The sequence below is a fragment of the Homo sapiens genome, chromosome 5 (genome assembly GCF_000001405.40).
Source record: "Homo sapiens chromosome 5, GRCh38.p14 Primary Assembly".
In the NCBI taxonomy this organism is placed as follows: domain Eukaryota; kingdom Metazoa; phylum Chordata; class Mammalia; order Primates; family Hominidae; genus Homo; species Homo sapiens.
Window position 1 is genome coordinate 172,299,652 of NC_000005.10, and position 237,737 is coordinate 172,537,388.

Here is a 237,737-nt window from a genome sequence, read left to right on the forward strand (position 1 = left end):
GATTTCTATAAATATCATATAATTTCTAAAACACACATTAATAACACGTCCATACAAATATAATTCAAAGAAGGTTTACTATTACTTATCATTTGGCAATGCTTCCCATATAATTTAATATATTTAATAGGCTCAATTCATGTGATATCTCTCTTTTTATAAGGAAAGGTATCATTCTGAGATATTCCAAAGGCCCACCTGGAAAAATTCAAAGTTAATTCAAGGTCAAGAAAAAGACTTCATTTAGATTTTGATTTTGGGGGAGTTTGTCAAACATATCAAAGATTTAAAACATTTGATCAAAATAGGTTCACAGGTCACTGTGAACAATAGTCATTCATTTAACCAAAGTGACAATTAAAAGGCTTCAAAGGCAAATACAGAAAGTTACATAGCTGTAAAAAAAAAAAAAAAAACCTCAGCTCAAGTGTATAAAACATTTATACACTTAGCTTGGAGCTAAGGTTTTTTTTGACAACCATGTAACTTTCTGTATTTAGTCAACTTTCTGATCTCTCAGTTTTCTTAAGTGACCGAAAACCCAATAAAGACAACACAAGGCTGGTTGCAGTGACTCATGCCTGTAATCTCAACAGCCTGGGAAGCTGAAGTGGGAGGATCAGTTGAGGCCAGGAGTTCAAGACAAGCCTGGCGAGCATAGTGAGACCCATCTTTACAAAATAAAAAAGTAGCCAGGTGTGGCAGTGAGCACCTGTAGTTCTAACTACTTGGGAAGCTGAGGCATGGGGATGGCTTGAGCCCAGGAGTTCAAGGCTGCAATGAGCTATGATATGCCACTGTACTCCACCCTGGGCAACAGAGTGAGACCCTGTCTCTTAAAAAAAAAAAATTGAAGCACAGGAAAATTTCTTGGTAAGACACAGAATCTTTTTTTCCCCTAGGCCAATTACCTAAAAGGTAAAGAAAAATTGTTAACAATTTTCTGTTAAGATCAGAGGCCAATACTCTAAGAAAACCTTGTTGTTTTAACAGAGAAGGCCAAATTCTAGTTTTGCTATTAATGCTCAGTTTTTTAGGAAAAACATTCTAAATAATTCCCTACATCACACATAAAATTTATATCACAAGATTCATCTTCCACACACCTACAACCTTCTTATCCATTCAGGTTTTGCTCCTATACTTTTTCTCTTCTCATTTGGAACAACTAACCATTCTACTTCAGGAAAAAATTACTCTCTTTTATGCAGCCAAAAGACACATGAAAAAATGCTCATCATCACTGGCCATCAGAGAAATGCAAATCAAAACCACAATAAGATACCATCTCACACCAGTTAGAATGGCAATCATTAAAAAGTCAGGAAACAACAGGTGCTGGAGAGGATATGGAGAAATAGGAACACTTTTACACTGTTGGTGGGACTGTAAACTAGTTCAACCATTGTGGAAGTCAGTGTGGTGATTCCTCAGGGATCTAGAACTAGAAATACTATTTGACCCAGCCATCCCATTACTGGGTATATACCCAAAGGACTATAAATCATGCTGCTATAAAGACACATGCACACGTATGTTTATTGTGGCACTATTCACAGTAGCAAAGACTTGGAACCAACCCAAATGTCCAACAATGATAGACTGGATTAAGAAAATGTGGCACATAAACACCATGGAATACTATGCAGCCATAAAAAAATGATGAGTTCATGTCCTTTGTAGGGACATGGATGAAATTGGAAATCATCATTCTCAGTAAACTATCGCAGGGACAAAAAACCAAACACCGCATGTTCTCACTCATAGATGGGAATTGAACAATGAGAACACATGGACACAGGAAGGGGAACATCACACTCTCAGGCTGGTCTCAAATTCCTGACCTGAAGTGATCTGCCCTCCTCAGACTCGCAAAACGCTGGGATTACAGGTGTGAGCCACCGCGCCTGGCCTCTTTTTTTTTTTTTTTTTTTTTTTTTGAGACATAGTCTCATTCTGTCGCCCAGGTTAGAGTGTAGTGGTGCGATCTCTAGGAACCTCTGCCTCCTGGGTTCAGGTTCAAGTGATTTTCATGCCTCAGCCTCCCAAGTAGCTGGGATTACAGTGCATGCCACCATGCCCTGCTTAATTCTCATATTTTTAGTAGAGATGGGGTTTTGTCATTTTGGCCAGGTTGGTCTCAAACTCCTGTCCTTAAGTGATCCAGCCGCCTCAGCCTCCCAAAGTGCTGGGATTACAGGCATGAGCCACAGCACCCGCACATAATATATTTTATAGTAAACTGGTATATGTAAATAAAGCTTATCGCTGAGTTCTGTGAGCTGTTCCAGCAAATTATCAAACCTGAGGAGAGGGGTTGTGGGAACTCCAATTTTATTTTATTTTTTTTGAGACAGAGTCTTGCTCTGTGGCCCAGGCTGGAGTGCAGTGGTGTGATCTCGGCTCACTGCAACCTCCGCCTCCTGGGTTCAAGTGATTCCCATGCCTCAGCCTCCCACACAGCTGGGATTACAAGCGTGCACCACTACACCCGCTAATTTTTGCATTTTTAGTAGAGCTGGGGTTTCGCCACGTTTGCCAGGCTGATCTCAAACTTCTGCCCTCAAGGGATCAGCCTGCCTCAGCCTCCCAAAGAGCTGGGATCACAGATGTGAGCCATCACACTCTGCCAATGGAGGTTTACTTTGGATCCCACTTCCGATGCCAATCTGTTAAAAGAAAAACTTCAAAGTAAATTTAGCAGAGTTTATTTGAGCAAAAAACAATTCACAAATGAGGCAATCCTCAAAACCAAAACAGGTTCAGAGAGCTCTAGCCTGCAATATGGTCAGGCAGCGTTTATGGACAGAAAATGGAGGTACAGAGACAGCTCTATTGATTACAGCTGGGCATTTGCCTTATTTGAACATGGTCTCCTCAGCTGGGGGCTGCGACTGACTGAAGCTGGGCTGCTATGATTGGCTGAGACTCAGATATTAGCTCCAAAAGTATACTCCTAAGTTAGGCTTTTAGTTAATTTATGTACTAAGTTAGGTTGCAGTTTGTTCCATAAGGACTCAAGTATGGAGGCATCCTTAGGCCAAATTTAGTTTAACAGATGTATAAAACACCCATGTCAATAAAAATTAAACAATGAGTTGGGTTTAAATTAATTACATTTCCAATTCAAGTTATAAAAAACAAAAGAAAACACAAGGAAGAAAAGAATAAAGACAAAACTAAAAAGCAATAAAGCCAAGAACTGAAAAACAGCAGATCAAAATAAAACAAAATACGGATTCTTTGAATAAAGTCAGAAAATAGTCAAGCCATGATCTAATTTAATTAAAAAATACGTGGGGAGGAGTAAGCACAAATATGCAGAATAAGAAATGGCAAGGGAAAGAGACTATTACTACAGAGGAAGCCAGACAGTCATAAAAGACTCCTGTGCACACATACCTCTTAGCCCATTTAGGCTGCTATAACAAAATACCGTAAACTGGGTAGCTTACAAACAACAGAATTTATTTCACACAGTTCTGAAGGCTGGGAGCCTAAGATCAAGGCAAGCAGATTTGGTATCTGGTGAAAGACCTGTTTTCTGATTCATAGATGGTGGCTTCTACCTGTGCCCTCACATGGTGGAAGAGGTGACAGAGCTCCTTTGAGCTGACTTTCTAAGGGCACTAATCCCTGTGAATATTGTCAGAATCAAAATGAGTCACTTGTGTTAAAAAAAAAAAAAAATCCCGAAATGCAGAGCCGGGAAGGCCATGAAGGCCTGACAACAAAAGCTATCACAAAAGACTGCAAAACCCATGACCGTGCACAAAGGCACAACCTTACACAAAATAATTCTTCTGCGAGGACATCTGCCCAGCAACTGCCTGTCCAAACTTGGACTGACGCCACCCTTGTTATTGATCCTTTTAGCCAAAGATAATTATCTCAAAAGAATTATGTAATCCCTCTCATTTTTTCTTTAAAAACTTTTGTCTTCCTTTACCTCCCTCAATATGCATGTAGTTTACTATTGTGGGTATATTCCCATTGCAACACCCATTTCCAAATATGATTTAGAGAGTCTCCCTCTCTGTTTGTTATTTAGGATGACATAACATTCATGGGGCTCCACCCTCATGACTTAATCATTTCCCAAGCTCCACTTCTTAATACCATCACCTCAGGGGTTAGAATTTCAACATAAGAATTTGGGGAGGGACACAAATATTCAGACCATACCACACACCTCTATGCAAAGAAATTTGAAAACCTAATGAAATGGATAATATCTCAGTAAAATATAGTTGAACAAAATCGACCTCACTGAAAAGTTAAATCAATTTCAAGGAATAAATATGGCATGCTATCAAGGAACTAACTCACATCAGCACCAAGCTCAGATGGTTTCACAAGAGGATTTTATAAAAATGGTTAACAAATAAATAGGGCTATTACTACATAAATTATTCCAGAGAAGAGAAAATGAAGGTGATTTTTTTTTGTATCCTTGACCAAATGAAGGGAAATTTCTAAATTCTATGAAGCAGGTTGACATTGATATCCTAAGCTGATAAAGAGAGCAGACACAGTATCATTTTTTAAAATGCTAAATATTGGCTGGGTGCAGTGGCTCATGCCTGTAATCCCAATACGTTGGGAGGCCGAGGTGGGTGGATCACCTGAGGTCAGGAATTTGAGGCCAGCCTGACCAACATGGTGAAACTCCACCTCTACTAAAAATACAAAATTAGCCAGACATGGCAGGGCATGCCTGTAATCCCAGCTACTTGGGAGGCTGAGGGAGGAGAATCCCTTGAACCCGGAAGGCAGAGTTTGCAGTGAGCTGAGGTTGTGCCATTGCATTCCAGCCTGGGCAACAAGAGAAAAACTCTGTCTCAAAAAAAAAAAAAAAAAAAAAAAAAGCTAAATATCACCTCCTTTGAGAATAAAAATAAATAATGTTAAATAAAATGTTAGCAAACAGATTCAAATACCACATTAAGAAAATGATAAACCATGACCAAGTGGAGTTAATAATGAAAATGTGAGATGAGTCCAATATTGCAAAATCTTTTTTTTTTTTTTTTCCCAGAGTTTTGCTGTTGTTGCCCAGGCTGGAGTGCAATGGCACAATCTCAGCTCACCGCAACCTCCGCTTTCTGGGTTCAAGTGATTCTCCTTCCTCAGTATGAGCCACCACCCTGGCTAATTTTGTATTTTTAGTAGAGATGGGGTTTCTCCATGTTGGTCATGCTGGTCTTGAACTCCTGACCTCAGGTGATCTGCCCGCCTCAGCCTCCCAAAGTGCTGGGATTACAGGCATGAGCCACCATGCCCAGCAGCAAAATCTTTTAATATAATTAAACATATTTGTAGATCTAAGAAGAAAAATCATATGATCATTCCCATATGTACTTAAAAAGCTTTGACAAAACTGGCCAGGTGCGTTGGCTCACACCTGTAATCCCAGCACTTTGGGAGGCTGAGGCTAGCAGATCACTTGAGGCTAGGAGTTCAAGACCAGCCTGGCCAACATGGTGAAATCCCATCTCTGCTAAAATTACAAAAATTAGCCAGGCATGGTGGCATGAGCCTGTAATCCTAGCTACTTGGGAGACTGAGGCAGGAGAAGTGCTTGAGCCTGGGAGGCAGAGGTTGCAGTGAGCCAAGATCGAGCCACTGCACGACAGCCTGGGTGACAAGATCAAAACTCCATCTCAAAAAAAAAAAAAAAAAAGAAGAAAATGTTTTGAGAATCTGTCTCAAAACAAACAAACAAAAAACAAACAAACAAAAAAAGCTTTGACAAAACCAAGCATCCATTGTGAAAAAGTAACAAACAAAAACCAAACAACAAAAAACTCTTGAAAAACACACTAAAAACATATATACGTTAGTCCTAAAGCCAGTATCTTACTTAAGGGAAAACACTAAAGATCAGGAGTAAGACAAGGAAACTCATTAGTTTCACTACTATTTAACATTGTCCTGGAGGTATAAGCCAATGCAATTAGACAAGAAAAGTCAAGTTAGGCATAAGAATTGGAAAAAATATATAGTAAGTATCTCTGTATGCCAAAGGTATGATAGCATACCTGGTGAATCCCAGAGATTCGTTGATAATGTTCAAACAGTAATAGCATTCTGCAGGTATAGTATATAAAATTAATATATAAAATTTAATAGCTTTCATCCAAACAATAATTAGAGCATAATCTTGCAGGAAAAATCATTTACAATGATGACAAGGAAGATAAAACATTTAGGAATAATGTTAACAAGAAATGCACAACATGTGTATGGGAAAACTTTGAAACATAAGAAGTAGACTTGAAGCTGGTGCATGCCTCTAGTCCCAGCTACTTGGGAGGCTGAGGTGGGAGGATTGCTTGAGCCCAGGGTTTTGAGTCTAGCCTCTTGGGAAAAAAAAAAGCAGACTAGAATGAATGGTAAAACGTTCCTTGCTCTTTGATAGAGTGATTCAACTTACTCCCCAAATTCATTTATGATATTAAACTGGGCCCCATAAAAATACCAAAAAATTTTGTTTTAATGATATGGACAAGTTGATATTAACTTCAGGTGGAAAATATGGATTTTTTTTTTTTTTTTGGAGATGGAGTTTCACTCTTGTTGCCCAGGTTGGAGTGCAATGGCACCATCTTGGCTCACTGCAACCTCTGCCTCCCAGGGTCAAGTGATTCTCCTCTCTCAGTCTCCTAAGTAGCTGGAATTACAGGCGCCTGCCACCACACTCGGCTAATTTTTGTATTTTTAGTAGAGACAGGGTTTCATCATATTGGTTAGGCTGGTGTCGAACTCCTGACCTCAGGTGATCCACCCGTTTTGGCTTCCCAAAGTGCTGGGATTACAGGCGTGAGCCACTGCTCCTGGCCTGGAATTTTTAATAAGTAGTATTGGGGCAACTGAAAAACCATTTGGAAAAGATAATAAAATTAGATTCATTCCTAATCCCACACACAAGAATAAACTCAAAATAGATCAGAGTTTTAAACATAAAATATGAAACTGTATGTCTAGACAAGAACTAGATGAAAATATGGGTAAATTCTATAACTTAGATGCAGGGAAAGTCTTTTAAATTGCGTCTCAAAATCCAGATACAATACAAGAAAAATAGATTCATTTAACTGTATAAAAATAAAACGTTTTGCATGACAAAAACACCCAAGCAAAGTCAAAAGATGAATAACCAACAAGGAGAAAATATTTGCAGTTTGCATCACAGTTTTAAAAAGTCAAAATATATGAAGAAAAAAAGATCAAAAAACATCCTGTGGAAAATTTGACAAAAGGCATGACTAGACAACTCACACACACAAAAGTTATCCAATGGCCCTTAAACATACATAAATATGTTCAACAACTCATAATAAAAGAAATAAAAATTAAAACTACACTGAGTATTGAATGTCGTAAGTAAATGCTTTTATTTATCAATTGATTTCCCACAAAGGTGCCAAGGCAATTCAATGGGAAAAAAATAGTCTTTCAACAAATAGTACTAGGACAACTGGATATCCACATGAAAAAGAATGAAATTGGACTCTTGCTTCACATCCTGTAACAAAATTAACTCAAAATGAATCAAAGACCTAAATATAAGAGCTAAAACTATAAAAATTTTAGGAGAAAACCTTGAAAACATTATGCTAAGTGATAGAAGTCAGTTGAAAAAGGCCACTTAGTGTCTGATTGCATTTATATGAAATGTCCATAATTGGCAAATCTATGCAGACAGAAAGTAGGGCTGGGTGCGGTGGCTAACACCTATAATCCCAGCACTTTGGGAGGCTGAGGTAGGTGGATCCCTTGAGGTCAAGAGTTTTAGACCAGCCTGATCAGCATGGTGAAACCCTGTGTCTACTAAAAATTCAAACATTAGCCAGGTATGGTGGCATATGCCTGTAATCCCAGCTACTTGGGAGTCTGAGTCAGGAGAATCCTTGGGCCTGGGGGGAGGCAGGGGTTGCAGTGAGCTGAGATGGTGCCATTGAACTCTAGCCTGGGCAACAAAGTGAAACTCCATCTCAAACAAACAAACAAACAAACAACAACAACCAAAAAAAACAAGAAAACAAGAAAGTAGATTAGTGCTGTCCGGGGGAGGGGAAAAGTGACTTTAGTGTGTATGAGGTTTCTTTTTGGGGTGATGAAAATATTCTAAAATTAGATTATAGGGATGCAAAACATAACTCTGTGAAGATACTAAAAAACATGGCCAGGTATGGCGGCTCACGCCTGTAATCCCAGCACTTTGGGAGGCCGAGGCAGGTGGATCACCTGAGGTTTGGAATTTGAGACCAGCCTGGCCAACATGGAGAAACCCCATCCCTACTAAAATACAAAAATTAGCCGGGCATGGTGGCTCGTGCCTGTAATCACAGCCACTTGGGAGACTGAGGCAGGAGAATTGCTTGAACTTGGGAGGTGGAGGTTGCAGTGAGCCGAGATCATGCCACTGCACCCATAGCCTAGGTGACAGAGCGAGACTCTGTCTCAAAATAAATAAAAACAACAACAACCAACAAAACAAACAAAAAAATTACATTGTACACTTTAAATGGGTGGATTTTATGGCATGTAAATTATGTATCAAAAAATTGTTTTTAAAAAACTACACTGAGATATCATTTCTCACCTGCCAGCTTGGCAAGAATTCAAAATCCTGACAGTTCACTGTATTGGTGAGTCCACGGGGAAACCAGCACTCTCCTATGGTCCAACCACTAGAGAAGGGAATTTGGCAATACCTAACAAAACCACATATGCACTTACCCTTTAACCCAATATTCCCAGTAACATTCCCACTTATGGTGACTTACCCAAAAGATAACACTTCCTACAGTAGAAAACTACATATGCAGAAGTGGGGCCAGGTGCGCTCATGTCTATAATCCCAGCACACTGGGAGGCTGATGCGGGAGGATTGCTTGAGTCCAGGAGTTCAAGACTAGCCTGAGCAACAGAGTGAGACCCCCGTCTCTGCAAATAATAAAAAATTAGCCAGGCATGGTGGTGCAAACCTGTGGTCCCAGCTACTTGGGAGGCTGAGGCCAGAGAATTGCTTGAGCCCAGGAAGTCGAGGCTGCAGTTAGCTGGGATAGTGCCACAGCTCTCAGCTTGAGCAACAGAGTGAGACCCTGTCTAAAAAAAAAAAAATGCAGAAAAGTTTTCATTGCTGTATTGTTTATAATTGCAAAACACTGAAAATGACCTCAATATCTAAATATAGGAAATAGGTTGAATAAACTATGATACCTACAAGGGATACTCTGCAGCTGCACAAAGAAAGAGGACAGTCTTATGTCCTCTTGTCATATGGAGTGCTTCCCAAGATATTTTGTTCAGTGAAACAAGCAAAATGTATATTTAGAAAGAGGGAAAATATGAAAACAGACATATATCTGTTTACCTTTACTGAAAGAAACATGGAAAGTATATAACAGAACATAATGAAGTTGGTTATCTACAGTCTATTGGGCATTGGGAGTGGAGAATGAGCAGAAGGAATATGGAAAGGAGTGCCTTTCTCTCAGTGTCTCTCTCTTTTTTTTTTTTTTTTGTGAGACAGACAGTCTCGTTCTGTCACCCAGGCTGGAGTGCAGTGGTGCAATCTCGGCTCACTGCAAACTCCGCCTCCTGACTTCAAGTGATTCTCTGCCTCAGCCTCCCGAGTAGCTGGGATTACAGGAAGGTGCCACCACGCCTGGGTATTTTTTGTATTTTTAGTAGAGAAGAGGTTTCAACATGTTGGCCAGGCTGGTCTTGATCTCGTGACCTCAAGTGATCCAACCACTTCGGCTTCCCAAAGTGCTGGGATTACAGGCGTGAGCTGCTGCACCTGGTCCCTTTCTCTGATTATACTTTTTTTTTGTATGGTTTTTCTTTTAGAAGCATTCTAATATTCTATATATTCAAAAATAAAATTAAGGCTGGGCTCAGTGGCTCACGCCTGTAATCGTAGCATTTTGGGAGGCCAAGGCAGGCAGATCACCTGAGGTCAGGAGTTTAAGACCAGCCTGGCCAACATGGTGAAACCCCATCTCTACTAAAAATACAAAAAAATGCAGCCGGGCATCGTGGCGGGCGCTTATAATCTCGGCTACTCAGGAGGCTGAGGCAAGAGAATTGCTTGAACCTGGGTGGCGGAGGTTTGTAGTGAGCCGAGATTGCACCATTGCACTCCAGCCTGGGGGACAAGAGCGAAACTCCTTCTCAAAAAGAAAATAATAAATAAATAAATAAAATTGAATCAACAAGAATGCGGATACCCGAAACACCTAAAACTAAAACAAATTGATTTAACAACATTTCTGATGAATAATATAACCACATTGAAGGAAAGAAAAGAACTAATCCAAGTAACTTAGGAGCACACTATTTGTATACATGTCCTTGGTTTTTGTCAGGGTTGGGGTTGGGAAGCAAATTGCAAACAAACCCCGAATCCCTTTTTGTTAGATTTGATTTTTATACTGAAATGAGCAAAACAACACAAAAACTATCTTAGGTATATAACAAGATTGAGCAAATGAATGGATACATTTCTATTATTGGGAGCCAGGGTTCTCATTGCGGGGGAAGGGAGATCTAAGGATGGGGGAAAGTCAAGAAATCAGTGGAGATGGGCTAAAATGGAATGTTTTAGTGTTAGCTCACACTTTCTAAAATATATATAAAAATGTTTTAGCCAAGTGTGATGGTTCATGCCTGTAGTTCCAGCTACTCAGGCTGAGGCAGGAGGATTACTTGAGCCCAGGAGGTCGAGGCTGCAGTGAGTTATAATAGTGCCACTGTACTCCAGCCTAGGCGACAAAGTGAGACCCTGTTTCAAAACAAAGAAAAAAAAAAGACTGGTTCAGGGAAAATCATCAATGGATGCTAAATTTATGAAGGAAATTTTAATGTAGCACTTGATATTTATTTGACTGTCTTAAAATATCTTGCCGTAGATTGCTTATTTGTTGCAAGAGAAAAAAATAGTAACTGTAGAGAAGAAAAAAATTGACAACACCTTGACCAAATGATCAAAATTAACATCACCAAAGTGGGGCAGATGGACACCTTGTGCCTTCGAATGGGATACCCTGAGAGTGATGGAGCACCACGTGTACGATGTTCAGACTGGGGATGCATAGCCTGAATGGAATCATGAGGAAATAACAGTCAAATGCAAATGGAGGGACATTCTGTAATAAACATGAGGGCTCTATTTTTAAAAAGGTCAATGTCATTAAAGTTAAAGAACAGCTGAGAAACTGTTTCAGATTACAGGAGATTAAAGAGACACAATTCAATAAAGGACATGATTGGGTCAATTGATAGAACTGGAATATAAATGGTAGGTTAGATAAATATATTGTATTGGTGTGAAATTTCCTGAAGTTAACAACCGCTCTGTGATTATATAATAAAAGAGAATGTTCTTATTCTTAGGCAAAACATGCTGATGTATTTAGGGGAAGAAATGCGTGATATATGCAACTTATTCTCAAATGTTTCCTCCCCAAAATTTACATACAAGAGAACCAGTGGAGCTGGGCTGGGTGGCTCACACCTCTAATCCCAGCACTTTGGGAGGCCAAGGGCGGGGGGTGGCAGGGGGATCACTTGAGCCAGGAGTTTGAGACAAGCCTGGTTAACATGGTGAAACCCCATTTCTACTAAAAATACACATACACAAAATTAGCTGGGCGTGGTGGCGCGCACCTGTAGTTTTAGCTACTAGGGAGGCTGAGGCAGGGGAATCGCTTGAACCTGGGAGGCAGAGGTTGCAGTGAGCCAAGATCTCGCCACTGCACTCTAGCCTGGGTGACAGAGTGAGACTGTGTCTCAAAAAAAATTGAAAAAAAAAAAAGAGAGAGAGAGAACCAATGGGATAAAATGTTAACAATAATTGCAAACAATATGTTGAAATTCAAACAAATTTTTTGAAATTATTTCCAAATAATTTATGCTACCGCATGTGTCTTCAGGTCAGCTGAGGCTAATTAATCAGTTGGCTTTCACTCCAGCAGAGGGTTGCGTCCAGGCCCACCTCAGGTGTCTCTCATCTTCCTTGGACCACTGGGCTAGGCAGAATATGGTCCTCTCATGATTAAGGCACTAGTACAAGAAAGGAGGCACAGCCAACTGCAGAAACACAGGTGGGGCCCACTGCTGCGTCACATCTGGCAACATCCCACTGACCAAAGCAAGTCACATGGTCAAGCCCAAAGTCAGAGTGGGGAAGTACATTCTGTCTTTAAAAGCAAACCAAAACAAATTGATTTAACAGCATTTCCGATGAATAATATAACCACATTGAAGGAAAGAAAAGAACAAATCCGTATGAGGACACTATATATTTGTCCTTGGTTTTGGTCAGGGTTGGGGTTGGGAAGCAAATTGCAAACAAACCCTGACTTCTGTTTTATTAGATTTGATTTTTGTACTGAAATGGGCAAAACAACACAAAAATTATCTTTGGTATATTATAGGATTGAGCAAATGAGTAGATTTGATAGTAGACATTGATATTATTGGAGGCCAGGGTTCTCACTGCGGAGGAAGGGAGATGTAAGGATGGGGGAAGGCCAGGAAGTACTTGGTGGGAGAGAGCGCAAAGTCCCAGGCAAGAGGTGTGGACACATGGAGGGGTGAAAAACTGGGACCAATAATAAATAGTTCAACCTACCACAGGTGGCCAATGTGAATACATGGTAATACATGGTAGCTATTTAGAAAAATATTTGTTAAATTACAGCAAGCCAGGAATCTAAGTTAGTAGGGATGAAAATATTGCTTTTGGCTCTGAAAGGGCAATGTCTCAGCTAACAAGTAGCAAAGAGAGAGGCTGATTCCCCCAGCCTGCCTAATTATTGAGGCATCATCTCTACTTACTGAAAAACCACGGCAAGGAGGCTGTCCAAGTTCAAGTGCCTGATTTGATCTTTCCATGGGAGGAGCAAGCTCAGGGAGATGACAAAGAACAGATAGATGCATATGATGGAATTCCACATTGTTCATTTATGCTGGGGAAATTAACCACCCACTCAGTCCTGGTCACAGGGTCTCCCTTCTGATGTGGCAGGTGGGACCTTTCAAGACACCCAAGTATGGTTTTTTTTTTTTTTTTTTTTTTGAGGTGGAGTCTTGCTCTGTCACCCAGGCTGGAGTGCAATGGTGTGATCTCGGTTCGCTGCAACCTCCACCTCCCAGGTTCAAGTGATTCTCCTGCCTCAGCCTCCTGAGTACCTGGGATTACAGGCGCCCACCACCACGCCCGGCTAATTTTTGTATTTTTAGTAGAGACAGGGTTTCGCCATGTTGGCCAGGCTGGTCTCAAACTCCTGACCTCAAGTGATCAGCCAGCCTCGGCCTCTCAAAGTGCTGGGATTACAGGCGTGACCCACCGCGCCTGGCCCCAGCTATAGTTTAGACGGTTGCTGGTTAAGCAAATAATTCGAGCAGATGGAATTGGATCTTCCTAAGGAATGTTCCTATTATCTTGTGACTTTTCTTTCTCTAGTCTACAAATAAGAAGATAAACTTTTCTCTGGATAACTGGAAAGAATCCTAGAAATCAGAGTATTGTGCCCTTTGAAAAATATTGAAGAAACTCTACAAAGTCTTGCTCTTCAACACAGTTTTTTGGACTCCATACAGAACACTCTGCATTATGACCAGACAATGGACTTATTGCCACGGTGGAATAAAGGTTAGATTTTAATCTGTGTAGTTTGTGCCTGCCCAGTATTCGTTCATTCTTCCTCCAGTAGTGAAGGCCAGAATTCCCTCTGAAGAGCCAGTTCCTCCCATCTATGACTCTTAGTCCATCTGATTCTGGTGGAGCCCACTTCTTCCCCACTCCAGCGTGGTCCCAAGTCTCAGACTCAAGCCAATCAGTGCATCCCAAACCCAGGATTGCTCTAGGATGGTCATGTGATTCAACTAAGCTAAGAAGAGGCAGATCCAGGACTTTAAAAAACAAACAATAAACTCCTGAAACAACTCCCCAAATAACCAATAAATTGTTAATTTGTTTTTTTTTTTTTTTTTTTGAGACGGAGTCTCACTCTGTTGCCTAGACTGGAGTGCAGTGGCACGATCTTGGCTCACTCCAACCTCTGTTTCTCGGGTCCAAGCAATTCTCCTGCCTCAGCCTCCCGAGTAGCTGGGATTACAGGCACCTGCCACCACACCCAGCTAATTTTTGTATTTTTAGTAGAGACAGGGTTTCACCATGTTGGCCAGGCTGGCCTTAAACTCCTGACCTTAAGTGATCCACCTGCCTTGGCCTCCAAAGTGCTGGGATTACAGGTATGAGCCACCATGCCCTGCCAACCAATTGTTTAGAAGAGCCTTTTCTTCTGCCCATGAATTTTGGAGGAAGTAAACTTGCAGCTGCTTGGAGTCCCTAAAAGGGAAAAAATTGGGGCTGCTCTCCAGTTGGCGAGAGCCTACCCAAGCGGGACACTAACATAGAGGAAAATACAGCTGAGAAAGAGGAAGAATCCAACCCCTGAGAAATAATCTGAGCCAAATTCAGCAATGCTTGAATCTACCCCGTGGAATTTTCAGTTTCGTAAGTCAGTAGTTTTAAATTTTATTTCCTGTAAGTCTCAGTTGAGTTTCTCTCACTTGAGGGTAGGAAAGGTTTTATTTGTCTTTGTCTCCCAAGTACTCAGTGTTAACTCATAAAGAAGCATCCTTGTGTGCCATATTAAAAGACTTAGGGCTGGGCGAGGTGGCTCACTCCTGTAATCCCAGCACTGGAGGCTGAGGCAGGCGAATCACTTGAGGTCAGGAGTTTGAGACCAGGCTGTCCAACATGGTGAAACCTTGTCTCTATTAAACATACAAAAATTAGCTGGGTGTGGTGTCAGGTGCCTGTAATCCCTTTTACTCGGAAGGCTTAGACGAGAGAATCGCTTGAACCCCGGGAGGCAGAGGTTGCGGTGAACCAAGATCGCGCTACTGCACTCCAGCCTGGGGGACAGAGTGAGATGCCATCTCAAAAAAAAAAAAAAAAAAAAAAGGCTTAGGCTTGATCCCCGGCAAGTGAGGAGTAACTGAGGAGCTGTAAGCAGCAAAGCTATATGAAGCGTTTCATGCATTGGAGCTATGGGTGGGTAGACCTTTCAAAAGCAAGCAGTGGCGTGAACCTGGGAAGCGGAGCTTGCAGTGAGCTGAGATCGCGTCACTGCACTCCAGCCTGGGCGACAGAGCGAGACTCCGTCTCAGAAAAAAAAAAAAAAAAAGCCAAGCAGTGGCAGACATGAAATCTTTACCTCATAGCCCCACCCAGCTGAAATTACACACCCTCTGACAACAGGAGGCCAGGGACCAAACTGAGTTGTACACTCCCTGTATAGGTATGTAAGAGATAGGGCTTCTGTTCTCCCCATTCCTCCCTCTCACCATACCTGGACTGCTTTTGGAAGGAAACTTCTAGGGGTCCATGAGGCAGGCCTGCACACATTCCAAGCAGGCAGTAAAGCGCATTTCATTCTGCATGGTGTCATCAGGCATTCGTTAAAGGAATATATGACCTGTGGGTGATTAAAATCTAATGAAAACAGGCATTCTCAGAATGACTTCCAGAATCCAGGCAAGAGAGCACTGTTAAATGTCTGGAAATTATTGTACAGTTAAAGCACCCACACTCCCTTCTCTCCCAGACAACCCTGGGTCAGAATTGATCTTCCCTGTCTTTGTTCTTCTACTGTGCTCATAATCTCTCAAGTGCAACACGGATCGTGATATTGTCAGAGGTGTGTGAACCAGAACAACTCTGTCTTGAATAGGAGCTGAGTAAAGTGAGGCTAAGACCTGCTGGGCTTCATTCCCAGACTGTTAAGGCATCCTGAGTCACAGGATGAGATAGGAGGTCAGCACAAACACAGATCATAAAGACCTTGCTGATAAAACAGGTTGCAGTGAAGAAGCCGGCAAAAACCCACCAAAACCAAGAAGGCCACGAGAGTGATCTCTGGTCATCCTCACTACTACACTCCCATCAGCATCATGACAGTATACAAATGCCATGGCAATGTCAGGGAGTTACCCTATATGGTCTAAAAATGGGAGGCATGAATAATCCACTCCTTGTTTAGCATATCATCAGGGAATAGCCATAAAAATGGGCAAACAGCAGCCCTCAGGGCTGCTCTGTCTATAGAGTAGCCATTCGTTCATTCCTTTACTTTCCTAATAAACTTGCTTTCACTCTACTCTGTGGACTTTCCCTGAATTCTTTCTTGCGTGAGATCCGAGAACCCTCTCTTGGGGACCGAGACCCCTCTCTTGGGGACCGAGACCCCTTTCCGGTAACAGCATGACTGTAAAGTGGAGTTGCTTTGTCTATATTCCCTTCTAGAGGTGAACCTTGAGGTCAGGGACAGTCTTACTCATCTTTATGGTCCCCTGCACACCCCCACAATGCCCTTAATACCCAGTTGTTCAATGGACTTGGTGAAATTTGTAATCTCTAAATAGGCCTTGTGAAACCAAACTACATATGGCCTGAGAAGGATTCTGTACGTCTTTATTTGAGTCTTTGTGGACAAACTGCAACCTAACTTAGTAAGTAGACAAGATTGAAAACCTAACTTAGGAGTATGCGCCTGTAACAATAGCTGAGTCCTGGCCAATCCCAGTGGCCATCCTTCAACCACTCATACACTGCTGAGTGTTCAAACTGTGTTCAAATAAGGCAAACGCCAACCTGTAACCAATCCGGCTGTTTCTGTACCTCACTTCTGATTTCTGTATGTCGCTTCCCTTTTTTTGTCTATAAATTTGTTCTGACCATGAGGCATCCCTGGAGTCTCTCTGAATCTACTGTGATTCTGGGGCTGCCTGATTGGTGAATTGTTTTTTGCTCAATTAAACTCTCTTAAATTTAATTCAGCTCAAGTTTTTCCTTTAACAGCCTGACTTTATTTTGTTATATATATATATTTTGAGGTGGAGTTTTGCTTTAGTTGCCCAGGCTGGAGTGCAATGGCGCCATCTCGGCTCACCGCAACCTCCGCCTCCCGAGTTCACGCGATTCTCCAGCCTCAGCCTCCTGAGCAGCTGGGATTACAGGCATACGCCACCATGCCTGGCTGATTTAGTATTTTTAGTAGAGATGGGGTTTCTCCATGTTGGTCAGGCTGGTCTCAAACTCCCAACCTCAGGTGATCTGCCCACCTCGGCCTCCCAAAGAGTTGGGATTATAGGCACAAGCCACGGTGCCCGGCAACAGCCTGGTTAAAAAAAAAAAAAATTGGGCCGGGCATGGTGGCTCACGCCTGTAATCCCAGCACTTTGGGAGGCTGAGGCGGGAGGACCACGAGGTCAGGAGATGGAGACCATCCTGGATAACACGGTGAAACCCCGTCTCTACTAAAAATACAAAAAAAATAGCCGGGCGTGGTGGCAGGCGCCTGTAGTCCCAGCTACTAGGGAGGCTGAGGGAGGAGAATGGCGTGAACCCGGGAGGCGGAGTTTGCAGTAAGCCGAGATCGCGCCACTGCACTCTAGCCTGGGTGACAGAGTGAGACTCCGTCTCAAAAAAAAAAAAAAAAAAAAAAAAAATTGAAAATAAACATGCTCCCTGAATCCATATGTTTATTAAGACTCTTTTGTGGCCAGTGACAGAAACTTAACCCAGTCACTTAAGAAAATCGCTGGTTCATTGATTCACCTTCAGGCACAGCTGGATGCAGAGTTTCAAACAGTGTCACCTACACTCTATTTTTGTTCTGCTTTCCTTTGTATTAGGCTTTGTTCTCCTGCAAGCTCTGCGCTTGAGATGACCAATATGGTTACTAGCATCTGTAGGCTAAATTCAGCCAGCTTGGCAAGTACAGTAGAAAAGAGCTCCCCAAGGTTGGGCGCGGTGGCTCACAGCTGTAATCCCAGCACTTTGGGAGGCGGAGTGGGAGAGAGGTGGTGGATCACCTGAGGTCAGGAGTTCGAGACCAGTCTGGCCAACATGGTGAAACCCCGTCTCTACTAAAAATACAAAAAATTAACCGGTCGTGATGTCTCGCGCCTGTAATCCCAGCTACTTGGGAGGCTGAGGCAGAAGAATCGGGTGAACCCAGGAGGCAGAGGTTGCAGTGAGCAGAGATCGTGCATTGCACTCCAGCCTGGGCAATAAGAGTGAAACTCCGTCTCAAAAAAAAAAAAGAGCTCCTCTTCCTCAGAATCTCCAGCAAAGGTCTAAGGATCAAGTCTCATTGGTTTGGCTTGGGTCATCTGTCCATGACTGAGCCACGTGTTGTAGCCAGGAGACTGGGCTGTACTGGTTGGCGAGGTCTGGTTCACATGCCCATTCTTGGACCAAGGAGTGAGGCTAGCCCCATCTAAATCACATGGATTGAGAGTAGAGGGAAAAGAGGTTCCTCAAAGGAAAATGAGGGCAATACTACCTGAAGAAAGGAAAATAGATTACGGGTGGCTAAAATCACAAATGTCCACCATATATAAGTATTTGATAATTCATGTGTGTGTCTGTGTATATGTATGCAGACATGTAATTAATATATGTAAGCAAAAGCTAATTATATACAAACGAATTTTATTAAAATTATGTCAATAACAGTGATAATGATAGGCTACTATCAACTGAAGTTTACTTCAGTGCTAGCACTTTCTAGCTACTTTACATCTATTAACTCATGTAATCCTTATACTACCCCATGAGGCAGGTGCTACTATGTCTTCACGTTAAGGGCAAAAATTTAGATCTGCCGAAACTCAAATTGGTTACCATATTACATTGTCTCACATTTAGAAAACATAAATCAGAAGTGTACTAGGGACTGGGCGTGGTGGCTCACAACTGTAATCCCAGCACTTTGTGAGGCCGAGGCGGGCAGATCACCTAAGGTCAGGAGTTCGAGACCAGCTTGGCCAACGTGGTGAAACCCTGTCTCTACTAAAAATACAAAAATTAGCTGGGCATGGTGGCGGGTGCCTGTATTCCCAGCTGTTAGAGAGGCTGAGGCAGGAGAATTGCTTGAACCCAGGAGGCGGAGGTTGCAGTGAGTCGAGATCTTGCCACTGCACTCCAGCCTAGGAGATAAGAGCAAAATTCCAGCTATAAAAAAAAAAAAAGAAATGTACTAGGGTATTTGATAATTTTCTTCCCCTCCTACTACCCTACTGGGTGGACTCATTCATGCAGCAAACACCAAGTATTATAATGTGTTAAGTCTTCTATCAGGTACTCCGGAGACAGAAAAGTAACATGAGATACCTGCCTGGAGGGTTCCAGTCTGGTGGGGTAGACAGACACATAAACACAGGATTACAGGGCAGTGTGGTAAGTTTTACAGCAACAGTCTCTTTTTAAAAAATTTTTAAATTAAAACAAATTTTTTTTTTTGAGACAGAGTCTAGCTCTGTTGCCCAGGCTAGAGTGCAGTGGCACGATCTCGGCTCACTGCAGCCTCAGCCTCCTGGGTTCAAGCGATTCTCCTACCTCAGCCTCTCAAGTAGCTGGGATTACAGGCGTCCACCACCACGCCTGGCTAAGTTTTGTATTTTTTTTAGTAGAGACGGGGTTTCGCCATGTTGGCCAGGCTGGTCTTGAACTCCTGAGCTCGTGATCCGCCCACCCTGGTCTCCCAAAGTGCTGGGATTACAGGCATGAGCCACCGTGCCCGGCCTATAGCAACAGTCTCTATGTGGAATTCTCCCTTTTGTTTCCCTTCCACACAAAATGTTCAAAAACATCTTACTGTAATTCAGTAGTGTTATGAAAAGAAGATAAAAGAATTTCAGTTGAAATAAAAAATTATTTCTGCCATAGACTTCATTGAGCATTATTAAATCCAGAAAAGGGTGATCAAATGGGGTGGTTCTGTTTAGATTTCACTTCACAATTATGAAAATGTACTTAATTCTCCCTGGCTGCCAGCTTCTAAGTACCATGTCCACTTATTCACATTTCCCATCATGTCTGTGTTCTGGTTAAATAGTCCTGTGTCCTCTAGACCTAACAAAAGTATTAAAATTAATCCAGTGATTTTAAAGTGTGGGAAAGGTGATTTGGGTGATTTTAAAGTGTGGGAAAGGTGATTTGGGTGATTTTAAAGTGTGGGAAAGGTGAAATGACACTGGGTTACAATGTGCAAGTTATTACCATTTACAGTAGTCTTGCCATTATTTTGTTTTATTAAAACAAAAAAGTATAAAGTCTGAGTCTAGTGTTAGCTTGTCTTTAACATCTCCTTAAAACATGCTCATCTCTCTAGAGAGAACAGGCCTCAGAGTCAGAACTTTTTAAATAGGCAGCTATACTTAGCTGGAACTCAATGATACCATTTCACTTTCATTTTACTTACTTTTACAGTTACCTTCTAATTATGGAACCCTATAAAAGTTTTCCAATTATTTTCACAGATATAAAGCTTGCTTTTAAAGAAACATATTTACCTTTTGAGTTAATCTATTTAGCAGGAAATATTAAGTAAATGCTGGTAAAGTTGGGCTGTGGATACAGCAATATTTGCGATGGTGCTGCTCAACCAGCTTCCGTTTGGGAAACAGTGTCCTCATCTGCTGGGTCCCATAGTTTTGGCCTTTCAGGCAGCTTTTCACAACCTTCACACCCAGCCAGATTTTCCTTTTTGCTCTGTACCCCTTGGACATTTCGTGCCAATGTTCTCATAACTCTCCCCAGAGTCCCCTGTGGCTATTAGTAGGCGTCTTCCTGGCTAGACTGTGGACTTCTCTTATTCATTTCTTCAACTTGCCAGAAACAAGCCTGGCCCAGAGTGGGTTCCAGAAATAGGTTAGTTGTTCTTGTGTTCTTCTTCATGAAGATGGAGGTTTCAGGGTTGTCCAGACAGGCTCTAGACTCAGTTTCCTCATTCTGTTTGTTTGTTTGTTTGAGATGGAATTTCACTGTTTTTGCCCAGGCTGGAGTGCAATGGTGTGATCTCGGATCACTGCAACCTCCGCCTCCCAGGTTCAAGTGATTCTCCTGCCTCAGCCTCCCGAGTAGCTGGGATTACAGGTGCGTGCCACCATACCTGGCTAATTTTGTATTTTTAGTAGAGATGGGATTTCACCATGTTGGCCAGGCTGGTCTCAAACTCCATAGCTCACTGCAGCCTGGAACTCCTGGCCTCAAGTGATCCACCCGCCTCACCCTCCCTAAGTGCTGGGATTACAGGTGTGAGCCACTGTGCCTGGCCTATTTATTTTGAGACAGAATGTCCCTCTGTTGCCCACGCTGGAGTGCAGTGGCACGATCTCAGCTCACTCCAACTTCTGCCTCCTGGGCTCAAATGATCCTCCCCAGCTTCCCAAGTAGCTGGGACTACAAGTATGCACCACCAGGCCCAGCTAATTTTTGTATCTTTTGTAGAGATGGGGTTTCACCATGTTGCACAGTGTCAAACTCTTAGGCTCAAGCCAGTATTTGCTTTTACAAACAAATGTTTTTATTTTATTTATTTATTTTTTGAGACGGAGTCTTGCTCTGTCACCCAGGCTGGAGTGCAGTGGCGTGATCTCAGCTCACTGCAAGCTCCGCCTTGGGTTCACGTCATTCTCCTGCCTCAGCTTCCCGAGTAGCTGGGACGACAGGTGCCCGCCACCACGCCTGACTAATTTTGTTTCTGTATTTTTAGTAGAGACGGGGTTTCACCGTGTTAGCCAGGGTGGTCTCGATCTCCTGACCTCGTGATCCGCCCGCCTCGGCCTCCTAAAGTGCTGGGATTACAGGCGTGAGCCACTGCGCCCGGCCCAAACCCTTTTATTTTAAGTTCCGGAATACCCGTGCAGGACGTGCAGGTTTGTTACATAGGTTAACATGTGTCATGGTGGTTTGCTGCACCTGTCAACCCATCACTTAGGTATTAAGCCCCACATGCATTAGCTATTTATCCTGATGCTCTCTCTCCCCTCACCCCACTACAGGCCCCAGGGTGTGTTGTTCCCTTCCCTGTGTCCATCCAGGTGTTCTCATTGTTCAGTTCCTACTCATAAGTAATATGTAGTGACAAATAAACCCTTTCTTCCTTTACTTACAGCACTAGCAAAGAGTGGATTTGAGAGTTTCTCTCTTCCTGAGAATCTCTACAGCTGATTCCCCACAGGGCATCTGGTTTAGACTGATAATAAGCTTACAGAGTAGAGTACACCTGGAAAGAGAAAGTCTCCTAATTGTGTTTACCCTATTTGCCAGTGGCAGGACTTAATCACTTGATTTCTCAAACTTGACTTACTCAGGTTCCCTCAGGGGCCTGGGCCCTGGGGCCTGGCCTGATGCAGCTGGCTGCAGTCAACATTTCTTTCAAGTCTGAAGTTTTATCTTAAAACTTCAGGTGAGGTTTGAATTCTACTGCATAATATACTCTTGTTTGTTTTAATATGAAAATATTGAAAATAACTTACTGGCTAAATTGCTTAAATCTCTATTCCCCATTTTTTTTTCCTATTGCCAATTTTTGGGTAAAAATGAAGTTTTCCACGAGCAGCTTTAGGTATCTCTTAACACACTGCTGCTGTGTGCTCCTGGGGCCAGCCCGGTGTGAAAGTGAGTCCCTGGGTGATCGCAGCAGTTTCTGAATGACTTCCGGAATACACACAAAGCTCTGGACACACTCCATGCATGGACAGGCTCCTACAGGAAGTGGGGAGGCTGGTGGCAAAGAGATTTTTCAACCAGAGAGCACCTGCCTATTCATCCCAGAGTCTGGCAGAGTTAAAGGAAAGTTTAGGATTAAACAGGATGACAGAGTTTCTCTCTCTTTTATTTCCCTGCCTTCCTCCCTATCTCTCTCCTTCCTTCCTTCCTCCCTCCCTCCTTTTCCTCCTTCCTTTCCTTCCTTCCTTCCTTCCTTCCCCTCCTCTTCCTTCTTCTTTCTTTCTCTTTCTCTCTTTCTCTTCCTTCCTTCTTCTTTTTCTTTCTTTCTTTCTTTTTCTTTCTCTTTCTTTCTTTTTCTTTCTTTCTTTCTCTCTCTCTCTCTTCCTTCCTTCCTTCCTTTCTCTCTTCTTTCTTCTCTCTTCTTTCCCTCCCTCCCACCCTTCCTTTCTTCCTCTCTCCCTCTCCTTCTCTGTTTTTTAGAGAAGGAACTTCGCTCTGTCACCCAGGCTGAAGTGCAGTGACATGATCATAGCTCACTGCAGCCTGGCACTCCCGGGCCCAAGCGATCCTCCCGCCTCAGTGCCCATTGATTACAGGCATGCACCACCACGCCTGCCCCATAGTGTTTCTTAAGTTGGATATAAAACCTCCCTATGAGAATAAATTTTTAAAAAAATGGAAAAAACCCTTCTCTATGAGAATGTTTAAATTCTGAGTTTCCATTTCAATGACATTTTAAAAAAGACAGATTGGTAAAAGCCCTGAATTCAACACTATGCAACTTATCCATGTAATAAAATTACACTTGTACCTCATACATTTATAAAAACAAAATAAGTAAAAGATGGATAGGTATATTCTGGAGAATCTGAACGTTGGCCCCAACAACTGATTTCTGCTGGCAAGTGAATTAGGGTCTCAGGCTATGACTTCAAATTTCATTAGCTAAGGAGAAAAGAATCAGGTCCGACGTCATATGTTAGTGATATATTTGTGCCAAATGAGTGTTGAATGCACCACGATATGCTGCTTTAACAAAGGTTTTCCCAGTATTTCCATTAGAGAAAAATGAGTCATCACAATACTCAGAATATATAGGCAGATTGATTCCAAAAAATCTACTCCAATGCGGTTGCCTCCATCCTGTCCGTGTGAGTGGAGATATAATTTCAGCAAAGCTGAAAAAAATCAGTATATGTATGTGTGTGTATATGTGTGTGTGTGTGTGTGTGTGTGTGTGTGTGTGTATGAATTAAAAATAAAAAGCGCCATCAGGTCTCCTGTTAATGTTAAGGTAAACTCTGTCAGCTTTGTGTTTAACCTGTGAAAGTATTCTTTTTTTTTTTTTTTTTTTTTTTTTTTGAGACAGAGTCTTGCTCTGTCTCTCAGGCTGGCGTGCAGTGGCATCATCTCGGCTCACTGCAACCTCCGCCTTCCAGGTTTAAGGGATTCTCCTGCCTCAGCTTCCAAAGTAGCTGGGGATACAGGCATGCGCCACCACACCTGGCTAATTTTTGTAGTTTTAGTAGAGAAGGGGTTTCACCATTTTGGCCAGGCTGGTTTCGAACTCCTGACCTCAGGCGATCTGCCCACCTCGGCCTCCCAAAGTGCTGGGACTACAGGTGTGAGCCACTGCGCCTGGCCCAGTATTCATTTTTTACTTGCATAGTAGCTACAAGGCAACATGTTTATGTCTGTCTGGCTTATGTATATAATATACATTAATTTAAAATCATTTAAGTCTAAACACTGGGAATCTATAAGAATTTTGTTATCTTTAAGATGGGTGGGTACAAACTCAAATTTGAAAAACTGTTGTCTTAGTCCATTTTGTGTTGCTATAACAGAATACCACAGGCTGGGTAATTGATAAAGAATAGGGATTTATTTCTCACAGTCGTGGAGGGTCGGAAGTCCAAGGTCAAGGGGCTTGAATCTGGCGAGGGCCTTCTTGCTGTATCATCCTGTGGCAGAAGCAGAACGACAAGAGAGACACGTGCAAGAAAGGGAAGGATCCCTCATGTCTTGGTGCTGTCGTTGAGTGAATGAGTTCTCATGAGATCTAGTTGCTTAAAACTGTGTGGCACCTCCCACCCACTCTCTCTCTTGCTCCTGCTTTTGCTATGTGAGACACCGCCTCCCCCTTTGCCTTCTGCCATGATTGCAAGCTTCCTGAGGCCTCCCCAGAAGCTGAGCAGATGCCTGGCACCATGTTTCCTGTACAGCCTGCAGAACTGTGAGCCAATTAAACCTCTTTTCTTTATAAATTACCTAGTTTCACATATTCCTTTATAGCAAGGCAAGAATGGCTTAACACAGTGGTCTAAAGAGACAATGGAATATTACTGAGCCTTAAAAAGGAAGGAAATTCTGACTCATGCTACAAAATGGATGGACCTTGAGGACATTATGCTAAGGGAAATAAGCCAGGCACAAAAGGACATACACTTATATGAGGTACCTAGAGTAGTCAAACTTATAGAGCCAGAAAGTAAAATGGGCTGGGCGCGGTGGATCACGCCTGTAATCCCAGCATTTTGGGAAGCCGAGGCGGGTGAATCATCTGAAGTCAGGAGTTCGAGACCACCCTGGTCAACATGGTGAAACCTCATCTCTACTAAAAATACAAAATTACTCGGGTGTGGGGGCTCATGCCTGTAATCCCAGCAACTTGGGAGGCTGAGACAGGAGAATCGCTTGAACCTGGGAGGTGGAGGTTGCAGTGAGCCGAGATCGTACCACTGCACTCCAGCCTGAGCAACAAGAGCGAAACTCCATCTCAAAAAAAAAAAAAAAAGTAAAATGACGATTGCCAGGGAGCTGGGGGGAGAGGAGAGGAGAATTGTGGGGTTAGTGTTTAATGGGCACACAGTTTCATTTTGGGAAGATGAAAAAAGTCTGAAGATGGATGGTGGTGGTGGTTGTCCAACAATGTGTGCGTAACACTACTGAAGTATATACTAAAAATGACTGAAATGGTAAGTTTTGTATTACGCATATTTTACCACGACAAAAAAAAATACAGTAAAAGCAGTTTAGCAAATTCATGTTCACAGCAGCAAGGACATGACGTGGTTCTCACATCTCCATGGAAGCTGCCACGTGCTTCCCAAGTGCTGTCCGCATCTTGATTCTTCTAAGAGGGACTTCCACAGGGCTCTCCAAGTGAACATTCTTATGATCCTAGATGAATGCAGGGAGAAAAATCAGCAAATCTTCAGTCCTTTCCAAACGAAAGACTAACGTGGCCTGGGACTTTGTCTGTTTGTCTATAACAGCATACCGCAGACTGAGTAATTTATAAAGAACAGGGATTTATTTCTCACAGTTCTAGGGTCTAGGAAGACCATGATCAAGGCCTTGGCATGTGGTGATGGCCTTCTCGCTGGGTCCTCACGTGGTGAAAGGCGGAAGGGCAAATGGGGGATGATCGCTGTGTCCTGGCAGGGCAGAAGAGCAGCTGAAACACACTTCCTCTGTCAAGCCCCTTTACGAGGGCAACTAATTCCATTCATGAGGGAGGGGCCCTCCTGGCCTAGTCACTGCTTAAAGGCCCTGCCTGGTTTTTTGTTTTGTTTTGTTTTGTTTTGTTTTGTTTTTTGAGACAGCGTTTCGCTGTTGTTGCCCAGGCTGGAGTGCAAGTGCAATGACACGATCTCCGCTCACCGCAACCTCCGCCTCCCGGTTTCAAGCGATTCTCCTGCCTCAGCCTCCCTAGTAGCTGGGATTACAGGCATATGCCGCCAGACCTGGCTAATTTTGTATTTTTAGTAGAGACAGGGTTTCTCCATGTTGGTCAGGCTGGTCTCGAGCTCCCGACCTCAGGTGATCCGCCTGCCTCAGCCTCCCGAAGTGTTGGGATTACAGGCGTGAGCCACCGCGCCTGGCTGGCGGCCCTGCCTCTTAATACTTAAAGGCCAATGTCACATTGGCAACATCTGAATTTAGGAGGGGACACATTTGAACCATAGCGGCCTGGTTACTCCGCTGAGGATAGTAACTAACATGCACCACCCAACCCAGATTCCTCATATTTATTCACTGTAAGGAATAAACTAAATTTAATATAGTGAAGTTCTGAATAATGCTTAAAATGTAGGATCTACAGCAGCATACATGCCAAAGTGTGTTCTGTGGGATGTTCATAAACGTTACATGTAAAAGAGGATTCTGTTGTCAAAGATATTTTGGAAATAACTGGATTGAACTAGGTTAAACAGCTTGTTAATTGAAGGCTTCGGAGTCTTTAATGTGCTGGTGTGTGGCCCTCCAAGGAGGGAGATTTGGAGGATATTCAGACAAGTGTTTGTCAAGTGGATTCAGCCACAGAACAGCTTTTCATGATCATGTTGAGGGAGGGTGTTCCATAAACATACTTTGGAAAGATGTCCATTTTGAGAAAAATAATAAAATAGAAGATAAATATATACTAGGCAGGGGTTGTCAAGCTCTGTAGTCCTTGGGCTTAACCCATCCAGCCGCATGTTTCTTTTCACATGGTTTGTACATTTTCAGACAGTTGTATTTTGAATAGTTACGTAAATACTTGTGTAACATTCTGGTTTTGCCCCTTGGTTTGCAAAGCCCCAAATATTTACTATCTGACCCTTTAAGAAAAAGTTTGCCAACTCCTGTACTAGGCAATGAAAATGTCTCAAGATTTTTTTTTTTTTTTTTGCGACAGAGTCTCACTCTGTCGCCCAAGCTGGTGTGAAGTGGCACGATCTTGGCTCACTGCAACCTCTGCGTCCTGGGTTCAAGCGATTCTCCTGCCTCAGCCTCCTGAGTAGCTGGGATTACAGGCATGCGCCACCACCAAGCCTGGCTGATTTTTGTATTTTTAGTAGAGACAAGGTTTCACCATGTTGGCCACGCTGGTCTCGAACTCCTGACCTCAGGTGATCCGCCCGCCACGGCCTCCCAAAGTGTTGGGATTACAGGCATGAACCACCGCGCCTGGCCTGAAGATTGTTAATCTGAAGATTCTACTCTTCATAGAAACAATAAAAATTATTATGCGCTATTAGAAGGGCCTACTATGTGCTAGGTATACATTATTTCCATTAATCTTCACAACGATTCTGTGAGAAAGGCACTATTGTCCCTATTTTATAAATGAGGACATCGTTTTCGAAAGGTAAAATGCATGTCAGAGCCAGAACTCAAACCCAGGTCTAACCCTAAAGCCCAGAATTGTTCCTTTGTCAGTGGTCTACAAAGTGGATTCCATGAATCCCAGCGGGTATATAAGACAAGCCACTGGGGCACACTGAACCATTGCTCTTTTCATTGTGTATTTTTTAGCATATCCTTCAGGCACGCTCAATTTTGCATATGTATTTTATTACAATACATAACAAATCAACTAAAATTGGCCTAACCAGTAGCCAATAGACAGTTTATTTATTTTAGAGGCAGGGTCTCACTGTCAACCAGACTGGAGTACAGTGGTATGATTATAACTCACTGTAGTGTCAATCTCCTGGGCTCAAGGGACCCTCCTGTCTCAGCTTCCTGAGTATCTGGAACTACGGGTGCATACCACTGCAACTGGGTTTTTTTTTTTTTTTTTTTTGAGATGGAGTCTTACTCTGTCACCCAGGCTGGAGTGCAGTGGCATAATCTTGGCTCAGTGCAACCTCTGCCTCCCAGGTTCAAGCAATTCTGCTGCCTCAGCCGCCCGAGTAGCTGGGATTACAAGCATGTGGCACCATGCCCAGCTACTTTTTGTACTTTTAGTAAAGATGGGGTTTCACCATGTTGGCCAGGCTGGTCTCGAACTCCTGACTTCAAGTGATCCACCCACTTCGGTTTCCCAAAGTGCTGGGATTATAGGCGTGAGCCACCACGCCCAGCTGTAACTGGCTAATTTTTGTAATTTTTATAGACATGGGATCTCGCTACGTTGCCTAGTAGGCTGATTTTTTTTTTTTTTTTTTGAGATGGAGTCTCACTCTCTCACTCTGTCACTCAGGCTGGAGTACAATGGCGTGGTCTCAGCTCACTGCAACCTCTGCCTCACCTCAGCCTCCCGAGTAGCTGGGACTACAGGCGTGTGCCACCATGCCTGGCTAATTTTTGCATTTTTAGTAGAGACGGGGTTTCACTATATTGGCCAGGCTGGTCTCGAACTCCTGACCTCATGATCCGTCTGCCTCGGCCTCCCAAAGTGCTGGGATTACAGGTGTGAGCCACCGCACCCAGCCGCCTAGGCTGATTTTAAACTACTGGCCTCAAATGATCCTCCTGCCTTGGCCTCCCGAAGTGTTGGGATTACAGGTGTTAGCCACCACTTCCATCCTCAGTAGACAGTTTTTAAGAATCCTAATAAATAGCTCCCTGTTCTCCTCCCCTGAGTTCAGAATTAACTGAGAGAGTGGGATCTGAGAGATAGAGAACAAAATGTTAGCTTTATTCTTGAGAGGGCCGTGGGAGAATCTGGCTTAGGTGTGGTGCCTGGCAGTCATGGTGTCTCAAGCTTGAATCCAAGAATTAAGACACGCTCACTGACCCAGGCACAGGCCTCCTCCCACAGCTAGGGGCCCAGTGGAATATGCGTCCCTGGGCCATCTGATCCCTAGTAGGAGAGAGGCTGAGCTGTGCATACCTGCTTCCTGCTCCCCTAAATATCAGTCACTCTTTCCCAGGGAGAGAGAGAGCTGGAGCCTTACTGTGATTGCAGCTCCATTCACATGGAAGGGAACAAACCAAGCATGGGTGTATGTAAGAGTTTCCCACGTAACAATATTGTACATGACATTTATTTATTAATCCATGTATTTTGTACATGTTAACATGTATAGATACACACATATATATACATATATACATATACGTATATATATGTATGTGTGTGTGTGTGTATATATATATATATATATATATATTTTTTTTTTTTTTTGAGATGGAGTCTTGCTCTGTTGTCCAGGCTGGAGTGCAGTGGTGCTATCTCAGCTCACTGCAACCTCCACCTTCCCGGTTCAAATGATTCTCCTGACTCAGCCTCCTGAGTAGCTGGGACTACAGGCACGTGCCACCATGCCCAGCTAAGTTTTTTTGTATTTTTAGTAGAGATGAGGTTTCACCATGTTGGTCAGGCTAGTCACGAACTTCTCACCTCAAGTGATCCGATCACCTCAGCCTCCCAAAGTACTGGGATTACAGGCATGAGCCACTGCACCTGGTCACATATTAACATTTTTATTGAGGGGTATGCAATGAAAACTGAAGTTCACTATTCTGTACTATACTGTAGAAGTATTGGAGGCCAAGTTTCACGCAGCTGGAAGGGAATGAGGACATAGTTTATTGTAGGATCTGGGCCTCCTGGATCTTTGTTATTCTTTTTTTTTTTTTTTGAGATGGAGTCTTGCTCTGTCACCCAGGCTGGAGTGCAGTGGCGCGATCTCGGCTCACTGCAAGCTCCGCCTTCCGGGTTCAAGCAATTCTCCTGCCTCAGCCTCTCAAGTAGATGGGACTACAGGCACCCGCCACCACGCCCGGCTAATTTTTTGTATTTTTAGTAGAGACAGGGTTTCACTGTGTTAGCCAGGATGGTCTGGATCTCCTGACCTCGTGATCCGCCCGCCTCGGCCTCCCAAAGTGCTGGGATTACAGGCGTAAGCCACTGTGCCCGGCCAGCCTCCTGGATCTTAAGAGGGGATGAACCTGGGCCTTATTAATAAAATATGTATGTTCTGTACACTGCCATTAATTTACAAGTCTCTAAAGGAAAACGTGTTTAGGAGATAGAAAAATTCCCTGCCTGGTGGCTGTTTTCTGAAGTTTCCTATATGTGGCAATCTCACTGCGGGTTGTGTTTCCCTTATCCAAAATGCTTAGGACCAGAAGTGTTGTGGGTATCAATTTTTTTTCATATTTTGGAATACTTGCAGAATACACACCGGTTGAGCTCTCCTAATCAAAAAATCTGTAATCTGAGTGCTTCATTGAGGATTTCCTTTGAATGTCATGCCATTGCTTCAGATTTTGGAGTATTTCAATTTTGGGTCTTTATATTTTGGGATGCTCAATTTGTATGGGAAAATCCTTACAGACAACTCCAAGGTAGAGCAATAGCAAGTAGGAAAGCTTGAAGTCAGTGAGCAGCTCTCTGTTGCAGTGAGTTACAAACAGAATTTGGGTGAAGGATGTGGCTAAGGTTAGACAGGCATTATGGTTCAGGTAGAATGCAAGGCAGAGCTGAAATTTAAAATTGGACATTTTCCAGAGTTTATTACATGAAACGTTGCCCCTGATAGATGCTCTGTGAATGGTATCACAGTCAAATACATTTGAGAAACCCAGTGTAAGTAAACCCCCTCTCAGACATTCACATTGCACACTAGTATGTAAGAGGCTGATTATGCTTACATAAGAAGTCCTGCAATAGACTTTAAACAGCAGTTCTCAAACTAATGTACCTTCAGAACACTTATTTCCAAATTCCTATCGACATTTGTTCTGAAAAACATTTTGGGAAATGCTAAGTGGGAAGATTATAGATTCGGGAACTTATGGTAAGGGGCTCAGATGCCCAAGTTCATCCTCTTACTAGCTGTGGCCATGGGTAAATTAATCTCTCAGACTGTTAATTTCCTCACCCATAAAATGGATGTAATATTTCCTATCTGTAAGAACTGTAGTGAAGATTAAAAGAGATAACATCTATAAACTTCTCAACTATTAGCATGTACTCAGTAAAAGTTAGATCCTGGCTGGGCGCGGTGGCTCACGCCTGCAATCCCAGCACTTTGGGAGGCCAAGGTGGGTGGATCACTTGAGGACCAGAGTTCATGACCAGCCTGGCCAACATGGTGAAACCCTGTCTCTACTAAAAATACAAAAATTAGCTTGGCATGGTGGCCCACGCCTGTAATCCCAGCTACTCAGGAGGCTGAGGCAGGAGAATCGCTTGAACCCGGGAGGCAGAGGCTGCAGTGAGCCATGACTGCATCGCTGCACTCCAGCTTGGGCGACAGAGCGAGACTCTTGTCCAAAAAAATAAAAATAAAAATAAATGGTAATAATAATAATAGCACAGAATATAATTTTTGAACATGTAGACTATACCAGGTAAGGTGCAAAGCCCGGCCATTTCTCAGGGTGGAGCATGCGGATTATTTCCTCAGAATGGATTTCTCAGGATGCTGATTCCTGCTGAGTTTGACTTTTAGGGAGTGAAGCTGAGGAATCTGTCTTTCGACAAGCTCCCTGGTGAATCATTAAGGTCATTAAAATTTGAGAGCCATTGATTAGGAAGCGTGAGTTGCAAGACGCTGAAGAATCTCATGTGGCCCAAATAATACTGAATGAGAGAAGGAATGGACATTGAAGACCAAGGACTTGGAGAAGCGTGCCCCCGTGATGGTAATCTTGGACTCAGAAACTCACCTTAGATGAGGGAGTGTTTGCAGGTATGAGAGGGTGAGGCAGCTGGATCATGTTTGGCGTGGTTAAAACAGTATGACGGGGCTGGGCACGGTGGCTCATGCCTGTAATCCCAGCACTTTGGGAGGCCAAGGCGGGCGGATCACCTGAGGTCAGGAGTTCGAGACCAGCCTGGCCAACATGGTGAAACCCTGTCTCCATAAAAAATACAAAAGTTAGCTGGCAGTACACACCTGTAATCCCAGCTACTCAGGAGGCTGAGGTACAAGAATCGCTCGAGCCTGGGAGGTGGAGGTTGCAGTGAGCCAAGATTGCGCCATTGCACTCCAGCCTGGGTGACAAGAGTGAAACTCTGTCTCAAAAAACAAAACAAAACAAAAAACAATATGATAGGGAATGGCGAGTGTGACACTTCCAGGTGAGACCTGAAGGAAGGTCACGGGACAGAAATGTAGTGAGAGGGCAAGTAGACTGCAAAGAGAAAGCCAGGTTTGGTCCCTGATCATGGTCCCATTGCCGTCCCATCCCATGAGGCGGATGCCCCTCCAGCCCCAGCCGGAAAGCCCATACCATTGCCAGTCCTGTTATGATTAAGCACTCTTGGTTTGCAAGAACTTGGGTGAACCTGCTCCTATGGGGGCCCAGAACACCGCATGACTTTTTCCTTCCTTTTTTTTTTTTTTTGCGACACAGTCTTGCTCTGTCATCCAGGCTGGAGCATAGTGGTGCGATCACAGCTCACTGCAGCCTTGAACTCCTGGGCTCAAGCAATCCTCCCACTTCAGCCTCCCAAGTAGCTGGGCCTGTAGGTGTGCACCACCACACCTGGCTACTTTTTTTTTTTTTTTAAACTTTGAGTAGAGGAAAGGTCTTGCTATGTTGCCCAGCCTGGTCTCAAACTCTTGGGTTCAACAGATCCTCCTGCCTTGGCCTCCCAAAGTGCTGGGATTACGGGTGAGCCACCACACCTTCTGTTTTTCTCCTTCTAATGGGGACACAGATTAATATATTAATGACCATTATTCCTAAGCAAGGTCTGCAAGAAGGTTGTTATATTGTTTCCTCTAAAGAAGCATGAATATTGCATGTATATCCCTTCCCTCCAAGTTCTTTTGTTCGGGGACTCTGCTGGTTTTCTTCTCTCCTTAGGAAGGTGGGGTGGTGGTGTCCTGTTAGTCACCTGGGAACAAGGAGGCTCCACACTGGGGTTGATTTTGCTTGGGCACTGCCTTTGGGAAAGTAGTAAAACGTTAGGCAGTGTGCTCCACCTCCCAGGAGCAGATGGCTTGGGCAGTCTCTGCGGCCCAAATGTGGCTGCATTTCCCACCCCAAACCCCCACCGCACAATGTTTTTTTTTTTTTTTTTGAGACCGAGTCTCACTCTGTCACCCAGGCTGGAGCGCAGTGACGTGATGTCGACTCACTGCAACCTCCGCCTCCCGGGTTCAAACAATTCTCCTGCCTCAGCCTCCCAAGTAGCTGGGGTTACAGGCGCCCGACACCACGCCCGGCGAATTTTTGTATTTTAGTAGAGATGGGGTTTCGCCATATTGGCCAGGCTGGTCTCGAACTCCTGACCTCAGGTGATCGGCCCGCCTCGGCCTCCCAAAGTGCTGGGATTACAGGTGTGAGCCACTGGGCCTGGACCTCCATAGCACACTCTTGACCATCAGGAGGCAATGCCGGCAAGAGGTTCACCATCCTTTGGACATAAAGGAAGCTTTCCCTTGGTTTGTGGACATTGTAGTTAAGAGAATGAAGGTGCACTATGGCCCAGAGAGGGGTCGCCCCTATTTCTCCACAGTTCCCAAACATAGCTGGCATAGGTTTCTGTTCTTTGATCCCGAAGATCCCAGGCCACAAAGCTATGTACCCTTTCTCCTGCCAAATAAAATCCATAGACACTGCATCTTCATGATGAAGCTTGAAACCAGTCAAGCACTTTTTTTATTTAAAAAAAAAAAAAGGAAAGAAGTCAAATGGTAAAGTATATAGCCTACACATGCTACAGCTAGTTGTTCTCACCCCTCCCCTCACATCCTATATACTCATTTATTTAATGTGTTAAAGGAAACAAAAACCACCACCGGAATGCCAATTTGCCAAGAGGGTAGAGTAAGTGTGGGGATCTCCAGCGTCATCCTATGAGCAGACACGAGGTGGTGGGCAGTGCCCACTGTTCCTGGAGGGAGGTAAGAAATGGCCTGTTACTTGGAAGCTCCCCAAAGCAGGAAATGTGGGTTGTAATCAAGGTGGCCACAGTTTATCATCACCCCTCTAAGTGAAAGGGGCGCTAACAATAATTACACGGGCACAAAGGCATACATGGGCACACACTGGGGTAAAATGTGGACACCATCGTTGCATTAGAATTGCTTATTGCTGATGTAAGCCTGGTGGGGGCACCTTCTTTTTTACATGAATAGGACATCTAAAAGTGAAGGCTACCGACTGTGGCACTGCGTTTGGCCTCTTTGAGGACAGAAGAGGTTGAGCCCCTCATCCCTGATTGGAGCTAAGAAGGCTTACTTTGGAGTCGAGGATAGAAACGGGAAGATGGAATGTTGAAACATGAGGAGGAGCTCGATAACTTGGCAGAATAGCACCAGAAACCAGATGCCACCCCACGGAGCTGGGCAGTCCAGTCTGTAGAAAGGTGCTCTGAAGGAGGTCCATGAGCAGGCAAGGACTGTGGAGCCTCCGGTTCCAGCTCTGCAGCTCTGCCTGGGACCCTCGTGGAAACTTACTCTAGTTAGGAGCAATTCCTCCAGGCCAAGAGAGGGCGCCCTGCACCCTCAGGCCTCGATGCATGCTGCTCTACCTCTCATCAGCCCACAGTCTGACACGAGGTCATCTTTGGTCTGTGGTGAGGTATGGATGTCTGCAGTCTACACAACAGCCCTGCAGAACGGGCCTGGACAACCCTTGGGGGATAAGACAGCCACACATGGCTCAGGCTGTTAGGTGTCCACTGTCACAGTCCAAAGAGAAAGGTACGGCCTCCAAGGGGGCAGCTTAAGCCAACATGTAAGACTTGGGCACGATGAAAGGACGGGGGTCCAGCTACGAATGTTTTTGTTCTTGATGTCAAGTTGCCAGCTACTGGAAGGCAGGAGCAGTTTCTTCTTTTTCCCACTCTGTGCTGGGTACTTGGGAGAGGCGAAATAAATACCAGACTGTCCACTCCTCAGCCTAAGGTCCTTCTCAAGTCCTGGCACACTCAGCACTTGCTCTTTAACGTGGCATATGTTCCCCCATCTTCCACCTGGTAATGAAATCCTCAGTGGGCGCAAACATTTTAGGGCCAAGAACATTGACTTGGAAATTGATTCTATGGCGTGGCCTTGTGGCAGAGGTTTAAAATGACTACCGTAACCTGGCATGGGCTCCAGCGATCCCCCAGTAGGGAAGGGCCATTAAAAGCGGTTTAAGCTGGAGCTCAGCTCTCCCGCAGTCTCAGCTGGGACGACATACACCCACCAATGGCAAAGAAAGATTCCGAGCAGAACATGTGAGCAAAGGCCTCTTTTATCAAGAGGTGGTCTTAGACTCAGGGTTTTCCAAATTTTTGGAGGTACCGCAAGCTGTCCGTTTGCCCTGGGATGTAAGGTAAAGTAGTTGTCACAATTGTGTTAATAAGCAGGGGTGAGGGGAAGAAAAAAAAATCTCTGCCCACCTTTTGGGCTGCCATTTGGCCTGTGACCTACTGAAATGTGTGAGCAAGGGGCGGGGGGAAGAGGCACCGAAATTCAGAGGGAGGGTCACTTGATTCCCTGGAAGCCCTCCGCACACTTCCCTGCTAATGGCAGAGAAAAGTCATGGACACGAGGGAAAGAACAACAACAACAAAACCAAACAAACCCAAACTCGAGATCTCAGTCCCAGCTTGGCCACTATTTGGACCTTCTCCCTCTGAACCTTAATTTTCTCACTATAGATCAGGGCTGGTCCTATCCGCCTCACAGGCTTGCCGTAAGGATTAAAGGAGCGTGTGTGTTTAGGCACTGGTCACCAGCCCGGTGCTTGGCACCATTGTCACGATGGGCCTGGACACTTTCTAGAGCCATGACTCCAGGGGAGTTCTGCATATGCGCCATCAATCGCTCACAGAATAGCGACCACAGTCCTGGATGGGGTAAATCTAAGTCCCCAGGCAAGGACAGCTAGGAGAGTGACTGGCCACCCTGACCCACCCACTGCCTGGGGAAGTGTCTACCATTGTAGGAAAAGGAGCTGGATACAGACGTCCTCAGGCCATAGATATGACTCAAGGAGAGAACAGTGAACAGAGAGGACTGTGGCTTCAGTACCCGCGGGTCATGTCAGAATAATCATCATCATCATAGCAAAAGAGAATGGCAGATTCTTTCATTTGCAGGAAAACTTTCTGCCTAGAGGAAGGCAGGGCAAGTCTGCTCCTACCCAGCTGACCCCCGGGAGGAAGGAATGAAGCAAGAGAGAAACTCCTTCAGTGAAGTCAGCAGACAGGACTCAAAGCTCTTCCAGCCAGGGATGGAGCCACACACATCCCAGTCTACTCAGCACCTAGCACAGAGTAGACACTCACAAAGTATCTGAAAGCGTCGCTGAAAGGCAAAGAGCAAATCAGAAAAAAACATGTGTTTTGTCTTTTGAAATGCAGTCAAATCTCACATAGCTTCACAAAAGTTGTTTAAACCAAAGTGGATCAAGAACTCAGGAAAACTGCCATGGGGCCTCCTCTCAAGGGAGGGGACCCTCAAGCGGTGGCGGCCCTTCCCCACCTCCCTTCTTCCCCTGGCTGCCATCTGCCCCCAACGCTCTGGGCACAGGGCCAAGTGGCAAGTGGGCCCTGCCCAAGCCTCTCTGGGAAATGGGATTTGCAGGCCGACTGGACGAAGGCACTAAAGATGCTACAGGTGATCAGAGGAAGCTCCTCACGCAGAAGCAGCCAGCACCCACGTGATAGGGGGTGGAGCTGGGAGGCGCGGCAGAAGAGGGCTGTTCAAGCAAAACTTTGGCACTGCAGGTAGACACTGAGCATCCCCCCAAAAAACTGGCTTTGTGGGTCCAAAAGTATCTCGCCTGATGAACACTGTGAACTGGAGATCTCTGGGGCAGGGCAGGGTGGGGAGGGGCGGGGCAGGGCAGGGCAGGGCTGCCTCGGTCGGGTAGAATGGGAAGGGGTTCTGCTCTGCTCTCTTACTCTGGGCTGGGAGCTAGAAATGCTGGGTCCTGATTTTGCTTCTGCAGTGATTTAGTCATGCCTCTCCAGACCTCAGTTTGACAGATGACCACATCTGCCCTGGGTTTCTTCAAGGGAGAAAACAGATTTGGCAGTGCGTGAAAAAAGAAAAAAACATTACAAATGCCGGAGAGGCACAGGAAGCAGCTCTGCCTGGCCCTTGGTTACCTGCCTCCCTATGGGACCGCTGCATGCTATGCTCAGAGCCCTCCAGGCTGGCCCTCGAGGCCACCTCAGCTCCCGTTGCTCCATAAGCTCTATTCCCCAGGGGGCAACAGCTTAGAAGAGGGAACAGGGCTCTGTGTCAACCACCAGGACCCTGGCATTCTCCTGTCATGGAGATGCAGCTGTTGAGTCCAGGGCAGCCTTTGGTATAGGCTGCTGTGGGCTGGAGGGATGGTGGGTGTGGGAGCAGCCACGAATGCCCCCTCACCCCCCTCACAATGAAGCCACTTGGCCACCACTTAGCCAGCTTCTATCTCTTCCCTGCCTGGTTTGTCTTTTACAGAGGGGAGGGCACAGGCACTGAAGTCAGGCAGGCCTGGACTCAAATCCTCTTCCCTCTTCCTCCTGGCTGGTGTGTCCTTGGGCACATGGAGCGTGAATTTCCTCATCTATAAAGGGAGGTTGTGAGGGTCAAAGCATGAATGCAAAGCGCCAAGTACAGTGTTTGGCACCCACGAGGCACTCAGCAAAGGGGTGCTCACAAGGGCACGACTTGTGAATGGGCCTCTTATTCAAACAAACTTTGAGATTCTTGCTTTAGGTAGGCAAAAATGAAATGCTCCAAGTTGGGGTGGGAACTCTCATTGAAAAGCCCTGGAGGGACCGGAGCCTGCAGCAGCAAAGCGCAGCATACGCGGGGCTGGAACCACCCTTCAGGGCTGACCACGGTCCCAAGATAGAAGGTGGGAGGCAGGGCGGCTGAGCGGATCTCCAGGCCCACTCCTGGGGGAGCCGCATCCAGTGGAACCTCAGAGGCCCACGGGCCTGAGGCTTTGGGGAAGGGGACACTTTCCCTGGAACTGGTAATGGAATGCATTTCTTCAGGATGAAGTTCCTTCTGGTAGCAGGCAATTTAGGAGGAGTGAATAAAGCCACTGGGCTTTTAGAAACATGAAGAAGTTGGAGCAAAAGTCATCATGGACTGGGTTGGCTGCCCCTTACTGTGCCATGTCCAAGCCATGAGAGACCCTTGCTGGAGTTTCTCCAGGCAATGGGATCCAGTCCTGGAGGTCTTGGAGAGTCTTGGTCCCACTGCTGGGTGGCAATGCCATTGGCCAGGAGGAGTTCTCTTAAGGCAGGGATGCTGACATGGACAGAAAGCAAAGGCTGTGGGTTCTGAGCCTCCAGTGATGCTGTGATAGGAGGGATCAGGCCCAGGGGCGCCCGAGGTGTCCGAAACTCACTCTCCACCCATGGGAGGCAAGAAGTCACAGTACCCCAGAGTCTGTCTGCCTTGGAAGCTGCGTGGAGAATGATAAATTAAGAGGCGTATTAAATACGTGGGTAAAGCCAGCAAGGACCAGCGGGCCCTCTAGGCAGAAAGGGAGTCGGCTACGGCTTCTTTCTGAGATAGTTGGAAGGAATCCACCCTTCCCAGGAAGGGGCTCCGCTCAGGACCTGGCAGAACCACCAGCCACTGCTGTTCTTCTCCCGGACTTCAAACACTGTCCCTTCCTGGAAGCTGCTGGTGTCTTTGTCTCCTTCAAAGTCGGCCACGGCCACATACAAAGAGTCCTTCAGGCCGTCGGCATTGGGGACAGAGGCTGCAGCTGCTTTCTCCCTGTTTTCTCCAATCTTGCCGGTCCCCCATGGCCCCAGGCTGCCTTTGCCTCGCGTGTCATCCTGGCCCCCCAAAGAGTTGGAGAGAAAAGGTTTGGCTTTTGGAGGGACGAGGAGAGCACGGCCTGGGGTGGGAGCTGCCCTGCTTTCGTGGCCTTCACACTGTGGACCTCTGACCTCTGGGAGCGGCCTGGATGACGAAGAGGTTTTCTTTGGGGGAGGTGGTCTGCGGGGTGGGACCACAGGTCTCTGCTGGGGAGCCTCTTGGAGAGGAACAGGCACGCTCTTAGACACAGGATCTGTGGTCTTGGCTGGCCTCGGAGGGGCTCTGCAGGAAATCTCTTTTGGGCTGAGACCATCCTGTTTGCCCGTCCTGTCCTGGGCGCGGCCAGGCCCCTCTCCTGGGAGGAAGCTTCGGCTGAAGGCCACGTCTTGGCCCCCTACTGCCTGGGGGCCCTCCCCATCCAACAAGGACTTGTCTTGGGACTTGGCAGGCCTGAGCTTACTCCTGAGGTTGCAGATGTCGACTTGGTCTTCGCCCTGAGGTGGCTCCGTTTTGGGGGAAGGAGCTGGTTTTGGCCTAACCTGAGGTCTGGACTTCAAGAAGGGATTCTGGGGAGTGGCATCTGGCTTCTCCTCTGGCAGGTCAGTTTTGGATTTGGAGATGGGCCGGAGGTTGGGCTTCTTCACTTCCTTGGCCAAGACCTTGTGGCCACACTCCAGCCCCATGTCATTTTTCAGCTGGAACAGTCTGCTTTTGTCAGGTTTGGGCTCTGGCCTCCTGCTGTCCCGGGCTGGAGGGATGTGTTTGGCTGGCATCATCGGCAAAATCACGCCCGGAGGCTTGGGAGTGGGGCCCCGGAGCTGCTCCGTCCTCTGCCGCTCCCGCTCCCGCTCCAGCAGCTCCCCCTCCGACTTGATGATGGATTCTTTCCGCGGAGGGAGGCTGGGCTTCTCCTCCATGTCGGGGTCTGAGATCTCCTCGTAGCCTGCTGACGCAGACATGTCTGAAGATGCCTTCCTCAGGACATCCTTACTGCCCTTCCAGTCTTTAGACCATGGCAACCCCGAGTCCATGACACCATGCGGTGCGTCAGGCAGGGGCCGGGAGGGGCCCGTGGCTTCGCTGCCCGTGTTGTTCTCCAGCGCTGCTGCTTCCCCCAGCCGGAGCTGGGTCACCTCGTGGGGCAGGGGAGCCAGAAAGTTGGGTCTCGACGCGTTGCTCGTCTTCTTGTACTTGTCAATGAAGGTGGCCGGGGCCCACCCTTCCTTATCTTCAATCTGAATGTACCACCAGCCACTCAAGTTTTTCTCGATCACCTGCAAGGGAGGATAGAGAAAGGCACTTGGCTACGATGCCAGGGCCAGCAGATGGAATGGTTTGGCAGAACCCATGTGCAACTGGAGCTCTAGAAGCTGTCACTGTGTACTCAGCAGCTCCTCTGACAAGGTCTACAGGGACCACCAATGGAGATGTTACCATGTTCCGGGAATATCTTACATGGGGGGAGAGTCTTGTCGTATGGGACTCCCCCTAAAGCAGTCCATGAGATGTGGCCTTGGGTATAGGTACTTAATTTGAGAGTTGGTCCTAGGAAATACAAGTAAGGAAGTAGACAGAGAAAGAAGGGAAAGGGAGAGGCCAATTATGAGCAAGTTATTGCTCGGGGCCATGGGGCTTGATCTGCCAGGGACCCTCTGAGAGACCACAAAGACAGTGCCTCAGAACGGGTCCCTCTGGGGATGCGTGCATTTATCTATTGACTCTCAGCTCCTCCCTACCCAGGGTATTAACTCCTCTCCCCTTCTGGGAAGCTGTCGGCTTGCAGGGACCTGTGTGTAGGCGCAGGTGAATTCAGGTGGATCAGAGGCACCGGCAGCGTCTGCTACAATTCTAAAGACAAGGCAGAAGTCAGAGCTACCCTTGATCCTGGCTTCTTTGGCTGAGCATCGGATGAAGAAGTTAGCTGGCATTTATAGAGTCCACAACACATGAAAGAGACCTACCTTTTTTTTGAGACAGAGTCTTGCTCTGTCACCCAGGCTGAAGTGCAGTGGCATGATCTCAGCTCACTGCAACCTCCGCCTCCCAGGTTCAAGCGATTCTCATGCCTTAGTCTCCCAAGTAGCTGGGATTACAGGCATGTACCACCACACCTGGCTAATTTTTGTATTTTTAGTAGAGATGGGGTTTTACCATGTTGGCCAGGCTGATCTCGAACTCCTGGTCTCTAGCGATCTGCCTGCCTCGGCCTCCCAAAGTTCTGGGATTACAGGTGTGAGCCACTGTGCCTGGCCTGAAAAATATCTATCTTTGAACACAGGAATCACAGTCAGCTCAAAGAGATGCTCGTGTTTATATACAGGGGACCTGGAGCTGGTGGAGTAGAGTAGATTTTCATCGTGTCCCTACTTCCCTGTGGGATACACGCCTGTTGGCTGGAATGGTGGGTGGAATCACTCATGTTGTCTAAGATCTTGTTCTCTGTCTCTTTTTTGTCCAGCACTGCGTGGCTGAATTCACACAGGTGAAAGGTGTGCTCGCTATTATGGGCTGAATTGTGTCCCCCTACCCAAATTCGTATGTTGAAGCCCTAACCCCCAATACCTCCAACTGTGACTGTACTTGGAAATGGGGCCTTTAAAGAGGTGGTTAAGGTTAAAATGGATCATTAAGGTGGGCTGAGTTTGGATGTATGTCCCCACCCAAGTCTCATGTTGAAATGTGATCCCCAATGATGGAGGTGGGGCCTGGTGGGAGGTGTTTGGGTCACGGGGGCAGATCCCTCATGAATGGCTTGGTGTCCTTCCCTTGGTAATGAGTTCCCATGGGATCTGGTTGTTTAAAAGTGTGTGGTGTCTCCTTGCCACTCTCTCTTGCTCCTGCTCTTGCTATGTGATGTGCCTACTCCTGCTTTGCCTTCCGCCCTGAGTAAAAGCTCCCTGAGCCTCCCCAGAAGGCAAGCAGATGCTGGCACCATGCTTTCTGTACAGCATGCCCAACTATGAGTCAAGTAAACCTCTTTTCTTTATAAATTACCCAGTCTCAGGTATTTATTTATTTATTTTTTTGAGACAGAGTCTCGCTCTGTTGCCCAGGCTGGAGTGCAGTGGCACTATCTCGGCTCACTGCAGGCTCCGCCGCCTGGGTTCACGCCATTCTCCTGCCTCAGCCTCCCAAGTAGCTGGGACTACAGGCGCCTGCCACCGTGCCCGGCTAATTTTTTTTTTTTTGTATTTTTAGTAGAGATGGGGTTTCACCGTGTTAGCCAGGATGGGCTTGATCTCCTGACCTCGTGATCTGCCCATCTCGGCCTCCCAAAGTGCTGGGATTATAGGCATGAGTCACCGTGCCCAGCCAGGTATTTCTTTATAGCAATGCAGGAATGGCCTAATACATGGGCCCTAGTTCAATATGACTGATGTCCAAATAAGAAGAGGAGATTAGAAAACACACAGGGACTGAGGGATGACCACGTGAGAAACAGCAAGAAGGTGTCCATATGGAAGCCAGGGAGAGAGGACACAGGAGAAACCAAACCTGCTGACACCTTGATCTTGAACTTCTGGCTTCCCAAACTGTGAGACAATAAACTGCAGTTGTTTAAGCCACCCAGTCTGGTATTTTGTTATGGCAGCCATCACAGATGTACACTGCAATTCCCTGGTAGGCTCTCTCTGGACTCGGAAGATCTGATGAACGCTCATGACACCCTGTGAGTGGGGAACTGTCACCTCATTTTACGCATGCAGAACGGAGCCTCAGGAGAGCTGAGGAACACACAGCGGGTCCTGTAGAAGGGCCGTCGATCGGAGGAGAGTCAAAGGCAGCGGGGTGGGCTTCAGAGTCACCTAATCTTGCCTCTCAGAAAAGAAACCCCTGGCCGGGCGCGGTGGCTCACACCTGTAATCCCAGCACTTTGGGAGGCCAAGGCGGGCGGATCACCTGGGTCAGGAGTTTGAGACCAGCCTGGCCAACATGGTGAAACCCTGCGTCTACGAAAAATACAAAAAATTAGCTGGGTGTGGTGGCATGCGCCTGTAATCCCAGCTACGCGGGAGGCTGAGGCAGGAGAAACGCTTGAACCTGGGAGGCAGAGGTTGCAGTGAGCCGAGATCGTGCCATTGCACTCCAGCCTGGGCGACAGAGCAAGACTCTGTCTCGAAAAAAAAAAAGACCCTGCTTGGAGAAGGGCTGTGTCCGGGGTAAGAAATTGCAGAAGGAGCAAAGATGGCTGCGGGTACTTTGTGGCCCTTCTGGGAGAGGGATGGCAGCCACAGACTCAGCGCCAGGACGCAAATGCTGGGCTCCTGGGCCTGCAGTCCTGGGTTCTAGTCTTGGCTCTGCCACTTACTGCCTGAGTGGCCTGGGGCAAGCCACGTGCCTCAGATTCCACATCACAGAAGGAAAATGGTAAGAACAATTTAACACCCACTTGTAGAATTTTTGCAGCCGCAAGAGCTAATGCATACAACAGCACTTGGTAAATAATGCTGCTGCGATTAAATTAGAGTGGAGGTCACTGAGCCAGCGGGATGCACTTGACAGGCAGCACTTAATGAGTCCCACTGGAATCTCCAGGAAAGGCCACTGATAAATGTAAGCTGTTTATGTGAGGATGACTGGCATCTTATCAACGCTTGATAGCTCTGGTAAAAATTACAGGCCACACTGGGCATACGAGTCATCGTCAGCACATCCATGAATTCAACAACACTAATACTTAAGTCTGTATGTGAGGAACTGAAAATAGGGTAATCAATATTAGATGTATCAGTAAGATTTGTCAAGCTTACACTCTTTGCAAAGTATTGTGGTAGAAGCTCTGAACATGTGTGTTCTGAACCATGAGGAATGGGCGTTTTCATTTACTAGAGGGAAGCCAAGAACTACTAGGAATAAAAGCAAATGCAAGATCAGAAGCCGGGTGCGGTGGCTCACGCCTGCAATTCCACCGCTTTGGGAGGCTTAGGCGGGCGGATCACCTGAGGTCAGGAGTTCGAGACTAGCCTGGCCAACACGGTGAAACCCCGTCTCTACTAAAAATACAAAAAAAAATTAGCCAGGTGTGATGGCAGGCGCCTGTAATCCCAGCTACTTGGGAGGCTGAGGCAAGAGAATTGTCTGAACCTAGGACGTGGAGGTTGCAGCGAGCCAAGATCATGCCATTACACTCTAGCCTGGGTGACAGAGCAAGATTCCGTCTCAAAGAAAAAAAAAAAGATCACAAGAATGAGGGGAAAGAAAAGAGTGTGGGCTTTAAAACCAGAAAGACCTGGTTTCACAACTCCATTGCTTACTAGCTGTGTTACTAGAGGCAAATAATTTACCTAACCCCCCTGAGTCTCATCTATAAAACATGCTGATAGAAAAAAAAAAAAGAAAAACAAACTAACCAACCAACCCTATGATGCTGGTATTTTGACCTCTTGGGACTTCTGTGAAGATCAGTTATCAAGGAGGTAAGGTACCTGACACAGAAGAGGTGCCTATATCATCATCATCATCATCATCATCATTATCATAACACATCCTGAAGATAAACAGCCTAGACAAGTAACTAAGGTGTTACTGGTAGCCCTACTGCTAGAATGCTGTGGTTCCATTAATGAATTTTGAAGGCTAAGATAATGTTGCAATGAGCCAGGAAGCAAAACTGGAGAAGAGAAAAACAGAGCATATGGATCTATCATAAGAAAACAACATCTAGCCAGGTGCAGTGGCTCACGCCTGTAATGCCAGAACTTTGGGAGGCCGAGGTGGGCAGATCACCTGAGGTCAGGAGTTCGAGACCAGCCTGGCCAACATGGCAAAACCCTGTTTCTACTAAAAATACAAAAATCAGCCGGGCGTCATGTTGGGCGCCTGTAATCCCAGTTACTAGAGAGGCTGAGGCAGGAGAATCACTTGAACCTGGGAGGCGGAGGTTGCAGTGAGCTGAGATTGAGCCATTGCACTCCAGCCTGGGCAACAGAGGAGCGAGGCTCTGTCAAAAAAAAAAAAAAAAAAAAAAAAAAAAGGAGGCACTCAATACATGTGTATACAATGAAAGAGTATGAAGGGGCAGATTTTTCTATAATGGATTAAAACACAATTCAGAATTTTCCCAAATCTCATCCCTTTAGCCCTTCACTCAGATAATAGCAAAGTGAAAACACAAAAGGATTTCCTTCTAGTGAAACATGAAGATACTTCAATGCCTCTGGAAGCAGGGGCCAGAGGATGCAGAACTAGCCTCTCGACTGTAGTACACAGCAAGGCCTGGGCCAGATGTTGTGCCTGGTGGAGCTGCTGGCAAGCTGGAGTAAGGGAAAAGGAAGGAGGAGGATGGAAGAAAGGCAGGAAGGAGGATGGAGGAAAGGAAGGAAGGAGGGAGAGAAAGAAAGAAGGAGGAAGGAGGGAGGAAAGAGAGAAGGAGGGAAAGGAGGGAGGAAAGGAAGAAGGGAAGGAAAACAAAGGAAGGAGGAAGGAGGAAGGAAGGAGGGAGGGAAGGAAAGAAGGAGGGAAGGAAGAAGGGAAGGAAGGAGGGAAGGAAGGAATGAAGGCGTGCAGGCAGGCAGGCTATAGTCCTTCCTGGAATATAGCCAGGAAGGAAGGGAGGGGCCCTAAAGAGGTATGCTGGAGTGAACTGATCAATGGTGTCTACTGCCCTGTGCCATCAGACAGTGCTCTGTGCCAGGGACCAGAGCTGTGTTCTTTAAAGGAAAGAGGATGGTGACGACAACTCTTCAGGGCCTAGAAAAGCAGCCGCCACACACAACCATAGTAGGAGATCCAGGAGCATTTTATTTGTTGCAGAGATGAATAAATTGAACCTTGGCCTCCCAAGGTGAGGTGGGGAGGGTCTGACCAACTCTTACACATGACAGAGTGAATTTGGTGATACCTGTGATTGGCTCACCTGCTTTTGAAAGTGTCTCAAGAACCATCTTTGCCAAAGGTTTCCAAACCCTGGCCCTAGCTGCCATCCCCTTACTTACAGGTTTTCTTGCAAATATGAGAAAGAAATATCTTGAAGCTCTAACCCCATGAGGAAAGGAAAGAGAAATGCAGGAAGAGAATCTGGGGAACAAAGTAGACAAACAGAGAGAGTGGGAAGAAAAGGAGAGAGGAGAAGCAAGAACGGAGGTGGGAGGTGGTAAAGAAAGGCATACAGCCAGTCACACAAGACCACATACTGTGGGATTTCATCTATATGAAATGTCTAAAACAGGCACATCTATGGGGACAGAAAGTGGATTGGTGGCTGCCTAGGGGCTGGCAAGTTGAGGGGAAATGGAGGGTGGCTGTTGATGGGTAAGGAGTTTCTTTTTGTTCTGGAATTAGACAGTGGTGAGGGTTGTGCAACCCTGTGAATATCATAAGCCGCTGAATTTTACACTTAAAATTGTAAACTGTATGGTATGTGAACCATAAAGCTGTTAATCTCCGCCCCACCTCCACCCACCCAGTGAAGTAGGAGGTGACAGGGGAGAAGTAGGAGGTGATGCCTGGAATCAGGAATCACAAGTAGGCAAAGGAACACCAGGGCCACTCACCTCGACCTTCAGGCCTGCCTGGAAGCTGATGCCGTCTGGGATGGTTGTCTGGAATTCGGCGATGGTGTAATACTCTTCCTCCACTTGGGGCGGGATGGGCGGCTTCGGCAGGTTGAGGCCTCGAGGCTGGTACGATCACACACAGGGTTATCTCCAAGGCTAAGTGCACTCCTGCGACCCTGTGTCAGGGGGAGTCTAAGGGCCTGGGGCATGCAATCACCCTTAAGGGGGTGCTGGGGACCTAGTTGGATTCTAAGGGACAACACAAATAGGACCACGCAGTTTGTCACTCCTCGGTGAGACCTCACTGGCCCATCAGCTTTAGGGTGATGGGAAGAAACACGGGACATTTGGGTACAATCATGAGAATTTGGAGCAAGACAATATTCTCTGAAATAAGAGGCAGTGAGGGTTGTGGAGGGAGCTTAAGTTTATTAGTAGATCTATCTGGGTTGGAAACACTGATGGTGGGAGTGTCCTTGGGCAAATCACCCCCTTCTGGAGCCTCAGTTTTCTCTCCTGCAGAGTGGGCATAACAGTGTCTACCTGGTGGGGTTGCTTCAAGTATTAAATTAGTTAATGTTGTGAGGCAATCGGCACGCTGCATGGCACGCAACAGGTGCTTGATAAATAGCAGACATTAAAAAAATACAACCCCAAAAGAGCAAGACCCCGTCTCAAAAACCAATGCAAACAAATAAAAAAAACCCCAAAACCCAACAACAACCCATTGGGTTCAAAGTATTGGCTAAAAAGGTACCTAGAGAATTTTACATAATGGATTATGAGCGCAGAATATCAGAATGGGACCACAGATGATATTTGTGTCTCATCTCAGCTTGGGCCTCAAGTCGCCTGAGAAGACTGATCTAAGACCAAGAGAAGGGCCCAGGGAGCAGAAGGCAGGTCCTGAGGCCCAACTGTCACAGGAGCACTCTGGCCCCGCGGGCAAACTGTTTCACCTGCCTGCACCTCCGTCTTTCCACCTGCGAGTGGGACTAGCATTTCTACAGCCTGCTTCACAAGGCTGTTGTGTGGACAGGAAAGAGAGCATTTCTGGAAGGGCGAGGGGTGTGTGAGGGGCTAGTGGACACCCCTCACAGCCCTCAAGTCAGTGGCCACTCCCCAGTAGCGAGGATCCACTTACAATGGTCATGTCCCGGCGAGGAGGGGGTCTCTGCCTCATCTTTGGTGATCCTATGGAGAAATGAGAGCTTATTACATCTTGTGCTACAGATGAGATTCCTGAGCTGGGTGCCAGGTCGGGTCTATTTTCTCCTGCAGAAGATTGAACACAGGCGTCTGCATGCTGCTGCAACCCTCCCTGTGAGAACAGCCTGGGCAGGAAGGAGCTGCTCACGCGTGGCTCATAGTTGGCTCAGGACTCTCTCGACGTAGCTTTTCTTGCATCTTTTCTACACAGGAATGAAAGGGGATGGTGCTGGATCCTCAAGTCATGGAAATTCTCCAGAAAGGGCAAAAAGCAAAGTCTTCAGAATAACACAGAGATGGGTCCCAATCCAGCTCTGAGGCTCACAGCTGCTGGCATTGGACAGATGATTGGATTCTCTGAGCCACAAGGCCCTCATCTGTAGAACTGGCATAATGTGTGTCACCCAGGGCAGCGGTGAGGATGAAAGGAAACATCTGTGAAGCTCTTGGCATGTGGCAGGCATGCAGTGAATGTTATCTGCACCTGGTTTTGTGCTCTAGAACAACCCAAACGCAACAATACACAAACACACTGAACCAAACACACTTGGGCCGATGACTCAGGGGTTTATACTCTCGAGGCAGCTGCCCTGGCTCTGGGTCTCAGGGCCAGGAGGATGAGGACTTTGCAGTGGTCCAAGGCTCCTGGCTAAAGGCAGAATGTTGGCCAGGTTCAGCACGGGTCCATACAGAAGGGTAGTTTGGCGTTGGGGTGCGGAGGAGACTGCTAATCCCTTAAATTCCCATTTACCTGTCTTCTGTTAGAATAAATAGCAACAGAGTATTGGCCAAGACACTTAGCTGTCTATATAGACTTCATTTTCCAGTCACCCTTGCAGCCAGGTATTGCCACGTGACTCAGTTCTGGCAGTGGGATGTAAGACAAAGTAGAAAGTGTGTGGCTTCTGAGCTGTGTACACAGTAGCCAGTGTGACCACTGTGAGATAGCAGAAGGAATGCAACCTGGGATGGGAAAGCAACGCCTTTTTTTTTTTAAATGGAGTTTCGCTCTTGTCACCCAGGCTGGAGTGCAATGCACTGCTTTTCATTGGCTGGACTAGTAGTGAGCCGTTCTGGACCGAGGGATGAGGGCAACAAGATAGATGTGGAGTAATAAGACTCTTGATTGCCTGGAGCTGCCATATTAACCCTGAACATATACACAGACTGTTTTGTGAGAAAGAAATACATATCTAGATCGTTTATTGGATGTGTGTATATGTGTATATTCAGTGGTGGTAGGGGGGTGTCTTTGTTTTAGCATCTGAATCTATCTATGTATCTATCTATGTATCTATCTATCTATCCTATCTATCTATCTATCTATCTATCTATCTATCTATCTATCTATCTATCTATCTATTTATTTATTTTTGAGGGACAGGGTCTCGCTCTATTGCCCAGGCTGGAATGCAGTGGAGCAATCACAGCTCACTGTAGCCTCAATCTCCTGGGTTCAAGTGATCCTCCCGCCTCAGCCACCCTAGTAGCTGGGACTACAGGTGTGTGCCACCACGCCCAGCTAATTAAAAAAAATTTTTTTTTGTAGATAGGGGGGTCTCACTATGTTGCCCAGGCTGGTCTCAAACTCCTGGCCTCAAGTGATCCTCCAGCCTCAGCCTCCCAAAGCACTGGGATTACAGTCGTGAGCCACTGTGCCCAGCCTGAACCTATATACTAACAAAGACATTGAGGCTGCAGATTTTCATTTGCTCCTCTAGAGTTAATGGGAATACATCTAACCTCTTGGCCATGATTGACAGATTAGAATCACACAAACTCGGGGATGGCCAGAACCCCTGCCACAGCATGTGAGAAAACATGATCAGTGACTTCTCAGGGCAGCTGAGCAAAGTACGAAACTTGGTTGACGGACTCAAGAAGTTCACTGCCACTTAAAAACAGCTGGAGAAGCCCCGCCAGGGGCAGTGGCCTCATCTCTGTGGGTAGCTGGAAGTCCTTTCTCAACAGAGTTCACCTGCCCTGCACGGCCAAGACAGGATCATGGGCACTGTGCGTAAGTCCTGGGCACCAGCGTGCCCATGCAGACATGGTATGGTAGCCAGTGTGACCAGGCCGACAACAGTAATGAACTCTACTCTCAGGTGTGTTGGGAACATTAAATGGTAAAATATACACGAGGAGGCTTTGAAAAGCAAGATGGGAGAGGCACTGTGTTGGAGTAGAGCCCACAAGGCCATCTTCTTCCTCTGGCTTAGAAACGAGGCCACATGGAGCAATAGAGAGCACAGCACTCCCCAGGTTCAAGTCCCCGCCCCTGCCGTCTACTAGCTGGGGGCCTTGGGCACACCCTCTCACCCTTCAGACTCCCAATCTGTAAAACAGAAAAAGTAGTAATTCCCTCAAAGGTAGTTATGAGGAGTCGATTAGACTAATTAGAAGGTTTCTGGCATGTAGCAGGTGCTTGAAAAAGAGTAGCCAGTGTGACCACTGTGAGATAGCAGAAAGAATGCAACCTGGGATGGGAAAGCAACGCCTCCCCTTTTTTTTTCTTTTTTTAAATGGAGTTTCACTCTTGTCGCCCAGGCTGGAGCGCGAGTGCAATGGTGCATCTTGGCTCACTGCAACCTCTGCCTCCCGGGTTCAAGCGATTCTCCTATCTCAGCCTCCCAAGTAGCTGGGATTTCAGGCAGCTGCCACCACGCCTGGCTAATTTTTGTATTTTTAGTAGAGACGGGGTTTCACCATGTTGGCCAGGCTGGTCTTGAACTCCTGACCTCAGGTGATCGGCCTGCCTCGGCCTCCCAAAGTGCTGGGATTACAGGTGTGAGCCACTGTGCCCGGCCAGCAATGCCTCTTGACTCAGATTCTGCAATTCACGGGCTGAATGATCTGGAATAAGTTACCCGGGGTTTCTGGGCCTCTGTTTTCTTATCTGGAGGATGGGGGAGCAGCTGGGCTGCTGTGAGGATGAGGGACGATGTGAGACGCCTTGAGCACAGAGCTGGCACACAGGGGCCCTGATTATCAGGAGCTTGGGCGGGTGTCACTCACTCTGCTTGGCGTCACCGTCGGGCACCGGGCGGCCTTCAAACCGCCCGTCCCTCTGGCTGCTGAGCAGCTCCTTCTCCCTGCCCACCGCGTTCTGCTGCCGGGAAACACCATCCAAGTCAAGGGCACCCGGGTGGGAGGGTGAGCCAGGGCCTGGCTTCGGGGGCAAGGGCTCCCCACTGTTCTTCTTTAGGTAGGAGGCGGGGGCCCAGCCTTCTTTGCCCTGGTACCTGTGAAGAGGAGGAAGGATGCTGTCAAACTGCTCCGCCAGGCCCAAGGGAAGAAGCCTTGCTCCTACTGGGAATCACATGACAGGTCCCAGGGAGCAGGAACGACGGGTTGTGACTGCCCAGGGCAAGAGGTTGGCACACACTGTGCATTTCCTCTTGATGATGCCTAAGCCCTGAGCTTGGTATTTTCAAGGCCTTTCCAACCCGGCCTCTACTTGCCCCTCTTACAGCACCCACCATGTCCCACCCAGCCAGCAGGGCACCAGCCTGGGCTCTGAATCTCTGTGCTTTGCTGCCTCTTCCCAGCAGCCCCAGCTCTGGGGCCAAAGCCTGGCATAGACAGATGGAGATCTGTTCACGCTGATGAACGTGGAGATTAAACATGCTTTCATATGGGATTAGCAGGTTGAGGGCTGGGTCCAGGGCTCGCCAAGTGGCAGCTGGCCATCACTAAACCGCAGAGTGATCGAGACCCTGACAGAGCAGCTCAGTGTCCTCCCAAAAGGGACTTCAATGAGTGTCATCATCTCTTAATCCTCTGCAGGAGACATTCAGTTTTTGAGATAGGGTCTCCCTGTCACCCAGGCCAGAGTGCAGTGGTTCGATCATAGCTCACTGCAGCCTTGAACTCCTGGGCTCAAGCGATTCTCCCAACTCAGTCTCCTACGTAGCTGGAATTACAGGTACACACCACCATGCCCAGCTATTTATTATTTCTTGTAGAGATGGGGTGTTGCTATGTTGCTCAGGCTGGTCTTGAGCTCCTAGACTCAAGTGATCTTCCTGTCTCGGCCTCCCAAAGTGTTGGGATTACAGGTGTGAGCCACCACGCTTGGCCAGAATTCAGTTTAACAGCAATGACCAGAGGGGCCAATCTAGACCAGGGGTGTGCTGCAGTCAGTCACACCAGCTGTGACAGCCAGTTGGGCACATCTCTCCCAATCTCTACATTTAGTGACATCACACTGATAGCTTGAAATTGACCATGGTGGCAGTATTTGCACCATGGCAACTGGCAAACACTGTAACTCAGAGTATTTTTCCTTGGAGAGCTGGTTGTTAAACATTTACCAGAACCCAAAAAAACAGGTGGCCAGACCTTTGGGGAAAGTTGAACAGACCCAATGGCAGGGCTGAATCTCTTGTCAAGAATTAATTTAAGAACTAAATAGCATTGGGTTTTAATGCAAAAAAAAAAAGGTCTCTCTTGACTGGAAGCAAATTTAAAAGGAGGTAGAAATCTGCAGTTTAGTGTCTATCAATCTTAAAATATGCTCTGAGAGGGAATATCCTAATTAGAAAGTGCCAGGCTGTATATAACCCACACGCTCAGTTTGACATAGTTCATTGTTTGGGGACACAGAGCCATAAGATGGGAGGCGATGTGCAGTGCTGACTGGGCTCTGGGGTGAGAAGGGAATGGGCTGAAATCCTGACTGTCACTTTCTAGCATCAGTCAGATCTTGAGATGACTGCAGCCCTTACTGACATCCTAACTATAACCTCGGGAGAGACCTTGAGTCTAATTAAGCCACTGCTGAATTCCAGAGCCACTAACTTTTGGGACAATTTATTATGCAGCAAGATAACATACTATTCAATATATGTTTGTTATCCTTTTTTAAAAAGTTTAAAAAAACTAATGTCTTTAAATTTTAGAGACAGGGTCTTGTTGTGCTGCCTAGGCTGGAGTGGCACCATCATAGCTCATCGCAGCCTCAAACTCTTGGGCTCGAGTGATCCTCCTGCCTCAGCCTCCTGGGTAGCTGGGACTACAGGCGTGCATCACCATGCCTGGCTAATTTAAAAGATTTTTATGTAGAGATGGGATCATGCTATGTTGCCCGGGCTGGTCTTGAATTCCTGGCCTCAAGTGATCCTCCTGCCTTACCTCCTCAAGTACTGGGATTACAGGCATGAGCCACCGTGCCAGGCCCATGCCTGCTATTTGATATGGTTTGGCTGTGTCCCCATCGACATCTTGACTTGAATTGTATCTCCCAGAATTCCCACATGTTGTGGGAGGGACTCAGGCGGAGGTAACTGAATCATGGGGGCCAGTCTTTCCCATGCTATTCTCGTGATAGTGAATAAGTCTCACAAGATCTGATGGATTTATCAGGGGTTTCCACTTTTGCTTCTTCCTCATTTTCTCTTGCCGATGCTATGTAAGAAATGCTTTTCACCTCCCGCCATGATTCTGAGGCCTCCCCAGCCATGTGGAACTGTAAATCCAGTTAAACCTCTTTTTCTTCCCAGTCTGGGGTATATCTTTATCGGCAGCATGAAAATAGACTAATACACTATTACTATCATTATCCGTTTTCAAATTTAGGTTCTGAGATCTCCCTCAGGAAGCCTTCCTGACCCCCAGGCTGAGGAGCCCCTCTTCTGTGTACCAAAGTCCCCATGCATCCCTCCAACATGGCCAACCCTCTGCTCTATCACCGTTTATGAGTTTGTCTTCTGTACCAGGTGGTGTGAGCTATTGTATCTTGCTCACTGTTGACTCCTCAGCTCCCAGAACAGGGCTGGGCCCAACAGAGATTCTTGGTGTGCGTTTGTTGAATGAATGAATGAATGCAGTGCTACATGCTCAGCCTCCTGGAAATGGCCCGAATGTCCCGCCACACATCACAGCGCAGACACTAGATTGCAGGGACCTCGGCTTCCTCTCTTGCCCTAATTTCCCATGGTCACATCCTGCCTATTGGGGGTGATCAAGGAGGGGTTCCCAGGACTTTCATTACTAAAACCAGGCAAGGCAGGACGAGCTGGCCACCCTGCCTGCCTGGGAGGCTCTGATATCATCACATAGGTGAAAGGGCTGTGAAAGGTGTTTGGAATGCAGACGCCCTGCTTTTACCATTGGACTTTGAGAGACGAGGGCAGATTATCAGCCTAGGACGAATTACAGTCCATGAGTGTTTATGCACCATCTTGTTCTCAGAATGGGGCGGGAGGGGGCTGTCACTCACATGGGGCAGCTTTGGCCTCCAACTCCTCATTATGAGAAACATCTGGAGGTGGAAACCAGCCTTGCTTAATGGGGTTGCTGCTATCTGTGGTTCAGTGTGTTTGGAGAAAGTTTTGCTTATCATGGACTTTTAGGGAAGGATATGGGTAGGGAGGGAGGCCACACAACACAGAGGAGAAGTATCCTTTTATGGTTCAGGCGGAAACTTCGCCCAGATGCAATCACTTACCGACCTCTGTGAGGCCAGAGTCCCTGTGACCCCAAACCCACCCAGCGTGACCCCAAACCCACCCAGCAACCGTGGGGGGCAGCGGCTGGTACCTGATCTTCCACCAGCCTTCCAGGTTTTTCTGGATGACCTCCACCACAGCCCCTCTCTCCAGGTTCATTTCATCCTGGTCCCGAGCTGTGTACGGGTAGATGACTGTGTACTTCTCCTCTGTGGGGACAAAAGGAAGCTGGGGTCAGAAGAGGACACCAAGAGGCTTGGGATGCCGTAATCCCCGTGATGCCCTTGCCCGTCGGAGGGAGGATTTCCTTCAGAGATTTCTGGGCACCCCCCCTGGCCCTGACCTAGCCCTGGACAGCCCTGTGCAAGCAGCAACAGAACACAGGACAAAGGGTAGATCTCGATCCCTCTGAAACTCCTCAGCGCCACACACTCAGCCTCACCTGCTTCAATCTGTGCTTCGAGTTCACCTTCCTTGACCACCTTATACAGTACTTCCATGCATGGCATTCTCATGCCCCTTATCCCGGTTTATTGCCCCCCACCCATACTAGGAATTACCTTGTAACACGACATGTATTTGGCTTATTTATTGTGTTTCGTTCAGTGTGTGTCTGTTTCCTCTGCTGGAATATGAGCTCCAGGAAGGCAGTTCTTTGTCTGTCTTGTTCATTCCTGTGTCTTCAGCACTGGGCATGGTGCTTGGAATGTTTAGCAAATCAGTCAATATGCAGTAAATGAGCAAGACCTGAAGGCTGGGTGGGAGCCACCTTGCTCACACAGAGGAGGTTAAGCTGTCTGTGGCTCCTTACTAGCTCTTGCAGGTGGAGAGTTCAGGGAGAAGCTGAACTTTGGCAGTGGAGGGTTTCAGGCTGAAATCACTACTGCGGACACGGTGCACAATTTTCATTACCTTGCCGGCAGCTGATCTTCACTTTTTATTAATCATGTTCAAGTCTTTGAATCCAACCATGCTCGAAGCTTCAACTTTCATTCGTGTGACTGGGATGTCTTCTACCACACTCTCTGCGGTCCCCCGACCCCTGAAACTGTGGGACCATCCTTATGGCCTCACCCTCCTCCCTGAGAGCTGCCCCCAGCTGCGTCCCTCCCACAGTAGCCCTGGAGGGCCTGGGCTCGGCAGGGCGGGTTGCTCATCGCTGCACTCTGGCAGGGTGTCCCACAGAGCTAGAACAGCTCCCACCCCCAGTGTTATCTGCTCTGGCAGCTGAAATGGAGAAAAATGGATGTGTGTCTCAAGGGAGCCCAGCAAGGAGAGGAGAGGGCTCTCCTGTTTTGGTTACATTTCCGCCCCTGGTTGAGTGCCTGAGCCAGCTGTGGCCTGGTGTCATGGTTAATATGCTGCTGCAGTCGCTATCTCTTTGGGAAAATACCACATGCCGTCCGCGGCCTGCCCAGCTGGTGCAGAGGGAGGCGGAAAACACACAGGGCGTTTATTTATTTATTGATCTAGCCTGCTGACCTGCTCGGCGGGGGCCGAGCTGACTCAAGCTGCACATATCCTGTGCTCAGCACAGTCCGCCGTTCCCCTCCTTCACGGAAGCTGCAGGCTAGGCTGCTGGGCTGGGAGGGGTGGAGGGAAGAATCCAACCCCAGATGCACAGAAGTTCTGTTTGGTCCAGGTGGGAAAGGGTGCCACCCGGGTCCCAGAAAGAGTGCAGTCAGTTCTCTGAGCCTGGACTCCTGGGGTCCTGCATCCTTCAGCTGAGTTGCATGGATGGATTTTCTTTTCTTTTTTTTTTTTTTTAGACGGATTCTCGCTCTGTCGCCCAGGCTGGAGTGCAGTGGCGCGATCTCCACTCACTGCAAACTCCGCCTCCCGGGTTCACGCCATTCTCCTGCCTCAGCCTCCCGAGTAGCTGGGACTACAGGTGCCCGCCACCACGCCCGGCTAATTTTTTGTATTTTTAGTAGAGACGGGGTTTCACCGTGTTAGCCGGGATGGTCTCGATCTCCTGACCTCGTGATCCGCCCGCCTCGGCCTCCCAACGTGCTGGGACTATAGGTGTGAGCCAGCGCGCCCAGCCATGGATGGATTTTCTATCACCCGAGTCCCTCTCTGGCATCCATGGATTGCTCAGTGATTGCACACACAGCAGAGGGTGGAAGACCCTGTAGACTGCAGGCCTGCGGGGGCTTCCTCCCGAGCGTGCATTTGCCCTTCCTCTGGTGGTGCTACCAGCCTTTGTCCCCATGGCTTAGGTGAGGCCAAGCTCACCACCTCCTGGAGGGAAGGAGTAGGTGTCGGACCCTGGCCTGGCCAAAGTGTTGCAACTCCCGCCCACCGTGACTGGTTTTATGGATGGCAAGTGACCCTACTGGGTCAGCTGGAAACAATCCTAGGACTTGTGTTAAAGGAGAAGCTCTTTCTTTGGTGATGTCCCTTAAAGGTACTTGAAACTGCTGTCATCATGAGAGAATGGTGCCAACAAGCAGAGAGGTGGTGAGAGAGTCCCAGATCCTGATGACAGTTTCAAACCCCCAGATCCAGCTCTGCTTGAAGCTAGCCCTACCCTGGGCTTTTAGTGATATAAGTCAATACACTTCCCCTTTTGCTTAACCCGGTTTACATGGATTTCTTTCCCTTGCAACTCAAATGAGCCTGAATGAAGGAACAGGTCACTGGTTCAGCCTTATAGAAACCCACAGGCATCATTTTTAACCTGAGAAACTTTAAATCCCCAAGGCCAAGAAATACCCAAGGCTCACTCCTCCCAAACCCACATGCCAACAACATACATGTCACACAAGACAGACGACATCACTGTTTCTCACATGCAACAGGCACGGGTGGTCCCAGAGCAGGGAGGCTCATGCAGGTGCAGGGACCTGGGTCCAAACACCAAACGGGGAAGAAAACTCCGAGGTAGGCACCTTGACGCCAGCTGATGGCATACAAGTCCCCCAGAGTCCGGCGGCGGCCCACCGGCCGGGGCAGAGACCAATACCTCCATGAGACTGGATAGGCAGCATGTGGGAGGAAGGGCAGAGGGCAGAGGTGAGAAGAAAGCACCACAATGTGTACAGGCAAAGGTGGCACCAAGCACATGTCCCCATCCAGGAGAGCATTACCTCTGAGTCTAATCCAAGCCCCAGGCATCTTAGGGAGACCAAGTTCCTGAGTATTAACCGTGAACTTGGGTGAAGAGGCTTCTAGTAGACATAATTCCATTCCTAGCATGATTATAAAGAGGTGTTAGGCTGAGGTGGGAGGATCACTTGAGCCCAGGAATTCAAGGCTGCAGTGAGCCGTGTTCATGCCACTGCACTCCAGCCTGAGTAACAGAGTGAGACCCCATCTCAAAAAAAAAAAAAAAAAAAAAAAGGGCCAGGCGCAGTGCTCATGCCTGTAATCCCAGCATTTTGAGAGGCCAAGGTGGGCAGATCACTTGAGGTCAGGAGTTCGAGATCAGCCTGGCCAACATGGCGAAACCCCGTTTCTACTAAAAATACGAAAACTAGCTGGGCGTGGTGGTGCATGCCTGTAATCTCAGCTACTCGAGAGGCTGAGGCAGGAGAATCACTTGAACCCAGGAGGCGGAGGTCGCAGTGAGCCGAGATCATGCCACTGTACTCCAGCCTGGGAGACAGAGCAAGACTCTGTCTCAAAAAAAAAAAAGAAAGTACTACCTGTGGTCGAGGGAAGAAAATAAATGTACAAACTCAGGAAAATGTGGTCTCGCTCCCATCTTCTAGCTGTGTGACCCTGGGCAAGTCTCCCGACCTCTCAGACCCTGTTTCCTCATCTGTAAAATGGGGACAGCAATGAGTGCCTGACAGAGGCGCTCTCACGGTGGTCATCATTCACCGTCTCAAGGGCTCTAGTTTCCATGCACTACATCACGACCCCTTAATCTGAGTTGATTCTGATGGTAACCCTGTGTTACCCCCCACAGTGCCTGGCGGGCCTCACAAACACAGAGCAAACCAACAGATGTTTTACTGAGGGGCGTTAGCTGTAATACAACTGAATGCAAAAACCATATGTCAATGCTTTGCTAACCTTTGGGCACAGAAATTTCCCCCTTCTCCTCATCCTCTTTTCTAATAAAGATATGCTTTATGTGGCTCCATGCTTTCTCTTAACAGTCAACTAAAAGCCAAACAAACTCAACTCTAGGTCAGGTATTGCTGATACAATAATAACTGTTACTGGTCATTTATTGTTCTAGGTTCTTTGCATGTGGATCTCATTTAATTTTTTCAAAAGTCCTATGATATAGATATCATTGTTTCCATTTTTAGATGAGAGGCTGAGGCTTAGAGAGGTTAAATTACTGGCCCAAGGCCACTCAACCAGGAAGTGGTACAGCTGAGATTAAAATTCAGGTGTGTCTGATTCCTAAGCCCCTGCTGATGAGTGAAGTGAACTCACTAACTGCCCTAGTTTTAGGAATGTTTCTAGCGGGGAAAGGGAGTTGGCTGGGACTTAGCATTTCTGGCATGGCAGGAGTCACCATTCAGGACATGCATAGGGAAGGTTCTCTGGGAAACAACGGAAGTGTGTCTGTGGGTGAGTGGAGGGGGACCCCTGGTCAGGACCACTTAAACCCACAGAGAAGGCAGAGGTTTTTAAACAGATGGGGTCAAATGTCTTGCAAATGAGCTGAAGCAGTTCCAGCACCTTGGCCGCCAGAATAATTCGAGGGAGGAATAGTGAACTGTTTTTGGCGATCAGGCTGGGGCCCTCCTGGGGTCCCATGAAAGGGTTAGGGCTCGAGCTCTGGCCAGGCTCACATAGGTTGCTACCAAAGGCCCCTAAGAGAGGGCGGGCTTGCCCCTCAGCTCTAATACCATGGCCTGGTTTCTGGTTCACAGGCCATGGAGCCTCAGCCAGTGAGCTGCTGAGACGCAGAGGCAGAGGCCAAAAGAAGAGATTGGATGAAAAGGCAACCCAGTATAGGCGATGACTGCACAGGTCCTCCCCAGTGAGCAGAGGCTCGAGCTCCTCCCTACCTTCTTCAGGCTGCAGAGAAAACTCATCCTGCACCCCATCCTGGCCTTCGAGGCACGTTGCAGGGACCCAGCCTTGCTCCTCGGCAGTGCTGACGAACCACCAACCTGGGGAAGCAAGAGTGCAGAATGATGTTAGTTGCATCAAGCATGAGGCCGGGGGTCAGAACATAATAATCTATTCAGCCACTGTACCAGTGAATGCACAGGGTAAGGCTAAAGTTACCATTTTATTGGTAGAACACAACTACCAATGTTACCTGCTAACTGCTAAAAGCAGGTCCAGAAACTTGCTCCTGAGCCTGGGACAGGGAAGAGTAAAGTCATCCTAAATGACAACAATAAAGAGGCAGGGCACGGTGGCTCATGCCTGTAATCCCAGCACTTTGGATGGATTGCTTGAGTTCAGGAGTTCAAGACCAGCTTGGACAACATGACAAAACCCTGTCTGTACGAAAAATTTAAAAATTAGCCAGGCATGGTGGTGCATGCTTGTAGTCCCAGCTACTCGGGAGGCTGAGTTGGGAGGATCACCTGAGCCCAGGAGGTCAAGGCTGCAGTGAGCTATGATTGTGCCACTGCACTCCAGCCCGGGCGACAGAGTGAGACCCCCATCTCAAAAAAAAAAAAAAAAAAAAGTATAAAGAACGTTCACCTTCACTAAGATGTGTGATGCACCCATCATTTCACTTGCATTAAATACAATCTTCACATTATCATCCCAACTGCACACATGAGGAAACTGAGGCTCAAAGAGGCAAACCGACTTGTCCAAGTTCACGTGGCTGCGGTAGAGCTGTGACGTGTGCACGGGGCTGTTTGACTGTAAAGGCCTAGATGCAGATTTAGCATCTGCTTCAGAGGCCTCTCACCCCGGCTCAGACATTCCCCAATGAGAAAGGCCTGCATGGGGCCTGTGGGAGGGAGAATAATGACCCCCTCCCCACAAAGATGTCTGTGTTCGAATCCCTCAAACCTGTAAATATATGAAGTTACGTGGCACTAGGGAATTAAGGTTGCTAATCTGCTGACCTTAAAATAGGGAGTTTATCCCAGATTCTCTGGGTGGGCCTAATGTAATCCCAGGGGTCCTTAATATGCAAGAAGGAGGCAGAAGTCATGGGGAGATGTGGCTGTTGAGGAAAGACACAGAGAGGTGCAACATTGCTGGCGCTGAAGAAGGAAGAAAGGGCCATGAGCCAAGGCGGCTTCCAGGATCTGGAAAAGGCAAGGAAACAGATCCTATTCGGAACCTAAAGAAAGCAATGGGGCCCTGTCGATCCCTTGATTTTAGGCCAGTGAGACCATGCTGAACTTCTGACCCACAGACTATTAGATAATAAATATGTGCTGTCGGCCGGGCGTGGTGGCTCATGCATGGTGGGTCTACGATTTTCTAAATATTTGTATTTGTAAATATTTGTATGAAGATAAGGAAACTGTCATAACACAATGATAGCAATGGCAACAGTGATGTGTCAGATACTGTCCCAAGTGCTGCACGTCCACTCCTAGCTTGCTAGATCCTCACCACAGCCTTATGAGGTGTGTATTATTATTGCTGCCATTTTACAGATGGGGAAGCCGAGGCTCAGCAACTCTCTCAAAGTCACAAAGATAGAAAGCAGCAGTGCCAGGATTCAAACCAAGGCGGTCTCTGAGCTCTTAACCATTTTCACTAATGCCTCACACACTGCTGGAGGGAGGATAAATCAAAACAGCCACTGTTTTGGAAGCAGACAAGTTGGTGGTATCTTAAAATTTAAAATATGTGTGTCCTGGCTAGGTACAGTGGCTCACGCCTGCAATCCCAGCAGTTTGGGAGGCTGAGGCGAGTGGATCACCTGAGGTCAGTAGTTCGAGACCAGCCTGACCAATATGGTGAAACCCTGTCTCTACTAAAAATACAAAACTTGACCAGGCATGGTGGCATGTGCCTGTAGTCCCAGCTGCTTGGGAGGCTGAGACAGGAGAATCACTTGAACCCGGGAGGTGGAGGCTGCAGTGAGCCAAGATCGTGCCACTGCATGCCAGCCGGGGCAACAGAGTGAGTCTCCGTCTCCAAAAAAACTAAATAAGTAAAAAAAGATATGTGTATCTTAGGGTCCAGCTGTTTCACTTGTTGGAATCTAACCTAAAGAAACACTGACGTGCACACAGACATGTTCACACTGGAGTACGAATATGAATATATGAACATGGCTCACTCGGGCACTGAATACTACGCAGATGTGAAAAAGTATCAGAGGAGCTAGATAGTAACTAAAAAAAGTTGCAGATCAAAATGTATACAATGACACCATTGGGTTTTTAAAAAACCCACAAAAATACATATATATACATACAAAATATGATGTGTTTGTATATGTACAAGTATATATGTATGAATGAGTACCTGTGTATGTGTGAGTGTATATGTTCACACGTACACACACGCACACATACACACATGTGTATATAACATTTTCAAGAAAGATTCATACCTAATGGATAGAAGGGCTATCTAGGGTTCAGAAAGGGGGTTAGGGTTGAAGCTGGTAGAAAAAATAGATTTTAGTTTCATCATTAATCTTCTAAGAATAATGTATCCACGTATTACTTGGATAAGTACAATATAATTAAAAATAAATGTCATCAGTGTGTTGGCTACTTGAAGATGTACCCACTCACCCTCTCCCTTCTTCTTGCTGCCCTCTGGACATACCAACACTCTTCCTGGCCCCCACACTTCTTCCCAGTCACCCAAGCTTCCTGACTTCCTGCAAGCTGGGGGCCCAGGGCAGTGGGTGCTCCTGTCTTTACGTCCCCATGGTTGTGTCCTAGCCACATCATACAATCTGCACACACTCATTCTCAGGAACTGGAAAGTCACATGGCCTTAGGGGCTGCTGGAGTTGGTTTCGAATTCTGGCTCTGCAGGCTGTTGTGAGATGTGGGGTGAGTGACTGAGTTATTTGGAGTCATGGTTGCATCAGCTGTGAAGCAGGGATGGCAACTCCTATGTTGAGTAACCAAGGAAGTTTGGCTGGCTGGCGCTGGTCTCGTGACTAATGCCACCACCATCCAGATGATGTTAGAAACATCATCTTTCTCCTCTTCTTTGGACCTCAACTCGCCATTGGGCTGTCACAGAGACTGACCCACTAATGATAGGATTAGCTAACGTCACATGTTAGCCACAACAAACCCAGTCGTTTCCACTGCATTTTCCCAGGGAGGATCTGCTTATTTCCTGCTCTTTGCCTTCAATGGGGTGCAATGGCTGCTTTGTAGCTAAGGAAGGCAAACGGGAAGGAAACCCACATTTTTTTGAGCATCTACTGTGTGCTAAGCACAAGTTTAAGCACTCTTTGTATCTTATCTCACTTAATCTTTACAATCACTCTTAAGAGCAGAAGTTTTTATTTTGTAGATAAGAAAACGAACAGTCAGAGAATGAAGGCACTGAACCACTGTGAAATGTGGAATTCTGATGGAAATCCAGGTTAAGTGTCTCAGTCATACCACATTCTGTCCCAGACCCAGCCAGTGTTCATGACCAGTGGTCCCTGTGATGGGCAGGTAGGCTAAGGAGACAGGGAATGCGCCTGTCCCATTAGAGCCCAGAGCAATGGAGCCTTCTCGGAGACTCCCATGGGTAAGCAAAGGCAAATCAACAGAGCACATTTCCAGTGAATGCTGGACTTTGTCTGCCAGTGCTTTAGAACCAGAAGGAATGTTTATAAAATGTCAACGTCAGAACAAATCGGTACCATCTGAGCCAAAAGGATAATGGTGAGTGGTGGCCAGGTGGGATATTCAAGCACAGTGATCAAACAGGGGCCTCTTTCTAGGAGACCCTCAGCAGGATCTATGGGAACTGGCCAGTCTGGACTGGCCATTTCAGTTTCTGAGTTTCCAAATGTTTCATGTCCCAGGGGCTTGGTGGCAGGGTAGTGGGAGAGGGAGATGGTCTAGGTCCCCACCTGACTCATTCTTCTCGATGATGTCCACCACCTGCCCCACGCTGAGGCTGATCTCCGAACTCTCCTGCTTCTGGTAGTTGGCTACCACCACATACTGCTCCAGGACCATGGGGTCCACTGAGGTTTGGTCACCCCCTGTGGATAGGAAACAGACATGACATCTGGCCACCACTCATGCATGAAAGAGCAGGAGTCAGAGCAGTAGGGCGGGTCAAGAGGACGTTCCAAATAAAAAAGCAGCAGTTACAGGACTCATCTCAAGGGTGACTTCATCCATTCATTGTTCTATTCATGTGCTTACTCAACCACCAAAATTGACCAAGTGCTATTTGCAGGCACTGGGGGTTCAGAGTTGATTAAGATATGGTACCTGCTCTGAAGATGTTGACAGCCTAGAGGGAAAGCTCATTCATTCATACTTAGCCATCCCTCCATCCATCTGTCCATCCATCCATCCATCCATCCTCCATTATCCATCCATCCAAACATTCATCTATCTGCCGTCCATTCAACCATCTATCCACTCATGATATATCAAATTAAACACCATCATCCATCAACCATCTCATCACCCATCCAAAATCACTCGCCTATTAATCTATGAAATCACCAGTGATGTTCCAGATACTCTAAAGAGTACAACGGTGAATAAAACAGCTGTGACTCCCAGCCTCAAGTAACTCAATCTAGTCACAGAGAGAGACATGTACATAAGTATATATAATTAATAAGATATAGAATTATGTAAGCGTTAGTTTATGAAAAATTGATGGAAACAACCAGGATGCTGGGACAGAGAATGAAGGGGAAAGACAATGCTACATTTAACGGGGTGGCTGGCAAGACCTCCCTAAGGAGGTGACATAACGCAGGGACCCGAGAGAGGAGGAGGGGTCATGAAGAGAATGGGGGAAGAGCAGCGTAGGCACACTCTGAGATGGGAAAGGACTTGGGGTCTTCGGGACTGGAAGGAGGCTAGGTGAGGAAGTGCATGGAAAGAGTGGTTCTGAGTGAGGTCCCCGAGGCAAGCATGGGTCAGATCAGGCAGGGCCTTTGGGGCTAAGTAAAGAAGTTGGGTTGCTTTTAACCTTGAAGTAGAAAGTCAATTAAGGGCTTTGAGAAAGGAATGACAAGAGTTACATCTTTAAAAAGATAATTCTGGCTGCCATGTGGAGAATGGATCAGAGGTTGGCAAGAAAGAAAGCAGGAGACTAGCTGGTAGACATGAAGATGTCAAGGAAGAGGCGAAGGTGGCCTGAACCAGGGCAGTGGCAGTAGGAGGGAACGAAGTAGAGAGGTGCTCCAGGGAGGCTGTGCCATGGGATTCAGGGTGGACAGCTTCCTGGGAGTCGTGTGGCCCTGGTTAAGCGCTAAGACATATCTGACAAATAAATGAAAAGATAATGCAGAATACAGGTGATTTAAATAGCAAGGACATCTGAGTTCAGAGACCCCAGAGAGAAGCGGGCAGCTGGGTGACTTTTAGAGCAGCAGGCTAAATGTGGGGGAAGGGCAGCCAGACATTTGCGGTCACAGGAGGGCCCTGGTATTCTAAAAGTCCTGATTCAAAATAGTCTTTCCTATTGTTCCTATAAATCATTAAAATATCCAGGAAACCCCACATTTTTGTGTCAAAATACACCCAATTGGCCAGGCGTGGTGGCTCATGTCTGTAATCCCAGCGCTTTGGGAAGCCAAGGAGGGTGGATCACCTGAGGTCAGGAGTTCAAGACCAGCCTGGCCAACATAGCGAAACCCCGTCTCTACTAAAAATACAAAAAGGAGCTGGGCATGCTGGCACGCGCCTGTAGTCCCAGCTACTCAGGAGGCTGAGCCATGAGAATCGCTTGAACCCGGGAGGCAGAGGTTGCAGTGACCTGAGATCGCACCACTGCACTCCAGCCTGGGTGACAGAACAAAACTCCGTCCTCCGCTCCCCGCCCAAAAAAACCAAAAAAACCAAACAAAACCAAAACCACCCAATTGTGGAGCAGTGTGGGACAGCCAGCGCACAGAGCTGACTTTGTGCATCTCTCCCCACTCTGTTGGGTGGTGTCTTGTTGGTAGCTCGAAATTGGCCATGGTGGGAGTATTTACACCACAGAAATTGGCAAATGCTACAAAGCAGGGCTTCTCCACTGGAGAGCTGGTAGTTAAGCATCCACGAGCACACCACTGCACTCCAGCCTCTGCAACCAGAAGCAGCACAGAAGCCCCTTGTTAGAACCATGAGGTCTGGATTTTTGATGTGAAAAAGCAGAATAGGGCATTGTAGCTGGGTGAAGGGTACTGCTTCTTGGCTCTGTGCCCATGCTCTGGCCACTCCCCCTCCCTGCCTGAGGGTAACAGGGAAATGGGAGGGCCTTTGGGCTGGGGACAACCCTGCTGCTTGCACTCTGCATAGAGAAAGCATGAGGAGAACAGAGGAAGAGAGAGCAGGAAAGAAACAGAAGATGCAGGCTGATGGTTCAGAAGATCGGGCAGGAAGCAGCCTCAATGAGGGTCTATCACAGCCTACAGACAGCACAGAAACCATCCCAACACAGCTGCCCTGCAAGCTGGGTACTGCCACCCCCATTTTGTGGGCAGGAACACAGAGGCTCAGAGATGTTAAGTGACTTTCTCTGGATCACACAGCTGGCTATGGACAAAGCTGGACTCTGTCCACTTGACTCCAGGCTCTTCTGGGTGTTGGGGCACGACAGTGAGAAAAGATAAGATGACGGAGGAAGAAGGGTGGTCTGAGGCCTGCGGGCTCTCCTTCCCCGAGGGCCTGGTCAGGCTCAGTCTGACATCTCTGGGTGTCTCAAGGCTTGTCTGCTATTTCCAGCCCTCTCCTCATCCTCCACTTCCCCCGAGGTCAGGTGGCAGGGCCGACTTTTTCTAGACTCAAGATGACAGTTCCCCCAAGCCAGCCCAGCCACGTGAGCAGTGGCCTGAGAGTGGGCTGCTTCACGTCCCCTTCCTGCTGGCCCCATTAACAATGAGCTTCTTGAGGGCAGTGGCCTTGACTGCCTCTGAACCACCTGGCACTTACTAGCTCTTTGAAGGTGCTGTCCAGTGAATGAATGAATGTAGGATGCTGGCTTTTGAAGATTCTTGACTACCTGTGTCCTGGTCACTAGACTCACTCTTCTCTGAATCCAATCCAGCATCTACCCCAGGATACAGCCTGCCCGAGGGCTCAAAACCCCAGGATTGCAGTTTCCCTTCTGTCTGGGCCCTCAGGTGAGCTGGACCAGGTAAGTGTGTTTCCCTGTGCCTCAGCTTGACAGAAAGAACTGGAAAGGAAAGAGAAAAAGCACCCACTTCACAGCCAGGTTGGTGCCTGCACCTGCTGCCCAGGTTAATGCTCAAAGAGACATGCCCACGTCTTCCAGGCAGGCAGTCGTTGGCTGGTGTGGGGTCAGGGAGTGGCTGTGAGGATTTCCTCACAGAGCCGCAGGTTTCACACAGATTTTCTGTGCAGTGCTCCATCACCTGGCTTCACCATGTCCTCATGGAGCCACACCCTCTGCCCCAGGGTCTGAGAGGGGCTTCCCTGGGGCCAGGGGAGGGGAGGGGAGGCAGATCCTGTAACTGGTCTCTGTCCTGCCCCTCCAGTCTGCCCTCCATACAGCAGCCAGAATGCTTGCTCAAAAATGCTACTCTGATCATGCCACTCCCTGCTCAGCACCTGCCATGGGCTCGGCTTGCCTTCTGATCTTGTCTTTTGGCCACTTCATCCCTGGTGCACCTGCAAAGCACAAAGGTGCCTTTGCAGAGGCTATTTTCTCTGCCTGGGATGTCTCAACCTCTCCTTCTTATTTCAGTGGGAACCACCTATTCTTAGCCTCCTAACTGGTCCCTGGTACCAGCCTTGACCCTGCAATTTATTTATTTATTTATTTTATTTTATTTTATTTATTTATTTTTTTGAGACGAAGTCTTGCTCTGTTGCCAGGCTGAAGTGCAGCGGTGCAATCTCGGCTCACTGCACTCTCTGCCTCCCGGGTGCAAGTGATTCTCCTGCCTCAGCCTCCTGAGTAGCTGGGACTACAGGCACATGCCACCACACCTGGCTAATTTTTTTGTATTTTAGTAGAGATGGGGTTTCACCATGTTGGCAAGGGTGGTCTTGATCTCCTGACCTGGAGATCTGCCCGCTGTGGCCTCCCAAAGTGCTGGGATTATAGGTGTGAGCCATCGTGCCCGGCCATTTTTTTTTTTTTTTTTTTTTGGGGACAGAGTCTTGCCCCATCGCCCAGGCTGGAGTACAGTGGCACGATCTCAGCTCACTGCAACCTCTGCCCCCAGGGCTCAGGCGATTCTCTCGCCTCAGCCTCCCGAGTAACTGGGACTACAGGCATGCACCACCACACACAGCTAATTTTCGTATTTTTAGTAGAGATGGGGTCTCACCCATGTTGGCCAGGCTGGTCTCGAACTCTTGACCTCAAGTGATCCGCCTGCCTCGGCCTCCCAAAGTGCTGGGATTACAGGCTTGAGCCACTGCGCCCGGCTGCCATCTGTTTTCAATATAGCAGCTAGAGTGATCCTTTTAAAAGATGTGTCAGAACATGTTTCTCAAAGGTGAAGTCCCTGTGATGGTCCTTACCTCACTTGTGAAAACCCTCTGTGGCCTACAGGGCCCTGTCTAATCCCCCTCTCATCAGTTTTTTTTTTTTTTTTCAAATAGATTTGGGGTTTCACCATGTTGCCCGGACTGGTCTTGAACTCCTGGGCTCAACCAATCCACTTGCCTCAGCCTCCCAAAGTGCTGGGATTACAGTTGTGAGCCACTGCGCCTGGCCTTTTGATACCTTATTAGACCTTATCTCCTTCACTCTCCCCAATGTGGCGCAGATGGTTACTTATCCCCCATCCTCTATTTCTTCTATAGTAATAGAATTCCTGAGTTTTGGCAGGGCACAGGGCCACTTGGAATAAGACTCCTTTATAGTTGGGAGTGGTCATGTAACGAAGCCCCAGACAATGGGATATAAGTGTGGAATTGTGCACATGTGCTTGGTAAGAGTCCTTACAGGAGGTAACTGGCTCTGCATCACCCTTTCCTCATTACTACTGGTTGAAATGTCAATGTGATGGCTGGTGCTGCAGCAGCCATCTTGGGTCATAAGCAACCTTGGGAATGCTGGTGTTGCATGGCAGAGCAGCAAGATGGGGGCCTGGGTCCCTGCTACCATTGAACAATCTATCACTCCTGGACTATCTTTGGGATTTGAACTAAGAAGAAAAAAGTTCAATTGTTTAAGTCACAATTATTTTGGATTTTCTGCTACTTGCAGTCAAACCTAATTCACTTATATCTTTGGTTGCTAGGCTCTGACCAGTAGCATCCTTGCCAGTCCTTCTCATGCAAAGCCTGTTTCTACTGCAGGGAATTTTGCATTTGCTGTTCCCTCTGCTAGGGACAGTCTTCTCCAGATATGTGCATAGCCTTTGCTCTCCTTTCCTTCAGGTTCCTGCTCAAGTGGCATCTTATCAATGAGACCTTCCCTGCCTGCCTTGCACTGCCTCATTCAGTTTTATTTCTTCCACAGTGCTTTCAAAAACTGTCATAGGTTCTGTATATTTACTTGTCTCCTTGTTTACTTTTCTACTCTAGAATAGAAGTGCCACAAGGGCAGGGACAGTCTCTTGTTCACTGCTATATTCATACTGCCTAACGGCTCGTAGGCCTGTGATATGTTTTGGTGCAAGGGGAGCTAAGAATGCTTATATATATATATATTATATATATATATAAAATATATATATATTATATATATATATATAAAATATATATATATTATATATATATATAAAATATATATATATTATATATATATAAAATATGTTATATATATATATAAAATATGTTATATATATAATATATATGTTATATATATATATAATATATATGTTATATATATAAAATATATATATTATATATATATAAAATATATATGTTATATATATAAAATATATATATATTATATATATATAAAATATATATTTAATATATGTAATATATATATATTTAATATATAATATACATATATATTTAATATATAATACACATATATAATATGTATATTAAATATATAAAATACATTTTTATAATACATAATATATAGTATATATATATGTTTTTAAATATATAATATAAAAAAAAATATATATATATATATTTTTGAGACGGAGTTTTGCTCTTGTTGCCCAGGCTGGAGTACAATGGTGCAATCTCGGTTCACTGCAACCACTGCCTCCTGGGTTCAAGCAATTCTCCTGCCTCAGCCTCCTGAGTAGGTGGGATTACAGGCATGCACCACCATGCCTGGCTAATTTTTGTATTTTTAGTAGAGACAGGGTTTCGCCATGCTTGCCAGGCTGGTCTCGAACTCCTGACCTCAGGTGATCTGCCCACCTTGGCCTCCCAAACTGCTGGGATTACAGGTGTAAACCACCACGCCTGGTTGAATGTTTTTATGTATTTTTTTTGTTTTGTTTTGTTTTGTTTGTTTTGTTTTTTTTTTAAATATTTTTTAAGAGCTGTAAAGAAGGAGAAGAGGAATGAGAAAATGAGAAAGAATTATTATTATTATTGGTGGTAGTAGTGATAGAGACTGTATGTGGCCTATAAAGGCTAACATATTCACTGTCTGACCCTTTAGAGAAAGTTTGTCAACCCCTGGCCTAGAACATGGGTGGCTTCTTACTAGGGCTCAGTAAGTGTCTGAATGAAGGAAGGAACAGTTTAAAACTCAGCTTTGCCGGGCGCAGTGGCTCACGCCTGTAATCCCAGCACTTTGGGAGGCCGAGGTGGGCGGATCATGAGGTCAGGAGTTTGAGACCAGCCTGGCCAACATAATGAAATCCCGTCTGTACTAAACATGCAAAAATTAGCCAGGCATGGTGGTGTGTGCCTGTAGTCCCAGCTACTCGGGAGGCTGAGGCAGAAGAATTGCTTGAACCCGGGAGGTGGAGGTTGCAGTGAGCCGAGATCGCACCACTGAACTCCAGCTTGGGCAACAGAGTGAGACTTCATCTCAAAAAACAAACAAACTAACAAAAAAACCCCAACCCCTCCCCACCCCGCCCCAGCTTTAATGACTTCCTATCTCAGGGAGCATTCAAATGCCTTCCTTCACATTTCGTTTTGTTTATACAGGTCTCTTTGCTACCAGACTGTGAGAATGGTTTCCACCTGGGGACCCAGAGCACTACCAGGTACAGATAGTTACTCATTTAGTATTTATTAAGCACCTAGTAGGTGTTTAAATAAATTATAAATTAATTATACATTAAATAAATATTGAATGAATAACTGTACCTGTCTTGTTCATTCAGCATCCAGCACAGGTGTACAACAGACATTTGTGGGATGAATGAACACAGGATAAATGAAGACTTCTAGAAACCCTTCCTCCTCTACACAAGGCTCCAGGCATCCTTATAAATTTATAATCTTATAAATTAAAGATGACTCCTTCTTGACTATAAGTAGAAAGAAGGCTTCAGTTAAGTGAAGATCCAGTTAAGTCAGGTTTACTCTGTCCAAGAAGCTCAACTTTTGCCACCCAGTTTTAACACCTGATGGTGGCACAGTTGCACCACATACAATTTTCAGGACTCTGATGAATGCGCTGGGCGTTTCTGCACTAACCCTCCTAACCAGTGTGCCAATGGGATTTGGCAAAACTATGAGCAGTGACAGAATGACAGAACCAAGGAATCATGAGATTTGCTATAAGCAAGACAGAGAGCCAGGAAATGAGGAGGGGAGAGCGCTCTGGGCTGTGACTCTGGGTTGGCTGGAGCACACCCCGGAGTGGCACAGGGCTCAGGGCTGGCACTTCCTCCAAGACTTGCTCTGGGGCCAGGTCCAAGACTACAATCTCCTTGCTGTTTTTCCATGGCAGTAGCTTAGACTGTAGTTCTCTGCCATGAAGTGGTTCAGAGAATGCATGGAGTTGCTTTTTCAGCACCAGTTCTTTCAGAGCAAGTTGCTTCATTTCACTCAGAGCACTCAACTTATTGAAACTGATGAAAAAAGGTTCATTCATTTGATCTACCAGGAGTCTCCACTTAGGCTTCAGGACGTTTAGTTGTTAAGTGAAGACACCTACTGGTGGAGCGTGATATTGCAGCCAAGCTCTATAATGCCATAATAATTGCAATCTCTAAATGTTGCGGCAGGCAACTAAAGCTAAATTCTAGGAGTTGCCAAGTGTGAAATCAAAGGATTCCTAGGCAAGGATTATCACTTTTGTGGCCCAGCAGGAAATATGAGAGAAGAGGGGATGAGAAAGAGGAAAGTCTGACATTGGAAGGGTGATTTTTATTATCAAGTGTTATAAAATACTCTCAAGAGGTACAGTGCCTTATCTACCACAGAAGTTTTCTGTTTGGGCATATTTTTTCTTCATGATGACATGTCTTGAATTTTTAAGATGAAGGGTAAAGGGGATTTTCCTTCCAAAAATTCACTATACTGTCAATCTTGCTGAAAGAGTCAGTAAACAAAGAATGCTTTTAAGTAAAGGTTAGAAAAATCAGGAAGAAATATGTTCCTCAAATAATTGCATGATCTCTTGACTTTTAGTGAGAAGATTCATTTTCTGCAGGATGAGCAGAATTTGAGACCACATTAGCCAAAGTCTGTAGGAGCCAGCCAGCCAGCCATGACTGGGAAACGCCAGAGGCAGATAAGCCTTCTCCAAAGCAGAGTTTTGGTGTAGAAATCTCAGGAGTTAGTCTGTCAATGTTAGATCCCTTCAAAATTCAATCCAAAAGGCTTATTCTAAAATAAAGGAAGTGTTCAAAGGTCACATAAGATATAAGGCTAATCCCAGCTTGGATTCTTAGTTTGAATGAAGAAAGATGCTATTTTCCAACCAGTTGAACTATAAATAAATCCATCCCCATCATTTCAGGTGAATGACGTAACAGCAGTCACCACAAATTAGAGCTTTTTCTCCCTTTTCCAGACAAATCCCCTCATCAAGCCCGTTCCGACTGGACATTTGTGTTTGTCACAAACCAGAGCTGTCTCTTTCCTCTCTTCTCTACCCTCCCACACCCATTCCTTCTAGGGAAAGTCTCTGCATACTCGAAACCAGAAACTCTGCCAGCCCAAGAGTGGCAGCTCCTCTTCTCTCTGCTCTTTTCTGAGAAACATATAATTATCCCCGGGGCTCGGGAACTATTTGCAGCTTTAGCAGGATGCCATGGCTCTGGCCAGTACCTATTAAACTAGAAAGAGGAGCTATAAATGGACTGGTTGGGAAAAGGCTGAAGTTAATTCTCGACGCCATTCCCTGAGGCAGAGAGAATGACTGTGGGGCCTGTGAAGTTGACCACAGGGCCCGTACCCAGGGGCAGCAAAGGTACTGGAGCTTTTGAATTTGGAATTTCTACTTGATATGGTTTGGATCTGCGTCCCCACCCAAATCTCATGTCGAACTGTAATCCCCAATGTTGGAGGTGGGGGCTGGTGGGAGGTGATTGGATCATGGGGGTGGGTCCTTCATGAATGGTTCAGCTCCATCCCTTTGGTGCTGTCTCGAGATGGAGTTCTCAGGAGATCTGGTTGTTTAAAAGTGTGTAGCACTGCCCCTCTCTCTCTTGGTCCTGCTCCTGCCATATAAAAACTGCTTGCTCCACCTTTGCCTTCCATCATGATGGAAAGCTCCCGGAGGCCTCCCCAGAAGCTGAGCAGAAGCCACTGTGCTTCCCGTACAGCCTGCAGAACGATGAGCCAATGAAACCTCTTTTCTTTATAAATTATCCAGTCACAGGTATTTCTTTACAGAAGTGTGAGAATGAACTAATATACTACTGCTGGTCAGGGGCACCCATGTATTTTAAGTAACAGTAGTAGTAATAAAAACGGCATCAAGCATACATTACTGACAATGTGCCAGGCACTATTCTAGGTGCCTTACAAATATGATTATAAATCCTATAATAATCCCACAAGGCAGATTGCTATATCAACCCCAGTTTACAGATAAGGAAACTGAGGCCCATGAGAGGGGGTATCCTTTTTCACTTCTAGGATCTCTGTTCGCACCCCTGATCCTCATCAACCCCTTCAAACCTCCTGGCACCCTAGGAAATTAAAGAGCGCTGGATTCTGGAAGTTCCGAAGTCCACATTGGCTCCAGGTAAGGTATGGGCCGGGGCCTTTGCAGATGTGGAGGATGATCTTGGGTGGCAGGAAGAAAAAGTTGGGCCACTGTTTATATAAATGTATAAACCCCAGGGGAGAGCTCAATTATTCCTCTGTGCATACGCAATTTCCCACCTTCTCTTTCTCCATAATTGCTTCTGAGAGAAGAGTTGTGTCATCCAGGAAATGGAAAGCTTATTAGGAGGGAATATAATGTATTTTAGGGAGAATGGCAATAGGGACGGGAGTCGCTTGACGCTGCATCTGTCATTGCCCAAAAAGGGCTGGGGTCTGGCGCCAAGGATGTCAAATGGACATGGCCCAAATCTACCGCACATTCCTGCTTCCCAGCCTGTGCCTGGCGATCCCCTCAGCCCGGGATGCCCCTCATTCTATGGAAACCTTCTGATCCTTCATCAAGACCCAGGGTCCCTCCTTTCCGATCCCTTATCACACCTGAGAAGAATGCTCTTAGCTCTCAGCTACCATATTGCTCTGTATAAAGTGGAACAAAGGCATTTAACTCCCGATAGCATGGCTAGGAAGAAGTCTGCCTCCCCTTCTCCATGAAGGCATTCTCTGAGAAAGACTCCAAGTCTCAACCACTTGGCAGTTTTTTGGTATATTGGATGAAACAACCTCAAATACTATTTTTGGGAAATGGGATGGGGTATCAACCAATCAATCAAGCATCCATCCATCCATCCATCCATCCATCCATCCATCCATCCCTCCACCAGTTCAGCCACCCCTCCTTCCCTTCCCTCCCTCCTGCCAACCATCCACCCATCCACATCACTGTATCCTCAGCATGGAACCCAGAGCCTGGTGCACAGTTGGTGCTCGGCTGGAGTTTGCCGAAAACTGAACGAAGAGAAGAAAATAGAAAATATTCTTACCAGATTTCTTTTTCCCAATGTGCTCCCTGTACAGGAAAGAAAGGGGGTGGGAAGAGTAACGAGTCAGTACTTGCCATGTATTGACGTGAGTTATTCTGCCGGGAAACTGAGATTCTCCACCCCCCACAACATCATCAGTGAATGAATAAAATCCAGGCCAACTAGAGGAACCCTGACTTCTTCAAAGAGAAAGAACTTCTCTTAATTTTCCCCCTTTGCCTGATAAGTGCTCTGGTGCCCTGGGGACCAGTGTCTCCATTTATTTGTAGACTGGAAGCCCTGGGGAGGAGCCGAAGGGGATTGCAGTTTGAAAATAGGAGTTAGGTCCTCACACTGCACTGAGCCTGATGCCTACCTCATCAGGCACAGCAGAGGTCCCTGCCCCATTTCTTGGGGTCCCCTAAGCCATAGACATGGGGCAGAAAGTGCTTGGCAGTAAGTGTACAGGGAACACATTAAAACTGGGCAGAAGTTTGGACAGCAGTGAACACAGTGCACCTCCCAAGTGGTGAGAGGGGACACTACTATGGGCTAGAATTCACAGGGAATAATGAATAGTGAGTCCCTTACCGTCGTCACCCGTGTCAGAGTTTATAAATGCAACTGTATCGGCCAGGCATGGTGCTTCACGCCTGTAATCCCAGCACTTTGGGAGGCTGAGGCGGGTGGATCACCTGAGGTCAGGAGTTTGAGACCAGCCTGGCCAACATGGTGAAATCCCATCTCTACTAAAAATACAAAAATTAGCTGGGCATGATGGCACATGCCTGTGGTCCCAGCTACTCGGGAAGCTGAGACAGGAGAATCAATTGAACCTGGGAGGTGGAGGTGCAGTGAGCCGAGATCGTGCCACTGCACTCTAGCCTGGGTGACAGAGCAAGACTCCATCTTGGTGGGGGGAGTGGGGAAAGCAACTGTATCACAAATGCAGCATTACAAATTAGGGCTTACAAAGCACTTTAAGTTATCTCATGAGTAATGAAGTTTGCAGTGGTTGGGTTGGGATGGACATTGTGGCAACAGTAGCATTAGCTAATATTATTAAATGGTGCTAGACCCAGTGCCGGCACCCTGCTAGGCATTTGTAGTTCACTCATTCAATACTCACAACGATCCCAGGAAATAAGTATTATTCTTATTCCCATTTTACAGACGAGGAACAGAGAGGCTAAGTAATTTGCTCAAGGTCACACAGCTAGCAAGTAGCACAGCTAGAATTGGAACCCAGATCGAACTAACTTTTAAAAAACTGAGATATAATTGACAAACCATAAAACTCATCCTTTAGGCCAGGAGCGGTGGTTCACGCCTGTAATCCCAGCACTTTGGGAGGCCTGGGGCAGGCAGATCACCTGAGGTCAGGAGTTGGAGACCAGCCTGGCCAACATGGCAAAACCTCATCTCTACTAAAAATACAAAAATGAGCCAGGTGTGGTGGTGGGCACCTGTAATCCCAGCTACTCAGGAGGCTGAGGCAGGAGAATCGCTTGAACCTGGGAGGTGGAGGCTGCAGTGAGCCGAGATCATGCCACTGCACTCCAGCCTGGGAGACAGACCGAGACTCTGTCTCAAAAACAAAACAAAACAAACAAACAAAACCCATCCTTTTAAGGTATACAATTTACTGGTTTTTAGTATATTCACAAGGTTGTCCAACCATCACCAGACCACTTTCATCACTCCAAAAAGAAGCCCTATACCTGTTATTAGTCACTTCCCATTCCCCCTCCTCCAGGCCTTGGCAACCACAAATCCTGCTTGCTGTCTCTAACGATTTGCCTATTCTGGATGTTTCATATAAATAGAATCATATAATGTGTGGCCTTTTGTGTCTGGCTTCTTTCATTTGGCATAATGTCTTTGAGGTTCATCTGTGTTATGGTATGTATCAGCACTTCATTCCTTTTTGTTGCTAAGTAATACTCCATTGTCTGGATAAACCACAATTTGTTTACTCCTCACTAAGTTGCTTGACATTTGGGTTGTTTCCACTCTTTGGCTATTTTGAATAATGTTTCTGTGAACATCTGTGTACAAGTTTTTGTATGGACATGTATTTTTATTTCTCTTGGTTATATACCTAAGAGGGGAATTGCTAGGTCATATGGTAACTCCAGGTTTAACTTCTTGAGGAAGTGCCACACAGATGTCCACAGTGACTGCACCATTTTATATTCCCACCAGCAACGTATGAAGGTTCCAACCTCTTCATATCCTTGACAATACTTGTCATGTATCTTCTTTTTTTTTTTTTTTTTGAGGTGGAGTCTCACTCTGTTGCGCAGGCTGGAGTGCAGTGGTGTGATCTTGGCTCACTGCAACCTCTGCCTCCCAGGTTCAAACGATTCTCCTGCCTCAGCCTCCCATGTAGCTGGGATTATAGACGCCCACCACCACGCCTGGCTCTTTTTGTATTTTTAGTAGAGACGGGGTTTTGCTATGTTGGCCAGGCTGGTCTTGAAGTCCTGACCTCAGGTGATTTGCCCGCTTTGGCCTCTCAAACTGCTGGGATTACACGTATGAGCCACCATGCCTGGCCTATCTATCTTCTTGATTACAGCCATTCTAGTGGGTGTGAATTGGATCTAATGATATTTCACTGTAGCTTGGATTTGCATTTCCTGATGGATAATGATGCCAGGATCTTCTCATATGCTTACTGGCTATTTGTGCATTTTCTTTGGAGAAATGTCTACTCAATGTGTCTGGGTTTTTAACCACCATGTAATAATGCTTCAGAGCAACCTGGGAGAGAGCAGTGAGGGAGCCAAGCCCAAGAGCAGGGGCTACAGTCCTCCTGTATGTCTGGGAGGCGCAGCAGAGTCTGGCCAGGTCGGGCTGGGCTGGTGGTGATGTCCTCCCTCCAGGGATAACATCACTGAGGTTGACCTTCACAGCGCCCATGCAGAGAAGGGTGAGGGTCAGAGTGGAATGTCCTAGCTCACCTTCACTGGCACTCACTGGGTCCTGGTCAGAAAGCTACACTTGGACTGCCTCACTGCGTCCGCATACATCCCTTTGAGGGTTACTCCATTTTGCAGATGAAGATACTGACGCCCAGAGAGGTGAGGTACCAGGCCCAGGACTGGAACCCAGGAAGTCTGGCTGGAGCCCACTCTCCTGACCACCACCTGGACCATCCAGTGACTGAAGCTCCCCTCTTGGCTGCTGCATCAAGACACACTAACGAAGGTTCCACCAGGCTGCTTCTACAGAAAGCACCAGCTGCCAGAGTTGCCATCCAGGCCTGCGACCTGAGCCGTGGTCTGGGCTTAAGACCCGGGCTCCTGCTGAGCCATGCACCCCTGCTTCCACTGTCCCAGCCAGAGCAGAGGAGTGGGGGCGGCAGGGGACTCTTGGGTTCAGGCAGCCACAGCATGCGTTTGCTCAAGCAGGTGGGTCATCTTCTTGGTGTGACATGCTTGGGGTGTTCCCAAGTTTTCCTACTCATGGCGGCCAAAACCCTCCTCCAATAGCACCAGCTGGCTAGGAAAGACGCCCAAAGTCCATGTCAAGCCCTAACATGGGTTGACCTTCAGGATCCTGACCAACAGACCAACCCCAATGGGTATAACCCTCAAGTTCACCATCCCTAAACCAACAACCAGGACCCAGCTGAGACTGCCTGCTGTGGCCCCAGAACCATCCCTTGGGCCCTTGGCAACCACCTTCCTTCCTTTTCAAATCCTGGCTTAAAGACAGGAAGGCATCACTAGGTAAGCACCTGCCCTGTGCCAGACACCATCCTTTATGGGCAGGGTCTTGCTTAGTCCTCACAACCAAGCTGTGAGCCAGGGTAGTGACGCCCGCTTTACTGATGAGAAAATAAGCTCAGAGAAGTCAAGTCATTTGTCCAAGGTCACACAGCTGGGAAGGGACAAAGAGATTTGAACCTTCCCTTTCTTTTCAGGAAGGCTCTCAGAACCAGATACATATACTCCAGCATGATGGACGTATATAAGATATGAGATAAGCATGCTAGCTTATCTCAGCTGTTACTTGGTGCTTTCTTTGGTACAGTCTGGGCTGTGTTTTGTATTTTCAGTGGATGTTCTATTTGTGTATGCATGGGTGCCTGTGTACCCACATGTTCACACAGCTTTTCCCACCACTGTGAAAGTCAGCAGGCCCTCCCTATCTGGCTGATGAATGAACAATGCCAGTGCCCTTGGCTGGATGCAGCATGGGCTGAGAGCTCCTGTCCTGCGCTATTTCTACAAGCCCAAGCCAGCAAGCTAGTGAGGCTGCCTCTGCCACCAAAGAGAGGAAGCCAGAGAGTACCACAAAGCCACCATGCAGCCTCCGGGACTTCCCACCTCCTCTCGAGGGCTGGCTCACACCCTTTGTCCCCGAGTGTCCTTCCTTCTTGAATGAAGATGACCAGACTCCTCCCAAGCACAGCAGCTGCCCCTGGCCTGGCCCTCTCCCCTCTGTGTGTCTAAGTTGGTCTGATGCTTGCTCAGAGGCTGGGGCCACTGCAACCACCCTTGCCAGGGAGAGGGCAGAGGCATCCCAGCACTAACACTGGGAAGGGCCGCCAGCGCGGGGCTTCTTCACCTCAGGTCCATGTACAGGATTCTGCACAAATAAGGACCTCCTGAAACTGCAGGTGCTCTTCCAGGAAGAGGGAAGAAAGCTTTTGTTGGAATCTCTAAGTGGTCCATGATGCTCCCCAAAGTTAAACTTGGATTCTCTAAGTGGTCCAAGATGCTCCCCAAAGTTAAAGTAGAAGAAAATCTGGCTATCATTGAATCCAGGGGCCCAAGGAATGCACACCAATGCCAATACTACCCTCGTGGCTGCTGTCTGCTCCTTCCTCTGCCCTTGGGCAATATGGTCTGTAGAGCAGTTCCAAGTGATTTTCTCCACATCTTCTCATTTGATTCCCCAAGCAATTCTGTGAGGGAGGTGTCATCAGGCCCATCTTACATAAGAGGAGACTGAGGCAAGGGGCAGAAAAACCTGCCCAATCTTACCCAGCTTGAAAGTGGCTCCTATAGGCCGGGCATGGTGGCTCATGCCTGTAATCCCAGCACTTTGGGAGGCCAAGACAGGTGGATCACGAGGCCAGGAGATCGAGACCATCCTGGCTAACACGGTGAAACCCCGTCTCTACTAAAAATACAAAAAATTAGCCGGGCATGGTGGCGGGCGCCTGTAGTCCCAGCTACTTGGGAGGCTGAGGCAGGAGAATGGTGTGAACCTGGGAGGCGGAGCTTGCAGTGAGCCAAGATCGCGCCACTGCACTCCAACCTGGGTGATAGAGCAAGACTCTGTCTCAAAAAAAAAAAAAAAAAAAAAAGGAAAGTGGCTTCTATAAACTGAATTCATATATTGAAACACTAACCCCAGTGTGATGGTGCTTGGAGATGGAGGCTTTAGGGGTAATTAGGTCATAAACGTGGAGCCCCCCGGATAGGATTAGCGCCTTTATGAGAAGACACAAAGGTAAGAGGATCGCTTGAGCCCAGGAGTTTCAGACCAGCCTGGACAACATAGCCAGACCCTGTCTCTACAAAAAATTAAAAAAAAAAAAAAAAAAAAGAAGAGACATAAGAGAGCTGGCTTTCTCTCTCTCTCTCTCTCCCATGTGGGGACACATCTGCAAACCAGGAAGTGGCCTTCACCAGGCACTGAAATAGCTGGCACCTTGATCTTGGATTTCCAGCCTCCAGAAAGTGAGAAATACATTTTTGTTTAAGCCACCCAGTCTGTGATATTTTTGTCATAGCAGGTGGAACAGACTAAGACAGTAGTCAGGCAATTTTCCCTGCTGAGGGTATATCAGGCTGGGCATCTTGATCAACTCTTAAGAGACAGCGCTGGAATAAAGACAACAATGTCTGGTCATTCCAAGAGGGGCACTACCATGAGCCGCCACTTCCTGAGCAGCTGGCAAAGTCTTAGAATTTTTCCCTGTGGCAGTCACTCAGTCCTCAACATTACCCTACAAAGTACAGCTACTCCCATTTCACAATAGAGCAAGTGGAAGCCCAGAAGCAAAGTGAGGGAGGCCCATGGCCACAAAGCCCAGGAGTGGCAGAGGCAGGATTCGAACCTGGGTGTACTAGATTCCAAACTCAGGCTCTTTTCTATCAAGTGAGCCTCTTGTGTGGGACTGAGCTTAGGTTCAGACTCAGGCTGACCTGGGGAAAATTCACCTTCACCTCTTCCAAACTGTGCCTCTCTTTCATTATCATTTTGTTAAAAGTCCCTTTTATTATTCTGAACCTCAGCTTCCTCATCTGTAAGAGAGGAATGACAGGTTTTTTTGTTTTTGTTTTTGAGACAGAGGCTCCCTCTGTCACCCAGGCTGGAGTGCAGTGGCGGCGATCACTGCTCACTGCAGCCTCAACCTCCTTGGCCCGAGCAATTCTCCCATCTCAGCTTCCTGAGTATCTGGGACTACAGGCACGTACCACTATGCCCGGCTAATTTTTTTTTTATTTTTAGTAGAGACAGGATCTGACTATGTTGCTCAGGCTGGTCTTGAACTCCTGTGCTCAAGCAATCCTTCCGCCTCGGCCTCCTAAAGTGCTGGGATTACAGGCGTGAGGGAATGACAGTTTTTATTGGGCAGTTTCGTGAGAAAATGAAGTGGAAAGGGAACACAATAAGCTCTGTATCCTTTGATTTACCTTGTGTAGAAATTATAAGTGAAGCCAGAGGCTATGAGCCTGAATGGCAGTTCAATCCTGTAAGCCCAGGAGGACTGGAGACAAAGGTGCTTTGAGACTATTTCCCCATATTTCATGATGGCGACACAAATTGGGAAATGCTTACCAGACACCAACGCCAAAGACACTAAGAACAAAAACATTAGCCAGCACGAGCGAAACACCCCAAATTATCAGATTTATATTATTCTGTATCTTTATGATTATTTTCAAATTTATGAAACTGTGTCTTGGCTCCCGTGTTGGTAAGGCATTCCCTTGTGACATCCGATTCAAAGGTTTACTGTTGCCTCTTACAGTCTCCCTTCACTCCAAAACCACGCACTTCTGTGCGCTCACTATGAGAAGCTGTGTTTACTCGCTCCGTGCTCGTCACAGGAAATGGTGCATATTGGGATATATTTATTGCAGAAACTTAGGTCTACTCATCTGTGTGCTAGCAAACCATCAGTCCTGAGTGGTGTACTCGGAAGTCTGTGAACTCGATTTTGGAGGTCGCTGTGTGTGTGTATAAATATAAATGGCCTGACTTCACTTGTTAAAACACTTTCATGCTTTCTCCTCACAAGTCTATTTAAAAAATTTTTGTGATTCCAGCAGATCATTTCCAAAAGGGAGCATGTGTCTTTCTCTCTTGATACACATACAGTGCTTGGCACACTGCCCGCCACGCTGGCTGCTCAGCAAACTCAGCCTTGGTTACGGCTGCTGCCTGGGGCATCCAGCGAACGCAGCGCCAAGAGCAGCAGCATCTACTTCTGGAACAGAGCCTGGCTGGTACTTTTCAGCCCTTCTCGAATGAGCCCAGACGGACCCCAAACTCTGCCCGCTCTTGCTCCTGTGACCCCAGGACACTCCCAGCACCTTGGGCTGATCTCTTTTCCCCACTGCTATTTCTCCGTTAGCCAGATCCCTTCCTGCTTTCCCCAAAGCACCCGGGCCGGCCAGAGTGTTGGTGCGTAAGTGCGGGTAAGCAGGCGGTGCTAGAGTTTTATGTGGTGTGCACTGTGTGGCTGGGGCTGCTGGCTGTGTAGCGACAGGCGTCTGGGCAAGTGGCCTGTCCACTGCAGGGAGAAGTGACAGGGAGGCAGGGCTGTGGTGGGCATTTTGGAGAGCTTCGGAGCCTGGCTGGTCAGGATGAAATCCCGGCCCCGTTGCTCACCGGCAGTGGGGTCTTCGTTGGTTTGGGTTGCTCCCGCATTCACATCCCTGGCAGTTCCCGAGCACACCCACCTCCACCTCTGTGGACAGAAGCTAGATGAATCTACGGCTCAGCCCCTGCCTCACGGGCTCAGCCTGCTCAGTTCCGACACACCTCGATAAGTGCTGTGGGCAGGTGGAGAGTATGATGGGATGACAGGAGTGGCACTCAGCCAGTTTCCTTCACCTGTCAAACGGACGATCGCTACCCACTTACAGCAACTCTGAAGGCTAAGTGAAGTGCGGTCTCACAGGGGCTCAGCCGACGAAACCCACTTTTGGCTGCACTTTGCTTTACTTGGGGGTGGCTGGACTGGCAGGAGGGAGGGCTGTGGGGCTCCATCTGGGGAAGCCCACAAACAAACTTACTCTTTGGGGGGATTCAGGTCCTCAGGTCTTGTCTCAAAGAACTGCAGCACCTCATCACACTGAGAGATGTAGGGGGGCAGCTGGATGAGGGCCTGGAGAAGAGAGACGCAGGTGAGTGCAAAGGAGGAGAGGGGGCTGAGCATGGTGGCACGCGCCTATAATCCCAGCTACTCGGGAGGCTGAGGCAAGATAATTGTTTGAACCTGGGAGGCGGAGGTTGCAGTGAGCTGAGATCGCGCCACTGCACTCCAGACTGGGTGACAGAGCGAGACTGTCTCAAACACACACACATACAAACACAAAAGCAAACCCAAAAAGCAAAGGAAGGAGACGGGTGTTAGGAATGCCATATACCACCAGTGGCTCTCAGACTCGGGAAGGCACCAGAATCACTTGGAGGGCTTATTAAAACACAGATCGTGGAGCCCCACCCGAGTTTCTGATCCAGTAGTTCTGCGGAGGGGGCTGAGGATGTGCATTTCTAAAAAAGTTTCCTGGTGATGCTGCTGGTTTGGAGAACAACACACACACACACACACACACACAATGTATGATATACACGCATATATTATAGGCATATTTGTTCAAGTAATATGTCCATATTTAGGCAAAATCAGACCATACTGTACATGCTATTTAGTAAACCTATGCTTTCACTTAGCTATAAATTGTCAACTTCATGCCATTTCATTATTCTTATTTATTTATGTTGAGACAGGATCTTGCTCTGTCACTCAGGCTGGAGTGCAGTGGTGCAGCCTCGGCTCACCACAACCTCTGCCTCCTGGGTTCAAGCGATTTTTGTGCCCTAGTCTCCTGAGTAGCTGGGATTATAGGCATGTGCTACCATGCCTGGCTAATTTTTTTTTTTTTTGTATTTTTAGTAGAGACAGGGTTTCGGCATGTTGGCCAGGCTGGTCTCGAACTCCCGGCCTCAAGTGATCCACCCACTTCAGCCTCCCAAAGTGCTGGGATTACAGGTGTTTGAGCCACTGCACCTGGCTCATTTCATTATTCTTCTATAACATCATCTATACTGGATACTGGATTTTGTACAGCTGTGTCATACTTTATTCAACTCGTCTACTGGTGAATCTTTAGGTTATTTCCAACATGCTCACATATATGTCTTAACTCACGAATCTGAAGCATTAAAGTGAAGGGACTGTTTTATGATTTGGATAGAGGTTCAAAGTCTCCAAGTTGATGAGGGGTTGAAACAGATCTTCCACTGGCCAAATTCCACATTAATCTGCCCCAGTGACTCACTGGCTGTGTAGCCCTCCACAATGCTGGTTTATTTACTAACCTCCACAAAGCTGGTTTATCTACTAACAGGTATTCATTCAATGATTCAATGAGCAAAAATTTTCTTTGTGCTCAGCACTGCACTAGTTTCTGTGCCAAATACAACAGAAGTGCAGGGTACACTCTGCTCGTTGAAGGATCCGAAACTCAGACATGGCCATCATGAATAAACAGCTCAGTTTAACAAATATTTACTTAAGCCTCCTTTGGCCCGGGCCCTGGACCAGGGTAATGAGGATGCAGATCTGAGGGTGGTTCAGGTGGTTCACGCATACATTTTGTTGCACACACCTGTGCAGAGAACACGTGTGCATATGCATGAATTGCACAGGTGATTCTGCCAGCCAAGCTGCCCAAGCAGTGCGTGCTCTGCATGAGGCTGGACTCTGTTCTCTCCTAGAGGGCCTCAGTTCCCTGGTGCCTCTCATGAGCCTTCTCACCATGCTGAGCCTGAGTCTCTGGGGTCTGGGGATAGAAGAGATGTGTCTTGCATTTCCTTTCTTTCTTTCTTTTTTTTTTTTTGAGACAGAGTCTTGCTCTGTCACCAGGCTGGAGTGCTGTGGTGCTATCTTAGCACACTGCAACCTCTGCCTCCCGGGTTCAAGTGATTCCCCAGCCTCAGCCTCCCTAGTAGCTGGGATTACAGGCGCACGCCACCCCACCCGGCTAATTTTTTATATTTTAGTAGAGATGGGGTTTCACCATGTTGGCCAGGATAGTCTCGATCTCCTGACCTCGTGATCCACCCACCTCGGCTCCCAAAGTGCTGGGATTACAGGCGTGAGCCACTGCGCCCGGCCTGTGTCTTGCATTTTCTATATAACCAGCCCTTAATAGCTCACCACCCAACTCCCAAAGTGATGTGCCGACGCTGCAGCAGTACTGGGCTCTCGTGGACCAACGGAGAGATGAATGGAGGCCTCCAGTGTGGCACCTTTTACAGGGCTTTGGGGATATGTTGACCCTACACAATTATTTCTCCCATTAAAAAAATTAAATTGTGGTAAAATACACACAGTAAAAAGCTTACCATCTTACCCATTTTCAAGTGTACCGTACGGTGCATTAAGTATTTAATGCATTCACACTGCTGTGCTACCAGCACCGCCATCCATCCACAGAACTCTATTCATCTTGCAAAACTGAAACTCTGTACCCATTAAACAACAACTACCCTTCCACCCTCCCCCAGCAACCACCATTCTACTTCTGTCTCTAGGGATTGATGATTCCAGGTAGCTCATATAAGTGGAATCATACAGTGTTTGTCTTTTTGAGTCTGGCTGATGTCATTTAGCATGCTCATCCATTCAAGGTTCATGCTTGCAGCAGGCGTAAACACTTCCTTCCTTTTAAAGGCTGAGTAATATTCCATTGTCTGGATACACCGCATTTTGCTTATCATTCACCTGTCGATGGACACTTGGGTTGCCAACCCTACATTACTTTGAATCAGGCTCTAACTTTAAGTCCCCGAGCTGCAATCTGCTCCAGACTCAAAATGGATAAACACATCATGAGGGACGTGGATGGTCTAGTAGGGCACCTTCCCTGGTCACTGTCCACCCTTCCACCCTTCTGAGGGGTGACTAAAGGGCTCACCGATTTTTAAAATTAGCCTTTAAGTAGCTCCTGCTCTGCAGCAAATCCTTAAGGACTGTTTCCAGAGTTGAATCAGGGAGTCCCAGAGACAGGAGCAGGCCCTTCCCTCCCTCACCTCCTGTTTCTGGTCCCCCTTCTTTTTCTGGTTCCAAGCAGTGAGTGGTCATTCTCCTGGCCTGGATGAGCTGCTGTCTGCTCCCCCCTCCCCATGGGCCTCTTTTTCCTCTGAAATCCTGCAGCCCTTGCAGTTGGAGCCACATAATGAAGGAGCTGATTATATGCTGGACTGTGGTGTGTCCTGGCTGCTTTGTGTGCAAATATCTTGTGGCTTCCCCCCAAGACTACAATAACAGCACTCCTCGACCTTGGCTTAGCACTGGGAGGCTCCTGAAACGTGTTCATCTGTGTCACTTTATGTAACCCTGGGAAGGCTGGCCCATTTAAGAGATGGGGAAATGGAGGCTCTGTTGAGGTGGCTTGGTCTAGAGAGTCCAGGAAAGGCTGACTGCAAACCTCTACCTTAAATCCACAAAAGGCGGCAGGGTGGCAGCTGTTCCTCCTTCACCTTCCCTACGTGCCTAGACAGTGCTGGGGAGACCCTAAATAACACGAGGCAACAGCCCGGAGCTGGCCATGTGTCTCTGCTAGAGGAGACTTGGGTGGGTGTGGGGAATGGCCCCTGGAGGTGGTCACTGTCTCTGCCTGGAGGGGGCCTCCCAGGATGGGCAGAGGCCCCAAATGGACCAGAAGGGGAAGGGACAACGAGGCCCATGGAAACCTCCTGATGATGCCAAGTTCTCTTCTGGTTTTGAGCTATGCCTAGGAAGTAAAAGCCAAACCAAACCCCTAAACCATAAAAGAAGTCAAGTTACTAATAAAAGGCAGGGCTGAATGCTTTGATGTTGGCCCATTTCATTTGGGATGGACTTGGCTACCAGTAAAAAATGACCCGGGGCTGGAGAAACCATTCTGCTTCTGAAAGACTCCAGGATAGTCCTAAGTCCTGTCAGTAGTGACAAAGAACCACAGCTCCAGCAAACTCAGTCCTGTTCTGGAACGGATCCTGGCGCTTTGGACAGATGTGGCTGATGCAGGCACGAGAGAGGAGAGCAAGTCCTGCTTGCAGAGGGTAACAATAAAGGTCAGAGAGAACCAGCTCCTGACTCTGGCCTCGTCACTTCCTGGCTGTGAGATTCTGGCCAAGTCTCACTGCCTCTCTGAGCCTCAGTCTACTCATCTGTAAAGCGGAAATAAAGAACACCCATCTTGGAGGGCTGTGCTATAGAATAAGTGAGGAAGTGGTTGTATGGTTTCCATCATATATTAGCTGCTTGATGGACACTGGATAACCCTGTTGGCTCTCTATACTGTCCCAGGTACAAGAATATAGTGTTTCCAAAGGCGATTTCAGAGGCAGCCAGATGATTATGTTAAATGACAATATCTTGGCTAGGGAGAAGGTTCATGTTTTCTCAATTCTCTTTCAACCCTCTTTAATTTAAAAAAGAATGCCCCAGAGAAGTAACACTTGTCTAACTTGCTTCCTGAGAGCAGGACGGGCTCTGCAGAGCCTCCGGTAGGCAGGTAACAGCAGTTAGCCAGATTTAAAAACGTTTTCTGTTGTTGTTGTTGTTTTATTGTTTTTATTTTTATGGCAGGCACATGATACCCATTTGTTTTGTTTTGTTTGTTTGCTTGTTTTTGAGACAGGGTCTGGCTCTGTGGCCCAGGCTGTAGCACGGGGTGGGATCTCAGCTCACTGCAGTCTCCACCTCCTGGGCTCGAGATCCTCCCACCTCAGCCTCCTGAGTAGCTGGGGTTACAGGCGTGCACCACCACGCCTGGCTAATTTTTGTCTTTTTAGTAGAAACAGGGTTTCACCACGTTGCCCAGGCCGGTCTCAAACTGCTGGGCTCAAGCGATCCACCTGCCTCGGCCTTCCAAAGTGTTGGGATTACAGGCGTGAGCTGATACCAGTTTTATGTTATGGTTGTGATATAAAGTTTTCTCGAAGACATATTGTTTTCAGAAGTTCAAAAAGTCAGGAAGCCCTCAGCACAGTAGGCAGCAAGCCAGTCTCATAATCTGAAGAAGTTCAAAAAGTGAGTTGAAGAAAAATATGAATAATAATATAGGTGGGTGGTGTATGACAGAATTCCAGAAGGGAAGTCTCAAGTGACTGGAGCCTGGTAAATACTACTGTTATGTTGCCCATAGTTTAAAATACTACAGCATGGGCACACACACTCACAAGTGTGTATGTTTGCATGTGTGTTCCATTTAAGCTACACCGTATGATGCTTAGTTACTACCTGAAGTCCCCTCATTGAGAATGAACACTGGTGCAAGTGAAAGACTCTAATCAGAAGTCCACACTTCAGAAAAGGCTGCTTCAGGGCTTTAGCTGTCTTCATTGTGGATCAATGCCACAGCCTTTATTCATTAGCTTAACTGTTGTTAGAATTTTTGTTTTCTACTGGTGAAATGTTCCTAGAAATATTCTCAGACACTCTGGCCCTTGCACAAACAGAACCTGGTGAGCCCAGTACCGTACACCCTTCAGAACGGGGCCCTGGGTCTAGGATTTAGGGTTCAGCCTCTTCTTGAGGATTTTACTGTCAGACCACGGTTAGGATGAGCTGATCCTGCCTCTAGAATGTGGTTGCATCTGCCTTGAGGAATCATTCATGCAAAGAGATGTCAGACAGACAACTGGGATTTCAAGGAGCTTCCAGAAAAACTTGAGTGGCTATTTATGAGGTGGCTTGATAATAAATACTTGTATGTGTGACAGGATTCAGCTAAGTCATATTTTCATTGTGTCTTTTGATGAACAGAAGTTCTTAAATTTAATGTATTCAAATAAACCAATCTTTTTGTGCTTGGTATCCTTTTTGTATCTTTAGAAATCCTATACCTAGAGATTATAAATATATTTTCCTAATGTTATCTCCTAAAACATTTTGTAATATTGCCTCTTACATTTATGTCTTTAATTTTCTTGGAAATGATTTCATGTGTGGTGTGAGGCAGGGATAAGTTATCTTTTTTGTTTTTTTCCCATGTGGATACCCATTTATTGAGGAATGATCTGCAAGGCTGCCTTTGTCAGTATCACAGTGCCCATCCAAATACACATGGATCTGTTTCTGGGTTTTCTATTTGTTTCAAGAGTCTGTCTATCCGTGTGCTAATACTGCACTATGTTAACTACTGTAACTTTACAATAGGTCTGGTAGAGCAGAAAGTTTCTTCCATTGTAATATAAACTTGGTAGCTAAATTTGGGGTATCATCTATAGCTCTCATCTATCTCTATTAGAGACCTTCATTTTCTACTAAAATAAAGCTAGTTATGATAGATCAAATTGGCTTCAGTTGGTTCACAACAATGTCAGTAACAGATACCCAAATGTCATGTAACAGCCTATGTAGTCTATAAAAGAAAGGGATCATTTCATCAGTTCCCTTGAAGCTGAGCCCAGGAAATCTGGCCAAAAAACTCCAAATATCCACTCTATTTATTATGTTTCATTAATAGCAGGGGGTAGTAACTTCCCCGTGGCTCATTTAACATAAGCAGTTCCCTCCCTGTGGTTAGTCCAAGTGAATTCATTATCTCTGTACCATTTCAAGCATCAGGCTGCTGCTATCCTGTATTACTCTCGGATTTTAAATTTCCTTTTCAAAACCAAAAGTCCAGGAGTTGGTGAAGCCCTGGGTGCAAGGAAAGTCTGACTCTGGAGAGAAGTCAGGTGGGCTGGGCAAGAAGCAGAATAGGCTGATTTGGGCTGAGGGACAACAGATTCTGGGGAAGTTATGAACTGGAACTTCCCGGCTAGGCAAGGTGACCCTATAGTCCTTGCCAGCAGGGCCTGGACAAAAGAAGATCATCTCCAGAATTGGAATTTCAGGCTCTAGAGGTTTGGAAAGTGACAAGGAAGAGCTGAACCTTCTTCTGAGGGCTGGGAGGCAACAGCAGCGCTGATGGCTGCCCCTTAGCCCTGGCCCTTCCTTTGTCATCAGGTACTTAGAAGACAGAAGAGTCTGGGTTTATCTGGCTCTAAGAAACACACATTTGAATATCTTGGCCTTTTGCATTTTTACTTTTTCTTTTTTTTTTTTTTTTGAGACTGAGTCTCACTGTGTCACCCAGGCTGGAGTGTAATGGCATGATCTTGGCTCACTGCAACCTCTGCCTTCTGGGTTCAAGCAATTCTCCTGCCTCAGCCTCCTGAGTAGCTGGGATTACAGGTGCCGACCACCACACCTGGATAATTTTTATATTTTTAGTAGAGATGGGGTTTCACCACATTGGTCAGGCTGGTCTCAAACTCCTGACCTCGTGATCTGCCTGCTTTGGCCTCCCAAAATGCTGGAATTACAGGCATGAGCCACCATGCCCGGCCTTGCATTTTTACTTTCTTAGAGGCCATAAGTGGTATGTGAGTGTGGAGGTGTAAAAGGCTTGAGTCCAACTCTCTAACACTCAAACCTAAAATCTTATTGTAAGTAACTTTGTTGGGCCTCCACCTCCTCATCTACACAATGGGAATAATAAAACTTACTCCTGCCTAGGAATTCGAGACCAGCCTGGACAACATGGTGAAACCTCATCTCTACCAAAAAAAAAAAAAAAAAAAAATTGGTATGTGCTGGTAGTTCCAGCTACTCAGGAGGCTGAGGTGGGAGGATCACTTGAGCCTAGGAGACTGAGGTTGCAGTGAACCAAGGTCACCCTACTGTATCCAGCCTGGGAGATAGAGCAAGACCTTGTCTCAAAATAATAAAAATAAAGCCTACTCCTCAAAGTGGTTGGAGAGATAAGACAAGGTCCCATCTGGCAAAGAGCAGATGCCAATCAGGAGAGGTTTTCTGACCTTCTTTGATATCTCCTGCCAAGAGAGGGATCATCTGTCCCCACACTGCCCCCTTCTGTTCAACACTTTTTTTGTAGAGATGGGGGTCTCACTATGTTGCCCAGGCTGGTCTCAAACTCCTGGCCTGAAGCAGTCTTCCCACCTTAGCCTCCCAAACTGCTGGGATTACAGGCATGAGCCACTGCGCCTGGACTAATACTTTTTAACAGATTTACCGTGGCATAAATTACATACCATAAAATTTACCCATTATAAGTGCACAATATCAATGTTATTTGGTAAATTACAGAGTTGTGCAGCAATCACCACAATCTAGTTTCAAAACTTTTCCATCACTTCAAAAATGTCCCCCAACCTAATTTACAGGTCATCTCTGTTTCTTCTACCACCCCCAGGTCTGGGAAACCACTGATCTGCTTTTTGCCTCCATAAATTTGCCTTTTCTGCAGATTTCATATAAACAGAATCATACAATATGTAGTTGTACACATCTGGCTTCTTTCACTTAGCATTATGCTTTGGAGATTCATCCAGCTTGTAGCATTTACCAGTGTTTCATTGCTTAATTTATTTATTTAGAGCTGGAGTCTTGCTCTGTCACCCAGGCTGGAGTACAGTAGCACTATCAAGGCTCATGGCAGCCTCCAACTCCTGGACTCAAGCAATCCTCCTGCCTCAGCCTTCTGTGTCCTGGGAGTGCAGGCTCAAGCCACTGTGGCACGCTCCCAGTGCCTTTTATTGCCAAATAAAAAGATATGTCTATTGTATGGATATTACACATTTTGTGTATCCATGCACCAGCTGATGAACTTGTGGATCACTTCCAGTTGTTGGCTATTATGAATTAATGTTGCCATGAACATTTGCAGCCAAGTCTTTGTGTGGACACAAGTTTTCAATTCGCTTGAGTATATACCTAAGAGTGGTCATATGACAAGTTTAACTTTTGAGGAAACTGCCAAACTGTCTTCCAAAGTAGCTTCCCGTCTTTTGTGTGTGTGTGTGTGTGTGTGTGTGTGTGTGTGTGTGTGTGTGTGACAGAGTTTTGCCCTTGTTGCCCAGGATGGAGTGCAATGACACGATCTCGGCTCACCGCAATCTCCACTTCCCGGGTTCAAGCGATTCTCCTGCCTCAGCCTCCTGAGTAGCTGGGATTACAGGCATGCGCCACCTCGCCTGGCTAATTTTGTATTTTTAGTAGAGATGGGGTTTCTCCATTTTGGTCAGGCTGGTCTCGAACTCCCGACCTCAGGTGATCCACCCGCCTCAGCCTCCCAAAGTACTGGGATTACAGCCGTGAGCCACCACGCCCGGCTTGCAGCTTCCTATCTTAAGGGCTCCAGTTACTCTATGTTCTCACCATCACTTGGTATTGTCCTGTCTTGTTGATTATAAGCAACTCTAGTGGCTGTATAAGTATCTCATTATGGTTTTATTTTGCATTCCCATAATGACTAATGATATTGAGCATCTATTCATGTGTTTACTAGTCATTCCTATGCCTTCTTGGGTAAAATTTTTATTGAAGTCTTTAAAATCGGGTTGTCTTACTATTATTGAGTTCTTGGTGTATGTTCAATACAAATCCTTTATCAGATATATGATTAACAAATATTTTCTCCCAGTCCACGGCTTGCCATTTCTTTCTCTTTTTTTGAGATGGAGTCTCACTCTGTTGCCCAGGCTGGAGTGCAGTGGCACGATCTTGGCTCACTGCAACCTCCACCTCCTGGATTCAAGCCATCCTCCCACTTCAGCCTCCCAAGTAGCTGGGATTACAAGCGTGTGCCACTAAGCCCGGCTAGTTTTTGTATTTTTAGTAGAGATGAGGTTTCACCAAGTTGGCCAGGCTGGTCTCAAACCCTGGACCTCTGTCTGCCTTGTGATCTGTCTGCCTTGGCACTCCAAAGTGCTGGAATTATAGGCATGAGCCACTGGCCTGGCCATTTTGTTAATGGTACTTTTTGAGATACAGAAGTCTATAAGTCAATTAAATTAAATTCAATTTTTATCAGTTTTTCTTTAAAGGCTCACACTTTTGGAGTCATAGCTAAAAACTCTGCCCAACTCAAGGTCGTGATGAGTTTCTCCTATGTTTTCTTCTAGAAGTTTTACAGTTTTAGCTCTTATATTTAGGATTATGATCCACTTTGAGTTGATTTTCATGCATGGTATGAGATAAGGATCTAACTTCATTTTGAGATAAGGGTCTAACTTCATTTTTTTTTTTTTGCATATGTATAGCTGTTGTGGGTTATAGTGTTTTGCTCTCCACCCCCTATTTATATATTAAAGACCTAACCCCCAAGCCCCTAGAATATGAATATATTTGGAGATGGGATCTTTAAAGAGGTAATTTAAAGTAAAATGAAGTCACTAGGGATGTGCCTTAATCCAATATAACTGTGTCTTTACAGGAACAGGAGATTAGGACATAGAAAGGTACAGAAAAGACCTTGTAAAGACACAGGGAGAAGAGGCATTTCATCTATAAACCAATGAGAGAGGTCAGAAGGCCCTGCTGCCTAGACTTCCAGTCTCCAGAACTGTAGGAAACTAAATGATGTTGTAAGCCAACCAGTTTGTGGTATTTTGCTATGCAGCCCTAGGAAACGAATGCAACAGGTGACTATCTCAACTGTTTGTTAAAAAGACTATCCTTTTCGGCCCAGCATGGTGGCTCATGCCTGTAATCCCAGCACTTTGGGAGGCCGAAGTGGGTGGATCACTTGAGGTCAGGAGTCTGAGACCAGCCTGGCCAACATATAGTGTAACCCCGTCTCTACTAAAAATACAAAAAAAAAAAAAAAATTAGCCAGGCATGGTGGTGGGTGCCTGTAATCCCAGCGACTCAGGAGGCTGAGGCAGGAGAATCCCTTGAACCCAGGAGGCGGAGGTTGTAGTGAGCCGAGATGGCGCCACGGCACTCCAGCCTGGGCAACAGGGCGAGACTCCATCTCAAAAACAAAAACAAAAACAAATAAACAAACAAAAACTATCCTTTTGCCAGTGAATTGTCTTGGCACCTTTGTGGAATATCAGCTGATCAAACATTTTGTAGGATTTTATTTCTGGACTCTCAATGTTGTTCCGCTGATCTACATGCCTATTTTTGTCAGTACCATACTATCCTGATTACTGCACCTTGTAGGCAGTTTTCAAAATGGGTAATATGGCTCATCTAACGTTGTTCTTTTTCAAAAGTGTTTTGACTATTCTGGATCCTTTATATTTCCACATACACTTGAGGATTGGCTTGTCAATTTCTATAAAAAAGCCTATAGAAAAGATTTTGACAGGGATTGTATTGAATATGTAGATTCATTCTGGGAGGAGTTCCATTTTAACAATATTGAGTCTTCCAATCCACAAGTATGGAATATCTCTCCATGCATTTAGATCTTCTTTAATTTTCATTGAAATGTTTTATATAAACCCTGCACTTCTTTTGTTAAATTTATTTCTAAGTATTTTATTCTTTTTGATGCTATTGGGAGTGGGACTGTTTTCTTAATTTCATTTCTGGATTATTTGTTCCTAGGATTTAGAAATACAATTGTTTTCTGTATATTGAGCTTTTATCCTGATTTTACTAAACTCATTGATTTGTCCTAATATTTTTTTGATGGATCTCTTATGATTTTCTGCATAGAGAATCGTGTCATCTGTGAGTCAAGAGTCAATACTCTTTCCTTCCCAATCTGGATGGCTTTTCTTTCTTTTTTGTGTGCTTACACTGGCTAGTCCCCTAGTAAAATGTAGAACAGACATGTAAGGGTAAACATACTTGCTTTGTTCCTGATCTGAGGGGGAGATTGTTCACTGCTCCATTTAAAAAACATTTCTTGCTATTCCTACCCCTCTCCCATCAGAATCGCTAGTGATTTTAACTTGGAGAAACAAATACCAAAGAAAAGCTGCTAAACAATATAAAAACATGCTCCTTTCCTGACTATAGCCTCAAGTCAAATGAAATATAACCAAAAGGCAGGTCTCTTGTTGTTTAGGACGTTCAAGGGACAGGAAGCTGCTGCACCATCAAACAACAGGGATTGGCTAAATAACTTTGGAAGCATGAATGTATAATGGAATACTACGTGGTCATTAAAAGTAGGCTTAAGAGGATTTTTTTTTTTTTGAGACAGAGCCTCACTCTGTTGCCCAGGTGGGAGTGTATTGTGCCATCTCAGCTCACTGCAACCTCCACCTCCCAGGTTCAAGCGATTCTCCTGCCTCGGCCTCCCGAGTAGCTGGGACTACAGGTGTGTCCCACCACACCTGGCTAATTTTTGTATTTTTAGTATAGATGGGGTTTCAACATGTTTGGTCAGGCTGGTCTCGAACTCCTGACTTCAAGTGATCCACCTGCCTCGGCCTCCCAAAATGCTGGGATTATAGGCGTGAGCCACTGTACCCAGTCAAGAGGATGTTTTAATAGTAGGGAAATTCTCACATAATAATTATGGCAAAAGAGAAAGAGCAACAAAATTACACATACAGAATGGTCTCAACATCATTAAGAAATGCACATAAAGAAAAGGTGGAAAGGAAATATGTAAAACCCTTAATAACTAACTGTTGCCTCTAAGTTGAATGATAATGAATGATTTTCCCCCTAATTTCTTTACATTCCTTTGAATTGCACAAATTTTTATTGTTGAGCATCTTGTAGCCAGAAAAAGAAAAGAAAACAGAATACACCTACAGGGAAGACTGCGTGGGCATTTCTCAGCCTTACCTTACAGTATTCATCAATTGGTATCAGGCGTTTGACAGCCACGTCCCGGATGTGGCTTCGTCTGAAGAGAATCTTACCTGCAGAAGATGAGAGCAAAGACAGTGTTGTCAGGGAACAGGGACAAGCTCTCAGCAACCTGAGAGGGTGTGGACATGGCGGTTCCTAGGGTAGGTCTGAGTGGTGCCAAAATTCCTGGCTGCGATCAAGGTACCCCCACTGGACTTCCGTGAGGCTTGGATAAGCCCATGTGAGGTCCCCCTAAACCCTGTTCACAGCTTTAACACAAGGGCTTGGGGGAATGGGACCCACGGAATAAGTTTTGGTGAGATAAGGGAGGCTGGAAGCAACTGTGGAAGGAAGCCGCTCCTACCTGATGAAGAAAGAAGGTTGGACCCGAGCATGTGAGGTCCTGTCCAACTCCAGGATTCTGGCTGGGTGAACAGTACAGTGGACAAACAGACATGCCCTCAGCAATAGTTCAGTCTCCTCCCTTCTCCTCATTCACCCTCTGCCTTTTCCTCATGTTCCCTAAACCCCCGTGCTCTACCATTCTGAGCCCTCCCCTCTGCCTGGACACCTCCCCATGCATCCCCACCACCATCCCTCATAGGGGTTAAGAGTTCCTGGCTCTTTCTGACTGCACACATTATTTATTTTTATAGCACTTCTTCTGTCCTACCAATCATGTGCTCTGCACCAATAGGAACTGACTGCGTCTCAGTCCATTTTGTGACAATAATGTTTGATAAATGTATGAATGTGGCTTCCACCTGCAAAGAGGACAGATCCTTCCAGTTCCTTCCCCAGTTAGTGTTCGTAAGAGAAGGGTTTTGAGTTCTCTTATTTCACCAAATATTAACTGAGAGTCCATGACCTGCTTCACAACATCCGAAACTCTGGGGCATGGGGCTATGAACCACCAATATGACACATGGGTAGAGAATGTGGGTCACAGGAAAACACGGGTATATACATGATGCCACTGAAGATCTCTGGAAATATCCAAGACATTGAAATGTCATGGGCGATGCCTGTTTAAAGCAAATCAGTGGGTTCTCAGAGAGTTTACACAGGATATCCTCTCTTGGGGAGATAGTGGCGAAGCATATGCACTAAGGGTTAAGACCACATGACTCACCATTCTGAATCTACCACACAGTCAGGGGTGGGGGAAATCAGAAATAAGATACAAAGGAGGGCCAAAGACATGGGAGATGGAGATAAGCCTCTACCAAGCTCGTGCAGAGCAACCGGGGGTATCTATGGGTAGGTCAAGGGGAAGGTGTGGGAGGACCAAAGCTGCTCTGGAGAGCAGAGCATGGAGACCTACTAAGAGCTCTCTCTATTTCTGGTCCTAGGAGGTTGGTTAAAAAGAGGAATTTGGGTCAAGAGGCTGGCAAGGTGAAGAGAGATTACTATTGATCTAAGACGGTTTCTGGTGAGATGGCTATCTCCACAGATCAAGCTCGGGCAGGCAGGGATAGGATGGCATAGAAAAGTCTAGTAAGGATTGGGCGTGGTGACTCACGCCTGTAATCCCAGCAGTTTGGGAGGCCGAGGTGGGTGGATCACTTGAGGTCAGGAGTTTGAGACCAACCTGGCCAACATGGCAAAACTCTGTCTCTACTAAAAATACAAAAAAAAAAAAAAAAAAAAAAAAAATCAGCCTGGTGTGGTAGCATGTGCCTGTAGTCCCAGCTACTCAGGAAGCTAAGGCAGGAGAATCACTCGCATCTGGGAGGCAGAGGATGCAGTGATCCAAGATCATACGACAGCACTCCAGCCTGGGTGACAGAATAAGTGAGACTCCGTCTCAAAAAAAAAAAGAGGCTAGTATAGTAAGAATTTTCATATGACAGAACTGGAAGGAATGTTGAAAAACAACCCTACTGACTTTTAAAGATTTGCAATGCAAAGTGGTAAAGGAGATTTGCACCCTAAAAGACCATGTAGCTAATCCAACATTTTAAACAACTGGACAACTTGCTCTGGTGCAAAAGGACACTATTTGGAAACTAGGTAGACAAGGTAAATTTAAAAAAAGAGAGAAAGCCTTTTTTTTTTTTTTTTTTGCTCATTTTCACCAATTAAAAAAATATCTAGGCTGGGTGCGGTGGCTCACGCCTGTAATCCCCACATTTTGGGAAGTCAAGGCAGGTGGATAACCTGAGGTCAGGAATTTGAGACTAGCCTGGCCAACGTGGTAAAACCCCGTCTCTACTAAAAATACAAAAATTAGCTGGTGGCACATGCCTGTAATCCCAGCTACTCAGGAGACTGAGGCAGGAGAATCGCTTGAACCCAGGAGATGGAGGTTGCAGTGAGCTGAGATCATGCCATTGCACTCCAGCCTGGGTGACAAGAGCAAAACTCTGTCTCAAAAAAAGAAAGAAAAAAATGTAGATGAATACGTATCACAAAGTATCACAAGGGAGATAACCTTTAGGTCTGGCTGCCTGAGAGCCAGGCGGAACAGAGCCATATTTCTCTTCTTTCAAAAGCAAATAGGAGAAATATTGCTGAATTCTTTTTCTCAGCAAGGAACAGCCCTGAGAAAGAGAATGCATTCCTAGGGGGAGGTCTCTGAAATGGCCACTCTGGGAACGTCTGTCTTTTATGGTTGCAGATAAGGGATGAAATAAGCTCCGGTCTCCTGTAGCGCTCCCAGTCCTATTAGGATGAGGAAATTCCCGCCTAATAAATTTTGGTCAGACCGTTGTCTGCTCTCAAACCCTGTCTCCTGATAAGGTGTTATCAATGACAATGCATGCCCGAAACTTCATTAGCAATTTAAATTTTGCCCCGGTCCTGTGATCTTGCCCTGCCTCCATTTGCCTTGTAATATTTTATTACCTTGTGAAGCACATGATCTCTGTGACCCACACCCTATTCGTACACTCCCTCCCCTTTTGAAAATCACTAATAAAACTTGCTGGTTTTGCAGCTTGGGGGGCATCACAGAACCTGCCGACATGTGATGTCTCCCCCGGACACCCAGCTTTAAAATTTCTCTCTTTTGTACTCTTTCCCTTTATTTCTCAGACTGGCCGACACTTAGGGAAATAGAAAAGAACCTACGTGAAATAACATTGAATTATTGGGGGCGGGTTCCCCCGATATCTGGCACCCAACATGGTCTTTCTTTTTTCCTAAGTGCATGTGGGAACCCAATTCCCTTTGGTAGAGATTTACTGGCACAATGGGGGGCTGAAATTAATATTCCACGTAACTCTTATAGTGCTCCCAGTCAGCATATGATGGAAAACATGGGGTTTGTTCCTGGGCTCGGTCTCGGTCCAAAGCATGAAAGGATTACTAAACCCCTCCCAGTTACTGTAAAAGAAAACAGGGCGGGTTTAGGTTATCCTTTTTAGTGGCGGCCGCTGCCACGCCTCCTGATCCTATCCCTTTACAATGGAAATCTGACACACCTGTTTGGATTCAGCAGTGGCCGCTCTCTAAAGAAAAACTGGAGGCTTTAACTCACTTGGTTTCTGAACAGTTACAACTTGGAAATGTGGAACCTTCTCCTTCCCCCTGGAATTCTCCTGTGTTTCTGGTAAAAAAGAAATCAGGCAAGTGGCGGATGGTAACCAATTTAAGGGCTATTAACACTGTAATTAAACCTATGGGGGCCGTTGAAACCGGCATGCCTGCCCATGCTTTAATACCTAAAAATTGGCCTCTCATAGTTATTGATCTTAAAGATTGTTTTTTTCATATTCCTTTACATAAATTGGATTGTGAAAAATTTGCTTTTACTGTACCATCTATCAATAGTCAGGAGCCTGCAGTTCATTATCAATGGAAAGTACTTCCTCAGGGAATGCTAAATAGCCCTACAATCTTCCAGCTTTATGTTGGGCAAGTGCTTTCAACAGTTTGAGCCCAATTTCCCCAGGCCTATATTCTTCATTATATTGATGATATTTTAATTGCTGCCCCCACTGATAAAGAATTAATTGACTGTTATCAAAGTTTGAGCCGCCGTGTTACAGAGGCTGGATTACACATCACTCAGGATAAACTTCAACAGACCACTCCTGTTCAATATTTAGGAATGGTGGTCGATAAACAACATATTCAACCTCAAAAAGTTCAAATTAGGAAAGATTCTTTGAAAACTTTAAATGACTTCCAAAAACTTTTGGGTAACATTAATTATTTAAGACCTACTTTAGGTATTCCAACCTATGTGCTGTCTAACTTGTTTTCTACACCATGGGGAGATTCCAATCTCCGCAGTCCCAGGACTGACCCCTGAGGCTTCACTAGAACTGGAATTCGTAGAGGAAATTCCAGTTATCTAGAGTACAGCCGTTTCAGCCTTTTCAGCTTCTGGTTTTCGCTTCATTACACTCCCTTACTGGACTAATAGTTCAACATAATGATTTAGTGGAGTGGTGTTTTCTTCCTCATTCTGTGTCAAAAATTTGTCTGTTTATCTAGATCAAATGGCCACCTTAATTGGACAGGCTCAGTGTAGAATACTTAAAATTTCCAGATTTGATCTGAATTTAACTGAAGTTCCTTTAAAACAGCTTGAAGTTCAAGCTGCCTTTCAACATTCCATACTATGGCAAATTCACTTGGCTGATTTTATTGGCATTATTGACAATCATTATCCAAAGAACAAATTGTTTGATTTTATAAAAATGACATCTTGGGTGGTCCCTCGATTAACCAAAGATCAGCCCATTCCTGAGGCCGTTACAGTGTTCACTGATGGCTCCAGAAATGTAAATGCTGGTTATGTAGGTCCTACAAACAAGCTTATTTCTACCCCTTATACCTCTGCTCAAAAGGCTGAGTTAATTGCTATAAATACTGCCTTACAGGATTTCCCCAAACCTTTAAATATTGTCTCTTATTCTACTTAACATGGGAAAGAGGATATGCTTGTGTTTCACCAGGAGATCATCAAAAGAAAACCGCAGGGAAAAGACGTCCGCGTCAGAGACTGCCCTCAGACGTGGTGAGATCTGTGCCAACTCCTTAGAAGCCGGCACACCAAATCACAATGGGTCTGATTCAATCCTCCTTGATGGCAATGGAGACCCATCTAACTAATTCCACTTTTCCTGATTGCCTTTCTTTTTCTCCTTACAAACCTAAAAATCTCACCATTTCTATTAGCCTGACAATAACATCCCTCTGTTCTTCTCTTCCTCCTTCAGCACTCAATCTCGCTTACACTGGGTTTTATTTAATTATTCTCCTCCTTATACTTTCTGTCTCACCAGTTTCCTCTCACACTGATTTACCTGCTACACAAAATTATTCTTATTGGGCTTATGTGCCTTTTCCTGCACTTATTCGACCTCTCACCTGGATAGATGTTCCTGCAGAAATCTACACTAATGATAGTGTGTGGATGCCTGGAGCTACAGATGACTGTTGCCCTGCTCAACCAGGAGAAGAAGGAACTGCATTTAATGTTACCACGGGTGATAAATACCCCCCTCTGTGCCTTGAACATGCACCTGGTTGTATCCATCTAGAAACTCAAGTCTGGGCTACTTATCTTCCAGAGAGATCAGCTACAGAGGAACCGGGACATTTGGTCTCCGGCCTCTCCCTTTCTCCTTTGAAACAAATGAAAGGGGGAGTACTGGGAGATACCCCATACTTTCAATATAAACCTGAGGAAAACCATGCCCTAAAAATTTTGAGGGCCCATCTAAAACTTTAATCTCAGAAGACTGTGTTAACTCACATGCAGTAATATTAAAAAATGACTCATATGGTTTAGTAATAGACTGGGCACCAAAGGGCTATTTAAAAAACAATTGCTCCTCTGGCAGAAGGGAATGCCTGGAGGCTACTTATTTTATTTCTTATCGGGAGAACGAGAATCATCATTCTACTTTGCATAGGAGGTTCAGCTTGTTCTTTCCCTTAAAATGGGAAGATAAAGGCATTACCCCCCTGAGGCCTCATATGATACTCCCCATTCTGAGCCCAGAACACCCAGAACTTTGGAAATTGGCTCTTGCCATGTCTGGACTGCAAGTATGGGAAGGGAAAACTATTCTGTCTGTTGTCCCCACTACCGTCCCCCTCTCTCAGTATCACCATAGATCCAGACATTCTGCTTTACTTACCTCCAACCTGACTGTTCCCACACAGAGTTGTGTTAAGCTTCCTTACATGCTGTTAGTAGGAAATATCAAAATTTGGACGAACAATCAAACTGTCCAATGCATTAATTGTCATTTATACACTTGTATTAACTCCCATTTTGACTCCAGGGAAAGTGTAATGTTGGTTCGGGCTCGAGAAGGAATCTGCATTCTGGTAACTTTGCCCAGACCTTGGGAATCCTCCCCCTCAATACATTTAATTAATGAAGTGTTACAGCAAATTCTAAAAAGATCTAAGAGATTTGTTTTCACTTTAAGCGCTGTGATCATAGGCCTAATTATAGTCACTGCACTGGCCACCACTGCTGGAATGGCGTTACATCAATCTATTCAAACGGCTCATTTTGTTAACGATTGGCAAGCCAATTCCACCCAAATGTGGAATTCTCAACAAGGCATTGATCAAAAATTGGCTAATCAAATTAATGATTTAAGACAGTCTGTTATTTGGCTTGGAGATTGGGTGGTGAGTCTCGAACATCACATTCAAATGCAGTGTGATTGGAATACTTCGGATTTCTGTATCACCCCGTATTCCTACAATGAGACTGATCATTCATGGGAAATGGTCAAAGGACACCTTCTAGGTAGGGAAGATAATTTATCATTGGACATAACTAAATTAAAGAAACAAATTTTTGAAGCCTCTCAAGCTCATTTATCCATTGTGCCTGGAGCTGAGGCGTTAGATCAGGTGGCAGAAAATCTTCTGGATTAAACCCCACGACTTGGATTAAGTCTATTGGGGGCTCCACTGTAGTAAATCTTAGAATTATGTTTCTCTGTTTAATTGGCTTATCTTTAGTGTGCCGGACCAGTCAAAGAATCCGGCATCAAAATTGAGAGAACGAACAAGCCTTCATCGCCATGGCACATTTATATAAAAAGAAAGGGAGAGATGTTGTAGGAAGTCAGGGACCCCGAACGAAGGGACCAGCTGAAGCCGTGGCAGAAGAACATAAATTGTGAAGATTTCATGGACATTTATTAGTTCCCCAAATTAATACTTTTATAATTTCTTACGCCTGTCTTTACTGCAATCTCTGAACATACAGAACAACAAATGTCCATGAAGATTTCAGGGACATGTATCACTTCCCCAATCAATATTCTTCTGATTTCCTATGCCTGTCTTTACTTTAATCTCTTAACCCCATCATCTTCGTAAGCTGAGGATGTATGTCGCCTCAGGACCCTGTGATGATTGCGTTAACTGCACAAATTGTTTAAACAACATGAAATCTGGGCACCTTGAAAAAAGAACAGGATAACAGCAATGTTGAGGGAACAAGGGAGATAACCATTAGGTCTGGCTGCCTGAGAGCTGGGCGGAACAGAGCCATATTTCTCTTCTTTCAAAAGCAAATAGGAGAAATATCGCTGAATTCTTTTTCTCAGCAAGGAACAGCCCTGAGAAAGAGAATGCATTCCTAGGGGGAGGTATCTGAAATGGCCACTCTGGGAACGTCTTGTCTTTTATGGTTGTATGTAAGGGATGAAATAAGCCCCAGTCTCCTGTAGCACTCCCAGGCTTATTAGGATGAGGAAATTCCTGCCTCATAAATTTTGGTCAGACCGTTGTCTGCTCTCAAACCCTGTCTCCTGATAAGGTGTTATCAATGACAATGCATGCCCGAAACTTCATTAGCAATTTAAATTTTGCCCCGGTCCTGTGATCTCACCCTGACTCCATTTGCCTTGTGATATTTTATTACCTTGTGAAGCATGTGATCTCTGTGACCCACACCCTATTCGTACACTCCCTCCCCTTTTGAAAATCACTAATAAAAACTTGCTGGTTTTGCGGCTTGCAGGGCATCACGGAACCTGCCGACATGTGATGTCTCCCCCAGACACCAGCTTTAAAATTTCTCTCTTCTGTACTCTTTCCCTTTATTTCTCAGACCAGCCGACACTTAGGGAAAATAGAAAAGGACCCACATTGAATTATCGGGGGTGGGTTCCCCCAATAGGGGGAATTTTGGGGAAGGCATTTACCTCCCGGAGCCTCAGTCTCCTCATCTGTGAAATGGGACAGCAGCCCCTAGCTCTTAGAAGCTGTCTCCATGACACCCAGCACCGGGGTGGCCCTTAGTAGGTGCTTGCAAAGGGGCAATTACTTTAGACTTTAGATGATTCATGCACTCTGCAATTCAGAGTGCACGTTCTTTCCTCAACTCCCAGCTTTCTTAAACCTGCCTCCAGCAGGCCAATTTGTCATTTACCCACAGCAGAGCCCGAGTTGTGGCTCAGGCCCTGGCTGTGGGGCAGAACCGTGAGGCCAGTGGTAGGCATGGGAGCCAGCACCTCCTTGGCCAGGGCCTCCCTGGTGAGGTGCCATGGGCAGCGGCCCCGGCCTGTGCCTGACATGAGGTGTTTCTGTGTGCATCTCAGGGAAGGAGGGTGAGCCGATTGCCTTCCTGGAGTGGAAAGGGTGTTCAGAGGCGAGCACAGCCTTTGGTGGGAATGGTCGGCTTTTGTTTTCCACTGTGGAGGAAGGCCAGACTGTAATTCCTATTTTTCAGGCAGCATCCTCTGCCAAGTTGGCTTCCCCAGCTCCTCCTGGGATGGAAAACTGTGCAGGCTGCTCTCCCCTCCCCCGCCTTTGTGCTAACATGAGACTTGCTTTTGTTCTGCTGACGCGGCAGTCTTGGCAGAAAACTGACCCCTAGGAGAGGGGGCGCTTCTTTCGTGCTTCCCTGCCTTGGCCTCACCCTCGGCCTTGAGGAAAAGCTAAGAGGTGGCTCAGAAGGGGTGGTCCGGGGTCCTGGGGCCCAGCGGGGTCCTGGGGTCCAGCAGGACCTCTCCAAGCCACAAGTGGGTGCCTTGAGAAGGGACCAAGTCCCTGGGAACGGCATTTTCATTAATTCTTTGGTGGAGATGGATTACGTAACCATGAAAGCTTTTAAGAGCTTGGGAGAGGGTCGGCTCAAGTTCTTCTCTGTCTTGGGTAGTTTTCCAGAGCTGAGTTTGCCTTTTATCCAGTAAAGAGTTAGAACTCACTGCCTTCCTTTCCTTTCTTGATGTAAAAAAGCTACATTTGGAGTCCAGTTTACCTTGAATATCCAGAATGGTCATTTAAGGAGGACTCTAACATGTGAAACCAAGAGATTCCAAAGGCATGTCCCAGGACCCTGTTTCTGCCTTTACCAATAATCTACTATGTGCCAGGAACTGGACCTTGTGAAGCAGGGCTCACTGTCCCGTTTTTAACAGATGTGGAAACTGAGGCTCAGAGGGGGATGTCGCTTGCTTGAGGTCACAGGCTAGTCTGTTTGACTCTGAAGCACACGCTTTGGAGCGCTGACATTTGGCTGCCGCAGCTGGCCAGCGGGGTTTTCTCCAGCAGGAAAGAAAATTCCAGCATGGTTGTACACTTTGCCAGTGGAGAAACTACAAATGTTAGCTTTTTTAGGTAAAGGATTCTCCCAGTGGAGGAGGCCTGGCAAACACATGCGCCCTGTCTCTAAACCCATTCAGTGACATTAATACCTGAAGAACCCACTATGTTCTGGACTAGGGGGTTGGGAGACTGGCACTTGTGTGACCCAGGGAGTCCCCCCAATCTCTAGACCTGTTCCCTTTGCTGAAAAAAGATATATATATATATATTTTTTTTTGAGATAGAGTTTCACTCTTTCACCCAGGCTGAAGTGGTGCAATCTCAGCTCACTGCAACCTCCACTGCCCGGGTTCAAGCCTCAGCCTCCCAAGTAGCTGGGATTATAGGTGCCCGCCACCACGCCCAGCTAATTTTTATATTTTTAGTAGAGAAGGGGTTTTGCCATGTTGGCCAGCCTGGTCTCAAACTCCTAGCCTCAGATAATCCACTCACCTTGGCTTCCCAAAGTGCTAGGATTACAGGTGTGAGCCACCATGCCTGGCCTTGAAAAAGGATCTAAAGGGCCCGTCCAGCTCTAAATATCTGTGACTTAGGGTGATTGTCAGATTGCTGATTTTCAGTACATAAAAATCATCATAGTAAGTGCTTGATAGCTGTTAGTGACCTGCCAGGCATTTACAGAATCATCATAACAACTTCATCATTTTAGTACCATCATTATCTCCAATTTGCAAATGAAGTCATCTACCCAGGGTGACAGAGTTGGTGAGGGGGGCATGCTGGGATTGGAACCCAGGTTGTCTGACTCCAGGCACAAATTTTGGAGCCAGCCATACCTGTGTCTGAATTCCAGTTCTGCCATCTGTGCAAGCGCCCATAGGTTCCCTGAGCCTCAATTTTCCTCATCTGTGAAATGGGTGCAGTAATGCCTATGCCGCAGGGCTGCTCTGAGGAGCAAACGAGGTAATGAAAGTAAAGCACTGAGTGACTGGCCCACAGTAGGGAGCTATTATTATACTTGAAGCAGTAACACTGGTTTGGGTAACCCCTCTCTTTGAGCTGAAGCCGTGATAGTATTCTTTGGTAAGAATTTGGAGGGATGGAGACTGACTGCCTTGGGAACAGAGACTAGGCATAATTGCATTAAACGCTGCACAGCAGCTGGTGTGCTGCCTGGTAGCCATGTGAGGTAGGTTCATAAACTTTCTAAAATATCCCCCAAGGATGTGCCGCCCTAATCCCCAAAGCTTGTATATGTGACGAGCTATTATATGCCTTCCGTTCACTTTAGAAGAGGGAGATTATCCTGGATTAGTCAGGTAATAATTGTATGAGTCCTTAAAAGCAGACAGCTTTCCCTGACCGGTGGCAGAAGGCAAAGTCAGAGGGATCTGAAGCCCTAGTCAGATTTGCTGCCCCACTGTTGGCTGGGAGATGGAGAGGGCTCCTGTGATGAGGGATGTGGGAAGCTTTTAGAGGATGAGAGGGTGGCAGCCAGCACGGAAACAGATCTTGGTCCTATAGCTCTGACGAGCTGAACTCTGCCAACAATCTACGTGGAGGCTGGAAGTAGACTTTTCTGTAGGTCTTCCAGATAAGAGCTTGGCTCAGCTGACATCTTGACTTCAGCCTCATGAGACCTTGAGCAGAACCCAGTTGGGCCAAAAACCCTGCCTGGATTTTTGGCCCACAGACCTGTGAGGTAACACATGGGTGTTTTAAGCTATTAAATTGGTGGTAATTTGTTATGTAAGAATAGAAAACGAATACCATAGTTATAGAAACAGAAAGCACTCACTAGAAAAACTTTCTGAGTTCGAATTATTCCCATTTTAGAGATGGGAGAAACTGAGGATCCCAGAGGTAAAGGGTCTTCTCAAAGTCATTCATCAGCTAGTAAATGGTGTAGCATCTAATGCCAAAACCCAAGTACTCAGTCATTAACCCACTTATGCCTAGTGTTCCATTATTGGAATGCTAAGCCTGTGGGAATTATTTATATATTACTGCTCAAGGTCACTGCCAAGGTCTGATTTTTCACTCATGTAAAAATACAAAAAATTGCAACCTCCGGCATAAATGGGTTAATTTCTACAAATGGCTGAGATTCTGGTCAGTGGGATGGTGTCCCCTGATAAAGGAAGACAAGCTGATAAACTGTCCCAAGGGCTCTGGGAACTGTAACAGAGCCCCCAGTGTCCCAGTCTGAGAGCACCCATCTCACCTACCTGGCAGAAAGGGGATGATCCGCTGCTTGGGGTCCTTCTGTCCTCCTTCCATGGGAAATTTGTCCAACATCTGCATCTAAGTGGGGGGCGAATACCAAAAACAAAAACCTTTCATAATGCACTAAACATCATCTAGGACATTTTAAAGAAATTATGTGAAATATGTGATGTGATATACTAAAAGTTCACTGCGTTCAGCTTTCCAGAAACCCAAACTAATGGGAAAGGCAATTTCAGTTGGACCTAGAAACCCCATGAAAACAATGTTTATATCCACAGCCGCCAGATTTGTGAAGGTTCAGAGTTAGGAGAGACCATTCCCGGCTTTCCTGGGGTTCTCCATCCACAGGATCTGAAACGTGAACAACACTCTCAGGGCCACCAGGATTTCATGGACAGCAGGTCATCCTGCTCCTAAGTATTTCTGGGTTGAGGTAAGGAATAAATCATTAGCATCCAATCAATGTGGTTCGGTTCATGCTTATGAGGGCACTATATTCCCCTGACCCAGGAAGAATTCTTCAGGTCGGCTCAACAGATAGCTTTGGGCCTGGCTCTGTGCTAGAGGAACAGGAGACAGCGAGGAAAAGATTCATAATCTAGAGAGGGGACTGAGAAGAGAACTGATCATTAAAAGGTGGTGCAAAGAGAGGGAGGTGTAGGCTGCTGTGGGGGTAGAGGTACAAGAGGGCAGAGTCCCCAAAACAAAAACCTTTCATAGTACCATAAACGTATCTCTGAAAGCTTCAGGGACTTCATGTGAAATATCGGATTTGGCATACAAAATCACGAGGATCTGCTTCTTACTCCCCATGGGGTCTTAGGAAAGTGACAAAACCTTTTAGGACCTCATCTTTAAGTCTGCCATAAGGACACTGACTTGCAGCGTTATTTTATGGATTAAAGCTGGGCTGCGGAAGTCATTAACGCTGTTGTCAAATATTTCTGGTTCTTCTTCTGAGCACATGGTAGATTTGTACTTTCCCCAGTCCCTTGAAGTAGGATGTGGCCAATCCATGTGAGCTGGAGACATGTGTCACTTCAGGGTGGAAGATGATGACTGGTGGATGCTTTCCCACTTGCTATTTCCCTCTTCCATGGGGATTGGCCACTCTCCAGAGCCTGGCTTCTCTGCTGGCCGCGGTCATGGGATGAGGTCCAAAGACCCCAGTGACCTCTGCTGGACATGTGGCCTGAGTGAGCTATGCCAAGATGCTCTGGTTGTATAGTGAGGTTATCTGCATAAGCAGCATCTTAACCTACCCTGTTTAGTACACGGGTCAAGGAATCAAAGCAGATGGTGAGGGAGAAAGTCCCAAGCCTTGTGGAGTAATGGCTGGAATGTGAAAAGCCTGCCCACAGGAAAGTCACTCTGGCACTTGAGATCTGTCCCTCTCATGGAATAAAAGAAACTTTGAAAAGTCCAGGAGAAATACACCAGCTATTGTGTAGGCATTTGGGGAGGGAGGGGAGGACCCGAAGTGGGAGAGAACAGAGATATGTATACGAAACACCTACTATCTGCCAGACATGGGCTAGATTCTTTAGAAACATTCCCTCATTAAATCCTCGATCATTGCTTTAAGGTGGACCTGACTGTCCAGGAAACTGAAGGCCTGTAGCCAACAAAGCGGAGGGGCCAGAGACTGAAGACCACTTGCTTCTTTATCATCAAATCACCTCGCCTCTGAAATGCTACAAAGACAATTAAAAAGGCCAGGGCTGCTTTCCCAGGCTGGAGCTCCCGGCCTCTTTGGTGCTGTTCTACACGATGCCCTGGGCAGGTGAGTCAGCCTCAGCTTGGCTGCGCATCCTGGAAGCTGCTGGAATGCACGGCCTTGCCCCAGAAGTCTTTAAACTTTTAAACTGTGGGTTTTTTTTTTTCCTTCTCTCTTTTTTCCCTTGGTCGCTAGCTACAGGTTTATTAATCTTTATCGTTTCAAAGAACTTGCTTTTAGTTTCACTGATTTTCTTTATTCTTTTTCTGTTCTCAATTTCTTTTCTTTTTTGAGACAGGGTCTTGCTCTGTCACCCAGGCTGGAGTGCGGTGGCACAATCATGGCTCACTGCAGCCTCAATCTCCCTGGGCTCAGGTGATCCTCCCATCTCAGCCTCCAGAGCAGCTGGGACTATAGGCGTGTGCCACCATGCTCAGCTAATTTTTTTGTATTTTGTACAGATGGCTTTTGCCATGTTGCTCAGGCTGTCAATTTCTTATCTTAATTACTGCCTTTCTTTTGTGTGCTTTGGGTTATCACTTTTTTTTTTTTTTTTTTTTTGAGATGGAGTTTCCCTCTTGTTGCCCAGGCTGGGGTGCAATGGCATGGTCTTGGTTCACTGCAACCTCCACCTCCCAGGTTCAAGAAATTCTCCTGCCTCAGCCTCCCAAGTAGTTGGGATTACAGGCGCCTGCCTAACTTTATTTTTAGTAGAGACGGGGTTTTACCATGTTGGCCAGGCTGGTCTCGAACTCCTAACCTCAGGTGATCTGCCTGCCTCGGCCTCTCAAACTGCTGGGATTACAGACATGAGCCACCACGCCTGGCCTGGGTTTTCACTTTCTAGTTTATTTTAATTTTTAAATTTCTAAAATTTAATTTTTAATTGACACATAATAATTGTATATATTCATGGGGTACATTAGTAATGTTGATTCACATAATATGTAGTGATCAGATCAGCATATTTACACATTCATCATCTCAAACATGTATCATTTATTTGTGTTAGAAATATTCAATGTTTTCTTTCCAGCTATCTGAAACTATATAATACGCTATTGTTAACTATAGTCATCCCACAGTACTATAAAACACTAGAACTGGCCAGGCGCGGTGGCTCACACCTGTAACCCCAGCACTCTGAGAGGCCGAGGTGGGTGGATGGCCTGAGGTCAGGAGATCGAGACCAGCCTGACTAACAGTGAAACCCCCTCTCCACTAAAAATACAAAAAAATTAGCTGGGCGTGGTGGCGGGCACCTGTAATCCCAGCTACTAGGGAGACTGAGGCAGGAGAATTGCTTGAACCTGGGAGGTGGAGGTTGCAGCGAGCCGAGACCGCGCCATTGCACTACAGCCTGGACAACAAGAGCAAAACTCTGTCTCAAAACAAAAACAAAACCAAAAACACTCAAAACACTAGAACTTATTCCTCCTATTTAGCTGTGATTTTGTTTCCTTTTACAAATCTCTCCCTATCTCCCCACTTCCCCCTACCCTCCCCAGCCTCTAGTTATCCTCTGTGCTACTTTTCACTTTATGAGATCAACTTTTTTAGCTTCCACATGTAAGTGAGAACTTTATGTTCCTGGCTTATTTCACTTAACATAATGTCCTCCAGTGGCATCTATGTTGCTGCAAATGACAGGATTTCCTTATTTTTGATGGCTGAATAGTATTCAATTGTGTATGCATACCACATTTTCTTTTTCTTTTTCTTTTCTTTTCTTTATTTTGAGACAGAATTTCGCTCTTGTTGCCCAGGCTGGAGTGCAATGGCACGATCTTGGCTCACTGCAGCCTCCGCCTCCTGGGTTCAAGCGATTCTCCTGCCTCAGCCTCCCCGGTAGCTGAGATTACAGGCATGGGTCACCACACCTGGCTAATTTTTGTATTTTTAGTACAGACGGGGTTTCACCATCTTGGTCAGGCTAGTCTTGAACTCCTGACCTCAGGTGATCCACCTGCCCCGGCCTCCCAAAGTGCTGGGATTACAGGCATGAGCCACTGTGCCCGGCCCATACCACAATTTCTTTATCCATTCATCTGCTGATGGGTACTTAGGCTGATTCCACACCTTGGCTGCTGTGACTAGAGCTGCAATCAACATGGGATGTATTATCTCTTAGATATACTGATTTCCTTTCCTTTGGATAAATGCCTAGTGGTGGGATTGCTGAATCATATGGAAGTTCTCTTTGCAGTGTTTTGAGGAACCTCTACATTGTTTCCCATGGTGGCTATACTAGTTTACGTTCCCACCAACTGTGTGTAAGAGTTCCCTTTTCTCTACATCCTTGCCAGTATTTTAAACATGTGGTTTTATTTGTGGTTTTGAGTCATTGTCCCCTGTTCTGTTGCCTGGTGAGGTGGAAATGCTTGGTCCACTGTCATTCAGAGACAGGTGAGGCCACAGTGGGGACTTGCTGGAAAAGGCAGCCTTCTTTTTGTGAATCCAAGAGCTCTTCAATGCCAGCACATAGTAGATGCTCAATAAAAACGGGCTGAACTTGATGTCGATGAAGAGAGGTTGTGAGTGGCGAGGACAAGGGGCTATGCTCTGTACTTTCCAGTCAATTTTTCTGAGAACCTAAAACTTCTCTAAAAACTAAAGTTTACTGATTAAAAAAAAATTGGCTGAACCAATGAACGCAACTGAGCAAACGCTTTGGGAGGCAACTTCAGGAGATGTTTGCTAAGTAACTCTGAGGAATAATATTCACATTACTAATACTAAATAATAATTAGTAATCACAACTAACACGTATATAACAGTTCACAGTGAACATGTCCTCTCATATACGATTTCATGTGACCTTGACAGTAACTCTGTGACATAAATGTTACATTCCCCTTGTCACAGATGAGGTAACTGAGAAGCAGAGAGGGCAGTGAACTTGCCTGAAGTCACACAGCTAAGTGGTGTGTCCAGCCAGTCCATGCATCTTTGTCTAAATTCCATTCTTTTTGCCTAAGACCACTCTTTGAGGCAGCTTCAGAGTGTCACGTGAACACAAAAGTCAGCCTGAGATGAGGTAAGTTTAATATTCTGTGCACATGTGAACAGCATGCTTTCTTTTCGAAAGCAGAGCCATTAATCAGTCTCAGCTGTGGAGTATGTTAGAGATTTATAGGTTTTTGCCTAACACTATCTACTTTTTCCCTTCTCAATTTTATTTGTTAAGACAATGAAACACCATTAAAGGGAACTTTTTTTTTTTTAAAGAATGCACCAGTAATCTGTCCACCCTAACATGACTATTTCCAATCTCCGGGTTCCTTTGGAGTCCCTGCCTGAATGTACATGTCAGCCAATGAGTCCCTGCCACTGCTGTGTTTTTCAGTCCTCAGAGGGGTCTCTACTGCCTGGTCTTAAGAAGCTGCTCTCTTGCCCTTTGTCCTGACTTGATTTTACCCAGATCAGCATGGCCCAAGGAGCTGAAAGGCCTCCCTTTGTTTTATTTGTTGGAGGTGGCAGATCTGGGTTTAAATACTGCATAGTCTAACCACAGACATGACTGCTGGGGACCCAACAGCCCTGGGGTTCAATCCTGATGCTTCCTCATGCCAGCTGTGTGTCTTTGGCCAGACACTTCATCCCTGAGCCTGTTTGGCCGTCTGCAGGATGAGGGACGCAGCCTGCTCCGCGGCGGGGCTGGGTAAATGAGTGCTATGTGGAAACTCTGGGGAGCACACCAGATGCTCAGCAAGAAATCCCCGCTCCTTACACTCTGCCCATATTGAATATGTTATTTTGAAAGTTATTTGGGGATAACTTTTAGTAGTCTGTAAGGCTGTGTGGTTTTTTTTTTTTAATCGTGTTAAATATACACAAGAGAAGATTTACCATTTCAACCACACTTGGGTGTACAGTTCAGTGGCATTCAGCACATTCACAATGTTGTGTAAACATCACCACCATCCATCTCTGGAACCTCTTCATCATCCAAAACTGAAACTGTGACTCCCCCCTCTCCCTCCCCCTGGGCCCTGGCAACCACTACTCTGCTTTCTGCCTCTATGAATCTGACTGCTGTAGCTACCTCCAATAAGTGGATGACACAGTACTTGCCCTTTTGGGACTGGCATATTTCACTTAGCATAAGGTCCTCAAGCTCCATCCATTTTATAGCATGTGGCAGAATTTCCTTCTTTTTTAAGGCTGAATAATATTTGATTGTGAGGCTGTGTTTTAAGGTTGGCAAAAAACCCCTCAGGACTGCCCGGGTGGCCCCGTGGCTGTAGCAGGGCTGTCTGCTGGCACTTTCTGCCATCATGGAGGTGTTCTACATCTTGCTGTCCAATCCAGTGGCCACTAGCCTCCTGGTAGCTATTGAGCAGGTGAAATGCTGCTCCTGCAACTCAGGAGCTCAATTTAAAAATTTTCTTTAATTGACTTGAATTTACATTTAAATACCCTCATGTGACGAGCAGCTGCCATCCCGGACAGTGCAGGGCTGGACTATCACAATATCCTCCTATTTAAACCACATCCAATTTTATTTCGTTTTCTTCATCACTGTGTCCAATGTCAACGGCCATCTGTGAGTTTGCTAGTTGCAAAGACTAGGACTCAGGATAAGATGCTGGGGGATTAGAGCCCTGCAAGCTTTCCTTGCCGAGCTGGTCTTGGTGTGTCCAGGTTTACGGCCACCAATTGCATCTATGCAGAGAACTGTAACACTAGGCATCCAAAGGCCTTGAAGTAGGTTCTCCAAGGGACCAGGCCCAGGCTGTCTGCAGCAGCAGGAGCAGAGGCATGCTCCTCAAAGCCTAACCCATGTCATCCTTGGTAATGAGAAAACCCACTACCCGCGCTCCCCCCAGATAACAAAAGAAGTGGCGCTCAGGGTGAGGAGGACTGGAAACTGAAGAGGAAGATGAGTCATTTGGGGAGTAGGAAGGGAGAAGGAGTCACATCAAGTTGCCACATCACAGGCTTCCAAGAAGAAAGAGAGAACACTCCATCAGCAGTTTTCAAGACATCAGCTTGCGGTAGAGGGAATGCGAGACACGCTGTCCAAAGAACACGCCATGGAAGCTGGCCACCACACGTGGTTTGCGTTAGCAGCAGCCATTGAGGCTGGACTTGGGAGGGGTTTACCCCCTCAATATCACAAAACCCCCAAGTCCCAGCGGAGCCGGAGCAGGAAGTGGAGAAAGGCCTGGGGCCATCATGCGCAGCTGCAGGCTGGCAGAAAGCCACAAGGTCCTGGGGCAGGGCTTTCAGGGCCCTGAACACAACGGTGTCCCTGGGCCTAGTCTACCATCTGTGGTTTGTTGTCTTTGAGGATTCTGGCCCCTCCACGAGCTGGTCTAAATATCAATGTGTCTGGTGTCCTGATGGACGTGCTGCACGGAGGCTGCCACCACCTCCGGTCTGTCCGCTTCTCTCCATACTTACTGCTCCCCCTAAGTCCAGGCCTGTATTTTCTCAGTTCAACCCCCTTACTACTGTTGGCCCTCTCTTCTGCCCCACTACCTCCTCACTGGTACACGGTAAGCACCTGTTAGATATTTGTGCAAAGAACAAATGAGTAAATGAATGAATGAATGAATGAAAAAACAAATGAGAAAAAGTGGTTAACTGGTTTGGTCAGCCACTCTCTGGGAAAGGAAAAATTACATACCAGGTGGCAGCAACAGGGCCTGGACCTGAGTTTAGCTGCAACTGCCCAAGATAATCATGCCTCTTTCTATTTTAGAAATAAAGAATTGCTAACTGTGTGGAAAAAGGCAACTACGGTATTTTCCCAGTGACACACCTTCCATATGGTAATAGCTTTTAGTGGGAAGGGAAAACTATTCCATTTAAGTATGCACAACACGTTGGAGGCATACTCCAATTCCAGAAGATAATGTCTGGGAGAAAAAGTGTGTCTGAGGATGGAGTAAAGGCAGTATTTGGATAAATATGGTTGGTGGAGTCTTGGGCCAGATGTTGGCTGGGATCTTGCTGGGAAGGCTTCCCGGCCAGGCAATGCCTGCCTAGGGAGTGAAAACTCTTCAGTTCTGCCATCCCCTAGACCTGTCCTCAGAAAAGCTGGAAGAAAACCCTCCCTTCCCTTTGGCCTCTGCAGTGGAGCATGGGGGCTTATGGGCAGATAGTCTTAAAAAGTACACTTGGGGCTGTTAAACTCCCAAGAGGGCCGAGGTGGAAGGACCAGGGTCTTAGAAGGAGACAGGTCAAGGCCGGGCGCAGTGGCTCACGCCTGTAATCCCAGCACTTTGGGAGGCTGAGGCGGGTGGATTGCTTGAGGCCAGGAGTTCAATACTGGCCTGACCAACACGGCAAAACCCCATCTCTACTAAAAATACAAAAATTAGCCGGGCATGGTAGCGCGTGCCTGTAATCCCAGCTACTCCGGAGGCTGAGGTGGGGGAATCGTTTGAACCCGGGAAGCGGAGGTGGCCGTGAGCCGAGATCGCGCCACTGCACTCCAGAGCGAGACTCCATCTTAAAAAAAAAAAAAAAAAAAAAAAAAAAGAAGGGGATGGGTCAGTCCTAGCTCAATGGAAACTGGAAACAAGCGGTTTTTGCTGCATGACTTGGGACAGTCTCTGGAGAGACAAAGGCATAGATGGAGATGCAGCCTCCACCTGTGATTTGAGGCGTCCAAGAACTGCTCGAGCCGTAAGCCCCTGAGCCTAGCAGCAACGCTCTGGCACAGCGTGCGGAGCAGGAGAGGAGCCAGAAAAGCTTCTCTGGATCTCTGCAGCATGAACTTCCCCGTAGGGAGTGTTCCTTCTTACAGATGAGGCTGGCATTTCTCCCGAGGGCTCCTTCACGGGCAGAGTGACTCAGCTGGTTCTGTGCCCCCCTGCCAATGTTGGAATTCTGGAAGATGCCCAGCTAAGACTCCTGCTCCATTGCACCTCTGCACCTTTGCACATGAGGTGTCCTCTGCATGCAATGCCCTCCCCCATTCGGTGGAGGGGCCACTCCTTATTCATTGTCAAGACCCTGCTCAGATGTCACCTCCTCCAGCAAGTGAGCCCTGTCTGAGCTCCCTGGCTAGGAGGGAGGTCCCTCTGTGAACACCTGGATTTCTCTCTATCTGAAAGAACATGTGCCTATTCCCACTACACTGGAAGCTTATGGAAAGCAGAGATCCATCTGGGTCCCTTGTGGCAGCTCGAGGTCTAGGTTAGCAAATGTTTAACTGCGCCTTCTGTGAGGGAAGCCCTGGCTCCAGTGATGACCATGACCCTTGGCCTGGGGGACACAATGAACCAGTGGGAACTCAGAAGACAAAGGTTGCACGGTACAGTGTAGAGGGGCTCATGTTTTGGTCAGAACTGCCCTCTGTGGATAGACTCTGCCTGTATCTTAGAGGGAGGAGCCAAATGGGCCTTAAAAAGGGGCAGCCATAGGCAGGACTCTATGTGGGTAAATCTATCTTTCAATAGGCAGATTGAAAGGCAATCCCGGGGCCCAAGGAGGCAGGGAGGTTAGGAGTGCAAGTTTCAGATCCAGCCACACCTGGGCTTGAATCCCAGCCATGCTGCTTTCTGGGCATGTGACTCTGTCTTTCTGAGCTTCAGTTTCCCCATCTGTGAAATGGATACAATACTGACCTCATGCCTGTGAGGACAGAATGAGATGGCATATAAGATGGGCATCTGGCACATTCCAGTTAGTGACTGCCGATATTGTTACTATGTGGCTCAACCCAGCCACATTTCTGCTAGGCACTACCCTCAGCTCTCTGGGCACTCCAGTCATCCCCAGTGCTCTGCCTGGATGCCAATTTCCTTTGCCACACTGATGGACTCCCCAGAGTAGTCCCAAGCCAGGGCAGAAAGGGAGAATCAGAGAGGCTGGGTGACCATCCCAAGGCCGCACAGCTGGTAAGACAGAGGGAAGGACCCGACACCAGGTATTCTTATTTCAAGCCCAGGGCTCTATCCCATTTCCTGCACCCTCAGGTGAATGAGACGTGTGGTCAGATGTCAAGTAAGAGCATCAGGCATCACTATCAGGCCCTTCTAAGGTAAGCAAGTCAGGAAACCAAGTTGGAAGGTGAATCTTCATAAAGGGGAACTTCCAGCCGGGCGCGGTGGCTCAGGCCTGTAATCCCAGCACTTTGGGAGGCCGAGGTGGGTGGGTGACTTGAGTCCAGGAGTTTGAGACCAGTCGGGGCAACAAAGCAAGACTCCGTCTCTACAAAAATTTAAAAAATTAGTCAGGCGTGGTGGCACACACCTGTAGTCTCAGCTACTCGGGAGGCTAAGGTGGGAGGATCACTTGAACCTAGGAGTTTGGGGCTGCAAGTGAGCTGTGATGGCGCCACTGCACTCCAGCCTGAGTGACAAAGTGAGACCCTGTCTCTACTTTTTTTTTTTTTTGAGACGGAGTTTCGCTCTTGTTGCCTAAGCTGGAGTGCAGTGCACGATCTTGGCTTACTGTAACCTCTGCCTCCCGGGTTCAAATGATTCTCCTGCCTCAGCCTCCTGAGTAGCTGGGATTACAGGTGCCCACAACCACGCCCAGCTAGTTTTTGTATTTTTAGTAGAGACGGGGTTTCACTATCTTGGCCAGGCTGGTATCGAACTCCTGACCTTGTGATCCGCCCACCTCGGCCTCCCAAAGTGCTGGGATTACAGGCGTGAGCCACTGCGCCCGGCCTCTACTTTTTTTTTTTTTTTTTTTAAAAAGGACCTTTTCATAGAGACTGTGAGTCTCTCTCTCTCTCTCTCTTTTTTTTTTTTTTTTTTTTTTTTTTTTTTGATATAGGGTCTTGCTCTGTTGCCTAGGCTAGAGTGCAGTGGCACAATCTCAGCTCACTGCAGCCTCGACCTGCTAGGCTCAAGGGATCCTCCCACCTCAGCCTCCCAAGTAGCCTGGGCTACAGGTGCGCACCGTCACACCTGGCTAATTTCTAAATTTTTTGTAGAGATGGGATCTTGTTTTGTTGGCCAGACTGGTCTTGAATTTCTGGGCTTAAGTGATCTGTCTGCCTCAGCCTCTCAAAGTGGTGGGATTACAGGTGTGAGCCATCACACTCGGTGACTGTGAGTCTCTTTTCCCACAAGGGAGCCTGGGTCATGCTCCAACTCCTCAGTGGCCTCTCTGCAGACTGTTTCCTCTGCCTGAATGTCCTGCCCCCGTTGGAGGGGGCATATTGTTTTCTATCACCTACAGGCCATTTCCATGATGTCCTCCAGGGAATCTGCCACTGCTCTGTTAGTCTCCATGCACTGGCAGGACACTGATTCTACTTTCAGTCCCCAGGTTGGTCCCGAATAGCCTGGTCATGTGACCCAAGATGAGCCAATGAGACTTTTGCTTTAACTGTTGGGGTGTTCTCTTTCCCTGAAGTCGCTGGGCTATCTGTGGGATGCAGCCTGGGGCTGTGGCTGCCACCAGCTGGACATCAACTGGCCTGGACACAAAGAAAGCTAAGAAGTGAAGAAAGCCAAGTCCTCATTGATGTGTGGTGCCTAGATCCAGCCACACCTGAAGCCAATTTCCTTAGACTTCTCAGTTACACTCAGCTAATCAATGCTCTGTTTGAATAATCCATCTTGACTGGGCTTCTGTCATTTGTACCTAAAAGAGTTCTGATGAAAACAAGATCTCATGGCCAGCAAGTGGCAGAATTTGGATCAAAGCCCAGCCCTGTCTAATCCCAAAGCCCAGGATCTTCACCACTCTATTAACTGGCATCATCTCCTCTAATCTTTACGCCAATTCCTAGCAGCACCCATGCCCATCAATAATCCTAATAGCTGACATTTGCTTGGTGCTCGACAGCCTAGAAACTGCTCTGGCACTCACCATCCCTTTTACACTGAGATATACTTCACATACCATAAAAGTCACCCTTTTAGAGTGTTCAATGTAGTGGCTTCCAGTATATCCATAAGGTTATGCCTCCATGACCACTAAATCATTCTAGAACATCTTCATCACCCCGAAAAGGTACCCAGTACCCATTAGCAGTATCTTCCCGTTTTCCCCTAGCCTCTGGCAGCCACGAACCTGCTTTCTGTCTATGAATCTGCCTCTTTTGGACACAGATAAGTTTTAACTCACGAGAACCTTGTGAAGCAGCCACTAGAGAGAGGAGCCCCAGAAAAGCAGAGCAGCTAAAAGTGTGGATACTGGGGTCGCCTGCCAGCTTCCAATCTGAGCTCTGAGGCTCACTAGCTGTGTGACTTCGGGCGAACCACTTAACCTCTCTGAGCCTGGGTTTCTTCATTTGCGTAATTGGATAAGCTTGTCTGAAGGACTGAATGAGTCACTACATCTAGATGTTTAGCAGGATGGGGGCCCACATTCAGTGTTCCAGAAATGCCAGCTGTTTCTATTGTTTTCACCCCATGTCACCAATGAGGGCTCTCAGGCACAGAGGGGTTAAGGGGTGTGCCCAAGGCCACACAGCTGGAGGGTGGCTGGGCCCCAGGTCTCCTGACTGAGTCCTCTGCTTTTTCCATTACGCCACACTGGCCTTGCTGCTCCTCCACCAAGGCTCGGCTCTCCCCACGCTGTTTGGGCCAAGTTACTTCTGAAAATACCAGGGCTGCTTGCCAGACAAGAGGGAGGGGAGGGTGGAATCATGAAATCATCTAACTCCAGGGTGTTGCAGGCCCGCAAGGGCTGGTGCGATCCTGCCCTAACCTCTTCCAGCTTTCCCTGCTGGGGTGTGTGTGGGGGAGGAGGCGGCCGGTTCCACGATGCTTCCAGGATAAGCAGGACCCTCTGGAATTCCATGACTTTCCCACTCCAGCCGTCCATCTGGGACTCTGAGCCTGGATGAAGTCCTGCCTTAGACAACTTTGTTACAGGAGGGAAGCCTGTCACGGCAACCCCCCAGTTATTACCGATTATGCTGAGCATGGAGGAAAACCTTAAGTTCTGGTAGAAATAAGAAAGTTGAGTCGGAACAGGAGAGTGGAAGGAACACTGGCCTTGGGACAGGAAGACCCGTGATCAAACCCTGGCTCAAGCATTCCCAAAGGGTATCAGCTTGGGCAAGTCACACCTGTGCAGAGGGACGGCTGACAGCTAACGCGCTTACTGAGCCAGGTGCGTCCGCTTAACCAGCACAATAAATGCACGAGGAAGGCACTTTCATTCCTACTATGCAGATGAGGAGGCTGAGGCTCAGAAACATACAGCGGTGACCCCAAGCTGAGCCCTGAACAGGCAAAGCTGAGATTTGCACCCAGGTCTGTCTGACTGAAAGCCAAGGTCTTAAGCCTTAGGCTGCGCTGGAACAGGGAACTCAGAGAACCCAGTCCACCTTGCACAGGGCCTGGACGCGTGCCTCGACATGTCAGCAATGAACAACATTTGCATAAGCACTTCCAGGGCCCCCTTCCCACTCCGCTTCTCATTAAATCTCTTCCAGATGACTCTACGTCCCCACCTCCTCGGCAACAGCTGACAGGCTCAGCAGTGAACTATGATCCAGGGCCCTTAGGACAATCAGATTCTCCCTTCTGGAGACTGGAATCAGCATCCAGAAACTCTAGTGCTTTGACAACAGGGAAGGACACTGCAGCTCCAGGTGGAAGGTGCTCACTGGGGGTTGCTCTTGGGGGATGTGGGCCAGTGGGCAACTGCAGGAAGTGGTCCAGAACAGGCTCCATGGGAGATCCTGAGGCTACAAGGACAGATGGCCCGGGAGCTGCCAGCTGGTTCCTGGCCCCTGCGAGGCTGGCTGCATTTTCTGCTCTGGGTTTCAGGGAACAATATATCCAACCCCACCCCTCTCTTCGTGCCCAAGCTAGCTGAGTGGGCTTTGCTCGGTGGATGTAAATAATTCCTGGGATAACAATCAGGTGTTATTGTTCTGTACCTCCTCTTCTGCTCCTTGGAGGTGTCAGGCAGGCAAGAGGCCTCTGAAAGCAAAATACAGGTAGCCCTCCCTATCTAGACCCTCACTGCACAAAAAGTCAGTCTAGCAACTTGCAAACATGTTTACCTAACACTCACTCTTTGAAGACCTGCTATAGTGAATCAGCATAAATCACCACAGATCTGGGTAAAGAATGTGGAGGGTCCTCCATTTGTATCTCATTCATTCTCAGCCAGGACTGTGCCTCCTGCCCATGGCATCGAAAGATGCTGGGCATCCCCACTGTGATCCTCCCTTCCTCTTCCCCAGGGTTTAGATCTTTCTTCCCCTGCCCCAGTGTTCGCTCCTGTCAAGTTCACTTTAGATGGTATCTTAGCATCTTTAACTTATAGCTGCTTTGTTTATTTACATTCTGTTTGCTGCAGAGCAGAAGCAAAAATATAATTTGTTTATGATACTGTTTGATATTATTGCATACTGAACACAAAACATCACTAATGAATTCATTACATTTTAAATAATTAGGTAACTGGTGTCTCACTTGCTTTATATTATGCAATGACTCTTGGCAGTTTGTTATGTAGGCGTTTCGGGAAACCAGTTAGGAACACATTATTTCCCCTCCCCCTACAAAATAATGAAACACAAGCTCTGAAAATTCTCTATTCAGCACTGTCAGGAGCAGATTAGGTCAGAATAATGAAGGATGCCAACCTTCTGAGAGAAACTGTGTGGCAAAAAGACAGGATGATGTACAAAGGACAGAGGCAGTCTTCTGACGGCCAGGAAATGTTGACTTCACCTCTGTTCGCGGCAGTTTGTGAAACTACCTCCTTCAGGTGTCAGTCTCCACCCTTATTGACTTCTTGGGTGGAGCAGGGACCCCGGCAAGCCCATTGGCTGCGACATTTCTCACTCATATTGATTGGCGTCGAGTTGAGCCTATGACACACAATAATGTGTTTGCTGGGATTTCTGACAAGTGACTTTTACCCTTTCCTGCTGGGTGTGAGCCCAGAGCTGTTGTATCATTGTGCAATCATGTGGGATCCGAGGATAAAGCCAGCACCATGGAAGGAGGGATTGGAATGAGAGGAAGAAGCCAGATCAGGTGACACCAAAAAAACCCTGGATTAAGATGTGCCTGAAGCCTGGGAGATATATTCTCCTAGGACGTTCAGTTACATCCGCGAAAAAACCTCCTGTTTACTTCAGCCAGCTTCAGTTGGGTTTCTGTCACTCGCAACAGAAGCATTCTGACTGAAAAGAAGACTGTCACGTCAGGATGGAGACTTGTGTTGGCCTGAGAGGTGACATAGCCCCTTACCAGGAGGCTGGGAGAAGACACATGTTCAGAAAGCCGGGCAAGTTCCCAATGTCTCCCGAGGGTTTTCCAAATAACTCTGTTACATCCTATGAGGAGGAACCATGACTACCTCCCACACTTGCTGTTACACGCCATTAGTGACATCAAGAAGAAACTACTAACCCACTGGTTAGACTTGTTTTACCCTAATGGGGATGTGCTTATACCGAGCTGTTCACATTCTGCCTGGCTCCCTATAAGACTGGTAGTATACATGGTGTTCGTTCATTCATTCATTCATTCACCAAACACTGACTGGACATATACTGTGTGTTAGGCCTTGAATAAACTATTAAGGACAGACAGGAAGAGAAAGATGTGGTTCTGGCCCACAATAGTCACAGTCTAGGCAGGGAGACAGACAAGCAGACAGCTTCAATACAGAGAGACACACAGAGCTGTAGGGGCACAGAATGGGTGGCCCTCGCTGGCCAGGGAACAAAGGCAAGGTTTCCTAGGGGATGAGAGTCCTGAAGGGCAGAAGGGGTTACTGGAGCCATGAGTGAGCCGGGAAGGCACAGGAGTGTGTGGGGAGGGCAAAGGCCTGTGGAGAGAGGCCAAGGTGAGGCAGGAGATGCAGGTCTGTCTTCAGAGCTGAATGGCCCCAAAAGTCTAGACACACTCAACAAACCCAGCTCACCAGCAAACACGATTATTGTTTAAAACTTAAGTTCAAACACTGCATGCCAAAGCCATTTGGAAATGATTTCCAGATTACCCTCCATTCTGGAGCAGTTAACAGGCACCCTTTCTCTTATGGAGGAAATATGAAATATCAAAGCATAAAGCAACAAAGCACATTATTTGTGTCTCAAAAGTAATGGATGTCATTTTTTTTTTTTGAGATGGAGTTTTGCTCTTGTTGCCCAGGCTGGAGTGCAATGGCACGATCTCGGCTCACTGCAACCTCTGCCTCCCGGGTTCAAGCAATTCTCCTGCCTCAGCCTTCCGAGTAGCTGGGATTACAGGCACCCGTCACCGCACCTGGCTAATGTTTGTATTTTTCGTAGAGACGGGGTTTCACCATGTTGGCCGGGCTGGTCTCAAACTTCTAACCTCGAGTGATCCACCCACCTCCGCCTCCCAAAGTGCTGGGATTACAGGTGTGAGCCACCACGCCCAGCCATGGATGTCATTTTTAAGTCTGGGAAATTAAAAAAATTCTGGACTCTAAAGCTGTAGTGGAATGTAAGTCCAATTAAACTCTTTCCGATCCTGCAGCTCACCAGAGACCTCAAATCCTTACCTGGAGGTCAAAAAACTTGCTGTAGCGCCGGTAAATGGCCTCGGTGGAGCCGCTGGACCACGTGACCCGGATGATGTAGACCTGCGGGAGCAACAGAGGAGATGGGTGTTAACACCAGAAGGTGGTCTCCCAATCTCTGGGACCCAGGGGGAGCACAAGACTCAGAGTCAGAAAGACGTGGGTTTCAGCCTTAGCTCTGCCAATGACTGGCTGGACAAGTTGCTTGCTGTAAGACTCATCTCCCTCCTCAATAAAATGAGTGTAATAACCCCCAACAGAGTTGTGCAAAGGATGAATGACATCAAGTATGGGGATGCAGTGGCACCACATCAGCTCAGGAGAAGCTGCTGTTTTCGGCATTGCCAGGATTCCTCACTACCCGCTCAGTTCAGTGAGAGACAGGCTGGCTATCTTGCCAGTCATTCCTAAAACCTTGACTTTCATCAGGAGAAGTCACGGAGACGTGCAGCTCTTGGCCATCTTATATCTTCCACAGGCCAGCCCATCATGCTGTCTCCACCGACGAGGACCTAGGCCAAGTTATTTTTTCCCCGAGTCCCAGTTTCTCCTGTGAATGGGGCTAACAGCACCTGCTTCCTCTGCCTCCTCTGCCTCCTCTGCCTCCCAGGATAGATGTGAGGTGCTGATGAAATTAAGGATGAAGGACCATTTTATAAACCAGTGGGCTGTGCTTCCAACCTGTGTCACACGTCACGGCACGCACAGAAAACAATACATTGATAACAAGCCCGGGCAAACTGAGGTGACTATTAGAGGTCAGAGGTGCCTGGCTGGGGCCTTTGGTGGCCCCGGACACACCAGGTAGACACCTAAGGGCTAAGGGATCAGCATACCTGTGACCCATTCCTGGACTGCATAAACTATCTGTTGCTATAGGGTAGTTGTGACAATTAAAATATATGCACAAGTGAAAGCTGTTTGGAAACAAAGAAATGTCATAGAAACACAAGGCGCTCAGTGCTGTTAGAAGCCCTGGGGTTTCACAGGCAGTGTCCCTGTCCTCCATGAGGTGACGGTTAGAAGGAGAGACAATGCATACATAAGTGAAGATGACTGACTCCTGGAATCCTCCTTCCCTACCTTCAGCTCACCCACTTGGATACGGGGTTGGGGGGGGGGGCGCACATTCTCTGTTCATGGTGATTGGTTGAAGGGAGAACATGTGACTTGAGCTGGGCCAATCACAGCCAGTAGGAGTCTGTCCTGGGACTTTTTTGGTTTGGTTTCTTTTTGGAGAGGGAGTCTAGCTCTGTCACCCAGGCTGGAGTGCAGTGACACAATCTCGGCTCACTGCCTCCCGGGTTCAAGAGATTCTCGTGCTTTAGCCTCCCGAGTAGCTAGGATTACAGGCGAGCGCTACCGTGCCCGGCTAATTTTTGTATTTTTAGTAGAGACGGGGTTTTGTCATGTTGCTCAGGCTGGTCTCGAACTCTTGACCTCAAGTGATCCACCTATGTCGGCCTCCCAAAGTGTTGGGATTACATGCTTGAGCCACCGCGCCCGGCCCGCCCTGGGACTTTTGCTCCAACTCTGGAGAAAGCCAAGCTCTTCTCCTGAGGTTGACAGGCTGTCAAGATGTGGAGCTGCTGGGGGCTACCCATCCTCACTGGGGGTGGGGGGGAGCCTGCCTGAGAAAGGAGCCACCATCCCGATGACACAGTCTAAGCTTACATCCAGCTCTGCCTGAAGCTAAATTTATTCCTGGACTGTCCAGTTTCCTGGGCCAATAATTATGTCTTGGGCCACATCCACTGTCTTGAATAACTTTTGTGGCCAGTTCAAGTTGGGTTTCTGACCCACGTAATCCAGTCCAGGTTGATACCGGAAGTGGGCAGGAGAGAGATCTCTGAAGCCTGGAGCCACCACAGTGTAACTGATGGTCATGTAGGATTTAGACAGCAGGAGAGGAAGGCAGTGGCTGTGGGTAGAGGGGAATGAGGGTAGAACAAAGACCAGCTCAGGGTGAAGCCACACTGTGCCTGGCAGCGGTTTCCACAGTGGTTTTAGCCAGAGTCTCTTTTCAAATGAGTTCTTAGGAGAACATTCACATTCCAAACAGAAAAAGATAGAACAACTTCAGGGGCTGGGGCCAGACACCAGTGTGAATATCATGGACTTATAGGAGAAGGTTCTTCAGGTGAGAAGAGACGAAAAATGTTAGGATAAATCAGGACAAGGTTGGAGGTGACCTTGAATGCCACGCTAAGGAGTTCACCTGGCATGGCCTCATCAAACCCAACACAGATTATATTTCAAAACATGGCAGAAATGGGGGAGCTTGGGCTCTAGAGTCAAGAAGCTCTGGACTCACACAATTTCCTAACTCCTGGAGCCTCAGCTTTCTTATCTGGTAAAATGGGGTCATCAAGCATACAGAGTTGTGATTAGCACAAGAGGAAAAGCTCTGAGCACCTTGCCAGGAAGACAGAAAAAGTTCATGAAACCTCAGCACCTTGCTCTCAGACCACCCAATGCCTACCCCATCCCTGCTCACAAAAACAGGCTCCTTTGACACCAAGGATTTGGGCATCCAGCCCACCCTTCTTCCTTGTTTGCGCTCCCCGTTCCTAGGTAACTCATGGAGCCAGGGAAGGGGCCACGGCATCCTTTAGGAGGTAAGAGTCAGTCATCATCTCAGAAAGGCGACTTTGTGATGTGAAAAAACGCTCAACAGTCCTGATGTTTTACTTAACAAGAAGACTTCAAATCTGTTTCTTAGCTTTCCACCCTGCTTCACCGAGACTCCAGCATGGAGATTTTGAATGGTTTCCATTCATTCACTCATTCAGTCTTCAACATCTATTAAGCACCGACTGCATGCCAGGCCCTCTGCTAGGGGTTGAGATACTATGGGGAGCAAGGCAGACCCAGACCCTGCCCTTGTTAAGTGGAGATGGGCAATAAACCAGCAAACCTGCCGACATGCTGGGCAGGACCCCGAAGTCTGCATGAGGGTGGTAGGTGGAGGGGCTGGCTACTTGGATAAGGGGGCCTTGGAAGGGAAGCCTATCTGAGGAGGCAACCTTTGAACTGAGATCTGAAGGGTGAGGAGCTGGTCGAGAGCTGAGGAAAGGGCGTACAGGGAAAAAGAAAAGTGGGAACGAAGATGTGGCAGCAGGAAAATGCTCGCCTGTGTGAGGAACAGGAGAGTATGACAGCTGACAGTGCTGCGGGAGGAAGGGGCTGAGCGGGGGAGGAGGCAGCAGCTGATGACGAGGGGCTTGCAGGCCACAGAGAAGCGTCTGGATTTCATTCTACTGAAGAGCTTGAAGGGGTGGGGGAGGCGTGCGACAGGATCCAGGGTACACGTTTAAAAATATCCATAGGTATCCCTCCAGCTGCTGTGTGGAAACGGCTTGAAGAGGGGCAGGGACACCAGTAAGGCATCTTTTGCACCACTGACAGGAAGTTAGAGCTGGAGCGGACCAAAGAATGCAGCTCATTGAAGGGCTGCACCTGCCAGATGGGTAAACTGAGGGTCAGAAAGGGAAAATACTGTACCAAAGGTGCCCACCACTGGGGATGCTTAAGCTAGGTTTGAATGACTGTCAAGGACACTGCCAACAGGGATTAAAAAACAAGGAAAAATTGTCAAAGAATGGATTTTTTTCTTAAAACCAACAAAAAGCACACTCCCATAGATGGAAAAAAAAATTCTGCTTACACAATTCATCCTTGATCTCTTGTTTACAATTTTTAAAGTTCTGAACATACAGTGCAAGGACTCTGCAGCAAGCCTAATTGGTTTATTGGAATCAACCCCTGAACACAACGTGATGTCTGCATTTTTAGGCAGAGACCTAATTTTTTAACGAGAGCTGCCCTAGCGTAGGGCTTTGTCCCCGTCCTGGGTTTGGGGGCTGGTGAGAGAGCACACACCCTGGGTCACAGAGCCAGCTCTGCTGCTAGAGAAACTCACAAGGCATTCACCTCTCTGGCCACCCACCCTTCTCTCTAAAACAAGGACAATAATCTCCCTTGAGGGGTAAGCCACAATAGCTAACGGAGATGGGGCCAACACCTGGCACGCACTAGGAGTGCAACGTTCAGCTTCCCTCACAGTGGTCATCCCATGTTCCTGCTTGTCTAGTACCTTCCCCTCCCCTCCTTTTGGTAACAGAATCCTGACTTCCCACGGGGAATCCTTCCTCTGGTCTTCATGAGGGGAGTGGGCATGTCTCCCTCCCAGGCCCAGCCAACCACAGCCCTGCTGATGAATGATGGCTCAGGGATGGGCACAAGACGGATGAGAACCAATTCCAGGACTTTTGATGGCAGTCTCAGGGGACAGACCATTTTGCCCACTCAGTGGCTGCTGGGAGAACCTACACCAGGAATTTCCCATGGAAAGCGCCTGTCACACAGAAGAAAGCAGAGCCAGAGGGAGAGAGGAGGGCTCAGACCCCGTGGCAACATTTGAACCCCTGGATCCAGCCTGAATCCGGGACATTTCCCAGATGCAAGACAAAACAGTCCTTTTCTTGTTCACACCAGTTTGATTTGGTGTCTGTTACTTGCAACCAGTGCAATCCTAACACAGTAGACCTTTCCTTTTTTACATCCCCAACCCAGGTAATACTTAGTAGCTTGGTGCCAAGGAATTAAAGACTTCCTCACAGTGGCAGTATTCACAAGAGGCCAAAGATGGAAACAACCCAAGTGTCCATTGATGGATGCGTGCATAAAGAAAATGTGGTTTAGACATAAAATGGGACATCATTCAGCTCTAAAAAGAGAAAATTCCGACACATGCTACCCTATGAATGAACCTTGAGGATATTAGGCTATGTGAAATAAGCCGGTCACAATAGAACAAATACTGTATGATTACAGGAGGTACCTGGAGTAGTCAAATTTATAGACATAGAAAGGAGGATGGTGGTTGCCAGAATGGGTAGAATGGGGAGTGGTTATTTTTCATTCTTCTGAGATGAGGTCTCGCTCTGTCACCCAGGGTGGAGTATGGTGGTGTGATCATAGCTCACTGCAACTTCAAATTCCTGGACTCAAGCAATCCTCCCACCTCAGCCTCCGAAGTAGCTGGGACTACAGGCATGTGCCATTATGCCTGGTTAATTTTATTATTATTATTTTTTGTAGAGACAGGGTCTTGCTTTGTTGCCTAGGCTGTTATCGAACTCCTGGCTCGAGTGATCTTCCCACCTCAGTATCTCAAAGTATTGGGATTACAGCCGTGAGCCACCATGCCTGGCTGGGAGTTGTTGTTTAATGGGTGCAGAGTTTCAGTCTAGGGAGATGAAAAAAGTTCTGGCGATGGATGGTGGTGATGGTTGCTAAGAAATGGCTGAAATGTTAAGTTTTATGTTGTGTGTGTTACCACGATTTTTTTTTTTTTTTTGAGATGGAGTCTTGCCCTATCACCCAGGCTGGAGTGCAGTGGGGTGATCTCGGCTCACCGCAACCTCTGCCTCCCGGGTTCAAGCAATTCTCTGCCTCAGCCTCCCAAGCAGCTGGGATTACAGGCGCCTGCCACCATGCTCGGCTAATTTTTTGTATTTTTAGTAGAGACGGGGTTTCACTATCTTGGCCAGGCTGGTCTTGAACTCCTGACCTCGTGATCCACCCACCTCGGCCTCCCAAAGTGCTGGGATTACAGGCATGAGCCACCGCACCTGGCCAAAGAAAAATTTTTTAAAGCAGATTTCCTGCAGAGATTTACATACTGCATGTCATGTGCCCTGGAAATGACTAAAACTTTCTCCATGGCACAGCCTTCAAAACATGAGCTGCACATCTGAGAAACAACTTCTATGCAGAATACATTTCTTGAAGTCTTGGTTGTAAGGAAACAACCAACCAGATTACAAGATGGACAAAACTTAAAGAGACACTTCATGCAAGAGGACATATGGAGGGCAAGGAAGCACATGAAATATGGTCACTGCCACTAACGAGGCAAAGTGAAACCAGGAGGAGATGCCACTACCCATCTGTCGGAATGGCTACGATTAAAAAATAGCGACAATAACAAGTGCTGATGAAAATGCACGGCAACTGGAACCCTCATGCATTGCTGGTGGGGAAGCAAAATGCCACAGCCACTCTGGGAAGATCCTCAGTGGGTGCTGAACCACCAGGTGAAAGGCTGTTGAACAGGACACTCACACGGTATCAAAGTATAACCCCATGATTGCTTTCCCAGCCAGGGGAAAAATGTGTAACTCTACAACTTAACCAGGTTACCAAACCTAGCCTCATGGATAGAGGGACAATCCAGTTACTGTGTGGCCCTCCAGGTGATGCAATGTGAAGTATACACAATCTGCTGTTGGTATTGTTGCCAACAATGTTTAACTTGAGCTCGAGCTCTTGACCTAGGTTCTAATTTACAACAAATATAGGAGGCAGAGGAACAAGATAAATGACATCATAAGGAAGCAGACAGATCTGGAATGGGCAATGTTCTACAAGTCAACTAGCAGGGCACAGCTCAGATGCTACTGCCTCCAGAAAGCCCTCTGTGACCGCTCCCTGCCCACCAGTATGAGGTTGGGTGCCCCTGCTATAGGACTCCTTAGCACCCACTTTCCCATCACAAAGCCAATGAACGCTTTACTGAAATTGCTCAAGTGTCTGATTTCCTGCTGGGTTCTAAGTTTCACGCGAGCAAGGACCTGGCCTGTCTTGTTAATGGACTGCTGTATGCCCAGCACTGGGCAGGGTGGAAAAATCTAGGCTTCGTGAATAAATGGGGAAGAAAATGAGATGCCAGGAGGCCAAGCCCTCACAGAGAGGAGTGCTTCTCCTTGGCAGGCCTTTGGTCTGTAGAAAGGGACCCTGGCCATGTTGCTGAGGTGGTCCTGCCCCCTTGCTTTTCCTCTCTGTCCCCTGTGCTGCTTCACCACAATCTGCAAACACCCCCGCCCCTTGGGAGCAACATGTTTTGGGGGAGCAGCTGGGACTGCTTAAGGAACAAGGAAGCACAGAAACCACAACTGGGGTTAGAGAGTCACGGAGGTTTTCTTCTGTTCCCAGACAGGATTTGAGCCGGAATCATCTACCCTTTAAATCTCTTCTTACACAATCTCAGCAGCAGGGCCTGTGTGATCTAACCAAGTCCAGACTCTCCAACCTGATTGCAAACCCAGTTTCACCAGGAACAGAAGTCCCGGGTTTCCTCACTTCCTCTAAGTCAGCGAGAAGCCAAACTGGTGGTGAAGGGAGGGTGGGAGGAATTGGGGTGGGGTGTGCTGAGCCAGGATCCTTTTGCAGGTGGGTAGATGGCTGAACTTGGTCTCTTCCAAATCCCCGAGCCAGCAGGCCAGGCTAACACTTCCCATGTTTTCCCAGCAAAGGACGGAGGCTCAGAAGTACAGTGCCTACAGTTGCACAGCTATGACGTGCAGAGCAGGGACTCTAACCTAGGTCACCTCTAATCCTGCCATGCCATGCCCCAGCTTGGCTGCAGCTGGAGCATGGGCCAGCAGGGAGATGTCTGCTCACCCTCCTAACTGTCAGAGTGACCAGTACATCATCCTACTGTTCTGCGAGGCTGTGGAGTTCTAGGGTCACAATGGCCTCGATTTATATCCTGCTTCCTTCTCAACTAGCTTTGTGCTCTTGGGAAAGTGGCTTAACCCCCATGACTCAGTTTCCTCATTTGTAAAAAATGAGGTCTGCAATACTACTAACTGCAAAGTTGGGGCGAGGATGAAATGAGAACATGCATGTAGATTCTTTCGCTTGGTGCCTGGATATGGTAAATGTTCCATAAAGAGAAACTGTCAGCAGCAGCATCATTGTGAGCAGAAGGTCACAAAGGTGAGGGAACCCTTGTCCCTGCTCCTTCTCCCTACAAATGAACTTCCCACAGCCCGTCCCACCTCTCTCCAGCCCACACCCATCTCCCTGGGCTCTGCCCTCTCCACCTGTCCTTTCTGTTCTCTGGGTCCCACAGGGGTGCAGGGGGATGGCCCCCATAGTCCTGGGAACACAGGCCCACTGTGCCTGAGCCTGGGGCACAGGTTTCCCAGCTTCCAGAGTCAGGGCTTTGTCCCTCCCCATGGGTGCCTGTGGGGAAGGCCCTGACACCCCCACCCACCCTGGGCCTCAGTCTGAATGGAAGGGAGCCATTATCTGACCCAAATGCCAACTGCCACACACTTGAGAGCCTGACTGGCGCCCAGGCTTCATCTTTCCTGGCTTTCCTCCTCCACTTATGGTTGAGAACTGTCCTAGGTCAGCCGGACCTTGCCAGGAGCTGACATTGAGAGGAAGAGTGACACTGCTCATGGATGGTGTTAGGTGTTTTGTGGCCTGGGCCAGAATAACCCTCTTCCTCTGAGGACCAACCTGTGCCAGGGCCTCCAAAAGCCACTTTTCTTAAACTTGACCACTTTGAAAAGGCAGGAAAGAAAACCAAACCCCTGGCCAACGCCCCACTTGAGAAGTAACCACCTGTTCTTTCTTTCTTTTTTTTTTTCTTTTGAGATGGAGTCTCGTTCTGTCACTCAGGCTGGAGTGCAGTGGTGCGATCTCGGCTCAACGCAACCTCCACATCCCGGGTTCAAGCGATTCTCATTCTTCAGCCTCCCAAGTAGCTGGGATTACAGGCGCCCATCACCACTCCTGGCTAATTTTTGTATTTTTAATAGAGACGGGGTTTCACCATGTTCCCAAGGCTGGTCTCGAACTTCTGGTCTCAGGTGACCCACCCACCTCGGCCTCCCAAAGTGCTGGGATTACAGGCGTGAGCCACCGCGCCCAGGCTGTAACCACCTGTTCTGCCTAACCCCCATGGCCACAGCTGACTGGCTCATGGACACCATCACGTGATCCAAGCCCGGCCAATCAGGTTCTTTCTTTCTCAGAAATCTGGGATCAGCCCTGAGCATGCCAGCTCCATCCAGAAGAGCTGCAACCCGGAGCCGTGCTCCAAACACTAGGTCTGCAGAGAGGATAAGTGAAGGAGAGGTGTGGGGAGAAGAGCGACGGGGAGAGCCTGGCTTGGCTTCGGGTAGTATTCCAGTTCCTGCTTCCCAGGCCTGCCCGCCCACCGGAGGCTACTATGACGCACAACAGGGGCCTGGGCCTTTCAGCTAATTCTCCTTTTGGCATGATGAGGGTTTTTGTGCAACTAAAACAATTCCATGAATTACAGGGGAAAAGTTCAGGCATTATCTTAGGTAAAAAGAACAAGCTAAAACAATGTAATCTCAATCTCAAAAAAATTCTGTAATGATATCAACTGTATATAAATGCGTGTGGGTGTTTATATACACAGACACCCATTGCACACACACACACAGCTGATGCTCATTGTTTGCGGTAGTTACGTTCTGTAAAGTCACTGAGAACACTGATTTAGCAAATACTCTAGGAGAAATACAGGGTTAGGGTCTTTCGAGCCTATGTTTTGTTTTTGTCAAGTGATCAATACATAACTTTGTTGCGTGTGTGTTTCTCTTTAAAGATACCTTATTTAGGCCGGGCGCAGTGGCTCGTAATCCTAGATCACGCGTGTAGTCCTAGCACTTTGAGAGGCCAAGGTGAGCGGATCACCTGAGGTCAGGGGTTCGAGACCAGCCTGGCCAACATGGTGAAACCCCATCTCTACTAAAAATACAAAAATCACCCAGGCGGGTGGGCGCCTGTAATCCCAGCTACTGGAGAGGCTGAGGCAGGAGAATCGCTTGAACCTGGGAGGTGGAGGTTGTAGTGAGCTGAGATTGTGCTACTGCCCTCCAGCCTGGACAACAGAGTGAGACTCTGTCTCAAACAAACAAAGAAATAAACAACCTTATTTAATATGCATGGTTAATTCATCAACGCTGAACTCAGAGTCAACAGCACTGCAACTCGTGCCTGAATGAAGCTTCTCCATAGGCACATCACAGCCATCTTGCGTTTAGGCTCACCAGACAGCATGTTAGCACAGCATTTGTGGGCCATACTAAACAGCAAAATCAACAAAAAGCACAGAAATGTACAAATGCAGCACTCATAGACTAGGACAAGGATTCTTGTTAAGAGTATGGGAGCTGAAATGAGGGGGGAGTGTCGCTCATTCAACCTCAGCTGGGAACGTGCACGTTGGGTGACGCAAATTTTTCACCGCTCTGCACGTGCCCATGTCCGAAAATGCCCACAAAAGTGCTTCGAGTATCGCTTTTGAGTTACAAATAAATTTTAGCAAGTAGGCAAATTCGCAAACATGAAATCTATGAATAATGAGGATTGACTGGCTGGGTGCGGTCCGCCTGTAATCCCAGCATTTTGGCAGGCCGAGGCAGATGGATCACCTGAGGTTAGGAGTTCAAGACCAGCCTGGCTGGTGAACCTCCGTTTCTACTAATAATACAAAAATTAGCCAGGCATGGTGGTGCATGCCTGTAATTCCAGCTACGCGGGAGGCTGAGGGAGAAGAATCACTTGAATCTGCGAGGCGGAGATTGTAGTGAGCTGAGGTTGTGCTTTGCACTCCAGCCTGGTCAACAAGAGTGAAACTCTGTCTGTCTCAAAAAAAAAAGGGGGGGGGGGGGGAAGAATTGACTGTACCATATCTAAATGTATGTGCGTTTGTGTGTCTGTACACACACACACACAGTTACGCACCACCTAACGTTTTCCAATGACAGACCACATATACAACAGTGGTTCCGTAAGATTATAACACAGTATTTTTACAAAACCTTTTCTATGTAACACAATGGTGAGTATTTGTATATTCTAGTCAAATACTCACCATTGTGTTACAATTGCCTACAGTATTCAGTACAGTAACACAGTGTACAGGTTTGTAGCCCAGGAGCCGTGAGCTATACCACAGAGCCTAGGTGTGTAGTAGACTATACCATCTAGGTTTGTGTAAGTACACACTGTGATATTCACGTGATGAAACTGCCTAGCAACACATTTCTCAGAACTATCCCTGTTGTTAAATGACACATGACCAAGCATATATATGTCAGTGGTTCGCTTTGGGGTGGTATGAATATGGGGGACTTTAAAAATTCTGTTCTTGATGCTTGTATATTCCAGATTTTTTACACTTTATTTTCTTTTACAATCAGAAAAAAAGATGTCGCTTTCTAGGAGCACTGAAAGAAACCTGTCTGTGGGGCACTTTCTTGTCTTGAACCCCAGGCCAGCATCTTCTCCGTTACCCTGGCTCAGTCCTAGGGCCACCAAGGAGCCCCTGCCGGGTGCCAGCCCAGCCGATGGCACAGGGATGCCCAGAGTGGGGGTGGGAGAACACTGGCTCACCGGCCGGGAAGCCAGCAGATGGGCCCCAACCCGGAACTTACTATGGGAGTGAGGTTAAGTCCTTGACCTCTTACAGCCTCTCTGTTATCTGAAAAATAGAGATAAGGTCCATCCTACCTTGCAAGCTAAGCTCTCCAGAAATGGAGAGATCTCTAGAAAGGAATCCATGTTGGTTGGTTGGAATCTCTGCTCATGGTGGGACTTGAGGGCAAATGTTCACTGAATGTTGCCCAACCCTTCACCTCCTCGCGGGGTCTAACTCCAGTCTAAGGGGATGGGGACTCCCAGTGTCCAGAGGGCCCCCATTAAGCATGCAAGAATTTGGGCACCATTTCCAAGCAGTAACAGCCAAGGGGTCAGCTCTTCCATGAATAAAGTGCTAACAATCAATAGCAGAGTAGACTAACTATAGTTAACAACAGTGTATTGTGTATTTCAAAATGGCTAGAAGAGAGGACTTGAAATGCTCTCAACACATAGAAATGACAAATATTTGAGGGGACGGATACCCCAAATGCCCTGACTTGATCATTACACCCTCTATGCATGCAACAAAATATCATAAATGTCCCATGAAAATGGACAAATATTATGTATCAATAAAATATAAAAAGATTTAAGCCAGTATCAAGCTTAGAGGCTCTTGACAAACAACAGGGCCAGGCTATAAACAGGCCAAGATACCTCTGCAAGCCCCCGGCACCCCTGGGTTAGCTGACATCCTCATCCTTGCCGACCCACTGGCCCAGATCTCTGCAAGGGGCTGTAGCTCTTAGAAAGGCCCCAGAACTCCATCGATACGCTGTCCCCAGGGTCGGATGATGTGAAACAGCTGCCGCCCTGCTTCCCCTGCCTCCGGAGCTCTGTGAGCTCCCAAGTGTTCACCATGTGAACTGGAAAACAAGGTAAAAAGTTTTTGCCCTGCTAGTAAAATCTCTGAGGCATGGGGGAATGTCCTCCAGTCTTACTTTCCTTTACAAATCTATTTGGTGGGGTTTTTAGGGTTGTCAAAGAATCCAGCTGAAATTCCTGGCTGGCATTAATTACAAGGGCTGGGGCTGCCGCACTGGTCCCATGACAAAGTTATTACATTTTGGTCCTGGGATGCAATGGCCAATGGTTTTTTTTTTTTTTTTTTTCAGACAGAGTCTCGTTCTCTTGCCCAGGATGGAGTGCAGTGGCACGATCTCGGCTCATTGCAACCTCCACCTCCCAGGTTCAAGTGATTCTCATGCCTCAGTCTCCCAAGTAGCTGGGATTACAGGCATGCACCACCATGCCCAGCTAATTTTTTGTATTTTTGGTAGAGATGGGGTTTCGCCATGTTGCTCAGGCTGGTCTCAAACTTCTGAGCTCAGGCAATCCACCCTCCTTGGCTTCCCAAAGTGCTGGGATTACAGACGTGAGCCACCACACACAGCAGGTCTCCTTTCTTAAAGAAGGCACAGAAGACCTCAGAACAGGCGACACTAGCCAGGAAGAACTTAACACATTGATTTTTCTCTTTCTTTTGAATTTCATTTCCTTCTATTTTTAGCAAGTGCTACTACTGGTTTTCCCCAGGTATAGTAGACAGCTAAAATTTCCATTTAAAAGTAATTTAAGTAAAAATGTGAGTCAATTTGAAGAATACTGTATTAGGAATATATACTGTAGGGAGTTTGTGGATATGTCAAAAATTATGATGGTGCTGGTAAGATTGAGAATGAGGATGGTCCTGTGTTAGTGGAATTCCTTGCCATTCTCACTGTATCTGGAGGTATTTGTTTGTTTGTTTGTTTGAGACAGGGTCTTGCTCCCTCTGTCATCCAGGTTGGAGTACAGTGGTGTAATCACAGCAGCCTCGAATTCCCAGGCTCAAACAATTCTCCAGCCTCAGCCTCCTGAGTAGGTGGAATTACAGGCATGCACCACCATGCCTGGCTAATAAACAAATTTTTTTGTAGAGATGGGATCTCAGTATGCTGACCAGCATGGTCTGGAACTCCTGGCCTCAAGCGATCTACCTGCCTCGGCCTCCCAAAGTGCTGGAATTATAGGTGCGAGCCATCACGCACAGCCAAGTTTTGTTTTTTTATAGATCAACAGCTATAACCTTTCTGAAGTCAGAGCCCTCTCCTGGCTCTGCAAGCCTGGTGGATAGCCAGGAACAAATTGGGTGACTGAAGACAACATCTCAAGAGAAGGCACAAATGGGGCCGGGGCTGTTTCCTTGCAGGGGCTGTGAGAAAGCAGCATCCGCAAGACAGAACCCTGTGGTCCATTAGCAATGTCTGCCAGGGGCAGGGGCTGAGGGCTAGTGAGATGGGCGCTACCTACTTGGCATCCCTGGTCTAGATCAATCCCTCCATTTTACAAATGAAGATAGGGAGGTGCTGGCCAAGAGGTGCAGTGACTTGCTTAGGGTTACACTCTCAGCTGTGGACTCTTTCTGCTTCCATGACAGTGTCTGAATTTCCTTGCAGGTTCCTTGTGCCCCTATGGGCCTCTTACATAAGAGACTTGCCCAGAGAGCTTTAATCTGGAGGGCTCTTAGAAGTGACTCAGGCCAGCAGTGAAACTGGCCTCCAAGAAGCCCCAGGATCCTGGAGAGGCCCCGTGGGTGGGCTTTTGGGCCATCCACCCCAGTTTCCATAGCGCAGTGCCACTTTTGGCTCTTCTGTGTATGCTACAGGGTATAACCCAGCAGCCTGCAGCCAAATCATCACCAGAACTGCCTCTATACAGGGCCCGGGCTCCTTCACCGGCCACAGCCCTATTCTGCCTGCTTCAGGCAGACAACAAAGGGTTCCAGGCCTTTAAAACATTTGAAAACCCTCTTCTAGACTATCCTTTGTTCTATAGTTAGGGACATGAGGCCAGAGGGGAAAGGGACTTGCCCAAGGTCCTGTAGCCAGCAGGGAGGAAAGCTGGAACCAGAAGCCAGGGCTACCATCGGGAGGTGCTGAGAATGCGGGCCCTCTGCTCCAGACTGCTGTTTCTCATACCTACGAAACAGTAGAAGCCTGTGGAGATGAAGGGAGCAAATATGCTGTCTCTCATGCAGTGCACGGAGGGGCTAGGGCTTCCGCTCACAGGCTACACAGCTTCTGCAGCGGGTCATCAGGCTGTGATTGCTAAAGCCGTCCTGCTCTACAGCCAGAGCAAGCTTAAATGCCAAAGCACATGCAGCTCTGGGCTCGAGGAGTAGTGCTGGCTTCAAGATCCAGGTGAATTCATTTCCTGTAGAGAAGGGTTCAGGACTATGTCCGAAGGTCCCTAGGAATCCACAGACCCCAGTTTCAGAAGGCAGCTAGCTGTTAAGAAGGGGGTTGGATTCCCTCCATCAAGCTCCCACACTGGCTGGGTTCCCAGGTGGCAGATCCTGGGAAGAGCTTGGGAGTTAGTGACTGGCTGGGTTGCAGATGGCTTGCTCTGGGAATATGCTGTCTTGGTCACACAGGCCCAAGGTGGATAAGTATGGTCCTCGTGGGTGCTGGGGAAGGGAAAGCAACAAGGGCAAGGGAGAGATGGAGAGCGAGGAGAGGGCAGGGCGGTCGGATGGAGCTCCACGGGCTTGACTAATGGGAAACCCGACTCTGCCACGCTTCGTGGAGACCCTGGGTTCCCTTTGGTTCTGATCTGTTGACTGTCCCCAGCTTTGTGTCCAACATCTGGCCTATATAGGTCAGCACCTCCAACCTCTTTTTGGAACTGCAGCACCCAAAGTTTGTTTGATTTCCCAACACCCCAGGGCAGCATCACCACCAGAAGTGCTGAAGGGGGAGAGGAGGAAACCGAGGCACAGAGCCATGCTGCGCCTGAGGTCGAGAGGCTGGGAAGTGGGTGACATGAGATCCAATCCCAGCCCTGCCAGCCTCCAAAGCCTCTTCACTTTCTTCTCCCAGCATCCCAAGGCCTTGGGTCTCCTGGCCCCAGGCCAGAGCTTTCCGGTCCCCACGTCAGCGCCAGGAATCACCAAGCTCAGGCTCTGCAGCAAGTGACACACTGGAGGTGGCAGGCTGCCAATATTTTTTTCCCCCAATTTTTTCAATTAAGTGAATGCTTGGATTAGGGCCAAAATACAAGTGCTTGTGGTGTCTTGCGTCAGATGAGACACTTAGGGCTGTGTTCCTACTGCACTCTGTCCACAGGGCACGCAGCGAAGGCTCAGGTGGCTGGTTGAGCTGAGGGCTCCGCTTATCCCTGTGTGCAGAGGTGTGCCAAATGGGGAAATGGCGGCAGGAGTAGGGGGAGAGGAGTAGCCTCCAAAGTGGGAATCTGATCTCTCTCCCCCTGCCTCAAACTCTTCAGCTCATTCATTCATTCATTTGGCATATACACAGAGACCTACTGTGCACCAAGCTCTGCTCGAAGGGCCTCAATCGAGAAAGAAAACACACCACACAGGCACAACGTGGGGCTTAGGGGCCTGTGCAGTCTGCCCCTCCTCTGCTCCAGCCTGGCTGGCTTTCTCTTGCCTCCAGGACTCAATGCCTGCCACTGCCTCTGGCGGGAACATTTCCTCTCCCTGCCCTGCTCAGCTCCTCTTCATTTCTCCAGCATCAGCCTAGAAGTCACCTCTCCTTGGAAGCCTTCCTGGACACCCCAAGTCTCAGTCTAGCTCCCACTCTCTGAGTTCCCACAGGGCTAGGGCCACCCTCTCTCAGAACCTGTTCCTCTAGGGGTGCTGGTCTCTTTGCATTACTGCACCCCCACTGCCCTGGGGGCCCTTGGGGCAGGGCCGGGTTTGTCTATTCACCATGGTCCCCCCAGTGCCTGGCGACAATGAGCTCTCAGGAAATGCCCGGTAAAAGAGACAAAAAGCCGAAACAGGGCCACACAGTCAAAAACCAAGGTGACCTCACTCAAGGCTCTCTGTGTCCAGAGAGTAACAATGCTCGTGAAATAGCTGAATGAACAGCTCTATTGCCAAGGGTACCAGAAACAGAGCTGGCTTTGTCACAGAGGGAATGCAGGCATGGGACCCAACCCAAAAAGGGAAGTCCACGTTCCACCCCAGAGTTTCTCTGAAGAGGTAATGGCAAAAAACAGAATACCCAGGAGTGATTTAAACTCCAGGGGGAATGCCTCATCCCACTGTATGTCAGAGACAGTAAAGCTGAGGGAATTCTTTGAGGTGTTGGAACTGTTCTGTAGTGGAGGTTACAGGAACCTGCACATCATAACATGCTACACCAAAAAACAAAATTTTACTGCGTTACACCACAAAAGGGAATTTTACAGCATCCACGTAAAGTAAAAAATTAAAAATAACAATCATGCTTTAATGTCATTAAAAAAAAAAAAAAGATGGCAGGGTGTGGTGGTTCATGCCTGTAATCCCAGCACTTTGGGAGGCCAAGGCGGGCAGATCACCTGAGGTCGGGAGTTCGAGACCAGCCTGACCAATGTGGTGAAACCCCGTCTCTACTAAAAATACAAAAATTAGCCGGCCTGTGGTGGTGCGCACCTGTAGTCCCAGCTACTCAGGAGGCTAAGGTGGGAGAATCACTTGAACCCTGGAGGTGGAGGCTGCAGTGAGGCAAGATCACGCCACTGCACTCCAGCCTGGGCCACAGAAACAGAAAAAACAGAAAAAAAAAAAAGAAAAAAAAAAAACAAAAACAAAAACAAAACAAAAAAAAAACCCCAAAAAAAAACCACAGGCATCGGCTTTAGAATACCTGACTATGAATCCTGCCTCTATAGCCTGATGCTGCTGTGACTTTGCAAATCACCTCACAGCTCTGAGTTTCCATTTCTTCACACCTGGAAAATGGAGAGAACAGTACCTACTTTATAGGGTTGGCTGAGGGCTAAAGGCGCTAATGCATGTCAGGTGCTTGGCACACCATCTGGTCACAGACAGCTTCCAGGGCCATCACTAATAACCCATTATGGAGATTAGACACTGGAGGCCCCAACCGAGTAGCCATCTTCCTTGGGCCAACTCAAATCTTGCAAAGTGAGATATGTTAAGAGGAAAAGTCGGGAATGTCAAGCTGTAAAAACCAGGTATGTGTGTGCGTGCGTGCGCGCACGCGCGCGCACACACACACACACACACACACACACACACACACACACAGCTGCCCACCCTCTGGGCTCCCCTAACTCATGGAATCTTATCCAGCGGCATGGGCAGCAGGAACTATTTCCAGGGTTGGCCAGGCCAGGCATCTCCACTCTTGCCGACGACTGAGACACTGGGCTGGTGGAAACACTCGCTGCTCCAGGCGTGCAGCTCCAGCCCAGGCCTCTGGCTGCCAGCTCACGCACTGCTACTCACACACATCTGGCCCGAGGCGGCGTGGGGAACTTTCCAATGGCAAGCAGAGGTGCTGGCAGCTGGAGCCCAGGCTCAGCCGGAACCAACCTGAAGGCTGGCTTTCTAGGAAAGTCTCCAGGGCAAGCACTTAGGGCTTGTTGAGATCTCCAAGGCTGCCAGGCCTCAGAGGAGCCTGGGCAATGAAGGAAACAGACCTGGGTGAAAGATTTCAAGTGAGGGCCTCTCTCGTGTTGACAGAGCTGTCCAGAGTGAATGGAGCCGCCAACAAGAGCACCCACTACGCGCAAGGCAGTAGCATCAAAGCTGTCTTCAAGGAGCACGCGGTCGAGATGGCAAAGTAGCAATCCTGCACGTCCTCCTACACAATCACCCGCCTGGGTTTCTGCCACTCCACCCTGCATCCCCCAGGTCTGACCTCCTGCCTCCAGCAGCCATTTTGGCCCTGCCTCGATGGGGCTGTGGGCAAGGGTGAGACCTGGGGATGCTGTGCCTGGATCAGGAGTCTAGGTGTCGGGACTTGCATTTAACGAGCGGGCAGGAGAGCTCAGGAAGAACATCCCCAAAGTGCAGAAGGAGAATTGACACATGTCATCCTCTCACCTTTCAGCCCCACAACCAAAGCCAAAAATGTCAGAGCAGAAAACTGCAGAAGTCAAGACAGTTCAAACCCGAGCTCCCACTTAGGGCTGGAAACTGGGGCTCTGACTGGCTGCATCATGGGGAATCTCAGTAGGGAGCCACCAGGTCCCGGGCCGAGGCGTCCTAGAGAATGTCCAGGGCTCTTCCAGCTGCGAGGCAAGGCCATGCCACACGCAAAAGGAAACCAAGTCTCAAGACAGCAATGGTGGAAGCGACAGACTCTGAACTGGACAGACCTGGGTTCAATCCCAACTACAAGACTTAAGTGGGGGTCCTAGAGAAGCTAGTTAGGAGGCTCAGTTTTCCCATCTGTAAAAGGGGGGTGCTAAGAACCTGTCTCTTGGGGGCTGCTGTGAAGTATAAATGGGATTGTGCCTGTAACACCCCTGGTACAGTGGTGGCTTATAACCCCCTTCCACGTAAGCAAGAGTGAGCTCCACAGGCCCAAATCAATCCTAAAACATTACGATGAACCAAGTGAAATTGCCATTTTTATAGGTTAAATATTGACAATTTCATATGGTTCAACCTAACAGCATCCCAGGGGCTAGAGGATCTCATTTGTGTCCACTAAACTAGACTAAGAGTTAGTACTCTTCACTTCAGTATCAGGCACAGCAATGACCCTCCTTCCCCCTCATTTAGAGACGAAGAAGATACCGAGGTTCTGAGAGGTTAAGTAACGTGGCCCAAATCATATAACTGGAAAGTGACAAAGCCAGGGTTTGTACTCGGGCCTGGCTGCCTCCAAAGCCTGCAGCTTAAACACGATGACACACTGACTGCTCGGCCTGGGGCCAGCAGGGCGTTATCACATGTGATTGTGTCTCAGCACCAAGGACGTCAGTGGCCGTTGCCTTAGAATCATGGGACCTTGGGACTGCGAGGGTACAAGCAGTTAATGGCTTTGTTCAAGAAACACACTTGGGCTGGGCATTTATTCTAGGCCAGGCCCTGAAGACAAAATGGGGGGTTCACACCCTAGACGATGATGAACTCAATGTGTACGTGTCATGATAGGATTGGTCCACTGGGGCCTCAACGTCAAAGCTGGGTACCCTGGTGAGGTAACGGAAGGGTTGCCGAGAAACAGGCCAACTAGGCTGGTCTAGGATACCTTCTTGACAATGCCCCAACCGAATCCAGCCTCATCCTCCCTTCCCGCTGAGCTTGGGGTCAGGACAAGGAGAAGAGAACTAGATAGGAATGTAAAGGGAGTATGCTCTCAGACCCTGGGGACAGCCACCTTTTAGGGGTGTCATAGGGGAGGAGAAGGGATTCCTCCATGAAATCACATGTGGTTTCTGAAGGCCAGATTCTGTGGGTACCCTTGGCCACTCCTGGACCCCTCCCTTGTTGGGCTCCTAATCTGCCAGAGACTAATCCCTGCCCCTGTCCCTATGTGAGCCCTATGTGGACTTCTTTGCCATCCTACACTGTCCTCTCTCCTGTAGAGAAAACTTGGGTAGTAAATAAAATGTAGACAATTTACCGTAATCACTAACAACATTTAAGAGTCTAGAATGTGCTTAATGTGCTCTATCTTAGCAATCCTATGAGGTCACACTACCCTATCATTTCCGTTCTGCAGTGGAGAAAGGTAAGGCCCAAGGAGGTTGGGTAACTTGTTCAACCTAGGAATCAAACAGGCTGACTGCACGGTCAGAGGTCTTAAAAACTGTCCATGTTTCCACCATCAGAGATGATGCTTTGGGCATGCTTCTTCTCAGACCCTTTTCCTATGCATAGAAATATTTTTCAAAATTATGATCACACTATATATATGATTTGGTTTTTTTCATTTGCATGAGATGGCGGTCATTTCTCCACTTCATCAAACATCCTTTGGACAAACCACTTTTAAAGATGCCTTTATAGTTCATTGTAAGGCTATATATATCATTTATTTAATCATGCCTCCAGTGATAAACATTTAGGCTACTTTGAACATTGTTTAAATTACCATACTGCTGAATATCCAAATATATAAATCTTTGGGAGAAAACAGCTACAAATTTTAAGGAGTACATCCTTAATTAGAGTCTGTTTCTTAATATGTGGTCATTCCAGATGGCCCGTGTCACATCATTTGAGGTTGCTTACTCAAAATGCACATCACTAGTCAGATAAATGATGATGATGATGATGGTAAAGATAATAATAACAGGTAATTTATTCAGCACTTCTACATGCCAGGAAGGGCTCTAAACCCTCTACATGAATAATCCACAGTGGATACTCTTGTTAGCCTCATTCTGTAGAAGAGGAAACTGAAGCACGGAGAGGTTCAGTCACTGACTCAAGATCACACATGGCAGAGCCAGGTCCAGCCCATGCCATCTGGCTCCCAAGTTCCACCTCTTCCACCCAGAGGGGTCTTTCATCTTTTTTTGGAGCCATGAATCTCTTTGGCATCTGAGGAAACCCACGGACCCCTTCTCAGAATGATTTAAAATGAGTAAAACACATAGATCCCAAATGAAACTAATGATACTGAATTATAGTTATCAAAATGTTTCAAAAAACAAAATTATGACTATATGTACGTTTTTATTAAAACCACAAATAACAGAACCTCGTGGTGGGTCTAATGACACCGTAACTTGGAAATAGTAAGGAGTATAGATGCTCTCCAGGCATCCACGCAACGACTGTCAAGTAAGATGAAAATAAGGGAATCGCTATTTGTGACAAAGTCACATGTATTACTACTATCACCGCGAGTTGCTGCCTTCATTCATCACAGAAGGCAATGCTAAATTTCAGTCGGAGGTTAGTGAAAATTAAGATTTAATTCTTCCCCTTCTACGTTCAAGGGCCCTCTGAATTCCACCCATGTAAAGAACCCCACTGCTAGTCAGCTTTCCCAGCCCCTGAACACCCCTTTGCTTTTGAACCCAGCTGACAGTGCACCTCTCTGTCCCAGCAGGAACGGGTACTCCAGGCCCTGTCGCAGCCCTTATCCTATGGAGATGCATTCTGAACAGATGGTGACCTCTGTGAGGACAAGACTGTGCTTGGTCATCTTAGCCTCTCTCTGGCTCTGGGCCAGACCTGGCCCAGGGCAGACAATAAACCCACATCTGTGGAACTGACTGGAAGCCAACAGTGGCCTGAAGCCACAGGCTGCTGATTCACACCTTGGCTGAGGAGGAGGAAATGGTGACGCCAACGCGTGGGTTCTAGCTTTCTTTGCCAGCACAGCGGGCGGGGGGCCATGCAATTCTGCTTAATTAAACAAAACAGAAAATACCATGCTTATGTGCTTGAAGGCAACTTTTCCATTCAGGACGGAGGTCGGGGCTGGGAAAGTGACTATCCCCTTATTACCAGTCAGTGATAGGCAGGGGAGCCAAAAGTGATCCTGGCAAACTGCTTCACCTTTCTAAGCCTCAGTTTCCACATTTGTGAAATGGGCTAATAACAGCATCCATGTAGCAGACATGTATTGTTTTTGCCTGTCCAAGCTCCATGCCCCCTTCTCCCAGCAACAGCGCCCTGAATCTCCTTCCACAACTATCCCTCTCACTACCAGTGATTTCAGTGGGACCGTCGATCTTAATATCCCACTCACACCTGGCCCATAGGGTCAGGTAATCCGGCTGGGCCAGTCAGAGTCTCTCCTGGATCTGGACTCTTGAGTGGCTAAAAGGTCTGAAAATGGATGGATCAGCTGCCTGCCTGGTGATGTCCTAATACCTACTGGAGTTCCCACTCCCTGGATGGCTCCAGCTGCCCACGTTCTTTCCAAGACTGGGTGCTGAGCTTTCCCCCTGATTCTGACAGCCCCACCTTTCCAATACATTCTGTTTGGCTTAAGTTAGCCAGGTCTGTTTCTGTCACATGCAATCCCAGAATCCTGACTAATACTCCTTATCTCACAGAGCTGCTATGTGGATTCAAAGACATAAAGCATGAAAAGCCTTGAGCACATAGTAAGCGCTTAGACAAATGATAGCTCTTCTATACTGTTAAGAATAAAAAATTACTATTGAATCTTGAGAACAAAACAAATTTGGAGTTATTTAATTGCCCTGGAATTTCAGGATTACTACTGGCTTGCAGAGTCCCCTCTAATAACCTTCCCTCTCTCCCTCCATCTCCACTGTCTGCACATGGCTCATTTGGACAGGGGCTCCTGGGTCTGTCTGTGCTCTGCTCCCTGGATTCACCCATGAAGGGCTCTTCTACCCACCCCTCAAGTTGGGGAAGTGCTTCTGAGCACCAGCTCCTCCCGCTACTCCAGTGACTGCCTCTGGCCCCGAGCCCTGGCCTCAGCCTTCGTGTGCTGTACTGGAGCTATGGCCTTCCTGGGGGGGGACCATGCCTTCTCTCCTGTGGTTCTCAGGTCAGCCAGGAGCCCCCAGGTCCTTCTGGCCCCTCTACCCACAGAGCTTCATCTCCATTATTCAAACCTCTTCTGCTTTTTCAAACACGCCATGTGCCAGGGTTTCCATTTCTTTGCCCTCCTGTTCTCTCTACCTGTAACTCCTTCACCCTTGCCCACTTGGCAGCATCCCTCCCATGCTTTGTGACTGGCCTCAGGTCACCTCTGCAGTGCTGCCTTCCCCAGGACCAGGTCCCCCAGAAGCCCAGGGCACCTGTCTGCCTGTCAGGACACTGACCTTCTTGAGGTCTCAATCCCTGCTTTGTCTATCCACATGTCATCTCTGTCGCCCAGGCTGGAGTGCAGTGGCGCAAACATGGCTCACTGCAGCCTCCATCTCCTGGGCTCAAGCGATCTTCCTGCCTCAGCCTCTCAAGTAGCTGGGATTGCAGGCGAGAATCATCACACCCAGCTAATTTTGTGGATTTTTAGTAGAGATGAGGTCTCACTATGTTCCCCAGGCTGGTATTGAACTCCTGGGCTCAAGCGATCTTCTCGCCTCAGCCTCCCAAGATGCTGGGATTACAGGCGTGAACTCCCATGCCCAGCCCTTATAATGAAGGCTTCTTGGTGGTGGTTGCTGTTTTTCCAAAGTGGTAGCTCTGGCAGCTTTGCCAGATAAAGAATAGGATGACCAGTAAAATCTGAATTTCGGATAAACAACAAATAATTGTTTCTCATAAATATGTCCCAAATATTGCATGTTTATTTGAAACCGAAATTGAACTGGGCATTCTGCATTTTCATTTGCTAACTCTGGCCACCCTCAGCCCTGGGAAAGCCTGAGACAGGGCTGCAGAAGCAGGCAGGTGAGCTCTGCCCACAGCCCCTCCTCCCTTTACCACCTGAAGAAGACCCTGGGCTGAGAGTCATGCCCGCCTGCAGGTGTGCATCTGGGCCAGCAAATAAGGGAGGAGAAAGTCCTGCAGTTTGGAGAATGGGGCAGAGGCCGATGGCTTGTGGCGGAGCTCAGGTCCGCAGGCTTCTGCAGAGGCAGAGTCCGGAGGAGGCAGCCACACGAGCCCTGCCCCCGGCCCACTGCTGGAGGCACTGAGCCTCCTGAGTCTGTCATGTCAGCTGGTTCCCGTGTCACGTCAGTGGGCAAAGGATGCCAGCTCCACCCAGGGGCCAGCTGACCCCCCCGACAAGGGCTCTAGGATAGGGACCACAGAGCCTCGGCTTCTGGGCATTACCCAGGCCAGCAGCACCCCTCCTCAGGCATTCTGCATAAAAGCTCATTGGATCTCCCCAACAAAGCCCCCTACTGCCCAGAGAAGGCTCAGGGCCAACAGTGAGTGAATGACAGAACCAAATTAGAACCCAGGCCCTGCCTGCAGAAGCCACATGGCCTTCTCAATAAACCTGTCTTCTCTTTTGGCCACTTGTGGGTGCTCACAACTCCCTGGTTGAACCCACCAGACTAACAGGCTGCTCGGGGGGCAGTGGCTCCCTTTCCTGCAGCTGCAGGGACCCACAGCTGGCTTCATCGCCAAGAGGAAGGGGAAAACTGAGTCATGCAAAGCAAGACTGCTCCCCTGACATTCCCGCTACCACAGCTCTTTCTCCGAGGAAAAAAGGATGCACAATTTGCAAGCAGGACGTGAGTGTCACGGCGGGAACGGCACAGTCCCTCTAGCCTTCCTTGTTTGGCAGTGTGATAACTGGGCTGCTTGCCGACTTGCCTGCACCTCCGGTGGGAGGCAAGAGGATGCATGAAACGCCCAGGGAAGTGGGCTGTAGGGCACACCTCTAACCTGGATGACGTTTCTGGTGCCCTGTGACCTTAGGGTACAGACCATGCTGGATCTGCAGAACTTGAGCCTACAATTCTTCCCAACCCTATTTGGCTGCAAGCACGATGGGGAAGGGCCTGGACTTGCTGAGCAAGGAACATTTTAACTAGGAAAGCATCTGCCCAGACCTTCCCTCGTGGTATTTTAAACTCATCGCTTTCTAGTTCTCTAGCTCACGGACTGGAAAGCCACATCCAGAGACCTCCCTCTGTGGCAGGAGTGGGGAAAGAGCCTCTGAAGGCTGGTGCCTGCCTCAGGAGGACAGGAGAATCCTTTGGGACAGGATGGGGCAGCAGGATGTGGGGATCTGGCTGGAGCTGCCCCAGCTTGACGCAGCTTCTTTTTAAAAATGAGCATTTGCTGTTTTTTTATTTTTACTAAAAACAAGAATATGTGTTCATTGCAGAACATTCGGAAAAGAGAAAAGCACAGAAAAGCACAGACAAGCAGAAAAAAAAAAGGAATGACATTTTATCAGCTGTATTTCTGAGCTTACACAGACTCATATTTTCATCCTTCGTTTGTAATCAGGTGAAAATCAGCCTGAGCATGCTATTTTGCAAACCAGCTTTAGCTATTTAATATGCTTGTGATAGAAGATGGAACACAGTTTTACCATCTTGATGGTATTCTAGCTCATGGATATAGCACGTTTTATCTTTGCATCTCTACTGATGCACTTTTAAGTAGTTACCAACCTTTTATGATCATAAATGATACTAGGTTTGTACACTCCTAATATAGTTTACCATTATCAAACCTCAATTACATGCTAGGCCCCTTTAACTCTCACATTAGCCCTATGAAATTGGAACTATTTTTATCCTCATTTTATAGATGAGGAAACTGAGGCACAGAGGCTTGTCTGAGGTCACACAGTTGGTAGGTGGCAGAGCAGGGATTTGAACCCAAGCTGTCTGATGTACTTTCTCAGCCCACTAGAGGCGCAGAATGGCATTGATTCAAAGTCTGAACTAAAGTGACATTTAAATAATTTGAAGATATGACTGCTCCACCTCCTTTGACCCTGAGACACCTGCAGCAGCACAGAGTGCACCAGAGCAGGCTGGGACTTCTCCCATTGAGGATGACCGGCCAGGTGAGCTGAGGGGCTGGTGCATTGCACCTATGGGGTGGGGTGGGGGATGGGATGGGGGAGCATGGTTGACCAGGTCCCTAGCAGAGCATCCCAGATCAACACAGAAATGCCCTTTGCTTGCCACTCACTTGGCATACATAGCTTGCCTGTGTGACAAGCACCTACTTTTTCCCAATCCAAAGAAAGCAATAGTCGTTAAAGAAAAACCTACCCAAGGGGCCTTAAGAGGGCCCTAACTCTTGTGACACAGACACAGTAGAGGACAAGAACTCTCCTGTGCAATAGGTAGGAATGGCTCTGCCTTGCTCCCGGGGGCCTATCCCAGCAGCAGCATGGGCCCAGCCTGGGGCAGGTATCCCCCAGAATGCCTCTTGAATGAAAAGACCACGAAAACTGCATAGTGTGCCTTCTGGGCAGCAGGCCGGAAAGCGGTGCAGAAATTTAGATCACGACTATTATTATCATCAATAGTACTTTTCATGACTACCATTTATTGAGTACCTTTATTTTATTTTTGCCGACAGAGTCTCCCTTTGTCACCCAGGCTGGAGTGAAGTGGCGCAATCTCGGCTCACTGCAACCTCCACCTCCCAGGTTCAAGTGATTTATTGAGTGCCTTTTATACCCATGAGGCTGAGCATTGTGTGCTAGGTACTATGACTATTCCCATTTTACAGATCCTCACATAGTGCAAGGTCACCCCGCTCAGGAGCGCTTGAAGAGAATTCAAAGCCAGGTCTTTTCATCATGAAGGTAACGGTGGGTTGGAAAGACATGTGCTAGCAGTTTTATTCTTCCCAGCAGCAGGGCTGGAGCACAGATTCCGTGCATACATCACCAAAAGCCTGCACAATCGTCCCAGAAGGAAGTCACTGCACCTATTTTACAAATGTAAAAACTAAGGGGGGGCATTCGGCCAGTTGTCCAAGGCCATGAAGAACTTGAACCCAGATGTTTACCTCTAACACCCGAGTTCTTTCCACTCAACTTTGCTGCCCTGCCCTCTGTGTTCCCACAAAACAGGTGCCAGGGATAGGAGGAGAGGGAGGAAACTGGGGGCTGGAGAAGATAATGAAGCTAATTTGGGCAGCAGATCCATGGTTTGTTCTAGACCATTGGGCTCACCTGCTGGAGGCCCCTTAAGGGACTGAGAATGCCAGTAATGCCTACTAAGGGCGCAATCTACTCTTCCAAACTCAGCTGCTCAGCACAGTGACCCCTAGGCTTCTGGAGCCTGGCAAATCAAAGAGGGAGGTTTCAGGGCTGGCAGTACAGAGCCTGCAGAGCCATCACTCCAGGGGCACCATCTACCCAGAGCTTCCTGGGGTGAGAATGACTAAGGGCTGGCGGTGGCTTGCACTTCTTCAGTCGGGGCTGAATAAATGGTGAGATCAGAGAAGGGCCTGGGATGGCCCCAGTATCTCATATAAGGGGAAACCGGGGTCCAGAAGCCTAAGTGACCCATCCAAGGTCAGTCAGCTCCGTGGTGGAATCACAGGATCCCCCTATGTTTCTCCCAGACACAAGGGCATGTAGCCCAATTCCCACGCAGCCACTCCTTGCTGTGTGACCTCAGGCACATGCCTCCACCTCTCTGAATCTGCAGACTCCTCCAGGGGAAAACAAAAAACTAATGTAATTACCTGAAGGATTAGTATCCCAAATGTATAAATAAATCCCGCCAATCAATAAAAGACAAATAACCCAATATATCGAAAAACAGGCAAAGGACAAAAACTGGTAATTCACGGAAGAGGAAACTCAGATAGCCGATAAAGGTATGAAAAGCTGCTCAACCTCACTGGTGTGAACAAGCACCACTTTTGCACCTATTGGATTGGCAAAGACTGAAAAGTCTGATGATACGGAGTGTTAGCAAGAACAGAGAGCAAAGGGAACCCTGAGGATGTAAGTGCAAAGTTGAAAACACACAAACCCCAAGACCGTGGGACCCTGTGCAAGGAGGCAGCTGTAAGAAAGTCAACTGCTGGAAACATCCTAACAGTTCCCGGCACGAGCTTGAAAAAACAGGGGCATGTTCATCAATGCCATAGTAAGCGACAGTTAAAACGAACTGGAGCTAGCTGGATCGACATAGATCTCAAAAGTGCTTATTTATAGTTTTAAAACATTCACGACAATACAAGATTTTAGGGAATGTTAAAAAGGGAAAAACATTAAAAGGTCCATGGGCTGTGGTGGGAAGGGGATTGATGGCAAATGGGCGTGGGGGATCTTTCTGGGGATGATGGAAATGTTATAATACTGCATTGTGGTGACGGTTGCATAGCTCTGCAAATTTACTTTAAAAATAAGTGAATTGCACACTTACAATGGGTGAATTTTATGGTATGTAAATTATACCTCAAGAAAGCTGTTAAAAAAAATCCTATCTATTAGTCTATTTTTTATAAGTGCATGGGAATGATCAACATCAAATGCAGGATAGTGGTTTTATGGGGGAGGGGCAGCATCGGGGAGGGCGTCCGGGGGGTTTGCATCTGCGATGCTTTATTTCTTAAAAATAAAAACAAAAAAGTTTTGAAACAAATTGGCAAAATATAGAGATGTGAAGACTTGGAAGGTATATAGATATAGATAGCTATTTTATTCTATGTATCTATATATGTGCAGAATATTGTATTACTATATTGAAAATATACCCATTTGAAAGGGACCCAGTGCCCCGCTCAGGTTACCGAGGACACTTTGACCACTGTTATTCTTGCTGCCATAAATATTCCGACCATCCTGCTCCTCTTAACATTTAAAGATCTTGAGACAGAGCAGGCCAGCATCTCCAGGCTCCTGCTGCCGAGACACTAATGCTTCTGTACATCCCTCTCCAGTGCGGGAAATGGGGTGATCCAAATAAAACCCACAAATCCTACCTGGAGCTCTTCTTCCTCCCCCCAAGCTGAAGACAAGCTAGCTGGGGAGGGTCTCCCAGGATGTCACCCTCAAAAGCCCCTCTCCATTCATCCCCAAGCCCTCGGGCTCTAGTGCAGGAAAGATGCTGGCAGAGAAAGGCAGGAGCTCCCCAAATCTTCATCTCCCTGCTTCCAACAGAGGGCAGTGGCTCCAGGGAAAGGCTCTCCAAACAATATCATGGTTCATTGTCATCAGCCTCTCAGGATCTCACAGGCACCTGGAGCTTCTGGCCCTGCATTCTCCAGACCTGGCCTGTGGCTCTGCCCCTGGGCCCATGGATGATGTCTCTGCCTGCGGGTGACTGAGGCTGGGGCTGGAGAGGACGCCATTCTGATCATGGAGAAGGCACCATTTCAGAGGGAGCAGGTGGCCCAGCCCTGATGGGCAGCCCTGAACTCCGGGTGCAGTTCTCCAATGACATCTACAGCACCTGTGACCCTGTCCCTCACAGGCAAGTGAGTGATGAGCAGGTAGTGGCCGAGATGGCTGCAAATGGGGAGAGGGGTAGTGGGAAATTAGGGGGCGTAGTGAAGAGGACTCTCAAAAACTGACTTTATAGTCTATGGCGCAGTGGCTGGGGTGGGAATGTGTGTGGTGCTGCCCCCTAGAGGACATGCAGCAATCAATGCCTGGAGGCCTTTTGGGTGTCACAATTGGGAAGGGGGATAACTAGCTGGGTAGAAGCCAGGGAAGCTGCTAAACATCCTGCAATCCACAGGACAGCCCTGAAACAAAGAATGATCCAGCCCCAAATGTCAAAAGTGTTGAGTTTGAGAAACTCTGCCCTTGAGGGATGTAGCAGTATTTACACAGAAGCTAGAGCTCAGAGAGGCAAACCAACCAGTCCGAGGTCACACAGCAGAAAAGTTCAACTCCCCAGCTGATGCTGTCTCTCCAGGGTGGCTTCAGAAAAAGGGATACCAAATGGGAGTCAAAGTCCAGGCCTGCCAATAGCTGCCTTCATGCCCGCTCTTTCCAGATTGTGTGAGGGGTTGGGGTGGAGCTTGGGAACAGCAGCGGTCGCCCACCACAGGGATCTGTTTCCATTGGGTTTGGCCCCCCTGCCATCAAGGCAGTAAATGTTCTCTGTTCCTGTGGATGACTCAGGCTTCAGTTCAGCCCATTGCCCCTCCTCATCTGATGAACCCAGAAGCCTGGGCTAGAAGGGAGAGGGCCTCTTGAATCACATGAGTGACTAAAGCCACATGCAGAAAAACAAGTTCTTGATGAATCCCCCTACCATGTGACTTTGGCATGTTCCCAATCAGTGACAAGATACCTCAGGACAGGCAGGCAGGGAGCTATGCCTTTAGGGCATTTAGGAATGCCCTAAGGCAGCCTGTCATGCGGCTGCTACCTCTAGGAAATGGACACCACCATCCCCATTACACAGATGAAAAAACTGAGGCTGAGGTGACACAGCTACAACCTGGGAGGCCAAGATCTGAATCCCAATCTATGTTTTAACATAGAAACTTGTCTCAGGGGGCCCCCAAAAAGTGGCTGAAAGCTTCAAAAGACGGTTCTCAAAGCGCAAAACCTTCAAAAAACTGGCAAGGATGGAGCTGACACAGCAGAGAATGAAAAGCTTCCAGGTTTTCACTAATGATAAGAGAGATTTCCCAGTTTTTCAGAGGACTTTGCTCAGAGAAACTATAGGGGTACCGGATGTGGGAAGTGGTGTGGTCCTTTTGGGGTCCAGCGGGCCTGGATCTACATCCCTGCTTGGCTCTTGACTGTGACCTTAGGCGTGGGACCTCACTTTGCTGAGCCCTGGTTTCCTCATCTGTCAAATGGGCTTAAGGCCCTCTGCCTGATATGGGCGTGATAGGAGAGGCCAGAAGAGGGCGCGTGGACGATGATGGCCGGGCCTCGGTGGCAGTATCTATTCTCGTTTTTGCCAGCTCACAGACCTGGTGGGAGGTGGCATGGAGAATTCCAGACTTCCTCCAGTTGCCATGTTGGTGAAAACTGTCTTCATGCCAAAGAGGCAAACTCACTTACACGCTAACAGGCTCAAACAAGAAACTAAGATTTGGCAGCATTTGAAAACAGTTAACAAAAAATAAAAAAAGGAAGGAAAAAAAAAAGACAATTTAGCTCAGCTCTGGAATCAAGGGAAACTTCACTCTATATAAAGATGCCACAGGTCCAGGAAATAGCTTCCCACCGCCTGGCTAAGGGCTGAATAACTGGCTGCCCAGCCAATAACAATACAGACTCACACAGCACACCCTTTCTTGTGGAGAGCGCGGAGTGGGTTCCCGGCTATCTCCTTTCAGAATTTCACAGGCTATTCACGGAAGGCATGCAGATCTACTTTGTAAGAATTAGTTCTTAAAAAAAAAAGATCTGAAGACGACTTCCAGGGAGGCCAAGGAGCTTAATTTAGCCAGCCAACGCCCTTTTCTATTCATTGTTCTATACTTCTTTGTTAGGATTTTTTCCCTCCCTCTTACTCTTTTTCCCTTCCTGGTTAACTTCTCTGCAGCCAGGCTCCGCCACTGCCCACTTCTCACCGCCAGAGACACTATAGCCCCCTTCCCTGCTGTAATGAGGCCCTCCCCAAGGCCTCATGTGGGCCCATCACCCCACATCCCCTTTATCTCCACCTAGAACCTGCGAGGTGGTCCCAGGGCCTCCTGAATCTGCAGACGTGTCCCCTAGGTTGCTGCGGAAGCCACTTTCCACCTGCAGGTCACCGTCAGCCCCAGGCACCCCTGCTGGAGGGAGGGAAGCCCGAATGCAGCTCTATGTTCCAGGACCTGCAACCTCTGAGCCTCAGCCTTCCTATCTGCAAAACGACGCTACTGTCCCATTTTCTCAAGTCCTTGCCAGCTCCAAACAAGATTCCCATGTTCCAGAGGGAGATGCCAGGAGAAAACTTTCGTACATTTTAAAACAGAAGTTACTGGAGAGAGGGGGCAGGGGATGTTTTTAACCCTTTAAAGGCGTAGCCACTCAAATGATCCATTCCCAGAGATCTCCTCCATCGCCCAGGCCGGCTCTTGCCAAAGAACGGAGTCAAATTCGGCGAACCCTAGAGGGGCTACCTGTGGCTGGGGACTGCGGGTCTGCGCGCCTCTGGACAAGGAGGGGCAAGGCGGGCGGCCTGAGAACAGGCACTTCTGTCTCTCCCGCTTTCTGTCTCAGACCCCTCACCGGCTGGAGCCAGACTTTTCCACAGATGAGCAGGACGGGAGTTGGGGGGACACGGAGAAGACAGAAAGGGGTAGAGGAGCCGCAGGGAGGCGAGTAGGGGGGCGAGGCGGGAGGAAGGGATGGAGGGGGAGAACGAGGCAAAAGCGGGGAGGGGAGGGGAGGGAGGGAGGAGGAGTCGGGAGGGACCCGGGCAGCGCCGCCGCAGAGCCGAGGGGAGAGCAGGGGAGGAGGGGACGGGAAGCGCTGGAGGCAGAAGTTTTCCAAGCCGGGGGCCCTCGGTCGCCCCCGACGGGGCGCGGGCTCAAGGGGGCGTGGGGGCCGCGCCGCACTCACATAATGCTTGTTGGGCACCCGCCGCTTCTGCACGTCTAGCACCTTCACCTCCACGATGCTGCGCCGCGGCGGCATGGCCGCTCCTCCGCCCGCAGCGGGCCGAGCGCGGGTGCGGGTGGCGCGGGGTGCAGGGAGCGCTGGGGGCGCGCCGCCGCGGGCAGGGAACCTGGAGCTGAGCGCAATCGCAGCCGGGGCCGAGCACGAGCCGCCGCCGCCACCGCCGCCGCCCTTCGCTCGGCGCGCACTCCAGCCGGGCCCAGCCGCCGCCGCCCGCCCCCGGCCCGCCCCCCGCACCGCCCCCCGCACCGCCCCCCGCACCGCCCCCCGCGCCGCCGGCCCGCCCCCCTTAAAGGGCCCGGCCCCGACCCCCGCCCACCGCGCGCGAACCCCGCCGGCCACGTCCGGCCCCCGCCCGGCCTTTGTCCCGGTGCTGAGCCGCCGCGCCGGGGGAGGGGACTGGACTGACCCCGTCGCCCGTTCACTGATTGACGTATCGATTCATTCCAGCACTCTCGCTCCGGCAGCCGCCATCCACCGCCAGTTTGGAGAGCCGGACACCCGGGTTCGAATCCCGGCTTTGCCGCTTTTCCACTCTGTGCCCTCGGCAAGTTGCTTAACCTCTCTGGGTTGGGTCTCTTCGTCTATAATATGAGCCTAGTAGTACAAGCACCATGTTTGTCTTTTTGTGTCTGGCTTATTTCACTCGGCATAATGTCCTCAAGGCTCATCCATGTTGTAGCACGTGTCAGTAGTACCGCCTGCCTGCCGGTGCTGCGCCCGGGATTAAGTGCATGTGAAGCCATTCCGCAGTGCAGTCCATGGTATGAGTGCTGGCGTTCCTAAAGCCACCCCAAGCCCTGGTGATTCAGGAGGAGCAAGAGACCCGTGACCAGGTTCCCCCAGCCTCAGTCTGGGACATGGGGAGTGAGGGAGAGAAAAACTGCAACAAATGCGCATACGTGCAATGTAATTGCCATGGAAGCAACAAAAGGGGATAAAAGGGTGGTGACTATGTGTGAGGGGCAGCTGGGTGCTTGTTAGCAAGGCCATCGATTTCCAGTTGCGGAGCACTTAACTGCTCGCTGGGCCCCGTGGCCCCTGCTTTTCACAAATGCTGTCTTTGCATCCTCAGGCAGACTCTAGGAGGAAAAGGTGTTTTTACAGAGGACGGCCTCCAGACATTTGGACATTTCCAATGAGGCCTGAGGACCCTCTGACTTGGGAACTGTACTTCAGAAGAATGTGCCTTACAGGAATTACATCAGTGAAGGTCCAGAGTCAGGGAGCCGGTGGATGGAGCCCGTCACTGCCTGGCTCTAGGTGGATCTCACACGTTGAAGCTGCCGTGGCTGGGGCAGCTCCTCGTTTCTTCATCTAGTGCCTCCTAGCACTGGCTGGGCACTGAGTCACTTTCAGGAGATGTTGGCTGAATGAATGGATAAATGAATATATAATGCATGGATGGGAGGTTTAGGCTCCTGGCCAGTGTTTTCACAGCCAGTAAGTGGGGGCTCTTTTCAACAAACCGTACGACTCTTCTCCATGCCACGACAGAGCTACTTCCCACCCCGGTCCAGGATCAGCCTTTGGAAAAGGGTGGGCTTATCCAGGGTAGGACGGCTCTCAGCCTCGGCCAGGCCACGTGGATGATTTGGGCTGATTCACTTTGGATCCGCCCCTCCATTTGCTCCTCTGACTTCCTTGCCAGACTTTACCATCCTGCTCCAGCCCCAGAGGCTGGCCTGTGTGGATTTCACTGACAGCTCTCTGTCCTGGTCTTCCTGTTTGGCTTGGCCAGTGGAAGGGCCTGGCAGGAGATTGAGGGCAAGAGGAGAGAGGGAGGTCTGGGTATTTAATCCCTAAGCCCCTCCTCCCCGATTGTTTTTACCAAAGGTGCCCTTTCTCACATGGTCTCTCTCAGGGTTCCTGAAGCCACTTTTCTGCTCAGGACAGTGACAGTCTTGCTGTTGCAAGCCCTGGGTACTACGCCATCCTCGGTGCTTCCTTAGCCCCGCCCACACCCGTATACATTGACCCTTTACTAAACTGTCTTCATGGACCCAGCTTGAGGGTGGCATCTGTTCGGTGCCAGGACCCTCACTCATGTAATTCCTGTAAGGCACATTCTTCTGAAGTACAGTCCCAAGCCAGAGGGTCCTGAGGCCTCATTGGAAATGTCCAAAGAAGTGAAGGTCTGCTTTTCCGTCCCTGCCACATCGTGCATTGCCTTATTAGGAGCCAAGCCTTCCTAAGAAGGCAGAAGCTAGAGGCCCTCTCTGAATCAGCCAGCTTCCTGGGTTTTTCCGGAGAGGCAGAGAGACCTGCCCCCAGCCACACCATGGGTGGCAGAGGTGGGTCCTGCTGGCTGTGTCCGTCTCCTCTGTCTGGGGAAGACAAAGGTCCCCCCACAACCACCAGTAGCAGAAGATGCTATCCCTGCATCTTTACGTATCTTTCCTTTGTTTTACTTTTTTATTGTAGTAAAAAATACATAACATAAAATTTAACATTTCAACCATGTTTAAAGCATACAGTTGAGTGGCATTAAGTACACTCACATTGTTGTGCAACTGTCACCACCATCCCTCTCCAGAACTTTCTCATCTTCCTAAACTGGAGCTCTGTCCCTATTAAACACTGAGTCCCCCCCCACTGCCCCCCAACCTCCTCCAGGCCTTGGCAACCATTGTTCTACTTTCCATCTCTATGAGTTTGACTATGCTAGGTACTTCATATGAGTGGAAACACACAATGTTTGTCTTTTTGTGTCTGGCTTATTTCACTCGGCATAATGTCCTCAAAGCTCATCCATGTTGTAGCATGTGTCAGAATTTCCTTTTTATGGCTGAATAATATTCCATTATATGTATATAGCACTTTTTCTTTATCCATTCATCTGTCAACAGTCACTTGGGTTGTTTTCATCTTTTGGCTATTCTGAATAATGCTGCTGTGAACATTGGTATAAAAATATCTGTTCAAGTCCCTGGTTTCAATTCTTTTGTGCATATACCAAGAAATGGAATTGCTGGATCATGTGATACTTCTATGTTTAATTTTTTTTTGAGGAGCCCCTAAACTGTCTTCCACAGGGGCTGTGGCATTTCGCATTCCCTCAGCAATGCACAAAGGTTCCAATTTCTCTACATCCTTGCCAACACTTGTTATTATCTGTTTTGTTTGTTTGTTTTGTTTTGTTTTGTTTTGTTTGAGAAAGAGTCTTGCTCTGTCTCCCAGGCTGGAGTGCAGTGACGCAATCTCAGCTCACTGTAACCCCTGCCTCCTGGGTTCAAGCAGTTCTCCTGTCTCAGCCTCCCGAGTAGCTGGGACTATAGGCGCCCGCCATGCCTGGCTAATTTTTGTATTTTTAGTAGAGATGGGGTTTCACCCTATTGGTCAGGCTGGTCTCAAACTCCTGACCTCAGGTGATCCACCCCCCTCAACCTCCCAAAGTGCTGGGATTACAGGCATGAGCCACCGCCCCCGGCCTTGTTTTGTTTTTTAAGAGACAGGGTCTCATCCTGTCACCCAGGCTGGAGTGCAGTGATTTTGATCATGGCTTACTGCAGCCTTGATCTCCTGGGCTCAAGGGATCCTCTGCCTCCGCCTCCCTGGTAGCTGGGACTATAGGCACCCACCAGCACATCTGGCTATTTTTAAAATTTTCCTTTTGTAGAGACAGAATCTCACTATGTTGACCAGTCTGGTTTTGGACTTCTGGCCTCAAGTGATCTTCCTGCATTGGCCTCCCAAAGTGCTGGGATTACAGGCATGAGCCACTGTGTCTGGCCTGTTTTTATTTCTTTATTCGTTCATTTGTTTTTGATAATAACCATTCTAATGGATGTGAAATGGAATCTCATTGTGGTTTCGATTTGCATTCCTCTAATGATGAGTGATGTTCAGCATCTTTTCATGTGCTTGTTGGCCATTTGTTTATCTTCTTTGGAGAAGTGTCTATTCAAGTCCTTTGTGCATTTTAAAATTGTGTTATTGGTTTTTTTCTTCTTACCTTTCTATATCACCCATTTACCTCCTAGACAACTTGGGCTTTTCTGAGTGTCCACCATAGTTTTTGGAGAACTGAATTGTGGGCTGGTGATGCAGTTTAGGCTGGCTGTTCAGACTGGAAAGATCCATTTAGGCTCTGCTTGGGAGAACTGCAGATTATCTGCTGATAAAAATCTCAACCCAGATGGTCACTACAATTCACTGGAACTGGACTAGTTCCTTGTCACAAACACAAAACACTTCTGCAAATTCGAGTTCATCAGGGAGCCCAAACCTAAGGGAGAACTCGAATGGAAGAGAAATCCCACTTGGAATTCAAATAGGATTCCAAGTGGGATTTCTCTTCCATTCGAGTTCTCCCTTAGGTTTGGACAAGGATTCCTTTTAGACTCTATATAGTCTAAAAAGAGGAGGGACCCTTCGTTCCAGAAATCCCTGCCCCTTTCTTAGAAAACTCGTGAATAATCCACCCCTTGTTTAGCACGTGATCAAGAAATAACCATAAATATACTTAGACTCGAGCATCCCATGCCAGGGCTCTGCCTATGGGGTAGCCATTCTTTATTCCTTTACTATCTTAATCAACTTGCTTTCACTTTATTCTATGGACTTGCCCCAAATTATTTCTTGCATGAGGTCCAAGAACCCTCTCTTGAGGTTTTAATCGAGACCTTTTCCGGTAACATCACCGACATGCCTTGGCATAAGCTGCTCATTTCCCCACCTTGTCTGCTGGTGAACTCTCATTCAGCCTTCAAAGTCCATACTGAATGTCACTAATATCACTTCCTGTAGGAAGCCCTGACTCCCAGATGGGTAATTGTCTCCCCCCCACCCAGCTGCCACTGTGCCTTGTCCCAGCTGTCATTCTGGGCTGTGATTGTTTTCTTAATATCCAACTCCTTTGCCAGACTCCAAGCTCCCAAGGAGCCGGAATGGCCTTATTTGTCTCAAGTTTCCCACCTTTGGCACAGAATTAGCAAAGAGAGGCCCCAAAGAGATGCTGTGGGCTGAATGAACTCATCTCTATCTCATGAACTCTAACCTAAGTCCTCAGGGACATTAATTGAACCTCCAGGGCCAGGCTTGCTGTTGCCCCTGCCCATTCCCCAGACCTCTTCACGCCATTTCCCTGTTTCACACTGTTCTGGGAGCACTGACACTTCCCCTGATTGAGGTGTGGAGTGTAGAAGGTGGAAAAGGAGGTAAATATTCCACCTTAGCTGACTTCATTCCTCTAAATTTCTGTTCTAGAAGTGCATTTTGCAGGCTCGAGAGCTGTAGACCATAGAAAATCAATGCTGGAGCCAACGGACCGCAGAATTCCACATGGCAGGTTTATTTGTGATCAGGACCACATGTTCAAGGGGCATTGAGTCCATCGACCTGAATCAGCTTCTGCTCTTTTCATGATTTCGGCGTCTGCCTGGCTGGCAGGCTGCACTTCTCCCAAATCCCAAGTCCCCAGGACAGATAGCCAGACCCAGGGAGCTGAGGTCTGCTCCTTCTTTTCCTTTCTCCATCCACAGTCTCTGGGAAGAAGCTGGGCTTGGAAAGAGATTCCCTCCGTGACTGCTGTCTGATTGGCTGGCATTGCGGGGTGGTCATAACTAATGTGGCCACGCTTTCTAATGCTCAGTGGCCCGGCACACGTGGTCCTGAGAAACAGACCACAGGCTATAAGAAAGCAGGCCTTATGGCAAAATTCCAGGTGCCCAGGTTGCAGGGCAGAGCCTTGTGGGTGGGGAGGAGGTTGAGTGATGTGATAGCTCAGGGACAGGGAGAAAGAGACCTCAGCCTCCTTCATTCCATCTTCTCTCTCTTTCCTGGCTGCCAATTGTATCTTCCTAAAGGGAAGCTCTGTGGATCCTCCCCTGCTCAGAAACTCTCACTTTGCTCCTACCACTCACACGTGTTCATGAGCTTTAGGTTGGCATTCAAGGTTTCCATGACCTTGTTCCTTCAGTACTCCCGTCATGTGTACCTACTTTGTGTTTATAAATTGTGCATCTTGGCCGGGCGTGGTGGCTGACGCCTATAATCCCAGCACTTTGGGAGGCGGGTGGATCATGAGGTCAGGAGATCGAGACCATCCTGGCTAACACAATGAAACCCTGTCTCTACTGAAAATACAAAACATTAGCTGGGTGTGGTGGCACGCACCTGTAGTCCCAGCTACTCTGGAGGCTGAGGCAGGAGAATCACTTGAACCTGGGAGGCAGAGGTTGCAGTGAGCTGAGATTGTGCCACTGCACTCCAGCCTAGGCGACAGAGCGAGACTCTGTCTCAAAAAAAGAAAAAAAAATTTTGCATCTCTCTCTCTTTTCCCCACTTCTCAAAGGGATGTGCGTGTTGTAATATAGCTTTTCTTGAGCACGAACCAATCGCTGTCTATAGCACCACATAGTTTATATCAGTTTCTGTATCTAATATGCCCAAGAAGTCTGCAGTGTGCATAGTATTTTTCCCATTCCAGTGAGAAAATCGAGGCTTAGAGAAGTTGCCCAAGGTTGTAACACAGGAAAATTGTGGAGCTGGGATTTGAACTCAGATCTGTCTGGCTGCTTGACTTATGTTCTTTCCATGGAGGCAAGATTTCCCTTGAGGACAGGGACTAGTGTCCACTGTCCTCCATGATGTAGGTGGGAATGAATACAAAACTAGGAAGACACCAGCCCCTGTCCTCTAAGCTGTTCTCTATCACTAGCCAGATGGGTCTTTCGAAAAGGCAAGTCAGATCATATTCCCCACCCCCACCCCACCTTTGCTTAAAATGCTCCAGTGACTTCCTGTTGCACTTAGAATAAAGAGAAAGTCCTCACCACAGCTTCCAAGGCCCAGCAGGAACTAGCCTCTCGTGACCTGTTGACCTCATAACATCCTGCTCCCTGGCACACTCCCCTGTAGCTACTCTGACCTTCTCTCCATTCTTTTTTTTTTTTCTTTGAGATGGAGTCTCGCTCTGTTGCCCAGGCTGGAGTGCAGTGGCACGATCTTGGCTCACTGCAACCTCTGCCTTCCAGGCTCAAGCAATTCTCCTGCCTCAGCCTCCCGAGTTGGGACTACAGGCATCCGCCACCATGCTTGGCTAATTCTTGTATTTTTAGTAGAGACGGGGTTTCGCCATGTTGGCCAGGCTGGCCTCGAGCTCCTGACCTCAGGTGATCCATCTGCCTTGGTCTCCCAAAGTGCTAGGATTACAGGCATGAGCCACCACACCCGGCCGTTCTCTCTATTCTTAAAACACACATCTCTTTGCACATGCTGTTCTCTCCTCCTGGAATGCGTTCCCACCAACACTCTATCTTTCAAGCTTTCCTTTAAATGTCAGCTCTTCTGAGGCCTTCCCTAAAGTAGCTCCCCGACCTCCCTGTGTATTTCCTTCACAGCACTTATTGCTGTTGTCATCCTTTTCTTGTTTCTCTCCCAACTAGAACTCCCCTTGAGGGCAGTCCAGTCTGTCTCATTAGTTTTTATCACCCAATGCCGGCACAGTGCCAGCAGGCTCTTAGTAAATAGTTGTTGAATACGTGGATGGGTGTCTTTTCCACAAGAAGGGCAGGGACCCTTCTATCCCACAGTATCTGGTTTCTGGTGTGCTCAGCAAATCTTTGTTGAATGGATGGATGGGTGAAAGAATGAATGAGAAAATCATGAATGGACGTGTGCACGTATGAAAGATCATATTGATCACAAAAGAGTTTTGGCTTATGTTTCATGTCAATGGGCATATACTCCAGTAGTCTCTGCGGTGTCCAAGCCTGGTGACTCTCATCTTGTTCACAGAAGCCTGGAGATACCTGCAGAAAGACTAAGGGTGCTTGAAAGATGGAGGTAACCAACACAAAAAGTTAGCCGGGCGTGGTGCCGGGCGCCTGTAGTCCCAGCTATTCAGGAGGCTGAGGCAGGAGAATGGCGTGAACCCAGAAGGCAGAGCTCGCAGTGAGCCGAGATCGCGCCACTGCACTCCAGCCTGGGCGACACAGCTAGACTCCGTCTCAAAAAAAAAAAAAAAAAAAAAAAAAGATACAGGTTACCAACCTTTGAGCGGCTTGGGTGCATTTCCTTATTCAGCCACAAGGTGGCAGCCTGCCATGGCCGCCATGGCACCGCCTCCCGCAAGGAGCAACAATTAATGTTTAATAATTGCTCCCCAGTGCTTCCCATGCCCCGCATTTCCTGGGGAATCTAACTGCTTTGTTACCCCATGAGTTTGTTCCGTTGACTATAAGGGTTATGGTTCAGCCTTTCCTACTCAGAGAAAGTGCTTCGGAACATGATCCAAAAGTGCAGTAATTATGTTCGCCAGGTCAGCAAGTCTTTACAGAGTGCCTGACGCGTGCCAGGCACTGTGCTGTGTGAGGTGCTTGGGATACATCAGTGAACTAAACAGGTGAAGATTCATTTTCTTGTGGCACTCACATTCTAACAGGGAAGTCAGGCAATAAGCGATAAATATAACCCATAAGGAAATTGAACAGCCTGTTAAAAGGTGATGAACACGATACCGCTGTGAACGCAACAAACACGACGCAGGGATAAGGGGGACGGGGAGGCTGGGGTGGGGAGAATAGGAGGCAGCTTAAAATAGGGTAGAAGGTGACATTTGAGTAAAGACTAGAAGGAGGTGAGGGAGTGAGCCGAGCAGGCGCCTGGGGGAAGAGCCTTCCAGAAGGCAGGAACAGTCAGTGCAGAGGCCCAAAGGTGGGAATGTGGCTGGCAGGTCTGAGGAAGAAAAAGGAGGTCAGTGTGGCTGGAGTGGAGTGACAAGAGGAAAGAGAAGCAGGACATACGGGGACAGAGAGGCACCAGGGCACGTGGAACTTTGCAGGGATCGTGGGAACGCTGGCTTTGACTCTGAGGGAATTGGAGCGTGAGGAGCAGGACGACCTAACTTCTGTTTTGGAGAGCTCGCTCCGTCTAGGATAGATGCCAGCTCTCCTGGGCATGGGCCTGGATCGCAGTCTTCCACCCCCTACCACTCTGAGTGGGTCCTGTGACTTGCTTGGCCACTGAAATGTGAAGAGAAACAAAGTGCTTCCCCTCCAGGCAGGAGGACCCAATGGGCAACTTTGCCTCTATTCTGTGCCTGGCAGTGCTCCAGATGGCATCAGTCTGGGTCTGGGAGGGACAATGAGGAACAGAAGCCCCCTGCAGACATGTGCCGAATGTGTGAGCAAAACCTTTGTTGGCTCAGTGACTGGGCTTTTGATATTATTTTTTACTGCAGCCTAGCCTATCCTATCCTGATTGCTAGAGGCAAGCGTAGAACGGGGCAGCCTGCTAGGAGGTTACTGCAATGGTCCAGCTGAGAGATGATGGTGGCCCACACCAGGCATTAGCAGTGGAGATGCTGAGATGGGGCTGGATTCTAGATATGACGAATTTTACCTTGTTGGATGCTGGATATTTTTATAGTCATATAAATATTCTCGAGCTTTGTTCTGGAATGCAGTAAAGCTATTTGGAAATGGCTTGATTCTTTCGGATCTTCTCTTTATATTTTGTTAGGCAAGATGAGAGCTGCATTTAATCTAGGGCCAACTTTTCCCCACTACTGAGGCAAGATCCTTCTGAGTAATCTGACTGATGCCCTGTGAGTTATGAGTTATGACCTTCCCATTCTTGCCGTAGGAGAGAACCACTATTCCTGGCCAAGTGTGAGCTTTTTGAGGATTTGGCTGTAATCTTTAAAGGTGGTTCTTTCCCTGGCATGCTGAAGTTGATAAAAATACACTGAAGTTGATAAAATACACTGTTTCATAGTTTTTCTGAGAATTCCAACTTCTGGAATTCTATAGGCCTGTTTCTAATGTCTATTGTTTCTGCTGTTTCTAATTCATTTTGTCTTCTATCTTTTTTTTTTTCCTGGATACTTTATTGAAAAAGCATTTATTGAAATAGTTTGAGGCCTAATGACATTATCTTCCCTCAGAAAGGGTTTTGGGACCCTATGGCCTAAGTTCCAGGCTTGATGCTATAAAACCAAACCACAGTCTATTCCATGGCTGGCTTCTTTCTGATTTGCCCTTATTTCTAGAAGGCAGCCTGCCAGAGTCCCAGCCCAAAAGGTGGAGGTGGTTTACTAAGATCTCAGCCCTTGACAGTCCCTAGTTCTAAATTGTGCCCACCTAGCACTTTGAGGCTGACAAGAGGGCAATTCAGCCTCTCAAGTGGTCAGATTGACAAATGCCTCCAGTGAAAACTGGTCCTGAGTTCTTTGGTCACCAATTAGGGTTCCTTGCCTGGGGACACAAATGTGAGTTTTTTGATGATTTGGGGACATTAAAAAATATCTTTCAGCCTTTTTACTTATTTTACTATATAATCTACCATTAGTGTCATATATGCATTTTTATTTATTTGCTTATTTATTTTAGTTTTTAGAAACAGGTTCTCACTCTGTCACCCAGGCTGGTCTCAAACTCTTGGCCTCAAGTGATCCTCCTGCCTTGTCCTCCCAAAGTGTTGGGATTACAGACATGAGCCACTGCACCCAGGCTTATTTGCTTATTTAAACAGATACTGTGTTGCACTTACCCTGTGCCTGGGCCAGATACTTCTAAGCACTCTACATATAACCACTCAATCCTCACGACAGGACTATCAGGTAGGTACTATTTTTTCCCCCATTTTGCAGACAAGGAAATGAAGTACAGAGAGATTCAATACTCACGAAAGCTGGTAAGTGGCAGAACCAGGATTTGAACCAAAGCAGTCTGCAGAGTTCACGCACTTGTGTCCCTGGCTGTTTATAAACTTATGTTCACAACCTGTGATGGGTGCTGTGAAGGCATAGGAGGCCAGTCCGGCCTGTTGGCTGCCCTGAAAAGGTCATATTTAAGTGGAGAACTGATGGGTAAGTGTGACTGACTTAATCATGGGATTGGGTGGCAGATCAAGGGAACAGCATGTGCAAAGGTCCTGAGGTGGCCATTCAAGGAATGGTGAGAAGGCCTCAGAGGAGGAGTGTGGTGTAAGATAAGGCAGGGATGTAGTGGAGGTGGGCTTTATTCAGTGTTTTGGATTTTATCCTAAGGTCCCTGAGAAGTCTTTAGAGGATTTTTTTTTTTTTTTTTTTTTTTTGAGACAGAGTCTCGCTTTGTCACCCAGGCTGGAGTGCAGTGGCATGATCTTGGCTCACTGCAATCTCCACCTCCCAGGTTCAAGCAGTTCTCCTGTCTCAGCCTCTTGAGTATCTGGGATTACAGGCACGCACCACTACGCCTGGCTAACTTTTTGTATTTTCAGTAGAGACGGGGTTTCGCCATGTTGCCCAGGCTGGTCTCAAACTCCTGAGCTCAGGCAATCCACCCGCCTTGGCCTCCCGAAGTGCTAGGATTGCAGGCGTGAGGAACCGCGCCTGGCCAACTTTAGAGGATTTTTAAGAGAGCAGTGATGGTCAGATAAATAGGCCCACACTGTGTATGCCTAGGCCTTAAAGCAGAATTAAATCCCTGGGGTAAAAGAGGTTTGTGACTCTTAGTTCACCGTCACCCCAGGTCACACCAGAGAAAGCTTAAGATCACTGGGGTGAGGATTTCTTTGAAGAGAGTTTTTGGGGTGATACATTTCTCTTTCTCTTCTCTTGGTTCTCTCCCTCCCTCTTGCAGATCAAAAAAGGGGTGGCCTTCAAGACAACTGCTCGTAGAAAGTAGGGAGTCAGCCAGCAGGGAAACTGACACTTTCGTCATTGCCCTCCAATCCACCCCACGTTCGTTGAGTTACAGACCCTGGAGGGCTCCAGTAGCGTGGATGCTCATTGCGGGGGAGGGGGGAATTGGGGGCGGGGGTGGAGCCAAAGCCACTGGATTCTGTCTGTGCTCTGGAAAACGGAGGGCCATGGTGGGCTGGAGCCACCCATGAGGGCACAGCCAAGTGAGAGGACTCAGAAGACAGTGGCCTCACTTCCAGAATCTGGCCAGGCAAAAGTGCCAGCAGTTCCTTTGGGTCAAGTGCGGGCTGGGAACGTGGCTGGGCTGGAGCCACCTGGAAGCACATGGCCGGAAGACAAGTGCCCTCCAAGGGCTCTGTGCCCGGCCATGCCTGTTGGAAAGAGGCCAAGAAGTGGACCTTCAGAGCAGGGTATAAGGGGAAGCATAGAGACAGATGCCGGGGAGTGGGTAGGACAGGGCCTTAGTAGGGGACAAAGTCTGGAAGGCCTTACCAAGCTTCAGGGAGAAAGAGCTACAGATTTTCCAGAGACCTGACAGTGGCTTTGAAGACAGTGGTGGAGTCAAATCCTGCTTGTCCCCTAATGAGTCTCTGCTCCTTTAATATTCAGGTACAGGCAGCCAGCTCAGGTCCGAGCAAAAAGTGAGGTGGGTGCAGCCAGATGTCACTCTCTTTTTCCTTGGAGCAAATTTCCATAGCTTGCTGTCTTCTACTTCCACTCATTTCCCTGCAAGAGGGAAGGTCTATTGCAAAATTTCTGCTCAGTATCCCCAGATTTCTAACTACTTCTTCAGTCTCATTTTCCATTAGAATCTTTCAGTTCAAGAATACTGAAATATCTTTAGAGTCTGGTAAGTTTTGTACCTATTTAAGAAACTGCCAACTGTTTTCCAGAATGGCTACACCATTTTCCATTCCCACTAGCAATGTAATGAGAAATCAAATTTCTCTCCATCCTCACCAGTGTTCGATATTGCCACTATTTTTAATTTAGCTGTTCTCATAGGTGTGTGGTGATATTCCACTGTGTGGCTATAACGTTGTGAATGTTTAGTCACTCAGAAGTTGATGGCCATTTGGGTTGTTTTCACCTTTTGGCAATTGTGAATAGTGCCACTATGAATATTTGTGTCTAAGTCTTAGTTTGAATACCTATTTTCAATTCTTTACGAGTGGAATTGTCGAGTCACGTGGTCATTCATTAATTAACGTATTGAGGAACCGTCAAATAGTTTTCCACAGTGGATGTGTCGTGTAACAGGTCCACCAGCAATGTATGAGGGTTCCAGTTTCTCCATTTCCTTGCAAACACTTACTGTTTTGTTTTGATATGGCCATCCTAATGGGTATGAAGTGATATCGCAGTGTGGTTTTAACTTGCATTTCCCTAAGGACTAATTATGTTGAGCATCTTTTCATGTGCTTGCTGGCCATTTATATATCTTCTTTGGAGAAGGGTTTATTCGAGTCCTTTGTCCATTTTTGAATTAGGTTGTTTGTCTTCTTGGTATGGAGTGTAAGAGTTCTTTTTTATTCTAGTTACAAGTCTCTTAGCACATTATGATTTGCAAATATTTTCTCACATTGTGTAGGTTGGTTTTTTCACTTTCTTGATAGTGTCCTATAAAGCATAAAAGTCTTCAATTTTGATGAAGCCCAATTTATCTACTTTTTCTTTTGTTGCTGCTTTTGGTGTTTTATCTAAGGATCCATTGCCAAACTCAAGGTCATAAAAACTTATTTCTGTGTTTTCTTCTAAGAGTTTTATAGTTTTACTCCTTATATTTAGGCATTTGATTCATCTTGAATTAATTTTTTGTATGTGGTATGAGGTAAGAGTCCAGTTTCATTCTTTTACACGTGGTTATCCAGTTGTCTGAGACCCATGTGTTGAAAAGAATATCTATAATGTTTTTGAGTGTATAACTTCGTATAGCTTATTTTAGTGGTTGTTCTAGGCATTATATATTCAAAGCTTATCAAAGTCTACTGGTGTTAACATTTTATAAGTTCAAATGAAGTATAGAAACGTTATCTCCCTTTATGTCCTCTCTCCTCCCCTACTTATAATAGCCTAAATACTTCCTCTTCATACACTGAGAATCATATTAGACAGTGTTATAATGTTTGTTTCACAGTCAAACATAATTCAGAAAAGTCAAAAGAAGAAGGAAAGTCTATCTTATTTATCTATATATTCGCTGTTTCCATGCTATTTTTTTTAAATTCCTGATGTTCCAAGATTCTATCTTTTGTCACTTCCTATGTTTAGAAAATTTCTTTTAGCCATTCTTTTAGGGTAGGTCTGCTGGTGACAAATTCTCCTGGTATTCCTTCATCTAAGAATGTCTTGATTTCTCCTTTATTCCTGAAGGATTTTTTTTATTTGCTGGACCTACAATTCTAGGTTGGCAGTTTTCGCATCTGAAAAATGTTTTGCCACTTCTTTCTGGTCTCCATGGTATCTGATGATAAAGAAGTTGTCATTTGAATTCCCTCCCACCCCCCCAACTGGCAATGTGTTGCTTCTCTTTGGCTGCTTTCAAGACTGTCTTAGCTTTCAGAAGGTTGACCATGTGTGTCTTCTCGTGGATTTCTTTGGATTGATCCTATTTGGGGTTTTCTCAACTTCTTAAATCTGTAGACTTTTTTTTTTTTTTCCCAAAGTTGAAACATTTTCAAATCCTTTTTCAGCACAACCTTCTTTATCCTTTCCTTTCCGTTTCTTTCTCTTTTCCCTCCAGAACTCCAATGGCATGAGTGTTAGCTCTTCTGTTACAGTTGTACATGTACCTGAGGCTCTGTTCATTTTTTTCCCAATTTATTTCTTCTCTGTTGTTCAGGTTGGGTCATTTCTTTTGTTCCATCATCAAGTTTACTAATCCTTTCCTTTGTCATATCCATTCTGGTGTTGAGATATCCATTGAGTTCTTAATTTTGGTTATTGTATTTTTTTAGTTCCCAAATTTCTACTTGTTTTTTTATATCTTCAACTTTTTTGCTGAGACTTTCTAATTTATCCTTGATTTTAAATGTGTTCTTAATTGTTTGTTGAAGCACTTTTAGGATTTCTGCTTTAAAATCCGTGTCAGATGATTCGAACATCTGTGTCATCTTGATGTTGGTATCTCTGTTGATTGTCTTTTCTCATTTTATTTAAGATCTTCCTGGTTCTTGGTATGATAAGTGATTTTGATTTTTTTTTTTTTTTTGACAGAGGCTCACTTTGTCTCCCAGGCTGGAGTGCAGTGATGCAACCTTGGCTTGTTGCAACCTCCACCTCCCGGGTTCAAGAGATTCCCCTGCCTCGGCATCCCAAGTAGCTGGGAGGGACTACAGTCACGCACCACCATGCCTGACTAATTTTTTTTTTTTAGTAGAGATGGGGTTTCACTATGTTGGCCAGGCTGGTCTCGAACTCCTGACCTCAAATGATTCACCTGCCTTGACTTCTAAAGTGCTGGGTATTACAGGTGTGAGCCACTGCGCCCGGCCTGATAAGTGATTTTTGATTGAAACTTGGACATTTTGGGTATCATAAGACTCTGGATCTTATTTAAATTGTAGGTTTTAGCAGGCGTTTTCTGACGTTGTTGTAGAGGATGTAGGGGCCTCTTCCTCGTTACTGCCAAGTGAGGGTGGAAGTCCAGGTTTTCCACTTGGCTTATGTTTATGCCTGAAGCAGGGGGCTTCTTGTTACTGCTGGGCAGGGTGGGAATTCCATTTTCCCATGTGGCCTCCACTGCCACTGTGTATATGGGGTGGTCTCGTCATTGCTGAGTAGTGGTAAATGTCCTGACTCTCCTCAGGTCTCCTCTGACACCACCCCGGTAGGGAGGTCGAGGAGCACCTTGTTACCACGGGTGGGCTGGATGGAGTCCAGACTCCCCCATAGTCTCCACTGACACAATGGAGGAGGCCTCAGGACCACCAGCTTCCTTCTGGGTCTCTCCGACACTGCCCTGGTGGTGCAGTAGGGGAGGCTTGCTACAGCTTGGCCAGGGTGGAAGGCCAGGCCCTCCCCTTGGCCTTCGTGGGCATGGGCAGTGTTTTCTGTGGAGCTGGGCTAGAGCAGAGTGGTTATTATCTAAACATTTCCTGTCTTGCCAAGCTGCCCCTTGTCCGGTCTTCTAGTTAGAGAGTGCAGGCTCTTCTTGGAGCTTCTTCAGTCGACCCATTGACGTTTCTGGGTTTCTAGCTTGTCTAGTATTCAGTTTGGGAACAACCCAGAGAGCCCACCACCCTGCTGTTAGTTGGGTCCTAACATTCCAGCTGGTCTGCCTTCTTCTCTCCACCTTCCAGAGTCTTCTTACATTTGTTTTATATCAAATATCTAGGATTTTTTTTTGTATTTAGTGGGAAGAAGAGGGAAAAACATATTTATTCCATTTTTCTGGAAATTCTAGAACAAGGTTCTTTTCATTTTGTACCTATTGAAACCCTCAAATGATTACTTCACCTGCTGGGTTCTTGGGAGGATTCAAGATGAGGCACAGAAAGTGTAGAGCAAACAGTAAGTGCTCAAATAAAGGTCAAGAGGAGAAAGAGATGTTGCAATTCTCTCTTTTTTTTTTTTTCCAGAGTCTTGCTCTGTTGCTCAGGCAATGGTGCAATGGTGCAAAATTGGCTCACTGTAACCTCCACCTCCTGGGTTCAAATGATTCTCCTGCCTCAGCCTCCTGAGTACCTGGGACCACAGGCATGTGCCACCATGCCTGGCTATTTTTTTTTTTTTTTAATTTTTAGTAGAGACAAGGTTTCACCTTGTTGGCCAGGCTGGTCTCGAACTCCTGGCCTCAAGTGATTCGCCCACCTCGACCTCCCAAAATGCTGGAATTACAGCTGTGAGCCACCACGCTTGGCCCAGCATTCTTATTCTTACTGTTTTGTTATTTTGGAAGCACTAGTAGTTAATTCCCTGTTCATTCAAGCTACTGCTAGATAACAGTAGGTCTGAGGTTTTGAATTATTGATAAGTACTATTTTATCTTCCCTGACATAAACTTGTTTGAGCTTTCTGTCTGATTTCTCTTCCTGTCCCGCTCCCTCATGTAAATGACAACCATTTTGATTGAGCACCTTCTGTGTGCCAAATGTATACTCCAGCCTTGCTTCCATCTCTCATACACGCAGAAACCCTGAACCGTTAGGAGGGACTTCTTAGATCTTGGGCTGCGTTGGGGGATTTGGGAGAGGAGTCAAAGAGGTGGGGTTTTGCCCTGGATGGGCTGCTGTCAGGAAGCAGGGATAATTCAGAGTCTAGTAATACTTTTTATCTAGGAGGCAGGGGGAAAAGAGCCCAATTGCTCAGCTTGGGCGGGAGGGGAATACGTGCTGTTTAGGGCATTGCCCAGGGTCTTGGTTTTTGTCTCTGCAGGGCACAATTAAGGAGTGGTCTTTTTTTGTTCTGTGTCCTCACCTTCACAGTGTCCTCATCTGACATTGCTATTCTGTGAAACTGTGTGTGTTCAGGATGCCGTGGCACAGCCTGGCTGGAAGCAGGAGGCCAGCTACCAGCTTTTGGTGTCAGGACTGCTTCTTTCTCTTTCTCTTTCTTTCTCTCTTTTTTTTTTTTTGAGACAGATTCTCCCTCTTGTTGCCCAGGCTGGAGTGAAGTGGCACCATCTCAGCTCACCGCAACCTCTGCCTCCTGGGTTCAAGCGATTCTCCTGCCTCAGCCTCCCAAGTAGCTGGGATTACAGGCTCCTGCCACCATGCCTGGCTAATTTTTGTATTTTTAGTAAGGACAGGGCTTCACCGTGTTGGCCAGGCTGGTCGTGAACTCCTGACCTCAGGTGATCTGCCCTCCTTGGCCTCCCAAAGTGCTGAGATTACAGGCGTGAGCCACCGCGCCTGGCCAGGACTGCTTTTTTCTTTTACTTTCTTCTTTAAATCCTGCTCTCCTCAGGGGGCTTAGGTTTAAGAAGGAAAAGTCTTGCTTCAAATCTCCCAGGGGCAGGGAAGCCCAGAGTCAGCTCCCTGGTTGAATGTGGGGAGAAAAATATTTCTGCTAGGAGGAAACAGGAACTCAGGTGTAGACATGTGTTTCTGGCCTCATGGGCTTAGATGGTTTCTGCTAAGCCTAACCAGGGCCTTAATGTCAGGAATGGGAGACCTTACTAGAGAACCAAGGTTCAGAGAAGGGAAATGCGTGGTCCAAGGTAACACAGCCAGCAAGGGCTAAACCTGGATTCCAAAACATAGTTATTTAGTTTAGGAGAGTCATTTTATGCTGAGAAGGAGGATAGTATCATTTATACTGATGCTGTGAGTCAGTCACAGGCCTTTCTGTGCTGAAAAACAGTGCAACAAAATAGGCAAAGCAGAAGAAAGACATGGAAATAAACCTAAGAGGGGGGCAGCTTGCTAAACCTCCATCCCATTCTTTGCTAAATAGACAAGAAATAAATCCAAGCATGGAGCAATGTTCTTGGCCATTTTAGAGCAGTGAATGAGCTCAATGGGCCCTCCTCTGCCCAGCGTACATCTGCAGGTCTGTCGGTCTTTTGCGCACAACTGGGATGTTTATTACACTGCTATGAGCTCCATGGATCTCAAGGGAAGAGCCCCTGAAATGGAGGACTTTAATTATAAACGAGCCCAAGCTTAGGAATCAGAGTTAAATTGAAATCCAAGCCCCATGCCTCTGGTTGTGTGACTGTAGGCAAGTTATTGAACATCTCTGAGCCTTAGTTTCCTTGTCAGTAAAAAGAGGATCACAAAAGACATATCTTGCAGGGTCCCGGGGACTGAATGAGAGAATTCATGGAAAGGGCTCAGCATAGATCCGTGTATACAGCAAGCCCTCAGTGGATGGTGGCTGTTACCATTGGAGCTATAAGGTGGAGTTAAGAGACACACATTCAATTTTGTACTTTGCAAATAAAGAATAAATCTTTTTTTTTTTTTTTTTTTTTTTTTTTTGAGACAGAGTCTCGCTCTGTTGCCCAGCCTGGAGTGCAGTGGCGCGATCTCGGCTCACTGCAAGCTCCACCTCCCAGGTTCACGCCATTCTCCTGCCTCAGCCTCCTGTGTAGCTGGGACTACAAGCACCCGCCACCACGCCTGGCTAATTTTTTTTGTGTTTTTAGTAGAGACGGGGTTTCACTGTGTTAGCCAGGATGGTCTCGATCTCCTGACCTCATGATCCGCCCCCCTTGGCCTCCCAAAGTGCTGGGATTACAGGCGTGATCCACCGCGCCCGGCAAGAATAAATCTTTATGGTGCCCACGGGCCAGGTGCAAAGATGGACTCTATCTGAAGCCACTAAGAAAAGTCAAATTAAATACAAAAGGCAGAAAGTGTATTGTCCATGTCCATTGACCACAAAGCAATGAAATCAAGATATGTATACCACAGTTTAAGTTGAAAGCAAAAAACCCAGCTACTTAGGAATGAAAAACAACAGCAACATCAAAAGCATTCTTCTAAATGGATCTTGGACCCAAGAGGAAATCAGTAAATGTACTCTTATTGTAATTAAGAAGCTGTTGGCATTTCTGCTTAGGATCCCAGGGCCTAGAGGTCCCTCTGTTCACTGGCGTCTGGCTGCCCTAGGGCTGTCTTCTTTTCTTAGCAGAGTTAAGGACAGATGTGAAGGTTCCTGCAGGTGCTGAGATGTGCAGGAGGATCTGGGGATGAAGTCCAAAGCAGACGGGCTGCCTGGGCGTGGGGCCAGGAGCGACAGTGACTGTGGCTGTGGCAGTGGCCCTCATTGTGAAGTTGATCAAAAGGAAAGTGGATCCAGGAAGATATAGGCTTTACAAATGGATGCGTGAAATGGAACTGGGGATAATTGGGAAGTCCTAAATGGAAATGGAGATCAATATGTGTTGCTTTGATTTGAATGGGCCAGGAGACCAGAGAATAGAATCAGGCATAGAACATCAAGATACAGAATGGAAAGCAAGTAGAAAAGGCATGAAAAATGGAAGAAAAAGAATTAATATGTTAGAGTAAAAGGGAAAAGGAACAATTTAATAAGAGAAAGATTAATCATTAAGCTGTTTTTTATTTAATTAATTAATTAATTAATTTTTATTTTTATTTAGTTTTTTGAGACGGAGTCTTACTGTCGCCCAGGCTGGAGTGCAATGGTGCGATCTCGGCTCACTGCAACCTCTGCTTCCTGTATTCAAGCGATTCTTCTGCCCCAGCCTCCCGAGTAGCTGGGATTACAGGCGCCCGCGACCATGCCCAGCTGATTTTTGTATTTTTAGCAGAGATGGGGTTTCACCATGTTGACCAGACTGGTCTTGAACTCCTGATCTCGGGTGATCCACCCTCCTCGGCCTCCCAAAGTGATTAAACTGTATTTTAAAGCAAGCTAGCACAGACAGACAATGTAACAAATCGAATGAAGAGTTGAAAGATGGATGACTGAGTTAAAAGGTGGTAAGTAACGAGGGAGGCAGGACTGCCCCGCACTGCTTAGGTTTTCACACTGGCAGGAAATGTAAGTAGTGGAAAGAACATTTGTGTAAATGTGTTTTGTGAGTTAGACTGAATGTAGAGGAAAGCAGGCAGTGAAGGCCGTGTTGACAGGCAATTGAGATGCATTTGTAACTGAAGTCCAGACAGGGATCCCGGAGTAGCAGAGAGCTTGCAGGAAGAGGCGAGATGTAATTGTGGCTAGCGATAATGGGGTTTTACAAGAATGCTGAATGATTGGAGTGAGGAACTTTTTATCCTTCATAAAACAACTGTGAGATTACATTGGAAACAAATCATTGTGGGGCAAAAAGAAACATCAAGTACATGGTATTTCCTAGAGAATTATGGCAAAATCTTGTTTGATGTGATGATTATAAGAGATCTGAACCAACTCTTAGGCATGCAGTAGCTACTGTAGCTTTCATTTGTTGTCCAACATTAACTGTGTGCTATGTGCCTGGCATGATGGCCATCATAATAATAGATAATACTTAACTAGCACCTGCTGAGCTCTGATTGAAGCTCTGTACATATCTTAGCTTATTTACATTGTCAGGGAGGTGCTATTATTCCTCCCATTTCACAGATGGGGAAACTGAGGCATAAAAGAGTTAAATAATTGCACAAGGCAGGGCCAGGATTAAGGTGAGCTGAGTAAGATATTTGTCTCAGATGCAAAATTAAAAGGGGTGCCCCCCTAAGACTCTAATTAAGATAAAAAATACAGTAAGGCTATATATATATATATATATATATATATATTTTTTTTTTTTTTTTGAGATGAAGTCTTGCTCTGTCACCCAGGCTGGAGTGCAGTGAGAGCTCACTGCAACCTCTGCCTCCCAGGTTCAAGAGATTCTCCTGCCTCAGCCTCCAGAGTAGCTGGGATTACAGACATCTGCTACCATGCCTGGCTAATTTTTGTATTTTTAGTAAAGATGGGGTTTCGTCATGTTGGCCAGGCTGGTCTGGAACTCCTGATCTCAGGTGATCCACCTGCCTCGGCCTCTCAAAGTGCTGGGATTACGGGTATGAGCCACCGTGCCTGGCGCAGAATAATTTTATAATGTGATACCATCTATGCAAAGAAACCTCCAAGAATAAATAGAAGTTTATACCTGCATGGGGAAAGGTCTGGAGGAGGAAGACCAAGCTCTAGGAGGGCTCCAGGAGGGTTAGGAGGTTGGAGGGCAGTGAGAGAGGCCTTCAGCCTTGCATGCAATGTTCAACTTTTAAAAAACAAAGATGAGAGTTGTGTTTACTTGAGTAATTCAAATTTAATGAAAAAATAAATTTGAGAGGATTTCTATGAGCCGAATGGAGTTGTTTCCAAAATATATTTTTAAGTGCAAAAAAGTTCCATTTTTTTTTTGTAAAACCATTACAATTTATAAAAATGGAATGTGGGAAGAGTAAGTCCAGAAATAATGAAAATGATTACCTATGAAAGTAATAAATGGGGAGAAAAGGGTAGAGATGAAAGAGTCACTATCTTTTTACAATTTTTGAGTTTTGAGCCATATAAATGATTTACTGAATACAAAATTAAATAAAAATGATGGGAGGCCACAGGCTCACGCCTGTAATCCCAGCACGTTGAGAGGCTGAGGTGGGTGGATCACGAGGTCAGGAGTTCATGACCAGCCTGGCCAACGTGGTGAAACCTCGTCTCTACTAAAAATACAAAAAATCAGCCAGGCGTGGTGGCACGCGCCTGTAATCCCAGCTACTCAGGAGGCTGAGACAGGAGAATCACTTGAACCCGGGAGGTTGCAGTGAGCCAAGATGGCACCACTGCACTCCAGCCTGGGTGACAGAGCAAGACTCTGTCTCAAAAAAGAGAAAAACCAAATGATGGGAAAAGCAATAGAAACAAACGAACTTGCCTGTCAAATTGATAGCAACCACACTGACAGTGGAAGTAATTCCAGGACTGTGCGTGCACACTCTTAGTGGGCTATATTTTAAGGATGAAATAACCGCCACTAAACCATGAACTTGGTAGAGCAGTTGTCAGTAGTGGCATTGGTGTAGTTATTCGTTTGCACTGTGAAGTGGAGTTAATATATGGATGTTACTGTCAGCCAGAGTTCTCACTGTGGAAGAAGAGAGGTTCAAGTATGGCATAGGGGGCCGGGCATGGTGGCTCACGCCTGTAATCCCAGCACTTTGGGAGGCCCAGATGGGAGGATCATGAGGTTAGGAGATCGAGACCATCCTGGCTAACACGGTGAAACCCCGTCTCTACTAAAAATACAAAAAAATTAGCCGGGCGTAGTGGCGGGCACCTGTAATCCCAGCTACTTGGGAGGCTGAGGCAGGAGAATGGCGTGAACCCAGGAGGCGGAGCTTGCAGTGAGCCGAGATCATGCCACTGCACTCCAGTGTGGGCGACTGAGCAAAACTCTGTCTCAAAAAAAAAAAAAAAAAAAAGTATGGCATAAGGAAAGCGTGGGAGAAACCTGGGGTGTTGAATTTGATTTGGAACAATCATTGTAAGCTAATAATTAAAATTTAACTAAAACAGCAGTGAGGACACCTTTCCCCAGATCTTGGTTTCTAAAGACCATTCCTCACCAACTCCTCAAAGTAATGGACAGGGAACATACAAGGTGAGTCTGGAGCAAAAGGAAGGGCTCAAAGACTGATGTGGACAAACTATTAATAAAAGGACACAGGATCTGTTGGACGAGGCTCCGATGGTCTACTCGGGAACAACTGAAATATTGAAAGAAGAGTGATGGGAATGGCTTATCACATAGTAAATGAAAAACTCCATGAGTTTATGGTGACACTAAAAAAGGCAGAAGGGAGTTCTGTCTTACAGAACAACAGAACTAATGCATTCGAAAGCCATGAAAGGATCAGAAAATCATCATCTTGCAACCCATAATTGGTTCAAAGATCATATCAGTAAATGCTAAAACCAATAGACAGATAGGTTGTTGGAGTATAGAATATTCACATGGTCTCAAAGAATTGTCCCATGCATGAGATCAATCACAATAGGTATAGGGTACAATGGAGTGGCCGGGCGGTCTGGTGGATGCCACCTACACCAAGCATGACAGCCACCAAGGTGCTCTGTTCAGCTCTCCCTTCAAGAGGACCCACTGTGGGAAGCACATTTGATGGACAGTTCAGTGGCCGTAACTTTTAACCCACCAGTGGTCTACTCTGCTGTCACACTTGACACAGCCACAACTGAACACAGTGGGAATACTAGAACCAGGCCATTCCTGCCCTATGTGGGATTCCTCTATCAGCGCCTTGACTTGGGAACTCCCTATCAGCCTGGCCAAGACATTCCCGGAATTCTGCTGCTGTCTGGCGCTCTTCCTCCCCAGTCCTTCCCTCTTGCTCTCCTTTCCTAGGTGTTAAATGTGCACAGCACCCAAACTCTCCCTGCTGCCTTCTGCTCCCTCTCTGTCCTACACAGGTGTTTCCACCAATACATCTCTTTCTCTTGCACATTGAATCCTATCTTGGCATCCACTTCCTGGAGGACCTGAACTGGCACACCACATGATCACACTTAGCATTGCCAGTAATTTCTGTCTGCCGGATCTGCCCCTTACATACACAGGCTCTGGCTTCTGTGTTGTGCTATGGAATAACTGAGTGACCTTGGCCAGAGCAGTAAACCCCTTGGAGCCTCAGTTTTCTTTTCTGTAAAATGGGGCTTCGTGGGGGTGATTGTGAGGATTAAATGAGATAGCATATGAAATGAGCCTGGCACACAGTAGGTGCTCATTAAACCTGCTATGATGTCACCTTGGGGCTATTGTCATTCCTCTAGGATCTTTTATCAGGAGTGGGTTACTTATCTTCCCTGTGTCTCATTTCTAAATCAGGATATGTATTGTACTTACTTTGCAGGGTTATTGTGAGGATTAATGAAAACCAGTGGTTTGGGTAATGCCCTCAGACACTGCATGCGTGGCACACAGTAAGCACTCAGTAAGTGTGGGCTGCTCTTATCATGAGGGCCATGCTATCTGCTGTCTTATCAGCTCAGGCTGCCGTAACAAAATACCATAGACTGCATGACTGGAACAACAGACATTTATTTCTCAAAGTTCTGGAGGCTAGAAATTCAAGTTGGAGGTGCTGGCCAATTCAGATCCTGGTGAGGACTCTCTTCCTGACGTGCAGACAGCCACCTTCTTACTGTGTCCTCACAAGATGGAGAATGAGAGGGAGCTCTCTGGTATCTTTTCTTATAAGGGTGTTAATTCCATCACAAGGGTGTTAATTCCTTGCCCTCATGATGTCGTCTAACCCTCATTACCTTCCAAAGGCCCATCTCCAAGTACCATCACATTGGGTGTTAGGGATTCAACATGAATTTTGGGGGGTCACCATTCAGTCCATAGAAGTGGGACACAGATGATGCTCAATAAATGTTATTTTCATTCTTTTCGTCTCTCCTTCTCCCTCTGGCAAATAAAGCCTGGACCCGGAGTTTGATTGTGGTTGTGCTATGGAATAACTGAGTGACCTTGGCCAGAGCAGTAAACCCCTTGGAGCCTCAGTTTTCTTTTCTGTAAAATGGGGCTTCGTGGGGGTGATTGTGAGGATTAAATGAGATAGCATATGAAATGAGCCTGGCACACAGTAGGTGCTCATTAAACCTGCTATGATGTCACCTTGGGGCTATTGTCATTCCTCTAGGATCTTTTATCAGGAGTCCTACATTCTTGACTCCTGCCAGATGGGGGCACTCACTGCCTTCTTATTCCTCGTGTGCTCAGTGGACGTCCCTGAGAAGCGGGCTGACTCGCCACCAGAGGGCTTTGTCACCGCCCTTCAAACGATCCTCAGGCACACAGACAGACAGACAGACAGAGGGAGTCCTGGATGAATGGCAAACCCTTCAGATTCTAATTTGTTTCTCAATCAGTTGCTTCCTCGTGTGAAATGAGGGGACAGACAGCTGATCTTTCTGAGCTGCCCATGGCTGGGACCACTGCCTCCATTCCCAACACCCTGCTGGGGACCCCGCCTTCCAAAGAACATGCCCCAGGCACACAGGTGAGCTCCCGCCATGCACTCCCCGTGAAAGGGAAGCCGTCTGGAGGCAGTGTGGCACCTGAAGACGCTGGAGCTGCTGCTGTCAGGGACACACGCCCTGCCCATTCATCTGCCTTCTGCGCCGGGAGCCCCCGCAGATGCGGAAGATGCAGGGAATGATTCAGCCCCAGCCTTAGTAAGTCAATTTCCACTCATTCACAACTTACGATGGTTTCACACAGGGTGCTGGATTGATGCTTCGTGTTACTCAGCAAGGCTTGCTTCTGCGAGAGGGAGGAGCAGTGGTGGTGGGGGGAACCCTTCCTCGGTGAGGCCTACTTGTCCAGCACAGTGCTCAGGGCCCTGCAAGAGTCCCAGCGGGAGAGTGACTTGCTCAAGGTCACACAGCTCAAGGGGCAAACTGGATTTGAACCCAGACTGTGGGGCTCCAGGGAACCATGGTGGGGTGCACCCCTCCCACCACCACCAGTCTTAGATTGGCAGCCTTTTGTGGAGCGTCCATGCTGTGCCCAGGCCTGTGCGGGAAGCCTCTGGAAGACGCAGGGAGAGTGGCCGGCCTTGTGGCAAGATAGGACACATGTATTGCTATTACTGTTTATTACCACCCTCTCTAACTCTGATCCTTAGAGAAAAAGAGGCACTGAAGAAAATGAGTAAAGAGGAGCAGAGTTTCTTTTTTCCTCCCAAGTGAATCATTGAAAGAAGTAAGTTTCCCTTCAATTTACATTTCAGTTTGGGCCTTTAAAAGCAGTTCTTTTTTTAGTTGTTTGACTAAATATATCTCTCAGTGAACATGTGCACCGATTTTTGGTTGTCTTGTAATTTTTTTCCTGATGACTGGTGTTATGGTTAGAGTCTGGGTTCTAGAGTCCTGTTGACCTGGGTATGAATTCGGGCTCCGTTGCCACATGAGCTGTGTGACTTTGGACAAATAACTTAACCTCTCTGAGACTCATATTCTCATCTGAAAAACAGGGAAATTAGAGTATCTTTCTTACATGTTCTTTGAAGAACTTTTTAAATATGCTTTTTTTTTTTTTTTTTAAAGATGAGATCTGGCTATGTTGCCCAGGCTGGAGTACAGCGGCTAATCACAGGCATGATCCTCATACACTGTAGCCTCGCACTCCTGGCTTCAAGTGATTCTCCTGCCTCAGCCTCCCAAGTAGCTGGGACTACAGGTGTGTACCACTGCACCTGGCTAATATACTCTTTATTTTTTTGGTGAGACAGAGTCTCACTCTGTCACTCAGGCTGGAGGGCTGTGGTGTGATCAAGCTCACTGCAGTCTCTGCCTCCCAGGCTCAAGCAATCCTCCGGTCCCAGCCTCCCAAGTAGCTGGGACTGCAGATGCGCACCACCATGCCTGGCTAATTTTATTTTTATTTTTATTTTTTTAGTAGAGACGAGGTCTTGCTATATTGCTCAGGCTGGTCTCAAACTCCTGAACTCAAGCAGTCCTCCCACCTCAGCCTCCCAAAGTGCTGAGATTACAGGCATAAGCCTCCACACCTGGCCTAATATACTTTTTATGATGAAAAATTTCAAAAACAAATAAAAACATAGAGAATAATATAATTTGAAGTCCAATGTACTGATCTTGCAGCTATGTCTTCAACTTCTGGCCACTCTTGTTTCATCAATTTTACTTGTAACTATTATAATATGTATCTCTAAAACAGGGGGCCCCAACCCTGGGGCCATGGACTGGTGTGGGTCTGTGGCCTGTTAGAAACCAGGCCGCATAGCAGGAGGTGAGCAGTGGGTAAGTGAGTGAGGGAAACTTCATCTGTATTTACAGTTGCTCCCCGTCGCTCACATTACCCTTGAACTCTGCCTCCTGTCAGAGCAGTGGCAACATTAGATTTGAATAGGAGCACAAAACCTATTGTGAGCTGCGCATGTGAGGGATCTGGGTTGCGGCTCCTTATAAGAATCTAATGCCTGATGATCTGTCACTGTCTCCCATCACCCCTAGATAGGACCGTCTAGTTGCAGGAAAACAAGCTCAGGGCTCCCACTACTCTACACGATGGTGAGTTGTGTAATTATTTCATTATACATTACAATGTAATAATAATAGAAATAAAGTGCACAATACATGTAATGTGCTTGAATCATCCCAAAACCATCCCCTGCTCTCCCCGCCCTGTCCATGGTTTTGGACCGTGTATTTTGTCTTCCACAAAACCAGTCCCTTGTGCCAAAAAGGTTGGGGATGGCTGCTCCACATGGTAAGGTTTTTCTTTTACAACATAACTGTTGTAATCAGGATTATAATTGTAATCCTGATGATCATTTGTGGAGGACTTACTGTGTGCTGAGCCACGCTTTTATAGCCCTTTGAGGTAACAGTGACTATCTTCATCTGTAGGTGAGAACAAAGAGGCACAGAGAGGTTGAGGATTTTTCCAGGTCACACAGCAGCAAGCAGTGGAGCTGGAGTTTGAAATGAAAGCCTGTCTGACTCCGGAGCCTGTGCCCTTTGTCTGTGTGTGCTATTATCATCAGCATTCTGTGTGGCTTGTCTGTTTCGATTATAAACTGTTCAAGGTTAGGGCCCCACCTTAGCTTTCTGTATTTTCACAATCTCCAGCTGTTCCATGATTGTCAGACTGATCATCATCATCATCATCATCATCATCATTGGTTTGCACGACCAGCAAGTGCTTGTTAAATACCTAGCTGGAGGACTGCACTCAGACCCTGTGCATGTAAAAGTCACAGTCTCTGCCCTCTAAGTTTCTTATATAATCTGCCAGAGATCAGTTTAGACATAACAGCAAGATGGGAAAACTGATGGGTATCTTCCTGCTGATGAGGCTGATTTCTTCTCTGTCTGAGTGGCCTCAGATTCCACATGAAGATGAAGATGTGGGCATGAGCTGAACAGACATTCCTCTGTGTCCACTGTTGTGCCATGAGTAGTACTAGAATCTGGGGATAGTGGAGGAAATACGATGTGGGGCCTTTGAGGCCAGGGAGGGAATTTGGATTTTACTCTTAGTGTGATGGGAAACCAGTGGATGGTTTTAAAGCGTGATGCAATCCCACTTTGCCACACTCTAGCAAGTGAAATCCCTCCTTTCAGCCTCTTGGGTGGTGGGGCAGGTGCGTCCAGCCGGGTCCTGGGTGCTGCCTGGTGTTCACCTCTTGGCAGCCAGCCACGCTGCTGGCCTGGGACAGGTCCACGCATGCAGCACACCCAGGCCCTGCTTTCCTTCTGCCTCCGGCTTCCCCGGCATCTCCATGCTGCCTCCAGAGAGGTCCTTCCAGAGGGCTTCACCACATTCCTCTTTGTGGCTTCCATCACCTTCTAGGTAAAGTCAGGCCACTGTAGCCTGCCTGCTTGCCTGATGGGTCCCTCATGACCCGGATCCTACTCACCCTCCCGCATCGCCTCTTCCCGCTGCTGCTCAAGCTCATATGTCTTACGCTCCGGAACCGGCAGCCCCTGTTCTTCCAGACCTCTGGGTCTTTGTCATGCTCTTGCCACTGTCTGCAGTGCTTTCCACCCTGGTTGACCTGGTGAACTCCTAATTATTCATCAAGGCCCAACCTAAAGATGACTCTTCTCAAAGCCTTCCCTGACTTCCCCATGCTTGGGGAGGTGCCTGTTTCTATTGGTGTGCTTTTGGCAGTATGTAACAGACCCCTCAACTAAAAGAAGCTTAAGCAATGAGAAATCGATCATTTCATTTAACAAGCAACCTGGAGGTAGGACAGTTCCAAGATTGTTTGATTCAGGGACAACCAGGTCTTTCTTTTTTTTTTTTTTTTGAGATGGAGTCTTGCTTAGTCCCCCAGGTTGGAGTGCAATGGTGTGATCTCGGCTCACTGCAACCTCTGCCTCCCAGGATCAAGTGATTCTCCTACCTCAGCCTCCTGAGTAGCTGGGATTACAGGCACCCGCCATCATGCCTGGCTACTTTTTCTATTTTTGTAGAGATGGTGTTTTCACCATGTTGGCCAGGCTGGTCTTGAACTCCTGACCTCAGGTGATCAGTCCGCATCAGCATCCCAAAGTGCTGGGATTACAGGCGTGAGCCACCACACCCAGCCACAACCAGGTCTTTCTTCTTTGCCATCTAGGTTGTTGGTGATGACTCCCCTCATGATGACAAAATGGCTGCCACAGCTCCAGACAAATCTGCATATGACATCCAGAGAGGGGTGGTACTTTGTTTTCCATAGCGGGGAGGAGAAGCTTTCTCAGGAGCCCGTCTGCAGACTTCCCCTCAGGTTTCCATGGCCAGGATTGGGTCATTGGCACATTCTAAACTAATTCCAGATAAGGAATATGGGATCACATGATTCACTCAAACCAATCAGATTCTCTCTTTGGAGCTAAAGAGGAATCATCTGATCAAAATTGGGGTTTTATTAGCAAGAGAGAAGGGGGAAAGGTTATTAGTTAGTGTGGTCGTTGGCCGCCAGGATGGCCCCCAACGATTCCACCTGCTGCGATGCCCAGCCTTGTATTGCTACCTCTCACCTTGCACTGGGTTGGTTTGTGTGACCAATAGCATGGGGCAGAGGTGATGGTATTTTGCTTTTGAGATGAGGTTGTAAGCACTGTGGTTTCCATCTTGGCTTCTCTCTTGCTAACTCGTGTGCTCTCTCTTCCCCTTGGGTTGCTTATTCTGGGGGAGGCCGTGTCTTGAGCAGAGAGGCCCATGTGGCCAGGAGCTGAAGCCCACAGCCATACTAGCATGCCTGGGAGCAGATCCCCAGCCCCTTCAGAGGCTGTGGCCCTGGCTGAGAGCTTGACTGCCACCCCCTCCGAGAGACCATGAGCAAGAGGCACGCAGCTGAGTGCTTCTGGATTCCTGACCCTTAGAACCACATGAAATGTCGGACGTCTATTGTTTTGGGCTGCCAAGTTTGGGGGTAACTTGTTATGTGGCAGTAGATAACTAATACAGCTGGCAAACAACAGTGGCTGCCGAGGTGCACTCCACTGCCCCCTGAAATTGCCATCAGAGCATTGTTTCATAATCTATGTTCGTCTGTTCCCTCTACAAGCTTGTGAGTGGCTTGATTTTCCACTTCCTTGTGCACGGGGGTCTGGAGTGTGCATGTGTGCATGCTTGTGTGTGTGTGCATGCTCGTGTGTGTATGTGTGCATGCTCGTGCGAGTGTGCATGCGTGTGTGAGTGCATGCTTGTATGTGCATGTGTGTGCTGTGTGCATGTGTGTGCTGTGTGCATGCTCATGCATGTGTGCATGTGTGTGCTGTGTGCATGCTCGTGCATGTGTGCATGCTTGTGTGTGTGAGTGCATGCTTGTATGTGCATGTGTGTGCTGTGTGCATGCTCATGCGTGTGTGCATGTGTGTGCTGTGTTATGCATGCTCGTGTGTATGTGCATGTGTGTGCTGTGTGCATGCTCGTGTGTGTGCCTGTGTGTGCTGTGTGCATGCTTGTGTGTGTGTGTGCCTGTGTGTGCTGTGTGCATGCTCGTGTGTGTGTGCATGTGTGTGCTGTGTGCATGCTCGTGCGTGTGTGCATGTGTGTGCTGTGTGCATGCTCGTGCATGTGTGCATGCTTGTGTGTGTGAGCGCATGCTTGTATGTGCATGTGTGTGCTGTGTGCATGCTTGTATGTGCATGTGTGTGCTGTGTGCATGCTAGTGCGTGTGTGCATGTATGTGCTGTGTGCATGCTTGTGTGTGTGCATGTGTGTGCTGTGTGCATGCTCATGCGTGTGTGCATGTGTGTGCCGTGTGCATGCTCGTGCGTGTGTGCATGTGTGTGCCGTGTGAATGCTCGTGTGTGTGTGCATGTGTGTGCTGTGTGCATGCTCGTGTGTGTGTGCATGTGTGTGGGGGATCAAGTCCACCAATCTTCTTTGAGACTCCTTCCTACTGGGTTGTCTCTGGATTCAAGACAGTGTCTAATTTCCTCTGTAACTCTGAGACCTGGCATGGGGCTTGTCACAGAATGGCCTCAGGGAATTTGGTGGAATCAAGAAAATGAATAGGATCCTGGGGTGGGTGAGAACCCGGTTGGCTGCTATGACAACTGTAGCATGGAGGACTCAGAGCAGCCTGGGTCCTGTTGATGATCTGGGAGGTTTTGCAGTAATTTTTCTGTGAAATGGCTTGGGGAGTGGAAGGCAGTTTCCATTCTCACCATCTTGGAAAGACGGTGCCCAGAAGCATGGAGCAGGGTGTGAGGAGGTGACAAGAGTGCTCTCCCAGGAACAGAGTTCTCCCACTTCCATGTCCTCAACTGTGCATTGCCATAACTACTCCAAGTCTGCATTTGTTTACTGAAGACCTACTATGTGCCAGTCTCTTGGCTGAGCACTTTCCAATCAGCTGTGGTCCATAAGCCTCTCCAGGGCGGGAGCTGTGTCTATCTTGTCAATAACACAATGCCAGGCACATAGAAGGTGCATAATACATACTTTGTGAGTGAGTGAATGAATGAACAAATGAATGAATGAAATGAGTGAGTGAGTGACTCTGGCTGCTGCCTCACATAAAAGATAAAAGGAAGTTAGCCTTGGAAAAGTTAGGCAAAGGGAGGATAGGCAGAAGGGTGAGTAGGATGGGAAGGATGTTCCAGGCACAGGAAGCCGCATATGCAAAGGCCCTGTGGTGAGAAGAAGCTTGCAATTGGAACCCAGTCTCCATAAATGGCTCTTTCATCATACCCCATGGTCCTCTGAGGTAAGTCCTTTTATTACCACCACTCTCAATTTGAAAAGTCCTTTCCATCCCTCCAAAAGGTTATGGAGAACATATAGAATAGTGAATTGGAGTACAGACTGCCTGGGCCTGGGCCCGGCTCTGCCCCTGAATAGCTGTGTTTACCTGGGGTACTTGTTTCAGTGTTTTTATCTGCCAAGTAGAGGCAACAGCAGAACCTACCTCATGGGGTTTTTGTGTCACTAAATGGGCTCATAGAATATATTATTATCTCGTGGGAAGCAGAGCTGTGCTGAGTCAAACCTAAACTCAGTGCCTTGGTTAGACAACCCTCTTGGAGGGCAGAAGGACAAGAGCGTTGGCCATCCCCTACTGCAGGTGGGAGCGTGCAGTCAGGCCTGTTCCAGCCTCTCTCTTCTGCCTGAGTCCCCCGCCCCTTGGCGTTGATCAGAAAGGACATTGGGGCAGAAGATTTGTCCTTTGTATGAGGCCTCCATGTTCTGAGAGTTGGTGACGGTGATGGGCCCGTTGTCTCTGTTTCCAGACAGTTCCAGACAGGACCAAGCGTGGCTGCGTCAGAAAAGCATGGAGTGAGACAAAGCTGCTATTTTAAGGCAGCTGCGGGAGCTCGGAGGGCGCGCCTGTGTTCTCCTGTCACAGGCTTGTCAGAGTTGCTGGAGTGAGCTTGGAAGTCAGGGCAGAGGGGGCAGGACAAGGAGAGGAGGGGTCCTCGGCTGACTCACAGACAGACTTGGGAAAGCCAGGGTCCCAGAGGAAACCAGACACAGCAGGGGGAACTTCAACAGGGGCATCTGTATGGGGCAGGGAAAATGTTTATAATCACAGGCTGTGCAAATGGCCATAGAGATCATTTAGGCAAATGCCCCCATTTCACAGGTGAGAAAACTGAGGTGAGAGACGCAAGTGTGGTGGAGGGGCAGAGGCTTCTTTTCTTTGTAAATCAGTGAAGCATTTTGTTTTAAATAATCACCGTATTAAATAGTATTAATCGTATTAAATATTATTATTTATACTTATATTTATAATAATAATAATTATTATTAATACCGTATTAAATAGTATTAAATAAGGTATGGCACATTAATACTATAGTCCTTTGTCATATTTAAAAAAACAAAAAAGATCTGTGTGAACCAACTTAGATTTCTAAGACTTGTTAAGAGAAAAAGAAGTTGTAAGAGAACGTGTACAGCATGTACTTATTAAAAAACAGAGGCAAAGCAAGATTTCCTATTTCAGTAGGTCCAGGTATGGCTATCAAGGCTTTGAGAAAGTTCTGGAAGGATGTTAGCCAAATGGAGTAGGATGGTCAACCTTCAGAGGGGACGGGATGGGGAGTGTGGGGCAGGGGACCTTCACTTCATCAGGATTGTTCCAATTGTTAAGAGAACCTTTTCATGTGTTACTTTTGTCGTTAAAACACAGGATACATAATATTTTTTAAAAATTGTTTTCCAAAGGCTTGTTTGGCCTTGAGGCTGGATTTGTCCAGAAAGCATTTCTCTCCTGGGTATCAAACCCTGTGAAACCCTGGCCTCTCCTCTCTGAAGCCTCACCCTGCTCCCGCTCCCCCACCACACACTGGATTTTATAAAATACAGAAAAATGATAAAAATGCTAATTAAAAGACATTCACTCAACTCCTTCTGCCCGAAGGAAGGCCATGAGAAGATGCTTTTTCTCATGATGCCTCAGGCTTCCAGGAAATTCCCGAGCCCTGGGGGCAAGGCCTGTGGGGGTGCATCACCTCCCAGAGAAGCGATCAGAGGTAGGGATGGAGCCCCTGCGTCCCTCTTCAGAGCGTGGGGTGCTTCCGCTTCGTCACTTCCCACTCTTTGTCTTGAGATAAGCAGTCAGCACCCTGGACACGCTCTTCCCAGAAAAACGCACAGTTTTCATTATTTAACAATGTTTGCATATTTGCTAGTTTTTCAAAATTAATTTTTAGGAGCATGAATAAAATAAGAATACATTCTCCACGATGGGAAAGGGAGTTCAGGAAGAAAAGCAAGCACCGTAGATGGGCTAAAGTCGCTTTGAACAGCCCCCCCCTCCAGGGGTAACCACTGTTAACAGTTTGGTGCAGATCCTTCCAAACCTTTTCCTAGGTGTTTATATGGAGTTACTTGGACTCATAGAACTCTGTGATGGTGGTGTGTGTGGAGGAGGGTTAAACATGACCGCAGCCAGTTGTATGCATGGGGTGATGACAGTTTGCGGTTGCTGGGCTGTAAACTCCGCGTGGTGATTCCATCTTTGTCCTGTTCCTCATGGTTTCCCCCTGCCTGGTGCATGGCAGGTGTCTGCGAGGTCCCCAGTCTGCCTGGCTTCCATCTCCAGGCATGGCCTCGTGACTGGCACTCTGTTGCGGTGTCAGACGCCTGAACGAGCCTCTGTTCCTAACAGTGCCTCAGACGGGAGGCTTGGGGGTACGGCCGAGAGGGGAGTGGCCAATCAGAGGCACTCCTGGGAGGGACAGCCCTGGAGATCGGAGCCTTGTTGGGTGGCCGTGTGGCCCCAGAGAGAAGAGAAGCGGGAGGAGAAGGTTTTGTGGAAATCCAGAGGGGAGAGGGCAGGGCTGGGACTCCTCAGAACTTCCCTTGGGAAGAAATGGCGAGCTGTGATGTGGGAGTGGGCCTTCGAGGGTCCTCAGTGGGGAGGCCCATGTTGGGGGCTTGGATCACAGCCACTGGGAAGCTGCTGATGCCCTCCCCAACAGAAGTCTATCAGACATCCCAACCATGTGGAAAAAGTAGAACTGGTGACCAGTCTGGAAGGGAAAAAGAGACCATCTTTAGATATGAATAGGCCTCTTGACCAAACGAGATAGGAAAACCCACTTCCCGTGCTTCTGTGGAATTATGCTCAGGTCAGCGTGGGCCCCAGTCTGGGCTCAACACTTCCTGACTCTGAGCACTTCATGTTTCCTACCTGGCAGTAGCAGGCTGTGTCCTGAGCACACTGCAGGATCTTAGCCAGCCTCAGCTCACCTGCTCTTCAAGGGCCCTACCACATGTAAGATGGAGGTATTGAGTTCTGGAATAAACTTCATTGATTCATATGTGTTGATCATCTGCATGTGTCTTAGTCCATTTTCGCACTGCTATAAAGAAATACATGAAACTGGGTAATTTATAAAGAGAAGAGGTTTAATTGGCTCACGGTTCTGCAGGCTGTACAGAAAGCATGGCTAGGGGGAGGCCTCAGGAAACTTATAATCATGGCAGAAGGTGAAGAGGAAGGAGGTGCATCATCCTAGGGCCGGAGCAGGAGGAAGATAGGGAAGGGGAGGTACCGCACACTTGTAAACAACCAGATCTCATGAGAACTCACTCACTATCATGAGAACAGCAAGGGGGAATCCACCCGCATGATCCAATCACCTCACACCAGGCCCCTCCTCCAACATTGGGGATTACAGTTTAACATGAGATTTGGGCGGGGACACAAATCCCAACCATATCAGTCAGTATCAGGGTTCTTTGGTTGCAAATGACAGAGTAAAAGCTCATGTGCTCTGCTGTCCAAGGCAGCATCCTCCAGGACTTCTCAGTTTCTCTCCATTTCAGGGGTTGGCTTCTTCAGCGGGGCCCCTGTGGTTGGGTTGACCTTCCCTCTGGTCCCAAGACAGCTGCCAGCAGCACCCAGAGCTACATCTTCCTTCATTCGCATCGAGTGGGAAGAACAGGCACCTCTCTGCAGCATTCCCAGCAAAGCCTGGAGTTTCCTTCTGATGGGTCATCTAGGGTCACAGGCTCTCCCTGGAGCGGGCCAGCTCAGCTGGGGCATAGGCACTTGAGGTGGCCAGGCCAGTCACAAGTCCACCGTGGAGTGGGGTCAGTCAATTTCCCTGACTGCCTCAAGGACAGTGGGCGGCAAAAGCCCTGCGCCCCTGAGGCAACAGGAACATGGAGCCTTCTCCGTGTGCCCGCGAGGTTGGAAGATGAAGCGGGTGTCGGATCATAGGTGAGGATGGAGGCTCCTGCGTCCACACGCACCCCACAGTCGGGCTACCTGACCTGGGGGGAGAGGTGCAACTACCCCAGTGCTTTAAATATCACCCTGTGGTGGCCGGGTGTGGTGGCTCATGGCTGTATTCCAAGCACTTTAGGAGGCCGAGGCAGGCGGATCACTTGAGATCAGGAGTTCGAGACCAGCCTGGCCAACATGGTGAAACCCCGTCTCTACTAAAATTAAAAAAATTAGCTGGGCATGAGGGCGGCGCCTGTAATCCCAGCTACTTGGGAGGCTGAGGCAGGAGAATCACTTGAACCCGGGAGGCGGAGGTTGCAGTGAGCCGAGATTGTGCCACTGCACTCCAGCCTAGGCAAAGAGAGCAAGACTCCATCTCAACAACAAACAACAACAAAAAAGATAAAAATAAAAATCACCCCACGGGGATTGTTGCTTTTAGAACCTAGATTTCCCAAGAGAGAATATCAAAATCTATCATTTTATGAGCGAGGAAACAGGAAAGTTATGACTTGTCCAGGTCACACAGCAGCTCGGGGCCAGAGCTGATGGCAGAATTCAGGGGTTTTGACTCCCAGGGGAGTGCTCAGCTTAGGGGAGTGATCAGCCAGGCGTGTGATTCATTGCAAGAGGCAGGGGTAAATAAATGCTCCTAAGTGGAGGTGGGTGAAGTATGGGCCATGGCGGGGGTCATTCCTGCAATGTCTCTTCTGTGTCCTGGGGTGGGTGGTGGGGGCTGTCAAGGAACTAGCTGGGCCCTCGCTAGTCAAGCATGACTCTAGGCCCTGGCCTGATAGAGTGGGCAGTCCCAGAAGCTCTCCCGAAATGTGTGGCATGTCTCCCTGCTGATATGGAGCCAGAGAGATCTGCCACTTGCCAGCTGTGTGACTTTAGGCAAGTTACTTCACCTCTCTGTTGCCTCCTCAGGTGTGTAATGAGACCAACCACCCTGCTTCTCTAGGGGGCTTGGGGGAAGGAATGAGACAAGATGTGAAGCGTCCAACACGGTGGCTGTCCCTGGTCAGTACCCAGGAACTGTGCATGGCTCCCCACAGGGGCACAGACGGTCCATCCTTAGGCACATGTGTTTCCTCAGGTAGCTCCTGGCTTAGTCTCAGGACTGGGCCTGAGGGTGCCTGGGAAGGAATGGGCATTCTGCCTGGCATCTGCAGGTGAGCAGGAATTGCTTCTAGAATGCCAGGCCAGCTTGGGCATGCTGCTCCTGAGGCCCGGCTGCCTACTGGCCACCCACACTCTGGGGAGGCTCTTTTCCCGGCCCTGCTTCTGGGGTTCCAAGGGGAGGCCTCGGGTCATCTGCTGGGAGCAGCTGCAGGATGAAGACAGGGTGACTCACCTGCAGACAGGGAGGCCAAGTCAAGGGATCAAAACAAGACAGAGACTTCTTTTCTTCCCTAGGGACTATGAGAAGATCAGAAAGGGACCCACGCATCATCAGTTATTCATGAGGTCTGCAGGAACCCGTGCAAAAAGCCCAGCTGGGGAGCAGGGTGGGGTGATGGTGAGAAGCCCTTCTATACAGGTTCCCTCCCCGAGCTAAGCAAAAGCGTTGAGGTGACACGTGTCACCTGTTCCTAGAGGATCTGCACTGAAGGCGGGGCAAGCAGGACCTGCTGTACACAGCACAGGGCCTTTCTTCCCACAGCTGCGTCCTGCAGTGGTGACACTCTTGCACGTAAGGGGTGGTTAGCCACACTGTATGAATAAGAACACTGAGAGGCAGGGAGAAGTGACTTTTCCAAGGTCTCACTGCTATGAAATGGCCAAACTAGGGATGAATGAAAGGCATGTGCTCATCTGAAGGGGAGTCAGTATTTGTTGGGCATCCACTGCTGCTCTGTGTGCTGTGGGTACCGCAGTGAACAAAGCACAGCTTTTGCCCTTGTGGGGCTTATATTTTATTTCTGAGGTAACAGACAATTAACAAGCATGTAAATAGATGCATGAAATAATTTTAGGGAAGGATAAGTGCTAACGGATGGGCTGAGGGAAAAGAGAAGATAAGAGACGAGATGGCATGCAGGGCCATGGGCACTGTAAGTGGCTAGGCCTGTCACAGGTCATCCCCGCAATGGGGTCTGTCAACTTACCTGACTGCTGTGCAGCCTGGGGTTGGGGACAGTGGGCAGAAAAACCCCCGTAGCAGGGACGGGCTGCTAGTTTAGATGGGGTGGCCAGGAAGGGCCTCTCTGAAGAGGTGACATTTGAGCTGAGGCCTAAACGAAGCAAGGGACTGAACTTTAAAGGTCCAGGAAGAACATTCTAGGCAGGATCACAGCAAGTGCAAAGGCCCGGAGACTGGAGGCTGCTTGGTGTGTTCGAAGTGCGGCAAGGAGGCTGGTCTGGTGTAGGGCATGAAGAGTGGTAGGAGATGGGGTTAGATTGGGGCTTGGGACCAGAGGTGGGGGCCCTTGGAGGCCACAGTAAGGAAAGAGACTTTGGGAGGAATATGAGATGCTGAGGCCGCAGAGTGCCCGAGATGGCCTCCTTCCCTTCCAGGTCAGATCATTCCAGATTTCCTGGTCTCCTTCCCTCCTGAAGAACCACTGGAGGAACGAGGACTCCCAGCCTGTGGAAGGAAAGGGTGAGGGGCCCACAAGTCTGTCTTCACACACCTGAAGAGCTGCTGCCACCGCTCTCTGCCTCATCCCTGTCATTTCTTTCTCTTTTATTTTTTTGAGACTGAGTTTCGCTCTATCGCCCAGACTGGAGTGCAGTGGTGCAATCTCAGCTCACTGCAACAACCTCCACCTCCTGGGTTCAAGCGATTCTCCTGCCTCAGCCTCCCGAGTAGCAGTAGCAGGGATTACAGGTGCACGCCACCATGCCCAGCTAATTTTTGTATTTTTAGTAGAGATGGGGGTTCACCCTGTTGGCCAGGATGGTCTCAAACACCCGACCTCAGGTGATCCACCTGCCTTGGCCTCCTAAAGTGCTGGGATTACAGGCATGAGCCATCGCGCCTGGCCTCCTGTCATTCCTTCAGTGTGATGCCCTGTGCCTGGCCTGAGAGATATGCACATGATCTTGTTTACCGTATGCCCCTCCACAGCCCTGGGAGGAGGCACACATACTGTCATCCTACATGACAGATGAGAAAACTGAGGCTCAGCCAGGCCAGGCTTACTCAAGTCCACACAGCTGGAAGCGGAGCAGACCGGAGCCAGATGTTGAGACAATGCTCTTAGCCCAGGGCAGGTCTTTGAGGACTCTCACATGTCTGCAGCTGGGACCCCCTCCAGACCACGAGCCTCTCAACCCCTCCCTGAAGAGGCAGTGGTGTGCTTTATCCACAGATGCTTGCGTCTCCAGCTTTATCCACGGATGCTTGCGTCTCCAGCTTTATCCACGGATGCTTGCGTCTCCAGCTTTATCCACGGATGCTTGCGTCTCCAGCTTTATCCACGGATGCTTGCGTCTCCAGCTTTATCCACGGATGCTTGCGTCTCCAGCTTTATCCATGGATGCTTGCGTCTCCAGCTTCCCTTCTTCTGCAGTCCGATGCTCTACCCCTGAGCTATACCCCCGCCCCTTCCCTTCTTCTGGCTTCTGGGTCTTCCAGGAACCTTGGACAACCTGTGAAGCCATTAGCACTATCAGCCTGTAATAGGGAACTACGAGCCCTGCTGACCAGGGAGTCTCTGGTGAGAAATTGCATTCTAGCACCTTCTTGACTCCTTACTAGATGAGCACCCGTGAGAATGGAAAAGGGGATTCTTTAAAGTGAGAATGAAGTTGGAGCCATTTAGAACTAGATGTTAGGCTGCTATTGTGGCTGAAGTCTGTAATCCCAGCTACTCTGAGGCTGAGGTGGGAGGATCACTTGAGCCCAGGAGCTCAAAGCTGAACTCAGGGCTGAGTTTCAAAATAGGGGTTCTAGTTTGCTTCAAGGTCTGGACACTTCTTAGATTTGGGAGCTCAGGCAAGTCATGTTTGCTCCTTGGACCTCAGTTTCTGTGTCTAAAATCCAATGGAAATCTGCTTTGCTGCCTCACAGGGAGGCTGTGAGGATCCAAAGAAAAAAGGTTTGTAAATGGGACAAGATGGGATAGGGGTGTGTACTGGCAGAGAAAAAGGAGAAGGGCTGGGTGCAGTGGCTCACGCCTGAAATCCCAGCACTTTAGGAGGCCAAGGCGGGTGGATCACCTGAGATCAGGAGTTTGACACCAGCCTGGCCAACATGGCGAAACTAAAAATGGTATCTACTAAAAATACAAAAGTTATCCGGGCCTGGCGGCGGGTGCCTGTAATCCCAGTTACTTGGGAGGCTGAGGCAGGAGAATTGGTTGAACCTGGGAGGCGGAGGTTGCAGTGAGCCGAAATCGCACCACTGCACTCCATCCTGGGCGACATGAGTGAGACTCTGTCTCAAAAAAAAAAAAAAAACCAAAGGAAAAAAAAAAACAAAGAAGGAGAAGGACATGCACCATCCAGACAACAGGAGTAAGATAGAGAGGTGGACACACCACCTGTTTCCCCCAGGCTGATGAGTACCAACATTCTAATGACAGGATCCATTTTTGGGCTCTGATCCTGTGCCAGGCTCTGGAAGAGGTGCTGGGGCCAGAGGAGCAACAGAAGTGACATAGCTCTGGGCTACATGGAGCTTAGGAGCAGGGACTGCAGTTTAGATAATCAAAGTGGTGTTCTGAAGGGGACACTTGTTTTTGGAGCAGTAACAGGGACATGAGCCAGTCTGAAGTCAGGAAGGACTTCCTGGAGGAGGTGACCCTAAGCTGAGAGCCAAGCATGAGGGAGGTCACAGGCAGTAGAGGACAAGCACTGTGAGCAGAGAGGGCCCAGCTGGGGAAGCCAGTGCAGACTGGAAAACCACGTGCTAACATTGCCAGAGGGATCACAGCCCCATGGAAAGCAAGGCACTGCTGCCTAGGGACGTTCTCTTCTTAGGGCCTCTGGAGGAGCCAATGAAATAGGGGATCTTGCCCTCCTGGAGCTCTGGGACTCAGAGAGTTTGAGTGCTTCGCCTAAGGGCATTCAGCCTACAAGATAGTCAAGGGAAGGTTCAGATTTAGGGGAAGGAGTCTTGAGAATATACCCCGAGGACAATGAGGATACAGTTGGAGGGCTGAGGTGGATTTGTTCCTCCAGGCAGTGGGGAGCCAAAGATGTTTTAGAGCACAGCAGGTTCCCAGCACCCATGAGAGCCATTTAGCTCCAGTGTCAGAAAGCTCAGGACAGTTGCTGGGGACAACGTGCCATGGTCTGCCACGCCACATGCCACGTTTAGTTATGGTCAGCAGTAAACCTCAGCCCTCTTTCAAGGCGGTAAGTGATGGTAGGGATGGCATCTGAGTGTAATTGGAGGTTGTTGCTTGTTGCTGTGGTTGCTCTGCCCTTTGGAGGAGGAAGGCCAGCTTCTTCCCGTGAGTAGCCTGTTCTGGGAGGGACTGGGGTGGAAGAGGGGAGCTAACATTTCCATTTCTGAGCACCAACCAGGAGTCAGGAAGGGGTGGGAAGGGGACCCAGGGCAGGTCAGGTCAGCAGGTCAGTGAAATCAGGTCTTTAAACACCCGTTTAACACTCTTTTGCAGCTGGAAAGCCCGACTTTTGGCTTCACTGTATTTATTTTCATGGTTACCTGTTATTTACAGTGAATGTGCCTGGTCTTCTTTTTATGGTAGTGATAGGGAATTTCATTTCAATACATATATTTGAATAATAAATCTTAGTCTATTTAAAGAAGAAAAAGTCATCAGTGAATAACACAGGGGAGCTGAAAACTGGCCTGCAATGCAGGAATGGTGGAGATCCAGGAAGCCTTACCTCCTGAGGTCTTCACGGCAGCTCTGAAGCAAGGACTGTCATCCCCATTTTACAGCTGGAAAAGCTGAGTCCCCAAGAAAGTAACTTGCCCTCTGCCCCAAGCCAAGTCTGGAAGCTAAGAACCTTCCCCCCTCACCCTCCCACCTTCACCAGTGAATGAGCTTCCAGACACTCCTCGGCAGTTCAGAAATCTCCTGATATCAGGGGTTCTAATCCAGGCCCTGGTGCCACCATTGACAAACTGTGGCTTTGTACAGTTGTCTAACTCTTTGTCCTTGGTTAGTGATATGGTTTGGCTGTGTCTCCATCCAAATCTCATTTTGAACTGTAGCTCCCATAATTCCTATGTGTCATGGGAGAGACCTGATGAGGGGTAATTGAATCACGAGGGTGGGTCTTTCCTGTGTTGTTCTAGTGATACTGAATAAGTCTCATAAGATCAGATGGTTTTATAAAGGGGAGTTCCCCTGCACATGCTCTCTTGCCTGCCACCATGTAAGATGTGACTGCTCCTCATTCGCCCTCCACCATGATTGTGAGGCCTCCCCAGCCATGTGGAGCGTGAGTCAATTAAACCTTTTTCCTTTATAAATTACCCATTCTCGGGTATGTCTTTATTAGCAGCGTGAGAACAGACTAATACAGTTACTCATCTTAAGATGGGAATAATATGTGTACCTCAGAGGACTGTTAAAAGGATTTAATGATATGATATCTGTTATTTTCTCCAATTTAAAATGAGACAATAGAATCCCAGAACCCTGAAGCCACTTGGCCAAGGTCACAGAGGTGGAAAAAGGAGGAGCTGGACGCCAGTGTAGGTAGGTCCAAAAGGCTTCCACGCGGCTGATTTAATGATCCCATGGTACTGCCTCCCTTCTACAGAAAGCTGCCTCATGCCCAGGTTGGGAGCTTGAGAATGTCTCCAAAGCCCAGTGGATAGAAAAGAGACCTGAACAGTGTGCCCATGGGGAAGGGGCTCGGTTTTCTTCAGGCCAGAGCCTGTGGACTCTGCCAAGGTCCCCAGGAGCAGCAAGTCGGGAGTGTGGGAGGGCACTTTCCTGTGGGAAAATGTAGGGCGCTTCCACTTATAGCCTGATAATTGGGCCCAGCGAGGTCTGAGCTCAGATGATGTCATTCATTCTCTGTGGTCTTTGGGGCTGAGGAAGCCTCTAGGGAAAGAAGGGGTGGGGGAGGAAGGGTTGGAGAACAGAGAACCTGGAAAGAATGACAGATAAAAACAGGAATCAGAGTTTTGGGCATGCATGGACTGTGGCCAAGGGAGCTTTAGAGCCGTTGTAGCAGGACAGCCCATGGCAGGAAGTGCTCATAGAATCAAGGGCAGATGGCCGGAGCCCAGTGCTGGCAGGCAGTGCTGGGGGTGAAGGAATGAAAGAGCCGGGATGCGTGAGTGAATGGTTGGCTTTAGTGCAATGCTGAGCAGATCAGTTCCTGGAAGGCAGCTGAGTCCGGGGAAGGGGTGCACAGACAACATTGGACAGAGTTTAAACCCCGGTAGAAATGTATCAGCTGTGTCACTTGGGCTAATATCTGACCTCTCTGAGCCTCCATGGAGCAGATGCTGTCAATTTCCAACCCGATACCCATTTCCCAAGTCATCCTTGCCTACAGAACCCTGATTCTACTCAGGGTGGTGATGCAGACAGCCTGGGGCCCTCTGTATTCCCAGCCTCCTTTATAGCCAGGGGTGGCTTGGGTGAGAGCCTCAGTCTCTTCATCTTGGAATGAAAATGATTATACCCCTTCTGCAGGGATTTGGGGAGGATTTAGGCTGGTACGTGCTGGGTGAGCATTGCTGAGAGCATGGCCAACTTCTGCTGCTGATGGTGGGTCTGAATTTGTGTCTCCAGCATTCGCGTCTCCAAGTGCTACTGACCCCTCTACCTCGGTTGTTCCCATTGCCTGAAATTCAACAAAGCAATCTAAACCCTGCCCAGCCATCCCAGCATCCCCATGTTCACCCCCAGCCCCCTGTCACCCCCCTCATCTCTGGAGCCAGTGGTGTGGACTTGAATCTCAGCCCACCACTTCTAGCTTTGCGTGGCTTTGCAATGACCCGACAGGGATGCTAATAGCACCTACCTCCTATGAGAGCAGGGGTGAAAATCAGCAATTCCTGTGAGGCCTATTCAGTGTCGTGCCTAGCACATAGTGAGTGCTTGTGCAAGCTGTGTTACTGTGGAGAGGAAGGCCGACTCCTCGGCCTGGCCCACCACGCCGGAGTGACCGGGTCCCTCAGCCCTCTCTAGCCGCAGCACTTGGCCCCCCATCACGCCAGTTCCCTGCCTCTCTCACACCTCCAAGGCTTAGTGCTTGCTGGTCTGCCTGGAATGTTCCTCTATTCTTTTGCCCTTTCTTCTTTCTTCACTTGGCTAATTCTGCTTTATTTATTTATTTATTGAGACAGAGGCTCGCTCCATCACCCAGGCTGGAGTGCAGTGGTGCAGTCTTGGCTCACTGCAACCTCTGCCTCCCAGGTTCAAGCGATTCTCCTGCCTCAGCCTCCCGGGTAGCTGGGATTACAGGCATGCGCCACCATGCCTGGCTAATTTTTTGTATTTTTTTTAGTAGAGACGGGTTTCACTGTATTAGCCAGGATGGTCTCGATCTGATCTCGTGATCCGCCCGCCTTGGCTTCCCAAAGTGCTGGGATTACAGGCATGAGCCACTGTGCCCCTGCCTGCTTTATTTATTTTTAAAATAATTTAAAACAAGTCATTTTTGTACCCTTCTCTGAGAAGCCGTCCCTCGCTCACTTCTTACTGGCTGGGGTTCCACAGGCTTCTGCGTGCTGTCCAGTCAGAGGCATTCTCTCAGTGTTGCCACAGACTGTGGTCTGAGTTTCTGCGTTTCTGTCCCTCTCAGCCCCTCCTCTGAGCTCTTCAGGGGCTCATACCCTGACCTCATCACCTCTGTCCCTCCAGGGCCTGGCTCAGGGCACCCTGTGTAACTGCTCTCATGCCTCCTCAAACACAGAAACACCCCACGGTAGCGCAGTGAACAATATGGCAGCTAGCACTCAATTGCATTGACTGCATCTGTTTCCATGCTGTGCCCAACCCTCTTCTCACCACTTTCCTGTGGGGTATGACTGCTGTGATGGTTTTGTCACCTTGGTTAGTCTACTGCGCCCAGTGGTTTGGTCCACTGCTAGTCTAGATATTGCTGTGAAGCCAGGAGTTTGAGACTATAGTGAGCTATCATCATGCCACTGGACTCCAGGCTGGGTGACAGAGTGAGACCTGATTAGCATCTATAATCAGTTGACTTTAAGTAAAAAATATTACCCTTGATAATGTGAGTAGGCCTCACCTAGTCAGGTGAAGGCCTTAAGAGCAAACACCAAGGTTTCCCGAAGAAGGAACAATTTTCCCTCAACTGTAGTAAGGAAATCCTCTCTGAGTTTCCAGCCTGCTGGGCCACCCTACGGATTTTGGACTTACCAGCCCCCACAACCACATGAGCCAATTCCTTAAAATAAGTCTACATTTCTATCCATTACCTCCTATCAGCTCTATTTCTCTGGAAAACCCTGACGAATACAACAGTCATTCCCATTTTACAGATGGTGAAGCTGAGGCTCAGAGAAATTTGGTCTCATGGCCAGTGTCATATGCCACTCAGTGGCAGGGCCTGGACTGGAACCCAGGCAGCCTCTCTAGGACCAGCATTACAGATCACCTAGCTGATGCTGGGATCCAGGTCTTTTCAGCTTCTTCAGGTATTTCCAGGTGCCCAGAGCCAGCTTTCTTAGCCAGGGAAGCTGATGAGTGAAGCAGCCCCTTTTCAAAATGTACTCTTGTGTGCACTGTGTTTTCCAGAGAGACTTGGGGAAGCTTCTCTAGGTGTGAAAAGAAAAGAGGAGGGGAGGGCTGGGCGCCGTGGCTCATGCTTATAATTCCAGCACTTCAGGAGGCCAACGTAGGAGGATCTCTTGAGCCCAGAAGTTCAAGACCAGCCTGGGAGACAGCAAAACTTTGTCTCCACAAAAAAAGATTTTAAAAAAGTAGCTGGGTGTGGTGGCATATGCCTATTATAGTCCTGGCTACTGGGGAAACTGAGGCGGGAGGATCACTTGAAGCCAGGAGTTCAAGGTTATAGTGAGCTATGATCATGCCACTGCACTCCAGCCTGGGTGACAGAATGAGACCCTGTTTCTACAGAGACACAGAGAGAGAGAGAGACAGAGAGAGAGAGAGAGAGAGAGAGAAGGGCAGGACCTGGGGACCTGGGAGTAAGTCCTTCTTTTTACTTCCTGTCTGTGTGACCTTGAGCAAGTAGCTTTGCCTCTCTGAGCTTTGGTTCCTACAGCCTAAAATTACCTCCAGACAGTGGGGCAAAGTCAAGAGATTCTCTATGTATTGATATAGAAAGACCTTTAAGATAAAATGTAGAGGGAAAGTGCAAAGTGTAGGACAGTGTTTCCCTTTTGTATAAGTAAAGGGGGAACTTTTTTTTTTTGAGGCAGGGTCTTGCTCTGTTGCCCAGGCTGGAGTGCAGTGGCATGATCATAGGTCACTGTAGCCTCGACCTCTTGGGCTCAAGCAATCCTCTCACCTCAGACCCCTAAACAGTTGGGATTACAGGTGTGCACCACCATGCCTGGCTGATTTTTAAATTTTTTGTAGCAACAAGGTCTCACTGTGTCACCCAGGCTGGCCTCAAACTCCTGGGCTCAAGCGATCCTCCTGCCTCTGCCTCCCAAAGTGCTGGGATTATAGATGTCAGCAACCACGCCCAGCCAGAAAAGGGGGATTTAAGAATATGTTCTGGTATTTACATAAACAGACTCTCGGGGAATACACTAGAAACTAATAAAAATGATTCTTTAAACGAGGAGAATAGGAGCAGGATGAGACTTCTCACTGTGTTCCTTTAATTTTTGAAACGTTATTAAATTATGTAGTAGAAAATAAATATTAATAGTTTTAAAAATGATGATAATGAGAGTACCTCCTTCAAATTGTTGTATAGTTAAGCTTAAATGTAAAAATAAATGTAAAATGCAAAGCACATAGTAGGTGCTTAAAAATGGGAGCTGGTCATCTTGCCACAGTGACCCTCCAGGGTGTTTCTCGAGGAAAGGGCAAGATGATCATAATGATGCTTTGATTTCCCGCTTGAACCCAATACATGCTTTCTGCTGAGCTGGGTCCTCTGGGTGACTGAGGAAATAGTCCCCACAGGCCCTTGCTTTCAAGGCTTTAATGATCCACCTGGGGATCCCGGACTAACAGTCATGGGCTGTGCAGTGCTCACCATTCATTCATCAAAGATTTGAAAGGTAAGAAGGGTCGCTAATGGGCAAGGGGAGGGGCTTTTTCGGATGGGAACAAATATTCGTTGAGCTGTACTGGGTGTTCCTACATACACTCCTCCTGTAATCCTCATATCAACTCTGGGAGGAGCAGTGATTGTGTCCATTTCACAGAGAAGGAAACTGAGGCCCAGAAACTTGAGCTAGGGTGTGTAAGAACACACAGCTAGGAATTGGCAGAGTCAGGCTCTGAGGCCATGGCTGTCCAGTTGCAGGTCTCCTTGTCTTCCCACTACACTACAATGCCTGGCCAGGCTCTAGAAGGATCTGGCGGGTTAAGTGAAGCGTGGGTAGGTGGTGGGATGGGAGCGTGGTGCAGCAGCTGAGAGTGATCCCAGGATCCCCTCTGAGGACCATTTAAACTTGCCAACAACCCTACTAGACAAGCAGAAGACATAGTGCTATCTTCCCCATTCCCTCACGGATTAATTAATTAATTCATTCATTCATTCATTTCTCCATATAGCCAGTCATTAACATTTTAGTGAGAACTAGTCCTTCCCAGGCCTTATGCTGAGAACTACGGACATCAAAATGAGTGGGTCACAGTGTCTGCACCCAAAGAGCTTACAGTCTAGCAAGAGAGAAAGACCCACAAACTGAGGTAGACAACTGAATGCTGGGATTGAAGATGAACATAGAGCCTAGAGCCCAGAGGAGGTGACATTGCAGGGCAGGGGAGTCTCGGAACATGTATGGGCATTTTCCACGTGTGGAGTGGGGCTGAAAGGGACAGCACGTGGTAAGGACCAAGGGGAAGAAAGCACAGTGGGTTTGGATAACAGCTAGGGCTTGGAGTGATTGATGGGGTGCACATGCAGAGGGAAGAGGTTATGGATGGAGAGATGGTTTGGGAAGAGTCAGACCATGAGGCATTGTGACAGAGACTGGACACCATCTTGTAAGCCACAGAATTAAGCAGGGCAGCGGAGTAGTCAGGCCGATCTGGACTTTGAAGCGACCACCCTGGGGGACCTGGGAGGAAGGGTGGGGACTGGAGAAAGAGGCCCTTTGTTCATCCTAGGGCACTCTCCAGTGCCTTGGGGTCTTCCAGGGTCTTGTTTGTGCCACTCCCCCCAACTTATTTTGTGTGTGTGTGTGTGTGTGTGAGACAGAGTCTTGCACTGTCGGCCAGGCTGGAGTGCAGTGGCGTGATCTTGGCTCACTGCAACCTCTGCTTCCCGGGTTCAAGCGATTCTCCTGCCTCAGCCTCTTGAATAACTGGAATTACAGGTGCCCACCATCACACCCAGCTAATTTTTTTGTATTTTTAGTAGAGACGGGGTATCTCCATGTTGGCCAGGATGGTCTTGAACTCCTGACCTCATGATTCGCCCGCCTCGACCTCCTAAAGTGCTGGGATTACAGGCATGAGCCATCGTGCCCGGCCACTCCCCTACTTTTGTGTTGAAAAATTTTGAGATAATTGCAGATTCACAGTCATAAGAAATGACTCAGAGAGACTGCTTGTGCTTTGTGCCTATTTCGCCCCAATGGTCACATTTTGTAAAATGATTCCTTTGCCGCTTTTGAGGAGGAGGTGGTGGGGGGGGGTGGGCACCAGTATGTTGAAGGAGAAATGCCCAGAGAGCTCTGGTGAGAGTTGCCTCCTTCCCCATCACCCTCCCTCTCTCTGTGAGCCAAGACTGTTTCATAGGTGTATCATGGAACAAGTTTGGGAAGCCTGGTATACGCAACTCACAAGTTCATCCTATCAACCCCCTACCAATCCCTTTGCCATCTTCTCACAGGAGCCCAGGCCACTTCCCTAGGGCACCACCCTTGACATGGCCCCATCCAACACACAGTGGATGTAGCTGAGAAGATCAACTGACCAACAGAGGTCAAGTTCCCCTTACACCATCTGTCTGGTTGTGGCGCTGGCTGGTAGGTGCCTGTTCAGCCGAGAACTACATTTCCCAGTACTCCTTGCTTCCCACATGACTAGTTTTCAGCAATGCAGTGTGAGCAGAGGGATCCAGGTGCTGTCAGGATGAGGGGTTAAGTAGTGGCTATGCCATCTTCTCTTTCTTCTCCCAGTTGGCTGTTTGGATGACACCAGGACAACCTTGGGGCCACAGGATGGTAGAGGATCCTCAAGATAGAAGCGGCCTGTGTCTCAGGGCAACCGTTGGAGGAAAACCACCCATGAGAGCCACAAGCCAGGAACACAGCATTAGACTTTGTATGAGGGAGAAATAAACATACGTAAAGGCTTCAAATATACAAAAGAAGCAGAGAGCACACTATAATAACTCATCCTAGCCATCTATCATTCCGTTTCCAGAAATTATCAACATTTTTCCAAGTCTTCTTTAATACACCACTCAACTACCCCCACCACCCCCCGCACTCTTTTTTCTGTTTTGTTTTGTTTTTTGACAGAGTCTCTTTCTGTCACCAGGCTGGAGTGCAGTGGTGCCATCTCGGCTCACTGCAACCTCCGCCTCCCGGGTTCAAGCGATTCTCCTGTCTCAGCCTCCCGAGTAGCTGGGATTACAGGCACGCACCACCACGCCCAGCTAATTTTTGTAGTTTTAGTAGAGACAGGGTTTCACCATGTTGGCCAGGATGGTCTCGATCTCTTGACCTTATGATCCTCCCACCTTGGCCTCCCAAAGTGCTGGGATTACAGGCGTGAGCCACCGCGCCTGGCCTCTGACCCCATTTTAAATTGTTTGCTGGAGTATTGTAAAGTAATTACCAGACATCATGCACAAGGGCAAACAAAATCAAAAGGTAAACACCCTTTATCATGCTAAGCCACCGAGATGAGGGGCCGTTCACCACAGCAGTTAGACAGCCCTGACTGATGTGGTGGACTCTCTGTACCCAGCTGTGGAATTGGACATAACGGGCCTGTTCTCCTGGGCTGTGCAGTGTGCAAAGGAATGCGTCTGGGCCCAAAGCAGCAAGGCTGCCGAGCCTTCCAGCCCTCTGAGAAGGAGTTCTCTTTGTTCTTCTGGCCCAGCTGCACCCAGCCCCTACCGCCCACTTCTTCCTCCTTCCAGGCTGGGGCTGCCCAGAGGAGAAGCAGACGCAAGGTGGGATGAGAAACAGAGTGTTTTGCAGACCAAGTCTGGCTTGGGCTGGGCTGGGTGTGGCGGGGTGAGGCCGTGCTAGAACACAGAGAGCAGGCAGAAGGCATGGATATTGGAAAGTCAGGGCCTAGAGCAGGGGCTGGAGCCAGGGGAGCAAAACCTTTTTTTGCCTTTTGGCTTGGCTTGTGTTCATGACCCTGAAGCTCAGAAGCTGGATGGAGCTTTGTGGTCAGAACCTCCAGAAAGCTTGAGTCCATTGAAGAAGTCATTACTGAGCACGAGTAGGGCAGCTCTGTGCTGTGGGCTGAATGCTGGCTTAGCTACTCTTCCCAGCCTTGTGACCTCAGATAGGCCCCCTCAACCCTCTGAGCCACAGGCTCCCTGTATTGAAAGTGAGGATGAGAATATCAATTTTACCTGGTCCTGGGGAAATTAGACTTGATGTACAGAGAAAGCCTGACACGCAGTAGGTTCTCAATGACTCATAGCCATTGCTATTGATCTCTGTTAACAACATGACACAAGTATAGGAGTGCAAATTTGCATCCATCCACAGAATGGACCAGGGCCCCAGGATGCTGGGCCTCACCCTCTTGGGAGCTGTTTTCAGAGGAGGAGAAACAGAAAATGCAGGGAGCCAAAGGGCTTGCCCTGGGAGCGGCCAGGTCTAGTTTTGTATGTCAGAGGAGCAAGGGTGGGTGGAATCCTGCAGTTCAGGGACTCTTTCCTGGAAGGGGCTGGATTGGCAACAAAAGACTCCCTCCCTTGGAAAGTAGCCTCACAGCTGTCAGGAAAAAACAGCTGTGTGGCTTCCTTTCAAAGAAGTGAGACCTCAGTCCTATGGGGAAACAGAGCAAGACATGATGGAAAACAGGAACTCCCAGGCCGGTTCTCTAGCAGGGGATGGATGTGGTTCAAAGCCCAGCTCTGCTGCTTGCTGGCTGTGTGACCTTGGGCAAGTTACTTCACCTCTCTGAGCCTTAGTAACATCATGTTTTAAATGGGATAATGATGCTCATCTCACAAGGCTATTGGGAGAAGAGGAAAAGATATTAAATCGAAAATGCCTTGCTCAGTGCCTGGTACCCTGGAAGCACTTAATAAATCATCATTGTAAATCACTCACCCCTAGGGCTTAAAATGAACCCGTTTCTTCTCTTAAGAGACTTTAAATATGGGCGACTCCATCGTCTCTTGTTTACCCTGCATCGACTCCCTAGATGGGCTTGTCCTCTTCCACAGCATTAAACACTGTTCCATGACATCGGCTCTGGAGTCGGCATTTGAAACCAGACACCCTTGCCATTGCTGGTCACAGATTCTTGATATTACCCTAAATGGCACCCCCACCCCCAGCCCTTCCCATTTTGGGAAAGGACCTCCATTCAGCTGTAAGATCTTTTTTGTGTGTGTGTGAGTACATAGTAGATATATATATGTTGATGGGGTACAGGAGATGTTTTGATACAGGCATGCGATGTGAAATAACCACGTCATGGGGAATGGGGTATCCATCCCCTCAAGCATTTATCCTTTGAGTTACAATTCAATTACACTCTAACTTATTCTAAAATGTACAATTAAGTTACTACGGCTATAGTCACTCTATTGTGCTATCAAATAGTAGGTCTTATTCACCCTTTCTATTTTTGTTGCACCCGGTTAAAAGATCTTGATTATTGTCTTTCCCCCAAGCCCCCAAGTCCAACCCACCAGGAGGTCCTGATGGCTCCATCATCAGCATGTATCTCCCATCTCACCCATCCCCACCTCCACTGCCGCCGCAACGGTCCACCCCCACCCCCAATGCTCCTGGCTCTCTGCTGCTCAGACCCCTCCCCACGCTCCCTGCTCTCACTCTCGCCCCTTCTACAGTCAGCTCTCCACACAGAAGCCTCACCTTTTTCTTTTAATTTTTAACAGAAATCCTAGACTTACAGAAAAATGGCAATAGTACAAAGCCTTCCCACACAGCCTTCCCTCTACTCCCTGCATTTGCTTGTCTCTTTCTATCTACAGATGTATTTTTTCTAGAACATTAGAGTCAGTTGCAAACATGATGCCCCTTTACCCCTAAATACTCTAGTGGGACATTTCGACACACAAAGACACTCACATGACTGCAGCACGGTGATCAAAAGCAGCGCTTGTGACACGGTCTAGGTAGCAGACCTGCAGCCCTGTTCACTGCTGCCTGTCTCCCAGAAGGAGCGTCTGGCTCACACATCACCTTCTGTCCTCCTGCCTCTTCAGTCTCCTTTACCTGGGAGCAGTACCTTCATCTGTCTTCACCTGTCACAACCTTGGCATTTTGAATACAGTCCAATGATTTTACAGCACTTCCCTCCATCTCGGCTTGTCTAATATTTCCTCACACGGTGAGCTTTTAAAAGGTATGGGGGTCAGGCACGGCAGCTCACGCCTGTAATCCCAGGACTTTGGGAAGCCGAGGCAGGTGGATCACTTGAGGTCAGCAGTTCGACACCAGCTTGGCTAACATGGTGAAACCCTGTCTCTACTAAAAATAGAAAAAATTACCAGGCATGGTGGCACGTGCGTGTAATCCCAGCGACTCAGGAGGCTGAGGCAGGAGAATCGCTTGAGCTCAGGAGGTGGAGGTTGCAGTGAATCGAGATCGTGCCACTGCACTCTAGCCTGGGTGACAGAGCGAGACTTCATCCAAAAAAAAAAAAAGTAAAATAAATAAATAAATAAGGTATAGGAGATCTCCTCACTTGTCAGCTCTCAACCCTGCAATGGCTGGCTACCAAATCCTGAGAAAATGCCAACTCCCCACCAGGCCCTTCACCAGGAGGGCTTTGCCCAACTCTCTCCCTCTGCTCTCTCGACACCAACAATCTGACCTCTGCCTCAGTGCCCTGGCCCTGCCACTCCTCTCTGGGGACTGATGGGAGGTTTGAGGGGCTCCCTGTCTTCTCACTTTTCACTGACCATTGGCTCATATGAGTGCCCCCTCTCTCTAAGAAAGTATCTTAACCTGTCCCATGTGATATTGTAGAATTTGTCTTGAGCCCTGGTGTGTGACAAGGAAGATCCAGAAGGGACTCCTTTGTATGACACAGGTAGACCTGGCGTGTCATGCCCTGGTGTTACTTTTTAGCTGTGTGGCCTTGGACAAGTTACTTAACATCTCTGATCCTCTATTTCCTCATCTGGAAAGAGGGAATAGGAAGAAGATTTGAGATAGTGAACGTAAAAGTACCTGACACATAACAGGTTTGTCTTCTCTCCAGATGGTGAAATTAGACCCATTACATCTTCTGGAGAAACTGGAAGGGGCTTGCAGTAGGTTGAATGGTGGCCGCCCCAGAAGATATGTCCTTGGAACCTGCTAATGAAACCTTACTTGAAAAAGGCATCTTTGGGCCGGGCACAGTGGCTCACACCTGTAATCCCAGCACTTTGCGAGGCCAAGGCCAGTGGATCACCTGAAGTCAGGAGTTCAAGACCAGCCTGGCCAACATGGCGAAATCCCATCTCTACTAAAAATACAAAAAGTATCTGGGTGTGGTGGTGGGTGCCTGTAACCCCATCTACTCGGGAGCCTGAGGAAGGAGAATAACTTGAACCTGGGAGGCAGAGGTTGCAGTGAGCCGAGGTCGCGCCACTGCACCCCAGCCTGGGCGACAGAGCGAGACTCCGTCTCAAAAAAAAAAAAAAAAAAAAAAAAAAAAAAAAAAAAAAAAAAAAGAGAGAGAGAGAAAGGCATCTTTGTCAATGTATTTAAGTTAAGGATCTTGAGATGAGATTATCCTGGATTGTCCAGTTAACCCTGAATCCAGTGACAAGTGTCTTTAAAAGAGATACACAGAGGAGAAGACAGACACAAAGAGAGAAGGTGATGTGAAGATGGGGGCAGAGATTGGAGGGACGCAGCTACAAGCCAAGAAAACCAAGGATTGCTGGCAGCCACCAGAGGCTGGGAGAGAGGCCTGGGTTGAGACGGCCTCAGAGCCTCCAGAGGGAGCCTGGTCCTGCTGACACCTCAGTTTTGGAGTTCTGACCTCCAGAACTATGAGAAAATAAATTTCTGTTGTTTCAAGCCACCGAGTTTGTGGTAACTTTTCATGGCAGACCTAGGAAACTAATACAGGAATGAACTTGGGGAAAACAACAGTGGGAAGGTCCTTGCCCAGTGGAGCCCTTCCTGGATGGCACTGTCCACACCCAGGGCTTCATTCCTTCTCCAAAGAGGCAGGATTGGAGGGGGCCCTGAGGACTGAGAGTGGGAAATGGCCCAGTCTGAAGTCTTCTGAGCCAGAGGTCTCCCAACGCCCCTTCCTTCTCTCCCTGGAGTCTCCCTTTGAAAGGGCAAACATGAGAGAGAGTGGCTCAGTCCCTGGAGCATCACAGCTGCTTGGATCCAGGCGGAGTGGAGTTGGGGAGATGGCTGTTTGCAGAGGTTGTTTGGGGATGCTGACTGCCAGCATCCAGGGGCCTTGGGGATCTTGGGGGCCAGTGGGATGTTATAGTTCCCCTGCCATGGTGGTGGGAAGAGGGGGCCATTAATCTGTGGAAACAGGGTGGTCCTCCTGTAGCTCATTGCTTAGACAACATGGGATGAGATTCTGGGGTCCTTTTGAGACAGTTCTGCTCATGATACCCATCTGTCTCCAAATCTTCACCGTTTCCACCACATTACACACTCTCCCAGAGAACTCTTTCGCAGAGAACTCGGCATCATTAGCTCGAATCTAACACTTAGCTGCATGGCTTGGGCCTGGGATCAATCATTTCCTTGGCAGCTCCAAGAAGCAGATGCAGGCAGCATGGAGCCCATGGCCACAGGTCCTTGGTGTAATCTGTTGCCCAGGCTTAGGTTTACTGTCATACTGAGATGACCCCAGAGTCTCTGCAGTCCTCTAAAGAAAGGCTCCAAAGCTCTGTGTGAGTAGATCATAGGCGAGGTAGGGCTTGAGACCCCACTTCCTTTGCAAGGTTCACTACCTGAGCTTTTTTCCCCCTGAGAAAAGCCACTCCCCTCTTGGTACAAGTCAGCTGCGTCAGAAAGCGGGCTATGGCACCCACGCCAGCCTCAGATTCTCCCCACCGCACCCCCACCTCTATCAGGGCCAGCTCAGGGGCTGCTGCTGAATTCCCCTGCAAGGCTCACTCAGCGGTCAGGGAGAGGAAAGCTGCTCTGGGAATAGCAAACTCCAGGGAGCCAGGATCACAGGCACGTGGGGGAGGCAGCGGAGGTGGCTGTTTCACACTCTGTCACAATGGAGGTAGCAGTTTCCTTTTGAGGGACTGGAAATGTGACCTACTTCCTTGTAACAAGGATGCTGCGTCAGCACTTGGATGGAAAATGCAGGTGAAGGATGTGCTCCTCCCCAGACAGAACAAGAAAGAAAAAGGTCCGTGCCCTCGTTTTCGGCGTGCATTGTTCTCCCTGCCTGAAACACTCCTGCTCAACTTTTCCATCTGCAAAACCCGTCTTTGTGCTTTGTAAGCCAGATGGAGGAATTTCCCTAGGGAAGTCTCCCATGACCTGTCCATGCTCTGCTGCCCATGCTGGGGCAAAGTCATAGCCTTTAGAGTTGGATACTGGGCTGTTTCGGCCGTCTGAGAAAGGGGCCATGTTTGCTCTGAATATGGCCCAGCCCCTAGCACTGTGGCCCGCACACAGCAGGTACTGAGTAATGTTTGTTTATCAGCTGTGGAAGGCGGGCAGGTAGATTAAACTCTCTGAGCCTTGGTGTTTTCATCTGACCACAGGACTAGTATATAATAGCTGCCTTTATCAAACTCTTTATATTGATGCATTTAGGAGGTAGGGGCTACTGTTAGTCGCATTGTGCAAAAATGCAAAATAACTTATCCAAGGTCTCACAGCTGGAAAGTGATCAGTATACCTCCTCATACCTTGAGGACCAAATGTGTGTGTGTATGTTTGTGTGTGTGGGTGTGTGTATCTAATTCAGAGTAGTCAGTGCTTGGTACATGGTAACTGCCCAATAAATGGTAGTTGTTTTGTTTATTACTGCTGCTGTCCTACTACTGCTCCCAGCACCTCCCCAGGCACTGATCACACCATATCATACAGTCTTGTCCAATCCTCCCTGAGACGGGAGATCTCTGTGCACAGGTCTGCCCAGAGTAGATGCTAACTACATGCTAAAGGCATGAATACAATGAATGAGGAGGTGACTTTAATCCCAATTTCAACTCCTAAGCTAAAAATGTAGTTCCCAGTGAGTATCAAAGCCACTTCTATAAAAGGTCATTGTCATTGCTAAGTAAAATTTCATTGTAATCACCTCTGCAGTGTGCAGAGAATTTTTCACGTTGGAAAATTCTTTCAAAACTGTAATGTCAGTTGATCCACCCGGATATCTGGTAGAGAAGGGCATTGTGCCTGTTTTGCAGATATAGTTGGCACCTGTTTTATGAAAGAGGTGGTTAATGGAACTTTTGCTAATTGATGTCCAATTCATGCTCTACCACATCCTCTGTGCAATCTGGGGCAAGTCATTTCTCCATTCTGAGCCTTAGTTTCTACATCAACAAAATGTAAGTAATACTATGTACCCATGGAAGAAATTTAGGCAAAATTAATATAAGTAGAGAGTTTATTTGGGTTAAATTTGAGGACTGCAACCTGGAAAACACTTCCAAGTTACCTTGGGAAGTGCTCTGGAGAATAAAGGAGAGGCCCCAGCTTTGAAAGAAGACAGGGTGAATCAGGAGAGGGGGTGATTACAAAAGATGTTTCTCTGGAATTCTCATAGGTTAGCAGAAATAACATTGATTAGTAATTGGCTATATATTAGTATAGGCTATGAGTTATTATGTCCACGTGCAACATTGTTAGTTTAATTTATAGTTTCTTGGGGTGTTAGTGAGTCTAGAGTCCAAATAACAAGTGGCTTCAGGAGATGATTACTTAGCTCAAGGGAATGGGGTGGGATGTAACTGCTGTCTCATTCCAACGCCTCCCTGGGCCTGATAATTTAAAGGGGGCTCACATTCCTCATATAAAAAAGTTTCTTTGCTTTCTCACCCAATAGAACTGCCATGAAGCTTGCATGAGACACTGTATGGGGGACCGTTAATTAGGACCAAACCATCCAAAGAGGACAATGGGAAAAGCTATATGGAAAATAACATCTTAAATGTATCAAAGAGCTAATAAGAGAGTAAAGAATTAGCTGACTAAAATCCAGTAAAAAATGAGAACCCAGAGAAGTAAACCTGGTATGCAAAGCTGTATTTTCCCTAAGGACATTTACTAATCCAGAAGAAACAGCTATGGTCTTGGTGGCCTCAGGAAAAAATATAAGGCCCAGAGTCTACCAAAAGTAGGGCCTGTGATAACTGTTCTCTTTCCTCCCTTTCGGCTGGGATCCCAAATGGCTATCTCTGAAAGTTATGATAAAGCATAAGTAAATGAATTCCCACAGACTTATAGGTTCTAGTCATCTAGGTCATCCAGAAAACAACAAACCTTGAACTTGAATTAAGGTGGTTCCATGCTGGTAGAGTTTCCAGACTCTTGGTAAAAGCAAACCAAATTCCTTTGTGCAGAAAAATAGCACCATTTTAGGTAACAAATCATTCTTACAAATACTTTTTCAAATCAAATGTCTGGCACACAGTGAAAAATAGTCAGGTACTTAAGGAAATAAGAAACCTGAGTGAGAACAGAAGCACACACACAAAAACTTTAGTTATTAGAATTGTTAGACACAGAATATAAGGAAAATGTGTACTATGCTTAAAGAAATATTGGGGGACAAAAAACTATGAGAAACTATATTGTAAATTGAAAAAACAAAATAAACTTTGAAAACTAAAAAATAAAAAAATTAAGAACTCACAGTCTGTTTAATGGTACATTAGATACAGCTGAAGAGAAAATTAATTAACTGGAAGACAGATCAGAAGAAAGTATCCAGAATGTATCCTGAGAGACAAAAAGACTAAATATATTTAAGAAAGAATGATAAAACACAGTGAGAACTTCTAACTATTGTAATTGGAGTGGAGTTCTAGAAGGAAAGAGAAATACAAAGAGATGATGGCTGAGAATTTTCAGATCTGTTGAAAAATACCAATTTCAATATTCATGAATTCAAGAAGCCCAAGTAGGATACAAAAAAAAAAATCTATATCTTGGTATATCATAGTGAATCTGAAGAAAACAATCTTAAAAGAAGCTGGAGAAAAGGGATAGTATTTTCAAAGGAGTGATAGAACAGCTGACTTCTCAATAGCAATAATGGAAGTCAGAAAACAGCAAAATAACATCATTGATGTACTGGGGGAAAGTACCCCAAACCCCTAACTTAGTACACATGGAAATATCCTGTAGAAATGGAAGTAAAATAAATGCAATTTTTGACCAAACACTCCCCAGATAAATGGTCACCAGTAGACACTCACTAAAGGTATTCTTCAGAAGAAAATAATTCCAGATGGAAGATCAGAAATGAAAGATGAGCAATAACAGAAAAAATAGGTAAATTGGATTTCATAAAAATGAAAATATTTTGTGCTTCCAAGAACACTATAAAAAAAAGACAACCCACAGGATAGGAGAAAATATTTGCAAATCATATATCTTATAAAAATGTATATCTAGAATATATTAAAAACTCTTACAACTCAATAATAATAAAAAATAACCCAATTAAAAAATGAACAAAGGATCTGAATAGACATTTCTCCAAGGAAGATACATAAGTGGCCAATAAGCACATGGAAATATGTACAATTTTATCAGTCATCAGGGAAATACAAGTCAAAACCATTCAGATACTTTTTCATACCCACTAGAATGGCTAAAATAAAGTAAAAGGATAACATGTTGGTGAAGATGTAGAGAAACTGGAATTTTCATACACTGCTAGTAGGAAAGTAAAATGGCACAGCTACTTTGGAAAAAGTTTGGCAATTCTTCAATAATTAAACATAGAATTACCATATGACTCAGCACTTCCACTCCTAGGTATATGCCCAAGAAATCAAAATATATGTTCTCCCAAAAACATGTACACATATTTATAGCAGCATTATTTGTAATAGCCAAAAGGTAGAAACAACCCATATGTCCAGCAATAGATGAATGGCTAAAAATGTGGTATATCCATACAACGGAATATTGTTTGGCCATAAAAAGAAGGAAGGGGACTTCTAGTTTCCAGCCCATCATATAAGGAGCTTAGAAGTTGCCACTCTGTCTTAACAAGTAAAAAGCTGAACAAACTGCAAGATAACTTTTCTTGTATCTGTAAGAGAAGTGAGGTCACCGGGCAAATGGCTGCCCCCAAACTGGAGAGACAGATGGGTGAATATAGAGAATCACAACATACCAGAGCAGAAACCATGAGTAGAAACCTCCGTGAGAGTCAGTGCCAGGACAGGAAAACCTGAACTGTAACTGTGAATTGCTAGAGGCTTAGTGTGGAGGCTTAGTTTGACAGTTAAAACTCCAGGGGGACCCAGTCATAGAAGGACCACCACACTTTTGTGAGTTTTATCTCCAGAAGCTCTACTAGGTCCTCACAGTGAAAAATCAGAGAGAAAATCCCCTTATGCTTCCAGCAGCAGAGGGGAAAATGAATCATTTTGAAATACCCCAGAGCAGGGGTCCCCAACCCCTGGGCTGTGGACCAGTACTGGTCCAAGGACTGTTAGGAACTGGGCCATACAGCAGGAGGTGAGCGGCAGGTGACCAAGCATTATGGCCTGAGCTCTGTCACCTGTCAGATGGGTGGCGGCATTAGATTCTCATAAGAGTGTGAACTCTATGGTGAACTGCTCATGCAAGGGATCTAGGTTGCATGCTCCTTATGAGAACGAAGGCCTGATGATCTGAGGTGGAACGGTTTCATCCCAAACTATCCCCTGCCCAACTCTGGCTGTGGAAAAATTGTCTCCACGAAGTCTGTCCCAGGTGCCAAAAAGGTTGGGGACCACTGCCCCAGAGCATTATGTTCTTCTTAACAAAGGTTGCCTGCAGAAGAAACTATTTTACCAGACTCTAATCTGCTGGGATATATCAGAGCCTGATTGGCCTATAGAAAGAGAAATACCCAGTTCCAGCCAGCCTTAGTCATCCTGTCACACATAGGGGGAAAAACAAAACTGAGAGGCACTGATGAAGTTCACAGTCCAGAGGTACAGGTTCATCAAAAGACTGAGACTTAGGCCAGGTGTGGTGGCTTACGCCTGTAATCACAGCACTTTGGGAGGCTGAGGTGGGTGGATCACCTGAGGTCAGGAGTTTGAAACCAGCCTGGCCAACATGGAGAAACCCTGTCTCTGCTAAAAACACAAAATTAGCTGGGCATGGTGGCACATGCCTGTAATCCCAGCTACTTGGGAGGCTGAGGCAGAAGAATTGCTTGAACCTGGGAGGTGGAAGTTGCAGTGAGCTGAGATCGTGCCACTGTACTCCAGCCTGGGTAACAAGAGTGAAAACAAAACAAAACAAAACAAAACAAAACAAAAAGGTTGAGACTTAATTATAGAACTATAGAATGGTTCCCCTCCCCCACACCTTACCACTACATTATTAAAGGCCGATTTACTGGAGTTACTTTTACCCAGTACATCACATCCACCTTTCAACAGGAAATTACAAGACATACTAAAAAGCAAAAACACATTTTGAAGAGACTGGACAAACATCAGGACAGGAGTCAGGTAAGGCTGGAATGTTAGAATTATAAGACAAATAATGTTTTTAAAAATATGATTATTATGCTAAGGGCTCTAATGAAAAAGGTAGAAGGCATATAATAACAAATGGATAATGTAAGCAGAAGAATGGAAATTCTAAGAAAGAATAAAAAAGAAATTCTAGGCATCAAAAACAGTGTAACAGAAATGAAGAATGGTTTTGATCAGCTTATTAGTAGACTCGATATGGCTGAGGAAAGAATCTCTGATCTGAAGGTATGACAGTAGAGACTTCCAAAACTGAAAAGCAAAGAGAAAAAAAAGACCAATCCCCACCCCCCCACCCACCCAGAACACACTAACCAAGAACAGACTATGAAGAACTTACAAAAGGGTGTAACATACATGTAATGGGAATATCAGGAGAAGAAAGAGTCAGGAGCAGAAGCAATATTTGAAGCAACAATGACTAAGAATTTCCCTCAAATTAATGCCAGACACTAAACAACAGATTACATAAAGCTCACAGAACACCAAGCAAGATAAACGTCAGAAAAACGGCACCTAGGATATAATATTCAATCTTCAGAAAATCAACAATAAAGAGAAAACCTTAAAAAAAAAACCAGAGGGGGAAAATGCCTTACCCATAGAGAAGCAAAGATAAGAATTACATCTGGCTTCTCCTCAGAAACCATGCAAGCAAGAAGAGAGTGGAATGGAATATTTAAAGTGTTGAGAGAAAAAACCCACCAACCTAGAACTTTTTACCCTATGAAATTATTCTTCAAAAGTGAAAAAAATAAAAACTTTCTCAAATAAAAATTGAGGGAATTTGTTGCCAGTAGACCTGCCTTGCAGGAAATGTTAAAAAAAGTTCTCCAGAGAGAAAGAAAACATGTAGGTTGGAAACTGGATCTACATAAAGAAAGGAAGAGCATCAGAGAATGAATAAGTGAAGGTAAAATGAAAAAAACTGGTTTTTCTTAGTCATAACTGATCTAAGAGATAACAGTTTGTCCAAAATAATAATAGCAACAATGTACTTAGATATATGTATATATATATATATGCTTATGTATGATTATATATAAATGACATGAATTACAGCAATGGTATCAGTGACAGGAAGACAGAATCTGGAATATTTTATTACTATATAGTACTTGCACTATCCGTGAGGCAGTATATTTTTATTTGAAAGTGGACATGGATTAGCTGTAAATGTATATTGCAAACTCTAGGGCAATCACTAAAAGAGGTAAACAAAAAAGTATAACTGATATGCTAAGAAAAGAGAGAAAATGGAATTATATAAAATGCTCAATTAAAATCACAAAAGGCAGAAAAATGGTGGAAGACTAAAGTAGGAACAAAGAACAAGGGCAACAAATAGGAAACAGTAACAAACATGGTAGATATAATTCAACTAGATCAATAATCACTTTAAACATAAAAATTGGTCTAAGTACACCAATTAAAAGACAGATTGTCAGAGTGGACCAAAAACAAGACCTAAATATATATTTTCTATAAGAAAACCACTTTAAATATAAACACACACAGGTTAAAAGTAAAGGGATGGCAAAATATATATCATGCTCACACTCATCAAAAGAAAGTGGGAGTAGGTATTTTAATTTCAGACAGAGCAGACTTCAGCGCAAGGAAAATTATTAAGGATAAAGAGGGGTATTACATAATGATAAGAGGGCCAATAATCCAAGAAGACAGGAATCTTTAATGTGTATGCAACTAACAACAAAGTGTTAAAATACATGAGACAAAAACTGATAGAGCTGCAAAGAGAAATAGATGAAACATTATTACAGTTGGAGATTTAAACACCAGAAATGGATAGATCCATCAGGTAGAAAATCAGTAAGGACATACTTGAATTCAATAGCACTATCAATCAACTGGATATAACAGACATCTACAGACTACTTCATCCAAGAACTGCAGATTAAACCTTCTCCTCAAGATCACATGAAACATTCACCAAGATAGATTCTGAGCCACAAAACACACTTGAACAAATTTGGAAGAATGGAAATCACACAATATCTTCTCTCAAACCACAGTGGAATTAAACTAGAAATGAATAACAAAAAGATAACTAGAAAATTTCCCCCAAAACTTGGAGATTAAACAAGAAACTTCTAAATAACACATGGGTCAAAGAAAACTTCATGAGAAACTGATTATTTGATTGATTGACTGATTGATAAGGTCTTACTCTATCAGGTTGGAGTGCAGTGGCACCATCATGGTTCACTACAGCCTCGGCTTCCTGGGCTCCATTGATCCTTCTGCCTTAGCCTCCTGAGTAGCTGGGACTACAGGGGCACACCACCACACCTGGCTAATTTTTGTATTTTTTTTGTAGAGGTGGGGTCTTTTCATGTTGCCCAGGCTGGTCTCAAGCTCCTGGGCTCAAGTGATATGCCCACTGTGGCCTCCCAAAATGCTGGGATTATAGGCATGAGCCACCATGCCTGGCTTTCATGAGAAATTTAAAAAATATTTTGGATGAAATGAAAATGAACATAGAACTTATCAAACCTTGTGGAATACAGTAAAAGCAACGCTTAGAAGAAAATTTATCACATTGAATACATACACTAGAAAAGAAGACCTAAAATCAATGATGAAAGCTTCCACCTTAAAAAACTTGAAAAAGAGCATATTAAATCCAAAGTAAGCAGAAGAAATAATAAAAATTATAGTAGAAATCAATGAAGTTAAAAACAGAAAATCAATAGAGAAAATCAAAATCAAAAGCTGGTTCTTTGAAAAGATCAATGAGGTTTATAGACCTCTGGCCAGGCTAACTAAGAAAAAAAGACAGAAGATACTTGTTAATATCAGAAATATAGGAGGGGACATTACTCCAGATATCATAGACATTTAAAAGATAATAAAAGATATTATGAAAAACCATACCAACCAATTTGATAACTTAGATGAAATGACCAATTCTTTGAAAGATACAATCTACCACAACTTACATGAGCAAAAAAGGACAATCTGAATAAGACTATATCTGTTAATGAAATTCAATCAATTATTAATAACATTGCAAAACAGAAAGCACCAAGTCCAGATGGGTTCACTGGTGAATTCTACCAAACATTTAAGGAATAAATTATACAAATTATCTACTACCTTCTTCAGAAGATAAAACTAGACAGAATACTTGGTAACTCTCTCACTCACTCTATATGCTCAGCATGAACTTAATACCAAAACCAGAAAAAGACATTACAAGAAAACTACAGACTAGTATATCTCATGAACGTAAATGCAAAAATCATCAACAAAACATCAGCAAATTGAATAAAAAATATATAAAAATTAAATTTATAGCCCACCACCAGTGGAATTTACCCTAGGTATTCAAGGCTGGTTCAACATTCAAAAAAACAATTAATGTAATCCACTAATCAACAGGCTAAAGAGGAATATCACATGATCATATCAATAGGTGCAGAAAAAGCATTTGACAAAATTCAACACCCATTCGTGATAAAAACTCTCAAAAAACTAGGAATAAAGATAAATTTACTGAACATTTACAAAAAAAACCCTACAGCTAATATCATATGTAATGGTGAGAAACTAGACACTTTTCTTCTAAGATGAGGAACAAGGCAAGAGTATCCCCTCTCCTTTTCAATATCATACTGGAGGTCCTATCTAATTCAATAAGATAAAAAAGGAAATAAAAGGTATATGCACTGGGAAGGAAGAAATAAAATTATCTTAGTTCATAGATGATGTGATCATTTATATAGAAAATCCTCCCTCCCAAAATTGGCAACAAAACTCCTGAAACTAATAAGCAATTATACCAAGGTGGCAAGATACAAAGTTAATATACAAAAGTCCATTGCTTTTTTATATTGAGCAAAAAACAAGTGGAATTTGAAATTTAAAAAATTACTATATGCATTAGCACCAAGAAAAATGAAATGCTTAGATATAAATCTAACAAAATATGTACAAGATCTATATGAGAAAAATTAGAAAACTCTGATGAAAGATATCAAAGAAGTAAATAAAGGTAAAGATATTCCATGTTCATGGATGAAAAGACATAATATTGTCAAGATGTCAGTTCTCCCCAATTCGATCTATAGATTCAATGCAATCCCAGCCAAAATCCCAGCAAATTATTTTGTGGATATTAACAAATTGATTCTCAAGTTTATATGGAGAGGCAAAAGACCCAGAATAGCCAACTTGTTATTGAAAGAGAAGAACCCCATCAGAGAACTGAAACTATTTGACTTTAAGACTTGTGATAAAGCTACAGCAATCAATACAGTGTGATATTGGTGAAAGATTAGGCAAATAGGTCAATGAAACAGGTTAGAGAGCCCAGAAATAGACCCACATAAAAAGTGTCAACTGATATTTGACAAAGGAGCAAAGGCAATACACTGGAGCAAAGATAGTCTTTTCCGTAAATTGTACTGGAACAACTGAACATCCACATGCTACAAAACGAATTTAGACATAAGTCTTACATCTTCCACAAAAACTAATTCAAAAGGATCATAGATGTAAATATAAAACACAAAACTACAAAAATCCTAGAGGATAATATAGGAGAAAAATCTAGGTGACTTTGGGTATGGCAATGACTTTTAGGTACAACACCAAAAACATAATTCATGAGAGAAATAATAAGTTGAACTGTATTAAAATTAAAAACTTCTACTCTCCAAAAGATAATGCCAAGAGAATGAGAAGACAAGCCACAGACTAGAAGAAAATATTTGCAAAACACATCTGATAAATGACTTATTCAAAATATACAAAGAACTCTTGAAACTCAACAATAAAACATAAACAACCCAATTTAAAAATGGGCAAAAGACCTGAACAGACATCTCAACAAAGAAGATATATAGATAGCAAGTAAACATATGAAAAGGTGTTCCATATCATGTCATTACAAAAATGCAAATTAAGACAATACTACCACTACATACCTAATAGAATGGCCAAAGTGCAAAACACTGACAATACCAAATGCTGATGAGGATGTAGAACAATAGGAACTCTTATTCATTACTGGTGGGAAAACGAAATGGTACGGCCATTTTTGGAAGACAATGTGGCAGTTTCTCACAGAACTAAATACACTTTTACCATACAATTCAGAAATCACACTTCTTGGTACATCCTCAAATGAATTGAAAAGTTATATCCACCCAAAACCTGCACATAGAAGTTTATGGTAGCTCCTATACATGGAAGTTTATGGTAGTTTTATTCATAATTGCTAAAACTAGGAAGCAACCAAGATGTCTTTTGGGAGGTGAATGGATATATAAACTGCTCTATATCTAGACAGTGGGATACTTATTAAACACTAAAAGAATTGAGCTATCAAGTCATTAAAAGACATGAAAGAAACTTAAATGCATATTACCAAGTAAAAGAAACCAATCTGAAAATGCTATATATTTTATGGATCCAACTACATGACATTCTGGAAAAGACAAGGTTATGGAGTCCATAAAAAGATTAGTGACTGCCAAGGGCCTGTATGGAGGGATGGATGAATAGCAGAGCACAAAGGACCTTTTAAGGGCAGTTGAAACTACTATGTATACTGCAATGGTGGATATATGTCATTTTACATTTGTCAAAACCTATAGAATGTACAACTTCAAGAGTGAATCCTAATATAAACTATGAACTTTGGGTGATAATTATGTGCTAACGTAGGTTCATAAATTGTAACAAATACACCATGGTGGTGTGGGATGTTACTAGGCGGGGAAATTTTGCATGACTGAGAACAGGCAGTGTACAGAAATCTGGGAAGAATTTCTATACTTTCTGCTCCACTTTTCTGTGAACTCAAAACTGCTCTAAAAATAAAGTTTATTATTTTTTAAAAAAGAAATAAAGTATTGATACTTGCTACAACATGAATGTACCTTGAAATGGTTTTGCTAAGTGAAAGAAGTCCATTATCGGAGTTCACATATTATATGATTCCATTCATATGATAGTCCAGAGTAGGGAAATCTATGGAAACAGAAGAGAGTGGTGGAGAATAGTGGGTAAGAGCTAATGGGTACAAAGGTTTTTTTTTTTTTGAGGTGATTAAATGTACTAAAATTGGCTGTAGTGATGGTTGCACACTAAAATCTACTGAATTGTACACTTTAAGTGGGTGAATTTTATGGTATGTAAATGACAACTCAATAAGTTGTTTTAAAAAGGTAAACATAACCTTAACACTAGCAAAACAAAAAGGAAATGAAAGAAAGAATGAACAGCAAAGAAAGTGGTAAATTTAAATGAACACCAATGGAGCCTTAAAAATATATGTAGAACTAAAATACACAGCAACTATAATACAAAAGTCAGGAGGGGGATGAATGGTGTTAACATGTTCTAAAGTCTTTCTATTTGTGAGGAAGATAAATATACAAATCAATTAGACACTGATGAGTCAAGGATGCATGGGTAAGCACTAAAAAGTAAATGACTTACAAATTAGAAGAGAAAAAAAATCCCAAAGAAGTCAATACATAAGAGAAAATGAAACAGTTATAGGCAGAAAAAAGAACTATTAGCAATTATATTAAATGTAAATGGACTAAATTATTCTCTTAAAAGATTAACACTGTCAGACTCGGGGGGGAAAATACGAAACCTAACTATATGCTATTTATAAGGGTCACATCTAAAACATAAGAATACAGAATGGTTAAAAATAAAAAGATAGAAAACGAAATACTATAGAAGTGCTGAGCAAGGGAAAACTGATGTAGCTGTGTTAAATTCCTATAAAATAGGCTTTAAGAACACACAAGTGTTCACAGCATAATTTGTAATACCCAAATATGAAACCATCCAAATATTCATTGAGAGTACAATGGATAAATTGTAGTATATTCATACAATGCAAATGAATGAACTACTCACAACCTTGGTTCTTAAAAATATAATGTTGAGCAAATTGGAGTAAGGCACAAAAGAATACATACAGTATGAATCTATTTTTAAAAGCATTTAAAAAACAGGCAAAACTAACAATTTTATTTAGGGAGGAATAACTAGGTGTCTATGAAGGCTCAATTCAGCCTGTCCACATTAAGGGTTCTTCCTGCAGAAATACAGGGAGATTTTTGGCAGGCTCTATATCTGGATGGGCTCTGCCCATGGTAATGAAGGGCCAGGGCAAGGTGGGGGAAATTTAGAGGCCAGGATGAGCCTAACAACCACATAAAAATTGAGGCTTCTTTGACCACTTCATGCTAAGGGCAGAGAAGGTTCCAAGGGAAGGGATGATAAGGGTGGAGCCATAGAGGAGAGAACAGAGCCCTTCTTATCTTCCTGGCCTGTACTGTCTGGCCCCAAGGTGCCAGTACTGGCTGCCTTCTTGGGCCACCTTTTGGGCTGGTGTGGCCATATTTAGTATCACATGACTCTTATTCCCAGCTGACTCATCCACTGCAAGCTTGGGATCCTGGACTCCACAGCATGTAGAACTAAAGGTGCTTAGGCCAATTTCCCCTCTAGTGCATTGAACAAGGGAGGTCTCAATACCTGAATTGCAGGAGCAATTAGGATAATATAATCTCAGGCTATTTCTATAGTTAGGTTGGCTCAGAGTGGGGTTTCAGTAGGAATAGGGTTTTCCAACAGTGGCTTCAGCTCGGTACCCCAAAGCTGATCTTTTCCCTTATCTCCTGTGTCTGATTTGGCCACATCTGCAGCTGGTTGCGGAGTCTGCATAAGTGAGTGCTTCCACTCAGACCATCTGATGCTTCAAGTGGCAAAAGTAGAAAGTGCTGGTGACATTTTACTTGACGTAGTGATTCTTTTTTTTTTTTTTTTTTTCGAGACGGAGTCTTGCTCTGTCGCCCAGGCTGGAGGGCAGTGGCGCCATCTCGGCTCACTGCAAGCTCCGCCTCCCGGGTTCACGCCATTCTCCTGCCTCAGCGTCTCCGAGAGGCTGGGACTACAGGCACCCGCCACCATGCCCGGCTAATTTTTTGTATTTTTAGTAGATACGGGGTTTCACCGTGGTCTCGATCTCCTGACCTCGTGATCCGCCCGCCTCGGCCTCCCAAAGTGCTGGGATTACAAGCGTGAGCCGCCGTGCCTGGCCGACGTAGTGATTCTTACAGGGTGAAAGTGATGCATGGCTTCCCTCCCTCCTGCTCTCCTGCATTATCTCCTTTCTTCCTGCCCTCTCTTCTTTTTTTACTCTTGATTAGCATTAGGATCTTAGTTGCATATTTGCAACTGTTATTACAGAAATCAATCTGGACTTGTGCAAAAAAAGGGTTTATTGCAAGGATCCTGGCTTGGCAGCTTGTAGAAGGACTGAGGGAGAGGCTGGTGAGCCAAGGACACACAGAGACGTCATCCTCAGATCTGATTAGAACACTGCTACTGCTGTCCTGGCTGCCACTGGCCACTGGTCCACTGGACTTGCAACTCCATTCTGCTGCAGCCCAGTACTCAAGGTCCCAGATGCCACCAACTCTGTGATGAAATAGGAAGGATTTCTGCTTCTTTCTGTCTTGCATACATGTTTGTGTCCCAGATGGAGTCACTGGACAGGCTGGCTGAATTTCAGGGGCCAGGAAAACATATGTCTGGCCTGTTCGGCTTCCGTAGAGAGAGGTGGTGCTCAATAGGACTTACACAGTGGCTGTTTCTTCAAACCCAGGAAGGGGCTCTGATGTTGGGCGCACAAAAAAGTGATGAGCACAGACTGCAGTGTCGTACTTCCAGTGCTGGGCACCGAGGGTGAGAGGAGAGTCAGGCACAGCCCTTGCCACCAGATGGGATACAGATGCATGATAAATTGCAACATGGGGATCAAAGGGCCACCAAGTTAGCACAAAGGACAGGGAATCCAGCCTCAGTTTCCCCATCTGTAAAATGAGAGTAGTAGTCATAGTGCTTGTCTCCTATGGCTGTTGTGAGGAATAAAAATAGTATATGTAAATTACCTTCTATTGCACGGGCATGTGTGGGGCACTGGACTAATGGCAGGTGTTGGCATTAAAGAGGCAGTTCAGCACAGTGGTCGGGAATGTTGTCATTCTCGCTTTGGGGCCCCATGGCCCTTCTTCAGGTACAGAATAGTGAAGTGGTAAAGACCATAGGCTCTGGAGCCAGATTGAAACCCAGTTCTCACTCATACTAGTTAGGGGGCTTTGGCTGACTTACTTTAAGTGGCCACACCTCAGTTTCCCTATCTGTAACCTGGGAGTGGTCATGATATCTCATACAGCTGCTGTGAGGATTACACAAGTAATAGCTTTAAAAGGTCTCTGGGGCTGGGCACGGTGGCTCACGCCTGTAATCCCAGCACTTTGGGAGGCAGAGGCGGGTGGATCACGAAGTCAGGAATTCAAGACTAGCCTGACCAATATGGTGAAACCCCATCTCTACTAAAAATACAAAAATTAGCCAGGTGTGGTGCTGCACGCCTGTAGTCCCAGCTACTTGGGAGGCTGAGGCAGGAGAATCGCTTGAACCTGGGAAGTGGAGGTTGCAGTGAGCCGAGATCGTGCCGCTGCACTCCAGCCCGGGCAACAGAACGAGACTCCTTCCCAAAAAAAAAAAAAAAAAAAGTCTCTGAATAGTGCCTGGCATGTGGTTACAATCTTAAATAAATGCTAGTAATTTTTATTTTTCAGAGACCTATTGTGGGCACAAAGCCCTGACAAACTCCAGACAGCCCTGTTTTGGATGGAGACAACAATCGCACATGACAACTAAAGAGGAGTAAGGCATGGAGCTAGTGAAGGCTTAGCGTGCTGTTCTGACTCTGTGTCAGCAGCCTCAAGCCTCCGGGGCACAGCCCATGTGTGTCTGCAGCCTCCCAGATGCCGCCAGCTCCCACCAAGTTCCTACTGATCCCCTACCAGCCTGTTCCGCACCCAAGCCTTCCATCTTGGTTTGGCCTTATCACAATTTTCACAGCACACCTGTCTTGCTCAAGATTCTCAGGATTTTGAACTCCACCAAAGACTTGAGGGGTAATAGAGTCAAGTGCCATCTGGCCCTCTGCCATCTTGCTCAATCCCATTCCCCAGACTGCCCCGGGCTCTTTCCTTGTTAGTTGTAGGGCAATGTGGTCTAATCTTTCTTTCCAAGTCTTTTCTTGGGAGCAGCCTTGTCATCTAGTCTGCCTTCTCCTTACTCTGGGACAGTGGTTCTCAATCAGGGATGATTTTGTATTCCAGGGACATTTGGCAGTGTCCAGAAACGTTTTTTATTGTCACAATGGGGGCTGGAGTTAGGGAAGTGCCACTGGTATTTGCAGGTAGAAATTGGGGATCTGCTAAACATCCTATAATATGCACAGGGCAGTCTCCTACGAGGAAGAATTTTCCAATCCCAAGGCTAAGAAGCCGCTTTCTAGGAACCGTGCTGAATGAAATGGTCTATATCTTGTTACAGTACAAAAGTATAAAGAGGAAGGCAAAAATGCCCCCCAGTCGTACTATCCAGAGACAACTAGTCTTCATTTTGGTATCATCCCTCCAATCTGCATATTTACATGTAGATTTAGAGATGTGCATAATTTGACAGAAACATGCTCATGCTATATGTGCTATTTTGCAACCCATTTTTTTTTTCACTCAACAACATATGATGGGTATCTTCCACTGTCAACAAAAGTAAATTTGCAACATCTTTTTTAGAAGGCCGCATGGCATTCCATAGTAGGGATGTAACACTTCATTTAGACAATCCCTTATTGATGGATATTTAGATCATTTCCAGTATTTTGCTGTTATAAACAACACTGTGATGAATATCCTTGTATATACATCTTAGTGCACTTGTCTGAGTAAATCCTTAAGATAAATTCTAAGAGTGGAATTGCTGGCCAAAGAATAACATGCCCTTTTTGGACTTTGGATACTCAATGCGGAACTGCCACTTTAAGGCATATTAACTTACACAACTCCAGCAGGGCACTGGGGTACCTATCTCTCTGCTCCTTCTTCCACCCTGGATATTATAAATAGTCTTAATCTGCAAAAGCAATTGTTTAAAGCATTAGCAGGGAAGAGCCAGGAATGCTCAAAGCTAAGTGTCTGTGTTTCTCTTTGGCTGTTGAAATCCTGGGATTTGAGGTATCCCTTCTGGAGCCTGATTTTATTTTCTCTCCCTGAGCCCCGCTCCCTTTGTGGACTCCTCAGCCAGGCCAGGGCAGATAAGAGGAATTTGGTGAACAGACTGGGGGCTCCACTTTGGGGCTGCTGCTTCCCGGTCCTGTGGTCCTCTCTGCGTGGCTGAGAACTCTCCTGTCTTCCTCGGTGGCTGCTCTGCTCCCTGGTAGTGAAGGAATCAGGGGTGTGTTCCCGCTGGGGCCACCTCTGTCTATGGCTTTAACCATCTCTATCTATGGGGCCATCTCAATCTATGTATGGCCTTAACCATGACCATCTCTATCTATGGGGCCATTTCTATCGATGGCCTTAACCATCTCTATCTGTGGGGCCATCTCTATCTATGGGGCCATCTCTATCCATGGCCTTAACCATCTCTATCTATGGGGCCATCTCTATCCATGGCCTTAACCATCTCTATCTGTGGGGCCATCTCGATCTATGGCCTTAACCATCTCTATCTGTGGGGCCATCTCTATCCATGGCCTTAAACATCTCTATCTATGGGGCCATCTCTATCTATGGCCTTAACCATCTCTACCTATGGGGCCCCATCTCGATCTATGGCCTTAACCTGAAGCCTCCCCTGTTCCTTGTGCTCAGCAGGGCTGCTCCCTTTTCCTGGTGAAGTCTTACATAATACTAGCTCATACGGACACAGTGGTTTCAAGCTTACAGTGTGTGGGGTTTCTTTTGTTCCTGGTTTCCATGATTCCTCCCAAGAGCCACACGAAGTGGTTATGATTCTTGCCCTTATTTTTCTCAATACAGTAACTGAGGCTCAGAGAGAGGAAATGCTTGGCCTAGTCCCACTGCAGGTGAGCAGTAGGGCAGGTGGGATTTGAACTTACACCTTCTGTTTTAAAACGTACCCAGGATTTGTCTAAATTAGGTATGGTAAGACCCACGACTGTCACGAAGGACGAAGTGTTTATACTTACACAACTTCCAGCAGGGCACCGGAGTACCTATCTCTCCGCCCCTTCCTCCACACGGGATATTATAAATTGTCTTAATTTGCAAAAGCAATTGTTTAAAGCATTCTAGGTCCCTAGAAACAGGAGGCATCGCACGCCGTGCAAGGCCACATGGGGAAGCGCCAAGGTTCAGCAGGAGGTAGAAGGAGTGAGGGAAGGGGTTGTCCAAAAGTATTGATTGTGGTTTCCATGGGAAAAAATGGGTGAGACAGGTTAAGCAGGTTTAGGACTGGCCGGTTTGAATAATTTCAGTGGGCTCCCAGGTGTAGGGACTGCCTCTCATAGTCTGATACTCGGCCCTGGATTGATTAGGGCAGGAGGATATGGGAAGAAGGGGCTTGATATGGGAAGAGTTTGATGGGTAGTTGGAAAAAAGATAAAGTCCAGTTGGGCTAAATTGATTGACATGCATATGGAAGGGACGCTTGTAAGGAAGGCACACTTGTTTGCTATTTCTAAAAACTGGCTAGCCCTGGGAAGGGCAGTCTCTCCTCCCTCAGTGGGGCCACAGATGCCAGAGCATCAAGCATACAGAAAATAAGAAAATACACACCTCCCAACTCTGTGGTGCTGGGCTGAACCTGTCTCAGGTCAGCCTGTGCACTTTTCTGCTCCCCACACCCATTCTGTGTGTCTGGGATAGCTTTCCTAGAGAGAAACCTTCTCTCCAAATGACCTCCACATATTGAGAGTCTCCTGGGGTGTAACGCATCAGTGTGCTATTTTGCTTCATCCTGGTAATGACTCTGGAAGGAAGCAGTCATTATTCCTGTTTTTCCGGTGAGTTCTGAAGAGGGGAAGTGGTTGGATCCAGGGCACGCAACTGAGCTGGACCAGGTGTCCTCACTCCAGGGCTTCTGCTCAAAGAGAAGGAGCTTGCAACGAATGCTTGTTTCATATGGAATAGGAAAGAGGGGAAGGTATTTAAGAAAGTTACCCTGCACATTTATCACACCTGCTGGTAGAGGAGCTGGTTTTAGCTGATGGAACTTCTTGCTGTTTGGCTTTGAGGTTCTCACAAAAGTTTGTAGAGAGGCTGCTTGGTTTGTCCCTGGTCTTGTCCACTCCTCCAGCCCTGTCCCCCCTCAAGCCCATGCCTGATATCTTCCCTTTCTCCTAAATTTATCTGTCCAGTGTTCTGCCATTTCAGGAGCTTGTGTCAGTAGGAGCCAACTGATGTGAGGTTGTTTGCAAGGAACAGAAACCAAACTCAAATGGGATTACGCCAAAAGATATTATTGGCTCCTCATAGCCAGTCTGAGGAAAGGCTGGGAATGGAGCTGGTCTTAGGGCCTCATGTGCCACTCGCTACTCCCAGCTTTGCCCTTTTCTCTGGCTTTGGCTCTAGCTCTGGGCTCTGTGGCTTCATACCCTTCCAGGTCCATGGCCCAAGGGACAAGAAGAGTTTCTCCTGCAAATCTTGTCAGAAAAAAAATCCCAGAGAAGATCTCTGATTGGCCCGCTTTGGGTCACATGTCCTTCTCTGGACCAGTCAGTGGCCAGGGGAATGGAATGCTAAGATTGGTCCAGACTGAATCACGTGCTGCCTTTATGGGAAACGGGGCTAAGATTTGTTACCAGGAGAAGAAGTTCCTGGGGGAATATTTTGGACAATTGAAGAAAATATGCTTTTGACTGTCTTGTCAAGTAACATGTTCACACTTTCACAAGGGACTTCTGAGGATAGAATGCCCTAATGCAAGGAGATGGAATGGTGGGAATTTCAGGCACTATGACAGGAATTTAATGGAAATATTTTTGGCTTAGGAGAAACTTGGCTTCTAAGCTTGAAAATGACTCCATCTTTTTTTTTTTTTTTTTTTTTTTTTTTGCCAGCAGTGCCCCACCAGCAAATTCCCAGAGTGAAAACTAGTATGTATATACTGTATTTTAGAATGGTGTGGGAGTTTATGTTTCTGAAATTAGAATGCATCTTATAATTGAAGTGCATATTTAATGTGTTACCAGGCAATAGACTGTATTAGTTAAAAATGAGAGATCTTTCATTGGATGAATTTAGTTCAAATCTTGGTTCTACCAGTTCCAAGCTGTAGAAAAGTTAAATCAAATGACTTAACTTTGCAGCAACCTCCATTTTGTGTATGCAACATGGTGCTGGTAATAATATCTACCTCACCTAGTTATTGTGAGGAATAAATTAAAAAACAGATATGATTGAGCATAGTGCCAGACACACAGAAAAGCCTCAGCAAATATTAGCTATTATTTTATTTATCTAATATTTGTAAACCTACAAGCTAAAATCAAATTAATGGTTTAGAGTAAGGGTTCTTGATTGGAAGCTGCAGAAATTGACTTTTAAAGAGAAAGGGGACTTTTAGAAGGCATATCAGGGCTCATAGAATTGATGGGAGGCTGTAGACTCAGGCTTGATAAGTGGGCAGAACAAAATAGATCTAGGGGGGATCAAGAATCAGGAAACACAATAACAGTCAAAATCAGAAACCACTCTAGATATTTCAAACAGTAGGTATTTAATACAGGGAATTCATTACAAAGATGTTGGAAGGGCTGACAAGCAAAAGAGAGAAGACTCACAAGGAAGAATAAGGCTGTTTTCTACAGGACAGGAAGCTGCCACCAGTCCCTGGGCTGGAGCCTGAGAGCCCACATGCCCCACTGAGCTGCTGGAGGTGCCACTGCTCCTGCTGTTAAAACCTCCTTACTGTAGCTGGGTAGGAATCCCAGGGCCATACTCCTGCAGATGCAGCTACATCGATGCTACTGGAAGTCCCCTGCAGTTATGCTCAGTTGTTTGCTGCTGCTGCTGAAAGCCATTGCCAGAAACCTGAAACAAATGGCTTCTCCCTTCTTCTACCTTCTAACTTCCTGTGAATGCGTCCCATTGGCAGACCCTAATAAAAGGTCATTGCAAGGGAAACTGGGAGAGAAAGTTTGCAGACTCCCAACCCTGATGGTACAGAGGAGGTAGCATGGGGGAGTGAGGAGGTGAGAGGCATGGACACCACTTAGTTTTTGTCCTTATCAGGAATAGGGTGGCCTAGGCACTTTTGTCCTGACCATGGGTATCCCTCTGGCACTTGGCACTTTGAATGCCAAGCTCTACGTGGGAGCACTTCACACACCCTGGTCAACAGGGAGTGGTGAGAGGGAGAGTAGATCCCCATTTCGATTTGGGGGAGGCCTGGGGGCCCTGAATCTTCCAGGAGCATACACAGTGTCAGGGGGTTCACAAACTGAAGTGATGGGCATGGTGCTGAGAAGCCTCCAAAAGGACAAATATTCAACTTGATGAAGTACCTCACAATCAACAGAGACTGAATGAAAACACTAGGGATGGTGCTGCCATTTTTACTAGAAGGACAAGGTAGTGACAAGACATTGGGTGAATGTCAAGAGGCAGGAGATGGCTAGTGACCCCCTAGGAAAGTGGCGAGGGTTAGAACTGACAGTACACAAGTCCTTCAAACCTGCATCTGGCTTCACTGTATGTGCAGAGTGCTGAAGGAGGGGCCAGAGGAGCTGGGTCTGCTGATGCCCACTCCAGAGGCAGGCTCAGGGCAGGCCCATCAGCACCACAGCAGGAGACAACAGTGAGCCCTCGGCGGGCACCAGGCCAATGCTTCCCACGTACTCCTCAGGTAATCCTCGCAGAACACGTCAAGCACACACTATTAGCATCTCATTTTACAGAAGTGGAAACTGAGGCACAGAGTCGTAAGATAAGTTATCTACAATCACACAACCGTTAAGAGGAGAAGCCAGAAGTCACCTATAGAATCCGGAATCTGTTTGAGTCCAGAGCCTGTTTACTGATTTTAAGGGCTGAGAAGTAACTCCTTTAGGATTTTCTAACCTACAGATGGAGAAACGTGGACATCTTGGTGGGGGTGGGGAAATTCAGCCTACCGATCCCCAAAATGTGTTCGAGTTCTTTATTCATTCAAGTAGTAAGAAGTGAAACTGAAAATTTCAGAGGAAGCTCCATGACACAATAAATATCAGAAACTAAATTACATGTTGAGATGAGTTCCCCTGGGCACTTGTGAAATGATTTATCCAGCCTCTGGTGACCTGACTCTTCAGCCCCTCACTCACGTGGAGGCTGTAAAAAGGAAGCGAATGAAGCTTGGGAGAGGAGCTGGGGCCAGGAGCCCCACCCTATCCCAAGAGTGCTTTTTCTTTTACTTCAGGTCAAGAGAGAGGAATTTCAATAGAACACTTGGAGGGCTTCATCCCTGTCCCTTGCAGTCAGGGGATACAGTAGTGGGCAGTGTCTGGCTCTCGCTTGGAAAATCGACAAGATAAGACCATCTTAGTGATTTCACTGACTGCCCCAACAGCAGACGTGAAAGAGAGGTTGTGGCCGCAGTGGGATTGGCCACCTTCTCGAGTTTCTTGGGGAAGGCATACATGGACATTTCCCATGGATTAGATGAGGGCCACAGGGCAAAAGGGCTGGAATGAGACCATCCAAGGTCTGTCCAAAAGGCCCCCTCCCCAGGAGAAGGTGAGCTCTTAGCAGCTGGAAGCTGGAGGGGGCAGCTGATTCCGAAAGGCTATCGACAGAGGAAGCAATGAGACTCAAGAGATGACATCACCCACATTGAGGGCCTAGCACTGGGGGGGGAGGTCTCTGAAGAACTCACAAAAGCACCCACGAGAATCAGCTTTATGCTTGCAAGCAGAGGACAGTATAAGGCAGTCCCCATCAAGTGGACCCTCTCCTGTCCCCTTTTACCTCCCCTCCATTCTCCCTGCCATCCCCATCCAAGTGCAGAACAGTGACAGCAGCTGGCAAGTGAGAAAGGGGGTGAGTGGGAAGGAAGAAACTGGCCTACCTTACCTTCTTCGCAGAAGGCAGGCAGTCTTCCTGCAGCAAGAGGTGGCTCTCATCCAAGCATCCTCTAAGCATTTCCAGGGCACCTGCTTGACACCAGGTCCTGCTTGGGCATGAAGGCAGTAGGGTCATGGGTGAAAGTGAAACGAAGCTGTGACTCCAGCAGAGCCCCTGCCATCTAGAAGCTCCCATTCTAGCCTAAGAGGCTGGCATAGAAAAGGTACTTACAAAATGGTGGGATGCATAACAAAGGCTCATCTTCATTGAGTATCTACTCTGTGTGCTAGGCACTTTGCCTGGATGCTTGCTCAATCCTCCTAACAACCTCGAGATGAGTACTGTTGTGCCCATTTTACAAACGGAAAACTTGGAGCTCCAAGAGGTTATGTGGATTTGAACTCAGTGCTATCTGACTCCAAATGTGAAGTTTTGTTGGTTTGTTTTGTTTTGTTTTTTTTGAGGCAGAGTCTCGCTCTTCACCCAGGCTGGAGTACAGTGGTGCAATCTCAGCTCACTGCAACCTCCGCCTCCCCGGGTTCAACCAATTCTCCTTCCTCAGCCTCCCAAGTAGCTACGATTACAGGTGCCCGCCACCACGCCTAGCTAATTTTCTGTATTTTTAGTAGAGACAGGGTGTTGCCATGTTGGCCAGGCTGGTCTTGAACTCCTGACCTCAGGTGATCCACCCACCTTGGCCTCCCAAAGCGCTGGGATTACAGGCGTGAGCCACCGTGCCCGGTCCAAATGGCATGTTTTTAACCACTCTGCTGTAACAGTACACAGAGGAGGCACCCAGGGTGGGTGGTGTGTGGAAGAATGGGGTTTGGGGGGATGTGCTGATGAGAGAAGTGCATTCCAGAAAAGTGAATCAGCATTTTCGAAGGCTGTGTATTTGTGTGGGTGCAAGACACTGTTTGTGTAGCTGCTAATTAGCATTGATTGAGCACTTACTGCATTTCAGGCACTTTCCTTGTATTTAATCCTCACAGCTTGCTGTGTATTCTCACCGGCATTTTTAATAAAGGAGGGATCTTAGGCTCGGGGAGTTGTAGCCCAGAGACCCACAGACAGTAGAGGAGAGAAACCAGAACTAGCACTCAGGTCTGTTTCAGACTAGCCGCGTTCTCTCCACTACACCAGCCATGTGGCTGGATATTAGCATCAATAGGAAAAGACAGGGATAGTCGACTTCTGAGGGGTGTTCTGGCTGCCCCATCCAACCCCTTTTTTGGAAGTGGCCCCGTAATTTCTTTTTTAGGAAACCATAGCTCCCCAATCGTCCATCTTCTTGCTTTGAGTGGGACCCACCCTACTCTCTGCCGGTCAATATACTGACTACCCTGGCCACAGGATTGATCGGTTCAGAGATGGGCACGTGATCCCAGCTGGTCCAATCACAGGGAGCTCGGGGGCTTGAAAAGGTGCTTCCGGGCGGAGGCTTTCTTCGTGCCTTCCCTGAACTGGGAGGGCTGGGCATGAGGTTCTTCTTCTTCTTTTTAGTTTGCAAGCATTTATTTTATTCTATTCACACTGTACTGGTATTATACAACCTGCAAAAAGTACAAAAGACTAATCCATGTTTACATGCTGGGTCAGAGCCAAGTTGCAAAAAAGGAAGACAGCACAGACAGATACAAAAAGAGCTCAGGTGTCCCGTACAAGCCACAAGCCTCACTGTCACGTGAAGTATTTAAAGCTGTATATATCGCCACAGGAGAATCTCTGGTCTTTGCAGCAACCACACAGAGGTAGGGGTGGGAGGAGGACTAGGCTACAGCCCAACTGGTGTGAAGAGTCGGGGAGGGGGAGCCCAGGAGTGGGGGCAGAATCCTGGGCCCTAACGTGGGCATCTGGTGGGCAGCAGGGCCCCTGATTGAACCCGGCAGGCCGAGCCACTGTGGGGAGACCACATGTTCTCGTTAAGCCGACAGACCATGCTATAAATGAAACTAGAGAGAGTCAGGGACTACTTGTACTTTCTCTAATAACCGCCCACCAGACTCACAGACACAGTGTGTCCCAGGTGGGTCATCAGGCAACTGCACTTCATGTCACAGTAATAAATAGGAGGCTGAGATTACAGTGAAAAATTCAGTGTGGACGTTTCTGTGGGATGGCACAGTGCTTATCACTCTGAATAATGAGGCATTCCTTTCAGTATCTCGAAATGCCAAGTTCCCTCCAGCCTGGGGCTTTGGCACACCCAGTTTCTGCCTGGACTGTTTGTTCTTGCACCATGTCTTCACCCAGATCCCATTCTCCAGATCCTGCATGAATTCTGCTTTTCCCTGGAGCCTCCCTGGACCCCTGAGGCTTGGCTGGCAGCCCCTGCCCCTGGGATCCCATTGTTTCTGGCTACCAAGCAGAGGTCAGCCTGCCTTGTAGCCAGGCTGTGAGCTTTTTAAGAGTGGGGACACTTTTCCTAGTGGTCTCTCCTCTGTCTTCAGTGCCTAGCCTAAGTGCCTGACACATGCTTGTTGCCTGATGACATAAACAGAGGGCAGGAATTGTGTCTGACTCATCTCTGGTTGGGCATCACCCAGGGCTGGCTTCATGGGCTTGCGACCAGTGCCATCACATAAGGCCCTAGAAAGATGGGGCCTTGGTCACCACGTGTGATGTCACCATCATTGTCTTGAAATTTTTAATAATTTTTTTTTGAATTTGTGTTTCGTAAGTGAAGTCTGATGGGACCCCTAAGCATGCTTTAGGGACTTGGAGCCTCAGCTCTCGCACAGTCCTGCCTTCCATCACCTCCCCAGGGTGGGTCAGATACCCATCCCTCCACCTCCACCCCCTGCCCCTGCCCTATGACTGCTGCTGTCCTCCACCCAGCAGGCACACAGAGGATTAGGGGTAGGCATGCACACTTGGTGGCATCTTTTGGTAGGGCATGCTCCAGGGTTAAGCACCACAGTGCATCTGGTGGGTGGCCAGCTGGAGGCTGTGTCTCAGCCAGGTCCAGCCTTTCGCCCACCCCTGATCCAGGTACCCAGAGCATGTTGGCTTAGAGCGTTAAACATTCCCAAGGATCCCTGTCTGCGGTGGGTTGGAGAACAGGCTGTGGGAAGAGGCAGGCTTGGCTCAGCTTCCCCAGACCCCGCCCTAGCCAGGGCAGGTCTTGTCAGTCCAGTCACTGGCTGAGGGTGAACCCAGCTGCCCTCAGACTCAAGCAAGCATGCGTGTCCCATGTTGCAGGGTAAGGCCCCAGGCACTTGTGAACTTCTGTCCTCTCCCTGCTAGTATCCCCCATACCAGAGAGAGTATCCCTGTACCCAGGAATGCTCCAGCAGCTGGCTCTGTGTCAGGTGTGTGTGTATGTGTGTATGTACGTAGGTATGGGTGTGTGTGTGTGTTGGGTGTGTGTGTGTGTGTGTGTTCCTCTCCTCCTCTTTTCAGCCTTGTTTCTGGCTTGTTTGTCTCTTATGGCCACTTAAGGCACTCCCATAGGGTTGAGCCACATAATACAAACTGTAATTTCAGTGATTTTGATAATGCATTAAATGCTCGCTCTTTTGCATTTGAAACTGGAATTTCACAATATAAAGATGAACAGTAAATTCATGCCAGTAATAAAAAATTTTATTTTTTCTTTACTTAGAACATCAAATAGCAAATGAATAGCATCATAAGAAGTCAAGAGAAAGACCATGGAAGAAAGAAGAAACTTTAACAGCGCTTTTTTCATGATCTTTGAACAAGGAGCTCTAAATTATCATTTTGCACTGGCTCTGTCCCAGCTCATGTTTGTTGAGTGAATAAATAAATAAATAAATGCATACATACATATTTATTAGTACATGGAACACACTGATTATCTTCCATTTCCTAACAACACTGTATGTAATCAGGATTGCAGGCATGTTATGAAATACTAGAATAGCTGAATATTAAAATTATTCTGGAATCATGTATGCTTATTGTTGGGGTTATTTGTGACGTCTCCAAAGTCATCACAGTTTTCTCAGCATCAATGTCCTCATCTCACCCCAGTCCTAGTTCTAGTCTTAGTGGAATAGATTGTATCAGACTAATCCTCTGACAGACAACAACGATCAACTGTGGATGAAATTTTAAAACAACTATTTAAAAATGCCAGAGAGCAAACAAAAGCAGACAAGTTAGAGGGACTTCAACCCACGAAATCAATAAACGTACTGACTGAGACTCATGCACACACACATGACAGAGGGACAGAAGCTCTATGAGAGGAGGACCCTTATCCATTTTGTTGATGGCACATAGTATATGTTCAATAAATTTTTGTTGTCAAATGAATGTTTTGTTTGGCCAACCTCACTTATTGTTTTTTCAGTTTTACTGAGGGATGATTTATGTAAAATAAAATTCACACTTTTTAATTGTACCATTTTATGAGTTTCACAAATGTATACAGTTGTATATCTGCCACTATGATCAAGATGTAGAGTATTTCCATCGCCATAGAAAGTTCCTTTATGCCCCTTTGCTGTTTATCCCTTCCCCAGCCCCAGCACCTGGCAATCGCTGACCTGATTTCTATAGCTTTGCCTTTTCCAGAAAGTTGAATAAATGGAATCACACTAAATGTAGCCTTTTGTGTCTTGCTTCTTTCTTTTCTTTTTTAAAAATTATTATTTTTTGAGATAGAGTCTCGCCGTGTCACCCAGGCTGGAGTGCAGTGGTGTGATCTCGGCTCACTGCAACCTCTGCCTCATGAGTTCAAACAATTCTCGTGCCTCAACCACCTCAGTAGCTGGAATTACAGATGTGCGCCACCACACCTGGCTAATCTTCGTATTTTTAGTAGAGATGGGTTTTCTCCATGTTGCCCAGGCTGGTCTCAAACTCCTGGCCTCAAGTGATCCACCCGCCTTGGCCTCCTAAAGTGCTGGGATTTCAGGCATGAGCCACTGTGCCTGGCCTGTGCCTGGCTTCTTTCTTTCACTTGTATAATACCTTTGAGATCCATCCATGTTGTTTCTGTGTATTAATAAATTATTTCTATTATGGCTGAGCAGTATTCCATTGTGTGGATATAACTCAAATTGTGGATTTTGGGGTTGTTTCTAGTTTTAGCAATGATGGATTAAGCTACTATATTTGCATGTTCGTCTTTGTGTGAACAGATTTTCTTTTCTAGGAGTGGCATAGCTGGGTCATATTGGTAAGTGGATACTTAACTTGGTAAGACACTGCCAAACTGCTTTCAAAATGGCTGTACCAGCCACGTAATGAGAGTTCCAGTTGCTCCACATCCTCACCAACACTTAGCATTGTCAGCATTTAAAGAATTTTTTAGCCATTCTAATAGTATGTAGTGTAATCTCATTGTGGTTTTAATGTGCATTTACCTAATGATTAATGATGTCAAGCATTTTTCATGTTCTTATCTACATCTCTTTTTTGATGAAGTTATGTGTTCAACTCCTTTGCCAATTTTAAAAATTGGATTGTTTATTTTCTTATTACTGAACTGTGAGAGCACTTTATATATTTGGGATACAAGTCTTTTATCAAATCTGTATTTTG

The 237,737-nt window shown here is 47.0% G+C and overlaps 1 protein-coding gene, 1 long non-coding RNA gene and 1 other non-coding gene across 6 annotated transcripts, besides 21 other annotated features; 2 read left to right on the forward strand and 1 right to left on the reverse strand.

The window, feature by feature from the left end:
• Nucleotides 16,069–16,158: an enhancer, noted in NCBI's record as "active region_23633". NCBI's record gives its function as "activates an Ori minimal core promoter by ATAC-STARR-seq in GM12878 lymphoblastoid cells {active_cell/tissue: GM12878}" and the evidence as "EXISTENCE:reporter gene assay evidence [ECO:0000049][PMID:35858748]".
• Nucleotides 16,189–16,278: an enhancer, noted in NCBI's record as "active region_23634". NCBI's record gives its function as "activates an Ori minimal core promoter by ATAC-STARR-seq in GM12878 lymphoblastoid cells {active_cell/tissue: GM12878}" and the evidence as "EXISTENCE:reporter gene assay evidence [ECO:0000049][PMID:35858748]".
• On the reverse strand, nucleotides 25,530–154,874 carry SH3PXD2B (SH3 and PX domains 2B). Of its 3 annotated transcripts, XM_017009351.2 has the most exons (14): nucleotides 154,627–154,874; nucleotides 122,765–122,845; nucleotides 106,626–106,701; nucleotides 94,912–94,988; nucleotides 82,385–82,476; nucleotides 74,139–74,164; nucleotides 63,084–63,218; nucleotides 59,122–59,226; nucleotides 57,040–57,123; nucleotides 54,237–54,354; nucleotides 50,712–50,938; nucleotides 47,632–47,681; nucleotides 46,485–46,610; nucleotides 33,848–40,265 (listed from the first exon to the last, which is right to left on the reverse strand). In XM_017009351.2, the coding sequence occupies exons 1-14, from the start codon at nucleotides 154,699–154,701 to the stop codon at nucleotides 38,718–38,720; spliced, it is 2,820 nt and encodes a 939-aa protein (XP_016864840.1). In that variant the 5' UTR covers nucleotides 154,702–154,874; the 3' UTR covers nucleotides 33,848–38,717. The 3 variants fall into 3 exon arrangements, with proteins under 3 accessions (NP_001295104.1, XP_016864840.1, NP_001017995.1); NM_001308175.2 differs by lacking the exons at nucleotides 33,848–40,265; nucleotides 57,040–57,123 and adding an exon at nucleotides 25,530–25,729; NM_001017995.3 differs by lacking the exon at nucleotides 57,040–57,123.
• Nucleotides 36,246–37,107: an enhancer, noted in NCBI's record as "H3K4me1 hESC enhancer chr5:171762901-171763762 (GRCh37/hg19 assembly coordinates)". NCBI's record gives its function as "activates a minimal SCP1, AML or CMV promoter by ChIP-STARR-seq in primed H9 embryonic stem cells {active_cell/tissue: H9 hESC(primed)}" and the evidence as "EXISTENCE:reporter gene assay evidence [ECO:0000049][PMID:30033119]".
• Nucleotides 61,763–62,962: an enhancer, noted in NCBI's record as "BRD4-independent group 4 enhancer chr5:171788418-171789617 (GRCh37/hg19 assembly coordinates)". NCBI's record gives its function as "activates an origin of replication core promoter dependent on BRD2, P300/CBP, MED14 and CDK7 cofactors, and independent of BRD4, by STARR-seq in HCT116 cells {active_cell/tissue: HCT116}" and the evidence as "EXISTENCE:reporter gene assay evidence [ECO:0000049][PMID:35650434]".
• Nucleotides 61,949–62,178: an enhancer, noted in NCBI's record as "active region_23635". NCBI's record gives its function as "activates an Ori minimal core promoter by ATAC-STARR-seq in GM12878 lymphoblastoid cells {active_cell/tissue: GM12878}" and the evidence as "EXISTENCE:reporter gene assay evidence [ECO:0000049][PMID:35858748]".
• Nucleotides 67,559–67,848: an enhancer, noted in NCBI's record as "active region_23636". NCBI's record gives its function as "activates an Ori minimal core promoter by ATAC-STARR-seq in GM12878 lymphoblastoid cells {active_cell/tissue: GM12878}" and the evidence as "EXISTENCE:reporter gene assay evidence [ECO:0000049][PMID:35858748]".
• Nucleotides 78,123–78,182: a silencer, noted in NCBI's record as "silent region_16621". NCBI's record gives its function as "represses an Ori minimal core promoter by ATAC-STARR-seq in GM12878 lymphoblastoid cells {active_cell/tissue: GM12878}" and the evidence as "EXISTENCE:reporter gene assay evidence [ECO:0000049][PMID:35858748]".
• Nucleotides 78,483–78,612: an enhancer, noted in NCBI's record as "active region_23637". NCBI's record gives its function as "activates an Ori minimal core promoter by ATAC-STARR-seq in GM12878 lymphoblastoid cells {active_cell/tissue: GM12878}" and the evidence as "EXISTENCE:reporter gene assay evidence [ECO:0000049][PMID:35858748]".
• Nucleotides 95,921–96,121: a silencer, noted in NCBI's record as "peak5578 fragment used in MPRA reporter construct". NCBI's record gives its function as "represses an SCP1 promoter by STARR-seq MPRAs in K562 erythroleukemia cells {active_cell/tissue: K562}" and the evidence as "EXISTENCE:reporter gene assay evidence [ECO:0000049][PMID:32103011]".
• Nucleotides 113,050–113,551: an enhancer, noted in NCBI's record as "H3K4me1 hESC enhancer chr5:171839705-171840206 (GRCh37/hg19 assembly coordinates)". NCBI's record gives its function as "activates a minimal SCP1, AML or CMV promoter by ChIP-STARR-seq in primed H9 embryonic stem cells {active_cell/tissue: H9 hESC(primed)}" and the evidence as "EXISTENCE:reporter gene assay evidence [ECO:0000049][PMID:30033119]".
• Nucleotides 118,351–119,327: an enhancer, noted in NCBI's record as "H3K27ac-H3K4me1 hESC enhancer chr5:171845006-171845982 (GRCh37/hg19 assembly coordinates)". NCBI's record gives its function as "activates a minimal SCP1, AML or CMV promoter by ChIP-STARR-seq in naive H9 embryonic stem cells {active_cell/tissue: H9 hESC(naive)}" and the evidence as "EXISTENCE:reporter gene assay evidence [ECO:0000049][PMID:30033119]".
• Nucleotides 120,974–121,268: an enhancer, noted in NCBI's record as "tiled region #10478; HepG2 Activating DNase matched - State 5:Enh, and K562 Activating DNase unmatched - State 21:Repr". NCBI's record gives its function as "activates a minimal TATA promoter and a strong SV40 promoter by Sharpr-MPRA in HepG2 cells, with weaker activation in K562 cells {active_cell/tissue: HepG2 | K562}" and the evidence as "EXISTENCE:reporter gene assay evidence [ECO:0000049][PMID:27701403]".
• Nucleotides 121,089–121,138: a silencer, noted in NCBI's record as "silent region_16622". NCBI's record gives its function as "represses an Ori minimal core promoter by ATAC-STARR-seq in GM12878 lymphoblastoid cells {active_cell/tissue: GM12878}" and the evidence as "EXISTENCE:reporter gene assay evidence [ECO:0000049][PMID:35858748]".
• Nucleotides 131,602–132,102: an enhancer, noted in NCBI's record as "H3K4me1 hESC enhancer chr5:171858257-171858757 (GRCh37/hg19 assembly coordinates)". NCBI's record gives its function as "activates a minimal SCP1, AML or CMV promoter by ChIP-STARR-seq in primed H9 embryonic stem cells {active_cell/tissue: H9 hESC(primed)}" and the evidence as "EXISTENCE:reporter gene assay evidence [ECO:0000049][PMID:30033119]".
• Nucleotides 132,692–132,949: a silencer, noted in NCBI's record as "fragment chr5:171859347-171859604 (GRCh37/hg19 assembly coordinates)". NCBI's record gives its function as "represses an EF-1alpha promoter that drives an FKBP-Casp9 reporter gene in an ReSE screen in phorbol 12-myristate 13-acetate-treated (for megakaryocytic differentiation) K562 erythroleukemia cells {active_cell/tissue: K562(+PMA)}" and the evidence as "EXISTENCE:reporter gene assay evidence [ECO:0000049][PMID:32094911]".
• Nucleotides 146,694–146,988: a silencer, noted in NCBI's record as "tiled region #6627; HepG2 Repressive non-DNase unmatched - State 23:Low, and K562 Repressive non-DNase unmatched - State 21:Repr". NCBI's record gives its function as "represses a minimal TATA promoter and a strong SV40 promoter by Sharpr-MPRA in HepG2 and K562 cells {active_cell/tissue: HepG2 | K562}" and the evidence as "EXISTENCE:reporter gene assay evidence [ECO:0000049][PMID:27701403]".
• Nucleotides 153,840–154,361: an enhancer, noted in NCBI's record as "H3K27ac hESC enhancer chr5:171880495-171881016 (GRCh37/hg19 assembly coordinates)". NCBI's record gives its function as "activates a minimal SCP1, AML or CMV promoter by ChIP-STARR-seq in naive H9 embryonic stem cells {active_cell/tissue: H9 hESC(naive)}" and the evidence as "EXISTENCE:reporter gene assay evidence [ECO:0000049][PMID:30033119]".
• On the forward strand, nucleotides 179,400–236,797 carry LOC105377727 (uncharacterized). 2 transcript variants are annotated; one of them, XR_941225.3, is made up of 2 exons: nucleotides 179,400–179,953; nucleotides 235,828–236,797. It is a non-coding gene; the product is annotated as an uncharacterized LOC105377727 (long non-coding RNA). The 2 variants fall into 2 exon arrangements; XR_001742994.2 differs by lacking the exon at nucleotides 179,400–179,953 and adding an exon at nucleotides 179,961–180,482.
• Nucleotides 179,432–180,053: an enhancer, noted in NCBI's record as "H3K27ac-H3K4me1 hESC enhancer chr5:171906087-171906708 (GRCh37/hg19 assembly coordinates)". NCBI's record gives its function as "activates a minimal SCP1, AML or CMV promoter by ChIP-STARR-seq in naive H9 embryonic stem cells {active_cell/tissue: H9 hESC(naive)}" and the evidence as "EXISTENCE:reporter gene assay evidence [ECO:0000049][PMID:30033119]".
• Nucleotides 180,054–180,673: an enhancer, noted in NCBI's record as "H3K27ac-H3K4me1 hESC enhancer chr5:171906709-171907328 (GRCh37/hg19 assembly coordinates)". NCBI's record gives its function as "activates a minimal SCP1, AML or CMV promoter by ChIP-STARR-seq in naive H9 embryonic stem cells {active_cell/tissue: H9 hESC(naive)}" and the evidence as "EXISTENCE:reporter gene assay evidence [ECO:0000049][PMID:30033119]".
• Nucleotides 184,766–185,267: an enhancer, noted in NCBI's record as "H3K4me1 hESC enhancer chr5:171911421-171911922 (GRCh37/hg19 assembly coordinates)". NCBI's record gives its function as "activates a minimal SCP1, AML or CMV promoter by ChIP-STARR-seq in primed H9 embryonic stem cells {active_cell/tissue: H9 hESC(primed)}" and the evidence as "EXISTENCE:reporter gene assay evidence [ECO:0000049][PMID:30033119]".
• LOC107984004 (uncharacterized) lies at nucleotides 193,393–208,059 on the forward strand. The gene is made up of 3 exons (XR_941226.2): nucleotides 193,393–194,087; nucleotides 196,977–197,048; nucleotides 207,861–208,059. It is a non-coding gene; the product is annotated as an uncharacterized LOC107984004 (transcript).
• Nucleotides 233,998–234,067: an enhancer, noted in NCBI's record as "active region_23638". NCBI's record gives its function as "activates an Ori minimal core promoter by ATAC-STARR-seq in GM12878 lymphoblastoid cells {active_cell/tissue: GM12878}" and the evidence as "EXISTENCE:reporter gene assay evidence [ECO:0000049][PMID:35858748]".
• Nucleotides 236,798–237,737: the final 940 nt, after the last annotated feature.

Coding starts and splice junctions, on each gene's coding strand:
- SH3PXD2B (XM_017009351.2), bottom strand. CDS start 154,701: ATGCCGCCGCGGCGCAGCATCGTGGAGGTGAAGGTGCTAGACGTGCAG. Junction 63,219..74,138: donor CATTGGGAAAAAGAAATCTG/GTAAGAATATTT, acceptor TCCTATCCACAG/GGGGTGACCAAACCTCAGTG. Junction 46,611..47,631: donor CTCGCCGGGACATGACCATT/GTAAGTGGATCC, acceptor TGATCGTACCAG/CCTCGAGGCCTCAACCTGCC.